At 38.5% G+C, this 282,755-nt stretch overlaps 33 protein-coding genes across 45 annotated transcripts; 17 read left to right on the forward strand and 16 right to left on the reverse strand.

Moving 5' to 3' along the window:
• Positions 1–1,891: 1,891 nt before the first annotated feature.
• Positions 1,892–4,182, forward strand: LOC147868086 (high-affinity nitrate transporter 2.1-like). The gene is made up of 4 exons (XM_087315143.1): positions 1,892–2,295; positions 2,380–2,882; positions 2,963–3,369; positions 3,569–4,182. The coding sequence occupies exons 1-4, from the start codon at positions 1,929–1,931 to the stop codon at positions 3,951–3,953; spliced, it is 1,662 nt and encodes a 553-aa protein (XP_087171269.1). The 5' UTR covers positions 1,892–1,928; the 3' UTR covers positions 3,954–4,182.
• A 1,576-nt stretch (positions 4,183–5,758) lies between these two features.
• Positions 5,759–9,291, reverse strand: LOC147868087 (O-fucosyltransferase 19-like). Its single transcript, XM_087315155.1, has 8 exons — positions 8,617–9,291; positions 8,308–8,403; positions 8,045–8,150; positions 7,873–7,943; positions 7,404–7,492; positions 7,159–7,291; positions 6,772–7,004; positions 5,759–6,599 (listed from the first exon to the last, which is right to left on the reverse strand). The coding sequence occupies exons 1-8, from the start codon at positions 9,241–9,243 to the stop codon at positions 6,077–6,079; spliced, it is 1,878 nt and encodes a 625-aa protein (XP_087171281.1). The 5' UTR covers positions 9,244–9,291; the 3' UTR covers positions 5,759–6,076.
• Positions 9,292–11,825: 2,534 nt separating this feature from the next.
• Positions 11,826–15,000, reverse strand: LOC147868088 (E3 ubiquitin-protein ligase SINAT3-like). Of its 2 annotated transcripts, XM_087315176.1 has the most exons (5): positions 14,653–15,000; positions 13,569–13,657; positions 13,195–13,470; positions 12,544–12,930; positions 11,826–12,348 (listed from the first exon to the last, which is right to left on the reverse strand). In XM_087315176.1, the coding sequence occupies exons 3-5, from the start codon at positions 13,411–13,413 to the stop codon at positions 12,028–12,030; spliced, it is 927 nt and encodes a 308-aa protein (XP_087171302.1). In that variant the 5' UTR covers positions 13,414–13,470; positions 13,569–13,657; positions 14,653–15,000; the 3' UTR covers positions 11,826–12,027. The 2 variants fall into 2 exon arrangements, with proteins under 2 accessions (XP_087171302.1, XP_087171293.1); XM_087315167.1 differs by lacking the exon at positions 13,569–13,657 and having other exon boundaries at positions 14,653–14,999.
• Positions 15,001–25,491: 10,491 nt separating this feature from the next.
• LOC147868089 (beta-glucosidase 42-like) lies at positions 25,492–29,575 on the forward strand. Its single transcript, XM_087315188.1, has 13 exons — positions 25,492–25,627; positions 25,793–25,859; positions 25,955–26,013; positions 26,207–26,282; positions 26,504–26,575; positions 27,027–27,120; positions 27,551–27,776; positions 27,893–28,008; positions 28,226–28,446; positions 28,663–28,700; positions 28,819–28,927; positions 29,005–29,110; positions 29,325–29,575. The coding sequence occupies exons 1-13, from the start codon at positions 25,556–25,558 to the stop codon at positions 29,497–29,499; spliced, it is 1,431 nt and encodes a 476-aa protein (XP_087171314.1). The 5' UTR covers positions 25,492–25,555; the 3' UTR covers positions 29,500–29,575.
• A 2,800-nt stretch (positions 29,576–32,375) lies between these two features.
• Positions 32,376–36,871, forward strand: LOC147868090 (KH domain-containing protein At4g18375-like). Of its 2 annotated transcripts, none has more exons than XM_087315208.1 (5): positions 32,376–32,606; positions 32,681–34,500; positions 35,242–35,736; positions 35,827–36,087; positions 36,346–36,871. In XM_087315208.1, the coding sequence occupies exons 2-5, from the start codon at positions 33,940–33,942 to the stop codon at positions 36,709–36,711; spliced, it is 1,683 nt and encodes a 560-aa protein (XP_087171334.1). In that variant the 5' UTR covers positions 32,376–32,606; positions 32,681–33,939; the 3' UTR covers positions 36,712–36,871. The 2 variants fall into 2 exon arrangements, with proteins under 2 accessions (XP_087171334.1, XP_087171326.1); XM_087315200.1 differs by having other exon boundaries at positions 33,741–34,500.
• Positions 36,872–38,181: 1,310 nt separating this feature from the next.
• LOC147868091 (serine/threonine-protein kinase D6PKL2-like) lies at positions 38,182–43,903 on the reverse strand. The gene is made up of 2 exons (XM_087315220.1): positions 42,559–43,903; positions 38,182–39,393 (listed from the first exon to the last, which is right to left on the reverse strand). The coding sequence occupies exons 1-2, from the start codon at positions 43,071–43,073 to the stop codon at positions 38,511–38,513; spliced, it is 1,398 nt and encodes a 465-aa protein (XP_087171346.1). The 5' UTR covers positions 43,074–43,903; the 3' UTR covers positions 38,182–38,510.
• A 4,440-nt stretch (positions 43,904–48,343) lies between these two features.
• LOC147868092 (uncharacterized) lies at positions 48,344–50,256 on the forward strand. Its single transcript, XM_087315232.1, has 4 exons — positions 48,344–48,449; positions 48,872–48,973; positions 49,562–49,613; positions 49,764–50,256. Exons 1-4 carry the CDS (start codon positions 48,370–48,372, stop codon positions 50,187–50,189), a joined length of 660 nt encoding a protein of 219 aa, XP_087171358.1. The 5' UTR covers positions 48,344–48,369; the 3' UTR covers positions 50,190–50,256.
• A 720-nt stretch (positions 50,257–50,976) lies between these two features.
• LOC147868093 (26S proteasome regulatory subunit 7-like) lies at positions 50,977–56,685 on the reverse strand. Its single transcript, XM_087315243.1, has 10 exons — positions 56,570–56,685; positions 56,200–56,281; positions 54,340–54,431; positions 54,052–54,129; positions 53,897–53,958; positions 52,558–52,702; positions 52,263–52,481; positions 51,996–52,177; positions 51,634–51,809; positions 50,977–51,226 (listed from the first exon to the last, which is right to left on the reverse strand). The coding sequence occupies exons 1-10, from the start codon at positions 56,651–56,653 to the stop codon at positions 51,069–51,071; spliced, it is 1,278 nt and encodes a 425-aa protein (XP_087171369.1). The 5' UTR covers positions 56,654–56,685; the 3' UTR covers positions 50,977–51,068.
• A 3,515-nt stretch (positions 56,686–60,200) lies between these two features.
• LOC147868094 (COBRA-like protein 10) lies at positions 60,201–63,705 on the forward strand. The gene is made up of 2 exons (XM_087315253.1): positions 60,201–61,188; positions 62,088–63,705. The coding sequence occupies exons 1-2, from the start codon at positions 60,618–60,620 to the stop codon at positions 63,488–63,490; spliced, it is 1,974 nt and encodes a 657-aa protein (XP_087171379.1). The 5' UTR covers positions 60,201–60,617; the 3' UTR covers positions 63,491–63,705.
• A 487-nt stretch (positions 63,706–64,192) lies between these two features.
• On the reverse strand, positions 64,193–70,532 carry LOC147868095 (kinesin-like protein KIN-14Q). 3 transcript variants are annotated; one of them, XM_087315280.1, is made up of 22 exons: positions 70,212–70,532; positions 70,002–70,064; positions 69,730–69,798; positions 69,467–69,627; positions 69,095–69,238; positions 68,648–68,987; positions 68,437–68,564; positions 68,267–68,341; positions 68,113–68,181; positions 67,865–68,002; positions 67,686–67,767; positions 67,507–67,602; positions 67,223–67,408; positions 67,042–67,142; positions 66,779–66,959; positions 66,519–66,681; positions 66,183–66,436; positions 65,930–66,093; positions 65,599–65,820; positions 64,900–65,513; positions 64,528–64,709; positions 64,193–64,421 (listed from the first exon to the last, which is right to left on the reverse strand). In XM_087315280.1, exons 1-22 carry the CDS (start codon positions 70,369–70,371, stop codon positions 64,309–64,311), a joined length of 3,705 nt encoding a protein of 1,234 aa, XP_087171406.1. In that variant the 5' UTR covers positions 70,372–70,532; the 3' UTR covers positions 64,193–64,308. The 3 variants fall into 3 exon arrangements, with proteins under 3 accessions (XP_087171406.1, XP_087171397.1, XP_087171389.1); XM_087315271.1 differs by having other exon boundaries at positions 65,599–65,816; positions 65,926–66,093; XM_087315263.1 differs by having other exon boundaries at positions 65,599–65,816; positions 65,926–66,093; positions 67,042–67,148; positions 67,229–67,408; positions 70,212–70,531.
• A 30,810-nt stretch (positions 70,533–101,342) lies between these two features.
• On the reverse strand, positions 101,343–103,508 carry LOC147868096 (uncharacterized). The gene has a single exon (XM_087315291.1). The coding sequence runs from the start codon at positions 103,274–103,276 to the stop codon at positions 101,606–101,608; it is 1,671 nt and encodes a 556-aa protein (XP_087171417.1). The 5' UTR covers positions 103,277–103,508; the 3' UTR covers positions 101,343–101,605.
• Positions 103,509–113,221: 9,713 nt separating this feature from the next.
• On the forward strand, positions 113,222–115,611 carry PAS2 (Protein-tyrosine phosphatase-like, PTPLA). The gene is made up of 9 exons (XM_087315300.1): positions 113,222–113,395; positions 113,897–114,008; positions 114,118–114,136; positions 114,276–114,364; positions 114,463–114,516; positions 114,749–114,819; positions 114,929–115,010; positions 115,124–115,220; positions 115,364–115,611. Exons 1-9 carry the CDS (start codon positions 113,325–113,327, stop codon positions 115,435–115,437), a joined length of 669 nt encoding a protein of 222 aa, XP_087171426.1. The 5' UTR covers positions 113,222–113,324; the 3' UTR covers positions 115,438–115,611.
• Positions 115,612–116,355: 744 nt separating this feature from the next.
• On the reverse strand, positions 116,356–120,337 carry LOC147868098 (putative sugar phosphate/phosphate translocator At3g11320). The gene is made up of 4 exons (XM_087315311.1): positions 119,578–120,337; positions 118,002–118,105; positions 117,624–117,852; positions 116,356–116,858 (listed from the first exon to the last, which is right to left on the reverse strand). The coding sequence occupies exons 1-4, from the start codon at positions 120,127–120,129 to the stop codon at positions 116,712–116,714; spliced, it is 1,032 nt and encodes a 343-aa protein (XP_087171437.1). The 5' UTR covers positions 120,130–120,337; the 3' UTR covers positions 116,356–116,711.
• A 10,382-nt stretch (positions 120,338–130,719) lies between these two features.
• On the forward strand, positions 130,720–133,471 carry LOC147868099 (uncharacterized). The gene is made up of 2 exons (XM_087315323.1): positions 130,720–130,916; positions 133,048–133,471. Exons 1-2 carry the CDS (start codon positions 130,785–130,787, stop codon positions 133,330–133,332), a joined length of 417 nt encoding a protein of 138 aa, XP_087171449.1. The 5' UTR covers positions 130,720–130,784; the 3' UTR covers positions 133,333–133,471.
• Positions 133,472–135,985: 2,514 nt separating this feature from the next.
• On the forward strand, positions 135,986–141,311 carry LFR (ARM repeat superfamily protein). The gene is made up of 8 exons (XM_087315333.1): positions 135,986–136,309; positions 138,290–138,459; positions 138,842–138,984; positions 139,426–139,682; positions 140,067–140,175; positions 140,375–140,519; positions 140,592–140,719; positions 140,848–141,311. The coding sequence occupies exons 1-8, from the start codon at positions 136,078–136,080 to the stop codon at positions 141,101–141,103; spliced, it is 1,440 nt and encodes a 479-aa protein (XP_087171459.1). The 5' UTR covers positions 135,986–136,077; the 3' UTR covers positions 141,104–141,311.
• Positions 141,312–142,844: 1,533 nt separating this feature from the next.
• On the forward strand, positions 142,845–153,586 carry LOC147868101 (hydroxyproline O-galactosyltransferase GALT6-like). Its single transcript, XM_087315534.1, has 7 exons — positions 142,845–143,812; positions 144,560–144,792; positions 146,458–146,739; positions 152,437–152,565; positions 152,656–152,829; positions 152,941–153,048; positions 153,141–153,586. Exons 1-7 carry the CDS (start codon positions 142,960–142,962, stop codon positions 153,339–153,341), a joined length of 1,980 nt encoding a protein of 659 aa, XP_087171660.1. The 5' UTR covers positions 142,845–142,959; the 3' UTR covers positions 153,342–153,586.
• A 2,877-nt stretch (positions 153,587–156,463) lies between these two features.
• LOC147868102 (pentatricopeptide repeat-containing protein At2g13600-like) lies at positions 156,464–158,423 on the forward strand. Its single transcript, XM_087315343.1, has one exon. The coding sequence runs from the start codon at positions 156,681–156,683 to the stop codon at positions 158,310–158,312; it is 1,632 nt and encodes a 543-aa protein (XP_087171469.1). The 5' UTR covers positions 156,464–156,680; the 3' UTR covers positions 158,313–158,423.
• A 715-nt stretch (positions 158,424–159,138) lies between these two features.
• LOC147868103 (SUN domain-containing protein 2-like) lies at positions 159,139–162,856 on the reverse strand. The gene is made up of 2 exons (XM_087315431.1): positions 161,081–162,856; positions 159,139–159,704 (listed from the first exon to the last, which is right to left on the reverse strand). The coding sequence occupies exons 1-2, from the start codon at positions 162,344–162,346 to the stop codon at positions 159,390–159,392; spliced, it is 1,581 nt and encodes a 526-aa protein (XP_087171557.1). The 5' UTR covers positions 162,347–162,856; the 3' UTR covers positions 159,139–159,389.
• A 3,141-nt stretch (positions 162,857–165,997) lies between these two features.
• Positions 165,998–169,154, forward strand: LOC147868104 (uncharacterized). Its single transcript, XM_087315486.1, has 3 exons — positions 165,998–166,596; positions 168,273–168,402; positions 168,738–169,154. The coding sequence occupies exons 1-3, from the start codon at positions 166,132–166,134 to the stop codon at positions 168,971–168,973; spliced, it is 831 nt and encodes a 276-aa protein (XP_087171612.1). The 5' UTR covers positions 165,998–166,131; the 3' UTR covers positions 168,974–169,154.
• A 499-nt stretch (positions 169,155–169,653) lies between these two features.
• On the forward strand, positions 169,654–170,324 carry LOC147868105 (protein TUB21). The gene is given in 1 exon segment (XM_087315498.1): positions 169,654–170,324. A coding segment is annotated over 1 exon segment (318 nt). The 5' UTR covers positions 169,654–169,731; the 3' UTR covers positions 170,050–170,324.
• A 4,535-nt stretch (positions 170,325–174,859) lies between these two features.
• On the reverse strand, positions 174,860–176,237 carry LOC147868106 (uncharacterized). The gene has a single exon (XM_087315354.1). The coding sequence runs from the start codon at positions 176,185–176,187 to the stop codon at positions 174,886–174,888; it is 1,302 nt and encodes a 433-aa protein (XP_087171480.1). The 5' UTR covers positions 176,188–176,237; the 3' UTR covers positions 174,860–174,885.
• A 3,458-nt stretch (positions 176,238–179,695) lies between these two features.
• LOC147868107 (floricaula/leafy-like protein FL1) lies at positions 179,696–182,793 on the forward strand. The gene is made up of 4 exons (XM_087315366.1): positions 179,696–180,247; positions 180,505–181,035; positions 181,362–181,765; positions 182,317–182,793. The coding sequence occupies exons 2-4, from the start codon at positions 180,669–180,671 to the stop codon at positions 182,647–182,649; spliced, it is 1,104 nt and encodes a 367-aa protein (XP_087171492.1). The 5' UTR covers positions 179,696–180,247; positions 180,505–180,668; the 3' UTR covers positions 182,650–182,793.
• A 560-nt stretch (positions 182,794–183,353) lies between these two features.
• On the reverse strand, positions 183,354–184,320 carry LOC147868108 (uncharacterized). Its single transcript, XM_087339367.1, has one exon. The coding sequence runs from the start codon at positions 184,155–184,157 to the stop codon at positions 183,354–183,356; it is 804 nt and encodes a 267-aa protein (XP_087195493.1). The 5' UTR covers positions 184,158–184,320.
• Positions 184,321–185,564: 1,244 nt separating this feature from the next.
• On the reverse strand, positions 185,565–193,191 carry LOC147868109 (uncharacterized). 2 transcript variants are annotated; one of them, XM_087315386.1, is made up of 8 exons: positions 192,226–193,191; positions 189,462–189,538; positions 188,075–188,243; positions 187,830–187,918; positions 187,513–187,677; positions 187,106–187,183; positions 186,158–186,224; positions 185,565–186,033 (listed from the first exon to the last, which is right to left on the reverse strand). In XM_087315386.1, the coding sequence occupies exons 1-8, from the start codon at positions 192,908–192,910 to the stop codon at positions 185,990–185,992; spliced, it is 1,374 nt and encodes a 457-aa protein (XP_087171512.1). In that variant the 5' UTR covers positions 192,911–193,191; the 3' UTR covers positions 185,565–185,989. The 2 variants fall into 2 exon arrangements, with proteins under 2 accessions (XP_087171512.1, XP_087171504.1); XM_087315378.1 differs by having other exon boundaries at positions 186,121–186,224; positions 192,226–193,190.
• A 1,085-nt stretch (positions 193,192–194,276) lies between these two features.
• Positions 194,277–205,229, forward strand: LOC147868110 (Tetratricopeptide repeat (TPR)-like superfamily protein). Of its 2 annotated transcripts, none has more exons than XM_087315419.1 (13): positions 194,277–194,692; positions 195,477–195,586; positions 195,913–196,054; positions 196,144–196,260; positions 196,581–196,962; positions 197,062–197,100; positions 198,706–198,827; positions 202,777–202,923; positions 203,043–203,132; positions 203,314–203,438; positions 204,478–204,683; positions 204,770–204,900; positions 205,001–205,229. In XM_087315419.1, the coding sequence occupies exons 1-13, from the start codon at positions 194,480–194,482 to the stop codon at positions 205,010–205,012; spliced, it is 1,836 nt and encodes a 611-aa protein (XP_087171545.1). In that variant the 5' UTR covers positions 194,277–194,479; the 3' UTR covers positions 205,013–205,229. The 2 variants fall into 2 exon arrangements, with proteins under 2 accessions (XP_087171545.1, XP_087171537.1); XM_087315411.1 differs by having other exon boundaries at positions 194,278–194,692; positions 195,435–195,586.
• A 2,063-nt stretch (positions 205,230–207,292) lies between these two features.
• On the forward strand, positions 207,293–217,204 carry LOC147868111 (phosphoenolpyruvate carboxylase 2-like). Its single transcript, XM_087315399.1, has 10 exons — positions 207,293–207,698; positions 210,761–211,161; positions 211,337–211,421; positions 211,741–211,963; positions 212,086–212,189; positions 212,265–212,352; positions 213,954–214,108; positions 214,332–215,330; positions 215,725–216,111; positions 216,389–217,204. The coding sequence occupies exons 1-10, from the start codon at positions 207,495–207,497 to the stop codon at positions 216,665–216,667; spliced, it is 2,925 nt and encodes a 974-aa protein (XP_087171525.1). The 5' UTR covers positions 207,293–207,494; the 3' UTR covers positions 216,668–217,204.
• Positions 217,205–217,545: 341 nt separating this feature from the next.
• On the reverse strand, positions 217,546–219,961 carry LOC147868112 (pentatricopeptide repeat-containing protein At2g13600-like). Of its 5 annotated transcripts, none has more exons than XM_087315455.1 (3): positions 219,838–219,961; positions 217,765–219,097; positions 217,546–217,711 (listed from the first exon to the last, which is right to left on the reverse strand). In XM_087315455.1, the coding sequence occupies exon 2, from the start codon at positions 219,064–219,066 to the stop codon at positions 217,921–217,923; it is 1,146 nt and encodes a 381-aa protein (XP_087171581.1). In that variant the 5' UTR covers positions 219,067–219,097; positions 219,838–219,961; the 3' UTR covers positions 217,546–217,711; positions 217,765–217,920. The 5 variants fall into 5 exon arrangements, with proteins under 5 accessions (XP_087171581.1, XP_087171575.1, XP_087171590.1 ...); XM_087315449.1 differs by lacking the exon at positions 219,838–219,961 and adding an exon at positions 219,252–219,377; XM_087315464.1 differs by lacking the exon at positions 219,838–219,961 and having other exon boundaries at positions 217,765–218,802; positions 218,944–219,236.
• On the reverse strand, positions 219,183–220,152 carry LOC147868113 (pentatricopeptide repeat-containing protein At3g24000, mitochondrial-like). Its single transcript, XM_087339374.1, has 2 exons — positions 219,263–220,152; positions 219,183–219,195 (listed from the first exon to the last, which is right to left on the reverse strand). Exons 1-2 carry the CDS (start codon positions 220,150–220,152, stop codon positions 219,183–219,185), a joined length of 903 nt encoding a protein of 300 aa, XP_087195500.1.
• A 9,942-nt stretch (positions 220,153–230,094) lies between these two features.
• On the forward strand, positions 230,095–235,856 carry LOC147868114 (uncharacterized). The gene is made up of 9 exons (XM_087315509.1): positions 230,095–230,808; positions 230,980–232,261; positions 232,482–232,564; positions 232,908–232,916; positions 233,202–233,290; positions 233,593–233,666; positions 233,801–233,851; positions 234,002–234,078; positions 234,250–235,856. Exons 1-9 carry the CDS (start codon positions 230,322–230,324, stop codon positions 235,119–235,121), a joined length of 3,024 nt encoding a protein of 1,007 aa, XP_087171635.1. The 5' UTR covers positions 230,095–230,321; the 3' UTR covers positions 235,122–235,856.
• A 4,517-nt stretch (positions 235,857–240,373) lies between these two features.
• LOC147868115 (Insulinase (Peptidase family M16) protein) lies at positions 240,374–255,367 on the reverse strand. Its single transcript, XM_087315522.1, has 21 exons — positions 254,965–255,367; positions 252,644–252,890; positions 252,443–252,568; positions 252,214–252,351; positions 251,564–251,704; positions 251,221–251,478; positions 250,970–251,107; positions 250,424–250,493; positions 250,055–250,268; positions 249,658–249,763; positions 249,340–249,573; positions 249,094–249,258; positions 248,812–248,961; positions 248,646–248,737; positions 248,476–248,557; positions 245,458–245,541; positions 245,259–245,375; positions 245,080–245,190; positions 244,911–244,991; positions 241,412–241,606; positions 240,374–240,795 (listed from the first exon to the last, which is right to left on the reverse strand). Exons 1-21 carry the CDS (start codon positions 255,159–255,161, stop codon positions 240,727–240,729), a joined length of 3,015 nt encoding a protein of 1,004 aa, XP_087171648.1. The 5' UTR covers positions 255,162–255,367; the 3' UTR covers positions 240,374–240,726.
• Positions 255,368–258,041: 2,674 nt separating this feature from the next.
• LOC147868116 (protein NRT1/ PTR FAMILY 8.1-like) lies at positions 258,042–261,619 on the reverse strand. The gene is made up of 4 exons (XM_087315569.1): positions 261,385–261,619; positions 261,082–261,299; positions 259,399–259,913; positions 258,042–259,271 (listed from the first exon to the last, which is right to left on the reverse strand). The coding sequence occupies exons 1-4, from the start codon at positions 261,578–261,580 to the stop codon at positions 258,344–258,346; spliced, it is 1,857 nt and encodes a 618-aa protein (XP_087171695.1). The 5' UTR covers positions 261,581–261,619; the 3' UTR covers positions 258,042–258,343.
• Positions 261,620–264,387: 2,768 nt separating this feature from the next.
• Positions 264,388–267,917, forward strand: LOC147868117 (protein NRT1/ PTR FAMILY 8.3-like). 3 transcript variants are annotated; one of them, XR_015529372.1, is made up of 5 exons: positions 264,388–264,680; positions 264,783–265,000; positions 265,752–266,254; positions 266,342–267,494; positions 267,557–267,917. XR_015529372.1 is itself a non-coding variant. In XM_087315548.1 (4 exons), the coding sequence occupies exons 1-4, from the start codon at positions 264,485–264,487 to the stop codon at positions 267,309–267,311; spliced, it is 1,887 nt and encodes a 628-aa protein (XP_087171674.1). In that variant the 5' UTR covers positions 264,388–264,484; the 3' UTR covers positions 267,312–267,917. The 3 variants fall into 3 exon arrangements, 2 of the variants coding, with proteins under 2 accessions (XP_087171674.1, XP_087171685.1); XM_087315548.1 differs by having other exon boundaries at positions 266,342–267,917; XM_087315559.1 differs by having other exon boundaries at positions 264,545–264,680; positions 264,847–265,000; positions 266,342–267,917.
• Positions 267,918–269,591: 1,674 nt separating this feature from the next.
• On the reverse strand, positions 269,592–273,386 carry LOC147868118 (PII, uridylyltransferase (DUF2921)). Its single transcript, XM_087315579.1, has one exon. The coding sequence runs from the start codon at positions 273,190–273,192 to the stop codon at positions 269,896–269,898; it is 3,297 nt and encodes a 1,098-aa protein (XP_087171705.1). The 5' UTR covers positions 273,193–273,386; the 3' UTR covers positions 269,592–269,895.
• Positions 273,387–282,755: the final 9,369 nt, after the last annotated feature.

The raw sequence follows: 282,755 nt of genomic DNA on the forward strand, positions 1-282,755 counted from the left end.
GTAAAAGTATTCGTTAAAAATAAATTTATAAACTCCATCCTTTTTAGTCTCCGAGATATAAAAAAAAGGACTTTGACAATAAAAAAGGGACTTAAGCAATAAAAAGGGGACTTGAGTCTTGACGCTAAATATACTTTAATAATAAACGTAAAAGTATTGGTTTTTTAATAATAAATAAATAAATAAAATAGAGGTCATTAACTCCCCCCTTTTAAAATTTTATGAATATTTTAAAAAGGGAACTTGACACTAATCATATTAATATTTCTATAATATGTTTTTGGAAAAAAACTATTTTTATAGTTATTAATACATGTAAAAATATTTGTTTTTTTAAATAAAAAAATAATTGAATGGTTTTATAATATTCTAGGGGCCATTTCTTATTCTATAATAGTACGAATATCACACGTGTTAATCTATGGCCTTAACTATCTCCTACCTCTTTGACCCCAAACAAAACAAGCGATTAAACTAAGAGCCCAATCTCTCCTTCCCAAGCCAACATGATAACCGAGAAGACATAAGTAACTCTTTTTGCAACAAATTACAATGCTCTATACTGGTTGATGGTTTGCATACACATAAGAAGAGTGCTCTCTCTCTCTCTCTCTCTCTCTCTCTCTCTCTCTCTCTCTCTCTCTTTGGTAAAAGCACACAATTATATTAATTGTATGTAAAATCCACTTTAGTTACAACACTTCTTAGTCTCCTCTATCTATTATATATGGCTATGTAGGGAGAGGGACGTTCTATAATGCTATTAAAAACTCTCTCTCTCTCTCTCTCTCTTGGAGAAGTTAAAAACAATCGTCTTTCAACTTCCACCTTGCCTCAAATTTCTGATTTCTCGAGAATGGTCATTCATGTGTTTGATCAATTGAAGTATTGATATGTAAATGTTGTGTAATGGTTAAGTTTAGGCTCTACAATCTTAAAGGCGCGAGTTCAACCTTCAACAATGGGTTTATTTTTAGGTTCACTACAAGAATCCTTGATAGTTTTTTTAGTTTGACATTATGGATATTGACAAAATTGCTCCTAAAAATAATGAATTAACAAATGGGTTGCCACAATCAAAGGGTTTGAAACAATGCCATTGCCTTTGGGCAATATTGAGCTTTATAAAAATGTCAATGTTGACGTTTTTAAAATAAATATCGACTATACATGCATGTTCGCATATGCATATGACAGGTACCCATATAGTCCACATGCATGTCCATGTCCATGTCCATGTCCATGACCACAACCATACATGCCCATCCGTGCTCGACCATACCCACACATTCCCAGAACCATAGCCACAAGGACAAACAAATTTCCCCACCCAATGTCCTCACATAATCTTGGACATAACATACTAACATGCGCACGACGTACATACATATACATATACACACACATACATATAGATATGTACATACACATACACATACATGTACATGTACATGTACATAATATATATATGTGTGTGTGTACATACAAACATTGACATGAGACAGACGACAAGAGGGGTGGGGGGGGGGGGGGGGAGTGCGCAGCGGCGAATGGAGAAGAGAGAGAGAGAGAGAGAGAGAGAGAGAGAGAGAGAGAGAGAGAGAGAGAGAGATTATGTTGTTGTTGTTGTTGTTGTGTAGAAGGAGGAGGAGTGTATGTTGTGTGTGCAGCGGCGAATGGAGAAGATGAGGATGGAACAGAGATGAAAGGGCCAGTGGCACACACTCACTCATCTCATCATGCTTATAAGAGAACATGGACAGAGAAGCCAGAACACAAACAGATACACGAAGGGGAACAGAGCAAAACAGACCCTTACCTGAAACCCGTCAGTTGGTCTGTTTTTGTTTGTCAAAGAAGAAGAAAGAGCGGAGGAAGGAAGAAATAAGAAGAAGAAGAAGAAGAAGAAGAAGAAGAAGAAGAAGAAAATGGCTACTAGTGGTATTGGAGACCCTAATTGTGTGGGCGAGCCTGGTATCTCTATGCACGGGGTTACCGGTCATGAAGCAACTTTTGCACTCACTGCCCTTGCTGATTCAAAACTAGAAGGGATCTCTGAATCTCGAGATCAAGGCCATGACCATCACCCTATGCATAAGTTTGAGCTGAGTGTTGATTCAGAATCTAAAGCTACCCGGATCAAGATATGGTCGGTGGCTGCGCCTCACATGAGAGCTTTCCATTTGTCATGGGTTTCATTCTTCACTTGCTTTGTTTCGAGCTTTGCAGCTGCACCTCTGTTGCCTGTTATCAGGGACAACCTGGACCTCACCAGGCGCGATATTGGAAATGCAGGTAAGGCTTGCTTTCAATCATCGCTTTAGGTATGTATCGTCGATGTCTGGGTCCATCTCTTTAATCCCTGTTTGATGGCATTAGGTATTGCATCGGTGTCTGGGTCAATCTTATCAAGGCTACTCATGGGTGCCCTGTGTGACTTGGTGGGCCCACGCTATGGGTGTGCATTCATGATGATGCTCACCGCACCTGCAGTATTTTGCATATCAACAGTGTCTACGCCCACCGGTTTCATCCTATCCCGCTTCTTCATCGGATTCTCTCTAGCCACATTTGTGTCATGCCAATTTTGGATGAGTACCATGTTCACACCAAAGATTGTTGGTTCTGTCAACGGTATAGCGGCGGGTTGGGGGAACCTAGGTGGTGGTGCAACGCAACTCATAATGCCACTTCTCTATGAGCTCATCCGGAGTGTGATTGGGTCCCCGGATTTCTCAGCTTGGCGCCTTACATTTTTCGTTCCTGGTGTCATGCACATCATCATGGGCCTTGCTGTCTTGAGCTTGGGTCAGGACACTCCTCGGGGGAACTACAAGGAGCTCAAGGAGAAAGGAACCCAAGTCAAAGATAGCTTCTTCAAAGTAAGTAAATAGTATCTATTTCTGACTTCGTTTCTTTTGTTTTCGCCAATTTAATCCTTTTCTTACTAATGTATATATAGGTCTTGACATATGCGGTGACGAATTACCGGAGCTGGATTTTTGCCCTCTCGTATGGGTATTGCTTTGGTGTGGAATTGACCATGGACAACATTATTGCCCAGTACTTCTATGATAGGTTTGATCTCAACCTACATACGGCCGGTATCATTGCGTCCATTTTTGGCATGGCGAATCTTGTTACCCGGCCAGCTGGAGGAGTGATCTCAGACCGTGCTGGACGTTCTTTTGGCATGCGTGGGCGGTTATGGACTCTTTGGATCATTCAGTCATTGGGGGGTGTGTTTTGCATTCTTTTAGGACGAATGGGGAACTTGTCTGGGGCCATTGTTACTATGATTATCTTTTCGTGCTTTGCTGAAGCGGCTGCTGGTGCAACCTTTGGCATCATCCCTTTCATATCTTGCAGGTAATAAACACAGTACTATCTGATTTGTGTGCCTCGTTGTATGTGTATGGGTTCAGACACATTATAAAAGGGTTTACAATTATATTGCTTTGGTTAAGAAAAATAGGTTTAAACTAATCAACGTCGACTTAATGTTAATCTTATGAGAGAGCTTCACTATGGTTTTTGTGATTGATGTGACCTATCATTTGTTAAATAGATCCTTGGGAGTCATCTCGGGATTGACTGGTGCGGGTGGGACATTTGGCTCCATGCTCACACAACTTATCTTCTTTACGACTAACAAGTACTCCACGGAAGAGGGCATTGCAATGATGGGCATCATGATCATTGCCTTCACATTGCCCGTTGTCGGTGTGTATTTCCCCCAATGGGGTGGCATGTTGTTTCCGGCATCTGCCCATCCCGAGGCCACTGAGGAGATCTACTACACGAAGGAATGGTCTATAAAGGAGCAAGGCAAAGGCATGCATCATGCTAGTTTGAAGTTCGCCCAAAACAGTAAATGTGAGCGAGGGAAACGTGTTGCATCAGCCTCACCCATCTCATTGGCAAATGGAACACCTCTTCATGAGATGGCTTAATCTCTAAGATTGTAAACTTTTGCTCCTAAGTTGGTTTCTAAGGAATGAAAGTCTAGAGCCGTATGTTCCCTTCCGGTAAATCCCCTATTTGTAAATGCTTAAATCCTACTGGTAAATCCTCTATTTTTATTGTAAATGCATAAAAAAACTACTTCGACACACTTCCCATATTTTTGAGAAGAACAAAATATCGAAGCATTAGAATAAAAAAGTTTTTTGTTGTTCAAAAGCAATTCTGTCACATCTTCATCATCAGAGCATGTCAAAACTTTCTCTGAGTGCTTCCACATTTTGCATTATTACTGTGAAGTTTATGTTTTTCCTTGTCATCTAGCACATGTTGCATTATCTTCACTTTCAAACGATGTCTCAAATTTGAAGTACAATGATGAGAGGTACATCCTTTGATGTCTCTCATTGTTGTAGTATCATTATTATGAAGCTTATGATTTGATGCTCCTGGAAACTCATGGAAAATAATGTGCCTAAGAGAGTTGAGTTGTGATCAGGGGGGTATCTCTTCTTTCAAATTCATTCATCTCAACCTAAGGTATAACACATGGTAATATTCAGTGGTATATGAGGTTGATAATATTTTATGTTTGTCCTGTCACTCGGGGGCTGATCAGTGTAGTTAAGCACTGTTAAACCATTCTTTTCCTTGTTACCTCATGAAAGCATCCGTAAACCACTCTTTTCCTCATCATAATGTTTGATTCGTAAACCACTCTTTTCCTCATCATAATGTTTGATTCGTAAACCACTCTTTTCCTCATCTTAATGTTTGATCCGTAATAATCGTGAACTGTTGTGGATTATTTTCTACAAAATGGCATGTATATATGTGCGTACGTGCATAATTCTACATATGAATAGAATTAACATTTTATAAGCATTCCACACGAAAATGCAACCCAACCATTGGAGTATTTTTAGGAATCCTATATAAAGTTTCATCAGAGTATTTTGTAAAATTGCATGAAAAAAGGATGGGTACTTTGGCCGTTGAAATACCTATTTGAGATTGTTGTTAGAGAAGATTCATGTCATAGGGGAAAGACGTTTGTGATCATGCCAAGGGGAAAGAGGGCACTGAAACATTAGAAATTCTCATTTGAGATTGTTGCTAGAGAAAGAAAAGAAGCCTTGTAACCCTGCTCTTGTATGGAATGGACAAAATAATACCTTGAGCATCTCAGTAAGATAGAGAATGAAAGAAACCAGTTCCAGAGAATTGCATATTGATTTATATAGAATATTAGGTGCTTTATTTGTGTACATAATTGAATCAACATTGAAATGGCAATAACCAGACCAATGTTACTTGTAGAATATAAGCGTTACCTATAAAATTACATTTAACAACTGTGTTCGTTTGTTGTTTGGTTAAAGATTAGAAATGTGATTACCTTTCACACTTCAGAGGACATCATGGCCAAGGTTGTGTGGTGATGATGACATTTCTGTAATCTCTCAACATATTTTTTGGTCTTTTGCTTATATTCATCTCTAAACAACAAAATCATGATGATGTTTCAAGCTCGTCCCTCGTCTTCTCAGGCTACAGATCCCAAATTTTAGGGATTTCTTACCCAAATTGGTGCAATTATTGACAGCTTGACCTTTAAAGAATTTTATCAACCTTTTGCTCCAAACATATTTTAAGAAATGCCTGCATAACTCAAATTATTTCCCATTGAGTAACCTTCTATTGGAAGGCCGTTGATCACAAAGGCAACCTGGCATGGGATTTGCATAGAAATTATCTTCCAGCTTCGGCAATTGTCTTCTTTGCCTATAGCTAGGATCCCCTATCCTATGTTCATGTGCTGCCTTGACCTTTCTCTCAAACTCTTTCCACGTTATTAATCCCAAATCAAATGCGTCGACCAATGAAACCAATCTTTCCCTACAAATGATAGATACACCATGTTGGTTAGACTAAGTTTTAGGTCTGCAAATTTGATTTCTACAACATATGTCTACTCGTTGATGTTTCTTACAAGGCCCAGAAACAAGAACAAATTTCGACTACAGATACTTTTCCTTTCTTATAAGCCCCAAAAAGGAGTCCAAAATATTTTCTTGAAATGCATTGTAATGAATTACTTGATGCTAGTGAATCAATGACTTAGAATCCAAAGATTATGATAGATTATTTGCAGCATACTATCAGGATTGATAGTTTTTCGATACCCTTCAAACATCCGATGACCTTGCACTGCCTTGGCCATGTTTCCATCATAAGTGTAGATAAACACATCGCTTTCGAGCGCAACCATGTGGTCCAATGCTGCAAGTCGGTTCCCGTAGTTTGAAAACGGGAGTAACTCCTGCATAGTTGCTAATGTCGAGTGTGTGAACACATTTGGAAACTCTTTCTTTAAGATGTCCATGCTTCCATTTCCATATATCTCTCCTGCCACAATATATATCATAGTCGAGGCTGGGTATCCAAGACCTTTCAAAAGAAGCACAGTTTCATGAGGAGTTAATGGGCACCCCCCTTGTTTTCGCCTAGCAGCACCATCAATCTCCTTTTCTTTCCAATGCTTGACATCATATCGCATTTGTTTGAGGTCTTCAGCTTCATTCAATGTGAGACCATGGGTGCATCCTGTGAAGGCCAACATGTCTTTTTCGTACCTGTGGTAACATTACAAATTTAAGCTTGCCAATTGATTTAGGCTAATGAATAATATAGATAGATAGATAGATGAATTTGCCAATGACAACAAGGTATTAATTTTTACAGAGAGCAAATTAGAGTGCATATCTCCAAGGTATTTCCCCAATAAGCTAGAGAATGGAATAATACCTTAGGTGTAATGCTATGTAATGAGAATCATGTTGCCGCATCCGTTCCACCAAAGTTCTTCCAAGATTTTCAATGGGATCGGTGTACTTGAGAGCTTTGAAACATGCACGGCAACGAAGCCTTTGCACATTGTTTGAGAGTCCATTGTTTGCTAACCTCGCGTCGGAATGTGTGAAATGAAGAACTTTGTGCTTCTTAAGCAAAGCTTGGATTTCATGCTTGTAATATGATTCCTACAAGATTTACCAATATGCACACAGTAAGTTATAAACAAAACTTCCATGTTTGTTGTAAGTCTGAAAGTTTGTCTTGAGGGTGAAACTTTAGGGCATAATCATTCAAGATGTCCTATCATAATCATTCAAGTGAATATAATAATATAGGCACCTTTGACCAAGAAACAGGTGCCTTCTTGAATGGCTTGAGCTTCGCTACAGATGGTGGCAATTCCTGGATGATGTGCACGTCGTCTTTGAGGATATTGATGAAATGCTCAACATCGTAAATATCGCCAAATTCACTGCAGAAATCACCATATACCATATACCATTGTGTCAGTTACTAGGCTCTAATCTAAGTATAGGAGTGTTTACTCAATAATGACCTCAAAGTTTCCAGCATAAAAAATCTACCTGGAGTCCGCCCAAAATGAGGTGTGATCCAACAATGGGATGACAAGTGCCGCATTCAAGATTCTTGCTATGCCGACCATGTCGCAAATCTACACCAATAATAATACAATATGAGACAAATCCTCATTATATAAATAAGAGAAAAGAAAGAAATGTGAGCATCTCATGAGAAAGGACCAAAATGGCCCATGAAGGGCCAACAACTATTTAACATCTCGTCTAGGGAGGAACATGGTGAATATGGGCACCAATGTCATGGAGAACCTAATATGGGACTAAAGCTACATAATAATAATCCTACAGGTGGGTAGCTACATAATAATAATCTTACATGTATGTATGGTACGTATGCAGCCACAGTTTGGACAGCTATAATGGTCTGGACTCTGAACATACACCCACCTAGGATTAAATTTGGGCATTTAAGATAGAGACGAAAGATGGCGTTCAAGTTTAGATAGTTACTTACCCCATCTCTCATTTGATTTAGACCACCATTTGCATTTACTAGGATGTAGCCATTTCGATTCGCATTCGCAGCTGGCAACATAAATAAACGATCAATTGTGTGTTGCCAACATAAATTATATCAGTCACCCACAATATGCATGTATCTATTATGTGAATCAGTTTCTGCTTACGTCTATAATTATCTTGTGGGCGATCGATGCACTGTCGGATGTTCTTGTTGTCGGGGTTTTGCCAAAGGTCTCTTACTATAGCACTTTCTCGCTTGGACTTCACAGCCTAAACCACATGAATCCTCCAGCAATGAGTATTAATTAGTACATGTACATTCTAACTCCAATATATTGAATGTATGAAGCCGATGCATTATCATCAGTCATGTACAATACGGTGCACATTTCCATCCCAAAGTGGCATTATTTTAGTAGCTTCTTACCTCCAAAGTGTGCTCTTGGAGCAATCTCATTGTTGGGGAAGATGTTGACAATCCGAATGTAGAATTGATAGTGTTCATTATTGCGGCATTCCCGGCCTGAATGAAAGCAATCATCAGAGTGATGAGATTGACCATCAGAGGCATAGAAATCTATGTGTATAGAAAATGACAGGCAAAAAAAAATTGTCTTGACAAACTGAAAACCAACATTTCTACAAATCGCATGGATGAGCCTTGTGGAGGAAATCCATCCATATGAGCCCAAAGTTTTCAAGACTTCTTTGAAAAAATTTCCATTCATTCACTCACATGAAAATGGGTCCATTCTGATGTCAAGGAGGCCGAGGCTGACTCGGATGCGGAGTAGATAAGGTGCGTGATCCGGAGAGCTACGAAGACCAGTGTGATTATGCAAAGAGATGGGTATAATAACATGATCAGCCTACTAGGCCTTCCAACATTAGGCTTCGAAACTTTCTTGATTCCACAAGATTGAGCATGGTTGGGCATGTTGAACAAGGATGGCCTGACAAGGCGGGGTGAGGGCGATGGCAAGGGTGAGTAGGTGTAGGCAGAAACATGATCTCGAGGTCCAGGATCGGAGGAGATGGTGAGGGAATCGATGGGATATTCCGGGAATCTCTTCTTGTTGTGGGACAAGGACCTCCTAGTGATGCTATTGGAAGTGTAATTAGGAGTGCTGAGGACATGGTGAGATTCGAGGGTGTGATCTCGGCGTGGAGTATGAAGGGTCTCGTCGATTTCATCATTTTCAAGCATGGTCTTTGGGAAATCGGACATTATATGGGGAGGATTAGAGTTGGGATTGGGGTTAGGATTAGGGTTAGGGTTAGGGTTAGGGCTAGGGTTAGGGCTAGGGCGAGAGCTGGGAGAGATGCTGAAGATGAGGGATTGAACTAGATTTGAAGAAGACATCGGTGTCTGCTGTAGTAAGAATTAAGTGAGAGAGAAAAACATACCAGTGTGTCTGTATATATGTATGTATATATATATATATATTATATATATTATATATATATGTATGTACATATATATGGGCCAAATTTGTTTGAACTGATTAATAATTTTAATTGAATGGTGAATACTTATTTGTTGGTTGAAAGGGAAGGGGAGATTAGTTATGTGGAGAGGGCGTGGGCTTTTAATTGTTTGAATAATAAAAGATTTTACGGGAAATTATATAAAAAACAAAAACAGAACAAGTTGGTTTTCTTTATTTAATTACATAATAATTAAATGATTTTTCAGATGTTCAAACCAAAAAGCTGAGAAAAATTGTGGAGGTCAAAAACAGTCCACCGAGCACTCTCTCTCTCTCTCTCTCTGTCTCTCTCTCTCTCTTTCTCTCTCTCTCTTTAGACATTTTCAACGCGTCTCTCTCTCTCTGTCTCTTTGGGCACGCTGAACTTTGAAGCACACATTAAATATATATACATACATATCTTATAAGACTTATATGTATATTAATATATATGTATGTATGTATGTATGTATGTAAGTATGTATGTAGTGTTATATGTATATTGTGTGTGTGTGTTATATGTAGGTGTTTTTCACACTTTGCAATTAGTGGACAAAATACATGTGTATTGTTCTCTTTCTTTGAGTCGACGGCTCAAGCAAGTGTGCGTGATGGATTCGCTCGTCCACGTGTGGGTTGCACACACACCCCCCCCATACAATGCAATCTTCTATATGCATGCAAACATTCCCTCCTCTGATGCCCAACTATTCTCCCCATCTCCTTGTTATCCAATAAGTAAACAAGTGCATGTATTGTAGGGTCCTATTTTGCACGTTAAAGTGAGTACAGTAACAAAACTCACGTAGCAACAAACACTCTTGCCTCACCTATCTTCATGCCAAAACCACTGGGCTCCACAATTCAATCATCGCAATATGGACAATCTTTGTCCAAGCAAAAGAACAAAAGGACATGGGAGGTGGGAATAACTACATTGTTTGTCTCATGCCTTCTTTCTACATAAATAGAGTTTTGATGGCTCATATTGTTCAAATAAGATATGTTTATTTTTTAATTAGAAAAATATAGTTACACCATGTTACTAGAGTTGCCGCCTTGGTGTGAATAAGTCAAAAGGTATATTTGACATGGTAGACGTGCTATATATTAACTTTAGAATGATGGAGCACGCAAAACTTTTTTACTCTTATCTCACATAACCAATCGAAATTCTTTCCAATTCCGTCAATTATTGATCTTTCTTTATAATTGAAGAAAGGCTTGGTTTAATCCAAGGCACTTTTTTGTCCTCAGTCTTTGCACTCCTTATCTTAAAAAGGATTGCCAACTTTAGGGTGGTGATCTAGATTCAAGAAGCATTCCACATTGGGTTTTGACTAACCTTTCTTATTGGTATTGCTTGAATAAGTGTTCTTATATGTATGAACAATTAGGCAAAATTCTATTTACATTAGGTGCAACACACTTCAGTAAACCAGAATACATAGGTATCAAAACAATTGTCAATCTTATTGCTTTTTCTCATAAGGAGTGTTGGTAAATTAGCTAAAGCTATCTACAAAATCAAGTCATGACTCCCATCCCAAAATAGATATATATCAAAGCAATTGTCAATCTTATTGCTTTTTCTGATAAGGAGTGTTGGAATTTAGCTAAAGCTATCTACAAAATCGAGTCATAGCTCCCGTCCTTATAGATGATACCTTTGATGCACCCTTGGAAGCACACTAACGATATGGGTTCAAGCTCATTGACACTAGCTCAATAAAAAAAAGCAAATGCCATTATGACAAACACATTAGCAAAGATGACAACCTCGATTATCACCATTTCTGAGGAAATATTGTGATCAAGGGATGATCATACTACATTTATTCAAGTATTAGATTCGGAGCTTTATTTTCAAAAACAAGTTTACATGTACATCGTTCATGATGGAAAGGCCAAATTATGTCAACCTAGTGTGTTGGTCTACTTTAGGTTCAAAATAAGATATGGACACCAAAAAGGGCATTATCAAAAGACTAGGGGGGGGGGGGGGGGGAGGGGGCCACGCATAAAAATTGGTGCCAATTTCAAACCCAGCCTCTTCATCATAAGCCACGTACTCAAGAGAAAAGCTACAAGACATATGCCTTCGTTTAAAGACAAAGATAACAACTTCAAATGCATATAAGGAAATAAGCTACGTAAATATGCACAAAGATGCCAATACCATCATGAGTTAAGATACAAGTCTAACTCAAAGTAGATTTCATCGTGTAAACTAAAAAAATGGTATTTGAGGGACCTAGATGCATCATAAGCCTTCATGATCCAAATTAAAACTGAAACGACATTTATTGTAATTTGGATGAGAGTCTGGACATTATTATAAAGAATATGAGATATTAGCTATCACACTAGACACAAAATATGAAAATTTTAGCTTGATTGAAACCAAAAAGCACAAAAAAGACTTATACCTTTTTTTTTAAAGTCCCCTAAAGACCATATTATGAGAATCTTAGGGTTTACAAGGCAAAAGAAGAGAGATAATAATTAATAAGGTTTTCCTTGAGTCTCCTAGTGTATGTAACAAGCCATGAAGAAGAAGAAAATGATGCATTGACAGGATCTCTAAATCCATGCCTGTTCGATTTTCAATCGATTACACCCATAAAACTATGTTGAGATGGAGTGAAGAGTTAACATACTACTACTGTACATCTAGTTCATTGTTCCTTCCATATTCGTCCTGTGACTCTAAGCTTCAGCTCTTTTCGATCACCACCCGAGAAGAATAAGGCCATGTTTCTTTGAATTATTAGCCCATCATGACTATCCCTTACTTTCCTATGACTATCTCGGATGCTTCGAGGCACACCTTGCCAGCTCAGTTTCCTTCCATTTCCTCCCACCTCAAGACTGTAGGTATAATTGTTTGCTTCATGGTCATCCCCCATGAAGCGTAAAAATGCCATGTACACGGGTGCCATACCCAATTGAAATGCCTCAAAATGAAGGCAAAAATGTTGCCCAAAGCAATTGAAAACCTGCAAAAGAAAACACGCTGAGTGAACACAAACAAAATGCAATTATATATTATGAGCAACCAATATTCATAAATAGAACCCAAAAGCAATTCTATGATGAGATTCCTTTTGTCATCCACACATGCAATCTGAACCTATGTACTTACCTTCATGCTATGGACATAGATTATTCAAAAGTTTTCTTTTTATATTTACCGTTAGCATCCATGTAGCATTCTCAACTTCTTGGGGGTTTGATTTCACATAGCGATGGTTAAATGTGCATCCGTTATGCATGTCAACCTTGTGGTCATCCCTCAGATGTGCAACCAAAGTTGGGATGTCCCCAGTTACTGAACACTCTGAACCAGCATATGGACAGTTATATGGCCTAAAAGTACACTGTGCCTCATGTTTAAGTTTGCTATAGTAAGGGAAGATGTCTGGACAGCCGAGGTTTTGATATTTGCACGGGAGCTCAAGTGACTCTGCAACCTTCTCCAAAGCTAAACATCTGATGTTGCCAAGCTCAAATCTACAAGTTGGGCAGCGGTTGTGGACCCTTACCTTGCAGTTTGAACACAAAGTATGCCCATTTGGACACTGCAAAGGGTTCCATAAAGCAAGGTAAATTAAAAAGTATTGCATGGATTTCCATACATTTCGAAACATATCACAAGAAGTCTGTACGATAATGAACCTCGTATATGGTCATAGCATCATATATGTATGACAGTATATGTGTATTTTTAGCTATACACGAGTGTGCATGTAATGTATTATGCATATATGTATATGTGTGTATGCAATGTAATTATGTATGTATAAACATATATATGCAATGTAATTTATGAGTTTTTTACCCACCTGATGAATGGGCGGATACATAGAGTTAGTACAAACTGGGCACTCCAATAGCTCATGTACACTGCTGGTGGGTGCCACAGCTGCTTTTCCCGGTGCAGAAATGAAGACCTTGGAAACAGCGGCTGCATCCACTTCTAAGACATTTGATACACTTGATCCAATTTCACCTTCTTGTGCTGGAGATTCTGGAACCTCCAAACACGCATTTGATGGAGCCATAGGAGAGTGATACCTATGCACTTATATTTCGACTTGTCCTTTATTCAGTCAAGGTACCTGATATAGAAAAGATTATCCTGGATTACTACACTTAAAAAGATGACATCCATTATGCATTTACAGCAGACAACTACGACTCAAGTAAAATGACTTACTGTTATCTAAATCTAGACGTAAAACTTTACTTTTTGCGTGCATCGTAGAGACAGGAAGCAAAGGAACTTTCAGGGCCCTCTCCGGTTCCCTACTCATGTAATAGGGAATGTATTAGCAAATGTAGGTGGTTTCTTTTCATGAAGCTAAGAAGATTTTCTTGCATTGTGCCAATAAATCTACAAACATCTTCTAATAGCTGCTAGCCAAAATGAATTGGCCGTGTAATTACTGAAATCGTTAGAAATCAATTTTAGAGGCAACACATACCTACAAAGTATGCAATTAAATCTCACTTGAATCCCTCGATCCCCATGATTGGAGATTCTAAAACTAGTGTTGCAAGGCTAATAAGTGGGGCTTCTCTCGAACAATACAGGGTCCTAAACACCCGTCTATCAATTTAAAAGGTTAATTGATGTAAAATCCTCAAACAGGAGGTTATGACATGATATTCTGTGATTATTCTAACAACACCAATGTTGTTAAGAATAAAGACGTCCTAAAATAATGTTGACATGATATTCTGTGATTATTCTGACAAAGATGGTGTTAAGAATAAGGAAGTCCAAAAATAATGTTCCAGAACTATGTACGTCATACATTATACCAGAGGAAAACAAATTCGAAATACATCTGCACATATATAAGTACATACATACATATATATGAACTTGGATCTTCTTTAATGTAATCTCATTCGAGTATACCACATTTGTAAATAAGCGCCTTTATTGATAACCATTCTGAAAGACAGATATATGTGAGAAAAATAACATTACAGAGATATGGCTCTACAAGGTTCAGACGCATTTGCTTATTCGAGAAAAGAACCACATGCACACACATACATACACACATAATGATATTAAATAGACGTATGACGAGATTACATACATACATAATAAGTTACCCACATATACATTACATTTATACACACAAACATATATACATTTTTCTAATACACACAAACACACACATATATGTATTTATTTTCACAGAGAAATGTGTGAACCTTTCCAATTCAGCGATATATTTCAGAAAATATTTTTCAATAGATAAATAAATTTATAGGTCTTCTCCAACCTCGACGGTGATCCTTCTACTTCTCCTCTACCGTTGCAAGGACACGGTTCTGTGGTCCAACTTCACGAGCCTCGGCATTACGACCGGAATAAAGAAGCAGAGAATCCTTTCCTTCTGATCTGACAAAACCCTTAAGAAGGGAATATGTTTCTGGACGATGAACCTCGGAAAGGAGCAGAGAGAGCTCATAAAGAGGACTCTGTGTTGGGGTTAGGATGAGGGTGTATGGTGTATGGTGTGTTGGGTGGGTGGCCTGGACAAAAGCGGGGGTGCTAAAAATTTAGAGCTTTTTCGCCATAGCTGTGAACCCTCCCCCACCTTTCTATTATCCTTTCTCTCAGAATAACGAGGCGATGATGATGATGGTGATGGTGATGGTGACGGTGACGATGTCCATTCGTGTTTTTTTTTGCCCGTGACAATGGGCGGCCAAGCCCAAGAGAACCAACAGTCCGTCTGTCCGTTCATCTCCACAGCCCTCCCCCGGCCATCGGCTCATCACTTCCCTCTCGTTGCCTAAATCCACATGGGCTTTGGTGGTGTGCGTATGTAACCCATGACTTACTCCCCCACATGACTTGCTTTTTTTCGTGGCTTCATGAATCCCCAACATGGACGCTAGTCATTGAAGGAAATATTGGCCATCATAGTGGACTACATCGTGTAACTTATTTTTGGTGAGAGTACGGTGAACGTGTTGAGGGCATGAACCCAACCCTACCTTTGTAGCATTGTCCTTGTGTAGCCAATGTAATCTTGATTTTAGTAGAATGTGTTGGATTTGTTTCTTTTGGTTGATGAGCTACAGAGATATATGTTTATCTTGCATGCCAAGGAGACATCCCTATGGGGTTCTCCGTATGTTTGTGTCTACTATATAAAAGGAAGAGATTGTGTGTGTGGCTTTTGATACTTCTCATGTGTTGTGTCCCTGAGTGGATGATTACGGAACCATTGGAAGAACACCAACTCTTATACTCACTCATACTATAATATGAAAGTTACACATGATTGGAAGACAACGCCTTGTATAACTTCTACATGAAAATGGTCACATAATTGTGAACATATAGAATTCGAGTTTCCATGCTAACACTCATTCATGTTGTATGAATCGTCTTTTACAGATTCCGGAGCTCTTTTGAAATCTTATCACTTAACCTTGTCCTTACCATAGTATGAACCATATGAATCCTAAACCCTCGCATTCGTGAATGTTTCAATCATTCGCGTAAGAAAAACACCCTCAAAGAATGATAAATACCATACTTTTGGATTAACTATTTATTATGAGATAAATAAGCCTAACAAATGAAAAATGAACATTAAAAAATGGGAAAAATAAAACAAAAATAATAACACACAAGAATGTTTGAATAACATTCGCCTTTGTTTTCCAACGTAGGAAAACGAATGTTATGCTAGACGAACACGAATTTTACGTACTATGGGACTCCTTACCATGCGCTTCATCAATTCCAATTCGGTCATGGTCAAAAGATGGGTTTAGTATTAATGTACGTGGTAATATGTGTGACTTGTTATTCCATGACTATTTTAACTTTTTTGCAACTATTTTATTTTTTGTATAAATACCAATTAACCCATGGGCCATAACAAAGTGGCATATAAACCTTATTGAGGCAATATTACTTGTGAGAGGAAGATGTGCTTTTTACATCAATTGTATCGTTGTAATTATAATAGGGGATGAATAGGTGTTGTCAACATGAATGTGGATCAACGAAGAATGAAGTTGAAGGGGAGGTTAAGGACAGAGAGACAAGGGAGGGAAGGGGGGAATGAACAAGAGCTTAGAGGACATAAGACATGACAATGACCAATGACATCAACTATACAAAAATGCATATGCGTGGCTAAACACAAAAATCCATATGCACCACCACAATATGTTGATGGAGCATGTGGCAACTAGACTTGACTTGTGTCTTTGTTTTTGTTGCAAAAAATGAGATCATTTTCTCTCCCACATTGTTGTCAATAAATCCCACTTGCATCACCTTCCACACATTTAGTGAAACTATCCTTTTAATAGAGGCAAAATAGCCAAATTTTAGGGGAATAAATGAAGGTAACCAATCCACTTTCCCTTCATTCAATGAGGTACCCAACCTTCTTCCCACTTGTTTTAGATTTTAATATGAGTAAAAATATAGCCAATGTAGTTTTTAACTTAAAAACTACACGATTTCTTCACTTTGGCAACTCCACAAACCCCCTTCTCTTGACTCCTATGAGTTTACGTTATCAAATATAGTTGACTCTTATGCATGTCAATTCGATGGCATTCACTATTAGTGGGTAGAGGAAATTGATAGCTATGTCAACATAAAACAGCCCTAATGTTTTGTTGTGTGTGGAAAGCCCATAACCTGAACCAAAATGCCTTTGATAATTATGACTCCCATGCAAAAGGCCTACACCCAACGTCACACGTGTTTATATGTTCTCAAGATTAATGTGAGGGCTTGGTGAGAGTAGATATTGCTAAGTGCATGAATCAATCGTGTTTGCTCTTTTTTCCATGAATATAATCAACCCTTAATATCACTATGTGTTGGCTTCGTGGTTTACACCATAGCATCAAACTCACAAAATTGAGAGAATTAAAGTTTGATCCTTACAATTGGCTAGGCCTTGTCTCATTGCTCGCAATCGATCTTTTGTAGATGTTAAAATATATATTTATCTATCTATATATTAACCCCCAAGTGTCAAGAGGGGAAAAGATCTTGCAAATATAGATGCTTCTTTTTTATGGGACCCCTCCATTGTGGATAAGTGGTTTAACTCTTCTTTAGTGTGATTATCTTGTATTCTCTCGATAACTAAATATCCATCGTCAAAGTCAAATTTTGTTACCAAGGGAAATGATTCGATAAGTATAGAGTATTGCTACCAACAAGTTCCCTACTACCTTAAGCATTAGAGAGCATTATGGTTGAGCAATTTGTGTTGCAAGCTATGAGATTTGGATGGAGGGAAATTGTTTGTCACATTGAATGCACAAATGGAATGTTAATTACCAACTTTGGATGGGTTGAGTCTACGCCATAGCTTTTGTTTGTTCAGTGTGAGCACACATTAAATTCCTTTTGAAATTTAAAGTGCATGCACATGTATTGGGCATTTTCTTGAAGTATCGTTGGAATGTTTGTTATGGGTGTGATGTATGATTATACAAGTGAGATATGCACTAACATGAGTTTTGTGCAAGCAATGTGAATAAGGTTTTGCAAACTTTTGCTTGAATAACCTTAAAGTGGTAGGTGTAGTAGAGCAAACGAATATATGAAGGTAAAGGAAAAGAAGATAACACACCTTAAACAATTGCAAGTAGTTGAGGAGGTCCATAAATGAAGAAATACTTCATACTTACTCGAAATCCATTGGTCTAAAATTTGAATATGAGTTTGATCAATCATTAGATAAATTATTCAACAAAACATATATGGTATTCTCCCATTTCTACACTTCTTATCTTATCTTCTACATAAACATCCATAAGGCTTAGATGGACAAAGAAGTGCAGAAACTAGGATAGCCATACATGTTGTTCTTGAGTGAAGAGGCAATAAGTGTACTCTATCATTAGTTAACTCCAATGTATTAGTCATTTTCTTGCATCCCATGTTATGCATTAGTTAGTAACCTAATCTCTTAAAAAGTCAACGTAAATTGTTAGTACCCAATGAGGAAAGTAAGGTAACATTGTTGAAGATGAGAACAATGATACTTGTAATCTATGTTGGTGGAAAGATAGTCAAGAAATGAGGTTCGTGATAGTAAATTGACTATGATGATGGTAAGTTGTGATTGTGAATCATATATACTAAGGTGCATCTTTCTTCAAAAAACGAAAAAGAAGAAGTTGTGATTGTGAATCACGATGATAATCAATAGGTTGTAATTATCCTTTAATAATATTGTAATTGACATGAACAACGCTTGAATGGGGAGGTTTGTTTTCAAATGAGTAAGAGAAAGTAAAGGGAAAGTGAAACTCAACAAAACATTATGCTTGTATAAGGTGTAAAAGAAATAAATTAAGGTTGTGTGACCATTGATGAAAGCCTTGATGTCACAATTGTATAATGTATTGTTATAAAGAGAAATACAAAACTCGTGTTTTGTAAAGAAGATGTGTTCGGTTAGAACGTGAAATGTATGTTAGAAATAGCTAATGATGCAACACATATATGTAAATATTTAATTAAAGTAAATATATGTGTTCCAATGTTAGTCGAAAGAAATAAGAGGGAAACACCAAAACATAACTATTTTGGGGTTATTTACTAGCATGACCCCCGAATTTCTACAATTTGTAGGGTACCCGTATGGAGTAGTAGTAAACTTGGAAATGTTAGTAATGCAGTTATAAAGTTTTTTAAAATGAAGGGTTAAAACTTAGTAACATTGAGGAGCATTGTTTTGTCATACATATTTTATTTATTTATTCCCAAAAAGAAGCTACTTTCCCATTTGTTAGGAGAGAATCGAGATTACTACAGAAAGACTATACATGGTGGCTTATACATAGATTGGGGAATCAGCCTCCAACCGAGTTCAAGAATATGAAACTATGTACATATCCTTTCAAACTGACTACTTAATGTAGTCGGTAGTTTTGACATACATGTTATTTCCGTTATGAAATATGTGGTCAAAGTAGGGAGAGTATCATAAACTAGTTTATTAGATACAAACTTCGAATGGGAAATTGCAATATATCATATCTTGATTATGTTAGGGTAGAAAGCTAATAATTATAACAATGAGATTTGATAGTTCTAGAAAGGTAAAAGTATGCCATAAAATTAATTATACACCCAAAATAGATCACCGATATGTTATGTCCTTGTTTCATAGGGGTCTTAAAACATACACAAAATGTGATTGGGAAACAATTTGGGACACAATATGCTCATATATTGTATTAACAACTTAAGCTTACAACAATCCCAATTTAGGACAAACCAAAATCCGGAGTTGGAACAAGTCGGCATAACTCCCACAACAGTTGAGGGAGAGAGAACAGTCCACGCTCCTTAGAGCTAGAATGGTGAGATCATGCCAAAAATAAAAACTCGTTTGTAATGCCAATCAATGTGAGTTTGCTACCAAATTGTGGCTTATTCCGTTTTTGAGATATCAAACGCAAGTGCAAACGCAGACACTCACTCACTCACTCCTTTGAGACATGTGTTAAAGTCCACCATTGAGCTAAAGAATGAGGGATTCCAATAAATAAATATTTTAATCATCCCACTCACTCTTCCATCATTATTAGATTCATCTTAACTACTAGATGTACTTGCATAGAAATTCTATATAAACCAAGCCTCCCTCCCCCATATACAAGTGTTGATTATAGTTTATTAGGTTGTCATAAGGAGTTTTGTTATTATTGTAATCTTCATTTGTTTGCTAATATATTATTCTCTTGGTGTATAATTCTCTCCCATTGCATATTCTTGCTATTATAAATGTTAATGGCTACATATGTTGTAGAGCTCCACCACATGTCATGTATTATGAAGATCGAAGGAAGATGTAGAGAATAAGAAATTACCACCAACAAGATGAATATCTAATTGTGTAGCTCTCTCTTGAGTGAAAAACTTTATGGCATTAACTCTGCATCATGGAAATGCAAAATGCACCAACACTTGCAAGACAAGGGTATTAGGATTACATTCAAGGTGACGTTGCACTATACTCAAAATTAACACAACACATGCAAACTGTGTAGGATGGTAACATGTTGCAAGTTGCACCATATATTATTCTCGCAATGTGCATGCATGAGTGAACAAGACGTGAAAAGCCCAAAGGAAGCATGAAATGTTGTTGTTCTTTTGTTTTCATTGTTGTTGTAGTGTAGCTATTAGCAACATCTTTTTCGTCTTGAGGTATTAGGTCAAACATTAGAGTTCGTCTAAACTCTTGACAATAATGCGCTCTGAGGTGCTCGATTTTGTAAATGTTTTAGTTAGTATACAAGTTTTTTTTTTCTATGCCAAACTTATATACCATCCTCCAAGTTTGCAAATATCCCTAGTTTTGAACTCCTTTGCAAATGATGCTACTACTATCTTTATGGGATTAGAATCATTCGTTGAGGAAGTGGTATATGAGCTCCTCAATTCAAAAGGTAATCATTTTTGTACTATGTTGAGTATTATTTCACTAAGATTGTCAAACTTCAAAAATATTCTACCGACACTTTTCACTAAGTTCTCCAAGCTTCTAAAACATTGACCATTTTTCTCTTTGTGACCAATGCTTGACCCGTTCATTCGTGACCCTCATGGATGGGTTGTGTATGGTTTGTTGATGGTCATGCATTGGGCATGGAGATCTCATGGCGACAAATGACTAGCTTTTGAAAGCTTGCCCCAATTCCTATTTTGGCATGAGTCATGACCATTAGCCAATATCAGGGCGGGCATCCACCTGTATCGAAGGCCATGGAAAAGTATCCACTGACATGTTTCAAAAAAGGGGGAGTGTGAATGGAATTGATAAATCAAGGATGCTTATTCTCTTAGTGCATGTTCAAAATTTATGAAAGGTGAAAAACTATAATATCACAAGTATACAATGTAATTGGTTTAAATGGTTAGAATAGACTCATGCAACTAAAGTGTTAGTGTTATGTACACATAACGTTTTGTGAGGGCAAGTCACTAATATTTACATTAGTGAAGGGTATGTTCACTAATGTTAAAAAGGGGCTAATGTGATTGGATAGAAGGAATGATAGGTGCATGCACTATCATGATTTGGGCAACCAATGAATGGAGACCCTTTTAGAAAGGCACGTTTATTCAAGGGGCCTAGGAAAAGGTATAAATATGAGGCTTAGCTACCCTCATAAGCACATTACGTTGGAAGGTTGTTGTCTTAGACACCGGTGGTGCAGGCTAGTCTTTCGTCTCGACGATCGTGTTTATCTCTTCCAAGATATTAGTCGTCCTAATATCCGGTGGTATGGGACGTCGGTGGTAGGTTGGCGATGTCTAGATCATAGCTTGGGGGTGATCAGGTGGAACGGGTTCTTCTATCCAATCTATTTTCCTTCTTTTACTTTACTTTGTTCTATTGATTAGTAATAGACTCTTAACAGTGGTTTCAAAGGTTTTACTAACAATTTATTTATTTTGTTTTAATATTTTTTGCTTGTGAGCGATGGGGATCTAACAAGGCTAGTCATGCTCTTCTCAAGATCAAAACAACACTCTAAACCCGGTATTCTTCTTTCTCGATCTCTCTTCTTTCTATGATGCGTTCTTGTTGGTCAAATCAAATTTGTATTACGTTTTCTTTTCTTTTCTTTCTTTTTTCTACCACAATACAATTTTAATTATTATTGTGCATCGGGCCGAGCGTGTTTGCACTAATCGCACACACTCAACTCATGGCCCTTTTGTATATTGTGATGTATATCCTATGCTCCCCTCTCTTGAGCCTTCTCTTACAATATTAATTATTGTTGTGCATTGGGTCGAGTGTGTTTGCCCTAATCCCACACGCTCACCTCATGGCCCTTTTGCATATGATGTTGAGTATGCCACTCTTCCCTCTATTGAGCCATCACTTAGCCGAGTCTATGGGATGTTGTGGCCATGACAAGGTGTATGTTGCCTACCTATGCCACTCTACTCTTTATTGAGCAATCACTTGGCCGATTCTATGGGATGTTGTGGCCTTGAAGAGGTATATGTCGCTTACCTATGTCACTTTACTCTTTATTGAGCCATCACTTGTGGTGGTCTTGAGGAGGTGCATGTTGACTACTATAGGGTTTTGTACCTTAAGGCATGCTTAATGTTCCATACACCTAGTTGCTTATTATTCTAATTAATTTCTAATTCCACAAATTGTCATTTCACTTATATGATTATCTCATAATTATTGTTTACTCGCCCACAGTTAACTCTCCTTTTCCCCCTTCCTTTTCGTGTATAAAGTATTTACGTGCGTTTCCTATGATGTAACACTTCCGTGTAGACTATTTTTTTCGTATGGAGTGGGCATCATGCTGTTTGTTTTGAATGATTTTTTCCAACGGCTCATCTAGGTTTAATTCATATTATCGAGCCTTAGAACTCGAGTAAAACCACATGAGTTCCCCTATTGATGTTTTACTCATAATTTTGAGTACTACATCTTTGCGCACAACACCACCACCATTTGTATCAACTTGTGGCTTATGTCACAATTGTGCACATTACAATCACCATATTGGGATGGATATGTGCATACCTCGCACCATCCATTTATTGGTGGTATTTTGTTTTTTAGTAGACAACACATGGTTTTTGAACCTTGTTTTCGTCACTTCTTTACTCTTATAGATAATGACTTCTTTTTCTCATTTTTTCATAACATTTTCTTGCTACTCGCAAGACTAGAATATTATTTGCGAGTGCACTTGTTTTTTCACGTAATACACTTTCTCGACCATATCAATACATGTTGGGTTGGCATTCTAATATAAGGCTAACCATAGTTCTAGCCATACGTCCCATTCGTGTCATACTCAAACGCCAATATTCGTATCATACTCATACGTGAAAAGGCTCCAAGTATGATTGAAATCCATACGCGGTACTTAGATATATTATATATACATATGGTGTATATGGTGTACATAGTGTGTGTGTGTGTGAGGGAGAGAGAGAGAGAGAGAGAGAGAGAGAGAGAGAGAGAGAGAGAGAGAGAGAGTGGTCTAGAGAGAGAAGCCCTGTTTTGCATGTGTGAGGAGACAGTGATTGAGTGTATATCTAGACTCTAGAGAGAGAGAGAGAGAGAGGAGCTATGGGTTTTGTCTGTGTGAGGGAGTATGTAATATGTATATTAGATATCTAGATTTTGTAGAGAGAGAAAATCTGTCAGTTCTCGTGTGAGAGAGAGAGAGTGTGTGTGTGTATGTGTGTCAGATGTCACTTCTATTCACAAAATATTATGAATATCAAAAATTAAAAAAACAAAAAAAAAGTCAAAAAAAAGAAAGAAGCCAAACGAATATCGCGTATCATACGCGTACGTTTGCAAACGTTTGCGTACGTCCAGTAAATTGGACGTACGCGAATATTAGGAACTATGAGGCTAACTAGGAAACTACATTGATGTTAGAACCATGGTTGAGCCTCGAGGAGCCACCATCATTATTCAAGATAGAGATCCGACAAAGACATCTTAGCTATGTTTTCCCCCATGGTTTTTAAAACACCATAGTGTTACCATAGTTATCGTATCTCGAATCACATCTCATATGTCTAGAGGGGTAAAGATGTGAGATGCTTTCTTGGTAAAGTTCTTACAATCAAACTTTCAAGCATTCATTTTGCTTGTGTATTTTCTGAACCTCCTTATTTATATTGCACAATTTCCTCACTTCATATTGTAAGAGTGCAATCTTTTAAAGTAGGGGAGTATGTTATGTACACATAACGTTAGTGAGGGCAGGTCACTAATATTTACATTAGTGAAGGGTATGTTCACTAATGTTAAAAAGAGGCTAATGTGATTGGATAGAAGGAATGATTGGTTCATGCACTATCATGATTTGGGCAACCAATGAATGGAAACCCTTTTAGAAAGGCACATCTATTCAAGGGGCCTAGGAAAAGGTATAAATATGAGACTTAACTACCCTCATAAGCGCATTACGTCGGAAGGTTGTTGTCTTAGCGGGCTAGGCTTTCATCTCGACGATCATGTTTATATCTTCCAAGGTATTAGTCATCCTAATATCTGGCGGCATGGGACGTTGGTGGTAGGTTGGCTATGTCTAGATCATAGCTCAGGGGTGGTCAGGTGGAACGGGTTCTTCTATCCAATCTATTTTCCTTCTTTTACTTTACTTTGGTCTATTGATTAGTAATAGACTCATAACAGTTAGGCCATGCATAAATAAATTATTGCATATGTCTCAATAGAAATACAAGAATGTCAATGGCCACGTACAACAACAAATTTTATCATACGATTAGTAGGACTAACGAAAGTGAAAGGACTAACAAAAGTGAAAGACATAATCCCTGTGAATATATACAGTATATACAAGAGGGAATATGAAATATTTGGTCACATGTTACATATGTGTTTACATCACCATGATTGTTAAAGCTTTGTTTTGTGCTTTTTCCATTGCAAATAATTTGTCTAGCTTCTTCTTCTTTTTAAAAAAAAGAAAGATGCACCTTAGTATATTACTTGAAAACTCTCTACATAGAAAAAACAGAAGGAGACATTTCATCTCACTTCGTATTGTAAGATACAAAAGTTGGTACATCTAATCCAACATATGTCATATATGAACAAGTAGAACATTACTATCCACCATCCAACATAAAGACGGAATGTCCACTTCGGACCAACAATTGTAAACTTGTATATATATGCTTTTACTATATGCACGTGATGTTTTGGTCGTGTTATAAGTTGTTTTGCCAATGTAAAGAGGATATGATCAAATAATTTGTCTAGCTTTTACTATATGCACACGATGTTTTGGTTGTGTCACAAGTTGTTTTGCCAATGAAAAGAGGAAATGATAAAGTCGAAGGCATGTGATGTGAAAGATTTCGATGTTGGCCCATGCATGCTATGACACTTGGTTACTTCGTCTCATCGAGAATTAAAAGCATTTATAAAAAATAATAATGTAATGTTACATCATGATTTAGAAGATATGATAATGGGTTGGCTTGGAAAAAATAAGGGAGAAAGCTAAAGTTTTCTCCGAAAGTTGTTAGACGTGTTAAATGTGGGAAGTCTTTTGATGAAATTCAAACACCACATGAATACATAGAAAAAGGCCTCTACTAAATATCATCTTATTCAATCTTCTAGTGAATCCTGCATCAAAACCATGACGAACATCAAGAGATCAACTTCTTTCCCTTCGGATTTCATCTTTGGCGTGGCAACGAGTGCAATCCAGGTGAGAAAACATCTAGGATCGATGGCATGTTGAATGACCATATGTCTCTACACATGTCACAAACACACACACACACACACACACACACACACGGGTGGATGACTTACACAATGTACGAATTAAGGATAATTAATCGTGTGTGTGTGTGTGTGTGTGTGTGTGTAGGTGGAAGGCGGGACTGCGGAGGGTGGAAGAGGGATTGGTGTATGGGATACCTTTTGTAAGATACCAGGTAAGCTCTTCTTTCCTCTCTATCGACTTCATCGTCTTGCTATGGTCGGTCGATCCATCCATCCATCCATCCATCCATTGGGTTGGGCTGCGCAGGGGCGATCAAGGATGGGACGAGCACCGCCACAACTTGCGATCACTTCCACAAGTACAAGGTGAGAGAGAGAGAGAGAGAGAGAGAGAGAGAGAGAGAGAGAGAGACCATTGTATCGTTTCTTCCATTGTGTGGGTGGGTGTGTGGGGTTCATGGTTTTCTGCATAAATGGAAGAAGGAAACAGAGGGAAAAGCCGAAGACCTGACCGGAGCCTTTCTTTTTAGGGTTTCATGGGGCTACTTCCTTTTTGCAGGAAGATATTGCAGAGCTGAAGAGGTTAGGTGTAGACACGTATCGCTTCTCCATTTCGTGGCCACGCCTCTTTCCAGGTTACTCTCTCTCTCTCTCTCTCTACATATACATACATATATTTTCCTCCTTTCTTTTTGTCTCTTTTACTTTCGATCATTACTTTTTTGCTGCGCCTATTTTGTTGGTCAGCATTCTCACGATACTCATTTTTGTAGCATTACTTTTGTGCTTTCATTTTATCATCGTTCCATGAGAGACCTTATGTTGATTTACTTGTTTTGTGCTTCATGTTGATCAGATGCATCTGGGAAGTTTAATCAAGATGGTGTGTCTTTCTACAATGATCTCATTGACACGATTGTAGAAGCTGGTAAGAAAGCAGGCATTGTCCCAAATCTCCCCAAATCTCGTAGGGGATTCATATGTGGAGATTGAACAATCTCTTCTATGGGTTTCATATGTGATGATGAACTTTTCCTTGCAAATGTGATGATTAAATCTTATGATTTTCTTACATTCCTCTATGGATTGTATGTATGATGATAAAATCTTGTGTTTTTCTTCCTTAATTTGATGGGTTTCATACGTGACAGTAAAATCTCTTATATAACTGATTGGTTTGGATGCATGATGAGGAAATCTCGCCACACACCTTTAAGTTAACAATTCAATCAAAATATCTGGATAGCCAACAGTTGATGTAAACTCTGCACAATAATCTTTTGATTTCACGAATTGCATGGACAGACCTGAAGAAGTATGCAGGGGTTCTAGGTCTGGCTAGTACCGCTTAATACCCATTTACTCTTTTTGTTTTTCAGGTTTGATCCCATTTGTCACACTCTATCACTGGGATTTGCCTCAGTATTTACAAGATGATCCTCATGTAAAGGGATGGGGGACGAGGCATATCATGTAAGCTTCTTCGTGTCCAAACCACTTTACAAATGCATAACACTCACTTTCCAGAACAATTGACATCCTTGTATGTTTTCCATTTTATGCTGGGGGATGACTATGTGTAAACCCTATATCCTGCATACATTTCCAGCCTAGTTTAAAGCAGCCCCCTTATCTCATGATTTTGTCTTGTTTTATTCAACCTCTTTACGAATGTGTAACATTCAGTCTACAATGATGATTTATGCCAGGGGGTCATGATACGTAAGTCTTATGTATCACGTGCATTAAAGGCCTAGATTTAAGAAAAGTCCATATCTCTAGACTTTGCAAGATTAAAATCTGCACCTTACATATAAAAAAACCCCTTATGTTGAACTTATGTGCTATGGTTAAGTTTTTATGGTGACTTCTATCGACATCCCTAAGAGGTAGAACGTTGCAGAAAGCACTTCATGAGGTTTGCCGATGCATGTTTTCGATGCTTCGGGGACAGAGTAAAGCACTGGATTACCTTCAACGAAATACACTTGTCAACCATTATGTCTTACCATTTCGGCCTTTTGGCCCCGGGGAAATCATCAGACCTGACCGTTACTCTGTATGTGGCAGCACATCATCAGCTTCTTTGTCATGCAGCAGTTGTAAAGTTGTATAAAGAATCCTATAAGGTATATTTCTTCCTATTCCTTTATTATTATGGTGTTTGTATAGAAACCTCTAAAACTCCTGGTGGTTTCCCGTTCCAAAAATCACTGCTGACTCTTACATCCTGTGCTTGTAATAGATCTTACAGAAAGGATTGATAGGCATCTCTGCCGACGTGACGTGTTTTGAACCCATGTTTGGAACTGAAGAAGATAAAGCTGCGGTTATCCGAAGCCAGGAATTTGAAATGGGATGGTGAGAACAACCAATGACTTGCACACACATTGACACTACTAGCACGTTGCAGAATCTGGGAGCTGACAGCCCCACTTTTCAAATGTGAATTTCATAAAAAGCATACTCAACTATATAACAATTCATCTTCAAACCTTTTTACCAGACATCAAATTCACAAACGTGAGCACCTTGTTGGCAACCCTGAGTGATATCTTACATGTGGATATTATTATAGGATTCTGGATCCTCTCCTATTCGGAGATTATCCGCAAATCATGAAAGAGCTAGCTGGAGACAAACTACCAAGGTTTACAGATGAAGAAATCGAGGATTTGAAACAGAGCATTGATTTTATAGGTCTCAACTACTATTATGCAATGTGGGCGACAAAGCGGAAGGAAGAAACGCCGTTTGGTCTTCAGGCGTGGCGCGAGGAAACACAAACTGAATTCCATTGTGAGTTCTCTTGATATAGTTTAATTCCGATCACCTTGTTAATATGATGCACTTATTTTTAGGGCAATCTTTCATGCTTAGATGATATTATCTGATGAAATCTTTCTTACTAGATCCTCAAAATTTCACCACTAACCCCATTTTAAGCATGTGTTGCCAGCTAAAGATGGTGAGACATTAGTTATAATATGCCTACATATGTGATGTGCTTGTCAGGGTATGATGCTGATGGAAAACCTCTCGGGGAAGTACTTGTAAGTAACACTCTCTGAAGCCTCTAAGGACGCAGTCTTTTGAGCCTTTTTCATAAAAAGGCATACCGTGACTTTGCGCTATATTACAATCTAACATCATTTCAATCTGACATTTTAGGGTGATTCTTTTGAAGGGTTGTTTCGAAGTTGCCCTTGGGGTCTAAGGAAGGTCTTAAAAACCCTAAAGGATCGCTATGGAGACATACCGATCTATATCACAGAGAATGGTTTGACTTGTTGACCTCAATATCTTGTCTAAGATCAAATCTTTGAGGGAAAAGTCATGTTTTTTTTTTTTTTTCAGGGACTGTAGATCCAAAACCTAGTGACTTGTTGCATGGGCCATTAAATGATCACAATAGGATCAAATTTTTAAAGGACCACTTATCAGAACTATCAGATTCAATAAGGTTAGTCCATTCGATTCTGTATAAGGAAAGGGAAATAAAGTATATGTGTGTATATGGTGTGAGAGGTGTATCGGTTTTCCACGTTTGGTGTAGATATCTCAAACATACAGAGTTTTTATTTTAGCTTTATTCTATGTTTTTCTCGTCAATTGCCTTGTAAGTTAGGAGTTTCTTAGTTTTTGCAAATAAGCATATATTGAGGTCAACTTGGCAGGTTGGATAACGTAAATGTAAAGGGCTACTTTCATTGGTCCTTCATGGATGATTGGGAGTGGTTGAGTGGGTTCACAACACGCTATGGTTTGTATCACGTTGACTTTACAGACCCCGAGCTACCAAGAAAACCTAAGGCCTCAGCCACATGGTTTTCCGCTTTCCTTCGAAGTTGAGAAGATTCGATATCATGTTGTATAAATAATACATGTATAAATAACATATTTAAAGATTTCATGTTCTTCAACTAAAGTTCCAGATTTCCACAAAATTAAATTGATTGTGTAATGGATGTGCTTGTCGACAACAAAGATATTTTAGGCATATAAAATCATTGTGATTCGTGATCAATCATGGCATTGTCACCATGGCCATGGGAATTTATTCTCAGAAGTGCATGATCATGTTACTAGTTTCCTTGAAGAGACTACAGGCCTCCTCATTAAGAAATTGCAGCAATTTATTTTTATTTCCTTTCCAACAGGGGATTAAACCATTTTTTATAGCATATTAACATGTTGATAAAATGAGGTCTAGAGGTACCAATGCCTCATTGCAAATTAAAGATTTGCTACATTTTATTTTAATTTCCTGTTTGGACACATGAGTGGAATATTTGGTATAGCATCATTACAGATGGTTGTAGTATTTTGATATTAAAATTCCATGGCAATTAGTACTAACACAAATTTGTATTTCTATATACAAGGGATGAAATCAATTAATGTGATTGCAGAAATTAATTTTACTATTAAAATTCAATAGAAGGTCACTTTTTATGTGATGTAAAGAGATACTTGTTAAGTTAAAGGTCCATAACTATGGTTTTGATGATCTTCATGCCCAAAATGTGTATGTCCATGGAGTAAGCATGATAAATAGGCTTGAGTTGAGGGCTCCTAGACTCAAATGATCTTGTGGTGCTTATAGTATCGTAGAATTGTCACATCAAGGAACCAAAATTTATAGTTAAATTTAACTAACAAAGAATACATGTTCTAGGTTTGAGAGCCCAAACATCAATAGTAGGTACTAATGCAAATGGAGCTTGTACTTATTATCTCTATATTAATAGATTCACATTTAAGCTTGAATTATGAATGCTTATATGGAGGATAGTTGTATTACTACTAATTGTGTCCCTATATGCTGGTAATTTGTGTATATGGTTTCAACCATTGTGTATATATGGCTTTTCAAGCAAGAAATTGTCACTCACCCTTGAGACCATGGACACAATAGACTAGTATACACATTAGTTCTTGCATTAACACATGTTTTAATTACACAACTAATTGTCATGTGGTGAAACCAAGCATGATCATATATACAAAATTCAACTCAAATGCTTAAGATTTCGACTTTGGATAATGAAGAAGGTCAAGCCTTTAAGAGAGAAAGAGATATACATATTTTTAACACCAATAGTAGACCAACTGTGAACTATGAGCTTGTGCCTAGCCATTGCTAAGGGTCAAGCTTGGGTTCTCTCAATTTTTAGAGAGTGGGAGGGAGGGGGAGGGAGAGAGACATGAAGACTAAACTCAACTAAAAGATGAAAAGTGAAGGAGCAAAAGTGAAAAGCTAATACTTCTTTTACATTTTTGTCCCATGGCTTTCTCTTATTCATATGTGAATCTCCCTTTTAGCCTTTCGGTTTGAGGTGACTTGTTGATACTTAACAAAAGGGATTAGTAACAAATATTTGAGATGTCATTCTCCTTGGTATGTAGGACCATGCACCATTCCTGCTTATTTTTTATTGTCATCCCTCATGATATCATCTTGAAGAAATTGACCTTCCAAGTTTTTGAGAATATATATGCCATATTTCAAGGCTAGCCATGAAATGATAAGACAATGCATTCTCCCATGTATTGCTTGACATCCTATGATCCATATACCAAGGTAAACTCTTTTCCAAATGTAAGATTGATGATGGAAATGTGATGAAGTCCAATATTGAAGTTTGTAGCTCGCTTAGTAAGGATTCTCCAAATTTGCCTACTCATAACATGTTTATGACAATATGTAGGTCAATCATTAGAGTTCAATGAAGATTAACAGTGGGTCCATTACCTTATTGGTAGTTGTTTCTATTTTCTAATAAAAGGGAATATATTTAGTAAAAATCCTATCCATCGAATAAGAATGGCTAGATAATAATGTACATCAACGAGGAGTTAATTAGGCCATAGTAGACTCATAAGGAGAAAGAATGAATAGATAGTACTACAGAGGTTAGCTCCAATAAGAAATGCTAGTTTCTTTATGTGTCCTTCAACCTTCACAATTGAGTGCACGTGTGACTTGAGGTATGTCTCTACCTACAATGTGGTGATACAATATAGAGCCAAATGCACATTGAGAGGCCGAAGTAAAAGATACACATCCAAAGTCATTAAGGATGTCATTTGACATGCTCTCATAGCCTTGATGCCCATAACCGGAGGTGGAGTGTTCTTTTAGGTTCGCTAACAAGTGAGTTTATAGACACTACTTTGCAAGTACAAGTTTTAGAGGAGATACAAGCATTGACTAGGGTCATATTTTCACATAGTTTCACGCCGAGGAAAACCTCCTAAACAAGTGAAGCGACGTAGAGAGTGAAGAAAGGAGAGGCTCCCATCCCAACAATGCTTTCCAATTGAATTGACCAACCCAACTCCCCAGATAACCAAGAGGCTATTATAGTAATCCAATATAGTGAACATATATACTGACCGGAGAACAACTTGATGAAATCCAAATATTGGGCTCCCGAGCAACGGAAGAGGCGAGCACAAGGATGTGGGTCACGTGGAGTAATGTGAGATGTGTGAATGAATCGGATCGGATCGACTCTCATGCGTATCGAGAGTCAACCAACATGATCCATGTATGTACATATGTATGTATGTATGTATGTATGTATGTATGTAGTGGGTTCAGGTTGGGCGAGTCAAGAATGAAGAGGCTATAACTTATCATTCATTTATCGAGGCACATCTTAAGTAAGTATGTATGTATGTAAGTTTCTCTTCTTCTTCTTCTTCTTCTTGTAGCCTCCTCCTCCCCTGTCCCTAAAGAAAGGAGACGACCAATTTTTTAGGGTTGCTTCTTTCGTTCTTCTTCTTCTTCTTCTTCTTCTTCTTCTTCTTTGTTTTATCCTTCGAACGGTCACCGACCTCTGAGCAATCGATCGATTTGACCTAGATCTCTGCTACACACAGAAAGAGATAGATAGATAGATAGATAGATAGAGAGAGCTCTTCTACCTCAGTGTCAGAGAAAGAAAGAAGAGGTAGGCTCATCATCATCATCATCATCACCATCTTCTTCTTCTTCTTCCTTCCCTTAATTTTTGCGATTATTCAGAGAGCAGGAGATGGAACTTCGCTGCGTTTCATTGGAAGTAGGAATTTGCTTTTTAATGTTTGGAGAAGCTTTCCCTTCTCTGGGTCAGCTTCTAACAGAAAAATATCTAAGACGGAACCTCGTTCCTAACCCTAAACCCAACCGTCACCGTCACGATCACTGTAACCCCAGCCTATCGCTTCCGGGTACCCCTGTCCCTAACCAAAGCCCTAAACCTCAACCTAACCCCAATTCTTGCTCTTCCGAGTTTATTTTTCTCTTATGCATATTTTGTGTGTGTAATCGGTTTCAGTGTCTCTGTTCTAACTATTTTGCCTTTGATCTGTTACCTTTCAAATGCTATCCTGACACAGTAAGAGCTGGTAAAAGAATTCCTCAAATTAAACCATAATCTTGTAAATTTCCAGTTTAATTAAAGCCTGATCTCGAAAAAATCCTTTACATTGAAGCCTGTTCTTGGAAACATACCACTGTATTTAAGCCTAAGCATGAAAATTCCCCTTTTAATTAAGCCTGGTTTTTGAAATCGAAAACAGGAAGGCAGAGAGAGAAAGAGAGCATCAAGATTTATTTTAGCCACAGAGAGTTATATGGACTAGGGTTTCATTAAGCCATATCTCAGACCATATGATCTGCCCTCTCTTTTAGGGTTTGTTTTAGACATGCCAGAAATCATACTATCTAGATTATCCATTTCTGTTCACGGGGTTTGTATATCCATGCATGCTTTATAACGTTTGATCTAGCCTCGATTGTCTATTTGCAGGGCTTGTCCTAGCCATACCACAAATAATAGAATTGCATCTGTCTGATCTGGTTTCATATTTCTTTTAGCCATGCTACACAGCTTATGATCTGGTGTGTTTTACCTCTTTTTGGGGCTTGTTATTGTCATGTCGTAAAGTATATATTATCTGGCCTGTTTCTTTCCTGTGTTTGGGCTCCCTCTATCCTTCTCTCTCTCTCTCTCTCTGTCGTTGAAGCTAGCTTTTGGAGATTATTAGGGTTTGGCTTTTTGCCCATTTTTCCTGTTCAACCAAACCTCCATTTCCTCTTTCAGGTTGTCGGAAGCCGGACATAGAATAAAGTATCATTAGGTAAAAAGCCTTTGAATCGAGCTTTGCCGACTTCTCCTCGATCCAAGATCTTCAGGATTTTGCCTGATTCTGACACGAGAATTCCCAGATTTCAGTTGTATAGTTGACACAGGATTCCCAAGCTTAGTTACAGGATTTATTATCAGTTTCTTAACGATTTGGATGGATGGTGGTATGTATTATGGGTCTTCAGGAAAGCGCCCACATCTAGATGATGATGGTGGGGATCGCAGCAATGGAAGGCACAAGAAGAGATCAAATCTAAGTGAGGATCACATGAATTTGAATGCATCGGAAGAAACTGAGTATCGCCTTCTATGCCCTGGCAGCAAGATTGGTAGTCTCATTGGTAAAGGGGGTTCTGTAATCAAAGCATTGAGAACAGAGTGTAGATCAAAGATCAAAGTAGAGGACCCTGTGTCTGGATCAGAGGAGAGAGTGGTTCTCATAAGCTCATCCTTGGATCAATTCAAAGAAGTAAGTCCCTATGTGTGTAATGCTCAGGAAGCAGTATTCAAAGTTCATGCAAGGATCAGTGAGGTTGAAGAAGAAGATGATCCTGTGAATGTTAGGCTATTGGTCCCGAAGAGCCACATTGGGTGCTTGTTGGGTAAAGGGGGGAAAATCATTGAGCAAATGAGGAAGGAATTCGGTGCTCAAATTAGAATACTTCCAAAAGAGCAGCACCCTCCATGTGCCGCATCAGCAGATGAGCTGGTTCAGGTGAGTACAGATTATTGTCTCTGATTGCAAAACACTATATTCATTATTGACATCTTATTTGTAAATTTAGTGACAAATGAACCGTTAGAAACCCAATGAGAGCACATCTTATCTATGTATTTATGAGGTAAAAGAAATCACATCCCAATGAGTATTTATCATCCTCTTTCCTAACAAGATATTGCCTGCAAACTACAATATAATATGCATCTGATTTGCTGTTTAGAAACAAATGAATAAAGAACTGAAATGAATTTTTAACATCATCTTCAAAAGAGACCAAAATCGCCCATGATGCCAAAAGATTCTGTGAAAACCAATATACGCTTTGAGAGCAAGGAAAAGTACAGAAGAAGCCACGTTTACAGGGACAAGATAAAAAACTATGATTAATAGTTGACATATTTATAAATGGATTTAAAACATAATTTCTTCTCATTGTTTTAAAGCTTTACATCCTACTTTCTCAAACTACATTATTCAAAAACAACATATTGCCTTTCCGGGGAACTGCTAGAAATGACATTAGTGAATTCTGGAGGATAAATACAATGTTTAAGCTGACCTTAATAATGAGATCTTAATGAATTAGGAAGGTTAATAACCAATACATCAGAAATATTTCATTTTAAAACATATGATGACAGTTCAAATTCGGTTTTTAAAGCTATAGATTGCATGTTTACAGGCTCTTTTTCAGGCATGAGATTGACATATATTCATAATATATTATTTGTGTAGGTTACTGGGGAGGCATCTGTGGTTAAGAAGGCATTGTTTGCAATTACAACACGTTTACATGATAATGTTTCTGGCGAACGAACACAGAGGAACCCAGCTACTAACTTCATGCCTCCGATATCTGGAGGTGCTTTATATCCTCCTGGTGGGTATTTGCAACCAGCTGGATCACTTCTTGGTCCATCTCTCGGAGGCCCTATGGCTTCTCTTGGTTATTCTTATGGTGGGTTATATGGAGAGAGTGGTATGGCAAGTGCTTGGCCTTTGGCCTCTGGTTTATCCATGACTCCCCAACTAGGAAATACTAGTGGTCATGGAGGGGAAGAGACAGAACTTAACATTCGGCTTCTTTGTCCTAATTCAAGAATCGGTAGTATTATTGGGAAGGGTGGTAGTGTGATCAAGAAAATGAGAGAAGAAAGTGGTGCGAAGATCAAAATAGGAGAGCAAATGCCAGATAATGAGGAGTGCCTTATTCAGATTTCTTCTCCAGAGGTAGGCCTTATACTAAATCATCATACCCATATTTTGGGTTCTAGATCTTCTAACATACATAGTAACTTGACGCATACTCTTTCTTTTCAGTATGTGGACAGCTACCCTTCAGCTGGAATTCAAGCAGCTTTACAAGTGTTTAGGCGGCTTGCAGAGTTGCAAATGGACAAAGACAAAGACAACAAGTCTTTCATGATTCGCCTCCTCGTGCCATCTAGTCAGATTGGTTGCCTGCTTGGTAAAGGTGGTAGCATAGTGAGTGAAATGAGAAAAGCTACCAAAGCAAATATCCGGATTTCACCGAAAGATGAGCACTCCAAGTGTGCAGAAGAGAATGATGAGCTCGTACAGGTATTTTGTTTTGACATCCTTTTGTACTCATGTAAACTTGCGGGCTGGAAATATTTATTTGAGACTGACGAACATTCTTTATTTCTTTCTAAATATTTGTGGTGTCATATTAAACTTTAATGAAGGTATTTTGTCGTCATTTCTTATTAGTTCATGTATGAAAAGTCTACTCAGTTAAGTAATAAATAAAACTTTTACACTATGCATTCCTGCGTTTTTGACAAACTTTTACTGACTCCTGGTTATTGTATGTATTAGATCATGGGTGACCAAAATGTGGTACAAGATGCTATGACTCAAGTTCTCAATAGGCTTCGCAACAACTTATTCAAGGGACATGAAAGCCAAGATGTGAGCAGTGGTAGTATGTATGGATCTTCTGTGCTTGCATCATCAGCTTCACTATATGCAGGGGCAAACATGCTTGGGGGCTATGGAGGGAGGCTGGATTCAGGGTCTCTTGGAGGAATGTATCCATTGACTAATGTTGGCTATTATGGAATGGATTACAATTATGGTGGGTATGGAGCAAGTGGGCTTACAGGGTCTGGGTTAACCTCTTCAACTGGATTGCAATCGTCAATGGGTAGAGATGCTAAAGAATCAAGGCGCCGCCAAAGATAGAGCCCTGTAGTTTTTTATGATCAAGGGCTGAATCAGTTTTGTTTGCTCAAATTGTATCCTCAATAGCTTTTTTTAGGGTTTATTATTTTGGATACAACTTTTGGACCCATGAACACACTGTTTTTTTACTTTTACAATATCTTATGCCTATTTATTTCCCCACCATTCTCAGCTTTCTGCCTGTGGGTTGTTGACTTTTAACAAATTTCAAGCTTTACCACTAACCTACCTCCGGAAATGCCAATATTTGTCTTTTCACGGTTTTTTCTGGAGAGTTGTATGATTTCGGTGATTAACTAAAATATCTACATCTCCCCTGTTAACTCTGGATGATATTATTTCCTTGCTCTTTTCAAGAGTATCTATTTTTCCTTTATTTTTTGTTGTAAGCACTTTTTCCACAGTGAAATTTTGGTCGTATATATGTAATAAGAAATATGATAATACTGCTCCCTCCCTACTGGAAATGAGACTGGCAACCGTCATATTTACACATATTTAATAGTATGGTATGTCCTAACATTATTTCTGTACTGGGTAGGTAGGCAGTGATTGAACCTTCATATTCACATGTTTGATAGTATGGTAAGTCCTAACATTGCATGTGTTCATGGAATGGCTGGGTAGCCTGTGATCCACCAGTTCCTCGAATATACCTAATGTCTCAAATGGTCATTTTGCTAGGTAGACGATGACCTACCAGTTTCACAAATTACTTTGACTGGAATATTCTTAGTCGAAATGGTCATTCTTAATTCTCCAAACGTGATTTACTATTAGAATGCATTCCTTGAATCTCCTCCATTCATAATATGATCCTCCAATGTTGGCTACTAATGAATGTGTGATCCCTTCAATGTGGGCTGTCTTCAATATGCAAGTTCTTAAGGTAAGGTGTCCTATTGTGGATTTGAAACTGCATATGAATTGACGTTTGTAAGAATCTAGCTGTGACAAGGAAATTGTATAGAACATAGCAACACTACAAGCAAACACATGAATAGCTGCAAGCAAGTCCTCGATGTGGGGACTTATGCTTATAAAGTCTCTCGAATCCATCCATATTCATGGGTAGAATATACTATGATGAACTAGATGTGTTGAGTAGTGTGGAAACTAGATGTTTCATAAAAGTTGATCTTGTAGATGTTCAGATATGTATGAAGTCTTCAATACTACATTCCAAATCCTAGAGCAAAGCTGCCATTGAAATACTGCGTATACATCCATGGCGTATACTGGTTCTTTCCTTTATATACTGGCGTATACATCCATGCGTAAACGTATACTGGTTCTGATTCTCTCCTACTATTCTAATTTATGCAATTTCTAATATGCTTTATTTCATCACATACGCATACATTGTAAATGGTCTACATCTCTATCCTTGCAAACCCAGGTCCTATGGGGTAAAGAGTACTGCATATGTTATTCATCTTAACAAAGCAGGAAAAGTACTTTGATATACGATTTTGTCAGCAAAAACCATGCCTAGAATCAAGTTAAAAGATCTACAAAATAATGCAGATACTTGAGTAATTGAACATAGAAAATATTGTCAATTGCAGTCTTAAACAAGAATAAAAAATTAATGTTAACTTTCAAGTTCAATTCCATTGACAATGGAAAATAACATGGATCCTTGCTTATCGTTTCACTTATCGAGATCAAATTTTTATCCACGTGTATCCAGGAAGAAGCACTAAAATGTTTGTACAGTACATTTGCTCTTGATGAGTAGTTGCAACCAGACAATCCTGACAAACACAAACTGAAAATCCACTCCCCCTAATGAACTGTTAGAAAAACTGAAAATCCACATAGGAACTTGATAAATTTGAGCTTGTTCGGGCAGCTTGCTGTATATCTTTAGAAATATTTTCAGCAGCCAGAGCCACAGCTGCTTCAGCCATGGAAGATGGTGCAGTCCTTGTTCCATTCATGTTCAAATCAAAGGGTTTAGGAACCTCAGGTGGTGACACACTCCGGATCAACGCCCAATTCACACCATCAAAAAACGGGTGTTGCTTTATCTCTGTTGCACCACGTTTGTATGCAAGCCTATGTTGTGGATCCTTCACAAGTAATCCTCTTATCAAATCTCTTGCTCCGAAAGTAATGTTCGGTGCTTCTGGAAACTTAAGGGGTTGTCCAACTACATTGAAAAGAGTCACTCTGTTTCCTGAACCCTTGAAAGGTGTTTTCCCATGCATAAGCTCGTAAAGGAGGACTCCAAATGTCCACCAATCAACTGCACTTCCATGCCCTTCTCCTTTAATAATTTCAGGTGCTAAGTATTCGTGGGTGCCCACAAATGACATTGATCGTGCCCCCGTTGGCTCTGCGATTAGTTCGGGTAGAGTCGTAATCTCGCTCTTGTGTTTACGGATTTTTCTTTCCTTTCCTAAGAAAATGTTAGGAGAGAAACACGACGTAGGAGGCGCACATGGAGTTAAACAAGTAGGTTGTACACAATAAGCTAGGATTTTATTGGTTGCATACATATCATGACATGACTTCACCAAGGTTGGACTAACCATGCACCGTAGGGACAAATCAAAATCTGAAAGCATGATATGCCCGTCTTCCCGGACAAGAACATTTTCTGGTTTCAGATCCCTGTAAATTATCCCCATCATATGTAGATATTCCAATCCCAACAGAACTTCGGAAGCATAGAATCTGCAAGATAAAGTTTCCAGACTTTCACTACAATATTATTTTCTGTTTAAATTTTTTTCACTTAGAAACAAGTTTGTTTTCATTAATCTTTCTATTATTTTTCTTATCAAATGTTTTTTTGGTTTCAGAATTCCTGAAATAAAATAAAACCAATGTATTAATATGCATAAAACCCTAGTTCCTGCATAAACACAACAGCAAAAGTGCAGGCAGAAAACCTTTGGAGCCTCCCCACAAATGTGTGGGTTGGCTCCAAAAAACACACTAATTATAGTTCTACCCTGGTCATGATGCAAAGACAGCCGAAAGTCAGGAGAAGCAGAAGTTTTTTATGTTTGGAAATCGAGTCTCAGACATGTCAAACAAATCTATCCAAGTAAAAGGTCATATAGAAAAATATTTGTTTTGTTGGTTGGTGTTGAGTTTTAGGGTCAGCCCTTTAAGTTTTATTTTTCATGTTTGTTCAATTCCCACTGTCATTTTTGTCATTCATTTATTTATTTATGTGTCTGCACATAAATGAATAGGTTCAGCATGAGAATAGTGAAAATTGTAACCTAGGAAGACCAAGTTCTCCAAAGACGTTGAAGAAAGTGTATTTGTTTCATACTTAACTTTCTCAATTTGGACTATGGGGTTACATTGCAGAAAAGAAGCCTCGTTCAAGTTTCATCTTAAAGAGCAAGAAAGCAAAGATCGAGGGGGATTAATTTTTGTCAAGTTGGCAAAAGCGTTCATACGTACGTGTTATTCCAACCAGTTTTAGGTTATGTGGAAGCTAGAGTTTTAGGTCTTGTTCTTGTGCAGCTTGGTGCAGGACATAACTCTTCATATCCATGAGAATACATCCTACGTAGTTTCTCAATTTACCATCAATATCCTTTCTCAATGACTTCTAACAGCAATGATGCCCATAGTCTTGCATGCCAAAAACTTTGATCAAAACAAGTCATTTTTGTAAAGTTTGATTGTTCGGCTCTTTCATTTTTATTTCTAGTCTCTCTATTACGGAATGGGGGGAATCAAATCCAAATTCCACACACGTATTTCTCGTATAATTTCAGAAAATCACATGTTGCTTTGTTTGACACTTTTCACATTTGCATGCATGTCAAACATGGATTTTCTTTTGACCCTAGTCACACATGTACGCAGGTCAAACTCAGAGAAAGGGCCAATTAACATCCATGCATATATCTGGAAACTGTCATACCAATTCATGTCATTTAGCCATAAATTCTCTAGCAAGAAACAATAACAAATTTTATCACTGGCTAGTTCTGAATCTAGGAGTACAGCATATCACTTGCCCAACATAGATACTAAGATACGAGGAACACATTTCAAGGATTCCATCGAGTTGTGAATAATTAGTCAAATTTGTATAGAGCAAACCAGAAATCGGAAGGGACAAGTGAGAGAACTGAAAACTTGAGTCATATAGCATGAAGCTGGTGTAGAAAGAGTGTGACGACTAAGAGGCAATGATAGTCAGGAGAAGGTGGATGTTGATGTGGAATAAAGAAACAGAGAACAGATGTAGAAAAGATTAAAAACTCCTAGATTTTCCGTATTGCCCCTACATTTCCCCAAATACCTTCAAGCCAACTCCGCAAAGAGAGAAAAGCGACCACATAAAAAATTCCTCAAATAGCAGATATAATTGAGGAAAAAATGGATGAATTGAGCATATAATTGCTTAAATACCACATACGGTTTCTTAAGAGATGGTTGACCAAGGGTATTTAGGGAAATAACCAAAAACGAGGGGTATTCCAATGTTTTTCCCTGAAAACACATTATAAAGAAAGCAATGGTTGAAACTTGAAAGACAGGGTCAGTTTCTCAATGAGCCAGGTACTTCTTGGTAGCTGAAACAGTTGTCCAGTTTCCATCCCATAGGCATAACTTGAAACTTTGACGGCTTATTGATGTAAGATGGAGAAATACGACATCTTAACAATCTAGATGCCATATTTGAGAAAGAACTGGAAATGCCCAAAAATTCTCCACAAGCACAAACCAGAGAATCAAGAAAAAGACACACAGAAGTCTTGTCTCTGCATTCGTAACTCAAAATCGAAAATTTCCAAATCTTGAATATAATCGCAATAAGTTTCTTTTCATTTACATTATCCAGCTCTGATACCATGATAACAAATCCCAGGAGAAACCTCTAGTTAAAGGACTGACTAGGAACGCGATTCCAACAAAACAAAGTATATTAAATCATATGATTTTAACTGAGAATCGAAAATTTCCAAATCTTGAATATAATCGCAATAAGTTTCTTTTCATTTACATTATCCAGCTCTGATACCAGGATAACAAATCCCAGGAGAAACCCCTAGTTAAAAGACTGACTAGGAACGCGATTCCAACAAAACAAAGTATATTAACTGATATACTGACCTCAGATTCCTTCACAGAAGGATTGGTATAAATTACAGAACATAAAATATCCTGACCTCAATTCCTAACAATACTATTAAATATACATGATTTGTAGAACAACGAAACATGCAAACCAAAACTACAAATGGATGCAAGAATTCACAAAAATGAACTTCATAGTATGAATCTGTGAACAACATATCATTTCGTGATCAATGCATAATCATTCTATGTTTAGATTACACAACATGATAACTTGACCTCAAATTGCTTCATAGAATTCAAAAAGATGAACTTCATAGTATAAATCTGAGGTCAACATATCATTTCGTGATCTATGCATAATCATTCTATGTTTAGATTACACAACATGATAAGCTGACCTCACATTCCTTCATAGAATTCAAAAAAATGAACTTCATAATATGAATCTGAGGTCAACATATCATTTCGTGATCAATGCATAATCATTCTTTGTTTAGATTACACAACATGATAAGGTGACCTCACATTCCTTCATAGAATCATTGAACTACAAATTTCTCCTACCATGATTGACTTATGCACAATAACAACTACACATCAAATGTAAGAAACCCAGGAAATGAACCTGACAGAATGATTTATGTACAGATTCCAGAACATGATATGTTGACTTCAAATTCATTCATAAAACTCTCTTGATACAAATTACTCTTACCACGATGGAACATCCACATCACAAGGACAACATCAGTAGCATGAAACCAAAGAAAAATAAATTAAACTGACCTTGCAGCTTGTTCCGAGAAGTGTTTGCCCGGTTGACGTTGTCTGAGTGTATGAAGGTCGCCTCCAGAACAAAACTCCATGACAAGACATGTCAATGTATCTGATTCAAAATGAGCATAAAGTGTGGGTAGAAATGGATGATCTAACAACAGTAAAATCTCCTTCTCTGTCTCAGCTCTAGGCAGTTTCTTTCGGACAGCCAATGCAGCCTTATCCATAACTTTCATAGCAAACAGACAACTAGTGCCTTTTAGCTCAGCAAGATACACACTACCAATATCGCCACACCCCAGACGTTTCATAAGCTTAAAGTGATGAAATCCAAGGGGTCCGTCTCGTGAAGAAATGGCTTGAATTGCATCCCATCGAGCATCATTTCCTTTATGTGGTTTATTACTAGGATTGCTCGCACTGTTGCCACTTTGAATACCATCATTCGCAGCATTACATATGTTTCTGTCCCTATATCCAACGTTTTCAATGCTTATCCAATCTTCGGTGATTGTTCTATCCATCCTAACTGTGATGTACTCACCGTGTTGCAATTCTGAATAGCATCATTGATAGCATCACATTTTCTGCCATCTGTATATGCCACATCCTCAGTGCTTATCCAATCTTCATTGATTGTTCCACCCATACACTTTGTATTGCGCCCAGAGCCATCCTTAGATTTATCACTATTTCTCAGTATGATGATGTTGTTTGGGTTGTTTATCATAATTCAGAGATATGGTTGTGAAGACCCAAATCCTCTTTTCCTTTAAACGGGTGATTCTTCATTCTTCCTTCTCAATGAAGAGTAAAAATTGAGTTATTTATCCAAATCAATGCACTTTCTCAATTTCTAAGTCATTGAAAGAGCCCAAAATTCGACATTAAAACCAAGGTTTCCGTTGATCTTATCCTCTGCCGGAAAAATCAAATGAAAAAAATTTGTTTTTCAAGCAATGAAAAACCTCAGTTTATTGAAGTTTAGATAAAAAGGGAACTCTAACTGAAAACAGGGTTCAGATCGAAATTAAAGTCTAATTGAACATAAGGTTTAGATCGATGGAAAATCTAATTTAAAATAGGATGTTGATCCATAAATTACGATAGCTAAAATCGAAAAAAGAAGAAGGTTTAGATCGATCATAACAAGTTTACGGGGGGGGGGGGGGGGGGGGGGGGGTGTTGGAGAGAGAAACAATAAGACAGATGGAGAAATAAAACAAAAGGAAATTAAGAAGACATTAGGGTTTCTGAATCGATATGATTTTCGCAGAGGAGATTTTTACTCAACCATGAGAAGAAGAAGAAGAAGAAGAAGAAGAAGAAGAAGAAGAATACAAGTGTTGTCAGGGGAGACGTAATCGAGAAATTGGCGGAAAAGCAATGAAAAGGAGACGGAGACGGAGACTGTTGCGGGGGGGGGGGGGGGGGGAGAGGAAGTTGTTAAATAGAAGAAACATAAAACCCAACCCACAACATAGAGGAGCTAAGCCTGGTCTGGTGGTGGTGGGTGGATTGAGTGCTTTTTCTTACCTTTCCCCATCTCCATCTCCATCATCATTCTTCATTCTTCATTCTTCATTCTCATGTGTGTCTCTCTGAGTGTTGTGTTTGTTTCATACCTTGGCATAGTTTTAAGGCGCCAGCCACACATGCATGCTAATGGATGCTTCTGCTTGTGTCTCGTATGTACTTTGTTACTAGCGTTACTTTTGTCGAACCATGACTAGGTAGGTTTGCTGGATCATGGCCACAAGCCTCTCCCTAGCACATTCGTATTAGACAGAACATATGTCCTTCCATCGCTTAATTTACTAGAGCATGATCCCAAACCTCTTCATGGTATATTCCCTTTAGAGAATGGAGTCTTTTACATAGAATGACAAGGAATATTGATAATATTCATAAACAAGGGAAGATAATGTGGTTATTTTGTTGACATCTTGTTTGTTTGTAATAAAGATGCATGAGAAGGACATCCCAATCGAAAGTGGGCAATATTCAGATTAGACACCTGGCCTTGAGCAAAGGAATCTATAATCCTCCCATTCCATGCAAAGGTGCTCTCTGATGGCAACCTTATGTATCAATGTGCATGGATATTACTAAATTATAAAGAATGGCATATCACCGATTATCTTTTAGTTTTCAAATGAGTCCATGGATCTTTTTTATTTGGTGAAGCCAACCTAAAGTGTATGTACATTACCAATGCTTGAGCCCACCAAACACGAACATAATGCAACATGTAATGGATAGTCAAGCCCATCGTGATTGATGGCCAATTTATGACGCATCAACTATACTCCGTTGATTTAACTCACTTCCAAACATCATGAAGATAACATGATAACTCTAGCACCTAAAGGCATAGGTTATGTTGTGTCAAGGCCAAGTTCAAAACATACATTCTAAAACTTCCAAGCAAGAGAATATTGAATCACAATAAGTTATACATCCAAAAGATGTGATACAGTCAAGACAACAATGACTTGTATTTGGTTTGTTTCATTTTTCATCAATCATTGCCGATGTAGAGACGTTAACGTCATCCGTGTATAATAATCCTTAGGCATATGAATCCACATGTGATCATTAATTTAGTGTGAGTGTTAACTACGCATTTGCTTCCTACGTGTCCTATCACCCTCAACTATAAATTGCCTAACATATGTGTTGAACTGCATTTAAGGGGCACCAATTGGATGTTACACTTGCAACGCTTTTCATCAACATTGGCAAACATACAAATTTCCATGTAATATTGTTGAAATAACACAAGGCTTGTTGCCCCTATAAGTGTGGATTAAAAATAGAAATGTTTCCTTTGTGCAATTTCTTAAGTTCTTCAAGTTTACATCTTCAAGTTCTTCATGTTACACTTGCAACGCTTTTCATCAACATTGGCAAACATACAAATTTCCATGTAATATTGTTGAAATAACACAAGGCTTGTTGCCCCTATAAGTGTGGATTAAAAATAGAAATGTTTCCTTTGTGCAATTTCTTAAGTTCTTCAAGTTTACATCTTAAGCATTATTTTTGGATTAAGGCTTGTTTTCTATTAACCCCAAGATTGGAAGTTACGTCGCTTCTCTTTCTTAAGACTTATAATTGTTCAAGTAATGAAGGAGAGTCATTAAGTTTTGATACAAGTGAGGCCATTCTTCGTGAATTGATCATATTGTGAATTGTGTGGTAGATCGTTTAATATCAACATGGTTTCTCAAAGCTCAAAGGATGACCTCCCCCACTTGTCTAACCTATAATAGCTAAGATGATTGAATGACCTTGATTGATAACCTAAATTGAAGAAAGAATCATGACCAAGTAAAGTTTGGAGCACAAAGAAATGCTCATGGAGCCCTACAAATGATCATTGACTTAAAATGTCCCTAAACAAAAAAGAAGCCCTCTAAAAACTCCCTTGTTCCTTTTGCCATGAAGCTCAGGAGACTACTGACTATTGTCCTATAGTCTTTTCCCTTCGCTCAACAAGTATGGAATAAAGTCATGTCTTTATTCCTAACAATCAATGTCGATTGCCTAATCTCATGGGGATCAATGATGTGGGGAGTGTTACATTCCAACTTGATGTTGTATGAGGCAAACAATGTTCATGAGGCAATGACAATGCATAATAGAATATTGATATTAGTTCATCCCTTTCAGCAACCTCGAAAGCAGGTGTGATCTGTCCAGATTTGGAAAACAGTGACCACAGTAACATTATGGGAATTATGGAAATGTCGATGTAATCGACTATTATGATGTGGCAGACATTCGTCTCACAGAAGTGTTGCTTGAGATATGGGAGAACTTGTTGGCAGTAGTCCATGGACAGTATGATAATATGCATGGTTCCCCAAAGACTGTGAACAAGAGAAGGAAAAAGTTGCCCATGTTTACAATGTCAACTCAAGAGCCTCAATGCCACTATCAACTTCCATGAACTCTTTCTTGAATATCAACAAATTCCAACACCTTCTACAAAGTTTGATATTTGCTCTTATGATTAGTTTACATCATTGTACATAAAAAGTTGTAACCTTCTGGGCAAACAGGTTCAAGTTGTAGCCTTCGGGCATTTTTTTCTTAATACTATTGAAGAAAATCTTAATAAATAAATAAAAATTAATTAAAAATAACAAAATTGCCTTCTTCCTTTATTCCATACATGTTAATTTTCTACCCAAACTCTCTCAAACATAACAACAACATGACCCACGAGCTTTTCTTTTTACACTTCCACTTCTTTCATTGTCGAGAATCTTTGACTTTAAACTTCCCATAACTTGGAAAGATGCTCTTCTATCATCCGAAATCTTCTCTTTCTACCCAAATGCACTCAACAATAGCAATAATGTTTCGTTACTAAAGGACTTTTACATCTACACCTCCACTTTTTTTTATTGTAGAAACTTTGTGCACGATCGAAAGTGTTTTTCGTGTAGATTTGCCTAAACCAAGAATCCCTTGAAAACACCTCCTGAATTATCGTATTTATTTTTATCCACATGCCCATAACAATAAAACTAACATTTATGGAGGGCAATCTCAATAATAGCATAATGTGTACCCCAATCCCGCCTTTTTCATTTTGGAAACAGACGTAAGTGGTCAAAAGCGTGATTGGGGTACGCATTACTCTATTATTGGAAAGAAGTTGTTGGTAACACCCCCGGTGACGCGAAGAGAAAGGCAATCGAATGAGAGAGAGAGAGAGAACACGCGCGTAGCGCTTACTCAACACACGCTTCTCGCATTTAGAAATCGGAAAGAAGCACATCCGACACCAACAGAGACACAATTATGCACAACTTTATATATATTTATGTACATAGACGATAGGTTACAACTCCGGTTTTGAGCCGAACCGAGCAGACCATATTACAACAATCGTTTGCAGGCAAGCCGCTAGTCGGGGGGCTCTCGGGCTCGTCACGCCGAGTGGGGCCTTGCACAGAAGACGGAGCGAAAATCGGAAACTCCACAGAGCATACAAGCTCGAACGGAACTAAACCCTAAACCAAAAATGGAACCCCAAACCCTGATAGACAAACAAACGACGAACAAAATCAGGTTACCAACTCAAAAACGGGGGACCCCTAAAGAAGAGACTCTCTCCTCCTTTTATAACCCAAGGAGGGAGATACGTTACAAAGTCGATCAAATATTCCTCTGTTTCAGAGGAGATATTTGCCTTGATTTCCAGAGTGGTGATGGGAGAAGTACATTTAAACCCCTCTCACTTCACACTTTCACACTCCCCCACTACCCTATACGTGTGCATGTGGACCGTTGTACACATCACATTTATTGCCTTTATAAAGTGTAATTTTTTGGACATAGGGGTAATTTGTTAAAATTTGGAACTTCCAGGGGTATCCTGGTACTTTTCCCTATTTTTATTTACATTTCCTAATGTACTTGTGCACATGTCGCACATCGCCGACGTTGCCCGATCCACCCGATTTTCTCATTATTGTCGGAAATCCTCACGACACCGGGTTTTTGGCTTTATTCATTTACGAGGTGTTGTTTCATAATCTACCCAAATGTACCCTCAACAATGCCAGAGGGTTTTTGATACATCATCGTGAGTGATTGTGAGGACATTCGGCGTGGGAAGGTTATTATCAATACATACATGATACCCCTCTCCCGCCCCCAAAAACTCGTCCTCGTGTTCTCTTCTTTGTAATTTTCTTATTTTCACCCTATGCCCTTTCCCTTATTTATGCCAATGCCCTCATCACAGAGAGCTTATTTACCTCGGTCCTCCTCCTCTCCTCCTTGATCAGAAGAAAGAAAAGAATGGGCACTTGCCACAGATGTGGAAGGTCTGGACATGTTGCTCGAGATTGCTCCCTCCATACCTGCTTCCGATGCAACGGGTTTGCATCTTTCTCTATTTCTGTTTTATTTCTCTGAAAACCTAGAAGTTCCATGGATCTCTGTTTTTTCTCGATCTTTATTTTTGGGAGAAATTAAGATGCCCAGGATATATAGGATAATGTGCAGAGAGAGGAAGCGAGGGAGAGAAAGAGACAGGGTTTGAGGTCCGTATATGGTAGTGTTGTTAAGATTATGCAAGTTAGGGTGTTAGGGCTCTCTCTCTCTCTCTCTCTCTCTCTCTCATTTTCGTTGTCTGTTACGAAGTAAATCAACACGTGCGGCTGAGATCATTACATGGTTAGGTTTTTTGAAGTAAATTAACGTGTGCATATGTGTCTGTGAGTTCGTAATATGGTTTGGTTTTTTGAAGGATCATGTTTGGATGTGGTTTTTAAGATATTCTCTCTGTAGGAAAGAGCAGGAAGGGGCACATGGCTTGGGAATGTGTGGAAGGTGTTACATGTGGCAAATGTGGGCAGAAGGGCCACCTCCAACGCAATTGCAAGCATGTGTCTTGCCACAAGTAATGCTAAAACATCCGTCCAAGATTTAAAAGAAAATTAGCCTTGATGCAAGCATGTGATTCAGATCTATACGTTTTAACTAGCTTTACTTCTTCATTGCACAATTACAGTTAAAGCCTGTTCTGGTATCTATGGATATTTTGAATTTATCCCCTAAATCAACTTAACATGCATAGCATTCCACTTGATTTTGTTGCTTTGACACATCATCATCATCTATGTAGATTTATTAGCATTGCAGTTTAAAGGTGGCTCACATAAGAGTCTGGTACATATGCTAGCATTTGAGTCATATTGTGTACTTTTTTGCAACTCATTACTAATTGTTTGTGAATCATGATATTCCAACATCATGAGTGTTTAGGAATGCTCCTTTTCCTGGAGATGGGTTTTGTAGAGTGGCTCTATATTGTTAGCCATGTTTCTATTAAGGTGCCATACTAGTAGGCGCATATTTTTAATCACCGTCTATATGTACTGTGGTGTTTTACCTGCGGTAAAACATAACAGAAAAGATGGCGTTTTGTTGATAAACTGCAAAATTGCATCTTGAATTTTTGTGCTAATAGTGTTGAGCCTTGAACCAGGTGTGGACGGAAAGGACACATTGCAAAGTTTTGTAATGATCCCTTTGCAAAGGTACTTGTTCAAATACAGTTTACAATACAACTTCTTACATTTAGTTGCCAAAATATCCATTTGAAGTCTTTTATTTAACCAATACACTATATCTTGAGATTCCTTACAGAGACTAATGAGTGTCTATACAGTTTCTGTTGATGTTGTCAGGCAGCGGAGGTAGAAAAAATTGAGAGTCAACAAGCTCTGCTTTCAGGAAGAGGATCAATACTCGATGTTCCTACTGGAGGTGGAAATCGAAGCTTTGCAACGAAAACCGTCACCACACAGAAAGATATGCGTGGGCCCTGGGATGGCTTAGGTGTGAATACAAATGATATGGAAAAACATCTGGAATTTCATAATACTTCATGCTTCCAATCAGAACATGGTGAGAGCAGCAGTTCTAGTAGTATTCCACTGGTGAGTTCTCGGAAACGATTGGTATCGACATCTATTCAAAGTGTTGTTTCACAGCGTCTTAGGATTAAGCCATGTGAGAAGTCACAGGCTGTTGAGAGTTTAAGTTGTGGGATTAAGATAACTAAGCCACATTGGAATGGTTTGGTAGATTATGGTAGTGAAGATAGCAATTAGGATGATGTATCTCATTCTCTCCTGTAAATCAACTTGTTGAATTTGGAAATATGAGACCCTTCTCTAATTCTTTGTTACCAGTTTGTAGTTCGAGATTTTTGGGTCATTTTATTGTACCACCTGTTAATTCTTAGTATTCATCATTTTCATTTGGATGTTCTTTAAGCTGTAATACCATAGCAGCAGGGTGGAGTGAAAGCCTTCAACCTTTATAAGACTTTTGCCACCATTTGATTTGAGGATCTTGCACCTAGCCAGTATCAACTAACCTAATCAAACTAAGGACGATTTATGCTGTGTAGTAAGCTAACCTTGATCAAAGTATCCAAAACTAAAATTGTGGTATTACGGCTTTCCATCAGATAATTAATAATTGATCTTGACTTACTTCAATCTGAGTGATTAAGGCATTCCATTTACTTACCTCTTACTGGTGCTAGAGTGGGTTTATTAACCACCCCGGTTCCATCCTATGTACACAATGAAATTAGTAGAAACTGTCCATGGCCTACTACACAAATAAAGTTCGAATGAAATTGCATCTAATAGCACTGCGTGGATGAGTTGGAATGAAACTGTTTTAAGTGTAAATAGTTTTATTTTTTATGGAAAGCTAAAACACCACCAGAATTTGCTCTATGTTGATGCCAATATTAGACCTATTGATGATTAAATCGATAGTTTTGCTTGGATAACAAGCAAAACTGAGTGGTTATATTTTTATGAAAATAGATGGACACAGGAATCTCATAGGAGTGGAGTCATTTTAATTTGGATAAAAAGTACAAAAAAATTTGTTATTAAATGTAGCAACAACGTTTCTTCATTTGCTGATACTTTTCCTTTTTAGCTTATGGAAGATTATGATGTTAATAAGCTTTAATTATACACCATGTATTTGGGAGTTGCACTGAACTTCTGATAGCCTTTGATAACTTTGTTCACAGCCTCTAAGAAATCCTTCTCTGTTACGGTTTTCCTCCTAGCACGAATTGCAAACATCCCAGCCTCAGTGCATACACTTCGGATATCTGCACCTGTGAAAAGAAGATATTCAGAGCTCCACAAACTTTGTAGGAGAATAAAAATATCGAATTTTCCCTTTCAGTTTTTAACAATATCACTAAACAGAGCTTGTAAGAAATGTTGATTTTCTGCTTTAGGGCAAAGCAATCTAAATATAAATGTCCACAAAAAAAAGAAAATTTTAATTCATACTTCATTGGATATGAACTGATTGCTACTAGCAAATAGAAGGCTAATCACATAGTTCAATGCAAATAATTAAATTGATAAAAATTGAGTACAAAAATCAGGCTGCTAACCACTTAATTTTAGGTTTAATCATTAAATAAATGCAATAATTAGGCAAAAATCACTTGTACATTCAAAGGTTAGTTAATTCGATAGGGATGGCTCCATATTAGAACAAAAGTTTGTGCACCTGTAGAGTTAGGGCAAAGTCGTGCGAGTAATTCAAATCGAATGTCTCTTTCACAGTTCATTGTTCGTGTGTGGATCTTGAAGATCTGTGTCCGGCTCTCAAGATCTGGGAGCCCAAATTCCACTTTTCGATCAAGTCGGCCAGGTCTTAATAGTGCTGGATCAAGTGTATCTGGTCTGAAACGGGCAAAATAGCAAAATGAGTAAAATAGCATCATAAATACCATCACAAATTCTGTACTGTATATATGATAATTTCTTCAAATATTTGGGGTATTCTGATGAATGCCAATTAAGTTTGGGTATTTTGTGTTTTTCCATTACTGAAATCCACTTGTAAATCTATAGCTAGCGGAATTTGACCTGTTTGTAGCCATAAGAACTTTGATGTTTCCCCGAGCATCAAATCCATCCAACTGATTCACAATCTCAAGCATTGTTCTTTGGACTTCATTATCACCGCCCAAACCATCATCAAACCGTGCACCTCCAATAGCATCCACCTCATCAAAAAACACAATACATGCTTTTTTTGACCTGGCCATCTGTACAATAAAGAACAGTATAATGTCAGAATCCTCATCTGTAATCTCACTGTAGCTTATTAAGTGACGAGGATAGCCAAAACACCTGAAAAAGTTCTCTGACCATTCGTGCACCTTCACCAACATACTTCTGTACAAGCTCACTACCAATAACACGAATGAAACATGCATCTGTACGATTTGCCACTGCCCGTGCCAAGAGTGTTTTCCCTGTTCCAGGAGGCCCATAACAGAGTACACCTTTTGGAGGGTCAATACCAAGCTTTACAAATTTCTCTGGATGCAGCATAGGTAGCTCCACAACCTGATTCACTATCGCCATTGTAAACAGGGGGTAACAATGACTACAAGATTGCAATCTCCAAAGTCGAAGAACATACCTCTCTCATCTTCTCTATTTGTTCTTTGCAACCACCAACGTCATTGTAAGTAACATCTGGCTTCTCCTCCACAGTCATCATCGTCACACTTGGATCGATCTTGGGAGGTAAGGGTATCTGAATTTGATACTTATTCCGGTCAACACTACGAGAATAAAATGCGGACTAAGTTAAGACTCCAAATCTCTAAAGCAAAACACTATGATGTAAATTTTGCATACAAAACCTAGTTCATCAGAGTGTGCAGCCGACAAACAGGGAACTCAATGACAACTACAGAAGTTTTGCACTAACAGCCAGACATTACGCAACAAAGATTTATACCCTACATGTATACCATCTATAGGCAGACAAATAAATGCACCTATTCCACCATCATGTTTTAGAGTTCAGAAACAGGGGTCAGTACTCAATATTAACATGCACAGCCCAACCACAGTTTTGCAGTAGACCAAACAAATATATGACAGAAAGTGAGCCACAGAATCCATAGTATCTGTAGTGTGCATTAATTGTTCTAGTGGATGCAGGAGGCAGATAGGGAACACAATACCAACCCACAGAAGTTTTACACTAATAGTTAGTATTTTGAGTATCTAATATGTACAATAATGACTGCTAATCTCACCACCCTCGTTTAGAGTTCAGAAAACACATCCAGTTCTCAAACCTAATGGCATGTTTGTGTAGTAGATGAGCGAACAAATAGATGCTAGACAATGAACCACCAAATGCACAATATCTGTAGTGTATATTACCAGTAGCCTTCATCTCAAGATTACCTTTTGGGCGCACAAGATCTGTAATGTTGTGTATTACCTTTTGGGCAAAATATTAAAAAATTTTATGAGTGATTGCGACAATGTTCAGCCACCTACAGCCATCTTTCAAAGACTATAGGATCTATATTTAATTTTTCAGCTACATGATATTGGATGCACAACTCTGTACTTCGTATACAATTATGCCTACACCAACATCCAAGTTATTCTGTTATATAAGCATACTAATCTCTAAGATTCTTGAGCTTATATGCACTAATTATGCCTACACTAACATCCAAGTTATTCTCTTATATAAGCATACCAATCTCTAAGATTCTTGAGCTTATATACACTAATTATGCCTACCTAAATACTGGATAAAAACCTTAAATAATACCAGATTAATAGGTAACAAGAGTCAGTGTTGTGGCCTATAAGGAAATATACAAGTAACACTAAGTACTAGATGGAGCATTCTCCCAAACAGTAATTTCATATTAGGAACTGATCACTAAGCCACAATTGTTAAATGATTTTCTATTGGAGGATCATGATAGGTTATCGAATGTTCCTACCCAACTCTCATGCCTTCCTCAATGTCTGTTGGTGAAACCTTCTCGCCTAATCCGACAACAAACTACAAGCATACAGCAAATAAACATCAGATATTTTACTACCCATTGTAGGATATAGGTGCAGGTATTAGAAAAATAATATAGACGTATCATACCTTCGCAATTTGCTTAACATTTATGACATATTTTGCATCATCTGTTCCAGGGTTTATAATTTTCGTACATCGGGCAACCTGCCATAAAAAAATGGCATGATTCTTTGACCATAATTAGTGACCTATTCAAAGCTTATAGAATTCTCCTTTCTAGCTATTTTCAAATATGCTGAAAATAAAAATTATCACATGAGGGTTCCTAGGAGCAATCCTGTTCGTATAATTAAGTTAAAATAATTGTTTCACACACCTTGCAATTGTTATAGACTATTCAGTCTTAACACAAACCTGCAAAGGCTGTTCTTCTTGCATCATTTGCTTATCAGAAACAAGATCCCATTGACTTGGGGCAGCCAATCCTGTATCTGACTCCTTGATTCCTATAGAGAATGTAAATTAGTTTATGAACCATAAATATATTTTATGCCTGCACACAGTTAATGGGACTTCTAGGGACTTCGACCAAAGAAATGAATAATCTCTATTTTTAGGATAGAATAAGAGGAATGACAAAATATTTCGTACAAAGTACGAATTCTTTCGAACTTCGACATGTATTTAATCTCAGAAAATTGACATAGGAAAATGAACATGAATAAATAAACATATTTAGAAATAATGTGCCATAAATCATTTATCACAATAAACCCATTTTGATATTGAAATATAAATTTAAACTCAGGGCTAATGAAAGTCATTTTAATGTAACGAAATCTGTATATCTCCTGGCTGACCTACTCTCCTTATTTCTATGCTCGATGTTGGAAGCTCTGCATGCAATTTTTGGTTGTTGAAATAGGCCTAGAATGCTGACTGTAATTTTAGGTTTTGGGGTCTATCTTCTTCTATTAGTAATCAATAAATAAATACCAAAAGGGACGCAAGTATTTGGGGCCAACATTGCATCAACTTCCAAACTCAGGAGCAATCTGGCCTCCTTTTAAAACTGAATGAGAGTAAAATCCAAAGGATTTTCCATTGCTTAAAGAATACCTCTCCTGTTTTAAGCAATATTGGCGGTCCAATTGATCACAGGCGTTTTACTACTCTCGGCAGTTCAGTAAACTCGTTTCATGGTTTCGTCAACAGAAGTTGATCATTTTTTGAGGTTTTCCTCCAAATTGAAGCAACAATCAAAGCAGTGAGATGTTATGGAAGCTTTTCCCTCACTTAATCAAGAAATTTAACTAGTATCACATGTTTCTGGTGATGTTTCTGCAAAGATAGTGCGTGATCAAAACTATCAACAGAGGATAGGAAGATGAAACTATGTTTAAGCGGCAGCAGCAAAAAGGCAAGAGGTCAATAGAGAAAAACCAGATGTTGTCACCCCTACTCAAACAAATAAGTTGCAAATGGTCATGTCCAACCCGATTGGAAAATTTGGCATGCAACCATGTTTTCAAAGGGCTTCGGGAAACATTGGAGATCTTTAGAAGATTTTGGAATAATTGGTTTTTCTCAACCACCAGATGTGAGCAGCTCTAATATGGCTAAAACACCATATGATGGGAGATTGAAAATGACAAACGGAAGAGCACCTATTTATGATCATCAATCGACACCTTTCCAGAAATCAAAGAATAATGAGAAAGGTGGGACAATATTGTATTATAATGTGATGCAAGATAACCTGAAACTTAACATTTTAAAGACAAATGAGTTATCAAAGAACAAACCGACTTCATACTCCAAAATGTGAAGGAAATGATCAAACAAGGGTAATATTTATTGCTGTGTTGAAGTCACAATTATCCGTATTAATGGTTCGATTAGAAGCATGGGTCCATATTATGTAATAGAAATTAAGCAAAAGGAAATAATTTAACACAGAATTTGCAAAAGTAGAGCAGAGAAAACATATGACGATTTAACAGACGAACTAGTAAGACAATCATTTCCGTTAAAGACTTTGGCATAGAATGGAAGAAAAACAGCGAATGAAGCATCAACTTTCTTCGCCATTACTAGATTTAAAGCATAGGAATTTAACAATGAGAAAGTACTTAAGCATAGACTGGGAAAGGCCGTTGGCAGGAAGAACATGAACTCCCACACACAATATTCACCATTCTGTCACTATAACGAACTAGAAAACAGAGAATGAAATAATAATAAATTTAAATAATCAAATGAAAGATGACTTACCACACAGATCATTCACTTTCTTCGCCATATCTTTGATCTCCTTCTCCGCTTTCTTGATGGAGTTGGCATAGGGGCCAAGGCCCTAAAGAAGAAGAAGAAGGTCTTAGAGAATGAATAGAGTCTAAAAATAAGCAAAAAATGAGAAAGATGGAAGAATATTTTTCTTGATCAGGAAAGACAAAAGAAAACGATGAGAGAAGAAGGAATATAAGTTTCTTCGTCAGGAAAAACAGAAAAAAATAAATAAAAGGATCGAGGGAGTAAGAAAAAATATGTTTCCTCTTCAGGAATGACGGAAGAAGACGATAGAAGGATGCGGTTCTTTGATCCAGGAAAGGCAGAAGTAGAAGGGTGAGTGAAGAGAACTTGCATAGGTCTTGAGAAGAGCGATGTCGTCTTCATCGAGAGGGGGAGGGTTCTTCTCCTTCAAATCTTTGTCGGGTTCAGGCACCATGGCTTCTTCTCTTCCAAGGTACCGTCCTCGCAGAGCGAGCGGCAGAAGAAGCAGCAGAAGTTTAAACTCTCACTTCATGATGATGATGATGATGATGATGATGATGATGATGATTACATAATCATACATTCATTCATGTCTGAAACAACAACTCCTCTTCTTCTCTATGTATGAATAATGAGCATATGTATGTACGTTACATATTATTGAATTGAATAGAATGAAGGAATGGAATGGAGAGGATATGTTAAAAGCAATCGAATGTTATGGAGAGAGATGGGGTTTTTTTGGCTTGGCATTGTGTGTGTGTGTGTGTGTGGCCAATGGATGATATATGTACATACATTACTCTTGTCTTTGTGCCATCATAATCATTGGTATTCAGTCGAACAGAACATGCAAAACCTCATAGACATATGTAATAAATAGATTCGTGGGTTTTGTTATGCTCACATGGAAAAAAAGGCTTGGCTTGTTGCCAACATAACGTTATTACATTTGTTCACAAAATAATCATGTGACGGGCGGTAGTTCTCAAGCCAACAAAAAGGGTGCATTTGTGGGGATGTGTAAGTGATTCTTTAGGTTTAATAATGATATTTAAAAACATGTTGTATTTTTTGAGACCCCATACTTGGCAGCGTGAGTGATTTCTTGTGTGGGGCAATCTTATGTTAGCTTCGTAACTTGATTCTTGTATCGAGTGATCCTTATCTCGTTTATTGCTTACATGGTATCTTGATTACATATTGGGTACAACTATCCTTGTCTCGTTTATTGCTTAATTGGTATCTTGATTACTAGGTAGATGACAAATCTATCCTTGTCTAGTTTATTGCTTAAATGGGTACAACATAAAAGAAGAATAAACATGAGTTCAATTAAATTAAGTTGCTTGTATGAGTGAATTTTACAATTCAAACAACGAGTCTTAAGCTTCACAAAAAACATCTTCAAATTATTCAAACCTAAAATTAATATCCACGCACTTAATTTCTTGGTTATGTTGCATATATGTCAACTAACACATGTAGGCACAATTCAACAACAATAATTTAGTGCACGTGTAGTACACGTATCTACAATTGTTGTATGTATACGGACAAACATTTATGCACTAGTTACTACGTACACACGACATTTGATGGCTCAATAATCAAGAATAGCCAAGTTCTTTTAAATTGTTGTTTTAAATTTGAAAATAAGTTATGGAGACACATCCAACTATTGTAAAAATGTTGTAACTCCTACCCATTCATCGAGATCTACGAATCCGAGAACTATCATTTCTCTTTATTCTTTCTCTAGATCCTATTAAGGAAAATACATTGTAACAAGAGTTTGATAGAAAGGTATATTAGACAAAAACAATTGTTGGGGTGTGAGAGCTCGGTCTTGAGGTGCAACCGATTTCTATAATTGTGGAATTATCTTATTTCTCTCCAACTATGGGCATGTTAGATGAACTACGTTATATCCTCGTGTCCCTATTCCGTAATGTACAATTAGTTTTTCTCCTCATTGGTTTCAATTATTAAATTGATGAAGTATAGACAATATGCAATAGTTCTTGAGAAAAAATAATGATTGTTTAGTTTGTGACATACCTACCATCACAAATATATGAAGATAAAGATAATTACTAACGCACGGCATATACAATGTTGTGTGTATGTTTGGAGTTTTGAAGGCTTTATGAAATTGCTTTTGAAAATGTTACTAATAGCCATTGCATTTCTAAATTGTATCTTGAATTTATGAACCGTTATCTTATTATAAATCTAGCCAACAACTTCTAAAACTTATATTTTGCTATTAGGCTCCTATCAACATTAATCTATAGTCCTCAAAACATGTTATTTTGTTGAATCTTAATTTTAACCAATCACTAATTACCTACCCAATCCGGTGAATAATCAACACCTCCCACCCACCATTCCAAAATGAATGATGTAAACATAGACAAGTTATCAATATACTATCTTGTTCATGATGATCTAATGTAAGGTCCTTTGCTCTAAGCGGAGCGACAATGTTACGGGCATGACCATATAATATCCCGTGGTGAGAATTTACTGTAGTATTCGATACACGTGGATAAGTGTGAGGGTTAAATGAGAGTGTAAAGAATGGGATGATTACTTTTAATCCTCGGGATTGAGACAACCCATTAGCCCAAGTGTGAACATGGTTGGGGGCCTTGGGTATTGCTATAAATAAGAGGCCTAGCTACCCTCATTTCATCATCTTGTTGACTACGTTGAGACTCTGTCTTGTGGTGGGTCAACTCTTGTAGCGAGCGCGCCAGCACCAGGTACGACTCAACGCCACAACAGTGGTATGGGACGCCGATCGAGGCTCGAGTCCATCTCAATCCCTTCGCTCGGGGGTGGTCGGGTGGATCGGCACCCTTCTTTCTCTCTCTCCTTTCTAGATCTATCTATTCATCTATATTCTATCCTTATCTAATGCTTACATTAGTCTATGTCTCTAACAGACGATAGTCTACGTTGTAGTACCAAATATGAGTAGTCCGAATAGGAACTTTCACATTGATAATGTAGACCACATTTGGCAAAATATTTTAGGAATAACAATACATAAATGTATGATGAGAAAATCACAAGTATCAAAATCATGATAGATTACAATTATTTATACAACTTGATTACATTTATTGGGCAATGGTTTATTGATTGCTCTTCCATTGATTGAATAGATTATTAATTTATATAAATTTGGTTGTTTGTCAAGGCAAGAAGTGGGATGAGATAGAACATTTGAACGTGCTAGCTTTCATGAGCACGATTTTGCATATAGTGAACCATGACATCGAGAAATTTGTTTTATGTGATTAATATTGAAAACTCTATTGTCATTCAAATGACTCTTAGGTCTTATGTAAACTATATTTCTCTCATATTTTGCGGACAATAGTGCACTATACATGATGTTATCACGTCATGCATTAGAACTTTAACTAGACAAAAACAAATCAAAATGGACCTAAATAACAACACTTAATAACAAGAACAACACAACACCACTTCAAAAATACAATCGAGCATATGACTAGGAAAGAGATAATGCAATGGAAGAGGCATGTGACATGTGTTACGTTTGCATACTTAGGCCCAAGCAACATCATCTCCTTTCATTTTCCAAGTGGATGGACAAATGAAAGTGTGCAATCCAGCAGCACTGATTCACATTACAACAGAAATTTAAGAAGAAGAGGATGCCGTGAAGAATGAATTGCTACCGCTACGCATGGATGGACTCTCTACCTCTCTTTGGAAGAAGAAGAAGAGAAGGAAAAGCTTAAAGGTCAAGGTAAGAAGAAGCAAGAAGCACCCAAAAAGAGAAGATTAAAAAAAGAGCACATAAAACGCAAAACACAAAACGCAAAAAGCAGGAAGTAAAAGCTGGAACCAAAATGGGCGGGAAAATCCGAATTCTTTATGACCGACAAAGCCTGTGGGCAGACCGGCAATGGCCGGTACCTTGCTCTCGCGTTCTCCTCTCCCTAATTTTTCTTCGTCTCCTCACCTTCTCGTCGTCCTCCTCCTTCTGTTTCTTCGCCATGGCAGCATATCTCTATCTCTTTATCTAATCCATTTCCCTTCTTCTTCTTCTTCTTCTTCTTCTTCTTCTCAACGGAATGTGTAGTTTCGATAGCGTTTTGCCATATTTGACTCAGAAAGTAAAGACGAAGAAGAAGAACACTCAGGTTTTTCTGATTCACTTTGACATGTGGTTCTTATAGCTCCATTGAAAGCTAAATCTATTTTTCTTCGACCAGATCTAGAGTTACACACGTCTTTATCTCTCCATCTCGCTGCATCGACAAGAATTTTCCATAGCGGAAAGCTTCCTGCTATTGCTCGTTTGCAGGAAAATCCTGCATATTCTAAAGACCATTTTTCAAATTAACCAAGTCATTTCTTCCTGTACCCAGAAATCTATGCATTTTTCCTTCTCGCGAGGCACATTCTTCATCATGTTTGTGATCGTGAGTCGTCTTCTTCTTCTTCACGTACTCTTGTTTTGTCTCCTCCCTTTCTGCTCTGCGCAGGGAGCCACTCCGAGTTTTGCCATAGCCACGACCTGCAACTCGAGTGTTGGAATCAGCTACAATCTTGTATCAATATCTAAATCTTTCCCTTACGAATTAAATCCTGATGAACAACCCTATGCTTTTAAGGCCAATCTAGAGATATTCAATGCAGGGGAAGAAGATCTAAAAGGATGGGAAGTTTTCATAGGCTATGTGAACAAAGAGATTCTTGTCTCTGCAGGGGGGGCTTTGCTCTCCGATGGATCAAGTTTCCCCGTGAATGCAAGTGAAGGTGTAACTCTTACTAGCTCAAATACTCTTAAAACAGGAATTGAGACCGCAAATGATCTCTCACAGATGGGAGTTGTACTCGAGCTTAAAGGGACTGAGTTTGGAAAGAATGAGAGCTCTTTGCCAAACAATATAACACTCGTAGATCGTAATTTCCAGTGTAGCAAACCAATATTATCTGTCAAAGGTGCGTTATGTTATTCTTAAATCATCTTTAAAGTTTTTTGTTTTGTTTTCTCTGCTATGGTTTTAACGTAACGAAATTCTCTATTCTCTCTAATATATCTTTGAAACATGTCTCTGCTATTTAAGGTACTGCATTGTTCTGTAGGAAAATGGCACAGATGAATTGAAGTTTTGTTAGATGAGTGTATTACTTGCGATTATTTCTTGGACTCAAATGTATTGCCTATGATTATTTATAAAGACGAGATATGCTTCTTGATCAGATATTTTCCACCTGATATATAACTTAGTGATTATCTCCTTTGAAGAAGATTGTAATCAATTTAGGAAGTAAATATGTCTTTATATTTGTGCTTGTAATGAACAATTGAAGTGTGGGACCACCGTTATTTTGGCGTCCTCCTAATTTCGTGAACTCCATTTCATCCAGAATGTAATAGACAATTAGAAGTTTATGAGCATTGGATTTTATTGATTAATCTAGTGTTACTAGTTTAGATATAATACATATACATGTACATGCTTGAAAACACGCATGCTTGTAAGTGTATATGTATGCTTGAAAACACACAATACATACTAGTTTAGACCTAATACATATATTACTTGCATGCATACAAACACGCAGTATGTAATAGACAATTGGAAGTTTATGAGCACTGGATTTTGGATTTAATCTTGTGTTGTTATATAATACATATACAATACATGGTTGCAAACACACGCACACACATAAAATCATAAATCTATACTCAAATATATTCTAAAGTTTATGAGCATGCAAGTCTTGTGACAACTTTTGATCTAGTACATGTACGTACATTCATGCATACATATATAAATCTAAAGACACGGATATATTCTTTATGATTTTCAATTTCTTTTTTTGTCAAATGGCAGCTGGAAATATTCAAACATGTTGCATTAAAGTCAACTCAACCATCGTACTGGAGGACACCACGTACTTGCCACGATATACCGGTGATATAACAATTTCGTATGATGTGCTGAGAGCTTCGACGAATCAGTACTCAGCTCAAGTAACTATATCGAATGACAATCCGACAGGCAGATTGGATTACTGGAATTTGCAGTGGACATGGCAGTATGGAGAAATCATCTATTCGATGAAGGGTGCTACAACAACATCCCAAGATCAGAACGCATGCATTTTTGGCGATGCTGGAAAGTATTATGCTAATGTTGATTTCTCTCAGGTCACTTCTTGTCAATCAACTCCGACAATAATTGATCTTGATCAGTATAAAGCTAATGACTCCACTGTGGGTAGGATTGACTATTGTTGTCGTAATGGAACCTTGTTGCCATCTATACAAGATGCCTCTAAGTCGAAGTCAGTATTTCAATTATTAGTTTTCAAGCTTCCTCCTGAGAGTGATAATAGCACACTCATATATCCTCCTGTAAACTGGAAGCTTAATGGTACTTTCAATGCAGACTATACTTGTGGACAGCCAAGATTGGTTGAACCTACTGTAAATGCTGATTCTGGGACGGCTCAGAGGTCACTTTCATCTGTTTTAACATGGCAAGTTACTTGCAATGTGACCTCGAAGCCTTCCACCCCGGCAAAATGTTGTGTGTCATTCTCTTCTTATACGAATGCTTCAGTTATACCTTGCAAGGCATGTGCGTGTGGCTGTTCCTCTCTACCTTCTAAATGCAATGATTCTTCTGAAGCTTTATTTATTCCAGTTGAGCTCGCCACAGTACCTACTGCAAATCGTACTGCAAAGACTCTTGCTTGGTATCAACTCAATCGATGGAATGTTCCTGACATTCTACCTTGCCCAGATAATTGTGGTGTTAGTGTTAATTGGCATCTTGTATCTGATTATAGCAATGGTTGGAGTGCAAGAATGACCATTTTCAACTGGAAAGGAATGCAATTTCAAGATTGGTCCGCAGCAGTTGAACTTGCACCGGTTGTTTATTCTGGGTTCCAACAAGCTTATAGCTTTAACTATTCTAATCCAGGTAACAATACCGTTATTGTGTATGGTCTGTCAGGGCTTAATTACCTTAATGGCATATACGACAACTATCCTGGTATTCAGCAATCAGTCCTGTCATTTACTTTAGAAGGTGTGACTGGCAATGTGACGTCCCAAAATTTCTATCCGACCAAAGTTTTCTTTGACGGCAATGAATGTGCTCTTCCAGGCATACTTCCTGCTAGCCATGCAGACAAAGTTTTACGAAGAGGATTTCATGTTTTTGTCATTTCTGTAGTACTTTTGCTTCACGGGCTTTTTGGAGTTTCGTTGAGATGGAGTTTTTAGCTCTTTGCATGTCAATGGTACTTTTAGTCCAATTGTTTGCTCATCAAGAGCAAAAAGTTCAGGTAAAACGCAAGAAGCTGAGATTCTTTGGACACAATTCTTTTTGTATGCCTCAAATTGGCTTAAAATACTATGAATAGCTCAATTTGCACAATGCTTTGTTTGTATATGACTTACCATACTAAAATATAGAAATGAATAACAGGATTTTTGTATTTGTTCCAAAATTTCGTTTTTATGTCGTCTATGAATAAGCAGATTAATGTGATCTGTGTGTTGGCGTGTTTGAGGCCTCAATAAAGAGGCCTTCAATAATAATGTGTATTTTACTTTTTATCTGGCACTTCCTGTTGTCATCATATTGAGATGGACATGAAACTCTCTTATGCAGCTTATTCCTGAGTAACAAGCCTGCGCATTATTTGGGTTGATTGGCATTAGTTTCTCATCATTGTGAGCCTATCATATAGGGTTCCAAATTAAGGTGCAGATGGGATTAGTTTCGTCTCTGTGCAGATGGGATTAGTGACTATAAAATTTGACATTTTAAATTGAAGAATGCAAATTGTATTATGTTATGAAGACATTCCACAATGAGAAAGCACCAACTATATTCGTATTATTAAAGCTGAATTTTACAATGTGGGTTTCGCATATGTTACAATGTATCCATTTGATTAAATGTGAGGGGAATGGCTATTAGATAAACAAACTCAATTGGATCCACTAAATAGGGTTTCTGGAATCAGAAACCACTAGGAGGATGTAATAAAACCATACATTCTGAGCTCAGAAACTACATAAAAAAACGTGGACGTCTACATCCATCTCTTTGAGGACTTCTGTACAGAGATGGTCGGGGTAGTAGTACTCGATTGACGCGGCAGCGTTGCCTTGGCATAGCATTCAACAGTACCTCCTTCTGAAGACACTAGAGCAAAGAAGCACAATATTGCAGTGAGAGAGGTGATGTAGCTTGCAATCAAGGCACATAGTTTACAATAAGATTCTTCAAGGAATCTTGCTCCTATATATACCTGCTATGAGCTTGGCTTCAAGGGTAGTAGTAGTGGCACTACCCACTCCTCGGGTCACAGTTGCTTTCTTGACGTGGGATCCTGTCATTGAAAATCTTCTGGATCTCCTTTGCACAGCACGAAGAGCGTTATTAGCATCTGTTTTGGGCAATGCACATAATGACTGCTTGACTGTGGGTAACCTGCAATATCCCGAAACATTATTCTCTTTTTATTATTCTCTTTTTTATTGAAGGGTTTTGTGTTTATGCCATTGGCACATGGATCATAAGTTAGTTCATTCTTCATTATAACACATTAATAATTGGAGACTGGAAACAAAGCATCATGGAAACACTAACGATAAAAATAATCCATAAGTTCATCCTATACCTTTTTTCCACAGTTCTCTTGTTTCCTTTGGTTTCAAGAACTGCACCCAGAGCCACCTTCTGCCATGATTCTGCATCATCTGAGCATTCACTAGATACAGCATAATCCTCAAAATTTAGACCACTCTGTGATCTCAATTCCATGGATGTTGAATCTCTATCTTTTGGGATAGAAAATGGCTTCAAAACTGACCCTCTCAATGCCCCCTCCTCGCCCCCTTTATTAGCACTGTTAAACACCATAGATTTCTCTAGGGACATCTTTGGTGTAAACATTTCATCTATCTGTGAGCTTAAACGTCGATTGCAATTGTCTTTCTCTCGAGGTGTGCTCGAAGAGGCATGTTCTATGCAACTCTCTCTTCTTATCTTGTTCTTGCTAATGCTGCGAACTGAAGATGGCACCTCAAAGTCACCACCAGGAGAATCTTCATGAATGTAAGCATTACTTTGTCTATGAATCTTGATTGCCCTTCTCTTAAATGAATCTTCATTAGCTTCTGAGAATTCATTCCTAAAGACACTTGGAGATAGAGCATCTAATGAGAGTGGCTGTAGATCTGTGGCTGGGATACATTTCGGCACAATACCTACATTGAGTGGGCTTGGTCGCATCTGCGGAAAGATAAAAAAACAACCAATGTTTTATTTCATCTTTTTGGAGAGGGGAAGTTAGAAGCCTGGTTAGTTCACTTCCTACCTCAGAATTGCGAACCTCTTCCAAGGGTTGCCTTCTTTTACCTTGGGCTTGTTGCGTCACATCAACACTTATCCTTCTTTGTTGATGCGGAATAACCGGTGAAGCTACACTCTTCAACTTGCCCCTCTCTTGTAAATTGTCGACCTGTTTTAGTTTTGCCTCCTTTTGACTTCTCTCTATTTCTAGGTCTTTTTTCACTAAAGCATCTTTCAAGAATGCTATCTGCAAAACGCTCAGATAAAAAGAGACATTCAATCAAATCTACAACTCATGTAGTTGTACGTCAATAGTTGAAAATCACACATATGTATAAGTCAATAGTTGAACTTGCCTGGTCTTTCAGATCACGAACTTCTCCACTCTCTTTGTTTGATTGGGCAGCACCAAGTTCTACTGTTGCAACCCTTTCTGCAAATTTCAAGGTGCTGACGGTCTCAGCATAGGATTCTTCATCTGGACTGACATGCACAAACATGAGTGTCTTGGCTTGTCCACCTATCAATAAGAATACGCAGAATGTTATGTACACTCCAAGGAGCCTTCGGCAATGTCCAGTAGAAACCAAATCTTGAACAAGATCTAACCTAAAGAATCTTGGAGTACTTGTGTCAACTTGCTATTTCTGTACGGTACATGAGCACTCTTCTGAGCAAGGGCAGCAATAACATCGCCCAATGCTGACAGCGACTTGTTGATGTGTTGTGCTTCCTTTAACCTATCACCAGTTACTTCTGACTTGTCTACTCTTTCACTGCCTGCAAGATCGACCAGATGAAGGCATCCACGAAGAATTGCCCCAGAACCAAGATCGGTAGCTTTCACATGGACAGCCAAAACACTGAAAGAACACAATATATCAAACAGTGAGATTTTATAGAGCTCCTACACCAAAAAAGAGTTCAATGTGCACAAACATAAACCTGTGAGATCTACTACTTCGCTCGTTCAAGGCAGTAGAACCTACAGCTCGGTTTTTATGTCCAAGAGTCATAAAGTCAAGAACATCTTTGGTACAACGGACAGGCAACATTGTTGCATCAGGCACATTAAGTCCGTTCTGTTGAGAGTTATTCCTGATTTCCAATGTTTGATGCTGTTAAGTCTTTCCAAAAAAAAACACTTCTGGAACATTTCTCACATAGACATGGACATGAAACAAACGTAGAACCGTGCATAGGATATCTTTTGTTTGAGCCATCAGAACAAAGAAGATCCCGAACTTGCTCGTTGTAAATCTCCATCATCTGAACTCCGACTTCATATGACATGAATTCCTTCCTATTCTGGGAGATCGCAAACAGATCATTCAATGCTCGGAAATTCACCCCTAAGTCATCAGCAGATGGGTTATTTGGCCCAGTCTGCAAAAAGGTTGTAAAGGTAGACTACTAATTAGAGATGCACCTAATATATCTCAACAAGACCGAAATAGGAGCACTTTACCATCGTATACGTCTTCCCTGATCCTGTCTGTCCATAAGCAAAAATGCAGACATTGAATCCATCCAGAACAGACCGAATTAATGGTTGTGTGTCGAGAAAAACTTCCTCTGCAAGAGAACATGCATACAGACAGTCAAGTTTCGTCATTTCTTTGAATTTTTCTTTTCAGTAATAATCATACACTTGCCTTGTGCTGCACTTGGTCCAAATACTTTATTGAAATTGAACGATTTGCGTTGATCTTTCCCTTGTTTGCTAGGGTTCACAATCATTATTGAACCTTTCTCACCAACAAAATCCACAGTAGTTTGATTGCTGTTTTGGCCAGGAAGAAAGGGTCTAACTCTACAGTAGACCCTAATATTACCTGTGGTGCCCATAAGAAAACAAATTTAAGCAATCGCATCCTTCAATAGAATATATGGAACATGCTATGTATTTTGTGTACAAAACTGAAGGACTTACCTTTGAGATCCTGGACTTGATTGTATAGTTCTCTATTTTCAGCAGCGACTTTGTGATATTCAGCAGCAATTTGAGCAAGTTCCTGAAGCTTGGTGTCTAAGAAATACATACCTATTACTATTTCATATCAAGACACTGGTTCTTACAATCTATACAGAATAATCAACACTAAAACCAACCAAGGGCCTCCATTTCCTTTCTCCATTGATCCTGAACACCTTGAAATTCCTCTTTACTGGTTTCAAGCATGTGTTTTAATCTCTTTTTACATGCACGGCCACACACAGGCAAACTTAGTGACACTATCGATAGATAATAAGAAACCTCAAAATCTTAGAATTAAATAAACTAAACGTACAATAAGCTCTTCGTTTTGAGATCCTAACACATGGGCACGGCACTGGTTTATCTTCAAGGCTTCTTCCAGCTCCATTTGTAAGGTGTGAATCTCAGCCTCAATTCCATCATCCCTTGTTGTAGAATGGTTTCTTTTAAACTTCACATATACATAAACACACAAAATCCTTCTCTTTCAGATGAAATCAGATATACGAAGATTCACTCTACTTGTTTATTTATTAGACACATCAATAATCTACTATTTACATGTTCCTCATGAGTGATCAATCTGCGTTCATATTCTTCGATTACTTTCCTTATCATAACCTCCACAATCTGCATAGAGAATTCATCTTCCTCAGCAGAATTAGTATGAAGCAAACTATCAAATCAGGAGGAGAATTTAAGTCTATCTACTCACCAAAGGGACCTCTTCTGGTTGCTTATCACAAAGACCCAGAGTTATCAACTTTGAAAGTGAATCCGATGAAATGCTCTGTAAAATAATATTAAGGACAATGGAAGCGTATGAGCACTCAAAATAGAATGTGGAGTCATATACAAAATAGAACATATTATTGAAAAACAAACCTCGAGGCTACTATGAGGTGTATCAGGCATTTGATCCATCAAGATTTCTTCCTGTGAAGCTTTACCATTGGCCCTGACAACTTCACTAAACCTCTGGTTCACATGTTGTGCCCATACCGAACTAAAATCTGATCATAAGAGAAAGATAAAGAGAAAAAATACACACAAATGGAATCGAGATAAGATGCAAAGACAAAATATGAACACCTACCAATCTCATCCATGAATTCATCGTTAGAATGCCCTCTAGACTGACCAAAGCGCACACTTTGACCGCTGAATGGACTACTCATTTCATCAAATGGAAACCGTTTGCGGGATGAGTCTCTTATCTGACAATATTGGTGAGACGATGGATGATGATTCTCTGTGTGTCTTCCAGGACCAGCCTTCGTCAAGTGTTTGAGAGGACATGGAGTTCTGTATGATCCTCCACCTATCGCTTTCCATAGCCTTGGGCCTCCATGAAGTTGCCATTCCTGATATGCCTTGAGAGACAAGATGCAGTCTACAATTTTAGCTGAGGATGAACCTATCTGTAAGCTTCCTCCCTGATTACCATCACACCAGAGAAGAAGAATTAAGGGAGAATGAAATTCTGATGTTGTCTAATTCTACAACTCTGAAGGGATGGTTTGGATTGAGTGGTGTCTCTTACTTTGTCAAGATCAGATGCTTGAAAGGATGGAAGATTCAGGTCCTCAACAGCTTGAAGGAAGTTTCTGACGTTCTCGAAGTATTGATATGCAGATAGTGCTGCTCCCTGAGGTGGAGGGCTGGAAGGCGCAGGGTTTTCCACGATCTGGGATGACAAACAAGAAGACAAAAGAAGATTGAGTTTGTAATTGCATTGAATTTGTCAGTGCAGGTATATTGCCATTGCAAGAAAAAAGGCTTTCTTCTTCAGTTGCCACAGACACAATACACAAGTCAAATGATGCAGATGTTCTCATTGAAGTAAAAATGGTTACATGAATAATGCCGCATCAACTTTCTCCTCCTCCTCCTCCTCCCTTTTCATATTACATACCTTCAGAACTGCACCAGGATGGATCTTGTTGATGAGACTACATAGTACCAGACCATTCCTCAGGCAATGGCGGAGCTCCTCCTCTGATGGCTCAAAAGGCAAGTCCGAGAGAGGTCCAACCATCTTCTGAATCCATGATGCTGCTTGAAACCTCCTCGAAGCTGAAGCACACGCAGAAAACTTAGTAATACTTTCTTTTAGAGTCTGGGTATGGATTTCTGAAATAAAAAAAGCCGTGATGAAAAATACGAAACTCCGATTACCTGCTTCATTCGCTTTTCGAGATGCTAGGGTCACGTCGCTAAGGCGGTCGCAGGTAAGTCGAGGTCCACCTGATTAGAGTTAACACAGACGTTTCATTTTAGAAACATTACGGCATTCACAGCGGAAAAAGAATGATGGAAAAATCTACATGGAAAAAGGAGGTCGCAAGAGATCAAGACCGCAAAAAATGTAGAAGATCAATTTAGATGCAGACGATCAATGGAGATGAAAAAGACGAAGAAAGAAACGGTAGAAAAGGGAGAATCCTCACCTGGTTCGTTCGCTTTCTTTGTGGATGAGAGATTCAGATCGTTGAGACATTCTTTAAGCACGTCTGTGTGATGAAATCCATTCCATCAATCAGACATGTTCTCTATGTTCACTCGAGTTTTGAGACTCGAAGAAATCACAGTATCTAAGAAGCAAATGCAAAGAAGTGAAAGGAAGATGGAGAGGAAGAACGGAATGAAGGAAAACTTACCTGACTCGTGAACAGATTCGGTGATGGCGGAAGGAGTTCGATTGCCGTGGCCATGTCCATATCCATATCCATTTCCGAACGGCGTAGTACTGCTGTAATGGAGGAGCTTGGAGCTCGATTTGTAGTCGGGTGGAGTAGCTTCAAATGCGAGGTGAAGCATGGTGTGCAGAGAAAGGGCAGGGAGGAAGAGGTGAAAATAACGGAGAAAGGCAAGGAGAAAGATATGCACAGAGAGATGGATAGAGAGATGAAAATAAAGAAGAAGAAGAAGAAGAAGAAGAAAGAAGGTGGAACGATGAGAGGAGAGAGAGCTATGGCGGATACTAAAGTTTTTTCTTTCTGTTTCTATTGAGAGAGAGAAGAAATAGAGAGAGAGAGAGAGAGAGAGAGAGAGAGAGAGAGATTTTGAATTATTTTTAAAATTGCAGTTTTGGATTTTCTTTTCCAACTCCTTTGCATCTGCCGACGTGGCGTCCACGTAGGACGGTGGGCCCCAACGGTCATCCTTTGGCGCCCTCACACGTGGCAAGGCCTCATGCCACGCAGGCGCGTGCCTTTCGCGCCGTTTTTGTTTTTTGGGCTAGGCAAGAAACGAGAAAGGAAAAAGAGAAATTCATTTTTCCGTATGAAAAGTTAAATTAATTAAGTGATTCATCCTTTTCTTTGGGAGGGGAAGGGCTTGAATATAGCCGTTGGAGAGGGCTTTTTTATTTTTCTTCATAACAATAAGTAATTCACATCACACTGTACCATGAATGTGGTAATAAAGAAGAAGGCATTTACAGTCTGGATTTGAACCCTCGACATAAAACTGACGAGACTCACCTCTGCCCATCCATCACCTAATCCATGATGTCTTCAATTGTTTTTCACTCTTGTCTCGTGAGTCTATCATCCCATTCAATGCCATCATCCTTTCCTCATGTCCATTCTCTACTAAGACTTGCCCACTTGGCAACACACGCACATACAAGTCATTGTCTAATGTGAATTGGTCTTTTGAAATTCATCATGACCTTCGATTGGGCAATAAGTCTTTCATGTCATTCATTTCATAGGTTAGATGTCATGTGAATCCTTAAACATGCACATTCCATCATATGGCCATTTCTCTCATTCCATATTGAATAGGGAAGGTAGTGTGATTGTTACATTGGATTTTTTTTTTTGTTACATTGGATTGTATGTTGGTAAATTGTCAAACTAGAAATTGTTTCCTTTAATTTAGAATTATTTAGCTAAATCTTTTAACTGCCATTTGCCATTAAATTCTTCCGTTGTCTATTCCCATATTATTCTATCTAGAAGAGAATGTAGCGTCAATATTATTTTATGTTGACAAGAGGTATGTTCTATGTTGCTACTAAACCCATATGATAGAAATCGTTTTCATTTAGATAAAACAATTTAATCATATCGTTATAAGTTACCTATAATATATGTATATTTATTGTACATGTACATATACATATGCACACAATGCATCAAAATTAAGAATACACATTTCAGTCTTGTATATTTTAGAGGGACATGGGAAACAAGACATTTATATGTCCACAAGGCTCTTTGTGTTCTTGGGGACAATATTTTAAATTACATCGGTGTGTCTCATGTGACGCATAATGAAGAGGACCACATCAGTTTAGCTTGTATCGGACTTCTATTGGCACAAAAAACTATTCTCGTTCTTCTCAAGATGGACTCCAAATTGTGTTTTCCATCTCATACTTGTTCACAATGAAAAAAGTGCGTCTTAGCATATACATTTTTTATGAAATTCTTTTCTTCCTTTATAATGGGGAAGGTGGGTCTTTTAAACTTGTACTAATCTTCTAATATGTTACATAAGCTCCCTATGTATAATAAACAAGTATGTAAAGGGTTCTATGTAAAACATGTGTTTATGTCCTAAGGAACACCATCCGAAATCATGCAAAGAAAGCATGTGGTTTAAAAATAGTTATAAGCGTTTGTGCACATTTATAATGAATCATCAAGGATTGATGGATGATGTTTCAAAAACACCGGATTTCCATCATCTCACCATTTACTCTAAATATTACCACATCATCAACAATATATACATTATGGTCTCACCATCTTTTCATGTCCTCTTCTTTATCAACGCAAATTAAAAGGGCATATCAATAGATAACTACGAGTTATATGTGATTGGTTGACTGATGGTTCAACTCCTAGACATCACTTTTTAAGTCCTAGCATATATACATCCTACAAATAAATTAAGGGCCATGCACTAAGCATTTCATGTACTATGTTTTGTAGAGTGAATATATATACATGACATGAAACTTTGGTGCACAAAAGTAACAACAATCTAAATTGTTGTAAGACATGCATTGTATACTTCTATTTTGAAAGTATTTTATCTATTAGGCTCATTCTCTTCCTAGACAGGAAACATTCTTACTTGGCCGACGTTGATTGACTATTTCTCATTTTTCTTATTGAGACTCACTCATGTTATGCAAGTTCTAAGGCACCTTGTAGAAAAACTTGAACTACAAGTAGATCCCACTATGTTCTATGAATGATGGAAATTTACAATCGATACAATGTTTTGACATGGATACGATGTGCAAAATGGTTTATAAGTTGAAAAACATAAATTCTGTAAGGACGACAAGCATTAAACATTGATTTTGTATTCTTCTTGTGTTTATGCATGTAGGTTTATTAAATATTACTTATTTGTTTAGCAAAAGAATTTGTCATATAAATGTGTAAGGCCATTGCTTACAATGATGACCATGTGATTTTAGTGATGCTTATAAAAATCATTGTGGATATATAACATGTTGCCATAAGAAGGATGTAAAGAATCAGGAATGATTCTATGCAGCGGAAGGGATATGTGTGTTTACGTTCTCGTGAAGGATTCCGGCCATAAAGAGAAACGGAGCCAAGTGCACACGAACGGGTGTGGGCACCGATGCACACAAATAAAGTATTATGTACCTACATAATGTAAATAGCATAGGACTAGTAAGTACTAGGTAGTAGAATCTCCGACACCGATCACGATGTAACGGTCTCCCCTTGTGCTATAAAAGGGGATGCTTGAGCCTGTTTTAGGGATCCGGGTTTGGGAGGACGAAGTGTTGTTGGTTCGTGGGCCTAACTCTCTCTCTCTCTCTCTCTCTCTTGTGCACGATTCTGTAAGGAAGCCTCTGCTAGCGTAGGACGCCCGTGAGCTCTCGCCCAGAGGCTCCTCGGTCTGTCTGTGTGCGTGTTTGGGTGGGGGGTGTGTTTCATAGAGCGTATGACTCTGCTACCGGCCGAGCCCGATTGTCATCTACTTACCTTAATCTATTAGCTTCTCGTTTCGGGTTTTCATCTCTATTTCTATTTCTTTGTAATTGGCTTCCCGCTCTACCTACGAATTGCGCGAACCTACACACTTGTTGTCCAGCTTCCAGTAACCGATCAGGCACACCGTCATGGTTGCTCTTCCTACTCCCTCAGAATCCTTGGTTTGAGACCCCCATGGTCCTGCCCGTTTCAACACTTACTTGTGGAAAACCGTGATATCTTTGGTGAACCTTACGTGAAAGGGGCAACAAAGGCGTCCGAAGATGAGAGGAAGCGAACTCGTTGAAGCAATGGCAGTGGATGTAGACCGTCTAGTTAACGCTCGCGAGGGCATGAGCGCCCTTGATAGGGCCATAGAAACGATGGTCGACAAGATAGGCCGGTTTAATGGGAAAGATGCAACAAGCTACCTGGAGGCCTACAGGGCCGAGATGCTGATGAGGAATGTTTCGGAGGACATACGGTTACCCGGGTTCCCTCGGGTAGTAACACCGAGCATCCATGAGGAGGTGCTCGAAGTGCAAGCGGAGTGCCGTAATTGGGTAGACTTCGAGGGGTGGGTACTTGAGAAGTACGGCTTTGATGATTCTCTCCGGTTGTCGAAGAAGGACTTTATGGATTGGTTTGAGACCCCCGTGGTCCTGCCCGTTTCAACACTTACTCGTGGAAAACCGCGACAACGTGTAGAGAGAGAGAGAGAGAGAGAGAGAGAGAGAGAGAGAGAGAGAGAGAGAGAGAGAGAGAGAGAGAGAGAGAGAGAGAGAGAGAGAATCCGATCACAGGTGGTGGCTGATCTTACAATGTAGTTGGCATTCTAAATTGCCACTTGTAGCAAAGGTCTTCATTTGGAGAGTTTTGATTGGAGGATTGCCTTTGAGATTAGCTCTAAAGTGTCGTGGACTAGCAACGGGTAATTGCTTTTTTTGCATTGTTGAAATGGAAGATAGTACTCATCAATTTATATAATGTTCGATTGCTTGTCAGATTTGGAGTTACATTTCTCAAATTTGGCAAGTCTTATCACGGTGTTATTTGACACCTAGACAATGGGTGTTTGCACAATTTACACAGGTTGACCCAAAATCAGAGACGGAGATCGTTTTTCTATTTTTGAGAATTGCATCATAATTGGAATATGCGCAATGCTTTTGTATTCGATGGTAGACATAGAGTGAAAGCATATCTACGAAAGTTTAAGGGACTCAGTACTAATGTGACAATTTTCTTTATTGGAGCAAGTGGAAATTCTTTCCTCGGTGGAATGTTCGTCTTGCCTATTGGCAATTCAACATGTTCCATTACCCATGTAGTGTAGTGTAGTTAGCGGGTGACCATACTTCATGGTCACACCCATTGTAAGTAGTGTTTTTTACACACATTTATTAATATAATTGTGTGTTTTCACCAAAAGAGAGAGAGAGATACAAAAAAACACTGAAAAACTGTATTAACAAGAATAAGACAACCAACAACACAGAGGTGGAGAGAGGTGCTTATATAGGCACCTTCTTACTATACAACCACCACTTACTAAAGAGTGGTGGAGACTTAACTACACTAAATATGTCTCATAGAACTATAAGATTCTATGACACACTAGTTACTATAGTAGGTGGTGGGGTGTTCATACACTAGGGTGTGTTCCCACATTAGGGAAGTTGAGTTTGATTCTCAACACGCCCCTTCAAACACAACTTCTGTTCACCAAAAAGTTGGTTTGGTCTCTTCGATCCGGCCGAATCGGCTTCGCTTCGGATGGTCGATACTTTTTCAATTCGCTTCGATTCGGCTACTCCTTCATGTCGGCGTCTGTAGGGCAGCTCCTAATTTGTTGTGTTGTCATGTAAGGCAGGCATCTCCTCCATACTCCCCCTCAAGCTCAGTTGGTCGGTGATCGAGAGACCTAGGTTCGTCGCGAACTGCCGTAGCTTGTCGACTTTGAGTCCCTTTGTCAAGATGTCGGTCGTCTCCAAGCTCGAGCTAATGTGTCGCAGGCCGATATCTCTAGCCAAATCACATTCTCGAATGAAATGGTAGTGCAACTCAATGTGCTTAGGCCGGGCGTGCAAGACTGGGTTGCGGGCCAGGTGGATGATGCTCATGGTTTCGCAATACAGGGGAACCAGATCCTTGATGGGAACACCCAGATCCTTCAATATTCCCTTGAGCCAGACAGACACGTCACGATATTCGACTTCGGTGCTCGACAATGTGATTGTCGGTTGTGTTTTAATGCTCCATTATATGGCGCTGCTGCCGAGAGAGAAGACAAATCTGGATGTCAATCGTTTGTCAGCTTTGTAATTGGCCCAATCGGCATCGGTGTACCCTTCGAGTTGAATTGGTGTTGCCGATCTGTAGACGATGCCGAAATCCATTGTCCCACTCACATAGCGTAATACTCACTTAACACAGTCTATATGGAGGTTTCGCGGTGTCTGCATAAACTGGCTAAGGAGACCGACTTGGTAGCTGAGGTCAGGTCGATTGATGTTGAGGGTGATAAGGCTTCCGACAAGTCAACAATAAAATGTCGGCTCACACTCTTCTGTGCTAGAATCGGCATCTAGCCTTATGTTTTGATCAAAAGGGGTAGTGACGAGCTTACACTCTGTCATCCCAAACTTGAAGAGAAGATTGAGGATATAGTGTCGTTGGGAGATCATGATGTTGTCTGGAGTCTGAATTACTTATATCCCTAGAAAGTAATGTAGCTCCTTCATGTCCTTCATTTCGAATCGGCTGGAGAGCAGCTTCTTGGTATATTCAATATCCCCAATGTGCTCTCCTCCAATGGTCAAGTCGTCCACATAAATTATGATAAATAGTTGTCCCCTGGAGTCGTTCCGAATGAATAGAGAATTGTCTAACTTGGACATTCGAAAGCCAATTTGGTGAAGTTATTGCGTTATCTTCGAATGTCATGCTCTTGGTGCCTGCTTGAGACCGCAGAGAGGCTTTTTGAGTTAGCAAACAACAGTCGGATGCGTACTCGACTCGAATCCACGTGGTTGCACCATGGACACTTCCTCATCTAACTCACCTTGTAGGAAGATGTTCTTTACATCCATTTGGTGGAGGTGTCACCCATTTGTTGTTGCAAACACGATCATGGTTTGAATGGTAGTCATCTTTGCCACCGGAGGAAAGGTCTCTTCGTAATCGATCCAGTGTGTCTGCGCATACCCTTTTGCCACAAGCCGAGCCTTATATCGATTGACGGTTCCGTCGGCATTGTGCTTCACCTTAAATATTCACCGACATCCGATCGCCTTTTTGTGGGGTGAAGAGGGAATGAGATCCCAAGTCTCCTTTTTGGAGATCACTTGCATTTCCACATTCATCACATTGACCCATCACGGGTCCTTGGTGGCTTTAGAAAACGTTTCCATCTCTCAGATTGTCTCCACCTTCATCATAAAGGCATAATGATATGCCATGTAGTCATTGTGGCCGAATCAGCTGACTACGTTCTTTTCTCGGGTGGAGCGACATCATGTTTCATATAGTCTTTGTCTGCACTTTCTTGGCTCCTGGTATGACCGACAAATCTAAACCACTAAACACACTCTCGGGTGAGTGTTCCTTTGTACTCAGGCATTTTGGCCTTCCCTTTGTCCATCTTCGGACTCGGCTGCAACTTGCTTTGGTCACTTAGGGGCTCCTTTGGTCCACTAAACCTAGTTGGGACTGGACTCTCTTTTGATGTGAGCCTTAGTCAGTTTTCCTCCTACGAGTCGATATCGAAATCAGTGTCGATTGGATGATCGGATGGAGACGAGTCGACCGAGTACCAGTATGCCGATTCGTCGAATACAACATCCCTACTCACTTGTACCTTTTTGGTAGATGGGTTGAAGCACTTGTACCCCTTTTGTTCGAGTGAGTACCCCACAAGGATACACTTCTCCGATTTCGGATCGAGCTTTTGCCGCTTTTCATCGGGAATATGTATGAATGATATCGAGCCAAATATCTTGACGTGGGATAAGTTCGGATTCTTTCCATATAACTTTTCGTGGGGGGTGATATCGTGCACTCCAGATGTTGTGCCCCCTCTAATATGTGCCGATTTTTACGTTTGGCACTTCATTTTGCTGAGGTGAGTGTTGACAACTGAATTCCCTTCGAATTCCTTCATGTTGAAGGTATGTTGAGAAGGCATCGAAGAAATACTGCTTGCCGACGTCCGATCGAAGGCATTGAACATGTCGACTTGTTGTTTTTTCGACTTCATTTTTTGAATTTTTGGAAGTGTTTGAACAATTCACGTTTCTGCCGCATAGGGTAGATCCGGGTGTGCCTGGAGAAGTCGTCGATGAACGTGACATAATATCAGCATATGTCGAATGTGGTTGTATGTGCCTGTCCCCATACATATGAGTGTACTATATCCTGGGTCCCTTTGCTCACATTCGTCTCTTTCGGTAACGGTTGTCGATGTTGTTTGCCGAATTGACAGGCTTCATATACACCCACCATCTCTTTTTCGGTAAAAGTTGGGAGTTTGATGACGACTCCTTTCGACTGTGTCCCGTTGAGCTTTTGGAGATTAATGTGGTCGATTTGTTTGTGCCATAGCTCTATGTTGGTGTCGGCTTTATGGTCCTTGGCATACATTGTCGATTTAATCTCGTGAGTGTCGAGGATGAACATTCGGCATTCTCTTCGACCACATGTGATAATTCGACTTTCCTTTTCAATGAGGCATCCTCCATCATTGAACTGAACTTGCATGCAACCGAGACCAGATTCTTCGTTATTGTTGGAACATGCAAGACATTTTTTATGTAGGTCTGATTGCCTCTTCACCGAACAGAACATTGCCGACATGCTCAATGGGGTGTGTTGTCTCATCCCAAGTTTCAACATATTCGAGTCGATCAGGTTTTCAAAGTTCTTGAAACCAATCTACATGAGACATCATATGATTTGACGCACCCGAATCGACAAACCATACATCTTCGGAGCTGGAGGTGCTAGTCGAACATGATTCCGTCATCGCATTCACTTTGTGTCGCATCATGAACATTCCAACCCGATCGTCGTATTCAGAGTTTGAGGTGTAGTTGGTGAGTTATTGGCTTGTGGAGGCCGACTCACTCTTCTTTTTCCGACACACTACCTCATAATGACCGAAATTACCACAGTATCCACACTAGGTGGACTTGTTTTGTCGGTTGGGGCTAGCATGCTTGTTCCCCCTTCTTCCTAACGCTCCACCTCACGCGTTTGAAACGTCTTGTCAATAGTAGAAGTTATGTTCTCGAGGTTGCTCTTCTTTGCGTAGGCCTTGGCTGAATCAACCTCTTCTTCCTCAACCGTGTTCTTTTTCTCCATCAAAGTTCAAATAGAGCATGTATCCTTCTTGCACATCTCTTCTTGTTCGAACATGATTCACCTCGACCAACAAGTTGCAACATCGATTAGAGATCAAAGGAGGGAGGATTCTCCCTCTCGAGGACTGGCAACCGAACTGCTCCGAACCGAGGTGCTAAGCCTCCGAGGCAAATATGCACCATTTCATCACTGTCAATGCTAACATTGATTGACTCGAGGGCATCACACAACTCCTTGATCTTCAAGGTGTTGCTGCCGATTGATATGTCCCTCTGTTGTATACCGTTCAACTTTTGACAGAGTTGAAGATTTCTTGTGGTCGTGTTGGCCGTAGAAATCTTCTTGAGGTTCCCCCACGTCTCCTCAAGTGATTTGGCCTCTCGGATGTAGTCGAGCATATGATCATGGATGCATGATGCAAGGTAGTACAACACATGACTAGTAGCTTGCTCCGAAGCTGGGTAGTCGACATGTGTTGGGCTGGGTTGCGGTTCTTGTGCTCCCTCGATATAACTTCAATAGCCTTGGCGAACAAGGTATTGGTGCATCTTGTACTCCCAAGATGCAAAGTTGTTTCTATCGATTTTTTCGGTGGGAAGAGTGCTTCCCATCTAAGTATTCATGTTGGTTGATTTATATGGAGCGAGTTTTCATTTTCTTCTTCTCTCGATGTGAACTCTGCAGGTTGTTGCTACAACGATCAACCGGTTCTTCATGAACGTGGGCTTGGAAACAACACACGTGGATGGGCTTGGATCAGGCTACCAATCGCTTTGATACCATGTAAACAATCGAGAATGATTCTAAGCAGCGGAAGCAATATGTGTGTTTACGTGTAGATGAGAGAGAGAGAGAGAGAGAGAGATTATATTATCGTCTTCGGAGGTAAAATATGACCTATGAGACCAAAAATATTACATTTCATGTGATACGTGTGAAAGTGAGTAGTGACTATCGATGTTCAAGAACTTTACCAATGAATGTTGCAATCAAGAGTGCACATTGTGGTTGTGAGAGGAAATCATGCAAGGATTGGGCTCGGTTGAAGAGATATGGAAAGCATGGTCGAATATGATCAAAGGCAGAGCATTGTATCAAAGTGTGATACTCAGACTCGCAAACTTGTTTATTGCAAAGTGTGCATAGCCGACCACTCTCAACACTTGTGCCCCAACGCCCTGTAGAGAGAGAGAGAGAGAGAGAGAGAGAGAGAGAGAGAACGCAAAGTTCGGAGATGTTGGAGAAGGGCAAACACTAATTTTGATGTATCTTCTTGCTACGGTGTCCGTTTGCTTTGTTCTTTAGCTCGTTTTGAAGCCTGCACATAGAGCTTTCTAAAGAGTATCTGCACGTATCATTTGGAGGTCTTGGTAGAACGTTACGAGTAAAAATTCCATTCGACTGCATGCATCTCATGATCGCTTGCTTTGATTCCTTCTCCAACACAAATACTTGTAAGTGAACTCTCTCCTATTTCTTGTCATATGGATGGTAGTGTTTTCATGAATATGGATGAGTCTCCAAATTCTTCAAAGGATGCGTGCATGGTTAAGTCAATATCAAGCCTAAGAGGGGATGGTAAAAGAAAACGATGTATTGGAGATAATAGTAATGACATGTCTTATGCTGATGCAATGCGACAAGATGATATTGAGAAAGATGATAGTCATTGGGAACATTTAAGATGCATGGAAAATATATTAATGGAAGATTGTATAAGGGAGAATGTGAAAGTTGTTGAGGAGTTTGTTGACGATGAAGTGGCTAAGGTAGAAATAGACAATAAGGAGTTTTTGGGCTCATTTGCTAATTTTTGTGATAAAGGGGTCATATTGTTTTTCACGGGAAAGATACATTTCCTTTGGAGGGTCAAACAATGGTTACGTGGGATTTTACAAGCTGATTGTGTTCAGGATGTTTATGCTGGTCCTCGTGGATTTTATGAGGTTGTTTTGGTATCACAAGAGTATAAAGAGAAATTACTCAATAAATTGCCAGTTTTTTATGAGAAAAGTTTGGTTCATATTGTTCCGTGGAGACCATTAGTGGAATATCAAGATATATTAAAGCAAGAGTGTCTCGTATGGGTTGAGGTAGAGTGCACATATTCAGTGGTTTGGCCAATATTATGGTCAGCGATGGAAAAGTTGGGAAAGATCTTGGTGCCTCATAGTGCTAATGCTCAAAATCGATATCGGATGTGTATTCTTTGGAATACTGCTATAAAGAGGCCAAGTTGTTTACAGATTGCATGTTCTGGTATGCCACCTATGTATTTTCGGCTTAAATGGGGTACATTTGCAGGACATTGTTTCCATTGTGGTGTGTTGGGGCATTTTATGGCTGAATGTCCTCAAAAAAGAAATAATGTAGTGGAAGTGGTACATGAAGAGCCTACAACTCATGATTAGATTCAAGATTTGACAATTTCAGAGCAAACAAAGGAACCACAAATTGTGAATGAGAAGGATGGAAAGACTCTAGAGGATGAAGGACAATGGTCAATAGTTTCTGGAAAGATGAAGAAGTCTAATAAAAATGTTGGGCATAATGTATCTATGGAGAAGGTCACACCGACACATCCCATGCGGAATAAACCATGGGCTCGTCAAGAGGACTATCCAAAGAAATTATCTTTTGATAATAAAGGTAATTTGTATGTTCCTTGGAATAAACGGAAATCGGTGCCTCATTCACATGAGGAGCCATCGGGGTCTGGAGTTTTGCATTCCCATAGTAATTCATATGCAATCTTAGGGGATTTATTTCAGGATATGGCAGAAACATTAGCAGTGAAGGAGAAGGAGATTTCTCGAATAAAAGGAAAAAATAAACTATGAAGATCACCACATGGAATGTGAGGGGATTGTGTTCTAGATTTAGAATGCATGAGGTTTGGAGGATTGTGTTAAGTGAGCAATGGGATGTTTTATGTGCAGTAGAACATAAAGATCATCGGAATGCTGGTTTAATTAGTTATTCTAAGGGTTATACATTATGTTATGCTGGCAAGGTTCATGGGGATTATTCTGGGATTGTCATGTTTATAAGAGATAAATTTCACCCAAAAGTAATTGTTTCAGATGAATTTGGAAGATTTATTGTGGTAGAGATATGTTATTAAGGGCAAGCTATTTGGTTAGTTGGTGTGTATGCATCAAATGTTTCACAAGAACGAAAGTTGTTATGGAGATCTCTAAACTCAATGCTTCATAATGGTAGACCGGGTTTATTGATGGGAGATTTTAATGTTTGTTGTGAGACAGATCAATCAACATCTATCCACTCTATTATGGATGGACCAGAGGCTCAAGAATGGGGAGATTTTGAGACTGAAGTCATGTTAAGGGATGTATGGAAATGGATCAAGGGAGATGAACCTGGTTATACCTTTCAATCGGCTCAATATAAGGATACTTGGAGTAGGTTGGATCGAATGTATGTAATGCATACCGAAGGTTTTTTACCAGAGATTTTGGATATTTCAGTGTCTTATGGGTCAATTATATTAGATCATTTCCCATTAATTTTTGAGTTCAATCACCACTCAATTAGAGGTTTTCATGAGTTTTTAGGAAAACCACCGTTGATTTTTAATTCATCATTTTTGGATCATGAGGTCTTCCATGCCTATATGTGTCAATTGATTGATGCATTTGCCTATCACGTTCAATTTGATGGGTATGAAGCGTGGGAAGTATTTGTTGCAAATGTTCAGAGGTTAACTAGATATTATGGAATTCACCATGCTTTTAAAAGGAGAAACAAATTAAGTCTCCTAGTTAATTTGCTTGATAAATGCAACTCATTGTTAACTTATTGGCCAACGGATCTAGAGTTGATGGGATATCAAGAGGTATTAATTTCTACGATGCATGACCTAACGACAAAAAATTATCAACATGCTAGACTACATCGTCTAAGACAAGAAGTGGATGATGCTAATTGTCAATCACATAAGTTTTTCCATGACCTTCATGAATCACATGCACGACATAATGTGGTAAGGTTAGAGGAAAATGGTATCATGTGTTCCGATCCTCAAGAAATTGTGAAGAAATGCATAGAATATTATACACAATTGTTGGATGTACAAGTGTGTATCGATGATAATGTTAAAAAGGATAGAGATGTATTTTTTAATGGAGTGAAAAATCATGTATCGCATGATGTGGCACAATCATTAGATGCTAATATTTCAGAGGATGAGGTGGAATATGTCATGTCACATCTTGCTAATGATAAGAGTCTTGGGTGGGATGGATTAACACATGAACTCTTTAAGAAATATGTGATTAAGTTAAAGGGGCCTTTTACGATTTTATTTCAGAAGGTGTGGACATCAGGGGAAATGCCTCATTCTTGGAAGATTGGTTTGATCAAGCTTTTGCCGAAGGTGCCTTCTCCATCTTCCTTTGCTCAATGGAGGCCTACTTCATTGATGGGGGGAATGTACAAGATTTTTGCAAAAGTGATGGCCAATAGGTTGCATAAGGTTTTACCTTCTATTATTCATAATGCTCAATATGGGTTTTTAGCAAAAAGAGACATTTTAAATAATATTTTAAATGTTCAAATGGCAATTGACTATGCAAAGGAGTCTAAACAAGAATTAGTGTTGCTACAATTGGATATCGCGAAAGCCTATGATAATGTGGATTGGTCATTTATAAATCAATTGATGTCTCATATGGGTTTTGGTGATCGTATGTCTAAGTTGATATACACATTAGGGGAGGGTTCGGTTTCACATGTGATGTTTAATGGAGGAGTAACCCAACCGATTTCTATTCGGAGGTCAATTAGACAAGGATGCCCGGTAAGTCCTTTACTATTCACTATTGTGACACATCCTATTCTTGTTAAGTTACACAATATGGCTATGGGGGAAGAATTGCTTGGACTAAGGTTGCCATCAGGGAAGCCATGTATTGTTCAAGCTGTCGCAGATGACCATATTATGTTTTTGGCACCTAATCGGGAAAATATTAGTAAGACAAGAGATGTGTGGGAATTGTTTTCAAATGCTTCGAGGTTGAGAATTAATATACATAAATCTGTCCTCATTTCATGTACAGAACAAGATGTGTTAGGGTTGGGGTGGTCAGGAAGGATAGTACATCGTGGTATGATTTGTCGTCATCTTGGATATCCAATTGGGGTGGAAGTTTCTCATGTGAAACTTATTGAGTGGGTATCCAAAAGGTTGGAGGATAAGTTTATGTATTGGAGGTCTCAATTTTGGCCTTTTCATGTACGACTTAAGGTGGTCCAATCGATTATGGTCTCTATGGTATCTTATTATCTTCCTTTGCTCCCATGGTCAAAGAAAGCTCTTGAAATGTTGTCACGCTCGATGCGAATGTTGTTATGGAAAAGAAAAGGGAAAAGTGCCTTGCCATGGTTGGCATGGGATCATGTTTGTACTCCGAAGCGTCTTGGTGGGGCATCGATATTGAATCTATATGAGCATATGGTGGCTCGTCGATTTACTTTCATTCGATTCATGTTTGAAGGTGTACAACCTTGGACAGAAATGGTGGCATACTTTATAGAGAAGAACAGAATAAAGCTTGGAAACATGAAGGTTGAAGCGAATTGGTGGAATGTAATTAATTCTGACAGGGATGTCAAATGTACAGGGTCTATGATAGTTAATCATTTGTTGACATCTTGGCAAAGTATGTTGGATTTTGTGGAATGGCATCCCCCACAAGAAAGGGGATGTGCCAATTCATTACAAATGGAGGTTTTGGCAACATCAAGGTTATTGAGGTGGGAAGGTAAACAAATTCTTAACCTTCAATTTAATCGGATGGCTAGATTGGGTTTGGTAAGAGTTAAGGATGCTATGTTGGTTTCACAAAGAAGATTAATGGCTTTTCGAACAATAAGATCAACATTTCATATTCCAAAAGGTTATAACTTTATTTGGGATAAGTTGCAACAAATATTATCTTCGCATGAGCCAATTCCTGATTTAGATGGGAGATCTCAAGAGCTTGATTGGAGGTTTGTTGGAAATAAGAGATTGACTATGATCTCAACGAATGTTGCTTATCACAAGTTGATTGACAAACATAAGTGGTTGGAAGAAAGGGTTATAAAGATATGGGGTTTTCATAAGCCCATTACTTGGTGGTTTCATGTGATCAAGGCAGGTTGGTGTTCTCGATTGATGCTACGAGCCAAGGTATTTATTTGGAGAGTTATGGTTGGAGCTTTACCATTAGGGGATGCATTAAAAAGAAGAAACATTACTAAAGGATTGTGTTTCTTTTGTTCGGTGGAATTGGAACATAGTAGGCATCGATTTATTTCATGCCCGATGGCAAGGATGGTTTGGAGGTGTATCTATTTAGTGTGGATGTCTCTAACAGGAGTAAGTCTATCTTCCTTCAATTGGGTTTTTGCACATATGGAGAACAATGAACCGATGCCTCATTTTCAAATTATTTTTGAGTTCTTGAGGTATTGGGGGCTATGATTCAATTGGAATATGCGGAATGCCTTCATTTTTTATTCACAAGTTGGGGTGAGAAAATATGTTCTTAAGTTAAAAGGACTTCTTTTGTGGCAATTGGCAGTGCTAGAGAAGTCACAAAATCTCAACCAAGAAGAGAGAGAACTCTGCAAGGTCACATATCATCATATTCGCCATTTGAATTGGTGTGTAGGGTGGCATTGAGTTTGGTGTCGTAGTTTTCTTAGATCCCTAGATAGAAGGGGTTCTATAGTTTGTTGTAAGTTAGTTATGGTGGTGTTTTTTCTTTCGTAATGAGAGCCATTATTTACGGAAAAAGAGAGAGAGAGAGAGAGAGGGTCAAACATTGTTGTTACATGTGACTACTAATCTTTTGTATGATTGCTCTGTTGAGTCTCTTGGATGGTTGTTATCTAAGGCCGAAGAAGAATGGAGATTACACAAATCTGATCATGGGTGGTGGCAAATCTTACAACGTAGTTGGCATTCTAAATTGCCACTTGTAGCAAAGGTCTTCATTTGGAGAGTTTTGATTGGAGGATTGCCTTTGGGATTAGCTGTAAAGCGTCGTGGACTAGCAACGAGCAATTGTTTTTTTTGCACTGTTCAAATGGAAGATAGTACTCATCGATTTATACAATGCCCGATTGCTTCTCAGATTTGGAGTTATATTTCTCAAATTTGGCAAGTTTTATCACGGTGTTATTTGACACCTAAACAATGGGTGTTTGCACAATTTACACAAGTGGACCCAAAGTTAGAGATGGAGATTGTTTTTCTATTATTGAGATATTGGGGATTGCATTATAATTGGAATATGCGCAACGCTTTTGTATTCGATGGTAGACATAGAGTGAAAGCATATCTACGAAAGTTTAAGGGAGTACTAATGTGGCAATTTTCTTTATTGGAGCAAGTGGAAATCCTTTCCTTGGTGGAATGTTCGTCTTGCCTATTAGCAATTCAACATGTTCCATTACCCATGTAGTGTAGTGTAGTTAGTGGGTGACCATACTTCATGGTCACACCCATTGTAAGTAGTGTTTTTTACACACATTTATTAATATAAGTGTGTGTTTTAACCACAGAGAGAGAGAGAGAGAGAGAGAGAGAGAGAGAAACACTGTAAACTGTATTAACAAGAATAAGATAACCAACCACACAGAGGTGGAGAGAGTTGCTTATGTAGTCACATTCTCACTATACAACCACCACTTACTAAAGAGTGGTGGAGACTTAACTACACTAAATAGGTGTCATAAAACTATAAGATTCTATGACACACTAGTTACTATAGTAGGTAGTGGGGTGTTCACACACTAGGGAAGTTGAGTTTGATTCTCCACAAAGGAGGCATTGGGAGTGCCTACTCTTTATAAAATATCTATGATATTACAAATATTCCCAATATGCATTAACAAAAGGATTATCCGTTCCTTAAACCAAAAAGACAAGCACCAAGCGTGCCAAAAACTTAGTTATAAACTAAAAAACATTAGTAAAGACGAGTATTGAGAACATCTACTAGATTGTGAGCAAACAAAGGTTGCTTATCATAAGGATTCTCCATGATGAGTTTGGTAGGGCAATATTCACTTAAAAAACAACAGGAAAAACAAACCATAGAGTTGTATAATAACGTAGAAGACAATTATGAGATGAATGACTAAAATAGAGCTTCATCATCACATGAATCCCCTTTAAGCAAGTATTATTAGCTTCTCATTGCCCCATGAATGGTGTACCCAAGACACTAGCACAAACCACTCAAGAGAATCGGAATTTGATCATGACTAGGATCCTTCAGAGTTTATACATGGGCATCATGTAATAGATTGTCAAACAATATATCCACCCTAATGTTGTATTGGGTAGGATAATTCACAACCACGACAATGTACAATGTGTATTAACCCACAATCACAATATTATGCAACCGGTATATCCTTGGACGATAATGGAAGAACAAAAGACAATGATCCATCTAAAAATGTTGTTCTCTTGATGATAAGATTACATACAATCAGTTTAGTAGAGTTTAAAGTCGACCAATACATACTACTATTACTCGTATGACAAGAGATAATTTGTTGTGATTAAAAGGTTCAAGATTCAGGCCACTTTTGCACAAAATAGAATTTTGTATTTGGCATAGATAGTGTGATTCAGGGTAGGAAATCGTAACTTCCTAGGTATGCCAATGCAAGTATGCACTAGAGTGAGGGGTGGTTCTATATAATTGTGACGTGCGTGCATCAAATGAGCTTTTGCAATAGTTCTAATGGGTAGCTAAGCTTTGTAATAGAAGGATGCACAACAAGCTACGTTTATGCAAAAAACATCATAATCTTGTCTAATGAAATAATATTGTTATTTTTGGCATCGTGTCAATGTATAATTCTATCTCATGATTTTTTTACCATTTTCTTTTAAAGGACAATGTTTTCATTTTCAATCCCCATGTTGTGGAAAATGTTTATGCCAATATTACATAACTACATTTTTTGGACGTGAAATTTGGTCACATGCATGGTTTTGTAAACATTGCCCTTAACGGGCAATATTATCATTTTCATTCCATGTTTTAGAAAAAATATTGACGCCAATGTTATCTTAATTTTAGGAGTGAAATGTTAATGTATGCATGACCTCAAACTAAGACTATATTGATGTCAATGTTGGTCAATGTTTATGAGCAAAATGAATATCCATTATCTCAAACAAAAACTATATCCATGTTAATGTTAGCCAAGTTTTAGGAGCAAAATATTGATATGCATGATTTCAAACCAAAGCTACAAAGAATTTTCATATTCATAGTCCTAAAACAATGATGAAGAGTATCAGAATGCACAACATTTATTATTACACTATATCATGTTCGTGGAATATAATTTGCAATTCTCTGAGTTAATGACTAAAAATATATTAAGGAATCATTTATGAGACCTCTAAAGTGTCTATGCATGGGATAAAAGCAATGCTTTTCCATTTTGTAAGGTAGCTTCTTCCTTTTAACATTTTCTGATATCCTGATTCCTAATGATGAGCATCTCCATAATCTATGATGCATTGTACAAAGCAATCATTTGCATGGAACATTGTGAATACACTCAACTATCATGGATAACAAATAGAACATGTTATGTGAGTGTTGCACTTAAAACACGCAGAGTTAAAGGAACACGTTGTCGGGTTTGCTACGCCCTTGCGTGCAGAAAGGAGGAGGGACCACGGGGGTCTTGGACCGAAGAGCAAGAGAGAGAGGAGTAAGAGAGAGAGACCCGATTACACAGAACCGAAGATCGCATAGGGACACGGCCCAACAAACAGAGATCACAAATAAACGCCGACGCAGATGGACGCAACAAGAGAAGATATGTACTTATGAATGCAAGAAAATAACAGACTAAAGTATTACAACCCACGGTGGGGCACGAAATAGATACTAACGAAAACGAACAGGGCGGCGAACAGATGCCGACCCCTGTATGTCGCGACGCACAGAAAGGGAAAACAGGTCGGAGGTGCTGCAGGACGCGCTCGGGGCGTTCCACGGAACAACGCAAGCCTCCTCGAAACCTGCACAGGTACGCGATGGAGCAGAAGACAGAGAAGGCAGGGGTGAGAGAGAAGCTCCGAAATCGGTTCGGCAGCACTTCGTCCTCTCCGCGCGAGATACCCCACTTCTAGTCTTCCTCCTCCTTTTATAGCCCGTCAAGAGGCCGTTTGGCATTAACTGCATACCAACCGAATCTACCCACCTAGGATCCTCGTATGTACCTACTTCGACCTTAGGTACTTCTTGGCGCGCGTGTGTGTGTAGAGCCGTTTCCCACGCCTTGTTCCTCCGATTCCTCTTGTGGGCGGTTTTCTTCACGACATCCGCCCCCACCTAACCGCGCATCCACCGGCATGCGCCAAATTAAGTTGGCACGGAGAAAACCGGCCCGCCTTTACTCTTCGCCTGCCGGCCCTTCCTCGGCCTCGGATCGGCCGTCGCTGCTGTCCAGGAGAATCAGGTCGGGTTCGTCGTCGTGCCGCTTCTTGAAAGCTTTGATCCTCTTCCCGGCCACGGGTATCGCTATTCTCGTACCGTCGAGTTCCGCCAGATGATACGTCCCGTTGTCGTTGGCGCTTTGTACCGTGTACGGCCCGAACCATCTCCGTGCGAACTTCCGCGTTGCTCGGTGCTGGTTGTCGAGGCTGCTGTCGTAGACGAGCACCCAGTCACCTTGTTCGATCTTCTTCGGTCGGAGTCGGTGCGTTCGGTCGAACCTGGCTTTGTTCTTTATCCTCGCCACTCGGATCCTTTCTGCAGCCGTCTCCACGTCCTCCGGTCTCCGTTCGAGTTGTCGTATACGCGCTGCCAACAACTCCTCCCGGCTCATCTCGTCCCTCCAGTCGACCGTTGCCCATGAGGAGATTGTTCGTTCCATCAGCATGATCGGCCCCTGGCCGAACATGAGCTCTGTCGGCATGTACCCGGTTACCGAACTGTGCGTAGTCCGGTCGGCCCACAAAGCATAAGGTAGAAGTCGCGGCCAGTTACCGACTTGGCCTCCGCATGCCCGAACCAGCGCTTTAACGATCGGCCCGTGTCCGCGCTCCACCTTTCCATTCGCCTCCGGGTTGTACGCAGTGGTGAGCGAGAGTTTGACTCCCAGCCGATCGAACAGCTCCGCGGCTTCCTCGGCGTCCAACTCCCCTCGGTCAGCCACGATCTTCCCGACGCACCCGTACCGGCATATCACGTCCTCGATCAGGAACCGACACACGGCCGCGGTCGTCTTGTTCTGAAGGGCTCGGCCTTCCACCTGGTTCGTCAGGTCTTCCCGCGCTAGGACCAGATACCGCATCTGTCCTACCCCCATCGGCATCGTCACCAGATCTACCATCCATTTGAAATGGATGGCCGGAGGGTACGTAGGGTGAAGCTCGTCTCGATGTCGGACTATGGAGTGCATCTGGCAGCTCTCGCAAGTTGTCACGAACCGATGCACGTCCTGGTACAATCCCGGCCACCAGTACTTCCCCTTCAGCTTCTCAAATGTCGCCCACGTTCCACGGTGTCCAGCCCAAGGGCTGTCGTGGTAGGCCGCCAGTAGCTCCTCCTGTTCTTCCTTCATCGCCACCACCCGGAGCGGGACGCCGTTCCTCTTCTTCGGGTGCTTCCACAAATGCCCATCTCGGAGAAAGAATCGATATGCTTTCTTCCGGATCCGGTTGGCCTCGTCCTTCGTCCATGACGCATCGGGCGTCATTGTCTTCAAAAACCCGCCGATCTGCAGCCACTCCCCGTCGTACTTGCTCGCGTCGAACTCATTAAGCGCCGGAGTGCTCATCCCGTCGGTCGTTATGTATGCCGCCTCGAAGAAATCCACGCCGACTTCTTCGTCTTCCGAAACCATGCCGCCCTCGTCGTCGAACCTCGCCCTCGAAAGCATGTCGGCCATGGCGTTGTCTTTCCCGGAAATGTGTCGTATTTCCGGGTCCAGGGACTTGATGTACGCTATCCACCTGAGCATCGCCAGGTCCGGAGTCGCGCATCCGGAAACCATACCGAGAATCGGCAGGCAATCCGTCTCGATGATCACTTCTGTCCCTATCAGGTAGTCTTTGTCGGCCTTAACCGCCGAAACAATACCCCAGAGTTCGCGTTTAACCTGGGCGTATCCTTGCTGCCGTTCACTGAGGACTTTCGCGCCGAATCGGATCGGAAACCGATTGCCGTCCTCGTCTTCCTGGTTCACGACCCATCCGATCCCGGTCGGACTGGTATCCACCGTTATGAATACCGGGGTACCCTTCCCGTATACCGCCTTCCGGAGTGCCGGTGCCGCTGCAAGGGCCTCTTTCAGCTTCCGGACTGATTCCGCGTGCTCGTCTAGCCATTCGAACCTTCGCCCCTTTTTCAGCAACCCGTACAGTGGCTCCGCGACGTGTGCGTAATGCGGGATCCATATGTGGTAGAACGCGCATGCCCCCAGGAATCTCCGTACTTCCGTGACCGAGCTGCAGTCGGGCTTCATCGCGGAGATGGCTTCTACCTTTGCCGGAGACGGTTTCCGGCCATATGGTCCGCACAGGTGTCCGACCACCATGATTTCTGACTGCCCGAAGGCCGACTTCTCCCCGGAGAAGGTGAGTCTCGCATCCTCTAGCCTTTGCAGCACCTTCTCGCAGTCGTCGATGTGCGCCGCCACGAATCGCCGGCATCCGTCCGGCCCGATCGTCTCGTCCTTTTCTTCCACCGGGCATCCCTTGATCGGGATGTCGTCCAGAAACGGCATGGTGATGTCCGGGATACAGTCCCTCAGAACCTTGTTCATCGCATTCACCATGTGGGCCACCGAGTTGGTCCCTCCTTGCGGCAGTGTACACATCCGAACTAGGCCGAGGGGAGTTCGCATCGTCGTAATGTCTCTGCTCTCCACGGCTAGCTGGAACTGGTCGTACCCTGAGTATAGATCCCCGACCGAGTAAATTGACCTTCCGGCGAAGGCCTCCGCGAACTCGTCTATGGTCGGTCCGATCCCTGCGTTCCGAATGGTCACTCGATTGACCGGCTGCAGGTCCTGGATGAAGCGCAACGAACCGTTTTTCTTCGGTACGGTAAACCATCGATTCGAATATGGGGCGCTCGACGGCTCGAGAATTCCCATATCAACTTTCTGCCTCAGCAGCTCCATCAACTTCGGGATGTGAGCTCTCGGAACCGGGATTGGCTTGAGATTCCATGGTACATGCGGTACCGTGAATATCACCATCGGCTCCACGATCGTCGGGTCAACGCACCCGATTTCCTCCGGCGAGAATGCGAAGGCTTTCCCGTGCCTTCCGAGCATTCTCCGAAACCGGTCTTCTTCCGCCGGCAGTAGGAACCCGCCCCCACCGATTTTGAGCTCTCGGAGCGTCTCGTCGGTGAAGGTGTGTCCTATGCAGGCCGGATCTCGTAGACTAGGGTCCGATGCAACCCCTTTGATTCTCGACGCGCTGTCCTCCGGTAAGGGTGCCGCGACTGGCCTTACCTTCCGGTCCACAGTCTTGTACTTGGTGCTTACGTGGGCCGTCCGAACCGACTCGAGCCCTCGACCGAAGTCCGCGATGACTTCGTACATCTCCTCGGAACACACCGGTATCGTCCGGTCTTCGTTAAGGCCTTCTTCGACTACCTTTCCCAGCATTCCCAAGGTGTCGTCGAATGATACCGCCTCCACGGCTCCGTTGATTTCCTCGTCAGGGCCGAGAACTCCGCACGCTCGAAGTCTCCCCTCCGCCTTTGTCTTCTCTCGGCCGCCGATGCCGGCTATCGTACACGCTCCGCTGCCGGAGAACAAAAATTCCCTACCTATGGTACAAGGTTTCTTCGGTTTTATCGTACAGGTGTGGGGTTTTCCCGGGGTGTCCGGACTGTCGCGGCCCCACGCCTTGGCAGCCCTCTCTAAAAATCCTCTCGGTTATCGGAACCGAGGGAGTCGCGGTTACGCTCGTGGTTCGGCCTAACCGTCAAAAACTGGACCGAATGGCGCCCGTCCTGGCTCTTGACCCGCGCATAGGCCGAACCATTGTCCAGCACCTTGGTCTCCATTCGCGCCGCCGTGATGTACGGCTCTCCCAGTATGACCGGATGCGAGGACGTCTCCTGCACGAAGAAGTGCTGGTCAATCTCGACGTCGCCGATCTTGACTCGCACATTCGGACAGGCCCCGTGCAGTTCCTCGGTGGCGCGCGTTGCTGCCCTTATTTTCCACCCGTGCTTGGTGTTGATCGGCCATTTGCCCTTCTTATAGAAGTCCATGGACATCAAATTGATCTCCGATCCGTGGTCTACCAAAGCTATCACCGGTTCCTGGACATCGCCGATCTTCACCGGGGTTTCCGTGGTCGCTCGGGCCCAGTGCGGTCTCGAATAGTGGCTTTCCGCCCACTCGTCTCCCAGCGCCATGTCGTCTAGGTGCGTCGTCCGTACTTCCACCGGTCTTTCCGGTTCTGTCTCCGTTGACAGCCTCTTCCGTTTCACCAAGTCCACGATGGAGTCGTGGAACTCCTTCTTGGCGATTCCCAGCACCTCCCGTAGCGACAGCTCCACCTTGCTGTCGAGGATCCGTTCCTCCAGGACCTTTCGTAAGTCCGTGGTTCTTTCTATCTCCGTCCCCAGACGGTACCCGCCCTTCTGGGGTTTATCTTGCGTACCGGCCCCGCCGGCTTCGTCCCGTCGTGGCCCGGACCGGGTCTCGTATCGTTGTGAGGGCCCGGTCGTCCCGGGTTTCCCCACCCGCTTCTCTTCTACCAGAGCCTCGTAGTTCCGGCAAGCGGCTTCCACGAAGCCCGTCTTTTCCTCGACCGGGTCGCTCCACCCGGTCATCTCCCGTACCCGTTTCTCCGCACGGTCCGATTCCTCCCTCTTCATCCTCGTATCGGCAAGGCCTTCCAGCACCGTCGGCCAGAATCCGGCTTTGCTTCCTCTTCGGGCCTCGTTGCCCCCGACTCGAATACCGGCCGACGCCGAGTAGTGGACGGTTTCCGCATGTCGGGCCGCCGCCTCTTCCATCAACCTCTTCATTCCGCCTCGCCCGTCGTTTCGGTTTAGGGCCCTTCTCGTGTCGTTGGCGTGAACCCGGCCTTCCCATAGGTATACCACCCGGTTCTTCAGCGCCTCTGCGAAATCGCCGCAGTCTTTTCGGATGTGGCCGACCCCGTCGCACCACATGCACCTGTTCCCCGCCGCCGGCCGTCGGTCACGAGCAGGTCCTCCGCCTTCTCTGCGGGCTTGTGCGATTTGGAGGTCTTTTATCGCCCTCGTCAGTTCCTCCAACGCAGCTCCTCCAGTCGTGCCTCTGATCACGCCGGTCGGAGCTGAACCGGATTCCAGCCACTCCCGAGTCTCTTCCCTTCGCACCGGCTGCGCCGGCTCGGGTATCCTCGCCGCGACTGAGCCCGACCCGGTTGCTCTGTCATCCTCCCATTCTCGCCGTTTGTCGAAACGGCCGCAGGCTCTCTTGACCGCCGCCCAGTCGGCTGTCAGCCCGTCTTCGGTTTCTAGCAGGGCGCCCACGTGACTCCGATCCCTCTCGTCAACCGATTTGACGAACAGCAGGACCCGGCTTGTATCCAGGACCATCCTGTCAAGCGCCGAAAGGCGCGCGAAGTTCTCCTCGAACTCCCGGAGGAGTGCCGACGCATTCCTTCCTTTCCCGGGAGACTCCACCCACTCCATGAAGCTTCGCTTCGAAAGCCGGAGCGCGTCGTCCAGTCCGTATTTTTCCAGGAGCCGACCTTCGAACTCCTCCCAGGTACGGCTCTCCGCCCGCACCTCGAGCACCTCCGCGTGGATGCTCGGCATCGCCACTCGGGGAAAACCGGCAAGACGCCTGTCTTCCGGAATGTCCCGCATTAACATTTCCGCACCGTAGGACGCCAGGTACTTCGTGGCATCTTTTCCGGTGAATCGACCGATCGTTCCGACGACCGCCTCAATAGCTCTATCGAGGGCGCCGGTGCCCTCGCGCGCGCTTACTATCCGATCCACGGCCGAAGCCATGGCCTCTGCAAGATCCGCCCCTTTCATTTCCTACTCTCCTGCCGCCTCTTTCACGTCGGGTTCACCAACATGTCGCGTTTGCTACGCCCTTGCGTGCAGAAAGGAGGAGGGACCACGGGGGTCTTGGACCGAAGAGCAAGAGAGAGAGGAGTAAGAGAGAGAGACCCGATTACACAGAACCGAAGATCGCATAGGGACACGGCCCAACAAACAGAGATCACAAATAAACGCCGACGTAGATGGACGCAACAAGAGAAGATATGTACTTATGAATGCAAGAAAATAACAGACTAAAGTATTACAACCCACGGTGGGGCACGAAATAGATACTAACGAAAACGAACAGGGCGGCGAACAGATGCCGACCCCTGTATGTCGCGACGCACAGAAAGGGAAAACAGGTCGGAGGTGCTGCAGGACGCGCTCGGGGCGTTCCACGGAACAGCGCAAGCCTCCTCGAAACCTGCACAGGTACGCGATGGAGCAGAAGACAGAGAAGGCAGGGGTGAGAGAGAAGCTCCGAAATCGGTTCGGCAGCACTTCGTCCTCTCCGCGCGAGATACCCCACTTCTAGTCTTCCTCCTCCTTTTATAGCCCGTCAAGAGGCCGTTTGGCATTAACTGCATACCAACCGAATCTACCCACCTAGGATCCTCGTATGTACCTACTTCGACCTTAGGTACTTCTTGGCGCGCGTGTGTGTGTAGAGCCGTTTCCCACGCCTTGTTCCTCCGATTCCTCTTGTGGGCGGTTTTCTTCACGACAACGTGGCAAGTATGAACGCAATGAAAGGAAAAAATAACATTGCATGAGAATTAATGCATGCACATTCAATAGATGAAATGGAAAAGAAGAATAAATTATTGACAACTGATGAACCAAGAGTCCCAAGCATGAAGTGAATAGAACGAGTACATGAAGCATGGGGTCTCCTTGCTATCACATCGTTAATTGGGAGCGCATCATCCAAAGACCCTATAAATTATGTGAGCAAAATAAGGGCGCTTCGAAGAGGTGGAACACATTATTTATAGAGTGATCCACCATAAATTGGTACAAGGGTATAATCTTCAATATTTCTTGATTCTATAAATATAGCCCAAATCTTTGAGAGGCCACAACTTAATTGTCAAATGTTCGATTTACATGTTGTTTGTTGTAGTAAGCACCTTATTTGTTAAACCCATGTGTTGGTGACAAAATTCCACAATTTTTAGCTTGAGAAGTGAGAGCTTCACGATTCCAACCATACCATGGTTGTTGATCAATGTGTTGGGAAACAAGTCCCTCCGGATGGGAAGAAGATTACAACCCGAATCGGATAGAACCAATGGGTAATTTGGCCGAGGGCGAAATCTAAAACCGAAAATCGATTTAATGGCCGATTCGGTGGCTACATTTGTAAATAGCCATAAATGTTGTATGTGTATACATACACTTAGGACAAATAGTTAGTGTACTAGATTGTAGTGAATCATTGTTGTTGAATGTTGTTGTATAATTACACAAAAGGTAGTTGCCTCTGTAACTGTGTGTGTATGTGTGTGTGTGTGTGAGAGAGAGAGAGAATAAAAAAATGGGATGACGTTCCAAGAATAGTGTTGAAACATGTTTTTGATGTAACTTTGTCCTCGGAACTCCGTTTTTTATGATTTTTGGCTCATTGCGAAGCTCGTTCAGAGGGCTTTCCAAGGATTATTTGGAAGCTACGTTTAGTTATAGTTACAACAAGCTACAAGCAAAAGTGTCATCGTCTCAGGTTAGTTCTCTCAATCTATATTAGGATGGCTGACACAACAACAAGAAGTGAGTTGATGATTGTTGATGGATGTGGTAGTGATGATGGTTATGAAAATTACAAAAGGCAAAAGTGTATTGATTCTACAAAACATGAGAAAACATCATATGCTGCTATTCTTGGTGAGAAAGATGTTATTGGAGATGATTATGATATTGACAGTCATCGTGATTTTGTTAAGGCTTTGCTTTCCGATTTTATGGAAAAAAATGAGAAATATGTTAAAGATTGTGTGGAGGAGGATGTTGTCGAGGTGGTGATGGAGACCAACTCTATGTTAGCAACTTTTGACAGGTTCTATGATCGTGGTGTTATTTTGTATTTCACTAGCAAACTTCCTTTGGTATCATGGATTAAGCAGTGGTTGAATTCATTCATAATGCCTAATTGTGTTGAGGATGTTTCTGTGGGTCCAAGAGGTTTTTATGATGTAGTTTTTCGATCGTTAGAACACCGTACAACTTTGATGGCAAAGGTACCAATCTGTTTTGATAGAAGATTAGTGCATGACATGATGGAATGGGTTCCAATGATGGATTATAAAAATTTATTAAGACAATAATGTCCAATTTGAGTGATCGTTGATTGTAGTAACTCATTCTTTTGGGATTTACTACCAGGATTGATGTCCCAAAATGGTAAAGTTTTGGTTGCTCCTCATGTTAATTCGTTGAACAAATGTAGATTTTGCATGTTATGGGATACAAGTATCGATACATCTCGATTTGGTCGATTTCGTTTTAAGGTTTCAATGGGAAACTTTTGCAGGACATTGTTTTAAATATGGTAAATTGGGGCATTTTATGGCTGAATGCCAATCTCATGGTGAACTATCCCCAGAAAATAATGTCAAAGGGAAAAATAAGGAAGATGTTGAGAAGGATATTGTCTCAATAGTTGATATGGTCATGGATGAGGGAACATCTCATGGGTTAGAGCGAGATCCTAAAGTTCATGGTCATGTTAGAGGTGTTGGGGAGGAGAATGGAGTATGTAATAATGATGACCCAAATGTTGAAGATGGAGAGTGGCATCAAGTGAAGCGTAAGATAAAAGGGAAGGGTGTTGCCATACAAAGGGAATCAAATTTGAGATTGAAGGAGGGGTTTAAGAAAAATCCTTGGCAGAAACAAGTGCGAAATCAGAGATTGTCCAACCAATTACAATTCGATTCTTCAGGAAGGGTGGTATGACCTCAATAAAATCAAGGACGTCGTTCTCGTGGAGCTAGACAACAAAACCCTAATATTGGTGGAGGGGATGATGTAGTACACACAAATCCTTATGCAACTCTTGAACAAGTAGTTAGACTAAGTACATTCATGAATACACTTACTCATAAAGAGCAAGTTCTTACCAAAGGTGTTAAATGAAAATGGTATCATGGAATCTGAGAGGGGCATCTTCTCCTCATAAGAAATATATATTATGGAAAACTTTATTTGATGAAGATTGGGATGTTTTATGTGCAGTTGAACATATGTGTCATGATTTAGATGGATCTATGTTACATTTGCGTGGATATTCCACATATTATGCAAGACAGTGATCACATCATTACTCAGGGGTTGTCATGATTATTCGTGATTCGTTGTGTCCACATATAGTCTATAATGATCCATATGGACGTTTTTTGGTGATGGAAGTCAAGTATTTTGAGGATTTGATATGGTTGGTAGGAATCTATTCACCCAATAATGTTAATCAACACATTGAGTTATGATCTTCAATGTATCCAGGGTTATATTCTTACACAGTGCAATGTACTATTGATGAATAATCCACATGATAAAGAGCTTTTGGATGTTCAAGTTCAAGTATAGACATTGTGAAGAATTTGTCTTGTCAAAGTTATCAATAGACAAGACTACGCCAATTAAAGGAGGGATTTATGGATAATCAATCACAATCTCATATGTTTTTTCAATGATTAAGACCACCATATGCTCGTTCAAATGTGGTACAAATTAAGATAGGGGATGCCATTGTTGTAGACCTAGTCAAGGTTATTGAGTTATGTATTACTCATTTTAAGAATTTGATTGGACCACAGTTTATTATTAATGAGGATATCTTAAAAGTGTGACAAGAGTTTTATAATGTAATTGGGAGTGTCGTGAATACAAATATTTGTCAAGAATTGGATGTTGATTTTGAAGAAGCTGAGGTTGAAAAGGTATTGTTACACCTTCCAAATGGTAAAAGCCATGGTTGGGATGGTGTTACAAATGAAGTTTTTATAAATTGGAGGAAGTCTCACCTTATTTCTTGTACGGAGAGTGATTTGGAATGTTTAGGATGGCGAGGGTCAGTGATTACACAAGGTTCAATTTATCAACATTTGGGCTATCCATTGGGCATTGATGTTACAAATGTTCAATTGATTGATTGGATTGGTAGTACATTGAGGGACACATTTATGTATTGGAAGTCTCAATTATGGCCCTTTCATGTACGACTCAAAGTGGTGCAATGTATCTTGATGCCCATGTTATTATATTTTTTGCCTTTACATCCTTGGACTAATAAGGCATTACAAAGCATGTTACAACCTATTCGGTTCATGTTGTGGCGGAAGGGAGAAATGATGGGAGTTACATGGATTTCATGGGACCATTTATAACAAGTTATGTACCTCCTCAAAACAATTTTGGTGATCCAACCAAAGGCATCAACAATATAGGCATTCACACTAATATGCTAGCAAGTGGAAGAATGTAAAATCAAGGGCACATGGACTTGGAGATCAAAGGCCAACCAACTATTTTAAGTGTGGTCTTAGACAAAAAAAAGGAATATAATTTGTTAGGAAACAGGTCCCTCCGGATGGGAAGTGAGAAGAACAGTGCTGATGAGCAACCCGACAATGGAAGACCCGGTGAGAATCGGATGTGGAGTACCCGGCAACGGAAGACCTGGTGAGAACCGGATGACGAGTACCCAACAAGGAAGGCCCGGTGAGAATCGGATGACGAGTGCTCGGCAAGCGCCAGATGATGCAGGCCCGGTGAGGAGTGCTCACCGGATGAAGGGACATATTCGTAAATATGTTTCTGAGAGTCCATCGGGGCTATATTTGTAAATAGCCGAAAAGTCATTTTAGTATAAATATGACTTAGGGCAAACTTAGTGTAGCAGAGTTGTCGTTCTTGTTGGTGCAAGATTTGAGTGCAATTGTGTACAGAGAGAGAGTGAGAGACGAAGAGGACGTTGTCTCTGTTGTAACCGTCGCTTGTGGCGAAGACAGTGAACAAGAGGTCGTTGCCTCTGTGTTCATCTATTGTATATTGTAACATAGTGATAGTTTGCAGTCTGTGGACTGTCGTGGTTTTTCCCGTGTTTGGGTTTTCCACGTAAACATCCTGTGTACTCTTCTCTTTACTGTGTCGTGCGCACATTACCCGTTTTTCTGTGTTTTGATCCTAGACTCAGTTGTGGCCGAGCGTTGTTTTCGGGACCGTGTAGTCCTTTCATAATTGTCTAACATTGGTGATCAGATGTAGAACATTATTATCAATACTAATGTTGGTAAATTATTTAAAAGATTGTAAAAAAATGGAGGAAGGAATCTTGAGTACATAACAACTCTTTGCAAGAGACGAATCTAGAATGTCATGAGGGGTCATTATGAGACTATAATTTTGGGAATGTTATTCGTTACAGAGCAAAATATTGTCGGAATGAATCACAAATTATGATAGGAAAAAAGATAATAGGAAATGTTGCTTTCCTGGAAGGCATTTTCAACAAGAAGGTCGGTAGTGGAAGTTGAGGATGAGGTATATTCTGGCACGAGACACATACGATCTTCAAGGAAACCCACTAAGGAGTAGTGGGTGAACACTATGTCAGAAAAGCACCATTGGGAAGGTATGTTAAGACAAACTTTGGTGGCCTATGGTCTAGAAAGATACACAATTTCATATCAAGGGTTGAGATTAGTGCCAAAGATTGGGGTAAGCAACATGCTTTGTCAAGCCGTTACTTCTATTAGAACCCATTTAAAAAATGGCATCTGGACTTCGATGAATTATTTGATCCATGAATGGTATTGCATCAAGAAGAGGGTTTAGATTGAGAAATTGGAACGTCCACATATATCAAAGGTAGGATGATAAATTGGCTAAGTGTATGTCACACACACAAAAGAAGAAGAAGAAGAAGGTGCCATCTATTCTCTAAATAACCAATTCAATAAGTAACTTGTACAAATTGGGAAGAACAACCTAAAAATGAAGTGCAAAGGCTCCAACTTTAATTGATCTACATCTAAACACATAGCTTTTAGCGTTCCATTCACGTTTGTCCCTAAATGCAATGGCCTTCCTTGTGTTCAAAGGAAAACAAAAGATTTGAGAACACTGACGCATGGCTATAATCTCTATGAGAAGTGTTTAAATATATATATATATATATATATATATTTCATTCATTTTGAATGTAATCTATAAAAGTGTTATGTATACCTCTTGGAGATCTAAGCAATATGAAATTACACATTTGTGGGAACTTTTAGATATTGCAATTAACCGAGGTATTATCTTATGTCATACTCTTCATTAATTAGCACCACAAATAAACGGGAAGCACTTAAAAGTAAATTTTTTGAGTTGAATTGAACCCATGCTTCCATCATCATCATTGTTGTTGTTTTGGCAGTTATTTGCAATTGTTGCCGCAAGAGGACTCCTCAATGTAAACTCACTACAAACTTGTGTAATAAGATGAAGGAAGATGCCTCCCCAAACACACGTTGATGGGCATCATACATACATATATGGACAGTAACCCACCGACCACAACAGCACAATGAGGAGTCCACACTTATCTTCTATCTATGGATGCTACGGGAGAGACTTTGGGTTTGTCCTTGGAAATAATTCCTTGGGTGAGAATTATTTGAGGCTCCACAGTCGGACGTGACCGTCCGATGAGGCACTGACGACGGAGAGGGAGAGGGGGAGTTGGCTTCCGGCGGCGGCGGCGGCGGGCATGGGCATGGCCATGATGATGGACTTGACGGGAGTGGCGTGGCCTCGCAGCACGGCCACGCAGGCCCACGCGCCCTGCCATCGCCTCCACACCCGGACCGTCTTGTCCTCTGATCCGCTGCACAACGCCTCCATCGCCATCGCCGATAAGCAGAGCACCGCACCCCGGTGCCCTACCAGCGTCGCCACCGGCCCATCTCCGGCACTGCCTCCGCCAGTCTTCTTGATGGGCCACACCTGGACTGTCCTGTCAGCTGATCCCGAGTACAGCAGCCGGCCGTCCGGACTCAGCGCCAGCGCATTCACCGCTGACTTGTGGCCGGCCAACGTGGCCACAAGCTCCACCCGGAAGAATGAGTTGTTGTTGTTGTTGTTGTTGTTGTCACAAGACGAGGCTGAGGTTGGCAGCCAGAGCTTGATGGTGGCATCCGCGCCGGCGGTGAAGACGGCAGCGGAGCGGTGGCAGACGATGCATGCATTGATAGCGTCATCGTGGGCGCGCGCCACCGACTGCAGGCAGCGCAAGTCGGAGAGGCGCCACACTTTGAGGGTGCGGTCCCAGGAGACAGAGTAGAGAACGTGGTTGGATGGGCAGAAGGCAAGGCACGTGATGGCATCCACGTGGTCGGTCCACAGCCGCCTGTGGTGCCGCCGGATGCGGACGTAGTTGCTGGCTACCAAGCTTTGGCGGATGCGGGCCCAGCTATATCGATCCGGCAACGTCCCTACACATGTGTAGTAGGAGGAGGAGGAGGAGGAGGAGGAAGAGGAAGAGGAAGAGGAAGAGGAAGCTGTCGTGGAGCCACTCTCCCTGCCCCTGTCCGGCCGGCACCTCCACACTCGGATCTCGTGGCGGTTGCCACGTGCGCATTGCTCCGACGTCACCACCGTGTTTCGGTCGACCACCGCCATCGCACGTACCATTCTCTTCTTTCCATCATCATCATCCTTCTTACGCCCACCACGTCCTCGTCCTAGTGAAATCGCCTTCTTGTCTCCACACCTTGATGCCAGGTGTAGTTTCAATATGTTAGAACCTCCACTTCCACCCATGATGTACACATGCTCCGGCCCGGCCTTCACCACGCATATAGTCGCCGACCTACATCGCATTTGGTTGGTATCATATACATCAAATGATTGTATGAGTTCGACATGTGGTGACGAGAAGTTCATAATATGTGTCCTTGTTCTATGGACAAGTGAATTGGCACGAAGTACCTCTTCCACATCATCATGCTTGGCTACATTGACATGTCGAATCAATGTCACATTATTATTATTATTACATGAGACCGTCTCATCCAATCCCTCACTGTTTTCAAGAGTGTCCAATGCCAAGCTGAGCTCAGATTGAATGCTTGAATCGGAGCTAGGTACCAAACTAGAATCCGACAGAATATTCCAATTCATACTCACCACAGAATCATCCGAATCTACACTCACATGATGAGATGTTGTTGTTTTAGAATCGCAAAGTGGTGGCAATGGTGACAATGGCAGAGACAAAGCTGTGGATTTCCATTCCTTGTCATGGCCAAGGAACCTTTTTTCATTAGCATTAGAAGGGCTCATTAGAATTCTCTCTACCTACTAGGATAAAATGAAAGAATGGTGGTGGCAAGGGAAAATTGCTCACAAGCCCCCCGCTACTTGTGATCAGGTTTTGTGACATAACATGGTAGGAGTGGATAGATCGTGACCAGAGAGAAAGAGGGTGGGAGAAGTGTCCCTCCCTTATATTTTGACTATATATTAGTGAAGTGCATGATGTGAAGCATGTTTTCTCAGAGTAGGGTCGAGAAATTCAACAAAGCATTGGTTTGCTCAATATCATGGAGGGCTCTAACTTCTAGTCTCCATTTTGCCGTCATAAAGTTAGGGGGTTTAAAATCTATTCATTTTCCTAGGGCCCAAGGCCAAGTGCAAGTGCCACTTGGCCCTTGCGCCATGTGGTTAGTTTTCTTCTCATAAAAAAGGAGATCTCTCTTTAATGTAATTGTTTTCATTACCCATTTTGCTTTCTTCCTTTCCTCCCCAAGGCTCATGAATACATATACGATGCTTTTACCACTTGAAATATGAAAGTAACCCAACATTTGAACGAATCTTCGACCTTATCTATGCTCGTAGAATTTTATGTGTTTCTCTACATCACACTGGTTTGTTGTGAAACCTCCTTAAGCAACGGATAGTTGAACTATTTTGAGGGAAAAAAGGGGCGGTGGAACCATCCTAACTCATCTAATGACTTTGAAGTACATGTATTAAAGAACCAGTATTCCAAAACATTCTTCTTCTACTCATCCATGATCACCGCTACTTGGAGGTGTCTTGATTAAAAAGGAAGTTTTCCTTCTCTCGTATCTAATGAACTTTTGTAATTGGTTTAATTATTCCAGCTTTCTTAGTTTCTCACATTGAAGTTTTCGTGATCACATTCTTTTGTATTAATTCTTTAGAACCCTTCCTCGTAAATGTTACTATCCACCTAGCGCAATTTTCCTTTTAGAAATTTTAGAACACTTGTCGATAGTTTTCTAGAGTTGATACGAAGTCAATTGAAATGTATGAATTATCTTTAGATACAATTTATCTTATCCAAAAATACGAGAATCCAACATTGTTATCTTGGAAAATGCATATTATAAGTTATACTAATTACTTTTGATGTTTTTACCAACCATTGTGATCATGAACTGATGCTACAAATTTACCAATGCCCATTTCTCATCAATCAAGTGGTTAGATTCCCATATATTAACCAAGTAAAATATCAATGAGATTCGACTACATTAGGAAAGTAAAATACTAATCATGATGCATTGTTGATCATATGATGTGTGTGTATGGAGAGAGAGAGAGAGAGAGAGAGTAAAATCTGTTATTGTTTGTTTTAGCTCACAATGCCTTGAGTATATGAGAACTTTCTATAGTGACACGACTTACAATTTTCAAATTGTTGATTTAGTTTCAATGGGAAGTGCTTTGAGTCTTACATTTTTTGAGAATTGCACCAAGAATAGTTTATTAAGTTTCCACGATGTGAGCTTAATGTTTTCAAGACACAAATCTAACTCTAATAATAAAAAACATAACTCTTTGTTGAAAAAACTGAGTTAACCTTAGTCAACGAATACGGCAACTTATAACAAAAATGTAGAAAGAATACATAGGTACATGTGAAATGCATACAATAGACTATCAAGTTTTATATCTATAGAGACCTAAGACAACAAGTGGTGCAAATTGCATATAGATTGCATGTATTTTCTTCTTGTTGCAGCCTTTCTCTATTTAATTATGGTGCTAGAGTCTATGCAAATGTCAAAGGCATCCAAGATGGGGGGCCTTTCTGTAGTTCCATGACCATTATATGTGGAAACCCCCCTCCCTCCACGACCACAACTATAAATTACTTAAAACGCAAAGGTTTAAAACCTACATTCATATTTGTCGTTTGTCTTTTACTAGGGTGAAAAAAGTTTTGACTTTTAGCATCGTGTTGATTCTATCATTTTAGAAACTCCGAGCATGCTTGCACTCATTCTCGTGCCTATCCTTAATTTTAAAATGATATATTAATAGAGCATTTCGTGTCTATTTAAGATCATTGTTATCTAGTTCCTTGGCAAGTTGGGAGAGTAGTTGTGTGTGAATAACTTCAAGGAATTAAGGTTGAATCATTGATACCACCATATAATTCTTTCTTGTCCTAATCTAGAATTTCATGAACAAACATTCATTTTGCCTATTTTGTCTCACATTTGAATATTCGCTTAGATCGCCCATAACTTTAGATAGTGACATCTCGTTAGAGATAGACTCTAACAAAGCGCACAAACCTTGCACATAGTGCACTCATCTCACATTTCAATATTCGTTTGGAGTGCCCATAACGCTAGATAGTAGCATCTCATTAGATATCTATTCTAACCAACCATGCACATAGTGCACTAGTTCAATAGCACAATTCACTCAATAGGATTGTTGTTTTTGGGTATCTTGCATTTACCTCAAAAGGGAATGGATGATTTTGGACAACTTAACAAAGCCAATATACTCTAATATTCTCCATCGCTATTTTTGCAGTACAAAGCACAACAAAAAGTATGTATACTAGTATCTCCTCCACATAGTTAAGATACTTGTGATTGGGAGGGTAGAGAACCATAATTTTAGATAAGAATAAAGAATAATGTGTGACTTAAGCGTAACAATGAAGCATCCATTGAAATTTTCTATGTAACGGTTGGCATTTGATTACAAACTATTTATGCTTTTAGATATGCAATGAGCTAACAAGATATGCAATGAGCCATCTATAAGATACGACTTTTAAGAATTTTGTTCAGACATACGAATTGCTCATGCCAACAAACAAACCACTGCGATAGACTTGTCCATGAATCTACTTTGTCATTAGAAAAACGAAAAATGCATACGGTTTGCATTAAAAAACACAGATAACAAATTCGGCATGCTAAAAATGGAATATTTTAATTGTAATAAAATAAATACATTAGAAGGTTAATGAGGAGTCATAGAGGAATTCTCCAACGTTGAACATTGAGTTGTTTGAATTGAGTAGCAAGAGAATGAAATTGTATTAATTTGTGCATTGGTTGTATTTAATGTTAACATTTTTGTCGAAGCTTGACCAAACTTTTGCCCCTTATTCCTTTAGTAAAAACAAATTCTCTTCAACTATTGCGATTTCTTTTTTATGCCTTGTGATTGAGATGTCATTATGAATTCAAAATCAACTGAAGTTGTAAAAGCCAATCATGGTTATGTACTCTATTAGCTAGTTCGGACTAAGATGGGGGTGGAGGATGTGGCAGAGATGACACCATGGCCTTGGTTAACAATCCTCGATCAATAGCCACATTTTGGGACTTACTATAAACAAATCCAATTGTCAAAGAGGGTATCGTCAACCACTAGAAGATGAGTATATTTGGCATTTGAGAGGAACCTAGGAAAATATTTTCACCTAGTCGTACTTCCTCACTTATTCTTATGTAGCATGTTGGAAATTAGCCAAGTGACATTCCACGAGACTCACCGGCTATGTTCACTAAAATAGATTGGCCAATTTTTAGAGATCTCAATGCAAGTCATTTAAAGGATTGTTGGAAATTTTCTAACACTTGAAGATTTTTGGCAATATATATGTGCCGATAAGAATATCAATTAACATAAAGCAAACAAAAGTAAGGAGAAAATAAGGAAGAAAGGTTGTTAGACCACCCGATCACCCCCTAACAAAGGTGTCTCTTAGCAACATCCCATATGGAAAACCATCTCTAGTACGTATACAACAAATCTAGTGCTGACAAATTATGTTTGGCTCCATGGACTCTCATAAAAACATCATGTTGGATTGTAGACCACAATTCATCTCCTATTTCTAGCAATATCTCTTCCAACTCCTTAGAATCATACATCTCCACACCATGCTTATTGAATTCTAGCTGTTATTTGTCCATACACTACGTGGTCATATATGATGATCTACAGGGTTCAGCTGATGTTCTATGGCAACGTCAAGTGGACTTTAAGAAACGATGGCAAGGGCTTCACTTATTTTCAGATACAGCTTCTGGTCAGAGGTGGAATTATGCCATACCTTCTTTTTTGTTGCATAGCTTGTAGTTTTTGCTCCACTTGTTTCTCATATGATATCATCTGTTTGATCAAATGTTGGTATTAGCCTTTGTATCACAATAGAGGTGAGATGAAATGTCTCCTTCTGTTTTCTATATGTACATTTCTCAAGTAATATACTGATGTATATCTTTCTTTTTAAAAAAACTCCTTAGAATCAAATGAAGTGGTCCTCAATGTTATACTAGAAGACTAATGCTCAAACTAAATGAGTCAATCAAGTCTCCAAACAATATATCAAGTGCATGGTGTGCTATCAACAAGATGGTTGGATTCAATTATTGCCATTAATTGAGTTAGCATACAATAACACATGGGATTCTTCAATAGCTATGGTTTCCATCTATGTTGTAGCATCAATATACCTAATAGTTGAGTGAATGCATCTATCGAGGAGTTGGCCAAGATACCAATTGGGGCTTATTGTGACCAAGGAAAACTTGTGAATGCATGTGCACATTATAAAGAGTAGGTTGATCATGGTCTAGTTGCACCACCCAACTTTAAGGTTGGTGACAATCAATAGCTATTGCATTCAATCATCACCACAACTCGATCCTATGCCAATTTAGATCACAAGATATTGGGACGCTTCTGAAAATCTGATTAGATTAATCCTATGGCCTTCCAACTTGCACTAGGACTGCATCTCAAACTCAAGGAAACTATGCCACAACAGTACTACCTCCGATACTTTTTTCTAATCAAGGTTATCCATTATCAAAGAACTCTTGGGAACCTTGCTAATGCACTTGATGTGGCTCCAACCAACTCAAGATTAGTGATAAAAGGAGGGGATGTCATGGCCCCCAAATGTTACATTTAACTAATGTAAATAGTTAGTGACGATGTGTTTTGTAGACAATGTATTTGTGGGTTGCCACATGTAAGGCTTTAAGCTTGCATACTAATCATTCATGCATGGTATGGATTATCGATTGTATAGAAGGGGTCTTAACCACAACCGATTCTTAAGAAGATCAACAATGTAATGGAATATAATCTTCTTGTTTTGTGACATATCATCTCAACAACTTGAGATTGATAATGCTCATACTAGTTGAGTCCCTAAAGAGGAAAAGATATGTGGATTATATCCAACTTACGCCGAGATAAGGGCTAAATACCAAGACATACTCAGATCCTCTCCCACCCTCTCCAAACTATTAGATACTCCATATATAAAGAAATTAGATAGATATATCTTAGAGCTAAAACAACATAGAGAGAATAAGCTACAAAATGTTTACAATAACCTTTCTAATATTCACCAACATGTAACCAATGAATATTTTCAAGGACAAGGGGAGACGATGAATATGGGCATCCTTGAACACGTTAAGTTGTACAATACTACAACACTTTTACCTTTAAGTTCTATTTTTATTTTTTTTCGATGATTGGGTAAACACCCCATTTTGTTGTAAACCAATTGTCTCATGGGCCAAATTTGGTCTTAGAAGACGTTAATATATCTTTCTTCTCTCTCTCTCTCTCTCTCTCTCTCTCTCTCTCTCTCTCTCTCTCTCTCTCTCTCAGACACACACGCGCACACACCACATACGTCATTTGTTACTTTTGAAGAAAATAGTAAAATTCGAGCAAGAAAAGTGAATGATTGAGACAAACAAATGAGTGTGCCAAGCAAAGAAGTGAAACGACAGAGAGGAAAGCAGAAGCAAGAAAAACGAAGAAGAAGATGAGACTAGATTGAATCCAATACAATTCAACTAACCATACACTTCATAGTATGACCACTCCTTTAATATTCAACTAACCATACAATATACTAATACACATAAACTTCTAGATGTTTATTTCTAATATCACGTTGGTTGTGTCATTATCCTCCCTTTTACTATCGAATTCTAGGCGGAGCAGGTTTGTGGGGATAATGATGATGAAAATCCCAAACTACGTCTGGTGCATCGCAAAGGTGGTTGATTGGTTCTCAAGTGGTTTCAAATAGAGGATAACCCTTTCATGATACTAGATAATAAATTTTTATGTGCATTAGTCAAGAGTCTAGGATCTTCTCCACCTCAAACTCCTCCCCACATTCAAGTATAACTGAAGGGAGTGCTTGTCTGCTTCCCTTGTTTGTTTCAAACATATGCTTGTCTGCTTCCCTTGTTTGTTTCAAACATATGCTTGCCTTGCCCGTTCATTGATCAATATCTTACATTCATAATTTTTTGAACTCCTTAAGGACAATCAAACTGGGAACTACCTATTTATACAACCAATAACGCAAAAGTTAGCACCTCTATATGGAAGATATGCATACAAGTTACCTTGTGATCACCCATTTAACATTGGACTAACCATACAATACGCACTTTGAACGCAAGGAAGAAGTGCATACTTAACCGAGCTGCGTACTTTAAGGGTTTTCTGGAAATTTTTAGGGCTTTTTTGAAATTTTTAGGGTTTTCCAAAAAAAATTCTCTCTATGTTTTGATCACACAATTCTTGATAAGAGAAGTGATCAATTTATGTGATATAATTGACCTAAAACATTTCTTGTTTCAACATACTCTTCTTGAATATCGTTTCTTTCTTGATTCCATATTACCGTTAGTTTTCTCATTTCTGCTAGGCTTAAGGAATACATATGTTATTCATTGGATTACCTTGGATGCGCTGATATTTTTTCCTACATTTTCTTCCTAGTGGTTGCATGTTTAAGCAATTGTAGTAGAAATGGAGGAAACGGGAAAAGAGAGGAGAGGAATGACAGAGAAAGATTAGTTTGCAACTTCTACCATCTTTGAGAAAAAACAATATGCACAAAAAGTGAGAGAGGGAGGGAGGGAGGAAAAGAAAGAAAGAAAGAAAATTAAGGATGAATGAATCGAACAAGGCGGCCATGGGGGGTGGGGGGGACAGACCCCATCCACCATCGTGTAACAAATTCTTTTAATTTTATTATTTTTAGAAACTCATTTTATTGTTTTTTGGTGTTAGGAACATAGTTCCAAATTGGTTTGATGTAATTTCATCATGAAACAGTGTAAATTTTTTTATTTGGATTTTGACCTCTATAGAATGCGCACTTAATAGAATGGTGTACTTAAGTGGGCACGTACTTAATCGAATGGTTACTGTATACTAACACACATAAACTATTAGATGTTCACATTTAGTATCACGTTGATCGTGACATTTCTATTTGTATATATCCATACTTTTCTGCTCACTTAGTCATTGTGGTCCTTAATTGTCGTATTAACTTTAAATTATACTATCTTTCCTCTAACTTCGTTCACTCCTTTCTCTCACCAACGCCCCTTCTTTGAAATTTGAACTCATTTCCCTATATATTAAAATCACAATCATCATTACATGGCATTGTTATCATTCCTACCGTAAGAGTTGTGGAAAATCATTTTTTCGGGAGAGATTGTTGGCTAATTGTTGTGTATCAATTTCAAAGTTGTTATTTTTACAATGAAGAAAATGTGACGCTTTTTATGAAAAAAACATGAAAAACATGAGGCTCACTCATTACTTTAAACTAACGCATTTCAAACCAACATAAAGTTTACCGTCACACCAACACACAATTGCTTTCTAGTTGTAATATTTGATGGACATATGAATTGAACTCTCTAACATTGCTTGAGCATGTATGTCTTGTTAAATAATATGCATAAACATTTATACATGGGTCGAAATTGAGTTTTTGTACCCCTAGAGGTATTTGTTTAATTTCAACCATGAGAATCATGCCATCTCCATGAAACATGATGGAACTAACAAAATCACAAGTTCCAAACACTAATTACAATCATTCCTCTTAAGAACTTAGATACACTTTTGGCATGAAACAATTTATCATGTCCACTCTTATTTGGCTCTCCAAAACAATTTGAATGGCTTCAAGGCACACATTTTATTTAGGAGAAATACTCCATAAATATAGTAACCTTTAGTTCATTGATGGAATATGATACTCATGTTAAGAAAATGGTGTTTTTTTGTTAATGTATTAGGTGGCTCGGCTCGGCTTGGCTAGTTCAAGCTCGAATCGAGACATTGCTAACTTCTAGCAAATAGATTTAAAACTAAGGTTATTCTTGTGAATATACTCAAAACAAGGATAAACATTGTGTATAATAAATAATAACAAACTACTTGCAACCATAAAAAAACTACAAATATTTTGGGCTCGAGGTTTCTTCCAATCATAGATGGAATATGCGTACTACGCGCCGCATAAAAACAGTAGGGTTGGCTATGCATTGGAGAAGATATGCAATGGTGGAAGAATTAAACATTAGGTTCTCAAACGTGCCTTTTTAATTCTTGGCTAGGACTGATGCTTCTCTATGGGGTTGAAGTTATGGCAACAACGAGCTCACTTAGAAAAAGTTTGAAAGTGCCCAAAACCACTTTGTTATGAAGTTTTTGCAAGTCAAGCTACAACTATCGTACGCATTCCTTCTTCATGAGACTATTTCTCTTCTTGATGAGATCATGTTCTTTGAGTACATGCTTAAGGTTCAAAACCACCCCCACATCTAACTTCCCAAAATTAAATGGGAATCAAGTAGAAAGACCCCAAAAACACACAAAAATTGCTTTTGTGTGTTTAGCATTCGAATGGATGCAATTTTGTGCATATTGCTTTCTATGTCATTAATACACATTCTCTTCCTAAGGTTAACTACATAAGGCCATATCCATATATGTCAAAACAAATTCATTGATGTTGTTGTCGATGTTCAAGTTCTCCTCTTTGTAATACCCTTCCAAGATTTAAAGTGTTTGCTTCATAAAAAGTCTTCGAAATTGGCTTCATCTGGTGTATCGATGGCCACATACATAAATAAAGTTCAATTTTAGAGAGAGAGAGAGAGAAGAAAAATTTCCAATACCCATGTAGTTAGTGGGTGACCATACTTCATTGTGACACCCATTGTAAGTAATGATTTTCACACACATTTATTAATATAATTGTGTGTTTTCACCAAACGATGCACATAAGACCTTCCTAAAATGATTGCATAACCACTCTCTCATGTATGTATCTACTTTGTTAATTGTTAATTATTGTAGTACTTTGTCAATAAATTGCATAGTGCAATAACAAATTTCACTCACATTAGCTTTTCACATAAAAAGATAATGTGAACATTTTCCATGTTAAATTTACTTCAGTCACCTTTGGACCCAATTGTGGGTGATGGTGGTGTGGTGTGAAATGCATTTAATATCGGCAAAAAGTCACGAATCCATTCATTTCGAAGAGTAAATCAAACAGAAAGTTTACCGTGAAATGCATCCAAACGTATTACTTTGGGACAACGAATGGAAAGTTTCAATAAGCAATCTGTGATGTTCTCCAATGTTTGCAAATTACAGAGTTGCCTCTTACAAAATCTACTCTTCGATGACATGTCAATCTCTCCAAGCACATCAACGAGAACAAAAGTTGTGAGCCAAAATCGATTGTAAACTATTATGTTAATTACTCACATGACAGATAACAAAACACCCGATTTTCATGAGGATCATCCTCCTTGATTGCTAATAGCGAACCTGCATTTTGCCGATTTTGTAACCCCACCAAACAATTGTGGATGGGCGGCACATGTTAGTTTTTCAGATGGGTGTGTGATAGAGTTACATGCATTTGGTGAGCAACCCGCCATCCGGCCCTTCCTTCATCACCCCATTCTTTTTTTACCAAACAAATGAAGCAACCAACAAACAAACAAATAAATGAATGAATGAATGAATGCATTACTACCAATCCATCTACTCTGTCTCTATCATATCTCTCTCAGATCTCTATTTGTGCATTTATTATAACTCCTCCTCCTCCTCCGCCCTTCCTTTTTTGGTCCTCTGCTTCTTCTTAGGTTTGGATTTTGAATCTAGCACCGCAAGAACACGGACCAAAACCTCCTCCGAAGAGAAGAGAGAAACAGAGACAGATACACTAGTTATGGCGAGCTTCGGTTCTGTGTTGAAGCGACTTTATCTTGCTGTCTACAACTGGGTTGTCTTCATTGGATGGTAAGCCTGGAGCCATATCTTCTCCGTGTCCGTTTGCTTCTCTTCTTCCTCTTCTTCTAGGCATGCGACCATCTGTTTATATTTCTTTCTAGGATTAGATATTCTATTCCATTTACAGGGTGGTTCGAGCCTCCCTTTCTAGTTTTGATGGGGTTTTTGAGCCTCTCTTTCTATTTTTCTCGAGGGGTTTATGGGCTTCTCTTTCAATTTCTCTCTTAGTGTGTATCGGGTGTACTATTAATTTTCCATGGCTTTATATTCTATTCCATACACAGGGGTTTTTAGCTTCATTTTCTATTTTTTCTACATTTTTTGAGCTTTCATTTTTGTTTCTTTCTAGGGATTGATCTTGTGGACAATTGTTTTTTCTACGGTTTGAAATGCTAATCCATTTTTCTAGGGTTTTTAAGCCTCCATGTCTGTTACATTTTTCTAGAGCTAGATTTTCTGTAAAGAGAAACAAAATGAAAAACTTTTCTCGCTTTTTTTTCTTTATTTCAGGTTTCAGGTGCTTTACTATGCAATTCAGGCTCTGAGAACATCAGGATATGAGGCTGTCTATGATGCTGTTGAGAAGCCATTGCAATTTGCTCAAACTGCAGCTGTTTTGGAGGTATCTAGTGATGTCCCTTTTTTGTCATTGAATACTGTATGCTGAATTTTCTGTCAGTTTAACTAAGAAATTTGATTTGATTGTTGGTGTTTTTGTTTTTGTTTCACAGATCTTCAATAGTCTTGTAGGTAAGGTCATATTGTTTTTGAGTCCAAACCTTTTTAATTCCATATACAGATTTTCTCTGTGCCTGTTCTAATTTTATTTCTCTATTGGAGTTGTAATTTAATCGTATTTTCAATTTGGATCCGCATGCCTCACATTAAGGCATTGTGAGGTCCCCTATTTCTGCAACATTGCCGCAGATTGGATCTCGCCTTTATGTTACATGGGCTGTCTTATGGAGCTTCCCAGAGGTATTTTTTATCAAACAATTTCATTGGATTTCAATTAATGTGCTTGTTAAAATTATTTGTATTTTTGCTGATATAATACTATATTTACTTGGAGCCAGACTCGAACCAGCCCATTTGTTTCATCTTTGGTCATTAGCTGGTCCATTACAGAGGTAAGTTTCTCTTCTTTTATATATTATAGGAATATGCAGGAATGTGTGAGAACTCCTAAAACAAATCGCACTAGCAAAATAGTTCAAAAAAGGCTTCTTTACATTGTAGACTTGCAACATATCAAATTATAGGATGTAGGTCCAAGTTCCCTTCAGTTCACACCAAAGATAATATTTTATTACTTAGTATGACACATTGCTTTTGCTGTAAACAATGCTCTTTTTTTATTAGTTAATCAGGTATTCATTCTTTGGTATGAGGGAGGCATTTGGGATTTCACCTTACTGGATGCAATGGCTAAGGTGGTTTAAATTATGCTTTTTTTCTCAACATACTGACTAATTTCAAATGGGACTTGTTATATTACCTTAACATCACTAGAATTCTAATTTACGTAATTGGATTCTCCAGATATAGCACTTTCTATGTATTGTATCCAAGTGGCATCACAAGCGAAGTCTACTTGATTTATCTTTCAATTCCATATGTCAAGGTAATGAAACTGGAAAAAAGAAAGAAAAGCCAGATTTGTCACTATTGATTGACATGTTTCCAGTGAGATCCCTTAAGAGATGATGATTTATGGTGGTTTGTGTGTGTGTACAGGCATCAGAACTGTACTGTCTCAGAATGCCGAACAAGTTTAACTTTGCATTTGATAACTACTTTGCTTGCCTTGCGACACTTGCCACTTACGTGCCTGGTAAGCTAATAAACCTTGTATAATCTTTATAGATTACTCTTAAGATTTCTAATCTATAACAAAATAGATTTACACTTGGAAGAGTTTCAAAAAGAATTATTTACTTAATACTCAATGCCATTCGTTGCTTTGCTGTTTTACAGGAAGTCCATACATGTACACATACATGATGGGCCAAAGAAGCAAGGCTCTGGCAAAGGCAAGAAAGACTGAATGATTTTGTTTCTTCAGCATTGTCGCCATGGAAAATATTTCTTGTTTTGAGAACAAATTAGGGGGGGAACCCTTGCTTTCAGATACTCTTCAGAAATGCCATAACAAGGTGAAACTGATGAGATATTTAGGCCCATCATATGTTCTTTGATCATAATAAACATTTTAATTTGAATGAGATTTTCTCTTGTCAAAATTGTGAGACTGTGGTTTCTTATTTCTTTCATTCAGAATGTACTTCAATACTTTCATGGAGTTCTAAGATATCTAATGTTGTATTATGAGTGCTACAGATGAAAATAATGTACTTCAATTAACAGTGATTCCAACTATTAAGTGTATGATAGTGCATGGCTCGAATCAGTAGAGATAGATGCAATTCTTCTGCATGTGTTTGTAATCACAAATGGAATTATTTGGAAATGTAATGAGAATTGGTGACCCCATATATTATTTTTTATCAAAGAAATTTGAATATAAATAAATAAATAAACAGGTCAATCTACTAATATTACTAGCAAATGCATCTGATCCTATTTTTCCTCACTCCCATAGGTATTAATAACAGGTTGCTCCTCTAAAACTAACAAAGAATATGATTAGACGGTTTCCAATTAATCTTTTTAAGTATAGTGGTCTATATAGAAACACCACTCTTTCAGAGCGAACAGATTATTAAATTGAGAAAAGTATCCTCATAATCTCCCGATTTCCAATTAATATTTTTAAGTACGGTGATCTATATAGAAACACCACTCTTTAAGATCGCACAGATTACTAAATTGAGAAGAGTATCCTCTAACATCTCTCAAATTTCAATATCAAGGGCAAAAAATGTTTACATCCTTAAGAAAATCCATTCACTCCGAAAACACCATACACACTGATCACAACAAAACGCTGGAGAAGGAATACACAAAACTAAAATGATCAAGTTATTTTTCATTAATTTTGCATTTTGACAAGATTGTCAACTGAATTATAAAACTTGGGAGGATGTCTATATAAAGAATAAGCAATTGCTTTGAATATGTAGTTAAAAAAAGATGGTCAAAAAAGAATAAGCCATTGCTTTGAATATGTGGTAATGGAAGGATCCCCACACACATCCTTTCATATAGTTAGTGTATACATACTCTCATTCATGTCTTTTCTGACAAGCAACATGTACATACCACGATATATGCTCATGTGTGTATGCTCTGTTTCATTCCTCTGTAATTTCAACAATATAAAAACAGAGAATGCCGAGATATCTCCACATTTCAAGAAAACAAATTACTTTCCTCGCTTCTTCATCTCACCATAGAGTATCACGCCAAACACAGTGAATGAGTAGCCGAGCATGCCGGTGATCGATACAGGATTGCGGAACAGCAGAATGGAAACCACCACTGCGACAGCTCCTTTGGCATTCCCGAGTACCTGAGGTACAAAATGGTGAATATACCATCAAACGGCAGTGGAGTATAAAGATGATTTAAATGCCGAGTTTTGATTTGAAAACCATTTAGGCTTTCTAATGAACTTTCGATAATGAGAGGGTTTCAAGGGGGGAACTCATACTCAAGCTGAGTAAAACTTGCATTTTGAAGCCCAAAATTGTACCCAAGGTGCTTATATCTCAACACGGCCTACAATTTTAATTGTACCGTGTGTATATTCAGAAAGCATGGTACAATGTAAGTTGTACATGTTCAGATGGGAGTCATTGCCTCTCGATGGTCATACAAAAGTCAGAAAGAAGACATAAGCCTCTATATGAAGTTTCAAACCTAGTCTACAATTTTTACTGTAGGGCCTTAATACATAAACATGGTTAAGGAATACCCCGTTTCATAAAATTCCATCTAAAAATAGCTGAAAGGGTGTAAAAACTAAAAAAGGTGCAAAATGAATGTTCATTGATGTATGAAAATTTACTTCAAATCTAAGGCTCAATTGGGTCTAATGATTGATGAAAACAAAGAAGATTTACAATAGAAATGGCAGAGCCAGGTTATCCAACCTAAACATATGGAGCAACAAAAATGATATGCATAAAGTTTATGAAAAAATTAACAGCCTGCACAAAAAATTGGAAGGTAAAAAATCATTGACGTGAACCATCAAAAGACCACCGAAAATTATTTTAAGAAACAAAAATCTTTAGAGATTTTCTTCTGTGAGGACCGGAAAGAAATTACACACCTGAAGCGTCAAGGGGCTAGTGTGTTTGGTAACCAAAAAGTTGGTGAGATTCACAAAATAAGCCATTATTGAGTTGACGAGCAAATACAAGATAATACGTGGATCTTGCTTGGCCAAGGCAATCGTAATGCCAAGCACATTTGATTCCATGATAAGAGTAGCCGGTAATAGCACCACAATAGCAATGGGAGCCATGTACAGAAGCAGGTTCATGGAGTTCAGCTTTTCGCTGTAAACATATTGATATATATGTAATAGTACACACCAAACATCAGATAAAAACTGATGTACAGCTAGGAAACTTCAAGGAGATGAAAGATTTTAGCATTAGATCTACAAAAACAATTAGGGCATTATAAGATATGTATAAATTTTTACCCCTCAGATGACAACAAGATGCCTTGTAGAACCGACTTAAAAGCTCTGGCAGCAGTTGCTGCTATACACATAATGAAGCCATATAGATGAAAACTAGGTTCTCCCTGCAGCAAATAACATTAAGATTAACTCGTCGCGACACTATCTTCACATTCTATAAGTATGGCTCTATACAAGCATAATCTAGTCCTTAATGAGATTGCCTGTGAAACTGACATATTGTTAATCAATTGAGAAAACAATTGTAAATTGCGACAATTTTGAAATGGACAAAAACCATTTTACAACCAGACAATAAGGAGATGTTCATTTTTCTTGATTGACCACAGTATTTAAATATTGGTAACAAGGAATACACTACAACAGCAACATTTTAGGGCTTGGTTGCTCTACTACTCATCCATTCAGATCCCATCCTTAAACATCTCTATTATTGAGCGAATTTAGGATTTTTTTGCTCAATTATCCAAACATTTAGAAACTGGCATAACCATCTCTATAGTTGAGAAACAATCAAGGGTTTTAACCAGCAACCAATATCCCACCCATTTAGAAACTGGCATAGAACATCTACAATTGATCAACAATGTGGGCGGAATCTTCAATATTTTATCAGTAACCCAAACATTTACAAACTGGCATAGAACATTCAGAGGATGAAACATAGACCATTCTGATATCTCAGACTAATCGTTGGACCTACTTCACATTCTCTGGTCTGAGCTCCCTCTTCTCATTAACATTCAGAGGATGAAACATAGACCATTAACTGGGAATGGTCAATATATTAATCCCCATCCCCAATGTACACCATACAACTAATGAACTATGATAATAAATCCTGCATTTGCAACTACACAGTATCAAATTAGACATGTAAAGTTACACCACATCAATATATGATCTCTTCTACTATTAACAAACACTCTATTACCTTCCGTGCCACAAAGATACACTCGTTGGCCATCTGGAATTTTTAAGGGGCAGGATAGTGTAGGATCGGAAAGTATAGTATATAAATACAGTAGTATCGTGATTCCATGATATCAACTCGGACATGTACAATGACAACAGCAGCAAGAAAAGTGCAGAAACCTAGTATAAAATAATCAAGAAGTTGTGGAAACCTAGTAAAATAATGCAAGAAGATGTTGAAAACTTCATATATAAAAGCGCATTCCCAGGGAATGCACATGCAGAGATGTGGATCTGATGTTAAATGCAATAAATAAGTGGAAACCCTTCAACGAAGCTGTGGAAACTTTCAAATAATGTAAGAAAGGTGCACAATCATTAAAACAACTAAGCAAGATTTGGAAACTCTGACAAAAAACATTGCGAGAACGGTGTGGAAACCCTCATAAAAGATTTGGAAAAGATAGAAAAAGAATGCAAGCAAGATGTGGAGAAAAGATCTGGTGTAAAACAATTCAAGAAATATATGGAAAGCAATATAAGCAAAGAACATTGCTGAAAACAATATATCAAAAAATGTGAGTTGGAAAAAATAATAATATAAAATCTAGTCACAAAACAGAATGAAGAGGGATAAAAAAAAAAATAGTGATAAACTAACCCCGCTGGCGATGATAACGCCTCCAACGACGGGTATCAAGGTAGCATAGGTGAGCCACGACTCTCTTTTGAAGGTCATGAGGTAGGCGAAGACGGCAGTGAAGAAGGGAGTGGTGGCTCCAACAGCTTGATTGAAGGAGACGGGAAGGAAGCGCAGACTGATGTTGCCACTCACAACCGATGCACAGAACACGATGCTGAGCACCGAGATCTTGAAGAATTGGACACGGGACCGAATGCTCTGCATCGGGACCATCTTGAGCCACGCGATCCCGACATAGCTCAACACTGCGCATGCTGCCATGTGGCACATAGTGAGGAAGATTGGGTACTTGAATCCATAGTTGGAGAGAAGATACTTGTTGAGCAAGAGGACCCCTATGTTGGAGAAATACCATGAGCCAATCAAGCTTAGGGTGAACATCCTCCCCGATGATGATGATGATGACTTCCCGTTGTTGCCTCCACCTGGGGACGGTAGGCCGTGTGGCAATACTCCATTGGTGGACGACCCTTTCTTTTCTCTCCCGGGCAATAGAGAGGTTGTCATCATCTTTATATATAAATCTATACGTCAACTGTGCCCACTTCAAGATCTGATCAGATTAGGGTTTAGGATTGCAGCGTTGCCAGAGATTAGGGTGTTGCCATAGCCGGAAATTAGGGTGTATAGAGTCGGGAGGGTTTGTGTTTGTGGATGAGAAAAGATAGGATCAGGCCATGTGTGGGAGAATGAGTGAGGGGGTTGGATCTTGTCTGCTGTCTGCGTGTGGGGGATGAGGAGGGATCTGTGCAAATGGAGGTGGGAATGGAAGTCTTTCTTGTTTGATGCACGGAGAGAGAGAGAGGGAGAGAGAGAGAGAGAGAGAAGGCACGCAGACACGCAGACACGCAGGACTCGTTCATGGGACGTGGGTCAGGAAAGCGGAAAAGCCAGAGACAATGGCCAAAAGAAAAGGAATGCGCACAAAAAACAGGGGAGGGGGGGAGGGGTAAGTAAGTGTGCCAAACGTGTGGTGCGTGGTCACTGGTATCTATCGTTTGATGTCATTGTCACTCCCTCAGGGAGCAGCCAGCCAGCAGCAGGGGAAGAAGGTGAATGGAATGGAATGGAGAGCCAGCCTAGAGACCATTCGCTGATATGTAAATGGCGGGCCGGGGTGGGATGGGCCGGCCTCGCCCAGCCAGCCATGAAATGACTGACTAGGAGGTGTTGTTTTGCTCGACTGACTTTGAGTTCCATCCCAATCAATCGACTTCTTCTGTCTTATATCTTCATCTCGACCGTTGCGCCACTCTCGTTGATTTGTAAAAGAAGCACGATACTTTTGTTGGGATATGTACTTTAAATTCTGATTACTATGTATTTGATCCACCCGTACGTGTCTCTCTCGTTGTCCCCTCCATGTGGCTACGACCTCATTTAGTGACTTTGCCTTTGTTCTATGTGTATCAATCAATACTTGTTGAATGGCGTGTGCATCCTAAATGTCGTGTTCATAGATAGAGCCTTGCACTATGCTATGTGATATGACATGGCACAACCCAAATTCACGACATTTATGTTATTTCAATGTAGAACGAATGTCCGGTTAGTTTGATGTGTAATCATCAGTTCATTTATTAGTGATGCTCACCTCATTCTTCACCCTCCACATGACGCGCATGTGCATTGTGAACCACAATTAAGTTGGTCTTCATATGTTTCTGTTTTGAGAGATGTTGACCGCAAGTAGTCAAATGTTCTATATTAATGAAGATTCAGTTTGAGAAAAAAGATCTCACATGACATGTCACAAGCGAATTCACAGTAACATACACTAAGGGCATACATTTGACCCATGTCCCCGTTTTCACGCCAATTTGACAAGTGTACAAGATAACAACGAATGTACAAGCTCTTGAGTATTCATGTTTTGTGTAATTATGGTTCATAAGAGGCTACTTCATAGTAATCCCATTATTTAATGTATTCATGATCATCGAGATCTGAGTCATGTGATCACCAATATCTCAAACCACCACGCATGACATGGTATGAGTCAAAATCCATATTAAATGGCCATCAAGAAATCAACTCATATTCGCCAATGGCAAGAAGAAGGTGCAAACTAGGGTAGCTATCAGTCGTGTGTGTGTGTATATATATACACCAGAATAGCAATAGGTCTATGTCCAATCTAAAATATCTAAGTGGGGAGGAAACTAAATGGTTGCCTACTCATATCATGGGAATGTCTTTGGTATGTTATCAGTTATTGCGTGCGTGATCGTACCAATACTCATATTTTCCTTGGAAACATGTGATGAGAAATAACATTATGCTCATTTTGCATAAAGTTATTTCTTGTGTGCCCAACATTGGTTGTCATAAATGTATATAGACTACCATTTTCCAACATGCAACACAACTAAAAAAACTAACTATAACCATTTCTAAAATTTGGGAATTATACAATACAAATGAACCAAGTAGAACACTCCATTAAATGAGTAATAATTCTTAGATAACTATTTTAGTTTTTAATGTAGACTTACTGCCCATTGATGAATTGAGTAAAATCTATGCACAAAGCTCATTTGAGCAAATATAATGTTTTCTGCAACCTGTTTGTATAATCAAATGTTGATAGGGAAGGCCATGTGATGGTATAATTGTTACTTTGTACCAAACCCATGAAACTTGGTTCTGATTCCTTTAAGAATTCACCATATACACTTGTTTACATTTTATATTGACTCGGGTAACTTGTGTTGCTGATCGTATGCATGGAAAAGTCATGACATGTGTTTCTTGTTTATTGCAAATAATACATTCCGCATATATTGCGACACCAAACAATTTATGGCATCATCCATAATATTGTGTGTTTGCATGCTTCCAAAAAGGATGAATCCAAGCATTGCACCATGACTCCATACAACATATCAATAATACCAAATCATTCTACAAAAGCATATATTCAAGCCGAAGGAAAAAATACTTGTGAAGTTCATTTATACATATGCATCAATGGTTGTTACCCTTTCATGCTAGTTGATAGATCAATTCCAAACAACACAAGCATCATTATATGTACACAAGTTTGGGTACCATTGGATATAATAAAAGTTAATGCATGTCGAGTAGGCCCAAATCATGTTTTTCTTCGTGTTTTGTATTTGAGAAGAAGTTGGAGATTAAAATGCCAAACAATTTAATCATACATCATTAGGATTTGATAATGTATTTACTTGTGATTTTGGGTGGAAGAAACAAAATAGGCATATCATAATTAAGGAGCAATGTTAAATGCTAATTTAAATTATGGGTAGGACAAGTGAGAAGGTGGTTTTTGCCTATGACTTGGGACAACTCGCAGATTGAGGACAAGTGGAACATGTCGTGGTCTATGAAGCTAATACATCTCTTAACTATAGACCCACGACATGTCGGGGACTAAAGACCCACTTTAACACAATATCCTATAGACATTATTAAGGTTCTATTGTTGGGACCATAGTACGTAAAATTCGTGTTCGTCTAGTATAACATTCGTTTTCCTACGTTGGAAAACGAATGCGAATGTTATCCTAACATTCTTGTGTTTTTTTTTTGTTTTTTTCCCATTTTTTTAATGTTTTTTATTGTTTTTTTTTCATTTTTACGCTTATCTACCTCATAATAAATAGTTAATCCAAAAGTATGATATTTATCATTCTTTGAGGGTGTTTTTCTTTCGCGAATGATTTAATCATTCGCGAATGCGAATGCACGTATGGTACGTATGGTTCATACTATGGTTGGGACTAAGCTTTCATGTTGCAAATCATGGTGTGCTTGAGTTCCTATGTATAATAATACATTCGCCATATTTGGTGGTATGGGTATTTGTATTTGTCCCTCATCCTTTGCTCATGGTTGGTTTGTATGGTTAAAAACCCATTATCGATTCATTTCCATGATTTTTTAATTACTTGTTTATCACCAAAATTAATCATAATAATAAATTATAGTTTAATACATCTCTTAACTTGCATGGATTATTTAGGTTTTTATTATTTTGTAAAAGAAGTTGTTTGTCCCCACACTTCACGTGAATGTGCATAACAAAGATATGATATTGCCTTTGTCAAATATAAGAATGAACACTACCTCACAACACATGTTGACTTGTGCTTTACATGGCAAGGAAAACAATTGTGCTTGCCCGCGCTACCTCAAAATTCTAAATAACAATAGTATGCATGCCCCCACTCATTCATTTATGTCGTCACCTTGTGATGATAACTCAACAAATATATTTCTCATCTTAGTGTCAATGTTATTGTTATGATATAAAGAACACATAAAGTCTTGCTTGATAATATGTATATAAAAATCATAATTATCCAATAATTCCCATGAAGACAACTTGTTTTAGAAAATTGATGCAATAATCTCCCAATAGACAAATAATACAAGGCAAAAAAAGTGTCATGTGAAATGCGCCAAACATGAGGAAGCGAGAGATGAGAAATTAGTCGCAAGAAGATAATCAAAACAATAAACATATCTACATGGATATTCGAAAGGAAAGAAAATATAAATAGAAATTCCTACTTTATGTGAACATGAATAAGATTGTAGTAGAAAATGAATGACGCATCATGTTGGTGTCAAGATTTCCAAAGCAGCATGACAAGACACCTTTTATGCATGATAGCATGCCCCCCCGGATGGGTCATGATCTATCAATTATGTGGGATTCTAATCCCAATAAGAAAAGCATAGTACATCCAAAAAATATGATAAAGTGTCGAGGAATGCAATGACTTGTTATTTCCATATTATGCATGATCTCCTCAAGTTTTGCACCATCGATGTCTTCCTAGAGAGACACAAAGTTCCAATTTCTAGGACCTCTACAATTCCTTTACCACTATCATGACTTATGGAGTAAATGTTTCAACACATGGGGTCTACAAGACATGGTTAAAAACATTATTCTTTAAAAAAAAACATTATTCTTTATGTTAATGCCATGCTGCCCATAAATATCCTTTCTTTTATTTGGGCATGTAAGAAATGTATGGGTAAAAGTTTCTACCGTTGTCCCACACATATTTTTTAATCTATTGGCCTTCTAGTTTGTACATAAACCCTTTTTATAAAAGTGTGAAGTAATTATCAAATTTAGGTTTATATCAACCCCAAAATTGCTTGAATGTCATTCGTGAGTAGCCTAACTTGAATGCGATACTCCCCATAAATAATTCAATCGAAGTATTTGTGAAGTTTGAGGAGAGATTCAATTGAATTCCCTTCAAATGATTTGTTTCCAAGTGAACAATTTGCTATGCTAAAATCACGTATCCTTTCTTTTATTTGGGCGTGTGAGAAATTTATGGATAAAAGTTTCTACCGTTGTCCCACACATATTTTTTAATCTACTGGCATGCTAATTTGTACATAAACCCTTTTAAAAAAAGTGCTAAGTAATTGTCAATTTTAGGGTTATCTCAACCCCAAATTTGCTTGAATATCATTAGTGCGTAGGCTAACTTCTACTCCCAATGGCATCATGCAAATCCACAATCTAAGGGATGGAAGGGTAAGGATGGGATTATGTTAAACATCTTAGTACACCACATGTAGGTTAAAGGGTGATTTGAGTTTCTATGAATTGGTAAACATCACTCATACTTTAGAACACTGTGCTTCCAATGGGTCACTATCGAGTCCCATGGGGTCACATTCTTCGTGGTGGGCTAACTAAAGGATTGGGGTCATAATTCCCCAATTTCGGATACAACTTCTGGTTTGAAGTGGAATTATGCCATACCTTCTTTTATGTAACATAGCTGATAGTTATTGGTCCACTTGTTTCATATATGACATCATTTGTTTGATCAGATGATTAACTAGCCTTTTTATCACAATAGAAGTGAGATGAAATGTCTCCTTCAGTTTTCACTATGTACAATTCTCAAGTAATCTTTAAAAAAAAAACTCCCCAATTGTGAAGATTACATCATACTTCAACACATAAAAGCACTTATCTCTCAAGTCCATGCAATCGTGGAAGCCCCAACGGCACATTAAGTTAAACTAAACTTGACACATGCCTAATCACTACATTGATTAATAAATATGTTTATCTTAATTAAATAGTTTATTTCCACGGAGCATCGATATATTATGGACCGATCAAACCGGTGTCATAATATACTTCGTATACTACGTGAAATATACACGGAGTACCTGATTAACTAAGTATAAAGAAATAGGAGAAAACACTAAAATAATTATGTTACATGCATAAGGTAGGATTTGAACCATGTACCTCCATAGTAACAATTCCAAGCCTTACCATTGTAGTAACACATTATAAGTAAAAAAATTATACAAAACTTTATCTCATGTAAATATTCTAGATAAGCAGATAGAAAAACTTATCCATGCATACACACTCGAGTTAAATAGAATAAGCTAATCATGCACATGTAGTGTGCATGAACACTTGAGTTAAAGGAAAAGCATGATGCTTGCATGTGGTAAACTTAGACTCTCCCATCACTATATAAGGGTGGGGAAACAAAATGTAAAGGTGGATTTTTTTGGGTTTCTAAATATTGATCTAATACATTATACACGGGTGTTTCACGATTTTTCTTCTATCTCTTTTCCAATCTATTGAAAAGTTAGGGTTGATTTCTTGGATTATAAATACTAATTATTCTAATACACTATAATCGTGAAATTCACGAGATTCCTATCTTTCTCTTTCATATTCTTATTAGCCTTAAACTTCTCCTCCTCCTAGTCTAAAACCTCGGCGGTTTCCTCCCAACTCACACAACGATCCGACGCTGAAAGGCACGCCACCGGTTTCATGGAGCATCGATCTATTATGGGCAACGTGATATTGTTTTGGGAGGTTGTTGCGACGAGGAGGGAGACCAAGCAAACTTAGCTTGTCTGATGCTTGACTTCGAGAAATCCTATGATAGAGTGCAATGGTATTTCCTTGAAGAAGTGATGAAGGTGATTGAGCTACCATGGGAATGGACGTGTGCTGCTCAAGTCTTATATAAGAATGGCTCAAGTAAGGTGTTGATTGCAGGGAGGAAATGAGCTAGAATCTCTCTAGCTAGATCCATCATGCAAGGTTGTCCTCTCGCCCCCTTTTTATCCCTCTGTATTACTGAAGCAATGTTTGCCTTTTTGAATAGTCAGGTGGTAAATTTACATGGTCTTTCAATCCCTAACACACGGAAGTCCTTGCTCAACTCGGAGTTCGCGGACAATACGATGCTATACCTCCAAGTTAATGAAGTGAATAAGGGGAGGGCATAGATTGCTATCGATCACTTTTGCAAAGCATTGAGAGCCGCCATCAATTGGAATAAGTCCAAGGGTTTTTGGATTAGCTTGGAGGTAGGGCCGGTATGGAAACCAAATGTTGAATACAGATGGATTGCAAAAGGGTAAGGCACCAGATATCTGGGAATGTGGATTGGTGTAGATATCGACAAAAGATTACAGTTGAAACAAATTCAAAGTAAAATTTGCGACAAAATCTGCATTTGGTCAAGGATGGATTTATCATTAGTTGGTAGGATCATAGAAACTAACCATGTGCTCTTGTTTATGATGTGGCATGTGGTCTCAGTGTGGATGTTTGACAAGCATGCTATTCGTATTGTTAAAGCGCGTATTAGGGGTTTTCTATGGGCTAGGAATAGGAAAGACAATGCAACAACTAAAGTATCATGGTCTACGTTGATTCTTCCCAAAAGTAAGGGGGGTTTAGGATTGATTGACCCTGGAGTACAAAGTCGGTCATTGTTATGCAAGATATTGGTAAGGAGCTTGCTGCCTGGAAATAAGTTATGGAAAACGTTGATTTATAATAGGAGCATCCTTTGGAGTCCATGACTTGGTGGGGCGTTGGAAGCCGCATAAATCATGGCTATTTTGTATGGACTTAAAGCTTAGGAAATCTAATCGGTTGGCTGATCACACGTGTATGTTAGTGATGAAGGTGTGGGGTATGATCTGTGGGCATCTTAGTCGTATAGGTCCAAGTACTAATGTTGAATGGATGCACCAACCCCTATTGTGGAACAAGACCTTAAAGTCGACTCAGGGAATGATGCTTGGCTAGAGCAAGGGTATGTCATGGGCTATATTACATGGTGTTGGGATTCATTCAATGGCAGATTGGATGCAATTGTCCGCTAGTAATCGGGATAAATTATATGAAAATGTGGGAAAGTTCAGAAATGGCAGGAAGATGCTTGACCTAGTCGATCAAGTTGTTTACTATGTTCCTATTAGTAATGGGGAAGAGGGTGAATGGTTCGGGAAATGTGATGATACTAGAAAAGTTATCAATGCCAAGGGTCTAGGAAATAATGGGAAGATCATCCATTTGGGATCAGTAGTTGCATGTGCTCGTTGGTTCCCGATTAGAATTGCGGCACGAGACGGTAAGAAATGGAAGGTGAATCCATCATTTACTGAGGTTGAGGATGATTGGATCTTGTATGTAGTTGAAGGCAAGTCACTTGAGTGTTTTGAATGTGGAGGGGCGAACAAGATAAATCAAGAGGTTTCTTTGACTACTCAACTCGATTGGGGAGACAATTATGCTTGCATTGTGAGAAGTGTGCCAACAAATGGACCCATGCATTTGTCGATTTGGTCTTCATGGATAGAACTAGGAGCAGGATATGGAACTCATCCCTCCTCGAGAGGGTCAAGGTGTTTTTTTGGTTAATCACCCATCGGGTTGTTCTAACTGGAGAGTGGCTGGGGAAAAGGGATGGCATGAGTAATTGCAAGGCCTGTGGAGCGAGTTTGGAGGACATCGCATATTGTTTGTGGAGTTGCCTGCGAGCCCAAGAAGTTTGGATGAGGAGCTTAAGAATTCTTGCTCGATGTGGGATTGAAGTTCATGTATCAAATGCAATAGTTGTTTGGTTAGCCACTGAATCGGCTGTGTGGTTTCATGGGTGGAATGGAAATAGTCCTTCTTTAAAGGTGGTGCATGGAACTGTACAACCTTCAGCTCAAGGAGGTTCATTCTACATATAGGAACGATACATAGATATTTGGTTTTTAGTGGCTGGTCTTACTGTTTGGCAAGTGTGGGTAGGTGCAAGTAGTCATTTACTAGGAAGCAAACCCCATCGACTAAGTGTTTAATGATGATTTGGAGGGACCCTCTAACGTGAGTGAAGAAGCTAGATACCATTTCCTTCTAAAATGGAGAGAGGTTCTCTGATGCTGCAAATGGTGGAGGGCAATGCAAAGTGGTACCAAACACAGAGGTGGGTGCTGAAATGTGAAGAGATTGTAGGATGTCTTTGTTGAATGTGGGTTGTGTGAGGCTCATGTTGAGGGGATTCTGTAGAGTAATGTTATGATGAGGCTCATGCAGGAAAATGGCCTTCAAGGGGAGAGAATGAGGAGCAAAAGGTCGACATGCATTTGTGGCATCCAAAGACCTTTTTTACTTGAGAGCTATTGCCTTGTTATATGATATGGAAACCTAACATATTCCATTCATATTCTAAGCTCATCAAAACCAATCTAATGCTACCTTATAAAGGATTCTTCCCCACATTTTACAATATGGTTGACTAGGGTAAAGGATGGAGTATCTTCCTCGCGTAGTTGAATTCTAGTTGTAATTGGTTTTACAACTTAGGTTCTTGATGCATAATTAGCCTTATGGCATTTTTAAGGACAATACATTATACTTTCATTGATCCTGTCATGTTTAGAGACCTATATGGTTAGCTTGGATGATGTTATCCTCTTAACCACATTTAACACATGCTTCAAATGTAATATGATACCAAACAGAGTTATTGTCATAAAGCATTCATTTGTCCTTAATGTACTTTGACCCATCGGTGCAACCTATTTTGGCTTCAAATTTCCAAGATATCCTTAACAAGACTTGATTCCTAAGGAACAAATTGATGGTTGCTTGTTATAGAGGGCTTGGATGGATGTTTGGGAATCTATTATATTGAAGGAAGAAAAAAAGCATAGAATTAATGAAGCATAATTCTAAAAATGGCAATGTTGACATAGTTATGAGAATCCAATTAGGAACCAAATTGTAAGGTAACTCGTGGATATTTAAGATTCTTATACCCCTTTGTGGAGTTTGGGAATAATATAATTCAGAATTCAAGTTTGGATGGTTCAAATTGCTCCCCCCCAACATAGTTGATGTAGATTGGAGGGTTTCCAGCAAGGTAGGAAATATAGCAAGAGATAAGCATGTGATTTAGGATCACTATTCTATTAGTCAAGCTTGTTTTTCTATTTTACCATTGCTTGATTATCTATGCCTTGTCCATCCTAATATTTTCCAATGACCCATTTGCCCATCTCAAATTCATTGTGTCAATCATTAGATCCTTTTTTGGCTAAGTGTGACTCGAGATTAGTTAGCATAGTGAGACGTGTCTACGTTCTTTCTATGTTTTTTCCAAATGGCTAGGATTGTTCTCATTAACAACCACAAGTCTTATGTCCACACCCACACCCATACAAACAATGGGTGACTCAAAACAAACAATCATGAGACCCAAAACCTTCCAAACATAGCTTAGACCTAGGCATAAATCTATTACCCAAACAAACGATTTTAAGACCCAACATAGAATTAGTCCCATTGCCTTAGGCAATTAGTTTTGTGACCTTAACCCTGACCCAAGCGTAGACGTATACACATTGGCCGCACAAACAATTTTGAGATTGACATCCATACCCATTGCTTAACCAAACAATTTTAAGGGCGAGAATGAGACCTATTGACGAGATGAATGTTGAGAGGCAATGTAAGAAAGAAGAACGTGAAGAATTTTTGCAACTATGTTGTATGGGGAATCGGGATGTTGTTCCAAGAAGAGGTAGAGTTCTGTCATCTAGTATTACAACACTCCAGAGAGAGAGTTTACCTTGCCATATCACTCCGAAGGAAGTAGTGGAGATAAGAAGGGTTGTATTATCACCTAATTTTAATAACAAACATAGATTTACGAAAAGAAAGAAAGAAATGTGAAGAATCGAAGATAAACCCTCCCTGTTTGTTATTTGGTCGTTTTAGGATTTGAACTCGAGATCTGGTTAAAACCCAAAGCGAAAGCAAGAAAAGCAGCGACTCCTAGACACAAGGAGGGATACAGAGAGAGAGAGAGAGAGAGAGAGAGAGAGAGAGAGAGATGTTGGGTACAGTTGCGAAGAGACTCTTCTCATCCCAAGCAAAACCTCAAAATCGACCGACAAAGGTCATTGAAAATCTTCTCAAACAACATGGACCTAAGACAGTTAACGAGTGTTGGAAGCTTGCAGAGGTAAGCAGAAAAAAATCTCTGCTTTTTTTTTTCCCCTTTGTAAAATCTTTCTCCCTCTCTTTTTCTTTTTTTTGGGTGCAATGAAAAGTTTAAAATTTCCGATCTCAATTTATGTATCTATCTGTGGGTGTATTATCTTGACGAAAGGAAATGGAGAAGTAGGGTATATCAGAATTTCAATATCTCATGATTGAGTCTAATGGAGACAATGTCATTAATTCTCTCTTGTGACATAGCAAGAATTATATGATGTCATAGAATCTTGCACTGAAGTCCAAGAGTTTCATGCGTAATTCCGAGAAAACAGATGAATAATTCTTTGAGCGTTGAACCAATTCCAAGAATAGCGTACATTCAGGATATCCTGCTCTAAACCTTGCCATGACTCTGTTTTCCACATGGATATCAGATGTCCTGAAATTTCTACCATGTTAAGGAGGACTGCTGACAAGTTCATTAAGTAACCACGACTTTTCTTCTTGGAAAATTGTACATTTCCAAATTATTGCCTCACAAGATTGCCATTGTTTGGATTTTCCTCTAAAGTGTTGCATTAAGCAAATAGACATCTGATCCCCATTCGTTCCACCTGATTTTCTCTCATATAGAGTAGAAACTGATGGTATGATCCAGGTACAACCTTTGCATGTAATATGATCTTGTTTTTTTCCCTATATTCATTGGTCGATTTATTCTGGAATGCATGCAAAGTGTTGTCCCTCTTCAGTCTTTTAAGAGAACCTGAAATTAGCACAATATCATCTAAAAAGCGTTAATAGATGTAGAGTCACACTGGCAGAGTCCTTGTGGGTGAGAAAGTGGGTCATATAGGGATTTTGCATACCCATGCTAGACCTCAGATGGAGTAATGTAGGTGTTAAGTTGCTCTTCCTTAAACATCCCTCCACATGCGCTGGCTTATATATTTTTAAGTTGAGCTAACTATTTTAGTGTCTTTTTCCTCCCAAGCCAACAAAAACCCTACTCTTGCATGCTTATGGTGGGAATGTGTCTGTCCAAGGGCACCACTCCACCACTGTTTTCAAATAGTTTCAAGCATTATGATTCTCATCTTCATGCAAAAATGACCTCATATATTGCACAACCATATGTAGGGATTCCTCTTGATTAAAATATTTTCAAGTAAAAGTGCTAAGCCCTTAATTGATGTAGCACTCAATACTTGGAAGATGATTTTGTTATTATCTGTATAGAAGTTTGTCTCATTAGAATCTGAACTCAAATGGAGATTCAAGGTAAAGCAATGGGTGTCACTGTAATCAAGATGAAATGCGTGTGATTTTGTAAGGACTTTTTAAAGGTGGGCCATTCAAAAGAACTGTTATGTATTTTTTTAGAATATTTCCGAAAGTTTACTAATTCGAATGGTAAGGCTAGAGCTTAGAAAAATGTATCAATGTACTCTACTGTCATTTATACACTCAGAGAGACTGACATTGTGTGTGTTTGCTAATACAATGATACACAAATGGCTATTTTCTGTTGCATTTGCATACCCTCATTGTACATCCTGAAAACTGTTTAGTGAAGACATCACAGCCCTGGTTTGCGTAGTACACTAAGAATACCATTGCACTTCAGCCATCGTTTTATATAGATCTGCTCACTTTAGAGCAGATATATGCTCAATAAGTAAAGATATCACAATCTTACTCTATAACATCTAACAATGTCGTTTCACTTCAGCCATTGCTGTATATATATCTGCTCACTTTGGAGTACATGAAACTATATATACACTATATCATCTTTTTACTTTAATGCCAGTAAGGTGCTTTGCAAAATATTCTCTGTTTCCTCCACTTGTGTCTTCTGTTATTTGTTCTTGTCTATGCAGATCATATCCACAAACAGCTTTTTTGTGATGCATTTGACATGAAAGACTGTAAGCAAGTAAAACTATCAAAATGAAACAACGAACTTTGGTCTAAGTTGGAATTGATATTGATGGGTTTGAAAATTGAGACTAAACAAGGAACTTTGGTCTACGTTGGAAGTGATATTGATGAGCTTGAGACTAAACAAAGAACTTTGGTCTAAGATGGATATTATATCAACGAGAAATTTACTGACAACTTTTCTGTTTCTGGGTTCTTTTGGTAAAAACTAGCCAGCTGGAATCAAAAGCAAAACACATCTAAAAACAATGCTACACTGGTTAGTAGACCGAGATCGAGTGTTGGTGAAATGTAATCATATAAAGCACTCATCAGCAAGTCATAAAAAGGGTGGCCAACCAAAAGGCAGAGGCAAAGAATTGAAGAGTGGCCAAGGTGCCAAAGAGTTCCTTTTTGGTATTAAACACAAGAGTGTCAAAAAAACAGAACAAGTTCTGGAATCAAATAGTTTGGACGAGGTAGAGATTCAGACTGAAGCCACTTCTGTGTCTCTCTAATTTGTGAAATGCATCAATAATTCAGACTCAAAGACTCTACATATACAGTTTTAAAGAAGTGATTTTGTATGACATAAAATTTCCCAACTTCTATTGTTGTCATATTCACCCTTATCTATACACTTGTTTGCTTATGTTCGGCTCGTCTTTCACTAAGCATGCTGCAAAGCTTTTTTATTGCCAGCATAATGAGTAGTTTTCTTTTACTGAACATAATGCAAAGGTCTATTCTCTAATAAGATGAAGGTTTTTTGATGTTTTTAGTCTAGTTACGGTAAACAAGAATGCAAGAAAGCATCAAGACCGACACTTCTTGATTTTATTTTTGGGGTTTTCCTGCATTAAACATGAAGTCATTAAGCTTTCATCTCCGGCAAGGTTTCTTGAGCTAATCATATTTTTGGGAATTATTCCATCATGTTGCACTAGATATTTGCTATGGGTAAGAATCAACCTCTATTTTTTATCCCTTCATATAGTGATGGGTTGGAGAACTATTTTTGAGCGAGTCAATTGAAGCTGCCTATGACTGATCTATTTTTTTATCATTTGGTGAGGTGGACAAACACAATCTGTGATCAATGTTCAATCTATTTTTAATGTAATCAGTGTACTAGAAGAATCTTCTTTTGGTAGTTGCATGTATTGTTTAAGTTGATGAAGGAACGCTCGTGACAGAAAATGGATTGTGTTTTCTTGTAGAAGTTGTTCCGGAAGTGAAAATGTATGTTGTAGCATGTACAAAAGTACAATGTGATCAACTTAACAACATGCGATTCAGAATGCTCACATGAACATAATTCCATTGTTTTGTGTATGGACAACATTGACTGCCTAGACATTAAGAGACCCCTTTGTTCATCTAAACATCACTATTTCATTGAATATGCTTAGCATTTCGCAAGTCCTACGTCCCGCAACCTTTGTTAGGTGTACATGTTAATACATCATCCTTGAATAGGATTACGATTAGTAAATTATCATCTTTAGCTCGTTTTGTGTAGAGACATGCATCTTTATCGTATCAAGAAGTTGTTGGAGTGCATGATGGTGTGTTGAACTTAAGGTGGCATTCTTGGGACACAAGCTTGAGCACGTAAACATTGTTCTTCAACTTGCATGCAAGAAATCTTGCTTTTCAAGAATGATAAAATATGTAGGTTTTTTGCATATAAATATCAGAGATCACTATGATTATCCTTATAACGTGGATTTTTCATCCGGCATTGTTCAAGTCCCATATAATGAATGATTGGCAAGTGCAAAATCACATCCGACAAAACAAAAAACATTATCAAAGTCTACATCGTGTTGTTTAAAACCTGTACCACAAAGGTGAGCCTTGTCTTTAGCTTTTGCATATGGTGATATCTTCAAGTAGAAAATCCATTTGCAAAGAAGGGCCTTGCCTTAATAACACATATCTCTCACTTAAAACCCATAACCATTCTGATTTTACCATGTCTTCTGTCTTCATACCTTTCATTTGTCAATTTGTTTTAGGATATTATTGTGTTCAATTATATGAAACCCCATGATCGTAAATGTCCAATAAACTTTTGGTATTGATTACATACGAACAACCAATACATACCATATTGTTGATCCACAAAGTACATGTGGAGATTCATAACTATTCTTTTATAAGCTTACTCACTTTGGCAATTCCTTCCACTACTAGCCAAAATGAGGCATGCCATCTAATATGAGTTGTTGGCAATCATATAGTGAAATTCATTGAAGCATTATCTTACTTTGCATGATTGGAATAAGTTTCCTACCTTGAGGCATTTAACTTTATTTGTAACTGAGTTGTCGTGATATTCTTCATTATCATGGTCACTTTCCACACTCTTCATGGTGGTGTCAAGGTTATGAATCACATTCAACATTTAGATCTAGACTCTTGGAAACTTACCCACTCTATTTAATAATAGCAAGTCTTCATGGGCATCTGGCTCTAATGTAGGGACTTGACCTTCAACGCTTCTATGGGTAGAAGAAGTGATCCCTTTGAGGTGCTCAATACAAGGAAATTTGGAGAGAACGTAATTATCCGTGGACTTCTAGGAGCTAGTTCTTTTGATGACTGGAACATTTTTTGGATAGTGTGTTATTGCAAAGTATTCGAACAACCAAGACAAGTAATGAATTTGCACTTCAGTTTAAGGGTTGCTTTGGCTTAAAACTTGGCAAAAAATGTAGAACAATTTACAAAATCCTAACGTCCAATCAATGAGGTAAAACAACTTATTGTAATTGATTGGATGTGCTTGGGCTTGAGTTCTACACACTTCATTTTCTTTGTAGTAGTTGGGCTATCCTTTTTTGATTATCTAGCCTCAACATGCTTGTCCTACATTGTGTGCGAGACCAATGGTATTGTGCCAAATCAACAAGGGCCGTCGTTCGAGCTCTCGGTCGAATGGAATGGGGACAGATATACACACATTCATATGCTTGAGGGGTTTCATGTGCAGTCGAGGTAACTCTGCGCTTTTGTGGGGCCACATCTAGGCATAATCAATCTACTCCTATTAGTAGGTACCACATCAACATGGGAGAAAACACTTTGTCCCCTCTCGTATTCTGAAAATTCCCAAATTACCCCTCCGTATTTTGGAAATTCCTGATATACCCCCCTCTCCCTCACTTCGTCTTTTACACAGCTGTCTCTCTGTCGCTGCTCTCTGCACGTAGTTCAGTGAAAATTAGGGTTTGGGTTCGGATTTGGATTTGTGTCTGATGGCAGGTTCCATGGTAGCAGGAGTGGGAATGTCAGGAGGAGGACTTGGGAAAAGGGGAAGATCTGTGATGATGAGTAATGCTAGTGGTCTTTCTGCGCCCGCCTCCTCCTCCTCTGCTGGAGTTGCCTCCGCCTCCGCCGCCGAAGGATCCGGTCCTCTCTCCGCCCCTCAGACCTCCTCTGCCATCGCCATGATGGGCCCCACATTGCAAGTCCACAACACATTTGCAGGTATGTCTATGTCTATGTCTATGTGGCCACAACACATTTGCAGTTTTTTTCTTTAGTTATTATTTATGAGAAAAACTGTAAATCCATTTTGAAGCTCCAAAAGAATGTAGGCTACGCTGTTTTTCCAACGTTTTCGGATTTCAGGTCTAGGAACCCAAATTTTGTTTTTGCAAAAACGAAAATGAAACTCAAACATTGAAACCCGTTTTTGGCTTCACGAAACCTAATTCTATTTTCTGATGTTGTGCAAAAATGTCAAAACGTTGAGAAATGCCTAAAGCTACCAAAACTATGTATAGTTTGGTTGTCAACACCCGTTTTCAAGTTTCAAATGAAGCTGAGCATACTTCAGATGCTGTAAACGAAATGCCCACTGCAAAAGCTATATTTGTGAAGACAATATATGGAATATTGATCATGTATAGACGAACAATTTTTTTTGAGTGTCCATACATAATTTCATACAAATGGAAGTCAAAGAAATGCCCACTGCAAAAGCTATAATTGTGAAAAAAATATATGGAATATTGATCATGTATTGACGAACAAATTTCTTTTGAGTGTCCATACATAACTTCATAATTTCATAACTTCGTAGTTCTTGTTATTGATGAAGATGGAGGTGATGTGATTTTAGACAAGAGGAAGTATCACAGCATGGAGGGATATTTTAAATAATTTATCCTCCCTTTCTCTCTCAAGCATGGCAATCATGTATCAGCTACATACACTATACGAAAAACTGTTTTTTTCATAACATGCTGCACACAGTACATGACAATGTCTCTTTTCCTTTTATCATTCAATGCCCAGGGAATTCATTCTTTACTAATCAGACGAGTTTTCATTTTCGTTTATCAACTAAAAGGAAAATTTGAGAAAAACAATAAAAACTGATGTATTTGTGTTGGATTGTGGCCTTTACAGATGAATAAAACATTGACTGGTGCTTTAGAAAAGGAGGAAACAATTTTCCCAAACACTGCTCTTGATCTATGATAGGCATTGTTTAATGAAAGGGCAACTCCATGATGAGTGACTCTGAAACTTCAGATCCAGCTTAATGTAGGATTGACATCTATGACTGCAAAACCCCTGGGTATGTTTTGCTAATTAGTATGGGAGTGTGACCTAGTGACAACCCATGAACAACTTTCCTTCCTTTGCCTGTATTAAAAAATAGCCATGTGAATAATGAAGATGGCTATATGTTTTTGGCACAAGAGTAAGTATTAATGCTAGCAAGACTTCAAATAATCTCTATTTCCCCTATCGCACTTGAACAGTATCTAATGAAAATCACTTTTCCTCTTTCTGGGAACCGCAAACTATTCACTTGTAATGTGGGATTTTTATCTATGGCTACAGAAACTTTTGGTATGGTCCTCTCTGTGGAGTACAAGAGTGTGATTAATGATAGTTCATGAGGTAGTCTTCTTCCTTTACCAATCTCGCTCTGAGAGCTCAGTACAAAGGGATGTAGTATATGAAATGACTGCGTTGCTTGCATCCTAGACTTGCAACAGCACTTTGTTGAGTTACTTGACCTTTATGAACCTGGATTGAGGACCTCTATCACCTCCCTGGTCCACGTAAAGAATTCAAGACTAACACATCTTGTGATCGCTTATATAAACTATCAAAGTCTTTCAAGAAGAGGAAGAAGATTGATACCACAGAATCAGAAGATTCCAACACCTTGACAGTATATATCATTAACGACCTTTTTCCGCAATCCTTGGTGATGAAGGTGATGAAATGACTAGAGAATCCACTGCAAACCCTTCACTGTGACCTCTGACAGCGACCATTCTCAATGTGTAGTTACTATAAGCTCTCTTTTGTTTCTGTTTTCTCTGTCTGATTTTTATTTTGGCTAAAATTCTTAGTTTTGTCACATTAAATGGTATTTTATGTTGTGTATCAAGTTTTTTAGCATGAAAATACTTTTTGATAGCTACATCTTGTGCATGTTTTCAGACCAGAACAGCAAGAGGATTGTAATGGCTTTGCAAAGTGGCCTGAAAAGCGAACTTACATGGGCTTTGAACACTTTAACTTTGCTTTCTTTCAAAGAAAAAGAGGATTCAAGGAAAGATTCAATGCCTCTGGCTAAGATTCCAGGCGTTCTTGATTCCCTCTTAACTATGGTAAACTAAATGAACTTTTGTTTGTGTTCTTAAAATTGAGTCTTATTGACAGCTTAGTCTACGAATTGAAGAAACAATGTTCAATCCTAAGATATACATGAATAATGATAATGATGCAAATACTAGCTGTGCTGGTATCCCTTCATGGGGTGCATGTCAACTTCATTGGTCAACAACAAATTTTAATCAACAGTATGAAATATGTAGAAACAGGTGGCTCAGCAGCTACAGTAAACAAAAAGAAACTAGAGAGAAAATGAAGGAGCCATTATATAATCAGAAAACTTTCAAAAATGAAAGATTGATATATTGGAAGATTGAAATTGATTCCAATGGTAGGTATTGTACTATGTATTTAGTACTGAATATTTGTCCAGTGAAGATTGATGATTGGCGCAATATCTCAAATCCAAAGCAAGTGGCCAAGCTTTTGAAGTCTCAATTGTTTGGGACAGATTATGTCTTTTCTGGATTTGGCTCGGAGTATGAAACTACAAGTCCAAATGATGCACTTGTTCGCCTCAGGTATTATTATCTTTTTTCTTGTATATATGAAATGACTATATTTTCTTTCTATAGGACCTTTTATTCTCTTAAATAAAGTTGCTTTGAGAAGCCATGTGTTGAAAATGACAATCAGATAACTTTTTTTAGACACATTGATCATCACTCTCTATTGTTTCCATTTACGCCTGAAGTTATATAAAATTTTCTTTCTTGCACTGTCTTTTGTTGGAATATTTCTAGTTTGAATGGCATGTCTGTGTATAGTGCAAAATTCTCCGTGGTCAACTATAATAAATAAACAAATATTCAATCTTCATCAGTGTATTGGGTATGTATTTCCTCATGCACACATCATTTCAGTCCTGTAGAAGACGTGGACATAATCTATAAGAAGTATATTTACAGAAGGAATAATGGTGCAGTGCAGAAGTTTATGCCATATTTCTGTCATTATGATAGGTCATTCCATGAGGGTTTAAATAATGAAGATGCTGCAGCAGATAAAGAAGGTTCAAGGAAAGGATTTGAGTATTGGCTTGATGAAGAAGGGCTATTCAATCTTGATGAGGAGGGCAGGGCTGAAAGACAACTGTGCGCAGTGGCAGCTTCAAATATTCTTCGAAACTTTTCATTCATGCCCGAGAATGATATCCTGATGGCTCGCAACAGTCATTGTCTGGAAACCTTGATTCAATGTATAGAGGATCATTTGAGAGGTAGAATGCATTTCCTTGAAGATATCAGAGTTTCTTATTATTGAAGCTAATCAGCTTCAGAACATTTTAACACATCTCTACCTTTAGATTGCTATCTGTGAGTGTTATGCCTTGTCTGCAAAAAATGTTGCTATGGTTAATGAGTACGGGGAGGGAGGTAAATCCATCTTGAACTGAAGATGCTGGCCATATGCCTTGGTGTATCTATAACCTAACACGTGTACTTTCATTTAGACTGCTAACCACAATAAAGTCTTAGTTTTGATGTATTTTAGGGTGCCTTAAAAGGTCAGTGTATTGTAGTAGTGATCAAACATCATATGTAAAGCTAAAGTAAATTGCAGAAACAGTAATAAATAATTATTTATACATTGTTTGATTCAGAGGATGAAGAGTTGGTAACCAATGCAATGGAGACAATTGTTAATCTTGCACCTTATCTCAGCTTACGAGCCCCAACAGTGCCAACAGCTGAAGCTCAGAATGCTGCCACGTAAGTGTCTTTTGTGTTGAACGTAAATGGGTCTATAGAATCAAACTAGCCCAGAGTTGACCTTATTACAATTTGAATTTCTGTCCATGATTGTTTGGTTGAAAGTGTGTGGAATATCCTTAGATCACATATGAGTGGGCTATATGAGGCAATCTTTTCATATATATCACTAGAAAACTCCTTTTTTTTATGTAAACAGTAGTAAGCATAAGAGGGCTATAGAAGCAATGTTACAAATGTTGGAGTCGCCGGTGAAGGCTTGGCATTGTTCGGCTGCAGAGCTGCTAGGAAGACTTGTTGTAAATCCGGATAATGAACAATCTCTTCTTCCATACATACATCAGGTTACTTGTGTCTTACATCATTATTTGTCCTAACATAGGTGTGGTTTGCTGAAACCATTTTGCTGGTTATAGATCTACAAACGATTGGTGGATCTATTGAGCTTGCCTGGGGCAGATACACAAGCAGCAGCTGTTGCGGCCTTATACAACTTTGCTGAAGTGAATATGGACTGCCGCCTACGATTGGCTAATGAACGATGGTGTGAAAAATACACGCGTTTGATACCATGTGCATTTCTGTTTGTTAATTCTTTGCTTGGTTTATGTTAATTTCGTTATGTTTATTTGTACGTTTTTGGTATCTTATTTTTTACAAAATGATTTGTAGGTCTATTCCAAGGCTAATCAAAGTAATTCAGGCTCCTCATCCTTTAACTGAGGTGTGCCGTAAGGCAGCTCTTACACTAGAAAGTCTTGCATCAGAGCTACAAAACAAGGCCATTCTACTCGCGTACGAACATACCTTTGCAGAGCTTGCCTTCTCTGACCCCAAACTGTCTGATACATTTGCTCGTATCCTTTGGGAACTTAGTTCGCGATCAAATTCGAAGGTTGCGACTGCTCGTGGTGTTTGGGGCTCATAAGTACACTATTTTTCTGCCGGACCGCATCTTTTAAAATGTGAAGCTTTAGGTAGAGTGAAGGGGTAGTCGCAAACAATTGGCAAGACAAAGAAGTTGCGTATTGTACAGAAGAGCGTACCCATTAATGAATGGGTGATATTTTACTGTGTAGTGTTTATGTGCTGGAACTTCTAGTTCATGTGGATGGAATTAAAGCATGGTCTTATCTTAGCACACATTTATGACATGTTGATCATCATAACATCTCAAAAGAAAATACGATATTACTGAAAAAAATCAGGTTCAGCTTGATTTATCGTGTGCATTAGTCAAAAAGTGTCTTTACATTTTGGAATTGGAGATGTAGATTCCTCTAAATTATAAGATGTTTTACATGTAATATGTGAAGGTTGGCCCATTTCGATCATGTTCTTGCCCTGCCCCATCCATGTATCAAATGACATTTGTGTGTTAGTTCACTTACTCCGAAGTTGTTGATCTAGTCGGATATAGATGAAGCATATTATGACTTGGTCATGGATTTGATCGAGTAATGCTCATCATCTTGTGTTATGATGGGGCTAAAATAACACTGCCCACACCAATATGACCTCTAAGGTCACTGCTTCTCCTCAGTCTGAATCTGATGAAGCATCCCTTGGTGCTCAACAGGATCTATAATGTCAATAAGTTTTGGCATGACCTATTGGGCCCAAAATTCACATTACACCTCAACCAGTTTGCCATCCTCTATCTCACTTGCTTATCCTACAAGAAGTCAAGTTTGTTATCTTCCACATGTTGGGAGATAAGTATGCCATCATAATTGGTTGGGATTCGAGGACAACTTCCTTGTTGTGTTGTTCATATCCACATAGACATGTAGGCAGATCTAACAATTTTGGATAATTGAATATAGGAGATGAAATGCTTCTTGGGTATGGCCCATGGGGATCCTCTTGATGGGTTCATGAAGGGGATCAAACTGTTTTACCACAAGGGGAAAGATGAAATCTGGTGACATGGGTCTTCCAACATAAAAAAGTTTGTGTCCCCGAGGACGTCCTCGGTGTAATTTCATGCGTTCATTACCCATGCAAGACTATCACTCACAAAATGTAGTAGAGCAGCCCATGGCATAGGAAGGTGTGAAACACAAGACAACACTAGCTAGACACACTTGATGCACATGTGATATAAATAGTGATACATACAAAAAACGACACATTTAGAGGATGAAGTGAATGTGGCTCTTCTTACAATAGCTTCTAACTTAAAAATCACTTTATCCTTGGAAGTTGGGAGAAGTATGTTGAGTAAGTGTGAAGGCCTCATGAAACAAGGCTTAGATCACATTCTATTGCAATTGGTACATCTCACTCTCGAAGAAGTATTACACTTGAACCTTAAATCATGGTACAACATACTCATACATTTGAACGAAAAACTTTAGGAGGAGTATAGGGAACCTTTACTACTGACAAAACTACTCGCAACTAAGAAAGATATAGTCAGACCTTGAGAGCTATAGTGACTTCATTGACTACCTTCATTCAATTGAGCATAGTACTCCCCGACGAGAACCTACTTTGAAAGATATCCGAGTAGTGAGCGTGTCTCGTCGGTGCAAAGACAAACGGCCTATATCTATCTGTCTCCCACTCTCAATCAAATAACAAGCCTCATATCTCAATGAATTGGTTTGTTTTTTGAGAATGAAATAAAAAACAACAGATCGAATAAATAATTACGTTTGGGATATATTCCCAATGTTTTTAAACAGGCTATGATTGGGCTCCTTTTACACAGAGAGGGAGAGAGAGCTCCGCATCGCCATAGCTTTCGGCTTCCCTCTTCCTCCCTCTTTTTCTGTTTCAATGAGAAAAGCTAAAGGAGATTTCTTCTTCTTTGGGTGGCGTCGATTTCTTCATCTACTTCTGGCAGCAGTCTTTCTTTGTGCTATCTCCATTGCCATTGAGTTACCCAAGCTTCTTAAGTCACAGCTTGTTCCTATATCAAGCAAATCATCATCGATTTCTTCACAAATCCATCTCAATACAGACAAGGTCTCCATAGACACTTTGTTAAGGTCTCAACTAAGCTGGAAGAGATCTTCAGAGAGGAATTCCTCTTCGACTAGAGAATATGGAAGGATTCCTAAGCGTATAAATGATTCGAAGAACGAAAGTAGAGGAGTTTTGTCTGGTTTGGAGAAAATGGCTAATGAAGCTTGGCTAGATGGATTACAATTATGGCAAGAGTTATATCAGAATTCATCTGAAAAAAAGCCCAAATCTGGAAACGGGCTACTAAAAATGGGGAATGAGCTGCTGAAAGAGGAAAAGGAAGAGGAATGCTCTCACTCTATCTTCTTGTCTAAGAAAGAAATGAAGGAGAACGAGGATAAAACACTTTTTCATTGTGGGCTTATGTTAGGTTCTTCGATAACAGTTGTAGGGACACCTTTGCCTGGTCATATTGAGAAATTGGCCAGGGTTTACTGGAAAAATGGGCGCCCATCGGTTGCTATGGTATCGCAATTCATCGTAGAATTGAAAGGATTGAAAGTTCTCGATAATGAGGACCCTCCTCGGATCCTCCATGTGAACCCCCGCTTAAAAGGCGATTGGAGTGGAAAATCTATCTTTGAAGTTAACACTTGCTATCGGGGCCAGTGGGGCATTGCCCAACGCTGCAATGGATTGGAAACACAATTTGAAGATGAAACAGGTGATGATTCTAAAAAGAGGCCCCCAAAGGATTTTATTTATCTTGTCTTCAATTGTTTTGAAGAAAAATGTACGATATCTTGTGAAATATTCAATTTTTCTTGCTTTCCTAATTTTATGAGATTTTAGATTTTTATCTTTTGGCTTTTCTTTTTCCGGCACTTAGAATTAGTTTTCTTTCTCCGAAAAAGTGATAATCTCAACGAATTAGTCGTTTGATCTTGTTTTGAAAATTTTCAAACAAAAGTGTAGAATAATTTTTTGGCTGTATTTTTCCAGTTCTTAATTGTCTTTTTAGTCTTTTCTTCAAAAATGTAGGATATCTTTCATAAAAGTAATAAAAAATTCCATAGGTACTTAATTTTTTGGTTTTTCTCAAAATAATTAGCTAAATTCTAAGACTCAATCTAAATCTGGCAAAACTTTATCTTGTGTAAATCTGGCAAAACTTTCTAGTTTCTGTTATCTTCTCTCCAAAATCTAAGATATCTTGTGAAGATATTTAATATAGCCTCCAAAATTTGACAGGATCAATAGAAGAACTCATGTAGCCATTTGAATGCTATACTGGATATGAAGTCAGTATAATGTTAAAACATTTATGGGAGGGTTTCAATATAGATGTAAAACATTAGGTGCATCATTGTCTTCCATCAATATGGCGCTATATAATTTGTGGCCATGACAATGGGGAACTTATGGAAAACTTAACAAATGAACTTTAAAAATTGGGTTATGCTGTGGACAGTGGATGGCCTGCGGAGATGTGAGAAGTGGGTTACAAATGATGAGAAGATCTTGAAAGAGATTAAACCGGCAACTTTGTTCGATAGGTTAATGGGTTTCTCTGAAAAGTCCAGTGTGCATTGGAATTATCCTTTTGTAGAGAACCAGTCATTTGTGCTGACGATCAGGGCGGGATGGGAAGGCTATCACATGAGTGTGGATGGAAGACATATAGCCTCCTCCCCATACAGAGCAGTAAGTCACATGCAAACTTAAATAGTTTTTATGACTTTTCTTGTTTGTTTTCTCTCTAGGAAATTGGAATAATACATTAATCGAAATATTTTATATTGGCAAACTCAAATAATTAAGTTGCATGTAAAGTTACTGATTTTACACGTAATTTTCTGTTCTGTGTGTCTCTCTATGGCATAACAGAAGTATCTTATGTAGACTTCTTCAATCCAAATCTTAGAATCCATTTCCCAAGGCAATGCAACAAGAACTGTAACATCTCATTTTTCAGCTGTGAGTTTAGCCACCATATTCATAAATGTTTCTCTTGTTTTTGCAAATTTTAGTGAATAATTATTCTCTTATTTTATCTAATTATCAGAGTCGGCTTACTATACATTTTAGATATTATTTAGATGGATAACTTGTAAAACACCCATAAGCTTAGAATATATTTATCTGGTCAAAACCTTCACTTCATAAGCCTCAACAGTGATTGGTTTTTATACTAGTGAGCTATAAGCAATGATACATTGTCAAGGATTTGATCTATATCGTTGTTAGAGATGTTATTGCAATATACACTGTTTGCCAATGCCAAACTTAAAATAAAAAACAAGAATTGCATCTGATTGATATTATGAACAAAGACATTTCTCCTTGCTCAATGCCCCCAAAAGTGTTGAATTTACTCCATATCTCCTACAGTATCAGTGACTAGAGAAGAACCATTAACTTTTTGAAAATTTCAATTCACTGAATAAAGTATAAATTGTGTATAGTGGGAAAGGAAATTGGATTCTAACTATCAAATGAACTGTAATGATGCCTCACAGGTTTTTATTTTGTGTTTGATATTGGACTATTTGAAAAGAATGAAACAGTATATTACAAGGAATATTTAGGGGTAATGTTCTTTAGTGATGCTCTGATAGGATACAAATAGAAGTATTTTTCTATTGAATTTACATCTTCTCATGTAGCTACTCGTGCTTGTCTGTGTTAAGTGGTGTCCACACTTATAAACGCATAAATGTGTAAGAATTATATTCACTAGATTGTTAAGACATTGATTGCTAGGACATTTGAATAAATAAAATTTATGAAGATATTTTAAGATGGGATTAGAGAATGATTAAGAGAATATTAGAAAGCAAATATGTGAGACTTTCTTTAATCACTAAGGCTTAAATGATAACTACAATCTACATTGTTACGCATGCCATGCATGGGGCAATTAGGTTTTGATTAGTGGATGAAATAGGGCCCTCATTGTTAATGCTCCACGTTGAAGATCAATTAATCTCTCTCTTGCCAAGGTATCATCTGTTGGCATCCACATGGATTTTGATTTTTCCCTTCACACTAAGGTTGATTACATCTCTTCATATTTTTCCATTCTCTAATGTTTAATCATATTAGAATTAATACACTTAGGTCTGGATTATTATGATCTACCAATAAAATTACTTGTATATTTTTATATAGAAAATGTAATTCTCTAAAATTTGTAGCAGATTTTTATGGCCTTCCAAACTTCTTTTGAAAGGGAAAGTAGAGGGTGCTTAAATTACATGGGTAACCTTAGCACCATCTAGCATGCATTGTTGGAAAAGTAGTCTTGTAATTATTTTTGCTCACAGATATTGTGACCTTGATTTTATATTATATGTTTCTTTTTTGTAGGGATTCTCCTTAGAAGATGCGACTGGGCTGGCAGTGAAAGGTGACATTGAAGTGCACTATGTGCTTGCTACATCTCTTCCGACTTCACACCCAACACATGAGGAAGCCCTTGAACTGCACGAAACATTGAAGACACCTCAACCAAGAGCAGCATTTGATTTTTTCATTGGAATTCTGTCAGCGGCAAATCATTTTGCAGAAAGAATGGCAATACGAAAGACTTGGATGCAGTCAAAGATGATTAAGACTTCCAAAGTTGTGGCACGGTTTTTCATTGCAATGGTAATTACAAAAATCACATGCTGCCTCAAATTTTGTGTGTGTGTGCGTGAGAGAGAGAGAGAGAGTGAGAGTGAGAGAGAGAGAGAGAGTGAGAGAGAGAGAGAGAGAGAGAGATTTATGCCTTTTAAGAGGCCAAAATGGGCTATAAGACCAAGCAAGAGGCTACATCTTCATTGCTTTCTTGTCTTTCAGTACAACAAATCAAAATAAATACCAATAAACATAGGGTAATAAAGAATTTATATATTTAAGATGTTACAATTCTAAAATTAGATAGACTGAAGCTTTTGTCTTCAAAACTCTCCAACATAGGCCTCTCCATGATGGACAAATCTCTGTCCTGGGTGATAATGCCTTTATTTGTTGGTGACAAGGTGGTGGTTTGGATTCTCGTAACCTGTGTGCATGCCAGATTGCTATTGCTTGATCTATTATAACCCCTTTCGAGTATCTTGATCAAGAATCCACTTTTGTAGTCCTTTGTTGACTTGTAGCATGAGTGATGTGGCTAAAGAAAGTTTTGGTTATACTCTATTGATGACTTTTGTGGTTGTATTGTTCTCCTTCAACAACTTCGCTCTATCTCTCTTGAGTTTAGGAAGAACAGCTCCAACTACTATTATTCTTTGTATTCTATGATCTTGTGTAGTGAGCCAAAGCATTGTGTGGAGAGGCGGTGGGAATTCCCACTTATTTCTTAAAAAACACAACAGCGGCAGACATTTGTACTTCCGATCCCTCCCCCCCCTGATGGCACAATTGGAATATCTGTGCTTCCATAGGTGTACATACACATCTGCCTATCTCAATTTCTTTCTTATGTGAAGAGGTCTTGAGTGTGAGAAATGTTGTTAATAGCAGCAGCGGAGCAAATGTTAGAACAAATTAGACACAGCAAGCTGTGAGAAGGCTGTTAGACAGCAGTAGAAAAAATGGTTGCAAAGAGTAGAGACACAGCCAAAGAATAGAGCTTGTTTTTAAGTAGCAACAGAAAATAATCTTCTTTCAAAAGAGGCTGGTGTAACCTATTTATACAAAATTGGGAATGGTTGTTTGGTAGTTAAGAGACGCTTGTACTACCAAACAGCTACAATAAACTAGGAATAAAAGGGAATATCTTGGAAAAAGTGGAAGAGCAAGAAGGCATTTAAAACGTTGTAGATTCTAGAGAGAGAAGGCGTTTAAAGTGTTGCAGATTCTAGAGAGAGAAGAATCTAGGAAGAGTAAATGTAAAAGAGAGATAATAATGATGAAAGAGAGTACGGGTCTGGAGCTGGCACCCTCCAACATTGAGCTGCGTGCCGTATCACACTATGGAGTGCATGATAAATCCATCCAATGACATTTTCCCACCAATAGATGTTGTGGGACTGATCTACGTCCTTCCATTTTCCAATTTAACGAGGCTTAATAATAAATCCATCCGGTGACATCTTCCTACCAAGAGATGTTGTGGGATTGATCCATTTCCTTCTGTTTTCCAATATATTTATTCGGGTGTGGGACAATCCAAGCTATATTAGAATGAGGGTGTGTGTTTATACCAATGCCATGTGACAGGAACCATTGTTGCATTTCAGTGTACCAACAATGAGTCTCTCCATTTTCAGTCAGCTGTTCTGGTTACTAAGTGTCAATCTTGAGTATCTTTGGATACTGGTCATTGATCGGAAATGCATCTCTGTCTGGATTATACCATGAAGCTAAAAGTTCCTCTATATCAATCCATTTATGAGCCCAATGAAGGCTCGGTCCCCAAATTTCTACCCCATAGATTAGTGTTGGTGTTACAAGTAATGGAGCTAAGAGCATATCAGAGCACCGCTGAACCACACACTCAGAGAGACAGCAGCAGGGGTAGAGATGCACAGATACAGAGAAGCCGTTAGGCTTGATGATTTCCTAAATTATAAGTTTAAAGTAGCAAAGCATCGGTGCCTCATGATATAATCCAGATGGAGGTGGGAGCAGTTCCAATAGTGACCTTGCAGGGGTAAAGGTAGAGATGTGCCAGATTTCTCTTTTAGGTGTCTTCTGTTTAGGTTTTTTTGCTGCCAGATTGCTTTTAGGTGGGAGGTATATATGAAGGTTAAAGTGTGGACATTTATTCCCAACAACCTCCCACCTAAAAGCAATGTGCCTTGAGAGGAGAATGGATAAGCCTAAGTATGTACAAAGCTGAAATACATATATCTATCTAATTCCCATCATTTGTCGGCAATGAGCAAACCCCTCAGCTGGAAGACGTGAGAAGACCTGCAGGATTATCATTTGTATGTACTTTGACACAAGCTCAGTGCTCTTGCTGTCAAGAACATCTCTGATGAAATGATACTTCACCTGTTTGTCCCTCAATCTTGGTTTGAAACACAGGATTCCGTGCTAGCATGATAACATGTATTTCTGTAAAACCAAGATCTCCCACCTGACGATAAATCCATAAATCCTGCTTGCAAACTTCACTGCCAGCTGCATACTCTGCCACTGTCACAATGAAGAACATGTATTTCTGTAAAACCAAGATCTCCCACCTGACAATAAATCCATAAATCCTGCTTGCAAACTTCACTGCCAGCTGCATACTCTGCCTCTGTGGTAGACAATGCAACGCACTACTATAGCCTGGACATCCAAGAAACAAACCCAGAAGTGGACTTTCTGCAGTCTGATGACCAGCATAGTCTACATCTGTAAAGCCAATGACAGATGCCTTCTGCTTTCAAAAGCAGATGCACAAATCCGTTGTGCCTTTGTGGTATCTACCTTTCATTGCTTCCCAACTATTTTTGCTAGGGGTTCTCATGTACCTGGTAACCACTCCCACTGGAAAAGCAATGTCAGGACATGCAGCAACCATAGCGTACATCAAACTGCCAACTGCTGAAGCATATAGAAGCAGATGTCAAACTAGTTTTTTCACTTAGTTTGACATATGGAGGCAATGGAACCCCAATTGTCCTGGTGAAATGTTGCAAAACCTTGGTGACTACTCCTGTCGAGATCGAAAGAGTAATCCGTTTGACTGATTTTGGAGTATTCACATGCTGGGAATGTAATTTTCATTTCCAAGTTCCTTCATATCAAAGGTGCCATGAAAACTTTGATTCAATAAATCCACTTGAATACTTCTTGGTGTACTAGCAATGATCCATTGAGTATGTGTATTTCAGCTGGAAGACGTCCTCAACTTTGATACATGTGTATCATTGAGTTTGGCTCAAACTAGAAATATGCTAGTGTTGGCGTCCTCAATAACAAATAATGTAGTGATCCAAATATCATGATTTGCATACTATCATCTGATGTCATCTATTAGTTTGTATTTTAGACACATAGTAACGAGGTAATTGTGTTGTTTCAAGAAGGTATTTTTAACTGTCACTGAAACTCATGAAATCAGGCAAGAAAACAGTGCATCGCCCATGTGGAATACCTGATGGTAGATGATCCAAGGATCCCAAGTTCTGGGATCAGTCAGCATTGGGTTCCAATGTATGGAGAGGTTTATGCATCCAATCATTGTACGCTAGGACCAACATAAAACTACTTTAAATCCATGATTTGAGGAGTTGATTCTTGGCAGCATAAGCAATACTTGCCTTATTATTTAAACAAACCCTTTCAATATAGAACTCGAAATTGAATTTTAGAGTGAATGGAGAGTCACTTTAGGGTTCTGAGAGCTGTAAGTCGCAGTGCTGATTTTCTCTTATTTTAACTATACTCTTTAGAGATTACCTTGGAAGCTCTATATTCTTAAACCATGGGTTATGTTTAGAGGGTCTACACTCTATCGTCTTGTATTATCTTCTATTAATTATCAATAAAGAAGTCCAAAAGGGGCGCCAATCCTTAGCTCTATCTTCAGGAGAAATTTAGCTTCATGATGTGGGATTATCTTAGCAATTTCAACAGTGCAAGGATGTGTTTCTCTGTTTATATATGATTGCACATAACAATTTAGCTGAAATTGGTGGTCCAAGTGCTGATTGGTGTTGGAAGTTCGAGAGGTCAATTTCTTCTTGCATTAACTCTTGGTGATCATAATAATGCATTACAAATGAGCTCCATGTGAGTGCTGCCCAAATCATTGGACAAAGTTGTAATAGATTCCACTTGGGTATACCATATCACCACCAGGGCATATAGGTAATTCCAATTCAACACTGTATAGGATGTGTTTCTCCATTTATATAAGATTGTGTTAGTGTAAAGAATCGCCGTATGATTCTGTGCAGCGGAATAAGTTAGAGATGTGTGTTGTGTGTTTGTGTTTGAGAAGAGGAGAGGAGAGAGACACAAGATAAATAGAATAGACAATAGACAATACTCAAGAAGATTGTATATTACAAAGGAGATTAAAACCGACACATTACAAAGTAGGAGGAAGGTGCTTTATGTAGTCACCCTCTCTCTTCATTAACTACCGAAGCTCATCGGTCATGGGGAATGTGGAAACTCATTAGTTATGTGTCATAGAATATGATTCTATGACACATAGTTAATGCTACAAAAGTAGTGATGACTTTTGACCTTTGAGTGTACATGGATTCTCAAAGGGTGTGTTCACACACTAGACTAGGTTGAGCTTGATTCTCAACAGTTAGGAAACAAGTCCCTTTGGATAGGAGAAGAGCACGAGCCGGATCGGAAGGATCCGATGAAGAAACAAGACTGGATCCAGAGAGGTGTCTGGATCAGATCCGGATAGGCATCCGGAAAAGGCCAAAATTGTAATTAGGTTTTGCTGCGCCTATTTGGGCCAGAATTGTAAATAGCCCTAAAGTTGTATTAGTATAAATACAACTAGGGCAAATCATTTTGGTATTATTATGATGATGATGATGATGAACAGTTGCTGTTGGTAGTTGCCTCTGTAACTAAGAGTGTATAGGAGAGTAAGATAGAGTTGTATCTGTCATAATCTGACGAAGAGGAGCTCAAGGTTGTTGCCTTAGAGTCTCCTGTGTATATTCCTCTTACCATAGTAATATAGTTCGGAGTTTGGGACTCCCGTGGTTTTTCCCTTTCCGGGTTTTCCACGTTAAAATCTTGTATCTCTGTACTTTTGTTTTCTGTCGGTTCAATCTTTGCACCCGCATTCACATTAGTGATAACCGGTTGTGGCCTACAGGATCCTCACAGATTGCACATAACAATTTAGCTGAAATTGGTGGTCCAATTGATGATTGGTGTTTTACCACTCTCTGGAAGTTCCAGAGGTCAATTTCTTCCCACATTAACTCATTGTGATCTCAATAATCCATCACAAATGAATTTCATGTGAGCGTTGTCCAAAACATTGGACAAAGTTGTAATAGATTTATCTTGGCTATCTCCACCGGGACATAGATAATTCCAATTCTAAGCAAATGCAGATCATCATCTGTCAGGATCCAGGGATGTTTGGAAGATAGATGAAAATGTGTAAAATTGCTATGAAAAATGGTGAAGTAGTAAATTACATCCTGTTAGCCAACCAATTTCGGTCTCCTAATCTCCTGGATGATTTGAGGATTATAACCTGTAAATCAAACAATCTCAGCCAGAAAATATTCCAATCAACTAAGAGAAAAAGGGTTTATGAATATATATACTCTGTTGGAAATCAAGCACTGGTTGCAAAATTTATAGATTATTAAATGGCCGGGATCTGTACTTTATAGATGTACTTGCATCTGATATCTCTTTATGCAGCATGCAAGCATGGACGTTAACATTCAGTTGAAAAAAGAAGCTGATTTTTATGGGGATGTAGTTATTGTACCATTCCTGGATCGTTATGAATTGTTGGTGCTGAAAACTGTTGCAATATGCGAGTATGCTGTAAGGAATATACTTTTCTTTTATTTTCCATTTTGGTTCATCAATGTTAAGAAGCTTCTTTTATGCATAACAAAATATAAATGTCTGTAGATTCGGAATACTTCTGCTAAATACATCATGAAATGCGATGATGACAACTTTGTGCGAGTGGAAACAGTTGTAAATGAGGTCAAAGCAACGGGCCATGAACATGGACTTTACATGGGGAACATAAACTTAGATCATAAACCTTTACGGACAGGCAAATGGGCAGTGACATTCGAGGTAATAACACTTCTAATATACTGAATGTTTTTGGGGTTGAGTGTAGAATGTTTTTGGGCTTTATAAAATGTGCTATATTCTTATTTTGAAATATATTGACACTTCTGATAGGATTGGCCAGAAGAGGAATATCCTCCATATGCTAATGGACCTGGATATATAGTTACAAGGGATATAGCAAACTTTATTGTGTCAGAACGTGCGAATAACACGCTCCGGGTATATGTCGCTCTATTCATGATATATTGTTTTGCTATTTAACTCACTTTGGTTTTTTGGTTGCTTATGGGGGTTTTTGTTTCCGCATATAGATATTCAAGATGGAGGATGTTAGCATGGGCATGTGGGTTGTCCAATACAATCTTTGGCAACGAGTTCACTATCAACACAGCTTTAAATTTTGCCAATTTGGATGCATCCACGGCTATTATACGGCTCATTATCAGTCACCTCAACATATGTTGTGTATGTGGGAGAAATTGTCTCAAGGGAAAGCAGAATGCTGTACATGAGAAATAGAGCATATATTAATTTTGTTATTATTCATACTTCCTCATTGATTGTTACATTATGCCACAGTATATCCAGAAACATTCAGAAAGAATTGTTATTGAGTGGTGGGGCTGGAAGGCACTTAAAAAAATCTCACCATGAGCAACACCATTAGGCATTAAAAAGGGAGGAGAGGTATGCTAATAGATTGCCTTTATACGGGCTTATTTCTTGGATTAAGTTGAATTGAATCCTTGTTGAGCTATTCCCATCATCATGTATCATCTTTTTTTGAATATATCCATAACACGATCTTTTCCCAGAAATGTTGTATACTTTCCCCAAAAAACAATCATTGTAACTTGATTTTGGAGATAAACAAGAATTGGATTGGATGCTCGACTACTATTGTATTTGCTTCAAATTTTATTTATTTATTTTCTTTGGTTATTTGAGGCACTGCGTTGCATTTATTTATGTTCAGGTGTTACATTACATGTGAAACAGAAGGTTTGTTTTGGTACCAGTGTACCACCTGTGTGTAACGGTAGAGTTGGAGCAATGAGCAATAATAGGAGAACTGCAGAGAAATGGCTGAGGGTGGACATTCATATGGCTTTTTGGACCCCCTCCAAAAGCAATTCATTCGGGGGTCAGAAAGCTTATTTGAATTGTTTTGCACATATAGAACTCTAATGCAATTACCTCTTCTAGACAACTAGTATGTTGTGCGTATAAGTGGCCATTTACCAAAATGCCCTTTAAAACTATGCCAAAATGTTGTTCAACTATTAGCAAACTCAACACATGTGGTATTTGTATTTTTACTACCTAATTTCTAAATATATAAGACTACATTATCCCCTTCTCTCAATTAACCCACACTTTATTAATGGATTGGTGCATCATTAATTGCACAATGCTTCTTAAATTATGGTATTAGTAATTGCACATATTCTTTGCAATAGCTTGCAACAAGGTGATACAAATATACACTAAGGGCAAAGAAAGTGAAGAAATGACTAGAATGGGAGATCAATGAATAAGTGATGGACAAAGGTATCCAAATCATTACAAGCATATTGAAACAAGAAAAAGAAGATGGACGTCCTAATTTGCTTTAAAAAAGTGGCAATGATCTTTGGGCAATGGGGTATGCCTAAAGTTGAAAAGAGGATTACCACGCAAGTGTAAGAATATAACCACTAATTTGCTTTAAAAAAGTGGCAATGATCTTTGGGCAATGGGGTATGCCTAAAGTTGAAAAGAGGATTACCATGCAAGTGTAAGAATATAACCACGAATTTTGAAATTTTGAAATGTTTCAATTATATTAGTATTCTTGGCATTGTTTGTCTTTCTAATGTTTTAGGAATATGTGGTCATAGTTTTTTAAACAAAAGATTGATTTTTTCAGTCAATGAATTGTTGCAAACTAATAGATGATGTAAAGCAGCAAAAATGTATTGTTTAAAAGTGGAGTTATTGATTTCAAAGAAGTTGAATTATTGAGTAAACATAATCATAGAACGTGGAGTGCTTTATATTGCTATATATCAAACTTAAGGGCAATAAAATGTTGACATTGAAATCTTGGGTAAGAATATTGTAATGGAATATATAAAAGTAAAGCCTATTACTCAAAGTCGCGTCTTGAGGGAGAACTTTTCTGTCAACAAATGTTTATCTAGAAGTTTCTAGTGACATTAGAAATCCAAGGGAAAGAAGCCAATCATGAATGATTATACTAAAAAAATATAATCATCACAAATTTGATATCTTCATAATTGGGCTAGTGACTTGTAAGTCATCAACTCAAATCACTAGACAACCTATGGGGCTTGATCACATGTCAATGGAACTTGAAAATTCAAATCCTATTTCACTTCAATTTCATCCCATTGAAGATTTATTGAGACACAAATTCCTAAACTTACCAACATAGGGGAACGGGTCATAGAGACCCGACAATGATGCATTGGGTAGCTACTAGCAATATATATATATATATATATATATAATACTAACAAAAACAATTCCCAAATACAATACCACAAATTCTACTATTTATGGGCATGGTCACTGAAACTTACAAGCTTAAATCCAATTCCCCATCAATTCAATCCCATTTGAGGCTTGACCATATCACCATCTTGGTGATCAACACAATTAACCCTAAACTTATTAAGTTACGGAAAGGGGCCATACAATCAAGACAATAATGTCTGCTTGGGTAGCAATGTTAGTACTAATAACAACAATTTTCCAAACTATTGGCAATGTTAATGTGGGGGCAAATGATGTTCTAAAGCCAAGCAAAATTGTGTGCTACTTGCACATTGATCGCAACATCAATTTTGTGCAGTTGGCCAATAGTACTAGTGCAACCATTGGCAACATTGCCTTCAATGCGTCAATTCGTGGCCTTGTGTTGCCCATCACCTCCACCAAAAGGCGCAACTCAAAGTTACTCGGTTATGCTCGTGGCCTCTCATTCCAAACATCACCCACAACAAATCAAAGCGATAACATTAATGTTGCCCCAGGCCGCGAGCAATTGTTTGAGACCATCGAATATGACAACGGGGTTCTAAATGGTACCATCTCGCTCCACGGAGAGATAAGCTTCCCACCAACATCCAGTGACGAGATTGCCATTGTTGGTGGCACGCGTTCGTTCCTTTGCACTCAAGGCTATGGTATCCCATCCCTAATCAATTCACCATCTTCAGACTCTATCATCTTCCGTTGGGAGCTCCATCTCTTCTACACCACTCAATGCTCCCGCTAAGTATTTGTATTTGTCATTGTAATAACTATTTGGACTAAGCTTTCCAAAACAATATGTTTTGTAACACTAAACCTTAAATAAAAAAGGTAAGCAAACAAGTTTGGGTGCTTAAAGCGCAATGCGGAAGCGTTACCTTTGTAAATAAATCATTTCTATGTAACAAATTATTGATATAGATTCTCAAACTCCAAATTTGAACACAAATGGTTAGCAATGGGTTTGATGTTGTGTTCATAAAACAAACTTCTTTTACGGTTTTTAAGAACAAGACAGCCTCCATTCCATGGCTACAAATAAAAATTAATCTTACTAACATGGATTATAGAAGCACTAGCGATTATGGTGTTATGTGTATACATATAGAGAAGGAGAGCGCGCATACTAAGACAGACTCCATAGCTCAAGAGAAAAGACGCTGGATTCTATACGATCATCTGTGGATTCTGCTGCTTCCCTCCTTCGGTACTATAGCAAAACTAAGGACCTTGGCAGTGGGAGAATCCTCCACGCCCAATTGATAATCAGATATGGCCTTCTTGATACGCATACTCTCCTCTCCAATTGCCTTATGGAAATGTATGGGAATTGTGGTAGCCTGCAGGATGCCATATCGGTTTTCCATAATGTGGGGTTCCCTAACAACTACAGCCATAACATCATGATGAAGATCTATGGTGTTTTTGGCATGGCTAGCAATGCCAAAGCCATGTTTGGATGCATACAAAACCCAGATATATGTTCATGGACTACTCTCATGAATGCGTATGGTCAGAATGGATTTGTCAATCATGCCATGGATGTGTTTGATTCCATGCCTCATCGCAATGTGGTATCATGGTCATCAATCATAGCCACATGTGCCCAAAATCTATATGGCCATGACGCGTTGAGCTTGTTTTGCCACATGCAAATGGATGGGATTGTAGCAAATCCAGTCACATACACATGTGCTCTTGATGCATGTGCGATTGAAAAGGATCTTGAGAATGGGCAAAAGATCCACGCTTCTATACATATGCAAGGTTGTATTATAGATGTTGCTCTCGGCACATCACTCTTGAATATGTATGGGAAATGTGGCAGTGTCTACGATGCAAGGGATTGTTTTTCTGATCTTACCCATCGAAATGTGGCATCGTGGACAGCCATGATAACATCCGAATCAGATTTTGGATGCAATCGAAAAGTATTAGATCTGCTTAACTTGATGCAGCTCAATGGTATCAGGCCCGACCATATCACCTTTATGTATGCTATCGATGCTTGTGGCCAAATGAGAGAGTTACAAATGGGTCATATCGTGAATGCTGCCATCATTGAAGCAAACTTTGACAGTGATGTGTTTATTGAGAGTGCAGTCATTGTTATGTATGGAAGATGTGGAAAGCTATGTGATGCAGAGTGTATTTTCTATATATCATCTCGTTGCGATATAGTATCTTGGACGGGTATATTAGGAACTTTTGCACAATTTGGGGAAGGATTGCTCGCATTAGAGTATTTCAACCGGATGTGCCTCGAGGGTATTTGCCCAGACAAGGTCGTGCTGAGTAATGCCATCGATGCATGTGCTAGCTTGCAAATCCTCAATAAAGCAAGGCAGATACATACTATTATGCTAAGCACTTTTATATGTGGCTTTGATGTACAGATTAAGAATGCTCTTCTCAATATGTATGGAAAATCAGGTTGTTTGCATGAAGCAAGAATTCTGTTTCAAAGACTACCCAACAAGGACATTTACTCCTGGAATACAATAATCGGAGCATGTCTTCACAATGGTAAAGAAGAAGAAGCATTGGATCTTTTCAATAACATGCAAGCACAAGGTGTTGAACCAGATAGTATCTCTTTTATCTATTGTCTGACAGCATGTAGTCATGCTGGGTGGATTGAGATGGGGAAGGAACTGTTTTTGCTTATGATTGAAAACCATGTGAAACAACAAAATTTTGATCACCACTTATGTATGATTGATTTACTTGGACGTGGTGGACATTTACATGAGGCGGAATATTTAGCTCAAAACATATTATTGTCTGGGAAGGCTGTTTTGGGATGGTTGAGCCTACTTGGTGCATGTAAAGTCCATGGTGATGCACAAAGAGGATTGCAAGCTGCATATTTTTGTATTGAATTGGATCCAGACAATACTGCGCCATATGTTTTGTGCTCAAATATGTGCCATATAGAATCATGACCTATATCAATATACTTATGAAAGAGTCTTGCATCCCATTTGAAATTGCCAAGTTCCTTAACATTGAAAATCTCCATCAAGAGTCACACCAACATATTATTGGTTTTATGACCCATCAAATACAGGGGTATAGGTTTTCATCCAAATAATTTTCAACTTCATGTGAAGCATGGAATTGCTTGGCAAATGTGGAGACTACACAAAGAAAGATTTTAGAAAAACATCGCCACACTAAATGAAAAAGCAACTAACATAATCACCATACATAATGAAAATATAGGTACTAAGAAAAGAAGAGTTCTCCAATTCATGGAACAATTATGCATATTATCTACCATATTTATGCCACCTTCAAGATACGAAATTCATTACTTTTCAGTTGCTTTTTTTTATCATATCTAATATGTACATTTCACAACCCATCAATTCTTGACTAATGAAATAATTTTAAGGTTTCCATAACTTTTTCTATTATTTGTTGTCAGGATTGAATTATCTGTGGCCAGACCATTGGAACACTGTCGGGGACTATAATCTGGATATAACCACATTAGAAAAAAAAATCGATTGGGGAGACCATAACTCGCAATAATATTTTCATGACAAAATAACGAGTTTCCCCAACAGATGACTAAACTTTGTTCAAACAAATTAAATTCTAATCATAGAAATTTATGTTTAATTCCTAATAGTAGTGTATATTAAAGGCAAAGCTCAGGAAAAGAAAGACTAATAATCACATACCGTACAATATTGTAAACTCTCCGCATATGCAATCAAAATCAATGATAATATAACTAGAAATCATGACTATGTTTACATACAATATTCAAATGGAGCATCCTTAAAACCATAATAAGATCTTCTCATAAACCAAGATAATGCAAAAGTTTACACATTTCTGTGGAATGGAATATCATTACCTTTATGTTAAGGTTTCTTCCATATAAAGACTAATAGAATACCTCCAATTTCTACAGAGGAACGAAGAAACATCATATACTACCACCATCCTAGTAAAAACCTATTTTACTATGAATTAGTGCCAAAAAGAACTGCCCACAACATCCTAAATCATCATACGCCTGGAACAGTAGATTGTATAGATTTCAAATCAGAACCATGCACCCTGAATCTGTAGATGCAAGTATGAGAAAGGCTTCCATAGTTTGAGAATACCTCAAGTTTCACCATATTTATCAACTTCCCTCTCGCCTTCGAATCTTCAGGAATAGCGAACGTCTGCACATTTTTCTTCTCGATATCATACCTAAACTCTCCAAGAAGCAATTGTGGCACAGACGTTTCTGTTGTATCATCCTTTTTAAAGCTATCTAACCAACCAAACACTCGGAAATCCTTTGGAGCACTCGAAACATCATATGCGATACTCTGCAATTCAAATAGTTCCAGCACTTTAGTGTATTGCTCATCACAATTCAGCCCCATCATATTAAACATCATTGCACTGTCGTTACATTGAAGTTAAAATGGAAAATTGGTGCCATCACTTATGTAAAGTGTAGGCCTTGTTATTAGAGAGAGAGTGCATGTGTAGAAACAATCAGTTGAACCAGGATATCAAACTTAATCAGAAGCTCTTGCAAAGAATGGCCAAACTAAACTAAACGTTGTGAAAAGTGTTGCATCTTGGGGAGCCACCAAAGAAGAAGATCTGTTTTTAAGGGATAACGAAGCAGAAAATGGCTGTTTCCTACCATTTTCTCCCTTTCTCCATCTTTATGATCCAACTCAAACTGATCCTTCTATTCTCAAAATCTTCTAGTGTACCTCTCCCTCTTGTCAGATGAAGATTCATCTCAGACCATGTATTGGATCTCACTCTTACCTAATTGGCCGGGTGCTGATCATAACAAAGTGTCTCACAGGGAAAGATGCACTTTTTACAGTTGAATACAATTGAAATGGAAAGAAATGCAAAACAAAGGGAATATTGAGCTAGTTTTTACACAGAACAATGTTTCAAACATACAAATTCTAAGGATCTAATCCTATTTTAAGTAACACAGATAGGCTTTTGAGTTGTACAGTTACTAATACTGGTTTTATCTAGCATAAGCCCTGTTACTCTGCTCAAGAATGTTGACCAATAAACATTCAAGGGGGAATTTCAAGGTGATTATTAGGCAGTCATGAACATTTACTACACAGCAACAGACATGTACGTGAACTTTTTCTCTTGTATTACTTGATTACATAACCCCTCTTACAACGGAATAAAGAAAACCTAAAAATTAAACGTTGATTGTATTTCATTCAGCAAATAGAATAGACCGTGCACAATGTAGAATTGTTTGATAATGAATATCGGTGAAGAAAGATAATTTATTTTTTGGCTAGAGATCATCTCAAAACTCATGAAGAGAATCAGCATAATTTAGGCTGCAAGAAGATAAACTCAAGCCTCTGGCTCATAGAAATGTAAGTAGCCCCTCGTCAAAAGTTTGACTGTTAATTCAATTTAAACATTCAATGGAGAATATTTTGCGGCGAACAGGCACAATTCTATGCTTTGCCTTCTAGGGAAAAGAGAGACTTGATAATCCAACCCTTGACATTTCAATTCTTCAGTGTTGTTCTTTTTCACCAATTCCACACCATGATTGACATTTATCTCATAACGTTTCAGCAAAACCAAATTATACAGTTTTTGGAACAACATAAAATATAATGGTTAGGTTGTTTTGCACATAAAAAAGAAAAAAATAAGTAAAACATACAATGTTAGTTTGAGGATGAAAAATTACCTTAGAGACATGTTCCAAACTGAAAGCATCAGGGAAGACTGAGGTTCGAAGCGCGATATCCACGTACACATTGTTCCCTTTGAGAGGAAGACACTGTCCAGGCTCACCAAAGCTAGGTTCCAAGATCTTGTTCGCCAATGAATGTTTGTGATTTCCTCCAGGCAAGAAACTTCCCACTAATTGTTGCCAACCAAATTTCAAACCATGGTAAAAACCTTCAGAATGATCAATCACTTTTCCCCCACCTGATGCTAGTGCATAATCTACTCTTCCGATTCCATCTGCAGCATGTTTATCCAGTTCAGCTTCTACTATTCTTCTTGCTACAGCTCGGACATCATCAAGACTTAATGCATCTCCAGTTCCTTCAGAGGCCCTCTGTTGCACGATTGATGTGATGAGATTCAACACATCATGCCTTGTAGGAAATCCAGCGTCCATGAACGTTTTCAACGATGCTTCTATATCTTCTGTCTTCGCTTTCATGTTCTTCAATTCTGTGCCAAAAGAGATGGTCTGCTCATCTATTTTGTCTTCCAATTCCTTTCTGAGGCCATCTACTTCCTTGTGGATCTTCATATCCACAAGATCAAGCTGAACTTGCATCATTTTGGTCGTCTTCCTGAGTATTTCTTCTAGTTCTGCGACTTGTCCTTCCATGGACATGCTTTCAAAAGTAGGAGGATGTGTCGTTGAGCCATAGAAAGTAGTGACTAGTCCTGCTACGAGGATGAAGGACAGAAAAAGAAGAGATGAACGAGAAAAGATATCCTTTACTAAGCGTGGACGAGAAACTGTGTTAGATCTATTCTTAGTGGAGGGGATAGCTTGCAAAGAAAGTTTCAAAGCTTTGGGTTTGGTTCCTAAAACATTAGGATTATCCACAGCTTTACCACTCATTGTTTTAGCAGAGGATCGAGGCAAAGATCCCTGTTCTGATACTTGACGATGATCAGAAACATTTTCTTCGGTAGCGAGTTCCATAGTCCCTGACATCATAACTACGGCAGAAGGATCGTTTTCTTTGAAAGAAGAAGACGAGAGATCACGACTAGTTCGGCGAGCAGGAGTGGTAGTCATTTCAGCAGTTTCAATCAGAGCGGTTCTTCCTGCAGAAGACGACGAAGAGTTCCTTTTCCTTGTGCTCAGACGGGGACCTGTGGATGGCGTTGCCATGGAAGAAGACGAAGGTGGGAGTGGAGATGGCGTGGCCATGGCAGACATCGATGGACCTCCGGCTGCAGTTGTTGCCGCTGAACTCGACATTAGTTTAGGGAACACGCAGCGGTAGAAAACCCTTATTTAGAGAACGGTGATCAGAACAAAGGGGAAAAAACCCGACTTCAAACTGCCATGGATCCTGTGAGTAAGAATATACAACAAAATGACTGGCACTTTAGGGTTTCTTTCGGCATAGAAGTACTGTGAAGCTTCTTTCTGCTCCTCGAACTTTCCTGGTGTCTCTTCCTTTTCTTCTCTTCTGTTCTGAAGCTCTATAGACTCTTTTTTCTTCTTCTTGAATATGATCGATAACTCTTTTTTGTCTTCTTGGAGCTTTCTGATCACTTCTTCTTCTTGGGGTTTTCTGATCTCTCTTCTTATTCTTCAATTTAAGTCTTTCAGATGAGCGTACTGAGAGTGCCTTTCAGATAAGCTGACATGAAGCTGATCTTCTCCTACATTGAACGATTTTGCCCCCGATACGCGTGTAGACAGATAATGAGGCAGAAGAGATACACTGTCTGTCTGTCTGTCTGTCTGTCTGTCTCTGCGGAGGAGGAGAAGTAGAAGGTGATAGATTCAAAAGGAGGGAAAATGCACGGTTTTCTTTTTCAACTTGTGTGTGTGTGTGTGTGTGTGTGTGTGTGTGTGTGTGTCTCTCTCTCTCTCTCTCTCTCTCTCTCTCTCTCTCTCTGTGTCTCACCTGTGTCTGTCTCTCAACTGCAGCTGCCGCCTGCTTCTGCCTCTGCCTCTGCCTCTGCCTGCAAAATTGCAAATAATATTCATTTGAAAACCTAAAGAGCTCTTTGGGCTCACCCAAATCCATGCATGCATTGGCCGGCCGCCCATATGGCTTCTCCATGACCCTCCATATGAATATACCTTTGCACGAAATGTAACGCGCCGAACCAAAATGCAAAACTGTACTTTTACGACTTAACGGTTTAAACGGTTTTGTTCAGGTTCAAGTTTTTTTTAACGGTTCAGTTTAGTTTGAACTGTTAGAAACCGCGGTTTCGGTTTAAAGGTTTTTTGTCATTTATTTAAAAAATTTGTTTTTAAACAATCTTTTCATTTTCAAACCTTATTCTCACATTTTTAGGAAAATCTTTAAAGTTTTAGAAATTTCAAATTTTAAAATAATGAAATATTTTAATTTTTAAAATTTTAAATTTGAATTTTGACCTAAGTTGAAAAACTGTAACCGAACCATGAAACCGCGGTTTTAAACAGTTTTACGGGTTGAAATTTTTTAACGGTTTTGTGGTTTAGTTCAAGTTTCAAAAAATTTAAACAATTCAGTTTTGACACTTTCAAACCAAACCGTTGTCATTGTTAACGAAATGGCTGATGAGAATGCCAACCACATTGTAATATTTTCCACCATCTTGCATTTTGACTTACATACATTGCATACCTTTTCTGTTTTAGCCAAGATAGATGTCATTGCATGATGATACAATATATTTGTGGTGACCTGTAACAAGCGTGTACCATCCTGTAACCGCCAATCCACCCAAGGTGCAATATTTGTTTTCAATGGTAACAATCCACGCAACAATGGTATATCTTGAAATTTCTCCCAAATAAATATATAATTTGGGGGAATACATAACGATCGTTTGACATCTTCAAATTCCGATAACCTTTGAGATTTATTATCAACCACATCTCCCAAATGTACAACCCCCGATTGAAATAAATGATTGAATTGAGATATCAACTTCTCTTTTCCAATCCAAAACAACACTCGAGCAGAAACAAGCAATTCATTTTGTAACGAATTACAAAATTCTTGATCACTTGATGGTGCCCACTCAAAAAAATTTAATGCATCGTACCATGATCTTACTAGTTGTTGTCCACATATAGAATGTCGAATCTTTAGAGGAATACATCCATTGAGTAATGGGCACCACGATGCTTGAATCATTGTTTTCCCATGCACCAATACTTCATGCTCAATAAAATATTGCATCATAGATATCCATGGTTGGTCTTGTTACATATATGTCGTAATAATGCAAATCTACGAGCCATCAAATGCATTTCCAAATCCAATATCGCGGCACCACCTAACTATTTGGGAGTAGCCAAACGGTCCCATGAAATCCATGTAATTCCCATTATTTCTCCATTCAGCCACAACATGAATAGAAAAGGTTGCATCATATTTTACAATGTCTTCTTAGTCCAACGAAGTAATGGTAAATAATATAATATAATGGGCATAAAGATACATTGCACCACTTGAGTGGTACATGAAAGGGCCATAATCGAGACTTCCAATATATAAATTTGTCCTTCAATTTACTACCAATCCAATAAATAAGTTGAATGTTTGCAACATCAACACCTGATGGATAACCCAAATGCCAATAATTTGATCCTCGTGTAATCACTTACCCTTGCCATCCCAAACATTCCAAATCATTCTCCATACAAGAAATAAGGCAAAACTTCCTCCTATTTTATATACAACCCCGAAACTAAGGAAAATTGATCCCAAACTTGCATACTCCTTTCAGGATTTTCATTTAGGCTCGTAAAAACATAAAAGAAGCATCAACCAATACTCGTGCCACCAATGGTCCACCAACAAGAAGATGTAAACCCACAATATCACCACTGGTTGCAAGATTTTGACAACATTACTAAGGATGTGCAACAATAGCAAATAACAACGATTCTCTCTCTCTCTCTTTGCCATTCGAACTATTGCTTCCATGTGACTTAGCTCACATGGATTGTGATGTGAGACAGGGCGTTGGGGCACAAGTGATGAGAGTGGTCGACTATGCACACTTTGCCCTAAACAAGTTTGCGAGTCTAAGTATCACACTTTGATACAATGTTATGCCTTTGATCATATTTGACCATGCTTTCCGCATCTCTTTGACCGAGCCCAATCCTTGAATAAATTCCAGGGGTATTTTTTTATAAAGTGTATTTTTTTGGACATAGAGGTAGTTTGGTAAATTTGGAACTTCCAGGGGCATTTTGGTAAATAAACGAACTTCTAGGGGTATCTTGGTACTTTTCCCTATAATCTATCTATCTATCTATCTCTCTCTATTGTCATCTGCTTGGCTGGGCAACTACCTTTCATCCTAATAGCAAGCCCCCCCCGCATGAGACCAAAGAAGAAAGAACATACATACTCTCCATCGAGCACGAAAACAAATGAGCCACATGAAGAATAACACACACAAGGAGCTCCAATGTAGATGTTTATGTGTCATCTAATTTAAAGCAATGGAACGTAGTGCAAAGATCCTCGGGAACTTTTCTCAAGGTTTGCCTCAACATTTTAATTTCAACAAAAAAAGAAGGCGGCAAATGCCACACGTATTTTCTTGTTGCACCAAAATTCCACAAAAGCACCCTTGTGCTTTCCGAAATTCCTAAGATATCTCCACCTAGTTTTGAAAATCTTAGGACACCCTTCTCATCTTCATGGAAGCACCTTAGAACATCCCAAATCACTTTGATATTCTTCTCGAAAAACACCCCCCTAAAACAAATCTTCTCCTCCAAATATAGCCGGTTTGTTTCGATTATGAAATTACATCCCCCCACCTTTATTCCCCGTTGAACAAACACTACACAACATATTTGTGAAGAGAGAGGAGGGAGGGGCATTTTCGGAAATTGTGTAAATTAGGATGTCTATTATTGAGATTTTGTAAAATCTCTGTTTAGTTTAGCCATTCCATATATACAAATCAGCTAGGGTTTAGCCATGGCGATGGCGAGGCCGGAGCCCTGAATGTTTCTCTAAGAGAGACAGAACTAGAGAACACCGAAGGAGACATAGGCAAAGACGGACTATGTTCTCTCCTCGGTCACTCTCCTCCTTGGCTCGCCGCATCTCTTCTCTCAGATTTCTTAAGGATCCAACAACGAAGCTTCCATATCCTTCCAGAAGCTTCTCCGTTGCATCTTCATCATCAGCCGTATCGGAGGTCTCTTCAGGAGAAGTTGTCTCTCCTGTTTTCCCTGTACCAGATCCAGAACTCGCAGAGGTCATTCAAGCTGTGCCAAGGTGCGGCGATGGGAAGATCATAGCAAAAAGAGAGAGAAAAGCAGGAAGAGTCCCTGGTGTTGTGTATAGTTTGGAAGATGGAGATCATGGTGGACACAAAGAGCTCATATCTGTGGAAACGAAACAGATCAGTAGACTTCTCAAAAGAATTGGTTATAGTTTCTTCCTCTCTCGAACCTTCGTGCTGGAAGTTCGTCCAGATTTGGAGTCTGATGTCATCATCTCAAGAGAAAGAGTCTTGCCTCGCTGGGTATGTGTTCAAATTTCCTATCATTTGTCGTTATGTTGTTTCCTTTCTGTATTTGTTTATTGATCTTACAGTATTAGTAGCCTTGGTTTTTCGAGTTGCCTAAGTCTCATGCACACCTTAATATTCATAAATATTCAAGTTTTAAGAGGTTTAGTAGCACCAGAGAAAATAGTGTTGGCAAAAGATTCAATATTTTGTGGTACATTCCTGTAATATCTGAATGGTTCCAGTCGTACTGTCTGAGTGAAAAAGAAAAGAAAACTCTGCATGGAACTGGAAAGTTTTCAAAGGCTATCATTATGTTTTGATCTAGTTATCAGGAGTTCCATACGGATCCCCCATTGGCTACTTTAAATTCGTGATAATTTCCAGCAAGTTCCCACATCCACATTTTCTTATTGCAACTCTGGAATGTAGTGGAATTTAGCTTTGCAGAAAATGATTGGCCATCTCTCATCATATGCTACAGATGTATCTGGTCGGAATTGGAGTAACACTTAAAGTTTGTCCTTTGCAAGAGGTTATTATACTCTACGTATCTCTAAGAAAGAGAATAAGTACTTGATATAAGAAAATCAAATCTAGAATGCTCAAGATTTACTGATTAACTGATAAGGAGGTAGATATTTCCACCTTTCTACTGCAAATCAAGAATGAGCAAAATCCACATATATTTTCTTGCAACATTATTCGTGTTGATTTGCATCCTTGAGATTTTTGACAGAGGCTATGGCATATTATACCACATAATAATACTCTCTAGTGATACAAGTTCCAATAATGCATCAACGTTTTCCGTAGAGCTTGATGCAATGAACTATGTGTTTTTGGGGCTAGTCTGCCTCTAAACAACCAAGTATAATCGTTTATATCAGATGCCCTCCATTCTAAAGGTGCTCTGCATCATAATAAACTTTTTTGCTATTGGACTTTAGAAACTCTTCATTGTTGCCAAGCTTAATGGGTTCCATCTTGAGATTCATCATTGGATTTTCTCATTAACAACTGAGCTAGGAACCAACAAGGTTATATAGATATCTTGTGCATGCGTCAATGCCGTGTACTCAAGAAAGATTGAGAATATTTCCATAGAAAAACTTAAAACTTGTTACAAAATAACTTTTATTTATATGATGTCCAATGAAACTCTGGGTGATCTTAAACTCTTATAAAAAATCAATCCAGAATTCCATACACATTCTGTTGCTTGCAATGTTGTTCTTCGTCTTCAACAAGGAATGAATGGCATCGGAGACCTCAAAGATTAGAAAGAGGTCAATGACCTAATATTCTAATGTAGAGATTCACTGCGACATAACTAACCAATAACATGGCATTCTGTAGCTAGTAAGAAATTCCACCTCATTTCAAATGTATAAAGCTACTTATTCTTAAGCTAGGTAACCCTAAACCCTCTTTTTCGTCAGTATTTTGGCAGCATTGTGTGTCTTCTGTATATATGTAAATGAACATTTCCATATGCTCTATCCTGGAAGTTTATGAAGTTGTTGTAAAGATATCCTGGAAGTTTCTGGTGTTCATCAATTTTAATAAGTTACTGATTGGGTCACGTGAAATGAAATGAAAATGAACGCAGTTAGGAGATTAAGTCATGTGCAGAAGCTTGATTTGCTTTATTTCTAGCATCTGATGGCGACCTCATTTCTTTCTCCCAGGTCCATTTGCATGCTGGCACTGATGCAATATTGAATGCCACCTTCATTCGGGCACCTCCTGAAGCAGTAATAAAAGTCGATGTTCCTATTGTATTTCGTGGAGAAGATGCTTGTCCTGGTATCCGTAAAGGTAAGTAATAATACATTGACTCAAAATGCATTGGTGGGGATGTAAAACGTAGAGTATTTGTTGGCTATTTACCAGGATATCTCTAAGTTTTTAAACCTGCCAGAATAATTGTCTACACTAAAGCAAATTTGCCAGAGTTATTCTGCTATGTTTTGGAAAATGGTGGGGTATTTTCTGGTAAATAAACAAGATGCAAGATTTTTCCTACTGATTTGATATCTGTATGAAAAACATGTCTTTTCATCATTGAAAATCATTCCTTAAAGTTTTAACTGAATTGAATTGCACCTTATGTATTTTGTAACTATTTATAATGTTCGGAGAAATTCTTGCAGGTGGCTATCTTAACACAATAAAAAGAACAGTGAGATTGAAATGTCCAGCTGACCTTATACCACCTTATGTGGAGATTAACCTTGGAGACTTGCAAATAAGGGAGAAAGTTCTTCTACGTGATTTAAAAGTGCATCCCTCCATCAATCTAGTAACAGTCGATGATTCTTTGCCTGTGTGCAAAATCATGGGAACAAGGTTTGTAGAAGGACCTCGACCTGGAGCATCATCGTCGTGATTTTCATTTTTATATCAAAGTTACCACATACTGTGCTAGGTTGACAATCTACAGACGGCAACTTTTCACATACTGTGTATGTAGCTTCCCATAGTATTTGTCTTTGAAAAGAACCCATCAATGTAAGATGCGCGTTTTAATTTTTGAATTTTATCTATGGTAAATAAGAGAATTTGGATCATACATGGCTGGTTTGATCTCTCTCTGTCTCTGTCTCTTCTGTTCCTCTTAAGGGAGTCTCCCCTTATGCCACAATATACATCTGTCAAAGTATTCACATACCAATGAACGGAATTGCAACTTATATTGACAGTTGTGAAGATTCAAAAAAATGAACTGAACGAATAGACAATTAAGTGAAAGCTTGACAATAATGGTATTGCTACCAATTCTGAAATACAAAGCTGAAAAGCTTGACCATAAATGAAACAATCTGAAACCACCACAATATACTGTTGGAATGCAAAAGACATAGCAAAGTCTTTTAGACAACCTATTTATATGTTAAACTACCTTTACTGGTGGTGATCAATTCCCTCAATCTCTAGTAGATCTACCTTGTCCCTCTCTATGCTCTCATATGGATAACGCCTAACTGAAAAATAATAAAACGAACGAAAACATCTATAGATAGAAGTCACCGATGTTGTATTCTCAATGATCAATGTCCCATTCCTTCTTCTTCTTCATCGTCATATTCTCCTTCATCATCAGCGGTGGCATCTTGATATTGTTGATACTCTGAAACAAGGTCATTCATGTTGCTCTCGGCCTCGGTAAACTCCATTTCATCCATACCTTCACCTGTGTACCAATGCAAGAAAGCTTTCCTTCGAAACATAGCTGTGAATTGCTCGCTGACCCTCCGGAACATCTCTTGGATTGATGTAGAATTGCCAATGAAAGTTGACGACATCTTCAACCCTTTGGGGGGTATATCACAAACACTGGACTTGACATTGTTGGGTATCCACTCGACGAAATAGGAAGAATTCTTGTTTTGGACATTCAGCATTTGCTCATCGACTTCTTTGGTGGACATGCGGCCTCGGAACATGGCGGAGGCAGTTAGATAACGGCCGTGACGTGGGTCAGCAGCACACATCATGTTCTTGGCATCCCACATTTGTTGGGTCAGCTCGGGCACGGTGAGAGCTCGGTAGACTTGTGAACCTCTCGATGTGAGCGGTGCGAACCCGACCATGAAGAAATGGAGGCGTGGGAACGGGATCAAGTTCACGGCGAGCTTCCTGAGGTCGGAGTTGAGCTGCCCAGGGAAGCGTAGGCAGCACGTCACCCCGCTCATCGTTGCCGAGATCAAATGGTTCAAATCTCCGACTATAATGCGCGTAAACAAGAAAAAAAAAACAAAAGTGGCAAAAAAAAAAAAAACGTAAATTTTTTATTCAATACATCTATGCATATTGATACGATGATGGAAAAAAAAATGTGCCATGACAATATGATTTAAAGATGGCGCAGTGAAAATTTCATAAGCCATATGATGTAGATGTGCATCATGGCCCTAGTAATAGTAACGTGCAGTTATGCATGTATGGATGTATGTATGTATATAAATGAGGAGCATTATACTATACTATACATGTCGGAGTGGTGAGTTTCAAGGTCCGGAAGCAGATGTCGTAGAGCGCTTCATTGTCGAGGACCATGCATTCGTCGGCGTTCTCAACGAGCTGGTGGACGGAGAGGGTGGCGTTATACGGCTCCACGACAGTGTCCGACACCTTTGGCGACGGGAAGACGGAGAAGGTGAGCATCATGCGGTCCGGGTATTCTTCACGGATTTTGGAGATGAGAAGGGTGCCCATGCCGGAGCCAGTGCCACCACCAAGGGAATGACATACCTGGAAACCTATGCACATATACATACATACATACATACATACATATGAGAGGGGATAGATATGCAAGAGGATGGATATGGATAGATAGATACCTTGGAGACAATCACAGCTCTCGGCTTCTTTGCGGACTACATCGAGGACGGAGTCGATAAGTTCGGCGCCCTCGGTGTAGTGGCCTTTGGCCCAGTTGTTGCCGGCCCCTGTCTGGCCGAAGACGAAGTTGTCGGGGCGGAAGATCTGGCCGTAGGGGCCGGAGCGGACGGAGTCCATGGTACCGGGTTCCAGATCCATGAGGACGGCCCGGGGCACATAGCGGCCACCGCTGGCCTCGTTGAAGTAGACGTTGATCCTCTCCAGCTGGAGATCGGAGTCGCCGTGGTATGTGCCCGTCGCGTCGATGCCATGCTCGTCACATATCACTTCCCAGAACTTGGCACCGATTTGGTTGCCGCATTGCCCACCTTGGATGTGCAATATCTCCCTCATACTACCACTACCACCACCTTACCTACTAACTACTATATGGATTTGAATTGAATTGATGAATGGAGAAGTAAGTGTACGTGTTGGATGCGTTCGTGTATGTGTGTGTGTGTGTGTGACATGTGTGAAGAAGGGAGGGACAATGAACCCATCCTTTTTATAATCGAAATAAAATAACAATATTTCTATTTATTTTCTTTATCGCGCGAATGAGTATGCCAAGGAAAATACAAATCATAAGCTCATCAATAGGGGGGGGGGTGGGTGGGGGGAGGGCAGGGACTGACTGCCTTGTGGGCCAAGAAATGGTTCCTAATCTTGTGGGTTTTAGTTATTTACTGGTTTGTTCGTTTTAACTGACATAACCGTCTTTTTGTTTCTTTTTACGCCTTTTTCTTTTAGCTTTAAATGTTTAAATCTATTATTATTATTTTGCGGTGGGTTTTTTGGATTTGTTTCCTTGGGCTCTTTTTCATTTATTTGGATTCTTGGTTTTCTTTATTTACTCATTTTAAATTTCCAATTTCTTTTCTTCGGGTTTCCTATTTTCATTTTTCATTCATTTACTGATTGAGTTTATTTCGATTTTGTTATGTTTGGGATTCAATTTTCATTTTATTAATTGAATCTCATCACTAATTTATGAGATAACCCACCACACCTCACCTCGTCTCCATCACCAACTCCACCACATCGGTTGGGTTGTATGGTCGCAAATGTGACCATACATACAAATGCGCACCTATAGGTTGTCTGCATTTTAAAGCTTCCACCAAATAAACGCTTTCACACTTATTGGATGGATGATGGCATTTTGCCATCCTACATCCAAAACCCATACACCTCCATTGCATAAATTGGATAATGTGGCATGCATATGATCAACCACCCATTTTTAATAAGTATCATGTAATGCGAAGAATTATTACCAATTATCTAAAATAGCATTTTGCATGATCACAAATTTTAATTACTTGCACACGTCTCTACTCAAATTGAATTTCTTGTTGATCGACATGGAGGACTTGAACCATGCAACACCACCCAACATGGAGGGATGGAACTGTGCTTCAGGCATAACTTGTCATAGGACAACATGGAGGAACTTGAATCATTTTATGTATACTACACCTAGTATGCATCCACACTTGACAATGGAAATATTTAATCTACACTTCCATACTAACTTCATTGATTTCATATCATTTTAATCTACCCATGAAATCTTGATCCTTAAGGCGTCCATCAATATCATTACTATATATCCAATTCTCACATTATATAGCTGGGTAAAATTCATCTAAACAAGTAAGAATATATTTAGGTCGATATAGCAATTGACATAAGAGTACTCCATATTGAAGTCTTCATGTTCACCAAACACTTGTCCTAAGGAAAGGCAACCTAATTCACTTAGCAACTCATTCTAGACTATTTGGGACATACTATAAGCAAACCATACATTGTTTGGGCGTTACAACCATTTATTCTAGATATTGAGTCTTTGTCAATATTGCAAATGAACCATGATACCAACAAAAAGCTTTTTGAGGAGAATTTTTTCTACATGAGACTAGGAGACTTGAGGTTTAAATTTTAAACCCATCCATATGCAAGGACAAGAATAATACAAGGGCATGCATGTTATGGCTTCCTAAATGTTGAATGTTAGGAGACCAACCTTATATGTAACCACCAATTAGCATCATTGTTCATCGTTAGAAATATAAATTGTTCCTTTATACAAGGTATATGAATTATTGATTGATACTTCTTCCACTTGCCTATATTATCGCATTGATTACTATTTTATGTTTTAATTTTCTAGACTGTAAGCAATTGTACTTACATAATCATCGAGTCCAAAAAGGATTATACAACTTTAAAGTTCACACATACTTCAAATATCAGCATTCAACATGGTTGTGTGACCACATCAAAATTATTTAATGAATGCTTCCTGTGACCAGTATAAATTGAAAGTTCACTACTTCAAGGCCTTACAATGGCTAGTTGATCCTTATAAATTGTACATTAACAGTGGCCTCGATAGAAAGAGTTTCTAGACACAAGACAAGATGTAACACAATCAAATACAATCAAATAAAAGTTAGACATATTAGAGGAGCTAGTAACTAGTTAGTTTGCACAAACCTCATTAAACTTAAAGTTGGACTACAAGTTTCTTCAACAAACAATTTGATAGGCCAATATTGACATTGTTTATGACAATACAAATGTTGTGGTATTAAAGTTCCACATCATAAATTATGATGTGAAACTTTAGTACAAATATTTCATAATGTTTATAGCATGCCAATTATGGGGAAGTTGTTTGTGCACAATGCTAATATGTACCAAACTATAAAGAAAAATTAACCAAATTGGACAAATGTAACTAAAAATCAGCAAAATCATTTATAAGGTGTTGTGGGTATCGTTCAAGCTCACATTTCTTCTCAATATCAGTGAGTGTTCTTACACACAAGCATTATCATAATAAAAACTACACATAATTTCAGTACATGAAAGCAAAGTCAAGGATTTTGGGAAATTGGAGACAACATGTAAAGAGATATCACAAAGAGAGCTTGACAAAACAAAATTCAACAAAAGGCATTTGATCGAATACCAGACCATTCCAAGTATCCAAATAGTTCAGAATGTCCAAATTATAATCCAATGGAAAATGATGGATAACAGTTCTTGTTGACGGAAAAGTCTATAACAAATGACTGATCGCACAAAAACTTAGAATTTGCCAAATAACCATACTCAATGTTGTTTGACATTATTGCAATGCTCAAATTAGGTGATTATTGGGGGTTATATGGTAAATGATTTTGCATTCAAGAGAAAGGGGAGGTGGGTCTTGAGGGCTACTTTGAAGTAGCAATAGATTACTTCCAAAAGGCTGAGGTCCAAGCTCTAAGTGGTCAAACCTCACAAACATGTGCACTTTTCATTTCAATAGGGAGCTTTGTTGCAAGGGTTTCATTTGCTAAGTGAGCTAAGCCTCCTTGTAGCCAAAAAGAAATGCATTATTACATCATTAGACAATAGATAATCAAGGGAATCAAAAGTGGTATTTCTGGTGTGACCACCGCTTTGGCTAAAAACCTTAATATAGCCAATCTGACAAGCTATGATTAGTCCATTTCTTATAGATGCCAAACAACAAAGTTTCATGCATATGATTAGAGGTACTCTTACGGATATTTCATGCATGGTAGCAGCTTTCTGTAGGTCTCCTACAAAAAATCCAAAGGTTATTAAAAATATGCTCAGGATTATGAAACACCAAATGCCTTCAATGAAATGATTCTTTTGTAAAAAGCTCATACAGTGACTCCACAGTATCCTTCCTGTGGAGCTTGGTGTATATTTGAAACGTAGTCAATGCAATGAACCAAATGAAAATTACGGTAAAAATTTATACAGTCATACTTCTATACACACTTATGAACCATACACCCTAGGGATGAGACCCAGAAACCTAGGAAACAAGAATATTATAAGTGATTCAAAACGTCGATGGGCATGAAAAATGAAGTTTTCCGATTCCTAGTACAATAGGAAAAAATACTTGTATGTTACATTTCCTTTGTAAGCTTTGTATTGTCCATTAAAGGATTCCTCAAGCTGTTCCTCCTCCACCTTCACTCGATGCTCAAAATAGAGCAATGATGCAAGGAGCAAGAAAGCCATGCTCCAGTAAGCTCGTAAAGCTATACAATATCCAGAGAAAAGAAGCATATAGCTTGCATACATAGGGTGTCGAATGAATTGGTATGGCCCAAGCACCACCAAATCCGTTGGATTCTCAAGCCTTGAGTCAACATTTTTTCCCAAAAGATAGGTCGCATAGTAGTGCAAAAGAACACCGAATGCAAGATAGATGATGGCAATCCTACTAGGCAACATCAAATTCCATAAGAAATAAAGCTGAGGTCCTTCAAAAGCAGCAAGCCAATGACCTCCAGCTATACTAGCTAGAAACACGATTTCAGCGGCATTATATCGTGGTTCAAGTCCACGAGAGCACTTACATCTTGAAAAGAGAAAAAAACACGTGTAAATGAAGAATAACAAGAGGGGCCAACCTTGGACATATCCGTTCCTGAAGCCAATCGGAACAAGGATGAGCCATGTCAAAGAGCCTCCGACAGTGATGAGTCGGTTTAAAAGCTTGTCTCTTTCACTTTCTTTTTTCTTCATTGCAACAAAGATTGAGCAGAACCCTAGAACTATAGCAGCGGGGAAAGGCCATGTTTCAAGAAACCATCGGACATAGGTCCAAAATATGAGTGTTGATGTAATGTTTGAAACTACCTTTGCAAAAATTAGCACAAATGCCAGTCTTCTTATAGTGGCAGGGATCACTAACCATGAAATTCCATTCCGAGTACGTTCCTCTTCTGTTGTTAATCTTTCTCCTTCTGCTTTTGCTTTTTCTTGTTTTTCCTCGTTTCCTCCTTCTAGTTCTCCTTCTTCTTTACTTTCTTCTTTTCCCTCTTCCTTCTTTCCTTCTTCTTTTGCTTCTTCTTTGAGGATTTTTCCATCCGAACCTGTGACTCGACGGTGATCGCCATTGGCATACACATGGGTTTTTTGCAAAGATAATGACACGCTAGTTCTATCACTTACCTTTTCTTTGCTATGCAGAGATGCTGATTGGAGGATGATCTCTGGTGAAGAAGAAGAAAATGAGGATGAGGATGATGAGTATAAAGCCACCTTCGCTAAGGATGTTGTCAATTTCTTCGAGAACCGAACACTTTCCCTTCTTTCATTTCCTCTTGCTCTGTTACGAAGAGCAAAGCCAGAAGCAGACGCTGCCATAGCCATAGCCATAGCCATGGCCATAGCAGAGCTTCAACGATTTAACTTGGGTTTACTTTGTCCTAATATGTTTTAGAACTATACACGAAATACCCCCAAAAAAACTTTTTACAATTCCCAGACCTACCCCTCCAGTTTTCCCATACATCCCCTACTAGTTGTAGATTGTACTAGTACTAGTACTAAATTACTAATAGTAGTCTTTTGCTCTCCTCAGGGGGTTTCTCTCTGAATCAGTACGATACATCAATTCTAAATTTCTATGCTCTCCTTGTCCGAGGAAAGGTAGAATCGGACCCCATCGGTCCAAACATGAGACATTTACACATTTTACGTGAGTTGAATGGTTGCTCAACATGCCTAAGACTTTTATTTGATCGACATTGCAATTGAATAGTGCACGTCTCAACCGCAAGAGAAAGCACATATGGAAAGAAAACATGAATGTTGTTTAAGGTGGAGCATTGTATCGAAGTGTCACGTTCATGTTCACCATATGCACGATCGATGATTCAGAGAGAGGAGAGAGATTATGCATCCATAGAGAGACCAATATTGACCAATAAGACCTAAGTACAAAAGTTATATTGATGTGTGTCTCCTTCCTAAGAAGGTATATTCATACATTGAAGCACCAAGTCTCCATGTGTGAATAAGGCATACACATATGCGCTCAACCTTCTTGGTGTTTTCTTTAGTGTGACACTCTTGTCTTCACCCCCTCTTAATATATCATCATAAATTTCACAAGTTGCACTATATGCTGAGCAAGTGATACTCATCCTCTACTAGCCCTTCCTTGCATACCTTACTTGCCTTTATTCAATGTCCACGACAGATTGATTGCAATCTATGAGATAGGACCCATCCCATGGCAAGGATCGAACTTTGATTCTCTCAAATTTTTTGACATTCAAGGGAGACTGATTATGATCTATGAGATGGAGCCTAACCCATGGCGAGATTGAACTATAGGGGAGAGAAGAGAGAGAACAAACACGGGAAAGAAATATCAACAACAAAGCTATTAGTTTTTGTTTTTCAACCCATTGGTGTTCAATTTCATGTTTTGCTTAAATGTTTGTTGATGTTGTAGCTTAAGGAGTGTTATATCATAACAAAAAGATATCAATTCTCTCCATTATCATTGTACATCCCCAAAAACCTTCCACACGAAACACCATATGGTGTCCAAATAGAAGGTCTTGCATAAATTAGATTTTAGACACTTGTAATCTATTAATTGTGACAAAGGAATCCTTCTTCGAAATTACATTTCTTAGATCATTTTGAGATGCTTTACTACATTTTGCACCATGAATGGTGATAAAAACATAAGAACCATTACTTGATAAATGTTTGAGCAGGAGCCAACCTCACAACTTAGGCACCACATTACATCACTCCATTGTTGTTCCAATCCTATCCACTTGCACAAATTTTGTACTACAATTGTTTCAAAGGCACGTGCACGTTAATAAGTTGGTGATAGTTCAACCTCGTTTTGATATGAGTTGTTGGTGGCACAACTTCATGGGAGGTTCCTCAACTTGGTGTAAATACATCGACACATCAACGAGATGTTGACCATTCAATGCTCTTACTCCAATTGTTCAAGGGATTGAATTGTCTCAAAGGCCCCTAGACCTAGTTCAAATGACTTTACTTGTGTGGGGGATGGGGGGACAATCTCGAGACATCGATGACCTATCCTAGTACTTACTATCTCTGCATTCAGTAAGATGTTAGGGAATTTTTTTTGTATATCTAGCTTTACCTAGGTTAGCCGAAAACACTCACCTCCCTTTAAAAACTAAGTCAAGGTCATGGAAGTAAAATCCAAGGAAGGAGTTTCCATAGCTTGAACCCATGCAACAACTCAACCACAATGTTGTTTGAGCATAAAAACATCATGTACCCATCTCACAGTATTTTGCTACACACAGACAATTTTGTCTTCGGAGTTAATGTAATAAAATAAATATAACAATATCATGTACTTCAATAAGTGATGTGCCCATTTGAAAGCGAATAATTTCACCGTCAATGAGAATGACCCATATAATCTTGGTCATCATGGACCATAGTTACAAAAGACCTATGCATCAATTGTCATCCATCACACAAACGTCAAGGTCTACTTTGGTCTAAGCCTCTGAATATATACTATGTGGTTTGCAACAACACAATGCATGGCTATTACAAGTGCGTACGTGAAGACATCGTGTGCATATGCTCTACTAGTTAAGCCTCTCCCATTGTTTTATGCAAAGAGAAGTTGTAGGGCAAATAAATATGGTTCCAAGGTGCATGCAAGTTTTGACACTCCCCATGACCCCGACAAGACGACATGATATGTAGGTTAACATGTTGGCTCTTGGTTGATCACGTGGTCTCAAGGTCTTGTTGTGGTTACAAAGGTTGAGTTGTTAGATTTGCAATGGGAAAGAAAGAAGAAAGAAAGATATATTAACGTCTTCTAAGACCAAATTTGGCCCATGAGACAATTGGTTTACAACAAAAATGGGGTATTTACCCATTCATCGAAAAGTAAAAATAAAATAAACATCCGAGGGCGTTTGGTTGTTCTTTGCATTTCTGCTTCATCAAGAGAGAGGCCGAGTGGTGTAGGTGTGTCCACCTTCATCATCTCCCCTTGTTTCTGAATAAATTACAAATATTAAATCGAGTGTAAATTTGCCATATTTCTTGGTGTATTACCTTATTACGGTCTTCATGAGAGATTAAAGTTTTATCAATCCCATGGTTGTACTTAAGGGGAGGTAGGTTATTAATGTCTATACCATTTGCAAGTAACCAACTTACTACAATGTTATACCAAGAGCTGGTGTCTCCGGACGCATATAGGGAGAGAGGTAATATATATCCATGTCCGGACGCATATAGGGAGAGAGAGGTAATATATATCCATGTCCGATAGTGCCAGGCTCCAACCATTCACAAACTAATGGCCATATTATGAGACATGATGTCTATGTCTATGTCTATCTAATGTGTATACAGATATCATACACACACATTATACATACACACAAACATAGGCATACTTTACATACACACAATGCACATCATCCATACATACATATATACACACGCAAATACAATACATACACACACATATACAATACATACACACACATATACACATATACATACATACACACGTATACATATATACATGCATACATACATACATACTTGGATACATACATGCATGCATATATACATACATACATACATACATACATACATACATACATACATACATACAGATAGACATACATTCAGTCTTAGATATGTACATCATACAGATATGCATGCCTAGATGGATAGATAGATAGATAGATACATACATATGTATATAGTAATATACATACATACATACATGAATGCATACAGATAAAAAAGGCCGAGATGTGACATGTCACACACACAGACAGAAGAACGAGAGAGGGAGGGTCAGCATCAATCACAATTATCAAGACAAACAATAATGAAGAGGGAGGAGAGGAGATGGTTTCTTCTCTGTCTGTGTCAATGCATCCTTTTACCCTGTGGGTTTAGTCAGGGTTTTAGGGTTTTCCACTTCGGGTTTTACAGAGAGACATGGCCTTTCTCTTTCATGAGCTGGACAACGAGCCCACCTCCTCATCACAGGAGCATTGCTTTACCACACCCCTGTTTCAACCTAAGAGACAGAGGAAGGCAGGCGAAATCTAGAGAGATAGATAGTTAGGGAGAAACAGAGAAAACGGTGCACAACAGGATCAGAGCATTCATTCTCTTCATCATCTCTCATATAGGCATCGTCTAAGGTCTTAATTCTATTTTGCAAGTTGTTAATTGACGATTCAGAATGTCTCTGCTCCTGTGCTCTTATTCTTGACTGCGTGACCTAAATATTAGGTTTTTCCTCTGACAGTTAGTGTGATCGGATCTCATTAGAATCTAATTCAATCCAATTAATCAGGTTGATTTCAGAGTCTTTGGATTTCTCATTGGTATAGATCAAATGAGAAACATGGATATCACTCTATAGGTTGAATTTCAGAATCGGCCACAGGTAATTTTTCTTCTTCTTCTTGCTTCTTTTTCGTTTGCTGGATTTCTTGTTTTCACAGCTTTGTAGAAAATTTAGAAATCTGCTCATTTATTACCATTTTAGATTTTCTTGAAGTACTCACTGTTTCGTGAATTTTTTCATAATTGCAAACATTCGCAAGATTTTACATAGATTAGAATTGCAGCTTAGGTTCTCTTTTTTACAAATTGAGCCTTTCTATGATTAGGATTTTTTCACAAATTGAGATTTCCTTTCAGGCACTACAGTATCTCTATACAGATAAGGGTTGTTTATCTACATATTACGTTTCTTTTAGGGTTAGGGCGTTCGACATTTTCACAAACTGGATCCAGAACAGTTTCCAGGAGCTTTGTTCCGATGGGAACAAAGAGTAGTCATTCCTCCTAAAGAAGTACCTCCCATGGAAATGGTAATACATCCAGTGTCTTCTTGTAAGAACCCAAACCATCTCGAGCTGCTTGAAGATCTCTTCAAAGACTACGGTGTCCGAACATCCACTATAGTCAAGTTTCTAGAAATGGGTTTTACAGTGAATACATTAGTGAATATGACGGAACCAGAGATAGATGATGTTATCACGACAATGATGGAAGGTTATCAAATGGAACTTCTTGTTGGAGAGAAATATGGTTTGAAATCAGCGATCCGTGCTGAGAAGAAGCGGCAAGAGGAAGAGATAGAGCAACAACGCTTGCAATGTCTTGGAAAGAGTGGAAAGAAGCATAAATTAGATGAATATAGTGGCATTGCGTCAACTTCAGCTGAGGGTAATTTACTAATAAATTTTAGCTATTATCTCCAATCGTGGGAATCTGTTTTTATAATTGTTGTCTTTGTATGTGCTTTAATTGTAACCTAGAGGGTTTTACAATAAATTCTAAGACATTCAATTCTGTTGGATGTTTGTTGCATGCATGATTGTTTTGAGACTTTGTTGTTCTTTAAACGATGGGTATTGAATATCATGTGTATCTTAGAGGGGGAACATGCTTAGGTATTGAGAATCCAATATGTTCTTCTTGATTACAATGTAGAGACATTTTCAGTCGATTATACGAGGATAGGTAACAAGATGCTATGGATTTGTTTTCAGGCACAAGAGAGCAAAGAGGGGACAATGGAATGATGATGCTCGATGCTATTGCTACTGATGGACCTTTGAACCTGAACTCTAACGAGCATCTTCAGCAAGAGCACATCCACTCAGGATTCAGTCTTCCTGGTGTCTTGCCTATGCCGGAGCCAAGTAGTGATGACAACGAGGAACAAAAGTTTGCGAGGAAGAAACAAAAACGGAGGCTATTGCGTGAACCTGGTGGCGAGGATGGTGATGACAGAACACGGGAGCATCCATTCATAGTTACGGAGCCTGGTGAAGTGGCACGCGGGAAGAAGAATGGATTGGATTACCTCTTTGATCTCTATGAGCAGTGTGCCAGCTTTCTAGATGAAGTGCAGCAAATCTCAAGAGAGAGGGGGGAAAAGTGCCCTACGAAGGTATAGAACACTGGTAATAATATATCTATCAGTACAATATGGATGGCAACAGTTTTCAGTTACACACCAAAATGCACCTAACTCTTGAGATATTTATCAGAGAATAACTCTAAGCTCTCAAAAACTAACCAAAGACCCATGTTTATTCCCTGTTACAATATGCGTTAGAACAATTTGGGTTAAAGGTTTTCCACAACACACCGAAATTCCTCGTCCTTCATGGATATTTTGCAGAGGATATCATTAAGCTCTCCAAATCCACTAGAGTACCCCAAGTTTAACATGAAATTAACTAGGATTTGCATTACTTGGAACCTCGAAGGTGGTTGTCTAAGACAGGACTAACTGATGCCACCTCTTGGTAGAGCACAAACCAAAAGACTTGCAAAACTTTGTAGAAGGGGATTGAATTGTCATTCTTCAGCCATGTGCTTCCATCTGTGTTTAGTCAGCTTGCTGATTTTATTTATCAAATGTTTAGGAAACATCAATTTCTTTATGAAAGTTTCATAGTTGATTTAATTTCCAAATTGTATGGTTCTTTCTAACAGGTGACAAACCAAGTATTCCGGCATGCGAAGCTTAAAGGCGCGAGCTATATCAACAAGCCAAAAATGAGGCACTATGTGCATTGCTATGCATTGCATTGCCTGGACAAGGAGAAATCAAACTTTTTGAGAAAGTTATACAAGGAACGAGGGGAGAATGTGGGAGCATGGCGTCAAGCATGTTATTATCCATTGGTGGAAATGGCCAGAACAAATGGATGGGACATTGAAGGTGTTTTTGTACGGAATGAAAAGCTCCGGATTTGGTACGTCCCCACTAAGCTCCGACAGCTCTGCCATCTCGAGAAGAGCAAGGATAGCGACAGTTGCAGTTAAGAATAGTGGGTGTTTTGCTTTTTTCTCATATTCATCCTTTAACTTGTTTTTCTTGACAGAATGTCATGTGCAATCTTGTTTTGCACAAATGTGTAACAATACTGCTTGATCAACAATTAATACTATTCTTGTTTTTGTTTGTGATACAGTTTTTAGATAAGGGAAGAACTTTGTAAAGCGTTGTCAATTCTGCATCTCACTTGTAAAACTTTAGAACACACCAGTCTGAATTATGTCTTAATGCTATTTAGTAAATCACAAACATACATTGGACCTTTTAAAGAAGCCTCGAGTGAGCATGCATTTCTCCTAATGTTTGTAATTGTTGACATTTCAGTTGTGAGGTATTTTAAAAATAATGGAGCTCTGTAAATATAGATATGTAAATGTGGAAATAAGATATCTCAGTTAACTAAAATTACAAAACAAGAAAGGTGTGCTAGTGTCTCTTTGTTTAAGATTCAATCTTTTATGGTAAATCTTGTGGGTTCAATTGAATATCAAAATATGAGTGATTTTTACATCTTATTTATATCAATTTCTTGGTTTGGCCTCATAGTTCTTTGAGGCTACTAGAAGAAATGTTCATCACCCAGTATTTATTATCATCATAGGCCGTTTTTTTGGTCTGATACTTCATCTATTAAGATATGAGCTATATTCAAAGTACATCCATCTTGAGCTATATCACTAATGTCAACAGGCTAAAATTCCCAAATGTGCATTATTGGTTGGTCATCAAGCTGTTCCTGGACAACCATATCATCTATCCCTTGTCCATCCCAACTATCCAGTACAATTTTACTATTATAATCGTATAAATTATATGCAGAAAGTTGCTGCTCAATTTCTAATAAATGCAGACTCTTAATCACATCACTGGATTGCAATTCCCCATTGACTCCACCATCATCAAATTTATTGTATACTTTCATTTCTCTGACATAATTAGCGTTTGTTGTAATTATAGTTGATGTGCTGTTGAAGTTATGTAGCTCATCAACTAATTGATCCGTTTGCATTGAAGTAGGAACATTCACATCAATCCTGTTAACTCTTGAAGAAAGCACATTTACATTTTGGCATACTTGCAGATTACTAGGGTTATTCACGCTAGTGTCTTGTTGGTGAGATATATATATGTTATTTGCAGAATTTTGCTTATTCTCATCTAAGTTGATGTGACCTGGACTGCCTTGACAATGATGCAACTCATTGCTCAAGGCACTATGACTCAAGGAAGAGGGAACATGAACATCAGGAAGATTGATGAATGCATTGGGTCCATAAAGCTCACGGGCAGCATTATCATAGGCGAGGGCGGCTTCTATCGCCGTAGAGAAAGATCCAAGCCATATACGGCCTCGTTTTGTGGGTTCTCGGATCTCGGCTACCCATCTTCCCCATGTGCGTTGCCGTACTCCTCTATACGCACATGTAGCATTGTCAGGTCCTCCCTTCCGAGCTCTCATGGGTCGCCTCTTCTTCCACTTGTGGCCACCCATCATTGCTGCATGGCTGTAATGAGTATCATCGACTTCATATAATTGCCATCCCTGCTCCTGATGAATATCATCTACTAGTGGTAATTTCCGTTTAAGGCCATGGTGAACATCATTGACATTTTGTACTTGCCACCCCTGACTCCAATTAATATCATCATTGACCCTCCCTAATTGCTGTAGCATCCCACTCCTGCAACCCGGATGATTACCATCATCATGTTTTGGTGAAGGCTGGCAGCGCCCACGCTGAACATCACCATGGTCTTTTAGTAATTGCAGTCCCTGCACCCCATGAATATCATCATTGTCAAGTTTTTGTAATTGCCACCCATCAGGCATTAGTGACGAAGACGACATGTGATTGCATCTCGCCTCAGCATTATTTACATCATACATTGTGGTAACCGAGAAATCATGCTTCATAGCATCTAGATAAACGAAATTGCTAAATTTATTTAGGCTTTGAGAAGAAAAATCTGGGTAGAAGAGGAAAGGATACTAAACCCTAACCACCCAGTAAATTCTGAGACTTTTATATATGCTATTGTGTGGTTTCTGCTCTGCGATACAATGTTTGCCAAAGAAGAGAGGAGAGCAGATTAATACTACTTCACAAAGATGTAGATTCAGAAGTGCATTAAATGAAGGAATACATGTACAAACTGAACGTGAGGCAATATTGTCACGGATAAATAAACATAGAAAATACAACATTTTATGTGCAAAAGTTATTTGTTTCACGCGTTGTTTGTGAATTGATGGAGGCCACTTCTACCTCATAATTCATAATGCAAGGAGACAAATAAATAGCTCCAAGTGGGAAAAAGCGAAACCTAGTCCTGGGTATCTTTGGTCATTGATTGATTTTCTTCGTCCATCATTGATTGCTTGTCTTTTTTGTTTTCCTGATTTGATTTTAGGTCTGCTTCTACTTAGCTCAAATTTGACCAATTAAGATATGCTCACTTTTTAAAATAGTAACTAACAAATAAATATCCTCATAAACAAAGTTCAGACGTGTGCTCTCAATCTCCATTTTTTTGTTAAATTCTGAATCAAGCATATATAGCCAATATGTGTTTTGTATATAAATAATAAGCATATTTTGTTAGATATTCCATATGAATTGACAACCCAATTATAATCATAACATCTCAATAAGTACATATACACAGATCCTCTTAGCTTAGCCTCTTAGTTTGCTAACAGATCTTGACACAAAGTTCACCATTATAATAACACAGAAATTCCATTCATAACGGGTATAATTTTGCTACAAGCTTACCATTACAAAGACCCAAATAGTAATAACATACTTTCTGAGTGGATGCCAGAGTATTAACCCATCACAACACTATTGAAATTACACGAATACAAACACACAACCCATATATATATATGGATGAGATGTTCAGAATAAAACCTTAAAATATTTGTGACATAATTACACCCCATTTGAGGATAGGGAAGGTTTCTTTTCCTTGCCCATTCTCTGAAGGCTGCTTTAATTTATCTTGACTACATAAATACATGGGTATTTCTTGGGCTTTCAAAGGGTCGAATACATGCTGGTTCACTATAGCCCTATAGGTTTATATCAAATCATGTTTCAAATAACATGCATGGAAGCATATATTTAGTTGTTTTCCAGAAATATTTCATGGAGGCCCCCCACTAAATTAGCTTTTAAATTATTGATTTTGACTTCTTTTGAGCCGTGCTCTGTATTTTTTTCCAAGGATGAATTGTACAAGAACAGAGTAAAACCATCAGTCAAAACACTTGATATAAAAGGCTTGTCGATCCATCACCGAATGATTGAAATTCAGTTGGCTTTACAACAGCACGGCATAAAGGACAGGTTTTCTCTCTATCAAACCTACAGCATGGGCAGAAGAATCTCAGTGCAAAACATCAACCATGCCAAAAGAACTGATTACAACTGAAAATGTATATTCCAAAATACCATTCAGATACACAATCTTCACAAAACAAATGTTTACAGCTCAATAAGATCGGTGCATGCATTTTCTCCTGACAGATTGCACAAAGATCTCCGGCAATTATAACCTGCTCAACAAACCAAGGTTTCAAATAAAATGTTGTCATATCAATAAAGAAAACCCATTTTAAAAGAAAAACTTAAATGGAACACAGTAACGAATAGTATTTATGTATATGAACTTTGTTGTGTCAAATCTTCCAACAAAATTAATTAAGCAACGTCTATGGCTCATAGATGAAGGAAATGTTAATCACTTGAATTGAGCTAATTAAGAATCAATAAATACATATAAGGATACTATCATAACACCAGTTGAAGTTTACTATCATTAGGGCCCAATATTTGGAAAAAAGACAGCTAATCAAGAATCATTAATACATATATAGTAATACTATAGTAACATCAGCTCAAGTGTATAGATAGTAAACAGAAAGACCCGTACAGAAGGTCATAATCTAGATTCAAATGAAGTGCTCGTGAGAACCTTGGGAAATGTGATTCATTTGAAAGTGCTTGACAAGCTCCACTCAACAGGGAGATCATGATGCAGATGAAATTCACAAAATGAAATTATAAGCTTCCTCCAAAAAATGGTTCAATGTCAATGTATAATCTTTTTTATCACAGATGCCAACTCATTGTTCCATTCCAGATATTTCATTAATCATGAATCCTTCTTTTCAAATTGGCACTAACATTTCTTTTTATGATTTTTGTATTGCTGTAAATCCTACATCAATTCCATCAGAATGCATCCAGCCCTTGTTATTTAAGGCTCACGTGAATAATACTTTATAAACTACCATGTACAACAAAACACAAACCATTAATTTTTCATGGATTATACAACTACACAAAAAGAACAGAACACATACATTTACACTCTAAATAACTGAAAGAATATGTTCCAGAATTCACATAAATAGTTATTACAACTTCTTTTTACCTCCTCTGCAGTTGCATAAGACCCATATTGGACCTCCCGCCCAGCAAGAGCCTTTAGTGCTGCGAGGAAAGTTTGCAACTGCAATGTTTTGCTTGCATTAGAATAAAAAAGCATAACCACATCAATAATATCATGCAGCAAGAATGTATGACTTATATGTATGTGTTCAATCCTCCCCTCCAAGAATAAATATTCTTATTATTTAGAAGAAGAAAAATTGTGAAGTTCACATAAAATAGTATTCCAAATTCCATAGTCTACAGATATGGTTCGCTACACCTAGTATCTATACCCGGTTCAAATTAGCAAAATCTGATATTATTTAACAGCTAAAATATTGAATTGCTTGATCGAAATCAGTTACTGAGTTAATATTTCAACCATATTAGAATTTGTGGAAATTATACCTTTTCCAATACAGATGTCAGTTTAAATGTCAGATATAGACCAGTTGTCAATGATGAGAAAAGACTCCCATATTCCTTATTCAAGAAAAAACGATACCAGACAGGAGCTGGAAGAAGAGCACGATATAGGAGAACAAAATACTCCACAAGAGTTAAGAGCTGACCCTGCACAAGGTTAATAAGAACATTAAACTAAGTGAACAAGATGCTTAAGAGAAAACACACCCTAAAAATGGAACAAAAACAACATGTCTGGGATACAAACATATAAAAGTGGCACTAGATAAACATGGCAATAAATAAATAAAAGATCTTACCTGCCGATGGTACTGCCGACCTCTTGTCTTCTTATAATGAAGGAGGAGGCCACATTTTAATACCATAGCACCTTGCCTGATCAATGTATCTTTTTCAAAAAGAATAATAAAACTTTTCAACATAGTTTTAAGTGCAAACAAGCTCGTCATATATAAATGAATAATTCCCTATTCTTATGGCATATTTCACAGCACAGCAAATCAATACTTCCTTTTCAAAGAAATTAATTGAAAGATATGAATACCATTGACCAAAATAATGAATATTGAATGCCAGAATTTTGGAATCTCTTTTGGTGCTAACAGCAAAAGTGGTCTAAATAAATCTTCTTCCTTGAACCACCAATAAATTCCAGTTATCTGGAGTAGCATTCCCAATCCAATTGTGATAATAGTCAAATTTTTCCTTTCCCCCTGCAGGACATGGAAGTTAGGTCATACCCTGTCAATATCATCATCATAACTTCCTTACATGCTACAACATTCTTCTCCAATGAAAATGATTGCAGGCATCATTTCAACCTTGATCCTAAGAAGACAATAAATCAAAATTTTGTTTTAAAAATCCAAGCCCAGGATATCATGTCTTTGTTCATAAAAAATCGTTTGAAAAATACAATAGCCTATAGAAGCTACAGTTAAGAATTTGTTCACTTCTATTAGGAAGCTCCCACACAAACGTTAGGGTTACTCCGATCCTATTCACATAGCAGACACCACCCCTACAAACTCTTAAATCAATCTGCCTGACTTCCTGCAAGGGTATAATTCAAAAATTAGGGTAGTAGTCTTGTTTGCTGCTCATTATGTTATTGTTTCATTCTATTACTGAAGCTGCCAAACTGTGCCATAAATCTTCAGGACTGGTTATTCAGTGGTTCTAAACTACTGGTATTGAGATGGTGAAAATAACCCTAAAGAAGTCTGTGTAGAAAGCCAGCAGTATTAATACAAGACCCTGTAGGTAACAGAAACTCAAATGGACAGCAGTTGCTATTCAATAACTTCAGATTACAATGAAGCAGAGGCTAAGTAAAACAAAGACATATTAGGTCATCTGGTCTTAAGAGGTTCTAATTTCAAATTAGAAACTCAAATGAACAGCATTTGCCATTCGATATCTACAGATTACAATGAAGCAGAGGCTAAGTAAAACTAAGACATATTAGGTCATCCAGTCTTAAGAGCTATTATATCGTATTATTTACTTAAATAGCTGAATAATACGATATAATAGCAACACTCATGTAGAATTGCTCACTTGAGTTGTAGGGTCAATCTACAAAAGTCATCATATGAATATAAAAATGTGGTGTCGATGAAGAGATTCATCCATCATACAACTACTTCAAAGACCTATATAGGACCTTAAAGAAATTTGAAGGGTTTTATATATTTGCCAGTGTGAAGGTTTCATAATCCCAGTTCAAGCACCAATGCATCTTCCTTCAACATGTTCATCATGACACATGTGCACAAAACAAACTTTTACACCATACTATTTTATACTTCGACCAATTAGATGATTAAAAGATATCAATCCAACCACAAATTAATCCACCCTCCATTCAGACATAGAAGACAAAATAACTCTAAAAATACCTGAAACAAAAGTGCTGATATGTGACTTACCTTTAGTGCTGTCTGCTTCCGAAGAATATCATTTGACTTTATCATTACTGCTGAGATCCATAGAGTAACAAGAAAACCTAATATTGAAGAAAACTCTTAAACCTCTCCAAAAATGTAAAAGGCCTCTCTCTTTCATGTGCTCGTTACATTTTTGGGTTTCTTGTTGAATTTTATCGTTAGTGCATTTTAAGGATTCTCTGTTTTAAGGTTTCTTCCAACATTTCAAGATTTCTTGCTGCGTTTTAGGGTTTTATGTTTTAGGTTTCTGTGCATTAGGATTTCTGTGTATCAGGGTTTCTTGCTACATTTTAAGGTTACCTGTTGCATTCTAGAGTTTCGTGCTACGTTTTAGGTTACTTGCCCCACTTCAGGGTTTCCTCTTGCTGCATTTAGGATTTTGTTTGCAATATATTTCTAGATTTCTTTCTTATTCGGTTTTTAATGTTTCTTTTCCTCACATTTTAGGGTTTTATGGCTTGCTCCATTTTCCAGGTTTTAGAGTTTGTTGCATTTGTCAGTTTCTTTTCTCTTCGCTTTACTGCACAAGTAACAATATCTCCATCTCAACCACCACCAAACATATACAAATTTCGAGAAGATGGGTGGATGTTTAACAAACTTCAGAAAAATACTTCGCAATTTGATAAACTAAAACAAGAAAAACTCAGTTAGAATTGACTAATGCCTTACAACATCCAATCTTGGTCCGTGGAAAAGATAACAGATTCCCTTGAACCTTCATGAAGAAATAAACACCTTTGTGCTGAATAAGAAGCAATGAAAGCAAAAGATTGCGGACAATAAAGAGGGTGAAGTTAATCTTAAACTCAAGAACATCAAAGTTCAGCTAAAAAAAGGTGGACAGGAATCATTAAAGAGAAGTTGATGATAGAGCTCTCCCTAGCCAAAGAAGGTGAAGTCAGGACTCAACAACCTAGACAACATCAGAGATGAAATAAAGAATGGTTGTTCCAAAGCAAACAATAAGTGAAAATGCAATTGAAGCAAAAGGGCCTGAACGTCTGGAGGAGCTAAGAAACAGGTACAATGACAAGGAATCAAACTTGTGTAGTCCACAATTGAAGAATTGAGGCATGCAAGATAACTCGATGTGCAAGTCATATGCATTCCCGAGTCTCGAAATGACATCCTCAAGCTTAGTTACTCTTATTATGGATTCAAACGAGGTAGAATGAACTGACTTCTTCAAAAAGTGAGTCATCCTACGTCATTTGGATGTATTTTCGTTGATGACAACTTGACAAAAGGTGCAAATTGACCAGAAACAATGTATGGCACACATCATAAAAGCATGCAAAAGGCTGTTACCACTGTTACCAGGATGATCACATCATCATATCAACAGCACTGCCACTGAATTAGAGCTACACATTGCAGTTCAAAACTGAAAGAAAGCACATTGGACACACACCCGAAGAATGAAAGTGGTATTTGTGGGATGAGACAGAATGCAACAGCAATTGCACATAATTGATAACATCTGTAGCTTCACAATTCAACTGACAATGTGCTGAGGAGTCATTATAGTGTGACTAGAGGAATGGAGACGGCAATGGAGACATTGAGTACCAAGATATAAGACACATGGACACATATCATCACCACATCATTGAGGTCATTGCTCACCATGTCCAATTTGCATGAGGACACTCAGATGCACTTGTTGAAGCTCACAACATTACATTGCTCCACCACAAAAACCAACCTCAGATATGATGTCCCCTCACCACTATTCAACCCATACATAGCATTTCAATGTTGTAAAACATCTCCAAGAGAATTGCACCACGTGCACTAGGATAATTGTAGTGAATCTTTAGGAAACCTAGAGCTTTTATTTTTGCTTTGGTATGGACAACTTGAATTCATCCATATTTGTAATCATGACTTGTCCAATAGGCTGATTCTGGCCTCCAGTAAGTGCTAATATTTCTTTCTTTCTTTTTCCATCTCAAGGAAAACCAGCCATTGGGCATTCCACAGTATTGCTTCGGATTGTGTAGATGATGATGAGATTCTGGCATATTCTCAGCTGAGACTGCAAAAGCTTTTAGATTAAGTACATACATTTTCTGAGCATATGAACTAGTAGTCAATGTGGCTAAGATCAAAGTCATGGCGGAAGTCATTGTCAAATCTGAAAGTGATCGTGCAATAGGGAGCTACGAAGAGGACACGATTGAAGATATTCACAATTTCAAATACCTTGCAGTTGACATACCCAATCAACACACTTGGGACAGGTGTCTTAACAAGGAGAATAGAAGCCACCACGGCCCAATCCTATGAATCTGAGCACATGTACAGTATTCCGGCAAGTTCAAGTAATGAAATAGAGAAAATACGAAAATTAAAAATATGCACCAGCTCTTAAACCCATAGCCTGCAATGCTCTTAGAAACTGGAAGAAGACCACAAGAGTTTTCTACCCTTCAAAGAGTTTAAAAGTTTGAAAAGAGGACAACGTCATATTGAAAACCTATGAGAAGATGGCATAACATTCCTGTTGTATTATCACCAGTTCACTGTGATATTTCACTACAACCCCTATATATTTTGCCCGAGCCACAAAGTTACATGCAGGGCAAACTTTAATTCATTCTTGAAAGATCTTTGAAAATGAGATATGAATACCCAAGCACTATTGGCTTGATTAGTGGCCCAAGAATTGTAAAGATTAGTAGGGCAAAAAGAAACCTATAAATGTTAAAACAACAGAAACTATAAAAAAATAGCAACTAACCTTCAATATGCTGACGGATGAAAACCATCAAGAGAAGCGCCAAGAAAGGGAGGACTTGTTCAATCCAACGTGCAAGCTGCTGCATATCATACCTTTGAGGATCTCTCTCGTTGTTGTTGGTGGTGTTGTTAGCATTCGAGCTGAGGTGAAGATTTGAACCAGTATCAACAGGCAATGAATTAATAGCATCATTGTTATTGAAAGCATGGATCCCGTTGATACTATTGTTGTCATTATTACTATCAAAATTGTTGATACTATTGATACCAATATTGGTATTGATGTCATTGATAGCATTGACGCTATTGTTGTTATTAGTGTTGTTGCTCTGTTCACGAGAGGCTATTCTCGTCTCCTCTGTCTCTGTTACTGTTGAAATATTAATAGAAACTTCTGCTTCTCCCCTGCTTCCCCCAACTTCTGATGATGATGAGTCCCTGATTGTCGCATTCCGTCGGGATGGAGGAGGAGATGATAATTCATTCTCTAAAGAATGAGATGATGATGATGATGATAACGGAGAGTGTGCAGAGAAGCCTCGCTCTACACCCAGAAACTCGAGCAAAGCTCGGGTTGGATCTTGAAAAAAACTTGGATGGGGTAATTGGAAGTGATACGGCCTTCGGATTCTGTTGGTACGAGGAGTACCAGAGCTTTCCATGAGTTCAGGATAAGGAATCGACATGCTCGAGGGGGGTGGGGTTAGGAATACACAGGCAAAGGATATTAGCGCTAGGGTAACACACTGAATGGTAGATTAGCATTAGGGTTAGAAAGAGACACAAGAGGTCAGGATTAGGGTTAGGAATACAGATACAGAGGAGAGTAGAGTTAGGGTTAGAGTTCGAAGAAAATTTGAGTTAAGTTTACAGAGGAGATTATGGTTAAGAGAGCTAGGCAGGAGATTTAGATTAGGGTTACAGGGACGGATGAGATTGGGATTTAGGTTACACAGACAGAGGAGATTACGATTAGGGCTCAAAATTACAGGGGGGGGGGGGGGGGGGGCGAGGGTTAGGGTTAGGGTTAAGATTTTTGGATTGCAAAGACAGACAGAGGAGGAATCAATGGAGAGAGAGAGAGAGAGAGAATGGAAAAGAAGAGAGAAAAAGAAGGCGACGAGTCTTCATCACGTCACGTCATGTCACGTCATGTCGGCCGAGATGTCCACGCCATCCAATACGATCTTTCTTTGGTCTTTGGTTTTTTTAACGAGACTTCACTCAACAACAATATGTATATGTATTATGTAGTAAAAAGAAGAAGGAAGTGTTTGTTTGTGGGGAGAAAGGAGGGATGTAGAAGACGCTCTTCTTCTTCTTCTTCTTTGTTTGCTTCTTTTATATAGTTTAGCAGACAATGCGTGCGGTTGATTTAGTATACAACGGCCAGGTGGGCATATTGAGTACGCATAGGACAATGTGTGCTTGGAAAGGTGGTAGGTACCCTACAAACACGTGCCAACAAAAAGCTACTCACACATACAAAGTATCCATTGAATAAGAGCCATGTGACATTTTTGACATTTCATGGCTGAAGAAGGTGGATGCTTGCTTCGATTCTCACATCGCGGTTTAATAAAAATAAAGGCCTTCTTCTCTAAATCTATGAGAATATATATTATGTTTCTTAAAGAGAGGTAGGATATGTAAAATTTGAAAACAAGGAACGAAAGAAGAAGAAGAAGAAGTTGCTAGATGGCATTCACGAGTTACAACCAAGGAGGTCATATAGAGTTTCTTTTCATACCCTAATCGTTGTCCCCCCCACACATCATATTTGACATTTTCCTCATCAAAATAACTCCTTTCATACAATACAATTAATATATTGTTTGGCCTATTATTAATTACTCGAATGGCAATTTATCATTTGTAAGACTACAACTGCTCTATGTTTCGATTCTCGAATGACGTGGTTAATGATTGATTCTCAAGATTTGCCTTGAGTAGTGCTAATGTGCCCATGATCCATCCATATATCCCTTTGTAGTTTTTAAAAGCCTTCACATACATACTGATGATACATACTGATGATACATACGCAGGAAGAGATATAGAAGAAGAAGAAAAAGAAAGAAGATGTCGGAAGGACGAGGTCTGCTGCTGCTCTGGCGACCACTTTCTTTTTATCGATGACTGACGCTCCCAATCAATCCTCAGCTATGGCCGTGCAGCACGAGGAGAACGAATGGCGTTCTCTTTCTCTCTCTGTGTTTTGATCGAAAATTAAGGTTTCCTGTTGCAGTAGGTCTATGGAGCCTGTCGCAGAAGGGCTGTGGCTTCTCGCGGAGAGATTCGAAGAGACAGGATGCATCGCTCAGGCTGTGAAATGCTTCGAGGCCATCTGTCAGAGCCATGTCTCCTTCCTCCCCATCTTCGAGGTCAAGACTCGCCTACGTATCGCCATGATCCTCCTCAACTACACAGACAATGTTACTCATGCTAAAAGCCATCTCGAGCGTGCGGTAAGCCCTTATTTCTTTCAATCTTCGACCAATGTCTTAATTTCTGATTTTATTGTGTTTTTGCATTATTGGACGAATAAGGAAATCTATGACTCTGCATGTTTTGGACGATTTGGTCGTTTTCGGGTTTCCGTTTTATTTATTTTTGGGCACGTATGTTTCTCATGCTGAATATATAGGGGTTTCAGGTCGGATAATTCTAGCATTTTGGATTTTTATGCTGAATATGTAGGGTTTCATATCGGATGATTTGGCCATTTAGGGTTTTAATAGTTTTTCCGGATATCTACGGGTTATATTTTTTATGATTCGGACATTTTAGGGTATGTATTCTGGACATTTAGGATTCGTATTTTAGATATGTAGGGTTTTTACATAAGTTGAGTTGGAAATGTAGGTCCTCTATGAAGATATATTAAATGTGGGTGGTGTGTGAAAATCTGAGAATTCCTTTCAGGGTTTAGATCTTGAATAATATAGGACATTCGGGGTTTATATCTTGGGCATCTAAGAGTTTTTGTGTTTGGAGAAGTTCAACATCTACAGTTTATTTATTGCATGATTTGATCATTTGGAGCTTCATTTAGGATCTCTGGGTTCGAATTAGGGTTCCAAATTACCATACTATGTCAAACACGTGGTTGAACATCTCTGAGTTCAACTTTAGAGTTTAAACCTTTTGGAACATGTTGAATGTATTGCTATCTTGAAGCTCTTTGAGTTTGATGTTGGGTCTATGCAGCAACTTCTTCTGAAACAAATACCTTCATGCTTTGAACTGAAGTGTCGAGCCTACAGCTTGCTAAGCCGTTGTTATCATCTAGTTGGAACCATACCGCCTCAGAAGCAAACCCTGAAAAAGGCCCTGGAGCTAACATCAGCATCAGCGGAAGGGTATGGACTAAAACTCTCTAGTAGTTCATCATGTTTTCTGTGGTCATAGCATGTTTTCTCAAGGCACGTTGAATATCTATCTGAGAATCGATGATATACTTGGGAAACAAAAAGAAAAACCATGTGACAAACTTCATTTAAAAAAAAGAGAATCAAATAAAACAGATAGCAAACTAAATCTGTTTGTTTGCAATTCTAATCATCTAAGTTTTAAAATGATCTCCTCTGTTATTTATAGCATACTTCAGATAGGTTTGGTTTAGGACTTTTGGTTGACACAGTTTAATATAGAGCTTAAGAGAGTATTTACTAAGATGCTTTTGAAGGGAATCTGCTATGTTGTGGGCCTGCAACTTCAACTTGCAGTTAGCTAATGCTTTAACAACAGAAGGAGATTTTGCAAGTTCAATAAGGGTATTGGAGAATGGATTGAATCTTGCAAAAAGAACTGGCAGATGCGACCTTGAGGTTCATTAAAGCATATTATTGTTTCAATACAACTGGGAGCATAATATTTTCAATCTTTATATGTTCAAATTTTTCATTCTTTCTTCCAGATGATATTTTCTACATCTATACTTCACATCCATCTGATGCAGTGGGAAGATGCTACATCTGTACAGCAAGCTGTAGCCAATTGTGATACAGTTTGGTTTTCCATCCCAGCAGACAAGGTAGAGAGGCCAATGAATGATAAACACCTCGTTTGTAGGCTTGGTAAAAATATAAGATTACAGTGAAGCAGATGAGATAGTTAGATGTATATGTGTGTATATGCGTGGTATGTGTTATATATGCCTTAACCTCAGTGATGCCAGTGCTAAGGTTAGTATTTTGTTTTGTTCAAAGCTTCATTCGTCTTATGTTTATTTGAATGCTTTATTACATGTTCGTTATTCATTGGGTTAGATATATAGTATGTCAATCTATCATGCCAAGTTGTGAAACCATATTTGCTTAAACTCATTCTAAAACAGGACATTCCTTCTTGCAGAAAGCATCGTACCGTGGTCTACATATTTACAATGAGCTGCTTCATACATTCTACTTGTTACGAATTTGTGATTATAAGGAAGCTTCATTACATGTCGATATTCTAGATGCAGCCCTGAAAGACGGATTACAGACTGAAGCATTGGGATCTCTCCTAGACGAATCAACACATAAAAATGCTAGCATGATGAATATGAATAAATTATTGAAGGGAAATTTTACGACGACACTGGAACTAGGATCGGCGCCGCTTGGTGGAGAGTGGCTACCAAGGGCAGCAGTGTCTGTGTTGGTCGATCTCATGGCTGCTATGTGTGCTCGCCCAAAGGGTATATTCAAAGAATGTGACAAGCGGCTCACTGCTGGGTTGACTTCTGCTCAGGGTAGCTTTCATATACTTTTCACTTTTGCACCTCAATACTTCATGAGGATTTTTGCGGGAAACCAAAATATTTAATTACATGTACTTTTTGATATACCAGATGAGCTAAGAAGACTTGGGGTCACAACAGGCGCTACTGGTAAGAATTTTTTTGGGACATAAATCACTCAAAATTAACAAAGTTGTCTCCACAAACTATTAAAAAAATATCAAATTATTTTTTCACAAATAGTCAGAGTAAGTTTCCTCATATATTACCATAGACAGAAAATGGTATTGTAGTTTGCTATATGGATTCCTATGTTGCCAAATACAATAGATACTAAAAAATCCAACTGAGATTAAAAAAAGAACAATGCAACAGCCATGGAAGTGAGCCCATTTTCAACTAAATCAAATGCAGAAAAGTAAGTTTATTCAACAGAGGTGACATGAATAACTAAGTTAAAAAAAGAATTAACTTGTGGTTGATTCTCAATATGGTATCAAATCCACTATTACATACCAAGCAGTTTTTTGTATGACAATCAAATACTGCAATGTAAAGCGAGAAGAAACTCACTGGTGTATGTTCATTCCCATACAATAATCAACCATAAATATGGTGATATAGACCCATATATAAGAAAAGGGTTTGAAAGGATTAATATTGATGAGTCATCACATGAATTTGAACATTTAATAAAGCAGCCTTGGCAATATGTCATTGTCATAATGTCCCTCTTAGGCTTCCTAAGTCTTCCTTCCCATGTTGTTAGGGAAAGATCAGTTCCATTAGTGCTTACATGATATTCTAGAATCTGTTGTGTTCTGCATGCAACTATTATGGTCTCTGAATAATTATAATGCTGTCACATGGGAATCTAGATCGGGATTGGACTAAAATGGTCCTTTGCAGCTATGAGTTTGCAAGCTTAAACAAGTGAATGGGGTAGGGGATGTCAAAAAGGAAAAGTGATGGGGCATGTGAAGCTGAAAAAGGGTATCTGCTTGTGACTTGAGTGAGAAATCTGAATCAACTTCCTTACTTGTTTTGATTAACGTGGAGGTTTTGTTTCAGAAGCAGCCACATTTCCTTGTTAAATCATATCTGGGATCCATGTGAATGTTTGTCATGTGATGCCAGTTGGCTTGTAAGGCTCGTACATATCAGTAATTGGACTGATACCTCAAACAAAATGAGGGTTATGGAATGCATTCTACATGGATACCAAGCATGAAAAACGGTATCTGCTTGTGACTTAGTGAGAAATCTGAATCAACTTCCTTACTCGTTTTGATTAACATGGAGGGTTTGTTTCAGAAGCAGCCACATTTCCTTGTTGAATCATATCTGGAATCCATGTGAATGTTTGTCATGTGATGCCAGTGGCTTCTAAGGCTAGTACATATCATTAATTGGAACTGATAGCTCAAACAAAATGAGGGTTATGGAATTCATTCTACATGGATACCAAGCATGAAAATGGGAGTTCAATATGTACGAATTACCAAGCATGAAAAATGCTATTTTTTATTAGAAAAAACTAATCATGTGTAGAAAAGTGCTATTTTGATTTTCATGTTTGTTCTGTTTTATCTATTGAGAGAGTCTGAAAATGTATTTACTTCCAGTTTTCTTGGCAATCAGCATTGGAGGATATATTATATATATCTCTCTTTAATGAAGATTAAAATCATGAAATCAGTGTAAAGTATATTGTCTTATCAGTATTATATTTACTGAGGCTTGCTACCTCTCCAGAGGGAGATCTTCAACATTGGGCAATCTGGGTCTCGGGTATATACTTGATCTTGGTGCTGCATCTGATTGAGAACAAGGTCATCATTGATTTGACGAGAACAGAATTTGTAGAAGCCCAAAAGGTCAGTTATTATCTTTTAGTTTGACATATCTCATGCCATTGGATTTCAGTTTTTTAAAAGTTTATAGATACGCGGTTTGTTGTCCATGTTTAGAACTTTATAGGGTGTTCATAATCTGTTATGTGATAGAACTAGAATTAGGAATGAAGAAAGAATGTGAAAACAAAGTATAGAATTTTATGTCACTTAAAGGCTCTGAGCACTGTCATGTTATGAGCAAAATTTTATGCCTGTTTTCTCGTCTCTTTTCACACATTTTTATCTGACAAACCTGGAATTTGACATTAATTTATACTGTGGTTTTTGTTTTCATATGTGAAAAGCTATGCTTTGCCATGTTTTCATTTATTGAAAGATTTATTCTTACAAAATTTAGCACCAAGATAGGGATGTAGAGGTAATTTAAAACTGTTCTTATGTCATACCTTGCATATACTTGGTTTTAGTTTGACATTGTCAAAGTGCTGGCAATAATAGAAAAAGGCAAGATAGTGCAGCTTCTTGGAGGTTAGAGCCAAGATGACGCAGCTTAGGTGAGCCAAAAAAGTGCCAATTTCTGCACCCACAGCTATTCGTAAGAATAACATTATTATAATAAATTTGCTGATGTGATCCTTTCAACGGATACCTTAAGAATTGTAACAGTGTGGCCTTCTAGTCATCTCAAACTTACCAAGGCCTGTGTGCAAAACATATTATTTACAAGATTATAGTAAAATAATGCAAACACAATGCACATGAAACAGTGGCCAATTGAAGAGGGTTGGGGTTCTGAGCAAGGCTAGCTTAGCTGTTGAAGCTTAGATGAGAGAAACATTGAGAGTGAATAAGAGAAGGAGACAAGTATGGTGGTGTAAAGCTCACCTTCATGCATTAGGTTTTCATTATATATATGAGTGCATTATGCCCCTAGTTGGCATTTTCCCTAATAATCCCCCATTGAAAGACTAACATGCCTCCTAAGGGAGATCACAATATGTGCAATGATCTGTGAAGTCGTAATATCTCATCCAATGCCCATAAATTCTGGTAGTAGACTTGTAAAAAATTTCAAGGTTATCTTCTGTATGTATCTTGTCAAGATCCATGTGCTTATTCCCAAGAAATCTTCTAATGAAAATGATACCTCACCTCCATGTCTTTGGTCTTTGCATAAATGAACGAATTAGGTGCTAATTATATGGCACATGCAATCAGCATGCAACATGTAATGCCCAAGTCTTAACTCTAGGCAAGCAAGCCATATTGCTTCCTTACCAGTATTGGATGCAGCAATGTTCTCAACCTCTGTAATGGAGAGAACATCACACCTCTGTGCACTAGAAGATGTCCAAGGCAATGGACCTGCAGCTAGTATGAACATGTAGCCTGATGTGATCTCCTGTCGTCCAAACCCATTTTCCATTGAGATATCTCACAGTACCTTCCAGTGTCTTCCAATGCTGTTTGCCAGGATTCAACACAAAACTACTAACACATCCCACTGCGAATGCAATGTTTGGTCTCGTGGCATCATGGCATGCATGAGGTTACCCGTTGTCGTGAGGATTTCCAGCAACGGTGAGAAAACCGGGTGGAACGGGCAAAGTCGGCAATGTGCAACACGCGCATGTACATTAGGAAATGTACATAAAAATAAAGGGAAAAGGGAAGATTGCTAAAATGCACGGGAGTTAGTGAGGAATAAGTGTCATGTGTACATTAGTGCACTTGCATACGTAGTGGGGTTGTAAAAGTGAGAGCGTTTAATGTACCTCTCTGGAAATCAAGGCAACTATCTCCTTTGAAAAAGAGGAATATTTGACCGACTTTGTAACGTACCTCCCACCTTGGGTTATAAAAGGAGGAGAGAGTCTCTTGTTTAGGGTTTCACCATTTTAAGTTTTGTTCTGTTTTGTATGTTAGTTCTGTTAGGGATCCGGGTTCCGTTTAAGCAGTGGTATAAGCAGAGTACTCGAGCTCGTATGCTCTGAGGATTTCGATTTTCTGTTCTGTCTTCTATGCAAGGACTCCATTCGATGCGGCAAGCCCGAGAGCTCACCGACTGGAGATTTGCCGGCAGAAGGTCGTTATAGTCTCTGATCTGCTTGGTCCGGCTCGAGCCGGAGATGTATTCTGCTGCCCCTGTACATATATATATATAAAAGGTTGTGCGTAACTGTGTCTCTGCCGGTGTTGGTTGTGTTTCTTCCTTTTCCGGTTTTCTGTATACAAGGAGTGTGTGTTGAGTAAGAACGCTGCGCACGTGCTCTCTCTCTCTCTCTCTTTTTGCAACGCCAATGTATCATGACATGGGACAAATGTGGTGGCTCACGCTTCACACATTTTACTACAAATGTTGCACCTAACTACAAAACCATATTCTTCGCGGAACGGGGAAGCCGTACACATTGATACATGTTAGAGCCCATCCCGATATCTGCCATTCAAACCATTGCTTCCATGCGACTTAGCTCGCACGCATTGACATGTGAGACGGGACGTTGGAGCACAAGTGATGAGAGTGGCCGACTATGCACACTTTGCCCTAAACAAGTTCGAGAGTCTAAGTATCACACTTTGATACAATGCTCTGCCTTTGATCATATTCGACCATCCTTTTCACATCTCTTCGATCGAGCCCAATCCCTGCACGAATTTCTCTCACAACCACGATGTGCACTCTCGATTGCAACATTCATTGGTAAAGTTCTTGAACATCGAGGGTCGCTACTCACCTTCACACGTATTACGTGAAATGTAATATTTTTGGTCTCATAGGTCATATTTGACCTCTAAAGACGATAATATAATCTATCTATCTACCTCTCTCTCGTTTGGTTGCCTCCAGTGTGTATCCGGAAACGCTCCAGTCGGTGTCTCAGCTGGCGTAACCAGTACCGGTGAGGCTCGGTGTTTGCTCCTCCATCTCTCTTATCCAAGACCCCGGTGGTCCCGCCCCGTTTCGACACATATTCGCGGATTTCCACGACACCGTGACTGATGAGGAAGGAACTTCCACATCTTGGCCTTCTCATCTACTTGCCAAGTGGAACCTTAGAGCTGATCCATATTCTCAGGATGTCTTTTCGTATGATCATGTTCAGATTGAAACTATTTTCGTATTTGAAAATGCTGGCAAGCAAAAGTAGTGCCTGAATATATATGAGGTCTGCCAATATATCAACATAAGGCAGTGACGATTATTTTCACTAGTTAATGTAAATGATTGGCTGAAGATGGTATTTGTTCAATTTTAAGGCCACTTCCATAGATGGAACTGAGGTCCAACAACCCAAAGAGTGAGGAGACTGGCTTAATGGGAGGCTAACGGAGGCTATGTCTGTCACAAAAAGCCAAGATGGAAACTATGTCTGCAATAAAGATAGCTGAAGCCGGTTGGAGGCAGCTGAACTATACACTGGAAGATACCAAGGAGCAGGGCAAATGGCTGAGTAAAAAAGGCTACAGAAGCTATGAAGTCAGCAGTCGGAAGCAGGGTGATCTATGTCAAAATGTCTAAAATGGCCTAGGCAGCGTGGGCTCTGCAGACTAGGGTGAGAGTCTGTGCTGATGCATGGTAGTGCAATGGCAAAGGCATATAGGCTAGCCAAATAATGGCTAATATGGTAACTTCTTTTAGTGTATAAGTGTGTGAATAACGTCTATCCATATTTCTTATATGGATCCAAATAAAAATAAAAAAATTCAATTGTTTTTCTTTACCAGATGGTTTTATGTGACTGCTGAATGTTTGTTTTTGTGACTATGCTTTATTTCGTTAATGTTTTTCAATTTTCCTATTTCCACCAATTTTTGGAAGTAGTTATTAGCATGCACTCCATAACAAAATGTGCATCTGTATCTCCACGTGGATCCTACCTTTTTTGGTGAGGGACACTTGTTTTTTGAAAATTTGCATTGTGTAAGGATGTCTTTAAATGATATATTCTTTAATGTTTGCTTGTAGTCTTTGATGCAAATACTGGACTGGTTCAGCCGATTTCCAACAATTTTGCAAGGCTGTGAGACAACAATTCAAACCCTTCTAGGGCACTATGCCCATTCAGTTGGTTGTTTTAATGAGGCTGCAATGCATTTTCAAGAGGCTGCGAAGGTGAATGGCGGAACATCCAATGCAATATTCCTATGAGATTGTTTCAAATTTGCACGGCACGTTAGTAGTGTTGTAAGAGTTTAATTGATTAACATGGAGTGATGGATTTATATTTGCAGCTGACAGAAAGCAAGGGTATGCAAGCATTATCTCACATTTATGCAGCTGTTTCATACATATGCATTGGTGATGCTGAGTCTTCTTCTCTGGTTTGTTGACAAACATTTTTGTCTTGGCAGTCAATGATATTCTACCTGCTTTAGTGTCAATTGCTCTAGGTTATGAAGACATAATTTGTAACTGCAACTAGATGAAAAAGAATACAGTGCATAGTAAGAGAACCATATGACTTATTCTTCTATCCAATTTGTGTGATCATGACTCATGCAGGCACTAGATTTGATTGGTCCTATCTACAGAACCATGGATTCATATGTAGGAGTACGAGAAAAGACAGGAGTTCTGTTTGCTTCTGGGCTTTTGCAGATGAAGCAGCACAATCTTCAAGAAGCCAGGTAGTTTTACATTATGAACCTTTGCATAATTTTGGGGTATAAAGTTTTACAGAATTTACTTAATTTGAACCTTAAAAGCCCCTGTCGGGTTGGTACTTTACATTGTGATGTGGTAGATGTTATAATATGATGCAATGAAGCAGAAATGGTGATACTTTACGGGTATGATGCATCAACCAAAATAGGAAATCTCTATCATGATGGCACTTTTTTGCCTTGTAATGTGCGAGGTTGCATATCATATCATGGAAATTACCAAAAGAAAAGTGGGAATCCAAAAGGTTTCCACAAAGGGTTTGCTATGAAAGACAGCTAATTGCATTTTGGTAGCAATTACATGTTGTCAAGGTGAGTTGGATGTCTGGCTTTGGAGGTGGGCATTAGTAGAATGTTTGATCTGAGATCTCAGTTTGTAATATTGAGAGGATACATAGTAATGACAAGTGCAGAGTTAAACCTGCCAAATAGTATTTCTGTGATGACAATACTAGATGGTTGGGAATTGATCAGGTGTAGAAGCATTCAAATGAAAAGGAGTGATGATCATAGAGCCCAGTCACTAGACTTTTTAGCTGTAGTCTATATGTTGTCTGAAGAAAGGTTTAGAAAACATTGTTATATCATATCTGAAAGCCTTTGAGATACTGAATCCAGACCTAGACTGTCATTCAAACTTTTGTTTCAATGAGTGAAAACTTTAGAACTCAAATGGTTAGAAATCACAGGATATTACTAGTCCAGAGCACTCATATGTCCTCATAAAACCATGTCTAGAATGGGAATACCAGTTAAAGGTTTTAAAAGAGAACTAGCAATGACAAATTCAGCAAATGATTCCCGCCAATGACTACCCATGGCAAGCCCCTGTGGTTATATTTTTGACACAAGTTCATACAATGTTCTCTTTTTCCTTTGAACAGGTCATGTGTGCACTTGGATTGATACAGCCTGTGTTTGCTAGGATAAATTTCACGTGTCATTGTCAACATATATTTCGTTTTTTTAAAGAGTGTTTTTGAAAGAGAACTTCATTTTGCAGAATGAGGTTGGCAAATGGTTTGAAATTGACATACAAGCGGTTAGGAAATCATCAACTTGTATCGCAGTACTTAACGGTTCTTGGAAGCTTAGCACTAGCATTGCATGACACAGGGCAGGCTCTTGATATATTAACCTCGTCGCTTACTTTAGCAAAAGCTTTACATGATATTCCCACTCAGATTGGTGTTCTTTCCGAACTAACGGGTAAAAATATACTATAAAATTTGTGTATTTGTTTCATTATCTTGTTACAGCTAATAAAACTAGAGATTCTGTATTGGTATATGCAGCACTATACAGAGCATTGGGTAACAATATAAAAGAGCTTGAAAGCTTTGAGTATGAAGGAAAGAAGGGCGAGGAACTGAGAAAGCGCATAAGATCTGCTCATGTGTCTGAGGAACATCAGGCCCTTCTAAAGGTTGGATGCTACATCTAAAGCTGCATATGTGATTTTTATGTATGAATCAATGTGTTATTTGTTTATTATTAATCCTAGTATATATCATGTTCTTGTTCAGTTCGGCATTTGACAGATCCAGCAATCTGTAGTTATTGGCGGGAATGTAAATAATTTGTTCATGAATGGTAATATCTTGTTGGTTATTCCAGAAACTAATCACATCAATGTAAAGTCTTCAAGATAGTACTGACCTCATTTATGTCTTGGGAGTCAAGTTAAATTCTCTAGAGCTTAGTATAAAAAGACAACTTTCAAGAAGTTTGTAATTATAAAATTGTTTCACTCAATGTATGACGATATGAAGAGTTCCAAGACCTAAATGTTCTATTATTTGTATGTATGCATTAGATTGTGAAGGCAGTTTTAACATCTTGCCATGAATCAAAGTGACTAGATATGGATGCCTATGAAAAGAAACAGTAAAAGATATTGCAGTGGATGCAATCCCAGTTTATTAGCACAGTAAAGCTACTTTAAAATCTCCTTGCTGCTAATATAACATTATTTGTATGTTTGTTTACCCCTGATGCACACTTTTAATGTCAACAGATGAATTGTTGTGTCTCGGGCTTAGGTCCACATGGGTTTTCACGAAGGCTGAATTAGCAGTGAACTAACTTGACTCGACTAATGAGCAATATCAATGTCTTCAATCTCACAAGCATACAACTGACAGTTAATATAATTTCAAAAACTGCTTATGATGATTGTAATACTATCACCAAACCCGTTTGATTTTAAGCTGCTACATCACTGAAAACATGTTAGCTAGTTGCTATAAGAATATTCTTTTCTCCTCATAATTATTTTTGTTTTGTGCTCTTAAGTGATAAAAGTGGCATAAGGTGGTCCTCTTGATGAGGAAGTCAATGCAACGAGTACATTAGATGTGTATATATTAGGTGGAAGACTATAATCTAGATGGTAGTTGAAACTTGGAGAAATTTTGTAAAACCACCATCAAAAGCAAATTGTCTAGTCTGTATGATCTGAAGGTAAAAATGATGCAGCCAGTGCAACATGTATAAAGGGTGTAAGACTATAAACAGTTGGGAATTGAAACTTGGAGCAATTTTGTAAAACCATCAAGCTAAAATGATGAAGCACACAAACTTGGAGTGATTCTGTATGATCTCAAGCTAAAATGGTGAAGCATACAAATTTGTTCTATAATATGCTGCTTGTAGACACATTGATCACAATCTTGTAAGCAATCATTTACGAGGGTTCCTATATTCTTCTAGCACATAATTTCGTATTTTCTTCATATGAGGATGTATAATGGAGACATAATGTAGGACAACATATATTATTTGTCCATGATTCATTTTCATATAATAAATATGCCCTAGTCCAATAATAAATCACAAGTAGTTCTGCAGGTTTTTGTACATCATTTTTTAAGATCAACATCACTTCATAGACTTAGACGTTTGTAAACAACTTTTATTTTGACTTTATAGTGCAAGCCTACATAATTGCACAAAAGCTTTATAGGATTCTTGAAGTCAAACTTATCTCATGATCTTCAAGTCAATAATTGCAATTACATTGTCTCCAGTCATAAGCTATGTTTTATCAATCCAAGCACACACACACTCGCACGCGAATGTGGAAACATAAATATTTTGTGACAATCAGAACATGCACATCATGTGAAAATTGTAAATGTGATGCTTCCACATCTAGCTATTATTGACTTGGTTTTTCTTTGAGAAAGGAGACCATAATTTATTTTTATTGATGCAAACAATTGTTCATGACTTATTATTCAAAACTATATTCAAGCAATATTAACGGAAGTGAAAGCCATGTTAGATCGTATGTTTTTCCCTTTTGGCATGTAAAAAAAGGAGGCATCTTCTAAAAAGGCTTAAAATGATGCTATTTGCCTTTAGCCACGACAAAAAGACAGACATAAATTAAGTGAGAGTGGATACTAAGTTAAGGGAATCTTCACTTCGGAAAGATGACACGTATTAACATCCATGAGGAGGCAACGTAGAGAGAGAGAGAGAGAGAGTAAAAAAAATTTTAAAAAAATAGTTGTCCTGCCATATTCTAATAGCTTTATGGTTAAATTACAAAACACATAAAAACAATTTCTTGCACTTGGTTGTTTTCGTGTTTAAGTGTGGGTATCTCAAAATATGGAGCTACCAAAGCAAGCATTGATTTTGGAAGCAAACAGAGAAGCTTCATTTTTAAACATCTCAATTGTTGATGGGGATGGGATTCCTTCCATAGCCATAGCCGACATTTTCCATGGCGGGGCTATCCCATACACACACACACACACACACACACACATATATATATATATACACGAGGAAAAAGCAAAGCAAAAAGGCAGAAAAGCAAAACCACAAAAATAGAAGCAAAAAAGCAACAGCCAAAATGCAGGAAAGTAAGAAAACCAGCCATACATACGTTCGGCTCATTTCCATTCTGTGCAGAGAGAAAGCAGAGAGAGTGAGGGAGATGATGAGGAGGTGGTGAATATACTTACATACCAATACTTTATTAACACTCATCAATTTATCTCTATATATATGTCCATGGAATTCTCTCCTCGCTCCTCTTCCAATTATCGAAAGCAATCCATTGAGAGGATGGCTTCCATGGATGAACAGATGAGAAAGCTCGTCCCATGCAAGGTTTCTGATGACGACAAGCTCATCGAACACGACCTGATCCTACTCGATCGCTTCATCGACATCCTCCAAGACCTCCATGGAGAAGAGATTCGAGACAAGGTACACACTCAAGTAGATTGAGAGAAAAGATGAGCGTGTGTTTCTATAAACAGAAATGGTGATGGTAATGGTAATGGTATGTTCATGGCTTTGATAGGTCAAAGTGATGAACTATGTCGATTTTACAGAATGGATTGGATGAAAAACTAAAGCAAAGTTAATTTGTAGCTTCTATTAGTAACTAGTGTATTATCAAAGTAGCTTCAATGAGATGGGGGCAATTGGTACAATGATATAGGGCCCATGATATAGTACACAGTATTCCGGCGCATTCAATGGCATTTGATATACAGACAGGATAGATTTATATTGGGGAATGGTAGGATGTGAATTGATAGGCCCGTGAATGCTGGCATACAATGATGTTGTATGACATCAATACCACCATCCATAGTAAACCAACTTCCTGGGTGATCATGCTCAATCTGAGACAATGATGCTATGTATCTTCCAATGCAGGAAACATCTTCCGTTGGATAATCCACGTATCTTCAGACATCTGGAGCAAGCCAAATGAACATGGTAAAAAAATACCCAATCTGCATTTACAGGCCCTGCTGACCATCTACCCCCAACAAGCGACTCTAATTCGTGGATATCTTTTAAAAATAGCCCCAAACATCTATAATTAATAATGGTCTACAATCCGGTTGAATGATCCCAATCCCTTCCTGAAGAAGCAGTGGAAGCGGTAAACTGTGGGATGGCATGGGTAGTGGTCCGCAGAATCTGGCGCTGAACTTATTATTTGCTTGGTACACCCATATACCTGCCTATCTCCAACTGATGTGGTGAGATATGGTTCTGTCCACAGTCCAATGATGTATCTCAATCAATATGACAGATGGATATCCATATATTGAGGGTGTAGTATAAATCTATCCTCACGGACTTGGAGAAAGGGTCTAAATAGAAGACTATCTTCGTGCCATCCTGCACAAGTTTGATCCATGTCTTACTATTCTATAGATGAGTGAGATCTTGTCTGATGAATTTCCTAATATCTGAGTCAGTGCGAGAGGTGATGCATCTAAGGAGTACTGGTAGTACGCCAGTACGGATGCCTTACCCAGATCATGAATACAAGATGTATCTTCATCAATCTTCACCTAAATCGACCCCTAATAATGGTCCAAAATCAACCCCTAAATCTGCACACCATCAAGAATTTTGAGGGTGGCAAGAGTTTCAAATAGCCAGAACTTAGTACTTGGCTATTGGAACTGATTCTATGACCACATCCTCTCTAGTTCATCTAATGCTACATTTCCTATGTAACCTGATCCTAAACTTGTCCTCTCACGGAGAAGAAAAGTCCCTGAACAATACAGCAAGCTAGGTATAATCATCTACATCATCCACCCTCTCTGTTCTATACATAATATCATGCGTTGACTTCCTTATCCACTGAGATGTACCGTTGAACAGCATGTCATTGGGTTTCCAAAGGTTCACTGAGTTGATTATCATTTGCAAAAGAAATTAAAGAATTGAAATGTCTCCATAAGTACTTTGATGAGTAAGTTATAAGCGCAATCTTTTCATCTGCATATAACATCATCAGTACCCAAGTATCCATGAGCAGGACACCTCTCACAATATAGTCAAAGATCTTCTCCCACAGAACCAAAAGAGTGTCACAAAAATCTGGTATCCATTTTTCACTCAAAATAATAGAATGAACAGGATCTGAATGTCTCTCTGATGTCTGCATTATGCCTGTTTATTTTCTTATAATGCTACCATCCCATGCAACAATAATTCTGCCTGCAATGAGCTCTACCCTCCTCAATAGCAGCACTTAGTGTGAATGTATGATCTAAAGTAAAAAACCTCCATCTGAATCCTGCACATCCTTCTGCTACACTGTAATTTTGCTAACTCTATTGTTTTATTCACTGACTTCTTTTTATTGTTTATTTCTGTCTTTTACTGACATCTCTCTCACACCGTCTCTTGTCCTTACTCTCTATGAGTTTTGATAACTCAATCTTGATTCTTGATGTGTATGAGATTGTAGATGTCTATAATCTATTGTCTTAGACGTGGAACTGATGTAGTATATGTAATCTGGGCACTGGGAATCTTGTATTTCTTGGAAAAACACATGTAAAATATGGGGGTTGCTGATGCCTTTGCAATGATGCACTTTGCTAAAACGTTATGATCCACACTGCTAGGCACTATGACCCCACGCTCTGTTGTTCTTTGCAACCCATGCTCAAATACTGATGGATACAGAGAGAGTGTGGATGTGCTTCTCGGGAGAGATTGTGTGTGTCAAAAGAGTCTAGCAAAAGAAGAGTATGTGTGTCTAATATCAGCCATTTAGATATTATGTTTCTGTTCTGTGTATCATTTAGTTGAATGTGTGATAGAGTTACACGTGTTAGGTGTAACTAATATTTCACATTCAACATAGATAGATATGCAGTCACTGATATGATGCATGTGATTGGTGACAACGATGATGATGGTGATATGATGTACATGAATGTGAACGTAACTGTATGGGTAGCTCTATCTACAACTCATTGTGGAACACGGTGCATTGAGTGAAAAGTAATTGTAGTAGGTTGTTGGATTGCTATGGGCACAAGGTCTGCTCTCCCTAATGTGTTATTCACAGCGGGTTTGGATCTAAGGAGTCTGTTTGTCTCTGGTAGTCTTGGTGCACAGTAGCCTGTTATTGTTGGTCTTGTACTCAATTTGATGGTTGGGAAAGTAACTCCAGATCAACTGTGTCACTGCATTATGATCTTTATACTTCCATGCATAGTGATCCTCAGTCTCTATCTCCTATCTGCAAAGCTTGCATATCCCCTCTGCTGAAGTTACTTGCATATCTTCATCAATTTTAAATGATATATGAGCTCAAAAGTGTGCGTGAGTCTTAGAAAAGGCTAGTAAAATGAAACGAAAACAAATTATACCTTAAGTAGATAGCCAGCCGTAGGTAACTGCAAGGCTGTGCTCAAAAACAATTATGAGAGCGAGGGCACTGTCATGGAAGATTTATGTGAGATATATGAAAAAATCATATTTAAATCTGGTGTATTTAGGTCCTTTCATTTTATGAAATTGCCAGTCAGTTTCCAAATGCATCGTCTCAAACAATTGATCAAAAACTTGAAGAATTAGGAAAAGAGCTTGACAGCTTGGATCCGAACCAGGCAATCATAGTGGCAAGCTCTTTCTCTCACATGCTTAATCTCACAAACCTTGCTGAGGAGGTTCAAATTGCCTTCCGTAGAAGAATCAAACTGAAAACAAGAGAGTTTGAAGATGAAAATAGTGCAATTACAGAGTCTGATCTAGAAGAGACTTTTGAAAGATTGGTTACTGAGCTGAAGAAATCACCAGAAGAGGTCTTTGAAGCTCTGAAGGCTCAAACTGTGGATCTTGTCCTCACTGCCCATCCAACACAGTCAATCCGGCGATCTTTACTTCAGAAACATGGCCGGTAAGTTCTCACATGCTTGACATAGACATCATTTAATGCCAATTTATTTTTAGATTTGTAACTATGGTAATGAAATGGTAGTTTCATAATTAAGGTGGTGGGTTTGTGAGTTCAAGAACTCTCTACAGTGTACTAAAAATTGTCTAAAAATGAAAACGATTCTTATAATTTACAGTATCCAGAAGTGCTTATTGAAGCTTTGCCAAGAAGACATCACCCCAGATGAGAAGAAGGAGCTTGATGAAGCCCTAAAAAGGGAGGTATATCACGCATTTGCTTTGAAATTAAATAATCAAACACTCAGATATAGCTGCATTGTAAATGCTAAAAAAATCTCTTCAAAACTTAAATTTTAAAGTTCGTTGTACCTACCAAGGTCTTACCAGTTTGGATCCCAAGTACTCTGCATCAATTAAATTCTATAGCACCACATATACTGAGTGCAAAGCTTCTAAATTATCAATGTGTGAAAAGTGTAGATAGAAATCATGAGAAATGAGATTATTAAATCTCTCATTGGCAACTTCAAAATTCAAGAAAGCTATTGATTTAAATCCGTCCTGAAATGATGTTATGTAGATTCAAGCAGCATTTCGTACGGATGAGATTAGACGGACTCCGCCTGCTCCACAAGATGAGATGCGTGCTGGGATGAGTTATTTTCATGAAACCATTTACAATGGGCTCCCAAAGTTCCTTCGACGCATAGACACTGCACTTAAGTCAATTGGAATAAAGGAACCATTACCATATAGTGTGCCCCTAATCCAGTTTTCTTCGTGGATGGGGGGTGATCGTGATGGTACTTGTGCTATGTTGATTTATTTAAAATGCAAGATACTTTTGAGTTAGCTAATTAGTGATTTCATGACTTTGAAAAAATTTAAATACAACACATAACTTGTTGCAATTTGTTTTACTTAGGCAATCCAAGAGTTACTCCAGAAGTAACATACGATGTATGCTTGTTAGCAAGGCTTATGGCTGCAAACTTGCATCTTTCAAAGATTGAGGATCTGATGTTTGAGGTTTGTGCACGTTATTCCTATACTTCAGGGGTTGAAAGTCCTCTTGGGTTTCATGCTCTAAAACTTTGAATGCAGCTATCCATGTGGCGTTGTAGTGCAGAACTTAAAGCACGAGTCAATGAACTTATTTGTGCAGAGAAGAAAGGAGCTAAATATTATATGGGTACCAATCATCTTCTATCTAGCTTTATGGACATTGTTATTTCAAATGTCATCTCTAGATCATCTCATTTCTGAATGTGCCCCAGACAATGCTTTTTTCCCATGAATAGTATGTCAGGTAGATTATACTGATACATGGTTTGTTGAGTACGTTGAGGTAACAGAGACTTAATTTTTCAATTACTTGGTAGATTATTTTCCTTCTTAAAAGAAAATTTTGATTGCACCAATTCCTACACTAGGATGTTTTGCCCAATTGCTTCTTTTAAACCAGAACTTTTGTTCCTTCAATTAGGGATGGGCAACGGTTCGGTTTAGACTTAACCGATTTGGCCAAAACCGGTTTGTGCACCTCACCATTATTCTTCTTCCCTTCAACCTGAACATCCTCATCAGCACCACAAGCACCATCACCATCACCATCTCAAATACAAATATGTGATGGCTATGGAGACATGCATGCCAATTTTCCTGGTTCTACAAGACACCTTGCTTGCTAGCACATGGACATGGCTTGCCCTCGGCCTTGCCACCATAGCCATCTTAATCCGAGCTTTCTTCACTCGATCTCGTCTCTATGAACCTCTCTCTCTCTCTCTTTCTCCCTCCTCTCCTCCTACAAATCAATCCTATATGTTAGGTAAGGAAAATGAATCCGATCTAGCAGATAAGAAAGGGAAGCCATAAAAGGTAAGGAAAATGATTAGATTAAAGAAGACAAAGAAAAAGAGAGTATGCTATGCTCATATGATGACTTGTTCTATGGGGTTCTCCCGTTGGATAATAATTGTATACAAAAACCTCCAAGGATTCAACCCAAGAGCAACAATTGCATTATATAATTAGAGAAGAGGAAAGTATGCATCTTTCACATACTTGGCTCTCAAGAAGTGTTTGCTTTGAGAAGCAATTTGGGTGGAATAATTGCTGGAAACTAATCTTGGCATGTCATGGGCATGCCACATAAACCCAATTTTTGGCCGGATAGATTGGGGGGAAATATCAGTGGCTACTATCGAAGAAGATCATCAGAGGAAGAGATCAACGGCCATCATCAAAGAACTTAAAGGTTGGAACTCGGGATTACCAAAGAGGATCAGTGAATCAGTGATTACCTGAAGGTGTGTAGGCTGCAGGCAGCAGGAGGTTGTCGTCGTCCACTATGTAGTATGCAGGCTCCCTCTCTCTCTCTCTCTCTCTCTCTCTCTCTCTCACGTCTTTCGGGAGACTCGTGAGTCGTCACTCTAGTCTCTGATTCAACAGCCGTTGCCTATGGGCCATGGCTATGGCTTCCTCTCATTGAGTCAGTCTCTCTCTCAAGTTTCTAACTGTCTAATTTCTAACTTTTAAGCTTTTCACTAACCTAACTATTAATTCACATAAACAGCTTAACCGGTTTGAGCCGGTTTGGCAAGGCTTAAGCAAAGCGGAACCAAGCTCAAACCACTTAGGCAGGCTCAAGCCTAAGCCGAGCCACTAAGCCTTTAACAGTTTAGGCTTGAGCCGAGCCGTTGCCGATCCCTACCTTCAATTGATTGTTCCAATTCTGTACCAATTTATACCATTTCCCAAGTTCCAGATGACAATATTTTTGTTTTTCAGAATTTTGGAAACCAATTCCTTCTAGCGAACCCTTTAGGGTGATTCTTGGAGATGTGCGTGATAAGCTTTATCAGACTCGGGAGCGTTTCCGGCAGCTTTTGGCCTCTGGAAAATCTGACATACCTGAAGAGGACACGTTTATATCTAAGGAAAAGGTATTTTGTTGTAAAATGGAAAGTGGATATGTAAAATGGCATCACTCATTTATTTCTTCAAATGAAAAGGTGCTCTTTGGAAAACAAGTTTATTTGTATTGAATTGAAGACGTGCTCTTCAAAAAACAAGTTTATTTCTTTTTAATTGAAGACGTGCTATTCAAAAAACAAGTTTATTTCTTTTTAATTGCCAGACTTTTTTTATTTTAAATTCATCTTGTAGATATTGGAGCCACTAGAGCTCTGCTATCGATCACTTAATGAGACTGGTGATAAAAGTATTGCAGAAGGACGTCTTCTGGATGTACTCCGCCAAGTTTCATGCTTTGGTCTGAGTTTAGTGAAATTAGACATTCGACAGGAATCTGATCGTCATTCTGATGTGATGGATGCAATCACTCAATATCTTGATTTGGGTTCATACAAAGAGTGGTCAGAGGAGGAGAAACAAACCTGGCTTTTATCTGAATTGCAAGGAAAACGCCCCCTTTTTGGGCGTGATTTACCTGTAACTGAGGAGATCAAGGAAGTTTTAGATACTTTTCGAGTTATATCAGAACTTCCTTATGATTCTTTCGGACCATATATCATCTCCATGGCTACAGCACCGTCAGATGTTTTGGCTGTGGAGCTTTTACAGCGTGAATGCCACATAAAACAACCTCTTCGAGTTGTTCCTCTATTCGAAAAGCTCACAGATCTTGAAAATGCACAAGCTTCCTTGATGCGCCTCTTTTCGATTGATTGGTATCGGAACAAAATAAATGGGAAGCAAGAAGTAATGCTTGGATATTCAGATTCTGGAAAAGATGCTGGGAGACTCTCAGCTGCATGGCAGGTGTTTAAAACCCAAGAAGATTGTGTTAAGGTGGCGCAGCAATTTGGAATCAAACTGACTCTCTTTCATGGTCGTGGAGGCTCAGTTGGGAGAGGTGGAGGCCCTACTCATCTTGCCATATTGTCACAGCCTCCAGATACCATTCATGGGTCTTTACGGGTCACCATCCAAGGAGAAGTTATCCAAAAATCTTTTGGAGAGGAACATTTATGTTTCCACACCTTACAACGTTTTACTGTCGCAACCTTAGAGCATGGAATGCAACCCCCAAGATCTCCAAAACCTGAATGGAGGGCTTTGATGGATGTAATTACACCTGTAGCAACTTGTGAGTATCGTGAAGTCGTCTTCAACAATCCCCAGTTTGTGAAGTATTTTCGTGCGGTATATATATCTCTATGAAACTCAATTATAATCACATGCATTACAATCACTAGCTAGTCAACTATGTTTAGAATGTGGTCCTCCTGCCTTTTACAAAGTAATTATATTTTTTTAACCATTGGGTTTTGTGGAAGAATTAATTTTAAGCTGGTAAGTGTTAGTCAAAATAACAATATGAATGTTTTTTAGAATAAGCAGAATATTAGACCCAGTGCTTTAGGTGTAAAACCCACAACCATAACCCTTACATTAACCCATCACATTTTATATTATATTTTGAAATCATAAGTTACTATGGATTTATGAAAGCCAAGCTCTCATCTTGTGCCTAGCATGTGATGTTGTGTTTCTCTGAATATCACCTTATTTTATAATCCTTTCTTATCTTATTCAGGCAACGCCTGAGCTGGAGTATGGACGAATGAATATTGGCAGCCGACCGTCTAAGCGTAAATCCAGCGGAGGCATCGAATCATTGCGTGCTATTCCCTGGATTTTTGCTTGGACTCAAACTAGGTTTCATGTACCAGTTTGGCTTGGAATTGGTTCAGCACTAACTTACGCATTACAGAAGGACAAAAACAATTTACACATGCTACAGGAAATGTATAAGGAATGGCCTTTCTTTAGAGCAACCATTGATTTGGTAGAGATGGTGTTTGCAAAAGGTGATACAAGGATTGCAGCACTATATGACAAGTATTTGGTTTCAGGGGACCTACAGCACTTTGGGATGATGTTGAGGAATAAATACAAGGAGACTTGCAATCTTATTTTATTGGTTAGTCATCAATGTTCTTTACTAATATCCATTTCACGCATGAAAACGCCACAAAATTTTAGGAATCTAAAAGAAAAATGGTATGTTTCTGGAATTTGTTTTGATAAATAATTCCACTCAGCAAATTAAAAAAATGTGGTTGGTACATTTGTGAATGAGGCTAGGGTGTATTTGTCTCCAAGACTGGTTATGATTCATTCTGCTTCCCATTCCTATCAAGCTGAATGACTGGATAGATTTCACTGAACCTATATTGAAAATTTGCCATTGCATATAGGTTGCTGGGCACAATGAGATCCTTCAAGGAAACCCAACATTGAAGCAACGTTTAATGCTCCGAGAACCATATATCACCATCCTGAACATCCAGCAAGTCCAGACGCTTAGGAAGATAAGAAGTCAAGAGGGTAGAGGCATAAAAAGCTCGCTATTCCAAGTTGGCTCAACATCTGAGCTGTCTAATTTAAATACAGCAACAGAATGTCCACCAGGCCTTGAGGACACTTTGATCCTGACCATGAAGGGGATTGCAGCTGGCATGCAAAACACTGGATAGTCTGTATTTGGAGGAATGTTATGGGTATGGTGAACGATCCTAGTAGATGTGCATAATAAACCCTAAAGTCTGAACTCTTCAGGACTAAGCCCTAAATCCTAAAACTTCTCAATCATGAACTCTTAAGACCTAGTTAACCATATTTGTTTGTCTATAAATAATAAATCAATATCTGAGTCCTTTAGAAAACTCAAGTTATTTTAACAGTAAAGAAATTGAAATTCAAGCACATTAAGAACAAATTACCTTAATGAAGTATGTAACAATCAGTAAATAAATCCAACTTATGTAATAAATCAACATCTGAGTCCTTGAGAGAACTCGAGTTTGATGGTAAAGAAATTGAAATTCAGACAAATGTAAGAACAGCTTACCTTTATAAGATATGTAACAATCAGTAAATAACTCCAACGTATGATGAAAAACCACTCTTGATCAGTAAATAACTCCCAGATATGTTGGAGAAAAGCCCTGTCATATGTTCCAACAGTTGTAAGACACCATCAATTTAGAATTTGCAAATATGTCTCTCTGCTATATTCAGTGTATATTAGTATGTACCTTTTGATCATCATTCATTACAAGTTGCAAATACTTGCAAATATGATTCTTTGCTTTATAAGTGTATGTAGCACATATGTTTTGACCATCATCAGTAGGATTTGCAGATATGATTTATCACACATGTTTGCTTGCTTAGATTTTTGCTCTTCTTGGGATGACATCTTCTGTATCAGACGTAAAGTCTAACTTGAAGTTTCAATTTGAAACACTTTTTTCACGCAACAAGACTTTTATCTGATCCTTTGGTCAATGGCTCTAACTTATTCCAAGCCATTAATCTTCAGAGAGTTTCTTGCTTTATAATCTTTTGTTTGGTTTATTTGCTTTCAGTGGCCCTAAATGGCTACACAGGGAGTAGAATGACACTAAGTAATATGTTGAATACACAAATCATAACAAGTTGGTTGCTTAGTTTTATGAACACAAGTTTTTAATTGTGTACTTTTAGTTAAAAGGTGAGACTACACAAGCTACTCCCACCTTCCAAACACAGGTTCATAATCAATTGCATAATTTCTACGTTCAACTCCCACCCCTGTGGGGTTCAGAAGTGGCAACAAGGATTCCATTAAGCAAATAAACATAAGGGACATGTTGTTGCCATTAGGCAGATAAAACAATATGAGACAGAGCCTTGATTCATCGTTGCACTGTCCTGTATTGATATATGATATCATGGCCTGCTTGAATTATTCCATGGCAGTATAATCAGACGTGCCCCTCACAATTCGCCTAAGATTTGACACCTCCTTCCACTGCCCAAGAATCACATGTATATTTGCTAACAATGCATCTGCCACTTTGCTGTCAGGCTCCAAAACATGAAGATTATTTGCAGCCTTCTTTCCTACCTCCACATCCATGTGAAATCTGCATGCACTCAGCAATGTTAACCATGGTAGCATCATAGAACAGAAGGGCATCTTATGAATAAAACACTCTGCTTCTAGCAACCGACCAGCTCGACCGAGAAGATCTACCATGCAGTTGTAATGTTCTACTTCAGGCACAATGCCATGTTCCTGGGGCATCGTGGCAAAGTAATAGTAAGCCTCATCTATAAAACCCACATGGCTACATGCTTCAAGTATGCTTATGAATGTGACTTCATTCAGTATGATACCCTCTGAGCACATTCTCTTGCATAAGTGATGGATCTCTATACCATGCCCAAGCTGTGTCTGTCCAGTAATCATGGTCGTCCAAGTCACAATATCACGTTCTTTCATGTTTTGGAAAACAATTGATGATTCTTCTAAGTGCCCACACTTGATATACATATTCATGAGGGCATTATCCACTGATACATGGGACAATGTTTCCTGGGATATAAGACAAGCATGAACCCTCTTTCCTTCAACGAGAAGTGGTTGGATGGCACATACATCCAGCATGTTTATTATAGTAGCCTCAGTTGGAACTATACTTTGTAGAAGCAATTGCTTGTATAGTTGAAATGCCTCTTTGCAGAGACCATTTTGGCCACATGTAGATATCATTGCAGTCCAACCTACCACATTACATTTATCGCTTGCATCATGCATTTTCTGAGCATTCTCAAGATCGCCATTCTTGCCATACATACTCAAAAGTGATGTGATCAAGAAATGATCCAACAAGAATCTCCGTGCTAAAATGATAACATGCAACCATGTTCCAATAACTAGGGCAAGCATAGAAGCACATGCCGAAACAGCTATGGAAAAGCTCACCTGATCTGGTTCGATTCCTTCCAAAAGCATCTGTTGGAAAATTTGAATAACAACTTCAACTTGCTCATGCTGCACTAAAGCTCCGAGTAAAGCATTCCATGTAACCACATTCCGTGAAGACATATCCTCAAAGATCACCAAGGCCTCCCTTAATCTGCCCCATTTCCCATATGTACTAATTAGAGCATTTTCAATCGTAATATCTGACTCGAATTTGCAACTAGAAATAAAGGCATGCATTAGTAAGGTTTTCTGACAGCCACATATGGGAAGAAGTAATATAAAAGTGAACTTGTCTGGAAAATTACCTTCGATTTGCATTCTATAAAGAACTCCTAGAGCATCTTCAGTGAGGTCAAAACGAATGTAAGATCCGATAATAGTATTCCATGAGATGGTATTAGGTTCAAGAATCATCTTAAATGCCATCAAAGCCTCCCCAAGGAAGCCAAGCTTAGAGTACACATTAACAAGGGCTGTTCCCACCATGACATCAGAATCCATACCTATGCTTGAAATGCACGTATGCATCCATTTGCATTCACTTATAACATGTGTTAATGGATCTCCAAACGCACCTAATACAGTCAAATAAGTCACTTTGGTAGGCAACAACCCTCGTGAATACATATCTTTATACAAGAGAAGCACATCTTTCCACTGCTTTACACTAGCATAAGCTGAAATGATAGCATTCCATGAAACTTCATTTCTGTCTTTCATCTTCTCAAACACTTTACGTGAGTCCATGAGACTACCACATTTGCTATATGTGCTTACAAGAGCACTATCTACCACAATTTCATCGTCAAACGCACAGTTTATTATGAAAACATGCATCCTTTTCGCCATATCTAAGCGAATACAAGCAGACACGAGGGACAGGAAAGAGACCTGGTTCGGAATAGTGCCTTCTTGAGTCATCTGATGGAATCTCAGATAAGTTTCATCCGAAAAAACGCCATCTTCCGCGAGAAGCTTGATCAAGATGGTCCATGAGAAGACGTTTTTTGTGTGCATATGATCGAACACAGAGACTGCACTATGAATAGATCCACATCGACCATACATATGAACAATATAGTTTGCTAGGATGAGCTCTTGCTCCAGATTACTACAGACAATGTGGTGATGGATGTTCATGCCTTGTTGAAGAGCTCTGGCCAAGGCGTATCTGCGCAGGAGGGCAACATATGAGGCAACGTCCATCGATCGATTTGCTTCTTCTTCTTCGTCTTCTTCTTCGCAATAGGAGCGAGGACTTGACATGCTCATGATAGTCTTAGCTCCATTGGTGTTGGGGCTTCCTCTTCTTAGAATGAAAGTAGGATTGCCCCTAGTGAGAATGATATGTATATTAACGTTTTCTAACATTTTGTACTCACACAACTCCACCTTATAATCCTCCCAAGACCCACAGTAATTATTCTGCTTTTATTCAATGCTTGACAAGGGAGATTGAAAACAAGCTTTGTGAATGATATATTGTCAAACGTTTTTTTTTTCCAAAATGAAGCTACTTTCCCATTAGTTAGGAAGGATTTTGGAATGGGAGTCTTGTATAATAACACTTGAGAAAGTACATAGTAAATACTCTTGAATGGGATTTAACCAAACCAAAGCATTGCCTTCAAACATGATTATCAAGTCTCCAACCAGTTTAATAACAAATATTGCTTGTCGACGAAGGAGCTTAAATTTAACATTCACATGCATATATAATATGTTATGTAATAGAAACCCATTTGCATGGCAATAGTTTTGTTATTGACGTGTGCTCATGCATCATTTCAATTTGAGATCATGCACAGCCATGGAAATTGTATCCCTAACCTAAGGATTAGAAAGGGGTAGTATGACATATTGTCAATAAAGCCACCTTACAAAAACGTGAAATGTTGGTTAAACATTACAATGGAAGAGGTAAAAAAACTAATGAATGGCATGACAAAAAATATTTAATCGGCCAATTCTACATTACATGTGATGGGTGATGGTTTTTATTTTGTTTGGTGAAACATGAATAGTTCCAAGAATTTCCTTTACCCTAATATGTATATAAACAACTACTTATATACAGCCCCTCCTAGATACTCAATCATGTATAGGTATGGTTATGGTTGCTAAAGTTCTAATTTTAATTGGGATATATGGATAATTGTTTTGTTAAAACTTACAAGAAAATAGTAGCTTATCTTAACTTGAAAATTGAGACTATGTTAGTTGCAACACGCACTACTTAAGACAATCGAATGACATTGTATAGTTGACTCAAAAGTGTTTTCCGTGTGAATACTTTCTTGTAGTCAATCAAATCACATGATGAGGTGCCCCTATTTGTTCAAGAAAACGTCATTATTACCCCTACTTCTCAATAATCAAAACATACCCTCTCATCCTAAAGATTAAAAGAAGGGAAAAGTACCAAGATACCCCTGGAAGTTCATCTATTTACCATAATGCCCCTAGAAGTTCCAAATTTATCAAACTACCCCTATGTCCAAAAAATTACACTTTATAAAGTAATTACAAAAAAAGTGTAATTTTTTGGACATAGGGGTAGTTTGGTAAAATTGGAACTTCTAGGGGCATTCTGATAAATAGACGAACTTCCAGGGGTATCTTGGTACTTTTCCCTTAAAAGAACACCCTTTGAATTTCAAAAATCACAAGAATAACCCTTGAACTTTCAAACTAATGGAAATACCTATTAGTAGTTACACAATTCAGTTTGATCGTTGATTATACCTAACTAAAAAACTAACAAGAATTTTAGTAGTTTAACAAAACACATAATGTGCTAAAGCATCTTGTGAAAAGCATTGTCTTTATACATCACATTATAGACTTTAAATAATGTCCAAGCATCCGATGAATACATCGTTATGGATCCAATAGGAGTTGAACCTATAGAACAAAATAAAAAACTTTAAACCATGTTTCGTGATCGCCATGAGACCTCTGAATGTTTAAAATTAAAACTACTTGCAACTCCTCTCTTGAAGGCATGAGCTTTTAAATCATAACATGTTGGTGCAATGGTCAAGCTCATACTTTACAACAATAAGTAAGGTTGTGAGTTCATATCTCAAGTCATTGAGATCTTGCACATTAACGATTTTCTCCCGAGAACATGGCTTTCCAAATCACTTTCAAAGTTCAACCCATGCATGATCTGAGGGTTGAAAACATGCTTGAGGTGGTGCTATACAATGTTTTATTGATAAATAATCAAAAAAGTTAGGCGTGAATTGGTGTTCTTTTTTCTCTCACAGTACATATTTATTATAAGAGGTAGTTTAAATATCAGTATTCTAATATTTAGTAACCTTTATAGGACACGTAACATTTTATTTTTGTACAAAATAATTACTTTGCTTTTACCATAGCATGATGATATTTTGTATTGTATACATATTGACACCTTCACAGGAAACAAACAACCTTTTTTAGTTGCAATGTGTTGTACTATTTGTGCTCTCATCTCACATCAACTGATGGGAGAGTTGCAAGGCCTTTATTTTATGTGTCAACATGCTCGAAAAAGTTCAAGAACTCATCATTTCTAGATTATCTTGGATGCCACCTAGCCACTCATATGTCCATAACATATAATAACTTTTGATGTGGCTTTGCGAGAATGTCACCTAGCTCCCCTACTAGTATGCACAATATTGTCAAGATAAGTAAGAGAATTTTGTTTTGTTACATTATAAATAATGCGGTCACAAGCAAAGACAAAAAAAGGAATCATGGATTGTTGAAAAAAAATAACAACTGGATTGCCCTATTTATTATCCACACAGAAGCACGTTATCGGATGGGAACTTATGCAGACTCAATATGCCACCACAACAATAGTTTGACAAGGAGATGAGCTTTTGATCATGATCATGATCTCATGAAACCACAAAAGCGATCAATCTTATGATTCGAGATGTGTTTATCCTCATTTGTCTAACGTATGTAACATTTTGCTATTGCATTTATCATCTATCCCATCTTGAAACAAAGGAATTTTTTGTGAGATACACACACTAATGAACATTACACACTTGATTTATTATTAACTTGTTTAGAAGGAAAACAATCGAGGGAAGAGGATCGCCCATATCCATTAATATATCCTCTAGTGATTGTTAGCCAATATGTGTGTTGCCTTATCTTTAGGAGTACTAATCTATGTGATCCCACATATATCCATTGTGCTAGTTAGTGGACTCGTGCATAATTTTTCCTACGAGAAGTTTATTAGTTTGCATTATTTTTTATAAGTTAAAAACTGGATACAAACAAATAATGGCCTTTTAGATTTGAACACCTATAACCATTGGTTTATCATTTGGTGCAATGCTAATTATAAATAGGCTAATCCTCCACTACTTGTTAGCAATTTATTTGCTCGAAAAACGTGCATTATGTGTTTGCCCCTCCTAAACTAAGCGTGTATATGCATTGCTTCAGTACGAATATTCGTAAAAGCAATGCTTTTGTGTACCTTGTACTTTCGTCGGCAGTTTCTTGTTTACCATTCCATCAATGCTCACAAAATTGTTGACGAGACGATTCGGTTTCGTTTTCTAAATTCAAAGCAAAGACGAGATTAGACACATTATATTAGATATAAAGTCATTTGGAGTCAGTTTACTTGAATGACAAGTTTGGCTCTTTCTACATCGATAGTGAATGAAAAGGATGTGATGAATTATCTGAGAAACACCCACGCACACACAAAAAAACCTTTGATAGGTTGATAGGTGAGTTGGGTGGTAGAAATCTACGTAGGGATGAATATATGTCGAGACCAAGAGGCGATTGGCCCATTTGGAAATGGTCTTATTTGTTCTTGTTTTCTGTTTCTTTGTGTGTGTAAGGGGGGGGGGGGGGGGTGATCAAAAGAATAATGTTCTGAAAAATAGAAGATAATATGTCCGTCCGGTTTCACATTCGGGCGGACATTTGTGTGTGGAGGGGAAGGAAGACCGGTGATTGCCGGTGGAAAGCCACACCACATGTTTTCGTCGACTCTCTCCTTTGCTCAATGTACATGGTAGACCGACGATGGGTCACTGTCTGTCTCTCTCTCTCTCTCTGTCTTTCTCTCTCAATAATTGCAGCCACATGCCTGTCCGTATAGAGACAGTACAGACGGTCCACCTTTCCTCTCTGACTCTACTTCTCTTCCTCTCACTAGACCTCTCGACGCTCTTCCTGTCACATCATCAGAGCAGGTGCAGGTCTAAGTCACTAACCGAGACACACACACACAGAGCATCCCTCAGTTGATCTCTTTTTCTTTTTCATCAGCTAGTTATGAAGTTTCGTAGCTAACCTTTCTTTGGTGGAGAGGAATAAATAGAGAGAGAGAGAGAGAAGCGCACTCACTGCAAGCCCAGTTGGGACTACGGTTGAAACATGAGATAGCTCTTATCATGTGTGTTTGTTTAGAGGCAACGTGATGCAACATGGAGGAAACGTGATATATGGTTTAACAAATGATGTGACAGAGTTTTTAGGTGGCTTGCTATTGGCAAAGGATAGAACTTAGAAGTATATGTAGTATTTCAACCCTATGCAAGGCTATGTATATGTCTTGGGTGGTGTTGTTGGCAAGTGGAGCTTCCTGGCTAGAAGTCATGCGCACGAAACAAAATATTGCACTGAAGAATATAATGAGTTTGAGGAGATTGACATCCTAATTAGCTACAAGAGACTCGATTCTAACCAAGTGCATGCATGAATGTATACATTTGTGTCATTGCAACCACGAGGCTCCTAGATGTGTAACTACTAACAATCTTAGCATGTCTTCATTTGTTGAATAGAGGCCATTATTTTCCTTGCTCTCGTATTTGAACAACTTCTTAATCTTTTATGTGTGCACACATGTTGGTGTACTTATGCCTCATTGAAATAACATTTGTTTCTAATGAGCATTGACGCCAAATTTTCCCAAAATATCCATTTATATAAAGTTCAGGCAATGGAAATGAATGCTTGAAGAGTTGCCAATGATCTCTTCCACTTTCAAGTTTCAATATTTGTCAAACAAAATACCTTAACGTGGTAGTTTTTATGTGTTACCCCATTAATTCATCATACTTCTTTTATTATTTTTCCAAATAAAACTCTTCCATTAGTTTTTGAATTTTTACAAATGATAATGCTATATACAAATCCCAATAGGGACGTTATAGTTGCATCTTATTGGAGGCCTATTCACTCCATATATTATGCAAGTGACATTGCATGATGCACGGTTTTATTGGAGAAGACCTGCCTAATTCATCGTACTTAATATGATTGTGGAAATTGATGCATTCACTCTCCAAGCGAATTTTTACACCCTTACTCTTCCCTCGATCTTAATCCTAGTCAATAAGGACTTACATATAGTAAATATTTCCTCCTTGTGATGTTAATAGAGAAGCAATCAGACGCAACACTTTGGTAAAGAATAAATGTGATATCGTGGATCAACTTCTATCTTTTTCTCAAGAAAGAAAGGTTACATTCAACACTCTTGAGGCAAGTTTATCTCATTTTAAGACATGCTCAATAGATTTACCATGTGCAACAATGACCGACATCTAACTTTCAAATATATAGCTATGGGAACGTTCTTATAGATTCGTGCCCATTTACCCTACGACACTTTCCTCTCATGAATGCACCTAGAAACTGGTTGGTCTAAAATGTGTGACCACATTGATTAAGAAAGAGCAAACCTATCGAAATATAGACACAAATTTATTGACATAAAAGGAAGAAGACATAATGTTCTTCCTATAACACATGTCCTCCATGTATTTTGGCAATAAAAGACAACAAAACATGGTTTGATTTGAACAAAGATGATATGTTTTGTGGTACTACTATTGAATGAAAATGAGAAAATTCCATACTTGGCTCAAGTTGGGACACAAACAATTTCACTTATGATTCTTAGCCAAAAATGCATGTCGTAGCTTTAAGCATACATTGATAATTGTGCGATGTTTGTGAATTATGTCACACAAATACAATACTTGGTCAAACATTGAAATTCATGGATAGATCATAGAACCTTGGAACAATTTATTTTGTCACAAAACTAGATCACTCATAATACCATTTATTTTCAAACCTTTCAACACACGATTTATCATTGTGTTATGAAAGATATATAGAAAGACATAAAATAAAATCGTGGTGAAGGGGTGTTTTTCTCTTCTACTTAGATTGGTTTTCATTGTTTGTCATGACTCCCTCCCAAAGAAAGAGATAGAATGAATCTTTTAAGCATGGAAACAAATCAATAGAATGTTTCTTTTGTAGATGTTTTCGACAAAAACCATTAGATTGTAGACCATGGTCAATGTTTCGCAAAATCCATCCAAAAAACAAAGATGGGAACATCTCTTTGAGGACTCTTTTAGCCAACCTAATCTGACAATGTAATTATTACACCTGTTGGCATTGCCTTAAATGCACCAATGTCTTAAGATAACACGTGCAATGTATGGTTTAGAATCGAGATAGCCAACCATTATATTTTCTTATGGTCATTAATGTTGCTTTAAACATAAGCATGGCTTTAGATAACATAGGGAATGGAGTTATTAGTTTTTAATTGATGACCATTAGGTTATACAAGTTAAAACCAAATTATCAATGTGCATGCTTGTGAACATACAACTGTGAATGTATGTGTATATTGCATATGTTTGTTTATGAGAGAGAGAGAGAGAGAGAGTGTGTGTGTGTGTGTGTGTGTCTGTGCGAGTGATAGAGAGAGAACTCATGTTATGTAGGTGTAAGTTCAATATGTAAATTGAAAGGGTTTTTTTTATACGAGGATCATTGATTTGAACTACTTACCACATGAACTATTTTTCACCTATTCCAATTTTTGTCGACTCTTACCAAGGAAAATAGGTGTCTTTGGTTGTTTACATGTGTAAGAGTGAATAGTTTGTATGCCACGTATTAGCTAGAGATATGATAGATCAAGCAAGTGATATTCATGTATAAGAATGACCTAAATGCAAGAATGACTTGTCCTAGTACTACTCATTACTTACCTATGCAATAAGGTCAAATCTCCCTTTAAACATTTTTTAATGTGGTCGTTATGTACTAGTATTCAAAATGCACATGGATTGAAAATAATAATAATGCATTATCATTAGCATTTTAGGAGGGGGCTTCAAAGATTCAATGGCACAAAGTCTCGCAAAAGATAACATGATATCTTGTGACACCTTTTGATAATACAAGATACTATCATGAAATATTGCTCTTCAATGTTGGTTGTCATGTTATTGATAACAAAAAGTAAATTGATTCTATAATGATGTTTCAATATCAATATCACTAGTATCCTCATTTGCATCAATTGTGCATAAGCTTATATACCTCATATGTGTTAATAAATTATTGCTTGAATGATAGCCTCATGTGAAGTAAAATTTCATTGGCTTCAAAAAACTTATACAATAAGGTTCTTACGCAATAATCCAAGCACATATTACTGTTCGTTCATGTAGTCTTGCCAAATAGATGTCTGTTCATATTCAGCACAACCTAATTCTTGACTAACACAAGACCGTCACGTTGCACGTGCTTTAAAAAGTAACTAAGAGATGAACTCCTTTAGAAAAAAAAATGCCACCCTCATGTTACTATCTCAAAGAGGCTTTTGATGAGATGACTTTATGATCACAATTAAACTGGTACTTGAGCATCAAATTTCTCACAATATAACACAATCTAGAAAACACTTTCATTTGTATACTTCTTCTCCCTACTAGAATAACTTTTCTATCTTCTTCAAAGTAACCGTCACAATTATCAACATAACCGAGTTTGGGTCACTCTATGGAAAATACAATAAATCATCATGATCACCATGAAAATTGTACTATAATCATAAAGTTTTTTCGTAATCAAACATAAACTACGTAAAAGCATATTCCTTTGCTGTGAGGAATAAACTTTAAATCTTCTCCAAAGTAAGCAACAAAACTATCATAATACCAATGTTATGTGCACATAGAAGAAAATGCATCAAATTCATCATGTAGGGGAATCAAGAATAAACACGAGAGCGTAGATATAAGATTAGTTATAATAAATTGCACCAATGTGTGTTGGATTGATTTGAACAAAAAACAAAAAACATCACCTTTATTATGTATATGTAGAGTGCCTACATCCTGAGATAGAATTCCACCTCTAAGAGTGTGACAATTAGCTTTGTTAAACTCTATTATGTCCATAACTATTTTACATCGTCAACCTATGCTAGATATAGGCCCAATGGGTACAAATATGTGGGTACATACTTAGTTATTGGACCCGTGTTGTCTTTAGATGTTTTGTCAAAGAGAAGTAAATATTTCAAAGTGATGTGGCTTGGCCTTCCAATATGTATTTTATCGTCATGTTGACATCGTGGATCTCCCATTCAAAGTATGTAGAACTTCATCAAATTCCACATCCCAAATAAATACCATCTTCATTAAAACTAAACCATAAAGAGGTCAACTATATCCTTAGTCATTGTAAAAAGAGGGTTTTTTTTGAAACCACTGTTGTTGGTCGGATGAATCTTAATGTGTCCACGGGAAATTTATAGAAGATTGGGAGTGTCAAAGTAAGTGATGGCATATATGAATAAAAATGTGAAGTAACAATTATCAACGATGAAATTCGTTGGCTTTGATTCAACAGACAAGAATACCCTAACTTCCACTAGAGGAACTTGTGTTGGTTTTCTTTACCAATAAGATATTGATGCATAGTCTTCGAATTGTCTTGAAAGGAACTCTCTTGCACCAATAATTCTAAAGACATTCCACCTTCAGGTTTACTTGTCGGTCTACCATTTGATGCCGATTTAGAAAACTTCCAAGAGCCTTGACATTCTCCTTGAGTAAATATGTAATCATGTTGAAGGAGATGATCAACCTAACATGTTTGTCATTATATTTCCAATGAGGTTGATGCTGAGTTTGGACTCTCTAGGGAGACTTCACCCTCTCAACCTCTTGTGATAAAGGCTTCTAATGTGGCTTGCCTAACATTGATGCCTCACATTTCTACAATCATCATCTTGTGTAAAGTACATGTCATATGCTAGCCCATACATTGGGATTTTCTAGAATATCAAGAAACTTAATTGCCCAAAGTGCCAATACATTAGCCTTGGATCCACTATGTTCTTGCACCCATTCATGACAAATGCAATCGATTCAAAATAGATTGCCCATTTTCTCTATAGACCTGAGCCTATTGTAGGCATAACCTTATGAACCAATTGTAAATATAATTTTAATGGTTTAAGGGTAGGATAAGAGGTAAACCCACAAGAACCTATATGGGAACACTTGATAGAATGAGAGCCTAATGTGTCAAGTTACATAAAGGAAATTAGGTATCCCCTTCATTACACCATCTCTAGATGATGTCGGTGAGGTAAAGCTCTGTTCCTTCGGATCCATTTGTCTAACCTTCCAAGGTATATCAAGAAATAATATTGTTTTAGTTTTATGTTTGTCTTTTGTCCTTTGCTCATAAGTGATTAGTGTAGTTAAGCAACCATAAACCAAATATATCATTGCTTATCATTGTATTTTGATTCATAAGAAAGTCATTGCCTAATATTATTACACATATTCACAATGAACTTGTGTTATTTGAAAAGTATGATTAGTATTCATGGATATAGTGATAAGTAAACCCTAAACCCTAAACCGGTACGTGAGGTGGTGGCCTCTATATATACAAAAAAAATAAAAAAAATAAAAAAAAATAAAAATCATTAAAACAAAATACTAATAGCTACTAATATGACATTAAGCATTAAACAAATTTTATCAAATATTTATTTGTAAGAATAAAATGGATAAGGGTGTTTTATGTTTGCTTTTTTGCTTTTCAGTAGTGGAACCATAGGTAGCAAACAGATTTAAATGATAAAAAATAAGAAAGCTCTCTTTTGTTCTTCCAAAATGGCATCAAAAAGTTAAAAATACTTGGAAAACAAGAAACAATAACAAATCTGTAGTAGATACACATCTCCTTCTCAAAAGACCTCTCTGCTCTCTGCTCTCTCTTCTCCATCACTGCAGCACACTAGTAGTTTTAGTAGTAGTAGTAGTAGTAGCCATGGATAGAACCCTCCCGCTCCTAGAACAATTCTTTTGCTTGTCTACCTTATATACACATAACCTATCTTCTATATATTGAAACCCATATCAGTCTTTGGATCAATTTAACTAGCTAGCTAGCTACTAGTTAATCACTGCTGCTTAATCATCTCTGCTCCTCTTACTAACTACATTTGGAGGAGTATTAATGAAGCAATGGATCAACTAATCTAGTATTATATTACTATGGATCATATCACTAACAACAACAATAACAATAACAGCTGGCTGTCTTTCTCATTGTCTCCATACTTGGCCATGGACCAAGATCAACACAACATGACCCCTCATCACCATCAGGGTCATCACCATCACCAAGTTACCTCCTCCCCCTCCTCCTCCTCCTCTACTACTGCTGCTGCTACTACTTCCATAACTAACACGACCACTAGTCATCTAAATCAGGCGTATAATTCAGCCAGTAGAGGAGACCATGGGCATCATCATCATCATCATCATCATCATCAAATACTCTCTCCTCCTCCCCACACCCCTAGTAGTGATCATATTAACGGTTATAATCCTCATCCTTCTTTTACTTCACAAATGCTTGAAATTGCTAGCTTGAGGCCATCATTATCTAATAATAGTAGTAATAGTGGCCAGCAAAATCCTACTTCTAATTTAGCCATGATGGGAGCTGCCCTTACAAACCCTAATCACAATTCAGGAGGTATTGTATGCTCACACTCAATCTTAGCCACATTTCATAAATATCCATCTTCTTGCATTAGCTGCTTTATTTTGTATATCTGCATATTCATATTCTTAAATTTGTTTTGTACATTCTTAGTATTGTCGCTTGCTTAATGGGTTTTGTTTTCTATGTCAATTCCTTCAATAGGTTGGCAATTCAAGGGAGAGTTAGTGGAAGCTTCACATGATTATAGTGGGACATTGTTCAGTAATAATGTAACAAATGGAGACAATATCAATAACAGGAAGTATATTGCAAGGTTTAATGGTGGTAATAATTGTAGGAGTAATGGAAATGGAGATGATGATAATGATGACCAAGTGCGGGTGATGAGCTCTAGTCCTAATGTCATGATGATGATGACAATGGCGAGTGGAGGAGGAGGGGGGCCAAATGTAGAGGAAGGTGGGCCAAAGTTAGAGGACTTCCTTGGGTGTGTAAACTCCTTTTCCGATTACAATCGTCATGAAGGAGGACATAATCATCATCTTAATCCTAACCTTAGTACTAATCCTCATCCTAACCCTAATACTAATTACCATCTTAACCCTAATCCTAGCCCCAATCATCATCTTAATCCTAATCCTAACGACCATCTTAACCCTAACCCTAACCCTAACCCTAATCATGCACCTCCTCACGGCCATGTCATACAACCCATCTTCTACAACGGTTCACGTGAGGATCATGTGGGCATTACCAGCAACAACACCATCGCTCATTCCAGTAGACCACCTAAAACAGAGCATAATCATATTGAGAACCATAACCATAGTAACAGCTTCAATGCATTAATTGATATGCCCCCCCCTCATCATCATCTTAACCATACCCAAAATCATCAACATAATGGTCATGGAAATTACCATCTCCTTAATGATCCCCTCAAAGATCACAGTTCCCAGCACTACAAATTCTACCAATTTGATCCTTCTACCCAAAATGAAAGCTTGGCCTTGTTGCAAATGCAAGAGGAGGCTCACCATAATCATCATGTCATGGTGGACAACAGGGACCATGATGACAATGTAGTTGGATTCAAGAGTGCATTAAAGACATGGTTAGGTCATAATAGTGGTGAGAAATTGGATGAATTCAGCAAAGGGGTGATGAAGGAGAGCAGTGGAGTAAATTTGCAACAATCCCTCTCTCTTTCCATGAACCCTTGCTTACTACCTCATGGTGGTCTTAGCAATAATCCTAGTGGTATTATTGCCACCAATCCTGGTGGATTTCACACTAATCCTAACATGGTCACCAGTCCAACCGAGGGAGCAATGGTGGAGCCTCATGTAATGACGAGTGATGGAACAGTACGCCAAGACTCGAGAAAGAGGGGCGGTAACAAGACGGTAAGCAAGGCACACGCCCCTCGGAAGTCTTTGGATACATTTGGACAGAGAACTTCACAATACAGAGGAGTGACAAGGTGAGGAACTTGCATACTAGATCCTCAAATGGGGAGTTTGCTTAAGAAATTTGACATGGAATGAGGAATTAATGATGGGTTTTGCTGACCAGCATATTCATTCATGTTTCAATCAAACAATTAGTGACTGGGTTTTTTATGTTTAGAATGTTCAAAAATAAGGAATAACCCTAAAACCTAAACAATTTGCTTTGAACTAACCTTGCTTTTGTTGTGTTAGGCATAGATGGACGGGGAGATATGAAGCTCATCTATGGGATAATAGTTGCAGAAAAGAAGGTCAAACCAGGAAAGGAAGACAAGGTATTAACATTGATAATTATAATACTGACAATAAAAAATATGATTTCCATATCTGGGTTCTCTCTGCATTTCCTGTCTCCTCAGAATTTTAGGGGCTCTAAAGGCTTTTTTGATCTTTCGGAACTTCAAGGGGATTCCTATATATATTTATAGTCTGCAATTTCATGAAAAACATTTACTAATATCTTCTCAATTTAGGTTTTCCGTTTTTCCTTTTTCTTTTTTCAGGTGTTTTTCATTTCTTAATATAATAGCTTACATATATTCTCATGATTTGTTTGTTTGGTTTTTGTTCTTCTACGATGCAATTCATGCTGATTCAATAATGGTGCCGGGAGGGCAGTTTATCTCGGTAAGCTAAAGATTGATGAAATATTCACAAGTACATCTGCTTGTTCATCATAATTCTATTAGAAGATCCCATAGTTGAGGGTAAAATCTTTGGTTTGTGCTACTCATTGACATAAAAAAGCTTCCCCTGTTGCCAATATAATATTTTGTTATTGTTATATAATCTTCGGTATCCGACATCTATATATTGTTTCAGATTATTTTTTGAAGGTCTACGGTAGAGGCATTGTATTTTCAGTAACTGCGATGTGATGATGATAGATTTTGTTTTTCCCAATCATCACAGGTGGATATGACAAGGAAGAGAAAGCTGCAAGAGCATATGATTTAGCTGCCCTCAAGTATTGGGGTCCTACTACCCACACCAATTTCCCAGTAAATATATATATGATCCACTTACTACTAACTCATGCTATTATTCTGATTTTCTTTTGCTGCTTGAGTGTCGTCAAGGCTAAGCTACATTCAAGTCTATATACATAATATATTTTGATGTTTATGTCCACATTACTATGTAAGAGAATCAGCATTGATTTCACATACAGTCATAGTGAGCATAATATACACTTACAATACATGCCTACATATTGCTATTCATTGTGTTTGATTTATGGCCTGTTTCACAGACCATATTCTCTATTTTTTTTTCTGATGGCGAGGTTTGTGGGTTTTTGCAGACAAGCACATACAAGGATGAGTTGGAGGAGATGAAGAATATGACCAGACAAGAATACGTAGCTTCATTAAGAAGGTATCTATCCTCTTGTCCATTACAATAGTGAACATTTTTGGCACAAAACAGAAAAAAAAGAAGAATAAAGAAGATGATACATAGAACGAAAACAGAAACTCCATTCATCTATCTCTTCGGCGTGTATAATGCAGAAAGAGTAGTGGATTTTCAAGGGGGGCTTCAATTTATAGAGGTGTCACAAGGTTTGATCTCTATCCAAACAAGCCCCAAATTGTTTTTGCTTTTGTTTTCGGGTTGGGATAATTAAAAGGAGCTGATATCTTTCACGTGGAGAAACTTGATGAATTTGTTTTGCTTGAAAATATTGAAATGTCGGTGTGTGACGATACTAGGCATCATCAACAAGGGAGATGGCAAGCTCGCATCGGAAGAGTTGCAGGCAATAAAGACCTATACTTGGGCACTTTCAGTAAGCTTACTTGCACTCTAGAAAGCCATTGTTGTGTAACTTAAAATTTTGATCACAAACTCTGCAAATTGAAGAAATCATCCCCATGGCAAGGACATGTTAGTGCAGCACATTCAATGTGAGAAGGTATTATATGTATTTTTGATGCCAATTGAATCAAATATGTTCTAGGTACTCAAGAAGAAGCTGCAGAAGCATACGATATAGCGGCCATTAAATTCAGAGGCATCCATGCTGTAACGAATTTTGAGACCACCCGATACGACGTCCCAAAGATATGCTCTAGTAACACACTTTTGGTCGGGGAAGAGGCGAGGCGGAAGGTCGAAATGAAAGACAGTGATGTCTTTCAAGAAGGAATAGAAGATCAAGGGGTGGGAGAAGGAGAAGGAGAAGGAGAAGAAGAGAATTCCACAAAAGAAGAAAGTAGAAGAAAAAGAAAGGGCAAGAAAGAGTTCCAGCTCATGAAGGAAGATGAAGAGGGAGAGAGAAGCCAGATGAAGCTGATTTCTTTGGCAGCTAATGATGATGATATTGGTAAATACGGAGGTCATCATAGCCCTCTTATAGATGATGAGAATGCTGCCGAAGGCTTGACAAACAATCCTGGCGAAATCCTGCCATCCGTTCCGAGCCTATCCACCGGGTCATCTTCAAGTGGGCTTATATGTCCGCAGCCCGAAATATGTCCAAACGTGAACGGATTACTACTGCTACATGAGAATGCCGAGAATAACGACCATCCGATGATGATGATGATGATGATGGGAAGCCCTGAGAATTCGATGAGCGAGGTCGATGATGGGAGCCCGAAGCAAATGCTCACGATTCCAGGAGAGTATACAAAAGCACTCGAATCGGCCAATAATGAGCATCATGAGGAGTATCATCATCGTGGGGTTGGCGTGCCATGGATGTTAAATGATTCAAATCTACAACAACAACAACAACAACAACAACAACAACAACAAAGTGTTGGTTGTATTCGAGGCGGCGGTGGGCATCATCTTCAACCGATGTTTGCGGCTTGGAATGATGCCTGACATTCTGAAGATGCGAAAAAAAATACAAACAAACTTTTGCTCCCTCAAGTCTTCCAAACAAATGATGGAACTAATAACTGAACGATTCTTCATTCATCATCTAACGAATCCCACATGTATTACACATTCATTCACACAATCCAAGAGGCAAGCATGAGAGTGAATTCATGGATGGTAAGAACAAAACAAAAGGTTTTTGCCACATATAATGATGACGATTGTAAAAGCTTTTGCCATCTATATGATGGCCTCCCAGGAGCAAGATCCTTGATCTGTTCAAGAAAATGTCCTTCTGAACCAAGCATATTGCGCTGTCGATGATATACGGGCGAAATGTGTCAACATGTGATGAAGGTCTTTTACAGGCATGGGTGACCCCTTCAAGAATGGCATCCATAATGTACATGTCGAAATCTTTCTCCGGATGGGCACGAGTAATTTGCATCAATCAGTCATCATGTCATGTTCATTCTCACAACAAACATGAAGAAGATATTGGTTCTCTTTGGCGTGAAGGAAACAATCACAAAGCCTCTTTTTTAGCATCATGGAAACCTGATGTATATATATATATTTTAGGCTTCTTTTAAGGACTGTTCTGTCTAGTTTCTTGTAGAGAAAAAACCACACTTTGGGATGTATGTTCTCTCTCATCAAATCCAAGTGTTAGAAAAACAAAACACTTCTCCTTTGTAGTCTTTCCATCAAATACATATCTTTCATTTGCGGCCACTATCGATTGGTTCCCTCTCTAAATTTTCGTTCAGAAAGACAAGAGTGCCATATTGCCACGAAAAAACGTCGATACCATTGCATACACACTATCGTCCCCTTTGTACGTATGCACAACCTTTCATTATATCAATATTTGCTTTTTATGACAAAAAGAAGCCCTATTTAGCTTTGATAGGATATGTGAGGACATCCTTTTCTTTTTGAAGCATTTGTTGAAATCGAATGTGAAAAGGACCGTACGTTTCCCACTTTTGTGACGGTGCCCTGATTGTCGGCATATTTCATGAAGGCCTTGTTTGATACATAAAAGACACTAGGAGGGTCCTCCTGGTTTTATGGTACATGAGCTACGTATCAAAAGAGAGATAAAAACTCCTGAATGAGTTTCATTCTAATAAAGAGTAAACTAGCGATTGGAATTATTGGCCAGCAATTCAAAGCTACCTCAAAGTTTTATAAGGTCCAAATAAAGAGTAAACCAGCTATTGGAACTATTTACTAGTGAATTTGATGCTACCTCTGAGTTACGTCGTGTCCGTCAACATCTAGTCTCCATTGTTATTAGCATGTCATGTTTTCTTTGGTTAATACTTGAGCTAAAAAAATGTTTTGATAGTTGGTAGTATGCCTAGGAAACAACACTCTTATAGGTTCCCTCTTGTGGATACTACTTTCAAATGCATTGGCGTGGAATACAAATATATGAATGCTTACAAAAGATATATACATATGTCTTTAGGCATGTAGTGGTAAATGGTAAACGGAATGAATCACTCATGATGTAAAAACATAGAAGTTGTGCCATCATTGGATCATTTATGGCTCATCAGAAGTGATGGCCAACATTTGGTTTTACTTGGTATGAATGCATTGGATCTATGTTTTCCATTAGGTTACCAATTTATATGGGTAGTTTTTATCATAAATGTAAATAATGCAAGCATGACTTACATTTATGTTGGAAAATTACATTCACATTTACGGGATAAAAGAAACATTCCTTTCATGCTCTACTCGTGGGCGGGAGGAGGGGAGAACTTCTATTCATGTACAAGTTGACCCTCATGTTACTACGAGACTACACACTTGCGAATTTTGAAGTGGATGAATGTCATACAGAGACGTGAACAAATGCATTCATGAGTGATGTGTAAAATGTTAAAAGAAACATTACTTAATGTAAATAATGGGCCGACGCTATCTATCCTTCATGAAGCCTCTCAATGTTCGGTGCATTTATGTGTTAATGACATTGACAATATTGATACTATTTCGACATAAATGACATGTCTACTATAGAGACTTTCAAAACATGAATGACCATCAACATTTACACAATGATATGTCTTACTATTACAACAGAAATCACCATCGCAGTGATACCACATATAGTATTCGTTATAGAAACGACCCCACAACACGTATGTATACAACAACGTATATTGATGATAACATAAACGACCATCAGCACTTATACAATGTATACTATTCATAGCATGGCTCACTCAAAATAGCATGACTTAAATGGAAATCCCTTGGCTTGAAAAGAAGAGGACAAAGTTAATGAACAAAGTTAACTTGAATCACAAGACAATGAGAGGTTACAGGCAGAAGTAAGGGTGTGCATGCATGCATGCATGTGTGTGTGTGTATTATGCCTATGTGAAAAAGCAAAAAGCACTTGAGATAAAGAAGCAAAAGGGTTTTCAATGGTCAGATCAACTTGTACACTTACTCAGAGCTAGGCCAAAGGGCAAAGAGAGAGAGAGAGAGAGAGAGAGAGACGAAGGGGGGGAGTCTAGAGAGAGAGGGAGTGGAAATGAAAAGCTATGAAGAGAAGGACAGGGCGTGCAGAGAGAGGGTCCTACCTAGCCTCTCTCTACACGCACTGACATGTTGGAGGGAGAGGAGAGAGAAGGCCTGCCTCTCTCTCTCTCTCTCTCTCTCTACAGACACTGACATTGTTTGGGGGTTGCTAGATTTTGTGTTGGATTTTGATGATCATCATCAGATCTATGGATGTATGTATACATGTATATTTAAAATATTATGTTTATCCATCAAATACATAATGAGAGACATGTCCTCCTATTTATACTTGGCTCTAGACATAGAAAGAGAGCGACAGAGATCCTTCTTCTCCACTTGGTCCTATATGTGTGTGTGTGTGTGTGTGTGTGTGTGTGTATACATATAGAAAGAGAGAGAGGTCTTTCAAGACGAGGCATTCTGGTGTCATCCTCTAGCCGGATCCTCGTGCAAGTGAGATCTAGTATGTCCTAGACGACTTGACCCATTGGACATTTGTCCCTCTCTCCTTAAAATGGCCAATGTGGTCTCTTGGACCAAAACAAGCGTCTTATAGCCTTTCTTCGTGCTTTCAAGAAATGAAAACAAGAAAGAGTCATGTTCATTTTCCACACTTCTAGATAGAGAACAAGGTCGATTCACTTATATTTAGAGTGAGGGAGGTATTTTTCGAATTTTACAATTCCGTTGAAGTAGAAAAGCCATGAAAGAAGGTATTCACACCTTTATGTAAGGGCCAATGCGGTCTAGCTTATTGTACCAAACAATATATATAGATCATAAAACTTGTTTGGTGGTTCAAGAAATTAAGAATTATCAAAATGTAAATAATAAGAGAGAATATTAGCACTATTGATCATATGGTGACCCATCCCAATGTTCCCCACCTTGGACACACTTCATCTCAATAATGTGCTCAAGGAGTCTCGACTATTTGTTTGTGGACAAATCTCTTTACCTAGAGAGAGAGAGAGAGAGCAAGTCGTGTTATATATGCCCGTTGACTTTGTTAGCTAAAGTCTGGCATAATGTTCTTTGTAGAGAATGTTCCACACTTGGGGTGAATATGCCCATCCCAATACGACTCTTCCTTCCCCTTCGCCTTCCTATACCTTTTTCAAATTTATTTAGTCATACCCCGCCATGTGGTTTCCTCTCCCAATGTTTCTTCCTCCTATGCTTGTTTGTTTTTTGGGTTTTTCAACTCCTACATACCCATGCTTGTTTTTTCTGGCACCTCCACATGAAGTAGTCATTTCCTCTTCTTACACATGCTCGTCCTTTCGCATCTACTGTTTCTTTTTGACTGAACAACATTTACATTGTCCTTCATGAAGATGCTTTCACTAACACAATGCACATGACAATGAGGTGAAAAGCAATTTCAGTACAACTGGTCCATTAGATAAATGTTGAATGAGTTTTCCAATTTACATATCTCTCTCTCCACATTTATGTCTTGTCTACATAGGTAAGTGTGCAAAGATTATATGTATATATATATATATATGCACACAATATATTACACATACAACCATACATACATAAGCATAGAGTTCACAATAGCAAAGCATTGTATATTTGAAAATTAATCATCACATTAACCTTTTGTTTGGATATTTGAAAAGTGAATATCACATTAACTTAGAAATTGTATATTTGGAAATGATCTCATCCAAAAAGTCACAAAGATTACATACCACCCAAAGTAACAATCACCAAAACCATATAATTTGTCAAGACTGCATCAATAAATTGACCCAGATTTGATTTAAAACATTTCCCAATTAGACATGCAAAAAATAGAGCAGTCAATAAACTATACAACTATATCCCTTGTCAATTAAAATCCCATGATTGTCCAATTGCAAATATGTGCCCCCCAAGCAAACTTGAATAAGACCAACTGTGATAATGAATGCCCCAAAGTGAACTAATCAATTTATGCCATGTTATGACCAAACCTTTCCATGCCTTGTCTTCAACAAGGCATTGCATAAACCTTTCCCTCTACATCCACGTTTAACAATAATGTCACAATACCACATTCTTTACAAATTCAAACTACATCTTAAAACCTAGATTACCAAAATCTGTGCTTCTCCAAAAGTGATATTACTAAGCTGTGCTTTCCTGTTATCAATACCACACACATAAACCTACGATGCAGTCACAACAAAGAGCAAACCTATAAAATCTTCAAGTTAAAAGAAGCTTTACAATATTGTTACTAGCCAAGCAATACCGCATCTAGCTAAAGCAATGCTACATAATAAATATCCTATTTGCACAGAAAGAGTTGACAATATATTGTATGCAAGTATTGAAGTTCACGTTGCCATTATAAAGAAATTTCTAATAATCCTAATAAAACCCTATAATGCTTGATTAATAAACTTCACGATGGTCAATGAAAATATAAGCTCTCTCATACACATCATGACATACATACAATACATTCAAGATTGCGTCGCTATTGCATGATCATAGTCTAATTCTAGACAACCCTACCATCATTACTTTTAGATAATCATTTCATGTGAATTTAGCACTAAACAGCTATATTGCAATAACTTTGGTCAACAATTCGCACATACTCTGAAGCATTTCCATATCACTCATAGTAGAACGTCTCTAGTCATGAATAAGGTATTAAATGAAATGTTTTTGTGAATGTTATTCAAACACGTTTTCATGCCAGGTGTGGGTTTCAGAAACCAAAGAATAAATCCTTTCCATTAGGCTTGTGATAGTACATACTTTGATCATCCTGTTGCCATATACCATAAATATTCTTTTATTTTGCGCATAATAGGAAACAGCAAACTTTATCAAATGTTCATAGCAAGTGACGGACACAATTTTGTGCTCTTACACCAACTTTAATATTTTTCTACAAATGATAAAAAGAGATTGATATTATAAATTAATAAATAACTCAAATGCCTTTCTTTACGTGGGAACTCTTCTGGTCTCAACTCGTAACACCAGCTTACAACAGTGTTTGCCAAAAAAACTTGGAGACTAACCTTGAATTTTTCTTTTTAAAAAACTGTCAGCTTCATGACCTACGTAAATGTCGCCATGCAATGGCAGTTATGAGTATTACAGCGGCTGCACCCAAAACAACCTGCATTCAAAACAGACATTTAGAAAGAAGTTACATGTGAAAAAATTCAACTAAAATGGGGAGTAGCAGCAGAAATACATGTGCAAAAAAGAAAAACAAGAGAATAATTAACTAAAATAGGGAAAAAAACTCCAACATGGTTTCTGAACTTTTCTAAGTATCCCTCATTTCCAGAAGATACTGCGTGATATTCCAGTAAAATTTCCAAAAAGTCAGGGGTATTTGGGTGCCCTCCCAGTGGAAATGTGAAAATGTGAAAATAAGCTCCAAAATACCTGAATTGTTTTTATTTACAGAAGAGCAAACGGCAAAAAAATTCATTATTTTTCTAACTGGCTTTAGTCAACCACCTCTCAAGCAAATAGAAGCTATGTAAGTTATTAGATGATCTTTTATTCGTCCTTGTCTCTCAATTCTACCTGGCTATTCAAGCATTTATATGTGCTATTTGAGCAATTATATGATCCATTCACCCCTTTTGCTCTCTTGCACATGTTGACATTACCACTGACGAGAGGCATTTCGTGAAATAAAGAAAAACTCAAGGGGTATTTCAGATTTTTTCCCCCTCAAAATACTTAGTTTGTTTACTACGATTTCATGGTTATACTTGCACCTTCTTTTCTCCAGAAAACTTTTGATCGGAGGAAGTAAATAACGCAAGAGCTCGCTGAAGAAATGGAAGCGGCGGCATCAAAACGACAGCAGTATACTGGCTCCTTGAAGGTGAAGGCAATATCTTCTGGAGAGCCTCTTGCATCCTGGCTGCTTTTAGCATTGCTCGTACTGTATTTCTCCATTCATCTTGCACCTTCAAGTAGAAGAAAATAAGAAAATAACTTTTTCTAATAATATTACATACATTACCAAGAATCTCAAATGCATAAATCTGGTTTGCTGGGGTATTGACATGCTTTAAACAATTTGGTCTTTACTTAGAAACATGGACATAAATTTCTCTTTTCAATTAATATGGTTAAGGATTTATATAGCTATTATTAATATTGACTTACCCATATAACAATCACATGCAACAATCTTAAAGAAATTTGAAATCCATTGAGTTTCACACAGATCCATAAACAAAACGTCCTATAAACACAGGATTCATAAACAAAGGAATTTCTGGATCAAATTCAGATGTACAAGCATGGATGTTTGTACATCAGACTTTACAATCAGGCATTCCTGAAATTCTAGAAAAAAGGATCAGAAATATTAACGATATTAACCATGTTTCTGGTGAGTAAACTGGTACACAGGATCCAAATGTGGGTGCATTATCTTACTACTTCATAACATGGATGACATAACAATGCCTCTGGAATCCTTAACATTTCCTTTTCATTTCTCAAATCCCCTATATATTGAAGGAGATATGAAAACAAGATTCTCATGATGATTAGCAATATAGCTTTCGCAATGCAGGTATGGGACCTTTTTCAAGCTAACTAGTAAGCAAGGTTCAATGTGAGATACAGTTGGGATCCAGACTTCAGAGAGTTAACAAGTGATATTAAGGGGGAAAGAATGTCTCTGGAATCCATAACATTTCCTTTCCCTGGAAAGACCAAATCAAAATTCTCATAATATAGGTTTGGCCAATATATTGAATAAGCAACGCATATGCAACTTTTGTGCAAAGGTTGCAATTACATTTGCTTTCTATATGTAATTTTTAACATTGGCAATTTCAGCCAACATCACTGCGCAACAAATTTCTATGGAATATCTTATCCTAAAAATTGAAATCCCTTGCTGAAACACCATGCTATTAAGTGCACCATAAATTCTGGCTTCCCTCAGCAACATTGGCCTTTTGCAGTTTTTGAATCACTAACATGTGGATGCACTAACATGTAATGTGATACGAATTTCACCAGATTGAGATGCACAATCTCCTGCTCTAGAATATATGTACATTTAACCTATATGAAAGTTCAAATTTCAGATATATTATCTCGGACAGAAAAAAACTCCAAAACAAGGAACCTAACGTGATTTTAGCTTTAACAATTTAAAAATACAGCATGTAACCCAGTACAACCCACATGCATATAAAATTTCAGTGTATATAATTGTTGAGAATCAAGCTCAACATAGTGCAACGTGTGAACCCACCTTTTGAGAATCTATGATTACTCAAAGGTCAAGAGTCACACCACTACTCTCTACACATTAACTATGTCATAGAACCCACATGCATATAAAATTTGAGTGTATATAATTGTTGAGAATCAAGCTCAACATATTGCAACGTGTGAACCCACCTTTTGAGAATCTATGATTACTCAAAGGTCAAGAGTCACACCACTACTCTCTACACATTAACTATGTCATAGAATCATATTCTATGACACATAACTAATGAGTTATATATGTGAGAAAAGCTGTTAATAACAACAGCGGAAGAGTTAGAACAAAATAGACACAGCCAAGCTGTGAGAAGGTTGTTAGACAGCAGTAGAAAAATGGTTGCAAAGAGTAGAGACACAGCCAAATAATAGAGCTTGTTTTTAAGTAGCAACCAAAGTAAAAAAGTCTTTACAAAAGAGGCTGGTATAGCCTATTTATACAAAATTGGGGAAAGTGGGTGAAATGGTTGTTTGGTAGTAAAGTGGCTCTTGTACTACCAAACAAGTACAAAAAACTAGGAATAAAAGGGAATATCTTGGAAAAAGTAGAAGAGAAAAAAGGCATTTAAAGCATTACAAATTCTAGAGAGGGAAGGCATTAAAGGAGTTGCAGATTCTAGAGAGGGAAGAATCTAGGAAGCAAGAGAATATAGTACAAAGATAATAAAGATGAAAGAGAGTGCAAGGCTGGAGTTGCCACCCTCCAACAATATATTCCCCAAGAGAGAGCAGTTGTTGTAGTGGGTTAATGAAGAGAGAGGGTGACCTTATATAAAGCACCCTTCTCCTACTTCATACTAAGTCGGTTGTGACTCCTTGTAATGCTACATTTTTATATCTCTTACTTTACTTGTGAATATACACCTTCTTCTTGAGTATTCCTTTTTCTATCTATCTTGTGTTCTCTCTTCTCTCCTCTAATTTCTCTCACACATACACATAACACACATCTCTTCCGCTACACAAGAATCATACCTGATTCTTTACAATAATACATATTTTTACTCCTCCAATGCAAAGGTGAGTCATTTCTTGTTTAAATTGATCATAGCAGAGCCAACATACGATTGCAGTTGCATAAAACCTATCAAGATGAACGCTTTTCTAAAGAAAGTATTTGCACCAATCTTTGGATGGGAAGGAAACTTGTTTGCTCATAGAGAGCGGATTGTACTAGTTATCATATGGCTTTGTGGTTTACAGTTTATGTCTGTCAGAGAGCTATTGGTTTTACTTCATAATCTTGGACTATCTCTGAAGCACTTCAATGGATGGAAAAGATATAAATTGTTGCACAAAAAGACAAACTTTTTTCACATCATGATAACTACTAGTTGTGTAAGGATATAACTGAATACTGACAATCAGGAAAAAAACTCCACTACCCAAAAGGGGGAGGAATGGTTAAAGTGATCTAACAGAACAAATTACTCCAAGAAAACTGGCCTCAGCATGCTCAAAACTTGCATTTTTGAAGCTGCGGTTGTGAACCATCAATAACAATGGCACAATGTGAGGGGTTGTAATATTTATCCGTCAAGTCCATTTCTCTCATTCTGATAGCTGCCTGAAAATACTTCAATTTTCGTCTCTATCCAAAAGAGAATAGATCAAGATATGACATGAAAAATTACTCATAACCCATCCCGTGTCTCAAACCAACAGACATGACCTGATGAGATATAACATTGTCTATAAAGCAAGATTTTGGAACCAAATCAAGACACCTCTATGAACATATCGATCAAAAACCACAAACAATACTTTTTATCCTTGATGAGGCAATTCTCCTGGATAAGAAACCACAGCACTCTCATGTTGTGGAAATAGTAAAGACAGTTATTGATTGTTGCCAAAACAAAGCAATCAAATTCCAGTCAGACCATTCCAGAAAAACATGTTACGAACATGAAGAAACTATGTGGCAATCAAAAGAAACGACCAGAACAGAAAACAAGAAATTTATTCATTTTGTTCTACCTGAAAAGATTCCTTCAAATTTCCAGTGTAGACACGAGATTGATATGCACGAAGCATGTGATCCAGCCAGTAGCTGTTTTCCTATAAAATAAGACAAAAAGATTTACAGAAATTACAGTACATCCTGGACTGTTGTGATAAAAGCTTAAAGCATTGCTTGATTCTTTACCTGCTGGCCGTTTTCAAATGTCCGCTGCTCTATCTCAAGAATTGTTGTCACATCTTCATCCTTGGGACCTGAGTCTTGAAGAACCAGTACCTCATCAAGAGCAAAATCAACCTAGGCCAGCATATCATTGTCAAACATCTATTTTCACGTCTGTTTAAAAGAGAAAATTTAAATCTTACCAGCCTCCAAGAGGATTCAGGATCGCATGAAAAACTTATGGCAATATCTCCACGTACATTGCCCACTCTTGAAGGTTTATTACCACCAAGGAAAGCAGTAACTGCAGCTGAATATACCTGAGATATAAAAGCATAAGAACATATAGACCAAATAAAGTTGATAAAATAAATCCCACTTTATGCAGATTGTGAAGATTACCTGCCCATGCTTGAAGCGGAGGATTTGCATTATTCTGGTTTCAAGAAGTTTGCAGATGAAATCAGTGAGGTGCACATCTTCCATCTAAATTAAAGGCAACTTTCTATATCTTTCCTCAGTTAAAACTCACTCTTTGTCAAGGGTTTATCTCTAAGGACTATAACGACATTTAGATTCTTTAAAGTCATTTTCTACAAAGACTGATCAGTAAACTAAAGTGATGGCATTTAATACCATTCAAGCATGGGTAACAACGTTCAGGACCAGAATTCTTATTGGGAGAGGAAAATGTGGCATATATCTAGAAGTAACATTCATGTGGGCTTCAGTTCTCCCCACAGGAAGCCACCTGTACTCCACTGTCATGGATGCGCAAACCTTGAGGCCCTCCAAGTACAATGTACATATGTACAGCTCCAAGAACCACAAACTCAATTGTGGTTGTTTGTTACAATTGTAAACCAACTCATCTCAAAGGTGAAGAAACTTGTGAGATTTGGAGAAACCTATCACCACAATGATTGCCCGCATGTTAAGGAGAAAATAGAGGTGGAGATGGAAGCAATCCCAACAGTTATTGAGGCCAACCAGTAAATGGTATCCAACAGATTTGGGATCTCCGAAAGAAAATGTACAGACGGCTTGCATTTTTGTCATCAAAACAGCTGGCAGGAGATGGAGGTGTGCTGAAATGCAAGAATGGGTCCAGACACATGGCATAAATATAAATGCACTACCCTGTTCGAATATATGTTGGAATGCCCACTTGAGCATTAGTCTAAGTGGAAAAAATAGAGTGATTCAAACTTATATCATTAAATTGGATGACGAAAGAGCGTGAATCATCCCACAACCTCTCTCTATAGGAACTCTTCATAGGGTTATAGAGTTGGAGGATATAATTATTACCAGGCCATCTATTTACATATGCTTTATAGTGTGACAAGGGAGCTCTGGATCTTTTCACATCAGTTAGAAATTGAGAAAAACAAATATGCACAGAAATGTATAGAAGTACCAATAGCAGGATATGAAATCAGAGGAACAATATGTTTGTCATTGTGCTCCTTTTTATACAATAAGAAGATGTTTGACAATGTGCTGCTTTTCATACAATAAGAAGATGTTTGACAATGTGCTGCTTTTCATACAAAAAGAGGAAGATATGATTGACTCTTAAAACAAGGTAATGACCCACTGTGCAGAGGGAAAGAATATGTAGGCCAACAATGTTTGGGACCATTCTTGCTAGAGACAAGAGAGAGAGAGTTGTTGGACAACGATACAAGCAGAACAGCTCATCAACATAGAATCATCACCACTTTCTTTAGTTCCATGACTCAGGCTACAAGTCAACCCAGGGCCACATAAATAGAGTCACCACCACAACAATTGAAAGGGGAAACAATAGATTGGACAATAGCAATTTGGCATGCTGTAGACCATGCTAAATTTGGCCACGACTCCTTCACCATTGTCATTGACAAATAAAGGCAATTATCATCCAACACAAAAGGTTCTTCCCTCCTGTTTAAGAACCCCCTTCTTGGATCGGCCCATGTTGGAAATCTTTTGAAGGCAGATGTTTCAGCCCATCAAAGCTTAGAATGTTAAGTGCTTAGCCAACGAAATTCTCTTGTAACTTAAACAAAATCAAGGCAGGAGGGGCACTTCACATACCTAGAGTTGAAAGATAACAAAATCAAGGAAGGAGGAGCACTTCACATACCTAGAGTTGAAAGATTCTCCAAATAATGTGAAGGAGAGATCGAAAGCCAGGAACATCTTGTGCAGGTGCCCAGCTTTCAACCACATCAGGAAGAAGCATAATACCTAGCTACTTTACCTCTACAAGCAGTAATTTGTGGGACACCTAAAGCCTTTAAACGACATATGAAGTTAATTCTTTCATTTTGTTCTTCAGATAGTAATCTCCAGTTTGTTTTCTCTAATATTTGCCTCTTCAGGAAGTTCCCAAATTCCTCGGTCTTTTCTCATTCTCATTCTATTTAGTTGCTGATGATCAGCAGAAAGGCATTTAGCTTAGGTCGTCATCAACCACTGATAGAAGAGTTGCCGCTGAGAATCTCCTTCCTATGGAAAGACTTCTTATGTTACTTACCAATGACCTCTCTGGCACTTTGGGTTCTGGTTACCATCATACAAGCCACATAATTCACTGGCACATAGATCTGGATGCTTAGGCTGAATGCTTTCAATCATTGCCCAGATGTCAAATGACTGCAAATACTTGTAAATTTGCATGGAAACCTTTACATCAAACCAAGAAATGTAGACAGGGTTTTCACTACCTAGCTGTTATGGGAGTATAAACCTGAAGAATTTCGTCTCCCTTTGTAGTTTGCTGCACCAAAACAGTTTGTCTGAAATGAGAGTTTTGTTGTCATTTCTTATTGAACCAACCCATGATGTTTTGACTCCTAGAAATACCTCCCAAAATAGCTATCTGCCAAGATTTATGGGGATATCTAGGAAATAACTTACCATAGTTTCGAGTGCAGATAGATAAAATTTTGTTCCAGATCCTTTAGACTGTCAATACTGATTCTCAATATGCAATCTACCAAATGCTGTCTGTGCTCCTGATCAATTAGATCATTGCCGGTATTCTCAACATGTTCTCATGATTCCACTGATGCAAATACTGCCATTTATGGGGTTACCACACTTTTGAGTGTAAATAGACATGTGAATTTTGATCGGGAACCTTTAGACTGTCGATAGTTATTCTCAATATATGCATTCCAAGCCAATAATATACATTTAAACATTGGATTTGCCTCATTGTAAAAATCAGAATGGTTAATCGTCTAAATTGAGATCAGAAGTGATTAATTACCTTCAATTGAACTCATTAAAGTCTTCCATAAGTACATACTTAAGGTCCAATTTTGGACTAGAACGTCACTGTGTATATGCTCAAGCTTTATTACCAAACCCATAGTTTAAAAAAGTAAAAAACATACTAATTTGTGATTATTTAATATGACAGCATACCACATTTGGGCCTCTCAACTCAATTGGAAAAGTTAACTGGACCAAGCATTGTGCCTCTATCATATGTCGACGAACCTCTTCTCTGCAGCATATGGAAAAGAAAGGCCTATTTGGAAATCTGATAGCTTATTCATAACCATGAATCATGTGATTTCTATTAGTAATCGTACCTCACAACGTTCGCTGGAAAACTGAAAGGGAGGCCTGTAAGTTCATCTCTTTGGAAATGCATCACCGGATCTTTGGGCTTGGGTATCCCCCCCTGGTTAAATAAATCTAGTAAGACCTCTGCATTCCAAAAGGCAATGCCAACAGAAATGAAGTGGTGAATGATACCAGGTACTGAAGGATTAGAGGCAGTGCAGTTTCAGGATCAATGTTCCCCACTAGGGCAACAGTGAAGGTAGATGGATCTTTGAAACAATCATCAAAGTACTGACAAGCCTTCCTTGGATCAATTTTTTTTAGTTCCTTGATCGTCACTGGCTACAGCATAAATTTACGTAGAGAATAAATTACATTCAGGTTATAAAAATATGCATAAGTTGGAAGCAATCTTGTAGCTTAAAGGAATGGGGATAAGCCAGATTCCATCTCACAGCTTGCAATGCACTGTACCTTGAAATAATAAGAATTCCCATAGTTGAGTTCTCGCACACGATTAGAGAAGGATGTCAATGGATCCCTTTCTTGTGCCAATATTGCTTCTTTTGTCATTTGCATAACCAGCTTAACTTCTTCATCACCAGGTGTGACTTGGGTGATAAACAGCTGATATACAAGCTGTATTACCAAGCAAAGAAATCATGGCCTTAAGCTGATTCCATCAGCGACAGGGGTAAGACTCATCGGAAAGTTAAATACCTGAAGAGCTGTATCAAGATCAGAAGGAGAACAGTCCCCTGAAAAAGTACGCATGTAAGCGCCGACTTTCATTCCAACTTCTGCCCTCTTCCCTGCCAACATATCTGAAAGCATTGATGGCTTGTGCCCAAAGACACCAATCTCAGCGGCAATTGTAGAGCTCATTGAGCAAGAAAGGAAGTCATTCTCTGATACTTCTGAAAGACCTCCATATGAGAAGCCAGTAAAGAGAACCTAAAAAAGAAACACTTAAGAAACACTGGTTCATCTCAAAAAAGTCTAAGATTTCGTGTGCCTAATCTAGCACAAATACTCTACCTGATCCTCCAAAAAGTTTGTACTTTTGTAGCAGATTCGCATCCCATTACTGAGGATTAATTCTGCACAATCAAACTCTGGAATATGTGTATGTGATACAATGCTCCTGCATCATATTTTGACATTGGAATCTTTGACTTATTTTTCTAGAAAAATGACCAAGAGAGAAAGCAAACACACCAGATAATACGTGAAAGGTTGTGGATAGCAATCAAGTATTATTACATATATTGTATGATTATCTTGCTTATGAATTTAAACAATTTCAAACATTTCTTACCATGCTGCTGAAATCATATTGGAATGTCTCATATTATTTACCGAAATATTTTCTTACGTCTATGGAACATACTTATCAAGACTAAAGCCAATCTCAAAGAATGGTATAAAGCCTCACCCAGGAGTAGGTTTGCAGTCCACTATTTCTTCAGGTATATTCTCCTCCTCCCAAGGTAGTATTTCTTGAGAAACTTCTAAAGCCTGAACTTTAGAAACGATTGCCTTCAGATCTTCATGTGTTGTCCACGAGCGTGGTTCGACAGTCTTAATTACACAGCTACAAGTTGTACGGTAATTTTCAGCAATCTTGGAGACCTCTGCTGATGTTATTTCTGACAAATACATAGATCTAATCTAAAACTTGATGCCACAATTAGGAGTCTTGAAAAGTGCACAGTAAGGTATAATATGATTCAGACACTACATAACGCACTTCAAACAGTATATGAGCACTATGTAACAGCTACATATGTAGCTTTTTACTTACGAGGTAAAAGAGTCTTTTGGAGCTGTGCTTCATACTCAATTCCAACGACAGGTTCGCCACGCAAGAAATGCTAAAAGAGCACATTTTTAAAGTTATGTATAGCATGACTATATATAATACATCTTTTCCTTTTTAAAATATTTATCTGTTCAAAGAATAGACAACTTCAAATGATGGTTATAAAAAGCTCAAGCAATGCAACATGCTGAATATACCATTGCTATCTTTAATCGCTCTATGAAGCACATGCAGATATGTATAGCATCACTGAAATGTAGTATAACACATATTCTCCTTATTAAAATAGTTATCTATTTAAAGAATACACAATCTTAATGAAGGTTATAAAAAGCTCGAGCAAGGTGACATGCCGAATATACTATTGCTATCTTCAATCACACCATGGATGTGGAAAGGCTTCAGAGTATCGTGGTGTCTTCCTTCATTTGTTTCAGGATTTAATACATAAAAGAACTTGATAACATCAAATCATGAAATTTTCAAAGGACTTATTCCTGTCAATATGCACAAACAACCTAGAAATACCTGTAAATATTCATCACGTAAAGTTGCTGATTGCATTTGATCCTTCTCAAGGTAAGCTGATTCAATATCTGCCATTAAAAAAGCACGAACAACAGCAATTTCACGGTCTGAAAACCCATGCTGCCGTACTCTGGCAATCTGATAAAAGTTATCAAACCAGGGCATTTAACCATAGAATTGTGGTAGCAAAGTGAAAACTTAGATAAACAACCTAGAGGCAATCATTCAGGCAAAATGGACCTGGAACAAACCTCGGTAAGAATAGATTCAAGTGCTAGGAGTGTCCCTTTCTCTTTACAACTTGCTGACAAAAGATACGCTTTGACTGGCAGCACAAGATTATCTCCAGCTGAAGAACAAGAGAAAAAAGGAGGATTTTTTTGCCTTGAAATCTTGAAAAACCTTTGATTCAAAGCAGCATGGAACATTCCTTCGATCAATGAAAATCTGTAATCTTCGACTGTTTTGTAGGAAGTGACAGGAAGTTTGCAGCTTAGAACAACTGCAGACTGACATAAATTTAAGCCTTAGACAATATCTTAGATATCGATAAAATACTCGACATCAAGAAGGATACAGCAAAGTTTCACTCACTCCTCCTTCTGCTTCTCCAAAACAAGAGAACCGAGGTTCATCATGTTCTGGAACTGAGTACACAGGAATGTTTGCTGGAATTTGCCCATCCAGGTCAGCATATTTATCCTCAAAATGTGTCCGTATGAGTGCTACCACACTCTGAAACAAAGAAGTTTAATAATAGTAGTGAAGAATGTTTATTTGGACAATTACAGAGAGCTGTTGCCAACATTGATCTATAGTGGTACAATCAGGAACCTCAAGGTCAAGATAGACAAGTGCAAGTATTCATATCGTACAATCAGCTATCCCATTGCATTTGTTACCAAAATTAAAGGCTTCTAACAACCTTTTGCCTCAACCTCAACCTCAACCTATGGAACGCAGGGCTGACAGAGAGTCTAAAATATGTCTACTCACACAATCTCATGGACTAATTCTGGGTCTTTCCTTCTGCAGTCAAACAGAGCTTTACTGCACCCAACAGCACCACTATTACTCATGCCACTAGCCTATACCTCCTCTGTCAGGTTCACACCGATGCACCAACATCCTTAGAGGCTGTTCACCAAATTACACACCCAACCACATAAAAAAACTAAATCTGATCTTGGTTAGATTTACACTGTACAGCAACACTTTGAACAGTGTGGCCAAAAGTTCCTTACCTGAGTGTCCACAAAATCACCCACTACCACCACCGCCATATGCTCAGGCCTATACCATCTGTGATAAAAATCTCTCACTCTCTTGGCAGTAACTGTTCTGATTATCTTTTCTAATCCAATAGGTTGTCTCTCTGCATACTGGAAATGAATCATCTGTTAATATCCTTACAATATAGAAAATCTAGATTGCATCTAGTCATGACATAGCATAATTTGCATTTTTACATACTCTTGATCCTTGCATCATCAGGGTCCAATGAGCTTCCTGCATCCTTCCAAGAGCATTGCGTCCACCCCTATATTCCTCCAGAACTGCTCCTCTCTCTTTCTCCAAGTCTTCTTCTGAAAGACGAATCTACATTACCAGAAACTTCATCAGAAACATTTAAAGTTTGAATCTCTTAAAAGCATTTAAATAAAAACCATGCACCTCAGTGCTGAAATCAGCGAGTATAGATATAGCTTGAGAGAGAAGTTCTGGCTTATCAATTGGTACCAAAACTTCATAAATAGTTTCATCTGGGGATGTAGATGCATTCTGGCATGCACCAAACTCAGCTCCAATGCTCTCCAAAAATTTGATGATGTCATGATTGGTGTATCTTTTTGTAGCACTGAATGCAAGGTGCTCTACAATATGTGCCACGCCACGCTGATCATCTTCTTCCAATACTGACCTGCCATTCAAAACATCACAAAATTAAAATCTTCAAGCAGACTTTATATTGGAGGAATCTAAAGGATTCATCGTAGGAAAAAGATGGAAGACAATGTAATGAAATAGTGGAGGACGCTATCAGAAAAAAAAGGTTAAGTAGGAGAAAACAAAAGAAACATTGCAAGAAAAGCAAACATTAGGATTCAAACATAAAATCAGAAAAAGGATCAACGGATTCAGAATCAGAAGTTGAAAACGCTAGCTGCAAGAACAGAAAGTAGATTAAGAAGATTAGAAAGCAAAAATCAAATTATTACTAAGAGAGTTAAAAGAACTGGGATTTCACACAGCAGAATCAGATCAGTTTTGATGATTGTATGGGGAAAATAGACATGGAACACCAACTTACTGGTACAACTCTCAAAAAAGAGTGGATGTTGAAGTACAAGATCATATGCAAAATCCAATTTTTCATAACAGTAATGCATGGGATAGAACATTTGACAGCAACAGAATACTATCTCAGTTTGACAGCAGCAATGGATCAGAGATTTTCACAACAGCAGGTACGATAATTACCAACACAATAATAACTGTAATATCAATCCAAATAATAACTATAATAACAAGAATTGACTCTAAATCACAAGATTAGAGGACTCATTACAACAACCACCTACACACTTCATGAATCTTGTCCAAACTGAAATAATTGACGTTCAGGACATTCAGCCCATGCAAAGTAAAGAAGAAAAGTGATCTGCGACAACATTCCAACAAGGGAATACAAGCAGCAGCTACAGTAGTAACTATGTCAAAACAAAACTTGAAGCCCCATTGGATTGTGAGAAACAACAATCACTTCTGCATGAGTAGGAAGGTTGAGCAAACTTCAAACAAAGAGAAAAAAATATTTAGAATAGAGAAAATGAATGTAGAGACATAAGATGATCCAAAAATTGTGGCAATGAGTGGCAATCTTGATCCTGAGTTATATCTAACTATACTTTCAAAAGAATCCAAATCCCAAGATAAAACACTCACAGAACTGCAAAGAAAAATCTTCAGAACTGGGTTGTTGAATAGAAAAAGAAGGAAAGATAGCTCTCTACCTTTCTGGCAAGGAACAAAGAATTCTGCACAAGTGTCAGGTACTAAATATAAGAAATAATAAAGAAGCTGATGGAAATGTCAGCTCTTTGGAATCTAGGGATTATGAATTGGGTTCAGTTCTTTGTACTCGAACCACCAGGTTGTGCTACAGTAGAATATACCTCACCCTCATAGTGTGACGAATGATGGACCTCTTTGGGCTGACCCTAAAGTTTTCGGGATGTTAAAACCACCACTTTTATGAGGTACATCTCCATGACAGTTGAAAAGCTACTGTATGTCGAGTTAAGTTTGACACTTTCAGTACATAAGATTAGGTGAAAGTTCTTTCCTTCAGTAAACAGATTGATGAAGCATGTTCCCAAAGTAAATTTATTGCAATGATAATCAAACCGTTTGCATAAGGGGACTTGGTCCAACTAATTTGGCATAAAACGTTATTAGATGTTTTGTTTCTTACAATATCCTTTTTGCACGATGTCTTGGCAGTGATAGTTAGCAAATGGATTGTCTGTGTAAAGACTAAGGTGAACAGCTTTTCGCATAGCCACACGATCGTCCCATCTTCTCATTTGAGACAAATCTCTGAAAATGAATTGGTCTCCCCAACCAAATTTGGAGCCCAGATCTAATTATCCATGTTGAAAATGTGTCAAATATCTTCACTGTGGTCTTCTTCAATATTCCATGGTTGTTCCTCTATCATCATTAAAATAACCTATCAAAGGGCTCCTTCTAGTGCTCGAGACTACTTGAGCTCAGGTAGGAATAGAATAGGTCCAATTCGATCTACCAAACATCAGAAAAATTATTTTATTGTAGAAAACCACACCAAGAACTACAGTTAAAGAAAACAGAATTAGATCAGCATCCTCTGCCAAAAACTAAGAATCAAAATCATATTTTAGTTGAAAAAAAGCATCAAAATCTACATAAAAAGACGAGAAAAGTAAAAGAATCATGAAACAAACAAAACATACCCCACTTTCACTCCAAGAGCGAGCGCTGCACGATGCCGAGGCTTCGGATTTGCTCGAACATAGTATCGGATACCATTCTTCAGCACGCCAAAATCAGCGCCAAATGGATAGTCAGAGAGAATATCTTCGGGGCTCAAATGTAGCAGAAGCTTCAAGGACTTGAAACCAGACGAAGGTTGAGGAGGCAAGAGCTCCATGTAAATAAAATACACGCACACATGTATATAAATATATATATATTATGTTTGTATGTGCAATGCATAATACATATGTCAAAAATGGTAGCTAGGGTTAGCAAAAATCCTGCTTAAAACCCTAAATCAGGGAGACATCTGCATTTCATACAATGCCTTCAGTTGCCTTCCTACGAGAAAATGATGGTGATATCATCATGTGTTGACATCTACGAGAAATTCACACGATGCCCTCGAATGTCTTTTCTATGAGAAAATTACCTCATGTTTTGATGGAATACCCGCCACTCCCTCCCCCAATATTTTTCCGAATTCTAAGAAATACCCCTTTTGTTTGAGCCTACACTCCTATCCCACATTTCGGTCTCCCATAGACGTTAAAAGGCACATTCCGCACTCTGCATAATTTGATGTCTACACATTCCTCGCTCGCTCAAAGATGGCATCATCATCGCATCACAAAGAGTTTGTTTTTGGTTTCCTTCTTCATCATTAGTGTCAAAGAAGGCTTCCCGATATTGTTTGCGTTTTTTTGTTTCAACTCTCGACATTGATCATATGGATGATAGCATAAACAAAGGAGTATTGTTTACGAACACACGTTCACATCATCACATTGGTTGAAGAAATCATTGTGGTCTTGAAACCCACAAACATGTCTGGCATAGATATTTCATTGATCTATATATTTCATTCTTTTTTCAAGAAATAAGACTCCATATGAACATTATTAGGACAAAGTTCATGGTATTGTACTGTTATTCACAAGGCAATCCACTTTCATATCGGCATGACATATATATGTGGAGTTTTGTGGTTTCATATGTTTCCGTAGAGATCACTTTGTTAATCCATTTACTATTTCACGATCAACTAGGCGAGACACACTCATGTGTGACCATGCTACACCAACCATGTTGAATGGTTGATTGTTTGGGTCTCTAAATGCAATGTAAATTTGATAATTTAGTCAACATCAAAAGAAAATAGTCAATAGAAAAATGGTTTCTTTTCATTTTAGATTGCAACTTGTAGTTGTACTTCATAAAGTTGCCATACTTCTTCTTTTTTCTTGACAATAATATTGCGGTGTGCATGTGTTCCTTTGTGCCACCCTTTTAGCTCACCCTTTTTAGGATGCACGTACCCAAGTTGACCCACCCTTTTAGCACACCCTTTTTAGCCAAGCTAAGCCAACCCAAATGGGTTCCGTTGTATCAACTATAAATTGATTAAGAAGTAAGAAGCTAAGTAGATTGGTTTTGATCTCTTATGTGCATTTCACACATTGGTGGAGATGGCGAGTACCAGCCCCCACATCCAAGCATCCACCTCTTCCGCTTCGTAGGTAGCATCGCCCTCGCCACCATCATCGACACTCTTGTTAGTCTCTCGTAGTAGTATCTCTTCCATTAGCACCGCCTTAGTTCACTAGTTAGGCCTCCCGACATCCATCGCTTCCTCCATCCAAGTCTTTTTTTGCGGTCACCATCTATACCTCTCTAGCACGCGAGCCCACTACACCTTCACCTTAGACACTCTCACTTTCTCACACCACTTTTATGTCTTGCCCCACCAACTCTTCCCCCTTACCTTAGGTTGCTCATTAACTTCTTGTCCCATGAGTTTCTCTGATCCCCCTCCTACACGATAGCCCTCTTTTCCCCCACCTCAGCCAAGTCTAGGTGGCCCTTAGTCCACAAGAGTGATTGATCTTTCTTTTCCAAATGATCTTTTCCCCGGTCCCCCTCTGACACGATAGCCCTCCTATCCCCCACCTCAGCCAAGTCCAGGGGGCCCTCAATCCACAAGAGCGATTGTTCTTCGTCGCCATATGATCTTTCCTCGATCCCCCTCTAACACGATAGCCCTCCTGTCCCCCACCTCAGCAAAGTCCAGGTGGCCCTCAGTCCACAAGAGCGATTGATCTCTATTCGCCGATTGCTAGCTCGTTTTCCGTCACTAGCCTCGTCCAACTATCAAGGCCAATAGTTCCACGGGGATGTCCTCAACTTTGTTGCAACTCAACTACGTGTCCGTAGATGTTTACATCCCCACACCATCTTCACCGAACGCCTCAACAATACCCTCAAACACGAGATAGCTGCATAAATCAACCCTTTTCGAGCACTATATGGGTGTAACCCTCACCTCGCACTAGAATCATCCATGGGTTTCCATTTGAAACCTACCATCAGATGCTCCCCCTCCTTCAACAAGCCATTGTTCTTGTTCTTGTTCATGTACATGTCTTGTTCTTGTTCATGCCCCTCAATCTCTTGTTTCTCACAGGGGGGGTAATGTGGTGTGCATGTGTTCCTTTGTGTCACCCTTTTAGCTCACCCTTTTTAGGATGCATGTACCCAAGTTGACCCACCCTTTTAGCACACCCTTTTTAGGATGCGTGTACCCAAAATGACCCACCCTTTTAGCACACCCTTTTTAGCCAAGCCAACCCAAGCCAACCCAAATGGGCCCAAATGGGTTTCGTTGTATCAACTATAAATTGATTAAGAAGTAAGAAGCTAAGTAGACTAGTTTTGATCTCTTATGTGCATTTCACAATAGTGTAGATGAGTTTTCTCCACCCTATTATAGAAGTATATGGCAAGTCCTAGTTAGACAAAGAAACCTAATGAAGACCATGCAATGCAACCTCAACAAAAGAAGTTAGGATGTCCTAAATTAGTAGCAAAGATAGACTTTCCCACTCAATTCAAGTTATATGGATAGGGGGACTCTTCACCTACTTTTCGCAAGCTAGTTAGGAAGGGATCAACCCCCCACATTGCTTTCAATGATCCCACAAAGCTCATCCATGTCTTTGACCATAATTTGACATGCAAGATCATGCATCTATACATACTAGTTAACATTTAATGAAATAAAAAAATTAAAAAATGGTTGTTTGTTGTTTTAGAGGTATATGTTTTGTCAACATATGGCAAATCCTATGTAGAAATAGATAAACCCTAGGTTTCCCCCTTGACAAAAGGCTATTATGAGGTTCACACAATATTCGTTGCCCATGTATCCTAGTGCGGACACAACCCATTGTAGCCATCTACATTTGTAGGATATCCTACGGTTTTCTACAACACTGAGCTATTATTGCATTCACACAATATACGTCACCCCCAATCCCCCCGGTTGTGCAACCCATACTTTATAGTGGTCGTGGAAGGTTACGTAGCAAGTTCTTCCACCTGAGATATGTGCTTCGTGAAGGACCTAGCACAAGCCAAGAAGAAGAGCAAGTTGAGGAATGCTAGGCTGGCCATGAGCCAAAAGAAGTAATCCAAATGACCATCATTGAGGTCGGAGCTAGCAATCCATCCTTCCCCACCACCAATCGTAGTGAGGAGTGTGACGAGCGTGACGAGAAACGAGCTCACGTAGGTGCCGAAAGCAGTACAAGTCAAGTAGAATGCGCTACCCAGGCTGCGTAGAGAGAGTGGGGAGTAGGTGTAGAAGAACTCGAGTTGGCCTATGCCGGCCAGGAATTGGGCAGCACCCAGGAGGACGAATTGGGGCGCCTGCCAAAAGATGGAAGGGGCGGAGAGGCCCAAGTCCACGCGCCGCATGCGGACGCTCTCCACGACGCCCGCCAACGAGAGGGCCACAATGCACAACATGTAACCGCCGGCGATCCTTTGTAGGGGCGACAACCCGCGTGGCAGGCCCGTGAAGCGCCGAGCCACAGGCGCCACCACGGCGTTGTAGATGGGTGGGAAGAGCACCACCGTGAGGATGTCGAACAAGTTCATGGTGGCAGCCTGCATGGTGAACAAGGAAAAGACGGTGGTGTCCATCGTTGCGCCTTCCTCGATCAATAGGGTCCCCGCCTGGGAGTAGCAGCTGCTGAAGAAGATGCATGCAGCCCAAACTGGCACCAATCGAAGCACCGCCTTCATTTCTTCTACCTCCGTAACACTACTCAACCTCCACGGTGACCCATCATGCTTTTTTATATCATCACCACCCTTCTTAATCCCATCTCTCATAACATCCTCCTTCTTAATCCCATCTCTAATCGTACCCTCTTTGTTGATTGCATCCGTTGCATCGCTGCAAGTGGCCAATTTATTGAGAATGGCCGCCTTGTCGAGCCACCTACATGAATGAAGCCACCGATATCCGTCCACATTAGATTTCATTAAATCTGCTCTCTATATGTATTCATTAAAACGTGGCAAGAATCGGAAGAGAAGCCTAGATTGTTCTTTTGTTTCTTTTCTACCTGAAGTCGTTGGTATGCCTTAGACGTTGTCGACTACTGTCCTTTTCTTCGTTCTCTGCCCCCGCGTATAACAGTGAGCTATCAGAGGGAGGCTCGAGGTGCCATTTACGCGCGGCAGCTACCATCACTTGTAAAGCTCTTGTGTAAGGATTCCCTCTGTTTTTATACTGTCTAAATAGTGGGAATCCGCACAGAAACAAGCTCAAACCCATCAGTCCCACTATTGTACACATGAAGAATCCAAAAACCCATCCTTTGGCCGTGACCATATATACCATCACAGTGTCCCCCAGTGCTGAGCCAAGATGGGTCAACACGTGATATCGCGTGAAGAATGTTGATTTCTCCTCCTCGGTATCCAATTGATCTGCACCGAGTGACTGTAGGTTGGGCTGATATCCCCCACACCCAATCGAAATGAGGTAGAGCGAGAAATAGAAGAACACAACCTCCAGTCTGCTTGATGAGCCTCCAGACACGAGTATACTAGTCGCCAACACCGTCAATGCCATACCCTGAGTATAATCATTTATAGTTCTATACCACATTTATACATAAATCTCTGTGCCATTCATTCTTGAACATCATAATGGATGGGTGACGGGTCCATGTCAGGCAGTTAGAAGAACATAATGCATTGATCATTATGACAGCATGCATTGTGACATGGAGAACGTCATAATGCATTGATGCACCATGGCCCCAGACATCATAATACATCAGTGGAAGACATTTTGATCATGATGCATTGAGAACATCTTACTTCATTGATGCCAGAACATCATTAATGCATCAAAGAAACACATCATTAAAGCATCAAAGAATCACATCATAATCGGTTGATGTAAGGCAACCTCAACATCATAATAGCATGGATGCCACATCCCCAATATCATAAGGCATTCACGCCAAACACCCTCAACATCATAAAACATATTGATGCTTGACACCCCTTACAAGGCATGGATGCAAGGCAACCTGAACATCATAGAAGCATGGATGCCACACCCTGAATATCACAATGCATCATCACTAGGCACCCTTGGACATAATGTATTGATCGATCGTTGATACCCTTTACATTACAATGCATTGATGTCTTCACACCTCGAACATCATACATATGAATATTGATGTCAAACGCCGATCGATCGTTGACACCCTTTACATTATAATGCATTGATGTCTTCACACCTTGAACATCATACATATGAATATTGATGTCTTCACACCTTGAACATCATACATATGAATAATGATGTCGAACGCCCCCGAATTATGTCCTTGGCATCCCTTACCATGATAACTTGTGGGAAGAAATTGTAAAGCTTCTGAACTCATAATATGAGGTCATTAATTAGTAGATGTACATCCACCACTCAAACATAGATCTTTATAGATTGAATTAATAAAGTAAACCATAGTTTTCTTTAGGTTCTATAGCTTTATTTAGGCTATGTAAGCAGAGTAACATTCACACCACGAACATCCACCCTAAATATTTGCTCAGATGGCAATCGTTGCAAATGCGCTACAATTTCATCATAAATTTGCATGGATTGCTACTCTGTCGTCAATTATCAGAAAGTAGGGATGAGAGATTCGAATTGGGCCAAAGGCATTTAAATAAGGGGGATAGGTGAAGCTTTCCAGTGAACGTTTAAAAACAAGTTTGAAGTTTACCGCTAGCGCGATGAATTGGAAGAGAGTGCATGCCCATAGACGGCCCAAGTATGATTCAGCGACGAAAGCACCCAGTAGAGACGAGAGGAACATGGTGCCCAGCCAATTGTTGGTATCATTTGCGGCTGCGCCGCTACCTTCTCCTACCACATTCCTAAAGAAAAGGACCAAGTTGAAAAACAGACCAAAGTAGGCAGTATTCCACAGACATACTGTACCTGAAGCAAACATATTAAAGGAATTGAGGATTGAAAACAAAACGTCAGGATAGCCATTGATCCACGAAAGGAGGAGGAGAATTACCGAGAGTGAAATAGAGGGTTCTGTGACCACCACGAGAGCTCTTGCTCTGAGGAGACGTGGCAAGGGGCGACAATGGCCTTCCAAGCCAATCATAGAAGCTCTGTGGAGACGCCTGTTGAGTATGCGATCCATCTTCTTTCCTGTGAGTTTCGCCATCCTTGTTGTCGAGGAGAAGGGGGCGCAGGGAGGAATCCATGGAAGCTCTATGTATGTATGTATGTATGTATGTATGTATGTATGTATGTATGTATCTCTGGGGGTTTGTGTGTGTGTGTGTGTGTCGTGACTCTCTCCTGCTGAATCCTGATCAAGACAAACAAACAAAAAGGATACGTTTATTATCGATAATAATAATATTATTATTATTGAATCATTGACAATATTTTAGACGACGCTAGCTTTTATTATTGAATCATTGACAATATTTTAGACGACGTAAAGGAGTCGATCTGGAAACTTACCTTTCTGTCCCATCACTTTATGTTGTTCGCATTTGCATTTGCACGTGCTTTTGCTTTACCCCCTGTCAATGCAAAGCAATTTGTAGACATGTGGTGTACGATTCGATGCGAGTCACAAATCTATGCGCTTCCCCACATACTTGAGTTAGCTAGCCTGTCATGAAAACCTAAAGGGGGTGACAAAACACTCCTACGACCAACAAATATGTGGTTGGCAATTATGCACGATTCAAGAGCCTATATTAAAGAACATGATGGAAAATAATTATTATTTACTTTTAAAAGTCTATATCAAATATGTGGTTGGCAATTATGCACGATTCAAGAGCCTATATTAAAGAACATGATGGAAAATAATTATTATTTACTTTTAAAAGTCTATATCTTCGAGGTATAAGTTATAACCAAATAAGTGGTCTTTAGTTTTGACATATGCACTTTAGGTGTGTGTGGCTCTCAAATGAAAACCACCGTATACTTGTATTATCACAACTTTTTTGAATGAGCCTTTGTGTAGGAGCTGAATGTCTTTTAGTCCCATCATCATAATGCACGCAACTTCACTTGTTGGCACTTGTGCAACGTCTGTGTATTGACCTTGAATTGTGCCGAAACCAATTGTTGGTTGCATCTTTTATCTTTCGTGCCATTGTAGAATAACACCTAGCAATGGGCATAGTTCAGTTCGGTTTCAAGGCAAAGAAACCAAACCGTTTATATAAAACAAAAACCAAACCAAACCAAACCATTTAATAAAAAATTTAAGCCTAACCATTTAAATCAAACTAATTAAACATCTAAATAAACAAAAATACATTAAATTAATTTTTATTAAATCAATAAAAAACCGTTAAATTAATTAAATCAATAAAAAACCATTAAATTAATAAACTATTAAGGTAAAAAAAAAGTTAACCAAACACCTATAAACCTTTAAACTAAACCTATAAACCTGAGTTTTAGAACCGAACCGTTTATCGAAAATCCAAACCATTAAATTTTTTTGGAACCAATAAACCGTTTAACTATGGCTTAACGGTTCGGTTTGGTTTGAGCCGAAACCGTGCCTATCACTAATAACACCGATGGAGGTCGACCTAAAGTTGTTGTGCTTATTATAATTTAAGCTATCTTTATAATCTTCTTCTTCTTCCCATTCTTTTTAAGTGATCTAATCTCCTTTGGAAATTTTAACTTATGTAGTACTATAAATAGTTTCAGAATGTGTGATTTTGTGAAAATAACAAACAACTTGGTGAGCCTTAGATCTACACACCCCAGAATGCAAAGGCATTGCATGTCGTTCCACATATCTCCCAAAAGCTTGTCTCCTCCGGGTCCTCCCTAACCAATGTAAAGATTCCCTCACATATTGGCAATGAAGATATGCCTAATACCTCTTGGGTCTCATAAGCTTAGATCTAGCGCCACTATTTACATTCTCTATGACTTGTTTTTTTAGCAATGGAGTAGCCATGGCCTTCATGGTCACATTCTCTATTCTATTTTCATAATAACTTGGTTTTTTTATTCGACATTTTGCTTGTATTCATCGATGGCAATGTACATTGTGGCCAACTTGACAATAATCACATATACTTCAAAGAGACCCAACTCAATCACGCTCTTTAGTTCCTTGATTGTGTCATTAAAGAAGATAGATTCTAGAGCCCTAGTTTTTTTCATAAAATATGTATATATTAAAAAAATGGTTTGAATGATCCTTTGTGTTGTGGTTACCTCCTTGTCACACTCGCCAACTCTTGTGAAAAAATTCTACCCTCTACTGTCCCATCAAAGTGCCCTAGTTCAAAAGCAAAGATGGTGTTTCCCAATTCTTGTTCCCTCCCCACAATGCATTAATCTACCTCAAGACTAGTTGACTACGATGTTAGTCTTTTTGAGTAGGCATGTTCTTTGTGAATGGTTAGTTCCTCGATATGCTAACTTCTTTGTTGACCCTACCCATGGTAACATGCATCTCCTACATTCTCCTTTTAGGTTATTGCGCGCGCGCGCGCGCGTGTGTGTATCCAACATCTTAAACAACTTGAGGTTAACCTCCATCAAGGTTATCCCAAGGTAGCACAAAGAATCGAAGAAGCAACAAGTAATTCCTTTGAGCACCATCAATGTTGAACACAAAGGCATTCCACAATGTGTCAAGCTTTGATGTGTGAGCCCGTGCAGACTAATATGATACTCAAGAGACCTTGGAGTACTTATACCTAGGCCCATTCAATTTTCCTACGATAGTACAAACTCTACTATGTTGGCAAAATTTGAAGATGGATTGGATTGGCTACACAATAGTAAGGTATGTGGACTTCTTTTATGTTGTATTTTTCACCCCCTTGCACATGTGCAAATGCCAATTGAGTCGAGGCTTAGTCGAGGCTTAGCAAGCCTCGATGACTTGGACATGAATGACCTAAAATTGGCTATGGCAGTGGGATTGGATAGGTCTGGTGTTCGAAATCTGCTAGGGCCTACGGGAGGGGCACTGCATTTGCCATTTATTGATAGTATGTACTACGTTTATCTGTAGACTACATCATTGCTTTCTATTCCTTCCTGTCGTGGCTCGCTCTACCGATGCTACCAGATCCGCAGAGGAGAAGATACAGACTAGCGCTTCCATGGATTCTTCTCGGCATCCCCTCCTCCTCAACAACAAGGACGAAGAAACTCTCAGTGCAGGGGATGATGGATCACATATTCAAGAGAAGCCTCTTCAGTTCTATGATTGGCTCGGAAGGCCATTATCGCCCATCGCAACATCTCCTCAGAATAAGAGCTCGCTTGGTGGTCGCAAAACCCTTTATTTCTCTCTCGGTATTCCTTCTCCTTTATTATTTCGGCTCTTGCTCAAGGGCCATTGTGATTACTTCCCTTTTTTTATTTTCGATGTTTGATTCTCTTAAGATTTTTTTTCAGGCACTATATGTCTGTGGTATACTGCCTACTTTGGAATGTTTTTCAACATGGTCCTTTTCTTTAGAAATGTGTTAGGAGAAGGTAGTGGTGCAGCAGCAAATGACACCAACAATTGGCTGGGCACCATGTTCCTCTCGTCTCTACTTGGCTCTTTCATTGCTGAATCTTACTTGGGCCGTCTTTGGGCATGCGCTCTCTTTCAATCCATCGCATTAACGGTAAAATTCAAACCTGTGTTTGTTTACCGGCAAACGTCACACGCCCCATTGTTTAAATGCATCTGGTCCCATTTGAATTTCTTATCCCTACTTGCTGGTGATTGAAGACAGAGTAGCAAGCCGTGCTATTTGTTATGAAGTTGCAATTGTTTTACAGTAGATGGCCAAGAAAATTATCAGTGTTGATGTTTCTGGCATGAAAGCTACTCTGGTTGAATAGCCTAAATATAGCCAATGAACCTAAAGAAAACAATGGTTACTTTATTTCAGGCTATCAAGGTCTATGTTTGGGTGGTTGATGTACATCTACTTAGCTCATTTCATGAGTTAAGAAGCATTAATAATTTCCCCACATGAGTTATCATGGTAAGTGATGATGATGATGTAATTCAGGGTGTTTGGCATCAATGCATTATGTATTCAGGTTGTTTGTATCATTATGTGATGCCTCGATGCATTAATGATGTTCCTGATGCTTTATGCTCTGGCAATGATGCAGTATGATTTTTTCGACGTATCATGATCAATGTATCTTGCATTGATATATTATGATGTTCTGAGTGTTGTGCGTCGATGCATTATAATGTTCTCAGCACCATAATGCATCAACGCATTTTTATGTTCTTGCTGTCTTAATGATCAATGCATTATATTCTTCTCATTTCCAGCATTGACAGATTATAACAATAAAAATGATTGTCATAAAATTTATGTCTGAATGTGGTATATAATGATAAATAACAATACTCAGGGTATGGCATTCATGACATTGGCAACGAGTATACTTGTATATGGAGGCTCATCAAGCACAGCGGAGCTTGTGTTCTTCTATATCTCATTCTACCTTGTTTCGATTGGGTGTGGAGGATTTCAATCCAACCTACAATCTCTCGGTGCAGATCAATTCGATACTGAAGGGGAGAAAGCAACATTCTTCACACGATATCTCGTGTTGAACAATCTCGGCATAGCGTTGGGGGACACTGTGATAGTATATATAGTTACCGCTAAAGGATGGGTTTTTGGATTCTCCATGTGTACAATAGTGGGATTAATGGGTTTGACCTTGTTCCTATGTGGGTTCCCACTCTTCAGACAATATAAAAACTATGGGAATCCTTACACAAGAGCTTTACAAGTGATTGTAGCTGCAGTGAGAAAATGGCGCCTCAAGCTTCCCTCAGACAGCTCATTGTTGTATGAGGAAGACAAGGGCCATAATAGACAACGTCTAAAACACACTGATAACTTAAGGTAACAAGAGAATCCAACACTTTTTTTGGTTTTAAACTGAATATAGTGATTTATTGAACATCGATATTGGTGGTGTTTATTATATAGATGGCTTGACAAGGCAGCCATTATTAATGAAGAAGTGGCAGCCATGGCACATCGAGTGCAAACACCTATTCATGATAAGTTGCCCATTCATAGCCATGTATCTAGCCATCATGATCAAAATTGTATCAACACAGATTGGATCAACGAAGACAGTATCATCAAAGATGGGATCAACAGACATTATATAAAACATGGTATCATGAAAGATGGTTGGATGTTAAGTAGTGTTACAGAGGTGGAAGAAATGAAGGCAGTTCTTAGATTGGTTCCAGTATGGGCTGCAAGCATCTTTTTCAACACTGTCTACTCTCAAGCAGGAACACTAATGATTGAGGAAGGTGAAACAATGGACACCACATTCTTTTCCTTCACCATGGAGCCCGCGACCATGAATATGTTCAATATCCTTGCTGTAGTGCTTCTCCCACCTTTCTACAACATTGTTATTGTGCCTTTTGCCCGACAATTTACTGGCATGCCACGTGGCCTCTCGCCATTGCAGAGAACTGCTGCCGGGTATGTGTTATGCATCATCTCGCTTTCATTGGCTGCTATCTTAGAGGGCATTCGCATGCGCCGCGCAAATGCTGGCCTCTCGGCCCCGTCCATCTTTTGGCAAGTTCCCGAATTCGTGCTCCTGGGCACCGCCCAATTTTTGGCTGGCATAGGCCAACTTGAGTTCTTTTATACATACTCACCTCTCTCTCTGCGGAGCCTTGGTAGTGCATTTTGCTTGACTTGTATTGCATTGGGGGATTATGTGAGCTCATTGCTCGTCACAGTGGTCATGTTTGTGACTACGAGGGGTGGTGGGGAAGGATGGATCGCAAGCGCTGACCTCAATGATGGACATTTGGATTACTTCTTTTGGCTCATGGCTGGGCTAGCATTCCTTAACTTGCTCTTCTTTTTGGCTTGCGCTAGGTCCTTCATGAAACAAAAGTCTGAGGTTGAAGAACGTGCTTCCTAACCTTCCATTATATAGGGAGTTCGTAGATTATTAGCATGGGTTGCCCAAATCTAGGGTTCATGGGCAATGTATATGGTGTGAGTGCAATGATAGATCAATGGCGTTGAAAACCTTAGGGTATCCCTATTTCTGCCTAGGATATGCTTTAAAAGTAGACGATGAGAATGGATTGTCTGACCTTGGGTACATGGGCGATGTATATGGTGTCAACCCAATAGTAGTCCATTGTTGAAGTAAAATCCTAGGTTTTCTCTATTTCTGCCTAGGATATGCTTTGAAAGTAGATGATGAGCATGGATTGTATGACCTAGGGTATGTGGGTGGCATAAGTGTTGTGGACCCAATAGTAGCCCATTGTCGAAGGAAAACCTAGACTTGCTAGATGTTGATAATGGATTATCTGACCTACGATACATGGCGGCTTAAATCTTGTGAACCCAATAGTAGCCCATTGTTGAAATAAAGCCTAGGATTTAAGTCAATGATTGGGTGGAGAAAACTCATCTACAATTTGATGCCTTGCAAGGAGAAAAACATTCTAGCTATATGATGTACAACTACTAGTTGTGCCCAAAAATGAAGAATATCTATTTTTCTATTTTATTATTTTCATGAATGCCAACTTTAAGGCCTTAAAAAAGAATTGCTCAGCAAAGATTTATAAAAATACCTATCCAAAGTAGCCTAGATGGTAATGATTAAGCTAAAAAAACAATATTGCATACAACTGGTGAATGAAAGCTTAAGGGGTTAAGTCTTGCTTCAAAACATTGTTGTGATTTAAAGAACTCTAGGTCAATAACAATGGACAAATCTTGATCCCCCTTGCGTTAAAACTAAAAAGACAAGTGATTATACCCAAGCAAGTCCTTCATGTATCATCTAATTTTATATCCATTTAGATGATTTTTTAAGCTCTATAATAAACTATTGTCTTATTAGTCAATGTAATTGTTTAAAATGATTTAAGAGATAATATATAGACATATTTGTACGTAAATATTAACAATGCAAATGTGTATTGAATTTAATATTTCACATGAAGGAACACTCCTTAGAGATTTTGAGTCTAACATCTAATAAAAGCAAAGATGTTTCCTAATTCTTGTTCCCTCACCCATCATGTGTTAATCTACCTTGGGACTAGTTGAATACCATGCTAGTCTTATTGAGTTACCATGATATATGTGAATAGTTAGATCCTTGGTATTCTAACTTCTTTGTTGACATGGCCCATGGTACCATGGATCTCCTTCTCTTTATAGGTTCTTGTGTTTGTGCCTTTCGAGAATTGAGGATAGCATTGAAATGGTTTAGTCCCCATGTTAACAAGGGTGACAACATTGGAAAGGGCACAATAACAATATGCTTGAATGTGCTTGAGTATTTTTTATAAACAATTGTTTTGGTTATCTTTTGGAAGTATTTTAAAAAGGCCTAACAAAAAATAAAGAGTTGGTTTCCTTGTGGCTACCATTGAAAAATAGAATCATAATTTGTGGCCAAACAAAGCAACAATCCATTTCCTCTATGGCACACAGTGTCCAAAACAAATACCTTGCATGTTTTGGTTTTTACTATCAGATAGCTTTGAATTTTAGAGAATTACTTGAAGAGATAACACAGTGTGACTATTGATTATGAAACCCATTAAACAAAAGTTATGACATTATTGTCAAACATGAGTTGTGCCCTAATTTTCTAGTTTGATTGAGAATCCATTTCATTTCTTTTTGGGAGAAGGAGTTTATAACCTACTTTATAACCTAGAATCCAAACACAATGTTTCCAACTGAATTTAGTTGATGGGCATTCATGTTGTGACGATTATTTTACTTTTAGATTTATCTTTATCTATACAATGGTACCTAACATATTGTAATTTGAACAATGGAGGTTGTAAATTGCAAGTATTTCTCTTACTCTTAGATTTATCTTTATCTATAGAATGTTACATAACATATTCTAATTTGAACAATGGAGGTTGTAAATTGCAAGTATTTCTCTTACTCTAGGTGAATCTAAAACAATCACAATAAGACAAGTGTTAACATAATGAAGAGAACTTTACACATTCCATCCTCATGGTCAACATGGTTATGGGCATGTCTGCACCATACTACCATGGTCACATTTGCAATTTATGGGGATACTTGTATAAAAATATAATTGATGAAGCTGGTAAGTCAGTAGTAACACATTGTGATACACACATTAAAGAAGATACGAACTTATGACTTGAAACAACAAAAAAATACACCGATCCATGAATCTTAGATATGATTGGAAGTAATTGATAATATGTCATAAATTTCGTTACACATGCATAACCAAGCCAGTTCTGTAGCAACCAAGAACCAAAGTACATGGGTATCCTCAATCAAATAAGCCTTCCACAAAAAAGCAATGAAGGTACATCAAATCTTTTTAACAACCCGATTGAGAGAAGCACAACTTAAAACTATATGAGCTGAATATGTAGAAGAGGATGGACAACTTCACCATGCATTGGCAGCATACATACACACAATGCTTTTATGTTGTTGGGCAAAGTGCTTCTTCTGCCTTTTTGATTTTGCAAGAATCAATGCTCTGTAGTGACTGCGATGGCATCATTTTCGAATGGCTCATCCGGTGTCACAACTGATTCCACCATCTCGGCCTCAAATGTCTTGGAAGGCAGCCTTTCATACATTTTCGAACCCATTCGCATAAGCCGATTTGAACCTTGCCGCAATACTTTAGCCCATTTCAACCCATTCCACCTTTGCTGAATATACACCACAATTGCCAGTATAACTGCAAAGAGAGGTATAGCTATATCCCCGGCTTTTGAATAGAAATCTGAGCTTGGGTTTGCATACTGGAACTCGTCCGAAAAGTAAGGATTGAATACTGATGGCCGTAGACCATCATAGATGTGAGGCAACAGCCTTAACACTGTCACTCCCACATAGAAAATGCTCCGTAGAGGTTTCCCTCTAACTACCCATATGTGGTTTCCAACCACTTGTGGAAGGAGGAAGAGATCTTGGACCAATCCATAATATTCCTTCAATATCCTTTCCCAATCATATTGCTTATGCAATCCACCCCTCCAGTCCATGTACAAGGAAGAGCTTGCGGGTCGACTGCTTATTCGTATCGAGTGTATAATAAGCACCATGAGGAAGCCGAGGACATGGACCCCAAGGCAAATTAACATCACTTTCTTATCGCTTGGCACACGCCATGTCTCAAGCGGCCTCCGAGATTGAAGACGGAGCCTTGACTTGTATACCTTTTGCATTATCCTCAATGTGAGAAGAAATGTGGCGAGAGTGAGCAAATTTACCATGTACCCAATGGCGTGAGCCATTTTGCCTTCATTGAGCACACTCTCCCTCATGTCTTCTTGATCTGAGGTTATGCGTGCAAATAGTGCCTCCATCCCAGTGATAAGAGGGATACTAAACCCGACCCCTTGCACTGCAAGCATGAGCAGCGAGATGTAAGGGGTCGATTCCGCATGGCTTTTCACATAGATAAGCTGCCCAATAATGCACCCTAGGATAAGACTTAGTGTAAGCATGCTAAGCACGCCTTCTAAACTCTTCCTCGAGACAATTTCTTCTCTTTGTCTCTTGTAAAGGATCGGGAATGTCTCGAGCTCGATGTCCGCGAAGTAGAGGGGGTCATCAGCTGGACGTTTACTTGTCAGCGTTAGCATAACGGTAGGGTTCATAAGCCACCTTGCATTAGCGGGCGGATACCTAACCCTAAGCTCCATACGACAATCAAGACCTTCTTCTAAGAGCTCTTCATTCTCTTGCAATGTTTTCCAAGCTATGCTCACTTCTCTACATCCCACAAGAAACATTCTTCCTGAGGCAGGGTCATAGAGACCCTCAGCTGACACATCACTTACCTTGTTTCCAAGGTTGTCTTTGAGCTTCAGCTGTGCGGCGATGCTGTAGTAGCTCGGTTCATCCTTGTTAGACGATGATGACTTCTCAAAGGGCGATTCAGCCTCTGAATCGAAGCTATAGTTTGATGATTGTGACCAATGAAGCTTCACAACATCTTGTATGGCCACTATGTCGAGCTCCACATACTGCTTGATATGTGGAGCTTTGAGCGAGGTCGGGTTTGTGATAGCTAAAGATCTCAATGAGAGGTCCTCAAAGAGACCCAAAAGGTTCCCATCGGCCGAAGGATATTCGAGCAACGATTTTTTGATTTGCTCTCCGAGCCCAGTCGGTTCATCTCTCTCTAGGATAGCACCTGCCTCGTTGATTGCGCTATATTCATATGAGATGCTGTTCATCACATCATATGAGAGTTGGATTGGGTAGAGTGCAAGGCGGAATGAGAGGGGATAAAACTTGTCAGAATCCCCATCACTCTTGGTGGAGCTAGAAATGGTACCTTGTAGGATACTCCTGTGCTTTAAGGAGAGGGAGAGTGGGATGAACATGCGAATTTTTGTTTCGCACTTGGGCAGGCCACCATTGTCAGCATCGGGTTTGCATCCGACCATACATAACTCGCCCGAGTCCCCATTCCACTGTCCCTCGGAGGCAAGTGTGAGACCATCTAGATTGGATCTTTCAAATGCCAAGTTCTTGTTTTGAGAGGGCAATACTGCGCGGAAAACTGCACTAATCTGAGAGGAATGGTCGCCTTTTTCTCCCTCCACGCACCGAATGTCTTGCACAAGGAGTTGAGATCCATTGAAACCACCATCCATGAAGCTTTGATCCTCCTCTAGGGTAGAGAAAGGTCCAAATTTACTGCACGCAGAGTTAGATGTTGAGCAATTCCAATTTGGCAACACATCAACCCATTGGCCAGTTAAGATCTCCTGTATAACTGTGCAAAATGCCGTGCCTCGGTAGACCTTCTCTGGTACGGAGAGAGACTCCTTTTGAGAGCACGTGGATGAGATTAGCTCCCCAGAACTGAACTCGTAATTGGAGTAAGGACCCAGTTGGGAGTAGATCTTGATGGGGTCGAAATATCGGGCTAATTCAGAAGGCCTACGCATGCTTTCGAACTGACCAGTCACGGCACGAGATGTGAGAATGAGGTCTTTCGGGTACCGAAAGAATGCCTTGAGTTGATTCTCTTCATTGAAAGGGGGCGAGAACACGCCGCCTTTCGATACCGATGGCAACCAATCAAAAGGCTGGGACAGATTCTTACCACGGTCAGGGATCCGGGTCGAACCAACCAAACACAAGATTCTCTCTCCACTCCTCATCTCGGCGTAGATTCCTTCCATCAAGATACCCAATAGAGAGAATCCAGGATATACTTGGAATCCTTCTAAGGCGCTATTCATATAAGACAACGCTCGCTCAGCCGAGATCCCGAGCTGAAGTACCACACTCACATTCACTATATTTTCCTTCTTGTTCCCAATTTGTTCACCCACATCCACGTCAGTCAGCCACAATGAAGCAAGATGAGCTCCCTTTGTAGTGTTTTGATCAGAAGGAGGTACAAATGGCATCAATGGCCTCTTGTTTTGATTATTTACTCCTTTGTCCTCTTCTTCATTCCATTGTCCATTGAGGAATGAGAGCTCATTGAGTATAGACCACTTCTTGTTCACCAGGTCTCTGTGGAAATTAGGGTTTTCTGATACATCTGTGAGATGTGGTGTGCATTGTTGTTGAACCTCGGCGAATCGAGTGTATTCCGATTTATATGCAAAACTTCCCCCTTCCATTGAAGATGACGATGACGATGAACCATCGCCCCATAAGCTTCTGACAAGATTCGCTTTGTCATGAGCTAGATCTGATGATGAAGATGAAGAGGAGGAAAGGAAACAGAGTAAAAGAAGAAGGAGAAACCATAGCTGCCCTGTTGATTCTGCTGCTGCAGAGGTCTGCATTTCCAATGGAGATTAACCGAAGAAAAGAGCACAATAGGGTCTGTCAGTGAGTTTCGTGGTGATGAAACAGAGATGGGGTTTTTTTTCCCAGTGTTTCAGTTAGGATTTGTTAAAAGCGGAGGAGACTCTGTAGATTGGGTAGGTCTAGTGAAGAAAGAAAGAGAGAGGAAGGAACAGAGAGCAGACCAAAAAGTAAAAGAAGATGTACATATGTATTTTCTTCTTCTATCTATCAAATGTTATTTAAGACAATCGGAGCGGAGCTACTCATATAATATGTCTGTATGTATATGTACATCATACATGTATGTATATATGTATGTATGTATGTATGCATGCGGAGCTACCGGTATAATATGTTTGTATATGAACATGTATATATATATATGTATATTAATATATGTATGTATGCGGAGCTATTGATATAATATGTATGTACATGTACATATATATATGTTTGTATGCATGTGCATATATAGTTTATCCCTCACGCAACAATGGTTTGTAGAGTAGTCTTGTGACCTACCCTCCAAATGGTTCGGACAAATCTCCACTCCCTCTCTTGACCCCTCACTCCGACAATGCGTTGTGCCGATCATTATTGCATTGTGTCACTCTTGTTGATCCCTTCCTTCCCCTTGTGGTCGCTACTTATATCTATGACCAAATGAATAAGAGGCTCTGTAAACCTCGCGTTTATGTATGTGTTGTGTGTTGACCTAACCGAGCTCGCTTCAACTCTCCATTTCGTCAATATGGAGAAAGTGACTAAATGAATAATCACCCTATCTAAAGAAGAAGAAGAGAGAAGGAGAAGGACCAACCTCTTGGTCTATTATGTTGCTTGTGTAGTAGTGCGAGTCAAATTGGCTATGTATGTTGGTTAGTGTGAACAACGAGGGGAAACACTGAGGGATGATTATCACCCATGTACACATATAAACACATTCACCTCTAGTGCATGGAATAGTTACACACACAACCCTAGACAACTCTGGTGCATTGAGTAGAGACGCTTACCACTCTAACAAATTTGATTGGTGAGGTTGGTTAGTCATAAGCACATAATGGAATGGTCTCAAAGCTTGCTACATTATTATGTTTTCCCCTGGAATAATAGTGTGTCAAGGGGGGTTCTTTCGGATTAACTCGCTTTCTAATCTATGTTGCCATAAATGTGTTCCTTTCTACTAGCAACCGAGTATGAATGGGTGAATCCAATCTAAATAGTGTCTTTGAGAGGTATGTGTTGCTATAGTTTCATTTTTTATATGGACCCCACATAGTTGCCCTTGCAATAAGGCCCACCCACATGTGGTCTATAATAAGCTTTGCCCATCATGTAGCATGTGTCATGTTATGCTCTAAGCTTTTTAAAGAGCACTTTGTTGGTTGTTAAGACACTACTAGAGCCCCCCATGAATCCAATCTTAATCTTCTTCTCTCCTTGATAGAATGTGCATTAGCATTGTCTCTCTAAATGGATAGTCTATTGATTGAAAACACTTAGTTTCAAATTCTTGTAAAGCCTATATCTTCGGATGATAGATTCGTCTTTTAAAATATAAATACTTGGACGGTTTTGTAAATTAGTTGAGCGTTTGTATTTAGAGCACTGGAAAACATTGTGCTACGAAGATAATGTCTCAATCGCCACTTTTTTGTTTGCTTTTACTGTTGCACCCTGTTTTAATATTTTGTCAAGTATTGTCTTATCACTAGCACAATATCATGCACGACTCATAGGTAGAGTAAAACCAATAGAGATCAATTGAGATGTGAAACACCCTCAAAGTAATTTGCATTTTCTCACACCTGTAGAGAAATTTGTCAAAGATCTTCCAACTATGGAACTTGTATTATACAAAATTTCTGCTAAAAATGGGGGAATTCCAGATCATTGATGTCACTTACTAGCACTTGTCAATCTTCATCCTATTGAACTTCAAAATCATTGATGTTTACACCTTTTTAAAACTCGAACAATGAACTTGCTTTCCATATTGTATTGAAAGACCTTGAAACCATTGGTTCAAGGGCATCATATTCCAGTGCAATGTTGAATAACACCCACAAATTTATAGTCATTGCTCATCAACTTTCCAACGAGCTGAATTGATCTAAGAGCAAATTGATTGTCATCCCTGCCTCTTGAATTACATGTTATTGCTTTCGAAAGAAGTTCAATTTAAGTAGCGTAACTTTTTAATCAAATATAACTTGATGTTTTAAATGGAAAACAATTGGATGTTTTTATTGTGATGTTTGCCGTTTAGTATAGTTATCAACATTCTATTCCCAACTAATTTCTCCCCCATTCCGCTATTTATCTTAGACCCATACTATAAACTAGACAAACAAAAATAATTGGCAATATAACAAGTTTTAATTTTTAAGTGACCTTATTAGGGTATAAGAGATTTGAATTTATGGTGCTGCAAAATTCTTAAATATTATAACAAATATTGGATAACATAGTAACGACAAATTTCATTGGACACCATACAAGTCGACTGGATGTTAGATAATGTAATGTGCACTATAAAGTTTGGCCCAATAGTAGAAACAAAAAAGTGGTTAATCAAATGAAGTATAGCATGTATGCCCTGGTACCGATGGATTCTCAGCAGATTTTTTCCGGAATTATTGGGAGTTTATTGGGACTGATATTACAGCTGCATTTCAGGAGGTATTTGACACTGGATTTATGCCTAGTAAGTGAACCGAAGGCATGATTTATCTTATTCTTAAGCTGGAAGGGGTAGTGGCTGATATTAGGAAGTGGCGACCAATAACTATATTGAATACTATTTACAAAATATATGCTAAGTTATTGGCTATGAGATTGCAACCTTTTTTATCGGACATCATTCATAACACCCAAACAGGATTTTTACAAGATAGGTGTATATTGGATAACATTTTTTTATTTTGGGAAGCGGTTTCAATTTCACAAGAAAGGAAAGAGGATTTAGCCATATTATTGTTGGATTTCGAAAAGGCCTATGACAGAGTAGATTGGTCTTTTTTGAGGGGTACCATGGAAAAGTTGGTTTTCCTAATCAATGGTTAACGGCTGTCTCAACTCTTTATAACTTAGCTACTAGTAGGGTATTAGTAGATGGAGGTTTAGGCCAAGCATTCGTAATTTCGAGGTCAGTGAGACTGGGATGTCTGCTGGCTCCTTTTTTATATTTGATGATTGGAGAAGCATTTAGTAGTTTTCTTACAAGTAATACTGTTGAATATAAAAGGGCTACAATGGCCATGGTTAGAGGAGCAAGTTGTGGATTGTCAATTTGCTAATGATACAACCTTGTATTTGCAAGATTCTAGCGACAATATTTCTAGAGTACAACATGCTATCAATACATTTTGCTATGCTTCGAGAACTATTATTAATTGGAATAAATCGGTGGGGTTCTGGGTAGGTAACATAGTAAACCCTTTGTGGTGCCCACAAGAAGGTTTTCAATGGATTCCACATGAGAAACCTATAAGATACTTGGGGTGCCAGGTATGTATTAATATTTTGCCGGAAGATCATGTAGCTCCTTTGTTGCTTGCTATAAGGAAGAAATTGTTATATTGGAATACTGCTAAATTGTCATTGGCAGGAAGGGTTGTCATTGCCCATCCAGTATTGTTGGCCTCCATGTGGTACATTTTATCGGCTTGGTTGTGCTCACGTTTTGCTTTATCGCAAGTACAAAGGCTTATTAGGAGTTTTCTTTGGGGATCTAAAGATTGTTCTTATGTGAGAACCAAGGTATCTTGGAAAGTTATTACAACTCCAAATGACGAAGGTGGTCTTGGTTTGATTGACCCTCTTTTACAATGTAAGGCTGTAGTGGGGAAATTTATTATAAGAGGTTTGTTGCCCTGGTGGGGAGCCTTGGAAAAAAATCTTAAGGCAAAGAATGGTTAAAGTTGTGCCTTCTATTGGTGGCAATTGGAAAGATAGTATTAGATGGTGGTTTTTAAGAGATTTTAACCAGTCCATTGATATTTTTCGCCAAGATAAGTTTTTGCGGGGTATCATGAAGGCATGGTGGGACTTGAAACAATACTTAGTCCAATCTCTACCATCATGTAAGGAGGAATGGTTGCGTCAACCCCTCATACTGAACCCACTATTTACATTAGAAGATGGGGTAATGTTAGGGAAGAGAACTAGGTTGAATTGGATTGACTTTGATAAAGGTGAAGCTAAGTCAGTTGGGAATTGGCCAGACTTTTTCTTCTTCAACGATGGAAAACAAAACCCAAGTTTGTAGGGAAATTTGGGGAGGGAATATTATGTATTCAGAAATGGATAGAGTCTTTACAAGATCTTCCTTTCAACCTTCTCAAACTAGTATGTTTTGGTATGGTATGTTTTCATCCCTACATGTATTATTGGGGGTTAGGGGTTATAAAAACTCTCACGAATGCTTGTACTTCGATGTTTTGTCTTGCGGATGACTGCATTCTCTCTTTGTGGAAGACGAAATTGTAACTCGAGGGAATAGGTTGCCTATTCGTGTATTATGGAAGAAAGATAAAAAATGGATATTGAACCCACATCCAAATGATGTAAACAATCTCTCTAATTTATGGGTCTATGAGACTAAGCCCATTGATCGCCTTTTGTGGGATCCTGGTGAGTGGAAATGGCAAATCAGATCAGCGCAAGGAATTTTAGGTAAGCAAATCCCATTCTTTCAGTATTCGGTAAAAATGGGTAGAGAAATGCTAAGGAGAGGTGTGACTATTACACCAACAACTTGTAAATTTTGGAGACTTGGTAATGTAACAGATTCTTGGTTGAATGCTTATTGGAAATGGTTATGGGCCATGCAAATTCCTAAAAAGGTCGTGTTATTTAAATGGTTGTTGATACATTATGCCATTCCTGTGAAGTCATGGATGCGGGGACATTGTCAGGATTTAAAATGTGACAGTTGTGGTTTCCCCATTGAATCGGTTTACCATGTTTTATGGATATGTCTTATTGCTAGAGCAGTTTGGAAACGAATGTTGAGAATGTTATATCCTATTTATGGTAGGCAGGTGTACACATGGGGTTTTGTGAGATGGGGAAGATTGGCTATGGAAATTCAAAACTATGAAAAGGAGTATGGCGAGTTCCTTCTCCTCTCCGATGGGAGACATGTATTGGAGATCTCGGATATTACATCAGTTCGTTGTTTGGAAGAGGATATGGTCTGGTCTACGATATCTTCTCTAGTCGTTTGGGTATTGTGGAAGGCTAGATGTAAATGTGTATTTCAGAAAGTTAAACAGAATGCGGTTGACTTAGTCAAAGAGGTATGGTTAATGCTCGTACACACTTTAAGAGGTCAATATGATGCAATAACTGGTGAGCCTGAGGTTTTCATCTCTTTTGGAGAAAGAATAAAGTGGAGATATGCTCCACCAAGATGCCTTTTTCCACCCCCCGTCTTGGAACAACTTCCATGAGGGCTTGTGATACTTGACATTCTGGTTTATGTGGATATAATGGTTGTAATATATTGTATGAATTCGTTGTAGCCTTTCGGCATCTTTCCATCAATATCAAGGTGAATCTTCTTTAAAAATAAAAATAAAAATAAAATAAAATGAAGTATAACATGTATTTGAGTTTTGCAACAACACTCGAACTATAAGATGAGTCAACTTTAGATGAGCCTTTTTTTTTTCATTAAAAAAAAAACGAGATATCCTTCCAGTAGTTTTAAAAAAGCATATTTGCTACAAAATACAATCCACTTATTTTACAAAAATGAGGGATGAATTGGGAGATATATAGCCTCCACTATGTGACTTTCAACATACATGCTTGACATCAATGCATATCCTACTATTGTATCAAGATCCAATTTCATAGCTTCATTCGAGCACAATTTCCCCCTATCTATATTGCCAACGCATGTACATGCTATAAATAAGGTCAACCAACTACACACATTTGTTGCTCAAATGTTTCAAAGTTGAAAAACCTTCACTATTCCGCACATACCTAGAAATCATTGTGTTGTAAGACACCACATGTTGATTATATTGCAAGACAGTGAATGTTTCTTCCAGGTTTCCACATCTAGAATATATGCACATATCATACTTCATGGTTGTGCAAAGCGGAAAAACCTTTATTATTCCGCACATACCCGGAAATCATTGCGTTGTAAGACACCTCATCTCGATTATGTTGCTTAGAAAAGAGTGTGAATGCTTCTTCTAGGTAAAAAATAAGTGTCCATATTTGGCAAGATGCTTTTGCGTTGCAATGATCCCACATGATTCAATGCTTTTTCATCTTGTCCATATTAAATATTTCCTATTATAATTGTGTTCCAGCAAGACACATCTCTAACTAGAAATCCACTAAAAATCTCTTGTGCTTGAGTGAGTCCACCACAGTTGGTATACATATCCACCAATGCATTGCCGACCATAAAAGTATTCCTTACCAATGGCTTGACATTGCAATGATCCAAGATAATTCAATGCTTCTTCATCATAATTTGAATATTTCCTTCCGAATGCATACATGGGTGCCATATAAAAGCATACTCCCCCCACCCATTGTCAGTGTATCTTGACATCAGTGTGGTCAAAGAGACTCTATTTTTCAAGTAATCCTTTCTTTGTTATGACCACATCCATTCCATCGATCCCATAAGAAGAAATAGGATTCTACATACATATCAATCAACCTATTACTGATTGATTACAATAACATATTCCAAACCTTGTTTTCAGATATGACTATGCACTTCTTATCCTTTTTCTAATGCTCGAAAACTTCCACCAGTTTTCAAATAAATATTCATGAGATTTAGTGCGTCCTCACCAAGTTCATGTTCTCATAACACATATCCAATGCAAAGTGGCCATTGACGGTAATCCATGCTTCATGGGCTTCACCACATTTTGCATATAAGTCGACCAACACATTTTGAATACATATCAACCAATGCATTCCCAACAATGCAATCTATCTCAACCATAACTTTTATTGCAATATCAACATGTATTGACTTGCCCTTACCTGTGGCTCCAAATCTACGACAAGCTATTAACATGCACATGTGAGTGATAACATCTGGAGATACACCTCTTTCTTGCATCTGCCCAAAAATGTTCAATATTTCCTCACCAAGACCACCACCATGTTTCATGTATCTTGCTAACCAAGCCATTTCCAACTCTAATATCCGGAATTTGTTTCAAGAGGCTAGTTGTTTCAATTATAACATGCATTTTTTTATTTTTTTTATTTTAAAAGCATAACAGATATTTCCTATAAGTAGATTTCAGAAATGTTATGCATAAACAAACTTTAACTTCGTGAATTTGACTTTTCACATCCACAATAGTGTTTACATTTTCAGCAGAAGTTTATTTGGTCCATTCACAACCAATCTCCCTCCAACATACATTTTTGATAGAGAAATGTAAGGTGCCGCATCTTCATGCATGAAACGTTTGTATGAAAGTGACCTCATATGGCATTCCACCTTCATGCTACAATTCAACAAAAAGATGAAGTGCTTCCTCTTCTTCCCCATGTTTGTTGCTACTATATGCTTCACGTAAAGTATTCCAAGAGACTACAATCATCTCACACATATCTTCAAATGTCGATGGAGCTTCTTCCAAAGCACCACATTTGCCATACATATCAATGAGTAAAGTACCGACCATGACGTCTTTTTCAATCTCGTCCCGAACCACATGTTCATGAATAATATACCCATCTCTCAATGACCCTCAAGAAAATATGTTTCAACCCGCACACCTTCTTCACTTATCCTTATGACAAAAATATCTTCATTCAGTCCACATCAATCATTTCACCGATTACGCCAAGTTCCTGTACAACTAAAAACGAAATGAATCTAGACTCTTTATTCCTCCCCTCATGATTTGCTTCGGCCCCCACACTGTCATCACTCATCCTCTCATCAAGTTATTATGCTTCAATCCCTACCGCCACACCATCATCACTCATCATAATGAGAAACCTAAAATCTTCTTCATTCAGTCCACATCAACATCTTGATGTTGCTAACCATCTTGGCATCTCGCCAATGCCCATGAAAATTCTGTACTAACAACAAAAAATTAGTCTAAAAGTTTCCTCACCTACTCATGGTAGCCGGCTTCGACCCCCCCACCATCTTCACTCATCCTTATCACAGAAAAAAATTCTTCATTCAGTCCACATCAACCATCTCACCGATTACCACCAAATTCCTGTACAAATAATAACAAAATGAGTCTTGAATCTTTCCTCCTCTCCTCATGATCTGCTTCGGCCTCCACACCATCATCACTCATCCTCTCATCATAGCAGTATGCTTCAATCTCTACCGTCATCATTACTCATCCTAATGAACAACACAAAATCTTCTTCATTCAATCCACATTAACATCTGGCAAAACCATCTTGTCATCTCGCGAATTAGCATTAGCATCATGTATAGTTACCAAAAAATGAGTCTAAAAAGTTCCTCACCTTCTCATGATATCAGCTTTAGCCCCTACATTATCATCATTCATCCTGACAAAAATAGCAAATGAGCTTCCTTCAATCCACATCAATAATCTCACTCACTGATGAGCCCCAACATATCAACTTCCTTCTCAAACACAAAAAATTCAAAAAGTTATGTTCTCATGTGAAGGAAGTATATTTCTTCCCAACTTAAGAATGAAATAAGAAAGGACTAGGTGGACATCTATAAGGAGGGTTTTCCCATGCGAAGTTGTCCTTATAACATCAACCATGTCGACGACAGATATCACCCAAACGATGTACCTATGACCACAAAATGATATAGTAACCGCATGACCTCAAGAAAAATGCTTCAACCCCCACCCATCTTTACTCATCCTTATCACAAAAAATTCTTCATGCACTCATCCTTACAAAAAACAGAAATAAACTTTCTCCAATCCACATCAATCGTCTCGCCATCGCTGATGATCACCAACATATCAACTTCCTTCTCAAACACAAAAAAATAAAAAAATATGTTCTTATGTGAAGGAAATATATTTCATCCCAACTTAAGAATGAAATAAGAAAGGACTAGGCGGAGGAAACAATCATCATGGCGGTACATAATTCCAGCTATTTTCATGTGTCCCATCCAGCCATAGAGGTATTGGCCACCATATTTGACGAATTTTCCTTCTTTTCTTATGCGCCTTTTCTGTTGTTCCTTTGATATTATCATACTCTCCCTTAACTATGTGTATCAAATTGTCCCAGAACATCTTTATCATATGCATATCATAGATGAGGTATTTAAATGCACTAACAAAACATAGTAGAAAAAAGTAAAGAGGGAAATGCCTCTACAATTTCATCGAACATAAAAAATTCTATTGCATTATGGACAAATCGTTTGGGAGCTTAAACATACCACGTTTCAACTATCGTTCATAGCACATTACGTGTTTTTATTTTTTTAGTTGCTAGCTTGTTGCATTGTGTGTAATGAGAGGTCATGGCAGTAATTGTAAAGCTCCTAGGGCATGATCATATTTTGTTATGTTGTATGATTACC

This window comes from Azolla caroliniana, unplaced genomic scaffold (genome assembly GCF_043228905.1).
Source record: "Azolla caroliniana isolate FFs.n. ecotype wild unplaced genomic scaffold, voAzoCaro1.0.p SCAF_1, whole genome shotgun sequence".
Taxonomy (NCBI): Eukaryota; Viridiplantae; Streptophyta; class Polypodiopsida; order Salviniales; family Salviniaceae; genus Azolla; species Azolla caroliniana.

Coding starts and splice junctions, on each gene's coding strand:
- LOC147868086 (XM_087315143.1), top strand. CDS start 1,929: ATGGCTACTAGTGGTATTGGAGACCCTAATTGTGTGGGCGAGCCTGGT. Junction 2,296..2,379: donor GCGCGATATTGGAAATGCAG/GTAAGGCTTGCT, acceptor TGATGGCATTAG/GTATTGCATCGGTGTCTGGG. Junction 2,883..2,962: donor TCAAAGATAGCTTCTTCAAA/GTAAGTAAATAG, acceptor ATGTATATATAG/GTCTTGACATATGCGGTGAC.
- LOC147868087 (XM_087315155.1), bottom strand. CDS start 9,243: ATGTCTTCTTCAAATCTAGTTCAATCCCTCATCTTCAGCATCTCTCCC. Junction 7,944..8,044: donor CCCACAAGATAATTATAGAC/GTAAGCAGAAAC, acceptor TTATGTTGCCAG/CTGCGAATGCGAATCGAAAT. Junction 7,493..7,872: donor TAAATCAAATGAGAGATGGG/GTAAGTAACTAT, acceptor TTATTGGTGTAG/ATTTGCGACATGGTCGGCAT.
- LOC147868088 (XM_087315176.1), bottom strand. CDS start 13,413: ATGGCTCCATCAAATGCGTGTTTGGAGGTTCCAGAATCTCCAGCACAA. Junction 12,931..13,194: donor TGTATCCGCCCATTCATCAG/GTGGGTAAAAAA, acceptor AACCCTTTGCAG/TGTCCAAATGGGCATACTTT. Junction 12,349..12,543: donor ATGCTACATGGATGCTAACG/GTAAATATAAAA, acceptor TTTCTTTTGCAG/GTTTTCAATTGCTTTGGGCA.
- LOC147868089 (XM_087315188.1), top strand. CDS start 25,556: ATGACGAACATCAAGAGATCAACTTCTTTCCCTTCGGATTTCATCTTT. Junction 28,447..28,662: donor AACACAAACTGAATTCCATT/GTGAGTTCTCTT, acceptor TGTGCTTGTCAG/GGTATGATGCTGATGGAAAA. Junction 28,701..28,818: donor AACCTCTCGGGGAAGTACTT/GTAAGTAACACT, acceptor CTGACATTTTAG/GGTGATTCTTTTGAAGGGTT.
- LOC147868090 (XM_087315208.1), top strand. CDS start 33,940: ATGGATGGTGGTATGTATTATGGGTCTTCAGGAAAGCGCCCACATCTA. Junction 35,737..35,826: donor TTCAGATTTCTTCTCCAGAG/GTAGGCCTTATA, acceptor CTTTCTTTTCAG/TATGTGGACAGCTACCCTTC. Junction 36,088..36,345: donor AGAATGATGAGCTCGTACAG/GTATTTTGTTTT, acceptor TGTATGTATTAG/ATCATGGGTGACCAAAATGT.
- LOC147868091 (XM_087315220.1), bottom strand. CDS start 43,073: ATGGATAGAACAATCACCGAAGATTGGATAAGCATTGAAAACGTTGGA. Junction 39,394..42,558: donor TTCTCGGAACAAGCTGCAAG/GTCAGTTTAATT, acceptor TTTATCTTGCAG/ATTCTATGCTTCCGAAGTTC.
- LOC147868092 (XM_087315232.1), top strand. CDS start 48,370: ATGGGCACTTGCCACAGATGTGGAAGGTCTGGACATGTTGCTCGAGAT. Junction 48,450..48,871: donor ACCTGCTTCCGATGCAACGG/GTTTGCATCTTT, acceptor AGGAAAGAGCAG/GAAGGGGCACATGGCTTGGG. Junction 49,614..49,763: donor GTAATGATCCCTTTGCAAAG/GTACTTGTTCAA, acceptor TGATGTTGTCAG/GCAGCGGAGGTAGAAAAAAT.
- LOC147868093 (XM_087315243.1), bottom strand. CDS start 56,653: ATGGTGCCTGAACCCGACAAAGATTTGAAGGAGAAGAACCCTCCCCCT. Junction 53,959..54,051: donor ATGTTAAGCAAATTGCGAAG/GTATGATACGTC, acceptor GTATGCTTGTAG/TTTGTTGTCGGATTAGGCGA. Junction 51,227..51,633: donor ACTTTGCCCTAACTCTACAG/GTGCACAAACTT, acceptor TTCTTTTCACAG/GTGCAGATATCCGAAGTGTA.
- LOC147868094 (XM_087315253.1), top strand. CDS start 60,618: ATGCATTTTTCCTTCTCGCGAGGCACATTCTTCATCATGTTTGTGATC. Junction 61,189..62,087: donor ACCAATATTATCTGTCAAAG/GTGCGTTATGTT, acceptor GTCAAATGGCAG/CTGGAAATATTCAAACATGT.
- LOC147868095 (XM_087315280.1), bottom strand. CDS start 70,371: ATGCTTCACCTCGCATTTGAAGCTACTCCACCCGACTACAAATCGAGC. Junction 66,960..67,041: donor CAGGGAAGACGTATACGATG/GTAAAGTGCTCC, acceptor ACCTTTTTGCAG/ACTGGGCCAAATAACCCATC. Junction 65,821..65,929: donor TTCGTGATCTGAAAGACCAG/GCAAGTTCAACT, acceptor AGCGTTTTGCAG/ATAGCATTCTTGAAAGATGC.
- LOC147868096 (XM_087315291.1), bottom strand. CDS start 103,276: ATGAGCCCTTCTAATGCTAATGAAAAAAGGTTCCTTGGCCATGACAAG.
- PAS2 (XM_087315300.1), top strand. CDS start 113,325: ATGGCGAGCTTCGGTTCTGTGTTGAAGCGACTTTATCTTGCTGTCTAC. Junction 113,396..113,896: donor TGGGTTGTCTTCATTGGATG/GTAAGCCTGGAG, acceptor TCTTTATTTCAG/GTTTCAGGTGCTTTACTATG. Junction 115,011..115,123: donor TTTCAATTCCATATGTCAAG/GTAATGAAACTG, acceptor GTGTGTGTACAG/GCATCAGAACTGTACTGTCT.
- LOC147868098 (XM_087315311.1), bottom strand. CDS start 120,129: ATGATGACAACCTCTCTATTGCCCGGGAGAGAAAAGAAAGGGTCGTCC. Junction 117,853..118,001: donor ATCTTGTTGTCATCTGAGGG/GTAAAAATTTAT, acceptor ATATGTTTACAG/CGAAAAGCTGAACTCCATGA. Junction 116,859..117,623: donor CTAGCCCCTTGACGCTTCAG/GTGTGTAATTTC, acceptor TTTGTACCTCAG/GTACTCGGGAATGCCAAAGG.
- LOC147868099 (XM_087315323.1), top strand. CDS start 130,785: ATGTTGGGTACAGTTGCGAAGAGACTCTTCTCATCCCAAGCAAAACCT. Junction 130,917..133,047: donor AGTGTTGGAAGCTTGCAGAG/GTAAGCAGAAAA, acceptor GGTAAAAACTAG/CCAGCTGGAATCAAAAGCAA.
- LFR (XM_087315333.1), top strand. CDS start 136,078: ATGGCAGGTTCCATGGTAGCAGGAGTGGGAATGTCAGGAGGAGGACTT. Junction 136,310..138,289: donor AGTCCACAACACATTTGCAG/GTATGTCTATGT, acceptor GCATGTTTTCAG/ACCAGAACAGCAAGAGGATT. Junction 140,176..140,374: donor GAAGCTCAGAATGCTGCCAC/GTAAGTGTCTTT, acceptor TTATGTAAACAG/TAGTAAGCATAAGAGGGCTA.
- LOC147868101 (XM_087315534.1), top strand. CDS start 142,960: ATGAGAAAAGCTAAAGGAGATTTCTTCTTCTTTGGGTGGCGTCGATTT. Junction 152,566..152,655: donor TTGCAATATGCGAGTATGCT/GTAAGGAATATA, acceptor AAATGTCTGTAG/ATTCGGAATACTTCTGCTAA. Junction 152,830..152,940: donor AATGGGCAGTGACATTCGAG/GTAATAACACTT, acceptor CACTTCTGATAG/GATTGGCCAGAAGAGGAATA.
- LOC147868102 (XM_087315343.1), top strand. CDS start 156,681: ATGGAAATGTATGGGAATTGTGGTAGCCTGCAGGATGCCATATCGGTT.
- LOC147868103 (XM_087315431.1), bottom strand. CDS start 162,346: ATGTCGAGTTCAGCGGCAACAACTGCAGCCGGAGGTCCATCGATGTCT. Junction 159,705..161,080: donor GTTTGGAACATGTCTCTAAG/GTAATTTTTCAT, acceptor TTTGAATTGCAG/AGTATCGCATATGATGTTTC.
- LOC147868104 (XM_087315486.1), top strand. CDS start 166,132: ATGTTCTCTCCTCGGTCACTCTCCTCCTTGGCTCGCCGCATCTCTTCT. Junction 166,597..168,272: donor AAAGAGTCTTGCCTCGCTGG/GTATGTGTTCAA, acceptor TCTTTCTCCCAG/GTCCATTTGCATGCTGGCAC. Junction 168,403..168,737: donor TTGTCCTGGTATCCGTAAAG/GTAAGTAATAAT, acceptor AAATTCTTGCAG/GTGGCTATCTTAACACAATA.
- LOC147868106 (XM_087315354.1), bottom strand. CDS start 176,187: ATGGCCATGGCTATGGCTATGGCTATGGCAGCGTCTGCTTCTGGCTTT.
- LOC147868107 (XM_087315366.1), top strand. CDS start 180,669: ATGGAAATGGTAATACATCCAGTGTCTTCTTGTAAGAACCCAAACCAT. Junction 181,036..181,361: donor TGCGTCAACTTCAGCTGAGG/GTAATTTACTAA, acceptor ATTTGTTTTCAG/GCACAAGAGAGCAAAGAGGG. Junction 181,766..182,316: donor GGGAAAAGTGCCCTACGAAG/GTATAGAACACT, acceptor TCTTTCTAACAG/GTGACAAACCAAGTATTCCG.
- LOC147868108 (XM_087339367.1), bottom strand. CDS start 184,157: ATGATGGGTGGCCACAAGTGGAAGAAGAGGCGACCCATGAGAGCTCGG.
- LOC147868109 (XM_087315378.1), bottom strand. CDS start 192,910: ATGTCGATTCCTTATCCTGAACTCATGGAAAGCTCTGGTACTCCTCGT. Junction 188,244..189,461: donor GGAAGCAGACAGCACTAAAG/GTAAGTCACATA, acceptor CATGTCCTGCAG/GGGGAAAGGAAAAATTTGAC. Junction 187,678..187,829: donor GTCGGCAGTACCATCGGCAG/GTAAGATCTTTT, acceptor AACCTTGTGCAG/GGTCAGCTCTTAACTCTTGT.
- LOC147868110 (XM_087315411.1), top strand. CDS start 194,480: ATGGAGCCTGTCGCAGAAGGGCTGTGGCTTCTCGCGGAGAGATTCGAA. Junction 196,261..196,580: donor TTTCCATCCCAGCAGACAAG/GTAGAGAGGCCA, acceptor TCCTTCTTGCAG/AAAGCATCGTACCGTGGTCT. Junction 196,963..197,061: donor TGGGTTGACTTCTGCTCAGG/GTAGCTTTCATA, acceptor TTGATATACCAG/ATGAGCTAAGAAGACTTGGG.
- LOC147868111 (XM_087315399.1), top strand. CDS start 207,495: ATGTCCATGGAATTCTCTCCTCGCTCCTCTTCCAATTATCGAAAGCAA. Junction 211,422..211,740: donor ATGAAGCCCTAAAAAGGGAG/GTATATCACGCA, acceptor GATGTTATGTAG/ATTCAAGCAGCATTTCGTAC. Junction 212,190..212,264: donor TTGAGGATCTGATGTTTGAG/GTTTGTGCACGT, acceptor CTTTGAATGCAG/CTATCCATGTGGCGTTGTAG.
- LOC147868112 (XM_087315441.1), bottom strand. CDS start 219,183: ATGCATGCCTTTATTTCTAGTTGCAAATTCGAGTCAGATATTACGATT.
- LOC147868113 (XM_087339374.1), bottom strand. CDS start 220,152: ATGGACGTTGCCTCATATGTTGCCCTCCTGCGCAGATACGCCTTGGCC.
- LOC147868114 (XM_087315509.1), top strand. CDS start 230,322: ATGGATCATATCACTAACAACAACAATAACAATAACAGCTGGCTGTCT. Junction 233,291..233,592: donor CTACCCACACCAATTTCCCA/GTAAATATATAT, acceptor GGGTTTTTGCAG/ACAAGCACATACAAGGATGA. Junction 233,852..234,001: donor ATTTATAGAGGTGTCACAAG/GTTTGATCTCTA, acceptor TGACGATACTAG/GCATCATCAACAAGGGAGAT.
- LOC147868115 (XM_087315522.1), bottom strand. CDS start 255,161: ATGGAGCTCTTGCCTCCTCAACCTTCGTCTGGTTTCAAGTCCTTGAAG. Junction 251,108..251,220: donor TTGAATCTATTCTTACCGAG/GTTTGTTCCAGG, acceptor AACTTTTATCAG/ATTGCCAGAGTACGGCAGCA. Junction 245,542..248,475: donor AGTTGAGAGGCCCAAATGTG/GTATGCTGTCAT, acceptor CCTTTAATTTAG/ATGGAAGATGTGCACCTCAC.
- LOC147868116 (XM_087315569.1), bottom strand. CDS start 261,580: ATGGATTCCTCCCTGCGCCCCCTTCTCCTCGACAACAAGGATGGCGAA. Junction 259,914..261,081: donor TCCAATTCATCGCGCTAGCG/GTAAACTTCAAA, acceptor GATTATACTCAG/GGTATGGCATTGACGGTGTT. Junction 259,272..259,398: donor AGGCATACCAACGACTTCAG/GTAGAAAAGAAA, acceptor TCATTCATGTAG/GTGGCTCGACAAGGCGGCCA.
- LOC147868117 (XM_087315548.1), top strand. CDS start 264,485: ATGGATTCTTCTCGGCATCCCCTCCTCCTCAACAACAAGGACGAAGAA. Junction 264,681..264,782: donor AACCCTTTATTTCTCTCTCG/GTATTCCTTCTC, acceptor ATTTTTTTTCAG/GCACTATATGTCTGTGGTAT. Junction 266,255..266,341: donor AAACACACTGATAACTTAAG/GTAACAAGAGAA, acceptor TTTATTATATAG/ATGGCTTGACAAGGCAGCCA.
- LOC147868118 (XM_087315579.1), bottom strand. CDS start 273,192: ATGCAGACCTCTGCAGCAGCAGAATCAACAGGGCAGCTATGGTTTCTC.